We start from the raw sequence: 234,546 nt of genomic DNA on the forward strand, positions 1-234,546 counted from the left end.
CAAATCTCGTTCCCTTTGATGCTGATGGCAGAATATTAATAACTTCAGAAGGTCTTGGATGTGCCACAAGAAATTGTTTTCAGTGTATATTCAGCATGGGAATACTCTCTGAAGTAGAACATTAAAGCAGCTGTTTGTGATTTTGTTTGTTTTGTTTGTTTTGGCGTTTTTTTTAGTAGCTTCTATGGAAGTACTAATGCCATCTTTTAATTTCTAGCTGTTTAAAGGGTCACAATTTCTTCTAGTGTGTTTCATTAGACATAGAGGAGGAGCTTTCTCATCTAGAAATTTTAATTCTTCTCCAATTACTATTCCAGAAATGACAGACATGGTTTTTAACTGTTACTAATTGGGATTTAGCTTTTCTTAATTGGTCCAGCTGAATAAATGTAACCTGTAGAAAGTTGTACACTTAAACTGCTTTGATTGTTATTTTCTTCTTTCCAGTGTAAAAAAAGGGGATGCGTGTGCAAATCCATTGTCACTTGGTACATTTCTCAGAGGCAAAAAAAGGATTATATAAACATGAGACAAACTTCAGGGAACTATTTGACTATGTAAGGGAATGAAAACTAAAACATGAGTTAAAAATTTAAGTCATTAGTGCACAAAACGCCTTTGAGGAGCTGCATGCCTACAATGCAAGTTGATTTATGTTCCTTGCTGAGTTCAGAATGGCTGAAAAATCATACAAAGGTACCTTGGTAGTTAACGACTTTTACCCCTTTAGTCATGACATAATAACATAGAGTTTTGTTGTGGGAGAATCATTGAAGTTTCTGCTGAAATGGGAGCAGTTAATGCAAGATACCCTGCTCTTTATGTAATGGGACTTCCAAATGTGCGGAGAAAAACGGTACCATTTGAGATAGTTGTGAGTCAAACAAACATTGCGCTGTCAGGAATTTACTCTGAGAATAGCTGTTTGGGGGTAGGAGCTAATGCAACTTGCTTGTACTAGTTTTGGCTGGGATGGAGTTAATTTTCTTCATATGAAATGAAACCTGAGGGTTTGGTTCACTTTTGTCAGACTGAAAGACAGCCCTGCCCCTATCTCACTGGGAACTTACTGAGAGGCGGATATGTGAAAATAGAAGCAAGACAGATGCAGGGAATCGCAAACGGTTGCGAAGAGAGATGTTGGTGCCTGTGAAGTTTTTGGAGAGCTCTCAGTTCCCTTTCGGTGTTCAGGTAAAGATAGATGGAGGCTTTGATGACTGATCAGAGTCGCAGAGTTTTCTTGGCAAGCGCGTTCTGAACAACTGCCGCCGCAGCATCGGCAGATCTTCCGTTGAGCCTTGGGCTGTGTGGCAAGAAAAGTTTTCTTGCTGTGCAGTATTTGTGGTTTTGGCAGGGTAGGAGAAAGCTCACTTCTGACCACTCTACAAAGCAGAAACGAAGCCAAAAAGGATGAAGTGACTTGCCCTGTCTCCAGAAGAGTGCCAGCCCCCGGGAGCACCAGCAGGTCTTACAGTCCCCGCCCGGCCCAGGGCCCCGGTTCAGCCCGTGCCCAGCCACGGTGCGGCAGGGCCGGCTCCAGGTCGCCGCGGCCCGGCCGCGGGCCCTGCGGAGCTGGGGCTCGCCCCGGGGGGCCCCATCGCTCCTGGGGGCCTGGGCAGCAGCGGGGCGCAGCGGCCGGAACGGGGCGTCGAGATGCAGGCTGACGCGGTAGCTTAAGCGTTGAAACACTCGTTTTTAAACTCGCGTCGCTTACGTTAGTCGTGACGAGGCTGACAGGCTCGTCACTGGGGGTTTCCAGTGGCAGGGAAGGACTTCGTCTTTCTGCAGCTCTTCCTTCCACGTGCAGCCTAACTTTCTGCCCAGGTTTTCAAGAAGACGGCTGCAGAAACCCTGCCTGGAATGAAAGCACCCAGGCTGCCGCTCCTCCTCGGTACAAATGACCCCTTCAGGCAACGCTTTTCATTGGCGTACCTCGAGTGTTTCACAAAACCGGTCGGTATCGTTTCTCGGCTTTACGGTTGAAGTAACTGGGAGGTGTGAAGCAGCGTGCCAAGGTCACGCTGGGGGCCGGCGGGAGAAGCAGGGCTCGCTCCAGCCATCAAAACGCCGTGCTGGGGAGTATGGGGCGACAAATGACAACGGGCCGAAGACCGATTTGTGAGGTGCTGGGTCTGTTGTCATTGTACCTACATGATGAACGCCTTGCCTGAAAAACGGACCTTAGTCTGCACCAGTATAGCTGGAGTTAATGATCTTAAATAAAAATTTACTGCGTATATCAGTCAATGGGCAAATTGCTGAGTAGAAGCTGGAGTCTGAAATTGGTGATTTCATTTTTGGAAACGGGACTCAAGTTTCAATTGATTTGCAGGTTTTTAGCGTAAACACGCACATACACATTAAATGATGCACATTTATTTTTGTTGCAAAAGCATTTCCATTAATGCGTATAGAAATATCTCCTTAAATTGCAGGGAAGAGAGGAGCTAGGGTGATTACAATTTTGGTTTTATTTTCCTTAAAATCAGATGTCTGTAACATTTCAATCAAGGAGAATCTTTGCGTGGAAACCTTGTGAGATTTTGGAAACATCAGAGTAATTACAACCTTGTGAGCGGAATATTCACTCCTGAAGAGCTTTTAAATTTTGAGGGAGTGCAGCCGAGCTTGGTAAGCTTTGAAGAGATGCCGTTATCTCCTGGTGTGCACTCTAAAAGCCAGAAGAGTAAGTGAAAGCACTTGCAGACGGCAACCCTTCGTCTTCCTGCCTCCCTTCTCTGCCCAGGCTACCTGTGCCCTCTCCGTAGCCGTGTGGCACCTTCCCTTCCCTTCCTGGGATCCTGCCCTGGGCTGCGCTTCCTTCTTCCTTCTCTCTGCCCCATCTCTGGAGGGTTTGATTAACCACAGGTTAGCAACAGCGCAGGCACTCCTCTGCACGGAGGAGAGGAGACCGCCGTGTTTAAGTTTGGAAATTGCGGATTCTGTTCACACTTCTCACAGGATAGCGGAGCTATCCGCATTGCAAAGCTGCAATTCAATTTTCAAGCTTTTACTGAAATTGGTGATCTGTTTATACTTTGGTCTCAGTCCAAGGGTTGGTGCCGTTTGCATGAGTGGAAATGGCTGAGAGAAGGTGAAATGGAAAAGTTGCTTGTTATTAAATTGTCATAATCTCCCACCTCGGTCTTCCCCAGTGTTCAGATCTTGCCCTTGCGCTGCGTGCTATGTGCTTCGTTACCAATTTACTCTGTCAATTGAAGTTCTGTGTGCAGGGTGATCGGAGTACGCTGGTCTCGAGGGATCTCTCGTTCATGCCAGAAACCTGCAAACAGGCTTTTAAATTGTCACTTTAATTTTACATATATCAACTGTTAAACTTACCCAGAGGCCACGTGAAGAGAATGAAACTTAGCAATAATGCGTTCACACCGCCGTTTCTGTTGGCAGTGTCAGAGCACTGTTTGTTGAAGGTGAAATGCTCTTGTGTTTCGAATACCATTGCTGGTTTTGACTGTCTCCACAACTAGCAGCAGAGCACATCTGTGGGCCAGCTAACAGCCCAGGAAGAATTTGGCGTCTCCAGACTATTTCCCTATCGCCACTGCAGAAGAAGAGGGGCTGAGAGAAAGAAGGGAAAGGCAAGACATGGGGTAGATAAAAGAAGGTAATGTGGGCAGGAGAAACAAGGAAAGAGCACAAAACGAAGTTGAGTGTCTACCAACAAAAAATGACAGGAAGGAAAATAGCTGATTGGAGAGACAGATGGATAATGATTCCCCAACAAAAATAAACAGGAAATACTGAAAATAAAGTATGATAATGTGTTGTTTCAGTAACTGCTGCAGTAATGTCTTGCTCTTATGTGAAACTTTTCATCATTAGGGCTTGAATCACTCTGCAAAGATCTAGATCGTTGTCCAGATTTACAGCGAGGGGCAACAAGACTGACTCACAGGGCTCAACCTCTTGAATCCTGCTTTGAGAGCTGCTATGTTTTACCACAGCAGAAGCCTCGGCTGATGGTCTGAGGTGTCCCCACTGCACTTCTGCACGTGGGAATCATGGTCTTGCTGAGTTAAATCTCACAGAGCAGTGTCTAGTTCTTTGTCTTTTTGTCTTGGAGGGGGTCATTGTCAAATATAACTGCACTTCTACTCCTCTTACTTGAAGGAGAATGGCCATATTTTTGTACCTGGCTGGACAGCTATGTCCAAAGAAAAATCCCTTATCTGATATAAATCTAGGCATTGTCTGTAGGCTTTGTTTCTGGAAGTCAATGAACAAACCTTTTAGTGTGCGTTTGACATGCATATATTCTCTGTGTGTACATATACACGTTTCCACCTTCAAGGCAGAAGGTTGTCTATGCCATTTTTCACACCTCCGGACACACTGCTTTTTGGCTCTACCTGCCATGACAGTTCCAGCCTCTGCCTACGAAAGGTGCAGTGTGATTAGGCAACCGTTCTTCACGTACACATGTACGTAAGGTCCAGGTAAGAAAGCTCCCGTTTTCCTCTTACACCTGCAGGACACAAGAAGTATTCTTGACAGGGTGTGACCACAGTGTCATTTCCAGCAAGAAATCTCTATTAGAGGCATGATACAACTAGATTTAGGTAGCGCGCATACCTATGGAAAATAATCCAGAAATTACAGACAGAACGCAAATCAGCAATGTTATGCTGTTGACGAGAATGAAGATGCCACAGGGGAAGGTAGAAGGAGAAGACGTCTGAAATACTGCTGCTGCTTTGCTCGCAAATCAGCAGGGGTGCTGTGCCTGTTCTTGACGGCAGCTCTTCAGGAAAGATGTGGGCCCAACAGAGAGGAGAGCTCAGAAGTTTGGTAAACATGATCTGCAAGAAAAGGCTGACTCAACTGGATTGAGTGAAATAGCGAAGTGGCTAACCATCTTCAAGGGCTGTTTCCTACACCTGCAGCAGATAGCAGAGGAAGTAATGGGCTTGAAGCGGAACAGGAGAGGTTCAGGCTACGCGCACAGGCAGAGGTTTGCAGTTGTGAGGAGCAGGAGGCACTGACGCATTGCCTGGGAGGTTAGTGTTATCCTCCACCAAACGCCTAGGAGAGCTGGTTAGATGAGCATCTTTCAGGACTCGCATGTGTGCCTCTGAGCAGGGTATGAATTGAATGACCTCCTGAGATCCTTCTTACTCCTAGGACTTCACGCTCCGTGCATGGATTCACGTACGTGGATTCAGTTTTCAACTGCGAAAAAGACTTTTCTTCCCAAGTACTCAGATCAGGCCTGAGCTGCCCCTCCTAACCTGTGTTCCAGTGACTTTCTGGCAGGAAGTAATAAACTTAATTATATATGGGGAGAAACAGACATTGCTTTTTACGGTCGCCTTGCCTACAAATAAACCGACATTATTTTAGTAACGTAATTAGAGTGGTATGAAATCCAATGTAGTTGTTGTTCCTTTCCTAGAAAGAAAGGTTTATTATGATTTGTCTGAACTCGTTATAGAGTTTAGACTTAAAAAAACCAACTAGGCCCCTCTGAAATAAAAGGGGGTTGTACTACAGCAATTAAATCAGTGTCCAAATCACTTACGTTAAATTGGAATGTGGAAATAGCCTGGATGGAAGTTTGCTCAGATCTTGGCGATAACGTTATTTCAAATACACGTGCATAAATTTAACCTGATGTTCTGCAGTAAAACAATTATATTGTCTCATTTAATTTATTGAACCACGAAGTTGTTACTTCTTGGAATGAAAAAGGTTTATGGGACAAGCAGCTGATCTCTCAAGCACCCTGGCCGTACTTAAGAGAGAAATTTCTTTGACAGGAAACAATGTGAGACTTTAGCAGTTGCCCAAGCCATTAGGAAGTTTGATGTTAGAGGTTTCAAGTGATTAATGACTTAGGTGGGTTAACCATAGATTTGTTTGATGTCAAACAGCAAGTCTGTGAAAAATACTAATAGTGTGTCATTAATTTCTCTGCAGCTCATTCTATTAAAAATTTGCATGGCCAACCATTCTCAAACACCTGCTGTAAAGTGAGTCTAGTGCGGAATTTGTATTTCTTTTTAAGTGGTAACTATCAGTTGCTACTGTGATCGGTTTACTTCCTTTGAAGCCCTCGTGTGAGGTTTTTTTGACAGTATTTTTAACTTTGCTGTTAGCAAAGTTCAAGCCCAGTCAATGAAACATCAGTGTAAAAGCTGTAGCACATCGTAGACCTTTTAAGGAAATATGGGAGACCTTCATTTGGTGGTGGAACACGAGAACATTAAGGTTTGGGCAAAATGGATATCACAACCGGGCAAATACAAAAGAAGTTGTATATACTCTTTCTAGGGTACCATGCGCAAGGAAGTACCAGGTTCCTACTCTCCTTGGTTCCAGTACAGGACCGCGTGTTTCACTGCAGCATTGCCTTAGCCCCGTGCTAGGTGGTGGGGCTTTGCTGCAGGTGCCTCAGCAGTTAAGAGTGGGGTCCGGGGGTTTTCTAGCTTGTCTTGTTTAGAAGTTTGTTCAAAATGAACAGTCACATTTTTCTGTAGGAGCTTCAAGGAAATCAGACTAAATATTTCACGAGAAATAACGTAACAGGAAAGTTAAAAGATGGTATTTAAAAAGGAGAACAGTTTGAGTGTTGGTTTTCCTTTGTGGATAATTGTCCATGGGACACAACCACACGGGAGCAATTTTGCTACTGTCTTGTGATGCTACTTGAGGAGGAAAAAAACCCGTACACTCCAATGACAACCAAAGATATATTTGGCTGGCTAGACACAGATTTAATTTGTGTGATTTGCTTGAATGGTATAATTATGATATTAATTTTCATCATGTTGCCTAAATACAAATGCAAGTGCCAGAAACAGAAGACTGAATTGGCAGCCAATGAAATACAGTTAACACACAGGAAATATCTCAGACTAAAGTAATTTACAGATTATGAGAACGAGTGGGAGTGAAGCAACGAGAGAAAAGGAAAATATAATCTATGAAGATGACAGGAAATCAAATTAAATACAAATTTCACTTCTATTGCATTTTACCAGCTAAGCTTGCTTTTCCCTCAAGAAAATCTCATATTATATTAGCCCTGGCTCCCTTAATGACAGGGAATTCAAATATTTCTGACCATTCTCTGGCATAGTGTCCCCAAAAAATTCTTCAGTTGCTAAAAAATCCTGCTGTCGTAGGGAAGTGGGAGCTGAAGACACCTGAAGGCTCAGAACGGTCTTAAGACCAATGAATTAGTGAAAAGAATGTAGAGTCACGCAGAGGACGGCTAGAAGTGTGGATGGCTGCAATAAAGGGGGGAAATGCCCGTGCGCTGACACAGCTTCTAAGAGCAGCAAGATCTTAGCTGCAAATTTTCAAACATCCAAGGACAAAAAAGATTGGAGAATTAGCATTTGTGGGATTGAGGAAACTTCTGAAAATGTCATTCTTAGTCTTAGATGGATGAGGCAGTGAAATATTCATAAAATGTACTTTCTTCCTTAGCTTTCCAGTTTATCAGTGGCTGTCATAGCTATATGTTATTTCTGGATGCATATAGTTGTAACATGTGCAAACATAACTGAGCATACGCAAACATATTGTTGCTGTGGGAATTCTTACCTAAAGATGCAAACACATCCATCTGACTTCACATTTTTTTTTAACTGTTAAAAAAATTTAGCTAATATTTGAAGATTATGCAGCAATCGTTGAGAGGCACAACTGGATAGCTTGCAGAGCAGCTGGGACAAAACATGCTGCTCATGAGAACCAGATTACAAAATTTAAAGAAGACATTGCATATTAAACACTAGTCTGATACAGAGGTAACATAGAAGCCAATAAAATAGTGAGTCACTGATATCACGGCAGTTAATTTATTTGTGAAATGTTTAAACTTATGCTTGGGTTAATTCTTATCCTATTAGAAAATTGAGTTGAGTGAATAGGTTAGTATACTCTTTTGCAGTGCTTGAGTGCTCCTAAGTTAGCAGTCAGGAGAAAGAAAATCTTAACAGATACATTGAAAATCAATTTAAACTCTATAAGCTCCTCAATTATTTTTTTTTCCACACTATAAGGTAAATTTCAGTTCCTTATGAAATTAGGTAATACGCTTGGTAGAATTTGGTCTACAAGATCCTTGTTTCATTAGAGGGGTTGGTGGTAGTCAGTTCAGAAACGTCTTGCTGAGTTTTTCTGGGTTTAATGTATTCTTCCTATGGTTTTATAATGGTATTTTAGAGCTGCTATGAATCATTTGAGTTGTGAGTAATTAACCCCTCTGGAAATCTGACTCCTAAGGATGTCTCATGTTGAATAATCATAAAATGAGTCACTGGAATTAGACATGTTGGGAATATTTTGAGTTGATCACCCAAAAATTTGGAGTCGCTGTTTGAGAAGATAATGACTCAAGAACCAAGTGTACCTGCTCCTGTCATCTGTGTCGTGCAGGAAAATAAACAATAGTTGAATTAATCTAGATGGCACCCAAGGCAGAACAGCAAAGGCTATAGTTAAATCCTAGGAATGAAATTTTGCCACACTGTAGCCCTTATCCGTGCTCCAAACTTAGCAATCATAAAGCCTCTAACCCCGATGAATAGAGCATCCTTTGTTACGTCAGTTCTGTGCTGATGTGAAGTGTTACTTGCAGATGTACTTAGCTGTTCTTATGCATTCATTTTCTCTTCAGCCTCCAATAAGTAACTTATCTTTGTAAAACTACAAACATATACAAACAAAACTCCCAACTTTTCATCTGAGGAATTATCTGCTTATTCAGCATTTACGGATTTTGAAAATCTGCAGAAGAAAAAAAATGCAGTCTTTGCAAGATGTTTGACATTTATAATTATTGTAAGTGCAAAACACAGCACGTTATTTGTTCCAATAATAGGTCTCAGCAGCAATAAAGTGTATGCCTCTCCTCCAGGTTTCAGCTGTGGGAAGTATTTTGACAGTTGGATCCACAGTATGTAACTACATGTGGGCAGAGTTGTGTTTTCTTTTTGCTGCTGAAGAAAGGCTTTCAAGTTTGCCACAAATCTCGGGCATACGAGCACATTTTCCCACCAAAAATCCTTCCTTACGCTCTCCTTCCCTTCAGAGGGAAGGAGGTTGTTGATATCCAGATTCGTACTTGGGAGTATCACCCTCTGGAAATGCTTCCTCTGCTATTAGCGGGACACTGCAATGTCAAATACAGCTTACTCACACAAAGCTGCGGCAGCTGGGACTGTAAGATAAAATTCCCTTCTAAGCCTCGAGCCAGCGCACAGCCTGCACACGCCTTCAAGTGCTCAGGCCCCTTTGGAGGCTGGCAGCTTAGGCACTGAGCTTGTCTCAGGCCTTTCCAAGGACAGGCTTCATCCATTTCTGGCGTCAGCTGGTATAAATCACAGCCACTGGAATGGGGAGAGCACCCTAGCAACTGATAATGTTGTAATAAAACCTCTGGCATGCCTTTCCTCTCTTGCTTGGGAGTAGAAAGTAGGTGGTGATTGCACCGACGTCCAGCACAGACGCCATCAAAACCACCAGCAAATAACCACGATAGGAGTTGCGAGCGCTCCTCTTTGTACTCGTGACCTAGAAACAGAAGTCAAATCTAAAGCCAGTTCAAGCCTAGAAGAAGTCCGAGGCAAGTATCTGGAGAATTCAGCATTAGCTTAGAGAAAACCACCAACGAAGGTTTTTTGGTTTGACTCTCTGTTTAATTGGAGTCACAGGCTCCTTCACTTTTATACTCTTCAGAGTACAGGCAGCTACTGTTTAAGGATTCATAGATAATGCTTTGATTTCTATTTCCTTCCCTGAAAAGGCACAATTCTAGAAAGAGAGATCTATCTTTTTTTTTTCTCAGTTTGTGGTTACGGTAACTATAAATAATGGCTCTCACTGCAATCTAGAGCTTCCTGGTGTCCTGACATCAAGAAGCTTGGTGGTTTCATGCAGTTTGGTTAAGTGGCCTACATTTCAAAGCTTTTCCAAACACTGCTGCTTTGGGAATCTCGTGAGCATAGACTTTCCCGTGGTGGCTGAGCAATTGTGTCTGCCCTGCTGCAACTGGGGAACGTGGAGAAGAGGGAAAATGGAACTTCGCTTAAATTTGTCAGTCAACTCTATCTTTCTCTTGTATTTTTCTATGCTACTTATGGTAGGTATTAATATGCAAACCTTACGGGTAGTCACTTCCCTTCCTTTTTGTACCTCAGGCTGAGTATAGCAGTCAGGGGTAAGAGCCACTCTGTATTCATTTATGGAACAGGTTTTATGTGGCACTTCACAATGCATTTTTTCAAACATTTTTCAGGGATATAAGGTCTGTTTGAATCTTCAATTCCGCAAAAGACATTGTACCATGCAGGCAAGGACTTTGTTTATTTTAATAACTGATTTTTTAAATGACACTCAGTAACGTGTTATCTGAATTGCTTGGCATTCAGACTGCATTTTTTTACATGCCAATCTATATTTTGGCCCTTCCAGTTCAGCAGAGATCATGTTAATGATGGTACAACTGCACTTGTCATCTTGGCGTAAGGGACGCATTAACAAATGACTGCTTAATTGCATGTCAAAGATTTTGTTCTTTGCTTCATTTCTGGTATATGGGCAATTTTCTGTTATCCTCTCTGAGCCCAAAAAATTATTCTTTGTGCAACAATGTTAAAATATAAGTTAAACTGTTTGATGTTGTATTTCACACACTGAATAGGTAGGTTGAAAAGTATGTTGTGTCTGCAAAAAAAAAAAAAAAAAAGGTTTATTGATATTTATGTTCCCAGCCAGCTTATGTTATCTATTAGACTCTACACCACCATCTGGTTGAATTAATGACTTGTGAAACTTGCCTTCTAGATGACAGACATCACAGTGTGACATTTTGTAAGACAAAGTAATCCATCTCCTGTGTTTCTTCTCAAGAGAGAAAACTGTTATTTCCTTGCCTTTCGAATGTTTTCCAGGACCAACCTCAAAACAGAGTGAAAGCGTGGCCCTTCAATTGTTTTTGAAGGGAATCACATTGGAGTAAGTAACTTGAGAAAAATAAGCACAACAAAGTTCCAGAAATAAAGGTGTCTGTGCATCCAGAGTCCATGTAACCTGGGTAGCACTGTCAGGATCACATTAATAATTGAGAACCGTGACAGAGCTGCTGGGGTCTGGGATGCAAAGTACAGCTGAAGTTCAGCAGAGGAACGTGCAGGTTGCACCAGCAACGGTTCCCAAGTCCTTGATCGCTTGAGCTTTTAGTGATGTTGATGTCCTCCTTGGGTGATACTGCAGACCTCTGTGTGAGGCTGCCTTTCCTCAGAAACCTTAGTAAGTCAGAGGATACTTCTGTCTTCCTTCACTAGTGCTCTGTGTTGTCACCCAGCACAAAAAATAACTCAACTTTTTTCAAGTTTCATCTCTGTCCTTCGGTGGACAATCTCTGTGCCGAGCCTTGCTCTTATCTGCGTTATATTTGTGAAGAAACAGAATAAATTTTCACTATTGTTTGCCCATTAACCAAACTTTACATTGTCTGCTGGGTCCTGATGAAGTGATGCTGCATAACTTTAGAGGCCTTAAAAAATATATCCATAATAATCTTGAAGCACGTAGCTAATATTAGCTGTTGGTGCATCCAAGAGTTTGAATTACAGCTGAATTTCTCTGTAAAGTGTGTTCTACAGCACTGCACTAGGCTTGAAGAAGCCTCTGTTACAAATCTAGCTCAGCCATCAGTCAAATCTTTTCAGGGCTCTGTCTGTTTCCCCTGTTAAATGGAGCTAAGGGTAGCAACTTTCTTCTGGAAGAAAACAAACTTCCGAGACCTACTTAAAAATGCTAGAGGGGTAGTGGTTCTGGTTCCTGTGTATAAATGTTACTGGATGCATATTGCTACTGTACACGAGTATGTTTCAATTAATATATTTGGAAAAATTCTTCTGAGGCCAGCATGTAAATTTTGCCCTAAATAAATGGGCTAATGGAAGACCTGGCTAATGGCGACCTGACACACAACCCGAAATCTGCACAGAACTCGGCAATTTCTGCACTGGTTCTGCGTGTGCAGTCTTATCTAGCCAAGCTGTTTTCATTTCCCGTCACCGAAGCCTTGCCTTTGGCTCCATTTTATGTCAGGTTTTGATTTCTACTGTGGATGCTGGATCTGTTTTTTTGCATGATCCTGCACCCTTCAGAGCAATAAGTCATGTTCAGGGTCCAAGCGCTTGGCAGAGGCGGCCACGGACAGCGAGAGTGTTTGTGAGGCTTCCTCTTAGATGCTCGTCTGCCTAGGCTTCGAGGGTTGCAGCCATCCTTGCTGAACCTTCTCTTTAAACACATTTCTGCATCACCTTTTGTGCTTCATCCATTTCTCCATCACCTTTTTCAGAGAGGGCAACTGAATACATCACATCATCTAGATCTACTGTTAATTCTCAGCTAGTCTCAGAAGCAGAGGGGGACTTCTGATGCCTCACACAAATTCATGTTTCTCCCTAATAAGAGCTAAGGATCATTTGTTATAGGGAGAAAAGATACAGCAACATCAACAAGCTTTTTCCTCTCTGCTTTTCTTCCATATACTTCATCCTAGTCTAGAGGGATTACTTCTTGCGAGACCAAATTTATTTTGTTCCCCTCTGTATCAGATATGACCTTCTCATGAACAGGCATTCTTAAACAATGCTAAATTATGAATGATGGCTTCCTGACAGCAACAGCTCAGATCGAAATTTCAGCAAATGTCAGACATGAGGTCAGAATCTGTTTGAGTCCCCAGGGAAAGGGAACTCCGCTAACAAGGGAAGCGCCTGCTTGCTTAAGAGATGTGCTTGGAGTCTGTGTGCATGTGTATGTGCATGTTCCCTTGTTACTTTTATATGCATTTTATTTCCCTTTTAAATGGTGCATAATAAAATAGGACCCCTCCAGCCACAATATTTTTGGCATGACAGTTCTAATACATAATTGATACTAATCCAGCAAGTCCCTTGCTCTTCTGAGTAGCCCTTCTCATTGTGAGTAAACCCCTTAACTTAAGCGCAGCTTGCTCCCATTAGTAAAGACAACTCACAGAGCCGTACAGGGATTCAGGTTCACTGCAGCATGTTCACAGGTGGTTTTCCCTATGGGAGAATTCAGAGAAGCTGCCGAACCCATCTCTCTCCAGTAACGTATGTTCATGTGTGCATTGTAAATTTTTTTCTCTACGGCTTTACAGCTGTTCTTCGTAATTGATTTCTCTATTTGGAGAAAGTATGCTTTATAATCAGCATTTCTCTGAGCTTTTTCTAGGCTCTGATGCTTTTCAATAATAACTGTTGCAGCGGTCTGGGCTGGAAACAGATTTCTTTCCCTTTGTTACAACAGGCCAGACCTACTGGGCCCAGCTGTGCTCAAGGTCAAACCCTTTAAGGACTGTAATAAACTTACTGTGATTTATGGGTGCGTCTACTTCTATTGGATAAAACTATGCTAATTGTCCGAGTCTGTATTTTGGGTATGAGAGGAAGATTTGGATGTATGCTGTGAAAAGATACGTGTTGATTTTGAAAGGGAGCTTCCTGTAGTGCACATGGCAGGAATTTCACCCAGAATTTCACTGCACTTCCTTATTTTCACCATAGTGGTGCTCCTGTCCATCCATGTCTTTCATGGGCACTTTTACATATATTAAGACACACTAAAGATATATTCTGAAGCCAGTGCTGTAGAACAGAAGTCTGATCTTCATGGCTTTCCTAAAGATACTGTAATGATATACAGCAGTGATGGCAAAGTTGTTGAAAATTGCCTGTGCTCCTCCGTTTTATGAGAAAAAATTTGTTTCCATGCAAAACCAAAAAAGCCAAGTGCCTGTGGCCAATGGCTTGATATGTTCCGTATTACTTACTCCTGCACATTTTCACTCATTCTTGTTCCACCTTGTTACCAGCTAACATCACTGGTTGCATAAAAAGATGTTTTGAAAGTCCTTTAAACACTGCTTCTAAAAGAGGTTCTCTGTTTTAGAGAATGAACTCTTTCATCAGTAAGATCCTTTTTTCCCATTTTATACTTCTTCCTTGTGCATTCTGACTCCTCTCTGCAGCTGGAAGGATGACTGTAGATGTCGTCACAGTAATGATATTATTACAGCATGACAGCTGAAGGGAAAAAAAAAATGTGGCAAAATCTGCAATATTTTTTTGAAGGCTAACTGATACAGCCAGGTAAAAACAGATTAGCTCTTTGGACACCATGACTTTACAGGAATATTAATTCAATATTGTAGTTATAATTCTCCCCCTCCAATAGGATTATATAAAACTGTCTGTCATATCAGGGGCTTAAAATGCTTTATCAGTGAGAATACACATTTGTTGGTGGTTTTAACAGAGCTGCAGAGTAAATCCTGATAGGGAGAAGCATTATGGGAATTTGGCAACAGGTCTTTGTGCGGGCAACTGTGCGTCCATTCATAAAGGCATTCACCCTGTTGATGTTGTTCTTACAGAGTGAGATTCAGATGCCAGTTTTTCAAACTGTATCAATAGGAGGAATGCAGAGAAATCAGCCTGTTCAAAGGTGACACCACACAAAAGCTGACCTACCATATCATCTGAGGCAGGCGACTATTTCTGAACATTTTGCTGTTGTACCTTTGGTCAAAACACATACCAAGGGAGCACTGAGTATTTATAGCAGTGGGGAATAAGGGCTGCCACTCGACACTCAATAACAACTGGGGTTTTTTTCAGCTCCCTTCTCCTTAGAAAACAAATCCACCCTTCACATAGACTCTACTAATGGAGCATGAAATACTTGCAGAACTGAGGGCACAGCGTAAAGCAAGGTATTTTAGTCAGGTGGTAACTGAGTGCATTCAGAAGATAACAGATTTACCTTGTAGGTATACGGCACGATAACATTTTCATCAACTGAAAGGATGCCGTAGCCTGAATGCTGATTCCGATGCAACTCCTCTGCTAAATTCTGCCGTGTGGAAAGCGAGTGGGATGCTGAAGTGGAGGGGAAAGCCCTGTTATTTTGGAAGTGAGAGGGCTTGAAAGGGAGCAAAGACAAGGTACCAAAGGATGTGGGTAGGAATACAGGATTCTCTACATGAAAGCAGGCAAAAACTGGATTTTTGGAAGGATGCAGCTCAGGTCTCCGTGTGCGTTTTGGGTTGGGGGTAAGGGAAAGAGGAGGCGCTACTTCTTAACGCTTGGAAAAGGTCTTTGCCCTGCTCTCCCGAGCGGCAGTGCCAAGCAGCTGAGCAGGGTGTCAGCTCCCCCTCAGGGGCAGAGGGGGAAATGCAGAGCTGGCAGAGCAGGAGGACGTGCCTGCCTACCCTCGGCGAAGGAAAAGGTCTTTTTGCGTGGCTGTGGCGAATGAACAAGCAATAGACAACGGGAGAAGAGTTCTGCCGGCGCATTTTAGAGTGAACCCGGGAAAACCACAACACTCTGGTTTCTTTCTGATCGGTGGAGAGTCACGCTATTTCTTCTGAGTGTTTGAAATGCATGTTATTCCATGTTCTCACTCGTTGCTTTTCTCTGTGCTGCTTTTTAAAGGCACCTCGTGATAGCAATTTCTTTTTTTTTTTTTTACCCCTGTAGTAGGGCTGCCTATGAGCCATGCCCAGAATAGGTAGCCTTTCTGGCTGGGGATCTTACTTGGGACCAAAGTAATGGAGGTGAGTTTAAATCTCACCACTCAATTCTCACTAAAATGGACTACAACAGAGAAGAATCATGCCTGAATTTCAATTTTCTGCTTTGATTTGAAGACATGGATTGTTGATCACTACATCTCTACATCTTCTCAATGATTGCAAATTGTCACCGAAGTACTTAAGACTATTTGCTTGTAAGCGAGATTCACGTTTGGCAGCTTATTCTTACCTTCTGTTTATTCTCCACCTGAAGCTGTTATCTGCACCAGAAAGCATCGGTGCGCTTCTCTTCAGGGCTCACTGATGGAGGGAAAGGACAGAGACTGATAACGCTGCCTAGAAACAGATTTGACTATAGAGTAAAAGACCTGGGTTTGACCTTGTCCTGGTGTATCTATAATTTCCACCCGTACGAGAGCAGAATGAGGCCAGGCGTTTTCAGTTCCTCATGACAAGTCAGTAGCAACATGACAAGCTCTGCTTCATCTCCGTCTTGATCCACCTGGCTCCTTGCGGGCGGCAGGCAGGACACGGTGGTGGAGTTACCGCCACGGCACTAGACAGACCATGGACTGTTATAAATGCGGTAAACAGCCTGGGGGCTTCCTGCTGAAATGTATTCAGAAAAAAGAAGAGGAAAGGCTTAGGAATATCTCACAGGTTCACAAATAAAAGACATCCCAAAATCTTGTGTCTCATTGTGCAAGAGTAAAAGCCCTTTATTAAAGAAATAATCCCTCCCTATGTTACTTTGGGAGGGATTATCTTACCGAAGAAATTAACAAACAATTGTATCGGTTTTATTTCGACTTACTTCATTGCAAGCAGTTTGGACAGTGACAGAATAATAGTCATTCCTACTTTCTCTTGTTCTTTTCCACTTTCTGGTTTCCCAAGCAACACCGAGCCTCTGGTTTGTCTCTCTTCTCAGCTAAAGGTGAGCAAAGAGGCAGAATTTAATTTGGGATACAGTTTTGCACATTTCAATCATTTTTTTAAAGCTTTTTATGAGTCTAGCCAACTATGTTTTGAATTAGTCTCCAGAGACTGAATGGTTCTGTTTGTTTTTAATAGAGGTGACTGAGTAGGTTTTGGTTTATTTTACTGTTGGTAAATAGCTGCCTCACCAAAATGAAAATGTTTATCCTGCTCAAAATATTTTCTTTTTTTTTTTTTTTTTTTTTTTGTCAGAGGTTGGCCAAAATGTTTTGCTCAATTTCTTTTCCCATTCTGTCCAGAGAAAACAGCTCTAATGCTCTAGACAGCTCTAGCATATCAGATATGAAAGAAAACAATATTTCCTATGCAATTACAAGTTTCTGGCATTTTTTGTTCATTAGACATCGTCATGTTAATATTCTTTTTGTCAGTGTATATTTCTACACAGCAACACACTATGGAAGTGAGAATGTTTTTCCTCCTCTCAAGCACCAAAAGCACATTGAGATTTCCAAGTTTAGTTTTTACTGAGAACTAAGTAGTATTGGTTTGTGATCTCTAGCTGAAAATGCCGTATAAACAGCCAGCTAGTATTTATGATTATTTTATTGCTACCTTATGGTCAGGACATACTAAACCAAATGTGTCAAACTTTCTTCTTGCTTTCCTTCCTTCACCCAAAATTTTTTCAAAGCTTCCTTCAATTATTCATCCAGGGGAAGTTCTGGACATTTGCAGAAAGCTGTGGAATTTGGGATTGTCTGTTTCCAAACCCAGGACTTGTTTGACTGAATCTCTAATTGCTATGGTGAGAATCTTCACCCATAGATTTTTCTTTTGCCACCCTTTGCGAGGTGACTCATGGTGGCCTTTCATCACTGTGCTTTGGACAATTTTAGCAGATGAGCTCGGTAGTACTTCCCTCCCCGTCACCCGCCATGATCGACACCTCTCTGCAAGATGTGCGGTGCTGACATGCCTTGAGCCAGTGTCGTGGTTTAACCCCAGCCAGCAACTGAGCACCACGCAGCTGCTCGCTCACTTCCCCCAGCCCAGTGGGATGGGGAGCAGAATCGAACAAAAGAAGTAAAATTCGTAGGTTGAGATAAGAATGGTTTAATAACTAAAGTAAAATAAAATAATAATAATAAAATATAATAATAATAATGAAAAGAAATGTAACAACACAACCCCCCCCCAAACCAACAAAGGAAATAACACCCAAGAAAAGACAAGTGATGCACGATGCAATTGCTCACTACCTGCTGACCGATGCTCAAGCAGCGATCCGCCCCATCTGGCCCGCTCGCCCAGTATATATACTGAGCATGACGTTCTATGGTATGGAATATCCCTGTGGCTAGTTCGGGTCAGCTGTCCTGGCCATGCTCCCTCCCAGCTTCTGGTACACCTGCTCGCTGGCAGAGCATGGGAAACTGAAAAATCCTTAACTTAGGATAAGCGCTACTTAGCAACAACTAAAACACCAGCGTGTTATCAACATTCTTCTCACACTAAATCCAAAACACACTGTAGCAGCTACTAGAAAGAAAATTAACTTTATCCCAGCCGAAACCAGGACAGTCAGGCAGAGGCAAATTGTTGTCTTGCAAGGCTGTCAGCGTCTCCTTGCTACCTTGAGTCTCCCAAGTCTGAAGTGCTCGAAGCCATCCTTTAGTTACCGCTCCACTCGGAAGGTGTCCGAAGGAGCCAAGTCTCTGTGTGCTCCTGAAAGTCTGGAAAGCAGCTGGCTACTAACTCACACAAAACTCTTCCTAGGGTTATGTGGGAGTCCGCAGCGTTTCTCGGTGGGTCTGACAGGTGCGTCTGGCCCAGGCTGAACTTGCCTTTTATGCAATAGCCAGGGACTAGAGATTGGGCTCTGTCTGAAACTGGGGACTGCCTCTGAGATCCTCACTGAGAAGTTGAAGGCGTCTCCCATGTTTCAGCCCACCTGATCACCGCAGAGAGGTGCTTTCTACTGCCGGAGTCGCTCTGTTGGCGTGACCCGATCGCACTCTCTCTGCTGATTTAGGAGGGCAGCGGGCCGTCCACGTGGCAGCCTCGTCCTGCGGGGCAGGCGCCGGGTTCCCGGTGGGAAGCCCGAGCTGGGCATTGCCGCCAGCGCGCGCGGCTCAGGCTGCCGCTTCTTGGCTCGTGGGTGGCCTCTCTGTCCCACGCGCTGGGCGCTTCAGCGACAACCCCAGCCGGGCTGGCGTGCCCCATCCACTGCCCGCGTCCCACCCGAGGGTATCGCCCCAGCGTGTTTTCTTCAAAGACCCAGCCACACCAGCGGGTACGCGCCGACAGGGAGCCGCCGCTTTGCTAACGGTGCTGCTGGCTGGCGCACGCTCTTCTTCCAGGTCTGCCGCACCCCCCCCCCGGTTTGCTAAATTACCCCCAGAATATCTTTGCAGGATGTACTTTGACCGGGCGGGCAGGGTGATCCCGGCTCCCGGGCTCCTGACTTGAACCCGGGGCGGACGTCGGGGGACCCGTGGGGCGCCAAGGGCTGCCGCACGCCCCGCAGAGAGCGGCGGAGGGCGGCCGGGGCCGGGGGCCGATGTCCGCCAGGGCGCGCTGGAGAGCGGCGCGGCCGCCGCCGCCGGGGCTGGCGGCCGCCGGGGCAGCGAGCGAGGCGGCGGGAGGGTCGGGGGGCGCCGGCGGCGCTGCCCGCAGCGGCCAGCCCGGAGCGGGACACCCGCCCCCGCGCTCCGCTCCGGCTCGGCCGGTGCCCGCGGGTCAAGCGGGAGAGGCGGGGGGGAGGCCGGGGCGCGGGGGGCCCCCGCAGCAGCCCGTTCTCCGGCCGCCGTTCCCCCTCCTTTCCTCCCGCGGCGGCTGGGGTGGGGGGGGAGGCGGGCGGCGGGGCCGGGGCACCCCGCGGCCGGGGCGGGGTGGAAATTTACCGGGGCCGTCCGCGGCGCGGCCGCGAGCGAGAGCGAGAGCGAGCGAGCGGGCTCGGTGGGAGGCGGAGGGAGGGAGGGAGGGCGGGGAGCGGCGGAGCATCGTCTGGCGGGGAAAGCGAGGGACCAAATGCCTGTGAGGAAGGGCGGCAGCCGCCACCGCCGAGAGAGGAGCCAGCCGCGGCGCAGCGGCAGCAGCCCCGGCAGGAGACCCGACGCCCGCGGGGCCCGGCTCCCCCCCCGCCCCGGCCGGCTGGGCGGCGATGGCGGCGGGCGGCGGGCGGCGGGCGGGCCGCCGGGCTTAGGGTGCGGGCGGCGGCGGCGGCGGCGGGGCTGAGGCGCCCCCCCCCAACCTCCCGCCCGCGGGCGCCGCATGGCGCGGGCCTGATGCCGGAGCGCGGCCCGGCGCCGCGGCGGCGCTGCGGGAGGAGGATGGCGGGGCTGGCGTGGAAGTGGCCGCGCACCCGCCTGCCCGTGGGGGCCAGCGCCCTGGGGGTCTTCGTCCTCTGCTGGCTCTACGTCTTCCCCGTCTACCGGCTGCCCGACGAGAAGGAGATCGTGCAGGGGGTGCTGCTGCAGCAGGGCAAGGCGTGGAGGAGGAACCAGACTGCGGTCGCCCTGTTCAGGTAGCGCCGTGCGCGGCCCAAGGGCGGCCGGGGACGGGCGGCCGGCGGCGGGCGGCCCCGCGGAGCGGCGGGCAGGCGGGCGGCGGGAGCCCGGCCGGGCGCCCTCCCCGCCCCGCCGAGCCCCAAACTTTTGGGTTTTTTCCTAGCCGGCCCTTTGTTTCTTGCCGGCGGGCGAGGGGCGGGCAGGGCCCCCGCTCGCCCGGCGAAACTTTTTGGGCGCCTCCGTTTGCTGCGGGGAGGAGAAGGGGCTCGGCGCGGGGGACGGGGGGGCTGCTTTCCCTGCGCGGGGAGACGAGCCCACCTCGGACGCCTGTCCGAGGAGGGCCGAGGGTTCCGGGGCTGGCGGTGTTGCCCGCACAATAGGATGCTTCTGGCTTCCCGGATCGCAGCTGCGCGGGCAGCCCCGCTCTCTGGCTCCTAACAAAGCCGGGGGCTCGGAGCCCCGCTTCGCCTAGGGACTGCGAGTGCCGGCCTGCTGCCGGAGCAGGCTCAGCCTGGGGCTCTCCCCCCGGGATGCGCGAGGGAAGGGCTGCGTGGATGTTCGTTCGCGTCAGCGTCCTCGCTCCCAGGAACACTTTGGAAGCTCCGCGCTGGTCCTTGACTCTCTGCAGTTTATGATGGAAACCACGTGAAAAGGCACCTTTTTCTCTTCTTCTGCTCCTCTCTTGGACGCGGCTGGGAAGAGGCACCTTTTCCTCCTCTGCTTCTCGTTTCGACGCGGCTGGGAAATGGCGATAATCCTTGGAGCCCTTCTCACCTTCCCCAGCTGCACAGGAGAGGAGGAGTGTTGCAGTCAGGGTGCCACATCCGAGAGCGGTGGAGAACTAGGTCCCTGCAGCGGGGAGGATTTTTTTGAATGACCCTGGCTTAGAAGCGTGTGCAGTGGAGATCTGCATCCCCTTGAAAATTTCTTACACGTCTGGGTAGAATACAGACAATTGGGAGAGAGGCCGATTTCCCTCCCTTTCCTGGAGGGAAGCTGGGTTTTCTCCCTGTCCTCTAAGCAGCAAATGAAAGATCAGAGTGAGGGGTAATCAAACTGCCTGCAAAAAGGCCCTCTTTCTTTAGCAGATGCCGGAATGCATCAGATCCAAATTCCAAGGGACAACTTTTCCTTTTTAAAGTGGTCTACAGCTTTATTGATGTTCTTCAATAATTTTTGAATGCAACTCGACTCACGTTTGTCACGAACGGGAGCTGGCATGTGATGGCTTAGTATCTTCTCTGTTGGGATAACAGAAACTTTACAGTTCTTCAAAAGCACATTCTTCCTTTAGCCCCTGAAGCTTGCAGGAAATAAAAGCAATGAGAGGTGCTAAGTGGGCGTGGGTTAATACCATCTCATTGGGTAGGCCTGGAAGAAGTCCCTTCCTTTAATACAGAGCCAACAGTAAGGTACAGGTGCAGGATCCTTTTCCTAAAACACTAACTAACACTAGAAACTAGGCTGATCTGCTCAGATACTAATTCATCTTAAGCCTGTTGTGCCACAGACTCCCATTTTTGGGGCTAGATGAATCCAGATTTTTTTTTTTTTTAAATTACCCTGATAGATGATGTAGGAAGGAGTTCGATGTATTGTCTTTCATGTTTGTAAACTAAAAGTTGTTTGAAGATTGATAATGGGGCTGCACCTTCAGTTTAAAAAACCAGTTTTTAGACCATTTCCACCACACGATTTAGTAACAAAAACTCTGCGTGGGTCGTCAACTTGCCCATATGTTTTTCCACTCCCTAAGCATAGTGATTATCTCGGAGATGCTATTGAAGAGAGTCTCTTGCAATAAAAGGAGCTATTGTTTCTTGTCTGTGTCTCTTGATGAGTTGGCGCAGTGCTAAATACAATGAGCTTTAAATCAATCTGCTTCAAAAAATAAAATTTTTAAGAGGAAACATACACTGGAGATATGTAGTGAGTATACCATAATATTCAAATAATTATGACATAGAACTCTTAACTTTGCTGCACAAATTTGCTTCTCTTAGTATTGGTAGAAGATGATGAAATTGAAGTCTGTGTCAGGTAAGCTGCTGTATATTATAAGGTGATTAACAGAAACAATATCCCACTCTTTGCTACAGTTCTGCTCTCTCTATGCAAGAGCACTGTAAAAGCTCCAAGTTTCGGTTTCTCCTCGAAACTGCGTATGAATGCGAGTCTCCGTTTTAATTGGGGAGTAGATATAGAGCTTCACAGAAATCCTGCCTGCGGACTTTGGAGTAATGCAGCTTTCCATACTAGCCTAATATTAAGTGGGTTTTAATGTATTATTAATATTTTATTATTTAAGAATGGCATTAATTTCCATTCTCTCTAGCCCTCCTGCCACACAGTCTGGTTACCAAACAGTTTTGAAGAATAAATTTGAATTTATCTGTGCTAAAAATCTATATGAGAAAGTGCAAATTTTCATGTTATTATTTTGTATAATACAGTATTTGTGGTACTGTACAGGTGTTTGAATAGCCAGGTTCTTGCTACGCAGAGAAAACATCTGATGGTTTTGTATCTTTCTCCTCCTATAAACTCACTGGAGTCCTGTTGCTGAAGTAGATTATCATCCTCAAGTAATTATTAAATTGATCAAAACATAGTTTTCAAAGGTTGCAAGTGCTATTCCCCCTTTGCCTTCTGTACCTGGATCAAGACAACCTCAGTAAGTAACTTAGCAGGGTCAACGAAAACATCTGTGGTAACTTGGGTTGAACCCTGGGCAGCTGAGTGCCAGTAACTCCTCAATCTCCACTGCTCCTTCCTGCTCCTCTCTGTTCAGCCAGAAACCTCGTGTAAAGATCTGACCCGTGTAAACTCTTGCTTACGCAAGAACCCAGACTGTCCTGGTGCTTGTGGGATGGCTTACGTGAGGGTTTTGTGTTTGAATATAGATTTGCAGAATCGGTTTTCAAATATAAATACCTGTGCAAATAGCCACAAATTGCTGCTTTTGAGGTGTGTGTTGCCTTACTGCAGCTGTGAGTAAGGACAGTTTGTGGGGAAACAAAATGAGCAGGATTAAGCCTTTGACTCCGGCCTGAGTCTGTGTTTAGAGCGTGCTCGCAGCCTTGACTCTGCACACACGACTTCTGTGAGTAATCCTGGCATGATGAGTGTGTGGAGTCCCGCTGCCAGCAGCGGAGTGGGTGTCTGTGCAAGAGCTGCCTGGGTTCTTAGATGGAAGGACAGATCCCCAAAAGCCTGAAGATACAATTGCGGTTATTAAAAGAGCTCTTGGTCCAAATCCTTTCCTCAGTTGAACATAACTCCCTTTAAAGTCTTCAAATTCTGGCCGTTCGAAACTCAGCACAGCCCAGTGGCAAGCTATCGCTATTAGCATCCTTTAAATTTCAAGACACTAGTGACTGAGGGTAGTCAACCTCTCTGCTGTGGAAACATCACATCTCTTTACAAATACTGAATAATAGTCTGTCAGTCAGATGGTAAACTGCTTGATCTTGAACTACAAAGTGGTCAGAAAAGGAATGAGACCATCATTAGAGTCACTAATGGCTAACGCGTCTAATTTACCTACAATATAATGGCTTGTCATCCTCTGAGGTGGTTCATGTTATTGCGCCCTAATTGTTTTTACAGATTGCTTAGGGTTTTTTTAAGGGCCTAGTGCTGCTTAAATTATTTGGGCAAAAATGTTGTTAATTGCTGTTTGTTATTAGCAAAGTAAATGACGTACAATAATACCTTTAGGATTCTTTTATTTAAAAAGATTGCAGTTGAATAAAGGCAGAGCTGGATCTTTTCATCTGCCTTACGAGCTCCGTACAACCACAAATCCCAAGCGCCGTACGTTTATCTGACGCTTCTGCTTTGTTTGTTGCCCAGCGTGGACCTCCTCTGGGGAGTGAGTACACTTGTGGGGGGCAGTGGGCTTTTGACTGTCAGGGCTCCCACCTAAAAGGCTGGATGGCAGTTAGAGGTTAGAGGTTCTTTGGGAAGAGATGGGACAATCTTGTCTGCAAGGCAACAGAAAGGCTACCCTTGAGATTCATATTGCTTTCTTGCTTCTGCTGCAGCAGCTTTGTGTGATGCTGAAAGGTCACCCTGGGTTTATTCTGGGGGTGGCTCGGTTGAGTTGGTGGCAGATGTCTCCTGTGACCTCGCTGTTCGTGACCTGCCTCCAGTCCAGAGCATCTGCTACAACTTGGCTCTGCTCCCCAGTGCTGTTCTCTCTGTCCCTAGAGCCAAACTGGCCATGCTTTTCTTGGCAGGTGGCTTCTCCACTGCTTTTTCATTGGGTTTGGCCTCTTGTCCATTTTCCGGAGACAGAGAGGAGAAGCTACGGGCCTGAAATCACACAGCAGGGTCAGTGGCTGAACCGGACAGGCTATCCAGATGTAGTGCACTCCGGTCCTTGCAGTGTGGATATGGACAGACTGTGTGGAGCCTCTTCTACTATTAGCTTTCGTGTGCCTTGCAAAAATAATGCTCTGGTGCCGCTACGTGCCGTGCCGGAGGGGGTCTTCCCACTGTAACCTTCTCTGCCAGCTGCTCTCTGCCAGCTGTTAATGTCTGTGCCTAGAGTGCAGTCACAATAGGTGTTGAAGAACATCCCCTTGTGCAAATCGTTTTTCATTTTAGATTGTATTAACGTAGAACTGGAATTCCAGGTCACTTCTCTGTCTGGGTAAGACAAATGCTATTGCCAAGTCAGCAAGAGGTTGTTTAGTTTCAGTCGCTTTTTTTTCCTTCTCTTTTGATGTGAGCATTGCAAATTATGTGAGTGGTGCGATCTACTGGGATATTTCAAGGCAAATCTGAGATGAAACTTCATGTTGCTCAGGTTGACTAGGCAAGAGTTTTGCCCTGCTTAAACAGCTTTATCAGATACTGAATTATGCCTGCTTCTTTCACTGAGACAAATGAAGAATAGATTTGGGATTAGAGCTGGGAGATGCTGTATTAGATGAGTCTAATTCTGTGGCTCGTGAAGCCCTACCCTAAAACCATCAGATATGCTCAAATGTTGTGCGTTGGCAGTGGCCAAATGCAGCTTATTTTGCTCTCCTGAGTAGGTGTCACTACTGCCTGGCTGTGTTTTTAACTCAGTTGTTAACATTTTGAATTACTTTTTCGCGGTTGTATTCGCTGCATTGGTGGTAATTGGGTATTTGTAATTTGTAGTTTCTTGGTGTCTCCAGCTGAGATGAGAAGTTGTTTTGGTGGAGAGGTACAATTTGAAGAGCAGATTAAAGGTGAGAGAAAAAAAGTGTTCTTATCCCATTTTGTTATTTGGAGGCTGTGGTGAAGAAAGCAAGCTGCAGAGAGATCTGGCATCTCTATCTTCAAGGGCTTTAGGTGTCTTTGCTAAATTACATGAAAACAATGAGAGTTAGTTATCTGAGTTAGTTCATGGCATCTTTGCAGACGAGGGGTGTGGTGGCAAGATAGGAATTGACTTAAATTCCTGAGTTCCAGATCACGGTATCCTCCCTCCTTACCCCAAAGCAGCATTTTCTTACAGACTTCCATTCCGCCTTCCCTACAAAACAGACAGTCAAGATCCCTGTTTCTAGTATCTGCTCTTGCAGAGTTTTGGATTGCTGCTTTACTTTGAATTTGTAAAAACTCCAGTGCTGCCAGCATTTACGGGAGGGTGTAGCCAACTCCCTGAGGCTCTTTTCCTGTTAGCTGGGAGCATCCGAAGGCCCAGAGCCAGGCACCGGGGAACAGGAGGAACAGAGACTTTACCGGAATTTAGGTTACCCGTCTAGGGCCCCGAAAGTCTGGTATGTACATACACAGACACTGCTGGATGTATGTATTTTCACATCTGTGCTTTCCTTTTTTCTACCTTATAGTGGATGGAATGGGCACTAAATCATCCATACAATATAGTAACCGGTGATTTATTCCTCTACTTGTAATTTTCATCTTCAGAGCAGCCAAGAGTGTTGCTCCCATTTGCTGTGTGTTCAATGACATGTATAAAAAGACCTATTTTTGAGGCTAGTTCCTACTAGGTAAATGCATGGAAAATGAATTGTCTTTCCCGCTTCAGTATTTATCCTCCCACAGTGAGGATGAACCTCACTGAACTGAGGAGGCTGTTTGGACTGCAGTCTTCTGTTGTTCCAGTTTTCTAAGCACCAAAAAATACTTAATTTCAAATCTTTGTATATATATTAATCTTTTTTTGTATGCTGCATGCGGTTCCCAAAATGTAAGAAAATTGCTCCTAATGTTAAATCATTTTAAATAACTGCATGCAGTTAAATTCATACTGAAGCACGTTAACCTATATTATGTAGTATTTGCAAACCTCAGTGGAGATTCAGGTTTTGTCCTGTCACAACTTTTACATACAGAAGACCAGAGACAATTCTTCTCCCAGGTCTTGGAATCTAAACTGATTAGATAAACAGAGGGTGGGGTGGGATGTGGCACGTGGCACTGATAAGTCACTTAATCCTAGGAAAGTCTTTGTCTCTAAAGTAATTATTATGGAAGCTCTGAGCTTCATGAAGGCGCTGCGCCTGTTGCCTTGACCTTAGTGGTATTTGAAATTTTTAACAAGGTGAATGACACAGTGGAGAACAACATCCTGGCTCTACCCAGGATTCTGGAGGTCGCTTTCCCACTGCTCCATTCAGGAAAAAGGTGAAGGCTGTGAAATTAGATTGTTGTAAAATATTTTCTGGCCAGCAGAGTGGTGTTATTTTTGTTGTTGTATTAAATCAACAGACTGAATTATTTTGACTTTTCCTATTCTATCTGCCTGGAAAATGCCCTCCTGAATTTCTTGGTTTAGAGGTTCTCTTTTCAAGTGGAGATGTGGCTACCATCAGGCTTTTAAAGCTGCTGGGAACATTCCATGCTCTGAATGGTTTTCAGTCCAAGAATGTGTGCAGTGAGATTTATCCCAGCTATGCAGATTAGGAATTTTGATTAATGGAGTGGGTTTTCCCTCTGTTAATACCATTTTTAATATGAAGAAATACCTGGGCTATTTACTAGTGATAGGCCGCCTGAATGTTCGCTGGAAGAATGATCCAAATACTTGTGCTGAGGGTTTTAATGGGTACTGGTCCTTCTTGCTACTGGTATCTGGAGGTACCAGCTTACTACCTGTCAAGTGCTTAATGCTTTTGTGTAAATTTTTGTCTTCTTTCTGTGGCTTCCGCTGAAGCATTAGTCTATTTGAAAGGGAATAGAATAGGTCTTTATTCCATATATAGTATTCACTTGAGAAATGAATCCCTGTTCCTGGGTAGTAACGCACAGTTTTACTTCATTTTCCCTAATGAGTTGCAATGTTAGCAATGCTTGCAGGGTCTTCTTTTTCTAAATGTCGATAAACTTTTAATTACTGATGGGTAAATATTTTCATTACATTTCACACTCTTACATTTGTCACAAGTCCTTACCAGTATTTCAATGATGGTATGTTACCATTTGTAGTAGGTTGTATGCTCTGTCTGGCTCGGTATTTAAAAGTATGTATGTGGAATCAGACACGTGCCTTTGTGGGGAAAAACACAGGAAAGGATTAACCAGAGGCTAAGGTTAATAAAGAAGCCAAAGAATGAATCTTCAGCTGCTGCTGAAACTCAGATTCTCTACTTTTGACTCTACTTTTTTATTCTTTGGGCTAAGTGACTTCTTGTTTTAACCATTGTCCTTCTCTTTTAGCTGTTCTTCTTTGTTCTCTGTTCTTTCCATTTATCTTTTCTTCTATCAAAGTCCCATCCGGGGAGAAAAAACACGTAGAGCTTGGGTGCTGTTTGCTGCCATCGGCCTGCTCAGCTGCCTTGTACGTGCATTTTTCTCCCCCCCCCCAGATCTGTCTGGAGTGTTCGGTCTCTGTCATCTCTCACTTACTGAGTGACGCTGCCGGCCAGCAGCGCACCCCTCAGCTTCTTGCTGTCACGTCGCGTTTGCTGGCAGCCCCCGAGCAGCGGTGTTCCCTAATGCCTCGTGTGGTGCCTTACGCGGCATTGTGCGTTGTGCCCTACAGCGCTGCCCGGTGTCTCAGACCCACTCGCCCCACAGCACAGGGGTCGTTCGGTCCCCTACACGCTGGCCCCGTGGGAACACCTCCGTGTCATCCTCAGGTGCTCCTCAAGACTTCTGCTGCAGTCGTGGGAGTCGGAGGGTGAAATGGTATTTGGCGAGTAGCAACTTGGAGCACAGTGAGAGCTGCTTGTGTGGAACGGGAGGAAATTAGGACCTGAAGAAAGGCCAGGAGGCAAAGAAGGGAAGGAGGTATAAGGCTAGTTGGGGAGTTGAGCATGAGTATTTGTTACTCTTTCTTCTTGAAGCAACCTTTCAGTTGGTCTTCATGTTCTCTCATGGTGAACCTGACCCATGGGAGTCATGGACTTAGTGTGTTCCGTCTCCAGGTCATGTGAAAGCTTGGTGGGAGCCCTAAGAAAGGTGGGAGCTGCAAGATCTGTGGGCTCTGTCACTGGACTGCAGCAGTGAGTGCTGCAGTAGACATCCCTAAGTAGCTGGAAGCGTACTGTTTAGGTTGTAATCTTTAGATTACCTTCACTTGTTTATGGGTGATTTTACTGTCCATCCACTCAGGCAACATTAGGTTCTTATTTGTCTGAGCAAGGTTCAGACTGTTTGCCGTCTCCTGCATTGTGCCATTTACTACTTAATGGCAATGTAAAAGGCATGGGAATAAATCCATATAGGGTATGGCCATAATATGGGATAGAAAGGAAATGCAATATTCATGAGGCAATAGCGGAGGAGTGCTGTTGGATCAGACGAGAATGGGAATGATGGGGAGAAATCTCTTGCTACAGCTTGCTTGAGGATAGATTGTAGCAGTGCTTGCACAACCATGTGCTTTTTGCCTTTCCTGGCCTCCCTCGGATTGCTGCTCTAGGAGGGCAAATAGTGACAGAGCAACTTGTGCAGTTGTTAACCCTGAAAACAAGTGAACAAGGAGCAGACACAAAGGGCTGTGAAGCGGGAAAGTGTTGGGTTGTTTCTTCTCACAGCCTTTAAGCATGGGAATGGGTAGGAGCAGTGCAGTGAGATGAGTGAGGTGGTGCAGTTCTGAAGCACAGAGGATGCTTCTGCGTTATATTATGTAGGATTCTTTGTGATGCACACTACTGCCTGACATGGGTTAAGACTTTCCAAATTTTTTTTCCAATGTTTGCTGCAAGTGCGGAGTCTAGGTTAGTATGTGTATGTGTGTTTGATGGGTACGATGAGGATAGCCATTTCTGGAGTATGTGAGTGAACTATCAAGATGCCTGGAGTTCATGCTAATGCTTGAATAAGCCTGTGTGGGGAAATACAGAGCTAAAGAGCTTGCATCAGTGGAAGGCTGTATGTTTCTGTGTGATCCGGATGTTACTGCAAAGCAACAAGATTTCCAGAAAAGTCAGAACAAAGAAAGTTTTAAAAGGGAGGTGAACAAATAGGGAGAATCTTCAATAAAAGTAAGTCATGTCTTGGGGAGGAAAAAGAGGGGGAAAATACTTTTCTGGGAAGGAGGGAAAAAAAACTGCAGAAGGATCCTGAGGTGCACAGAAAGATCATGGGCCATGCTGGAGCAGTTGATTGCAACCCAGGTTGAGTGAAAAGTACCTTTGAAAGAAATACATGCTGGATTTAATTTTTATTTGCTTTTTACTAGACCTCTATAATTTTTATGATATTAATTAAGAAATACTGATGGGATGAGAAACTTAAGTCTGTCTACGTCTGTCTGTCCTACACTTCTGAAGAGCTATTTGTAAACCAGATGGCTCACCTGTAAGTTCTCAGAAAGTTTATGCTTCATCCACAACTATTCTTTGGTTACGTGGAGAGGAGTTTAAAATTTATCACTGTGAGGGTCTTAATTCAGGAGTATTAGGAAACCTTTTGCCAAGGGCCATGACCCCGACTGTTTCCAGGCTCTGGAGTTCTGAGGCTCAGCAGTCCAGAGGATGTCCACCTGCAAAATTTCGCCTGGCTTGGTGGTGGTTACTCCTCTTGCAGAGCAAAGCAGGAAGAGATGCTGAACTATGTATGCTTGCAGTTAGGGGCAGTTAATAGGACCTGGGGAATGCTACAATGTCTGCTGTTGCCCACCCTTGTAATAGTTGTGCCAGCTCCTGCAATCAAGTGAATGTGTGATGGTCTTGATTTCATGGAATAAAAATGAAGAAGGAATTTTTTAGTCCTCTTGGCTAAAGTGAAGGGCTTGAAAACATGAATGGCAGCTTGTGCCCCAAAAGGCAAATAAAAATCCATTGTGGGCTGTTGTTTTTCAGATGCCTAATTTTTGTGCCTTAATCATAATTTTGGGGGCCTGACTCATGACTTTTAAATGCTAGGAATTGCTGTAGTGAGAATTACGTATCAGCCTATAATTAGATGCATTTTTTTAACTAAGGAAACTGCAACAGTGAGGGGAATAGGAGAAACAAAGCCAATCTGGGCATTCCTTTATAGGTCATATTATTAATTGAACATTTTGTCTTGGCACCCAGCAAGCATCTAGCACAAACACACTTGCTGAGCCTTATGGACAAACGCTGAAAATCCCCAGGGTTTAGTATGCCCGCTTGAATGAAGCAGTAAAAACGTACGAGATATTTATTCTTTCTAACCCACTCCAGTCATTGCCTTTAAATGTTTAAGCATATCCAGAAGGGAACAGCAGAGTGTGGAACTTGAGCTAGCTGATCCAAAAATGGTAACAACAACAAAAAGTAAACCTATCATTAGAGAAATCATGTGTTTTGATAGTTCTGTTTAGACAACAGAACAAGTGAAAACACTTATCTCGTGTAGTTCAGTAAATGCTAATGGGTCCAGCATGTGATAACATGTTTATTTTTGCCTTGGGTCTTTGATGAGTGAACATAGTGCTTTTTCTCATTTTGTTTTAAAAAATCTGTTTTGTGCTTCACTTGTCAAACAGGCCATTGCTAGTGAAAGTCTTGTGCTAAGAGGGTTCAAGTTGTTGTTCTTCCCCACCTAATCTGTGGAAAAATGTATTCGCTGGCCTGAGTAGTTATACTGTCAGTTGGTTTTATAAGTTTAGTACAAATTCTGCTTTCTCTTCTGCTGTGGAGCAGCAGCTCTACATCATGGAGAAAAGCAAAGTTACCTCTGCTGGCATGAGGCAAATGGGCCGGTGGGGTTTCCAGTGGGGTGCAGGCTCTCTTCTTCGTACCATAACCAGGAGCATGTGTGTAGTGTGCTTTCACTTGAAATCACAGGTCAGCCTAGATGAATATGAGCTTGCTCAGGACTGTAGAGCTTAAGTTCTTTCCCAAATTTGACTTAATCATTTGGTTTCAGGTGGTGTCCTGTGTGGCTGTTCAGTCTGTCCTGTTGTCATGGTTTAAGCCCAGCTGGCAACAAAGCACCATGAGGCCACTCGCTCACGCCACCCCTGGTGGGATGAGGAGGAGAAAATATGGGTTGAGACCAGGACAGGGAGGGGTCACTCACCAGTTGTGGTCACGGGCAAAAGACAGACTCAACTTGGGGAAAAACAAAATCAATTTAATTAACTACCAATCAAATCAAAACAAGGATAACGAGAAGTAAAACCAAATCTTAAAACACCTTCCCCTTGCCCCTCTCTCCTTCCCAGGCTTAACTTTACTCCCAATTTCTCTGCCTCCTCCCACCGCAGCGGCGCAGGGAATGGGGGTTGGGGTCAGCTCATCACACGTTGTCTCTGCCGCTCCTTCCTCCTCACTCCTCCCCTGCTCCAGCGTGGGGTCCCTCCCACAGGAGACAGTTCTCCACAAACCGCTCTGGCACGGGTCCTTTCCACGGGCCACAGTCCTTCAGTCACAGCCTGCTCCAGTGCGGGCTTTCCCACAGAGTCCCGGCCATCTTGGGGGGCATCCCCCTGCTCTGGCGTGGGCTCCTCCCCGGGCTGCAGGGGCATCCCCTCCTCCTCTTCCTCCTCCTCTTCCTCCTCCTCCTCTTTTTCCTCCTCCTCCTCCTCCTCCTCCTCCTCCACTGCCCTCGGGATCTGCACAGGGGTTCCTCTCACATTCCAATCCCCCTACTCACGGCAGGTTCCCCTTCTGAAATCTGTTCTCCCAGAGGCGCTACCGCCATTGCTGATGGGCTCGGCCTGGGCCAGAGGCGGGTCCCACTTGGAGCCGGGGAAGCTTCTAGAAGCTTCTCACAGGAGCCGGCCCTGCAGCCCCTCCCCTGCTACCAAAACCCCGCCACAGAAACCCAAAACACCTCTGAGACTCTTACTCGTTTCCATTTAAGATCAACAACTGATTTTGCCTTAGAGAAATTTAAAAGAAATCCTAAAAGTCCTGAGAAGTAAGTTGTTTCTACTCATGAAGTGCCCCCGGTCTACAGGTATTTCTTAAACAGTTTGGTAACTGCTAAGAACAGGTTAGCTTTCAACAAGTTTAATGAATAAATAGCTAGGCTTTGTAATTTCATTATTACCTTTTTGGGTCTAAACTAAATGGGCTGAATGTATCAGGGAGGAGAGTCTCCCAAAACACGCTGGCTCTGGACCAGGCATCAAGCCCATGAACATAATTTAAAAGTATTTTTAAACCAACTTTCAGGCAGTATTCCTATCTTAAGATGCCTAGTTGAAGGACTAAGTAGGCTGAATGATTCATTAAATGAATTTTTGCTTTTATCCTCATACTTAGCAGATTTCTTGCATTAATTGCTTGAAGGTTTGTTTAGGATTTTTGCTTGTTCTTTTTAGCAGTGTCTTTTAAATATTGATACTGTAAAGCACCATAAAACTTAAGAAAGTTGATTCACAGTGAAAAGTACTTTGGGTACTCTGGGCTTGTCCTTCCCCTGAGGAAGCTGGTACGCCTCCTCTCAAAAGAATACTAACATTTCTTACTTTGTTTATCAATGTTTGTATGACATTGAGTGTCTTGATAGCAGACCCGCACTGGCCCACTCATCCATTTATTTTAAACTGAAGCAGTTCATGAAGGCTCTACTCAAAGTTCATCTCTACAGCCAGCACTGCTGTAATGTCCTCTCTGCTTACCAGAGCATCCTCTGAACACCGGTGTCTGTTGCTGTTTTAGCAGCAATTTGCTGGAGGGATCCATTGCTGTTTTAACCCGTAATATCTGGACGCTCCCAGTATTAGAAAGGGAAAGAAATGTTACAAGTGTGCTGGTGGGGAGGTACCCTTAGGGTTTCTTCCTTTCCCTGATCGGGCCCTGGCATCCCTCCCTGCCCGGAGGCCGGCTGGCAGCTGTGGATGCTGTCCCTTGAGAGCTTACTCACAGGTGACATTGCAGGCGCAGGCTCAAGAATGACTCGTGCCCCCGTGTTTTTGAAGCGGATTACCTTAATGCTTTGGATCAACTCTAAAACTACCTCAGTTGTCACCGGCATCTCTTCCCGCTTTAAAGAGGAAGTTGTTCTATAAATAGCAGTGCTAATTAGGCTCCGTTTGTGTCCCGGTTCCCTCAACTCCTTTTGTCCCGTGAGATGACCGTGCGGAGTGAGAGGCGGCGGGTGCTGACCGAGCAGCCGGCTGCGCTCAGGCAGGGTGCGCAGCTCTGCTGGCGTGGGGCTCATAAATTTGGGTCTCCCTTCTACCCAGGTTTTCACAAAACTTGTAGGATCTTCATCATATTCGATACTTCCCCTCTTCCCTGTTCAAATGTTGCTGAAGTTAACCAACAAATTCAGAAGTCTGCGAGGTGGACAGGACAGGTATATCAGCCAGTGCCCTCACGTAAGCTTTGTTTGCCATGCCTATTTAAAATACATCCTTTTCTCCCAGGTGCCCTCAGAATTGCTTGCCGGCTGCCGGAGCCCTGCCTCTCTGGCTGCTTCAGCCTTTCTGGGCCGGGCCGGGCCAGCCCCTGCTCAGCGGGGAACAGCCTCCTCTTCGTGACGAAGGGCAGGCAGCTTCCTGCAGCGGCCAGACCTCTGTCCTCCTCCCAGCATGCCTCCCCTGCTGGGAGCACAGCTCGCACCAAGCCATAAACCATAGCGAGCCGTCAAGTCGGGAGCAGACGAATTCACGTATTCTCAAGGACAAGAGTGTGCTCTTTCCTGCCTGCAACGAACCACGTACGACATTCCTTCTCCCCTCCCCGTGGTAGTCTCGTCCTGGTTGCTGGCCGTTCTCAGGGACAGGATGTCTTCCTTCATATATTCTTATTCTTACTTAAAAACTGAGTTTTCTACTGGGAAACTTGTCAGAACCCTCTTGTTGGGTGAGAGGAAGGGATTGGGGAGTGGGGTACTCCAGAAGGAAAGAAAATATACGTGCTTGGCAGGCAGGGTGGGAGGGGGTGACGGTAAGGTGGTGAGATGGAGGTGCCTTGGGAGGTTGGAAGGGAGGTGGAAGGTTGGTAGGGTTTAACACAATAGAGGCAAGTATTTTGTAATAGGGGCGCTGAAGAAGAAGAAACATTAAAAGCAGAGAATAAAGTAAAGAAACATCTATGTGAAGCAATATATCAGAGAAAGACTGTAGTTAGGAAATTTGAGAACAAATATGTGGATAAATCAGAAGGGCAATCAATTAAGAATGAAACATTCAGTGAAGTGGACAATTTACAAACAGCTCAGTTAGTTAGGCAAGATAACCCAAGGAGGTAACAATTAATTAAAACAACACGGGTTAAATTATAATCTCAGTTAAGAAGGTCAAATATCAGATGGAAGCAGATCACCTGAGTAAATTGAGGGTCCAGTTTCAGTGGCCTATGTGAGGTACGACAGACTATGAAACTGTAATAGGAGAGGGCATTTTCCTGCCACAAGATAGGAGGAATGGGAATCATTTTGCTCTAGAGATGACTGTTAAAGTGGTGAGATTTGGAAGTAGAGTGATGAAATATGTGGAGTACAGCCCACTCACTGCAGCTATCTCTGGTACCTGTCCTACTTAAGAGCTGTGGCAGGAAAAATGTCCATATGGTTAGCAATAAGACAGGAAAACAACATTTGTTGCTCTGTTTTTTTCATTCTGTGATTGCATGTTGCCAACTAGACAATCCACAGACTTGGCATCTAGTGAACTTTATGTTTGCTGAGGTTTAGACTGTCCTCTGGGACACTGGCAGCTCATGCTTGGGGATGAGGAATTGCAATGGGCAATTCTTTGACTTCTCATATCTAAAACTGGGGTTGGTTACTATGGTTTTGGGGTGAGACTTTAAAACAAAGGCTCTCTTTGTTCTCTCTGGGTGCTCCCCATAGCATTTCTTCTGAGATGACTTCTCACTTGGTGTTCTAGTAGAGTCGTACACATGGTTGGCATTAAATTGATGCATAGGTAATGTGTATTTTGAAACAGGGACTCAAAACTGCGCTGTGCTGGGGATATTCAGCTACTCCAGAATTCCTTGGCCACCCGCACTTGGCTAGTTTTGGTTCCAAACTGTGGAACAGCTCTGAGAAGATGACGGTTTTGTGGGGGCAGACATGGAGCTTCTATGCTTCTGGTTGTCAAATGCCAGCACCTTCTCCAGACTGATCTCACTGGGCAGGAGGCAGAGTGGAAAGCGGTGAAATTCTGTCTCAGGTGTTCTCTCTCTCCCCTTCCTTCTTGTTTTGCAACATTTTCATCATCTAGCTTCTGCCCCAAATATACCTGCTTTCCTGTGGCTGTGAAAATACACCCTTTGGGGATCTGCAGGGCAGATTTGTGAGAAGTGTGCAGCATAAATCAATTGGTAACGGACTTCTATTACAGTGCATAAGAACACAGAAATGTCTTTAGTAGGACAGATTACTAGATCAGGTCCATTTAGTTTGGTTTCCTATCTCTGTCAAGGGCTGGCACCAAATGTTGCAAAGTCATGCAATAGATAGGGATATGTAGTATAATCTCCCAAATAAATCAATGTCTCAGATTCTTATAGTTAGGAGTCTTACCCTTCAGTAACTTGGTTTAATACTTCATTCAAAATTACTGTTGTTAATTATAACCACCTTTCATATTCTTGATGCATACATAAACAATCAATCCCTTCTTAACCTTAATTATGCTTAATTTAGGAAATGCAGGTGTTCTCAGAATGGTTAGTTCTTAAATATATATGTCTCGGTCTCATTCTTAGATTGCTGCTTAATCACTTTAAAAAATATATTTCCTCTCTGGCTAGTATACTTTTTTTGTACTAATTTGCTTATTTATCTGGTTTATTTTTAGACTGTAACATTGTACCAGAAAACAAAATGTCATCATGCTGTTGAAAACTAAATAGCTCATCTTCAGTCCTGTAGTAAACAATTTAATTACTGTGGAAACTGAATTATTGCTCTTTAGAATTGTTCAGTTATTACTTCTGAAATATGATTCTTCTTTCTAAATTATTAACTGCTTGAATTTCTTGAGATGAGTAGCATAGACCAACTGAAGGACATTCCCTTGATTAAATATAGCTCTATAACTTGTCATGCATTCTTGAGCTGCAAGGTGATTTTTCAAGATGAGTTTGAGACCTAAAAAGCTGGGAATTGGACTGCCCAGTTGCTGGATGCTCTCAAACGCTGTGTGAATTTTCACTAGTTAGTTTCAGGCCTGGGAGCTCGGAATGTAATGAAAGGCTCACTCAAAAGCGTTTCTAGAAAGCAAATGTTGGGTTAACTTTGGTGCAGTGCACATCCTGTGGGTGTGAACATGAAGGTCTTCTCATGCTGGTCACGGAGACTAACATTTATCTGCCTGACAGGACACATTTCTCATGTTCACTCAGTAGCAGGAAGAAAAACCACAAACCCAGCAACCATATTGGAGTCTATTGTCGGTTCATCATGAAATCAGTCCAGTGCTGCCCCAGCAAGCTGGGGAGGAAGGGGTCAGAAAGAGAGAGCGTCCTGGGTGACTGTCTCCTTGGGCCAGGGACTGCCTCCGCTCCATGGCTCTTCTATGGGACCCTTGTTTTCGACATGTAGTTTCCACAATACTCATAAATGATTATGAGCTACTTCCAGTCCAGACTGATGAGTTCATGATCAATCAATATTAATTACAGAATCTGCTACTCTTCTTCCTCACTCCCCTCAGGGTCTTGAATGCCACTGTTTCATGGGCCAGGGTTCCTATTGATTATCACGTCCCCAACCAGTGCTTCGTTGTTAGTGAATAGTGGATCCAGCTGTAAGTTGACCCATCAATACCTGTATCAAAAATTATCCCCGACGCAGTCCGGAAATCTCCCAGGTTGCTTGCATTACTCTGTGTTGCCCTTCCTATAGATGTCAGGGAGATGGAAGTCTGCTAGTGGACCCAGAGTTTGTGATCCAGAGACTTCCTCGAATTGTTTAAAGGAGTCTTCTGTTACCAGCACTATGCCTCACTCTTCTGGAACTGACAGCATGGATGCCTGGGTAAAAGTAAACTCAGGTTACTGATCTTTGTAGGAGAGATGGGGTGTTGCCCAAGAGCACCTACAGCTGGAGGTGAAGCAATAGAGTATGAGATGCAGGTGATGAGAAACAAGAAGATGGTTCCTCCCTTGGGCAGAAGAGTGCTAGCTGACAGTGGTTAAAGGATGTCTCTGCTGTCTTGAAATAGTTTGTTCCCCATGATGATTACCTAGTGTGAGGTGAAGGCAAAAGGTCCGAGCCGATGCACTACACTTCAGCTTGCTGCCTGTTTGCTATGGAGAAGGGCCCTGGTTGTTGGAGCTCCAGCTGTGCAGAGTTTGCATAATTCTTTAGGAGTGGTACAGCTTCTCTTCCCTCTCCCGTTCAGTGGGATTACTTGGACATGCTAGCCTGAGAGACTTTGCATGGCTGTGAGTTTTATGTCTTGCTCCTAACTGCTGGTTTATAAATTTCCCTTTCAGCTCTTTTCAGAACCTAGTTCCAGTATTTTTTATTATTTAGATTTCTTTGGATTATGGGTAGTCTTTGAAAACTAGAGCGTGGCAGCTAATTAAATGTAGGATTTCAACAGTCCTTCAAGCAAAAATAGTTTCCTGTGATATGTGTGGCTGTATATGTCAAACGCTTCAGGTTTCACTTTTATTTAGAATTTCATAATGTTGCACTATATATAATTCTTGCAGGCATTACAAGGTAGCATGTTTTGCATTGCTGTAGCATGCCACACAGCTATCTAAACAGCAACAGTTCACCTATTTACTACCTTAACTCTAATGAATCCTGTAACTGGGTTTTGGGGAATAAAGAAGTCTAAGAAAGATGGATTCTGCTCAACCAGTGGAGCAGAAAGAGGAGGGAAAGTAAAACCCCAGACTTGAATTCTGACAGGAACATTTCCTGTAGCTGTAGGGAAGCTGTTTTGCAGCACTGGAACCCTAGGGTTTCCCAAAACCGCCTGCTCGGCATGCGTGCCAGTGCAGAGGAGGTGTGATTGTATAGCTGGGGGCAGGTCCGGCAGATGGCAGAGGCAGGAGAGGTAGATGGAAAATAAACATCTTGGCAAAGTTAGGTAGGAGTCATAGCATGTAGTAATCACTGCAGTTTTGTGTTTGACAGGCTTTTAGGAATTCTTCTCTCGCATTTAATGTTAACTTGTTAAAGGCCACCAGATTAGACAGAGGGGTGAAGTTGAATACATTGCTTTTTTTGCCAGGACTTCAGGCCTAAAAGAGCTTAGTACATAAATCTTGTTTATCCCTAGGGAAGCTGTTTGATTGCTCCAGGTAATGGGGTTTGTGCATTCCTGAGTTATTCCTAGCAGCACAGAGCATAGTACAGCAAACTAGTTAGATTAGGATTGACTCGAATGTGGTTGCTGTCTCCTCCTCACCTCTTCTTTTTCACCGCCCAGCAGCTGCCTGGTTTCTACTTCTGCTGCTTCTTCTATGCCTGTTTAGGCAACCTCCCCAACCCTAAGCCCCCCAAACCAAACCCAAACCACTAAACATTGTGTTGTGTTGTGAAACTCTGTGTTTGCAGTGAGTGCTGCCAAATATCGGTTGTTTAATGGTAATGGCAAAATAGTGTGCAATGAGTTGGAAGCTGGAGTGGTAAATATGTGACGACCTTGATGGCCAAAGCTGTTTGGATTATGCTAAGGACTATTTCAGAGCCCTGACAAGATGTTGTGACGTGCCTGTGAAATTCTGGGAGCTTTGGAAATGTGAGTTTCAGAAACTGTGCCATGTGAATATTTGTCCAGAAAGGCCAGGTTTATGTTCCCTCATTACACTGGCAAATTCTTTCTGGCTGGCTGGGGGAAGTGTTCAGGGGAATCCTGCCAGCTCCTCTTACGGTCTGGAATAGCTCAGATGATAAGCCTCTGCATGTCCTTTGAAAGCAGCAGTTGACTAATAGAAATGCAGAGTACATGTTTAGAAGAAACACGGAGTGCTTAGGTCCTGGCTACTTAAGTCTGACCCAGGAAATTCCTGGTGTTTTATACACCCTAGAATCAAAGTGTATAGTTGTGGTGGTGAACACTGAATTGGTGCTGGGACTCTAGCCAAAGGGACTTGGCTCAGGTTAGGTTGCCAGTGAAGGAGTGGCGTGACCCAGAAATGAGGTGTTGTGGGTGGAAGGTGAGAAAATGTCTATTGAACTCTTCCATACCTCCTGTTAGATATTAGTTAGGTTACTTTACAGTAGTGAGCATTGGTGAGAGTGGCAGTCTGAGCACATTTTAAGTAATCGCAAGACGTTTTACATAGAGTTGTCAGTAAGTTGGCAGCACTGTTGAAAGCAAAAGGCTAAAGTTTACTTCTGCATCAGTATTTTATCCTTTCTAATGAGGTGCTAGAGGGAGTAAGGTATAAGGCAGTTTTTGTTACAGAGATATGTTCAGAAAGAAAACAAATATCACTTCCCTGTGATTGTGTTCCTATTATCTGGGCCAGGGGATAAGCAACAGATCTTAATGATGTATAGTCACCTATGGATATAGCAGATTGAGGTTCATCACACTTACTTTAACTATCTAAAAGTTAAATTTCTCTGTTGGTAGTCCTACTATAGTTTCCTCCTGCTGTAAGTAATGAACAGGCAGAGGTACTTGCAGATACTGGCAGCTCTCTTCTGCCTTAGATACCTGTGTCAGGGTAGGGTGAGTGCCCTTCTGTGGACTGTGGGAAGTCTAGATAACCAACATAAAATAGATGCCTAACTGTGCGGTGGCTGGACTTTGGTGGCGTGAGTGTCTTAGGAAGAACACTGAGACTTGAAGCACGCTGGTAGACGGTTACATGAGGGCAAAATGGGTCTTCAACCACGAAGTGCTCCTGCATCGCGAATCAATTAACACATAGCTGTCACAGCCACCGAGAATGGAATTAGGAGAGTTGCAAAAAGAAATCCTGTGGCCCAGCAACAAGCTTAGCATTTGCGTCTGCTTTTGCTTTACCGTGCCAGAGTCCTAGTTCTGCAGTATATGTTGATGATCATCAATAAACTTGATTTATTGTGCTGGACCTACAGTAGAGCAAGCTGTGAGGACATAGAGGGTACATTGCCTCTTGTTCCTGGGACAGGTGTTTGGAGATGACTAGTGAAAGCACCTCAGCTGACCTTCCCTGTAAGAACAGACTCATTTCATCTCAGAGCTGGTGAGATCCTTTCTGATTTCAGTAAGTCTGTAAAACAGGCAAAAGCCAGAATTCAAATATGATGGAGTTAAAGATGAGTGCAAGATGATTGCCATTTAGCTTTTTTCTGTGGCTTCACCAGAGGAAAACAGACTTAAAAAGACTTGGAATTGGAGCTTCTAGTGAAAAGACGTTCCAAATTGGATGTGCCTTTCCTTTATTGTAATCCACTTACTGCATTTAGCAAAGTATTTGCATCAATGAAACTGATTTTATAGCACTTAGTACTCAGGCAAGATTTAAAACACATTAGCAGAACTGCTTCAGAAATGAAGCTTGTAACTGCAAACACCGGAAATGCAAGTTCAAGGTATGTTTCAGGTAAATGGCTCTGTTTTAATCTGTGATAATTTAACCATTCATTTTCATCTATTAGAAGCCATCTGTCAGCACACAGAAGGATCACTGAACTCAGTTCAGAAATATCTCTGGATACTTGGCCAACTGATCATCAGCTGTTTTCAAAAGTGATGTTGATGGTTGCAGCAACTCAGGCTGTAAGTGAAGTCCAGTGTCCGTGCTTGACGGTGCATTAAATCATGGCTTTCATCCAAAATTGGACTATTACAGCTTAACTAGTGTATAATTCTGGGTATACAGGGGCAACAAAGAACACACAGTTTTGTCAATGTCCTTTTCAAAGAAAGCTAAAGCAAGGCATTATTTGGCATTTATTGGATTTTTTTCTCCCCCCTGCCAGCCAGTAGGACATGTGATAGATGTGACTGGAATCTTAATCGTAATTCACCCCCTTTAAGAAATTTGTCTCACTGGTTAATTTCATCCAAATTAGACAGAGTAACAGAAGTCTTAAAGGTAGTCGGTTCCTACAAGTTTCATGAAAAACAGCATCTGGACAGAAGAGAGAGATCAAAACCGAGGTTTCCTATTTTGTTTGGCCTCCTGTTTGGCCGATCAACTCATCCTGCTAGCTGGCAGGGCATCAGATGGATGCTTCCCAACCAGGCAAAACTCGCTCTGTCTCCTAAACAAGTGATAGTTATAAGATGTGGGAAGCAGTTTCTGAAAAGTGAGACGAAGAAGTTTCTCCTGAAAACAGGGCTTCCTTCAGTTGTAGATCTATTCATGTGTCTTTGATGGGTTAAAGCTTCCCCCCAAGTGTGCAGCTTCATATGCCTTTGAAATATATTGCTCTTTCATGCCTGTTCATGTGATCCTTGTACATATTCTTATCTCTTGTGTAGGCAATGGCTGCCTGGTTACCTACAGTTTTTGCATCAAAAAGCGCTCACAAGTGACCAGTGGAGGATTATTTCTCTCCATTTCAGTGGTCTCAGTTTTTAGGCATTTCAAGATGTTTAAATCTGTGTAATGGAGGAATTTTTTTTTTTTTCCTGGCCAGTTCACCTTCTGTGGAGGGGCATGATTTTAACCCATCAAATTAGTAAAAAGCTCCCTATGGACTTTCTTGGATTGGCGCGTGGGGACACTTTTGTGAGGAGTGTTATATAATACTTACAGGGCTTTTATCTGGGTTACAGAAGCAGGTGGAGAAGTCACTGTAGTGTGATAATTGACTGCTTAGATCTAGGTGGTATGTATCATCACTCTAGATATTACAAGCTCAAATGTAAGATTAGAGCTGCTCGATTTATTTTTAGTGAACCTCCTTCTTCTGGAAGAATACAGCCATCTTGTGCCCCTGCTGAAGCCGAACATTTCTTTGTGCTTGTAGTGGCACAAAGCAAGAAGCAATTTTGTTGAAAGGAACAAGGGAAGTGGTAAGGACAAGTCATTTTTTCCCCCCTGCGGCAGCACCATCGTGTATTGTAACTTCCTGTCTCAGTTGATGGTTCTGCTATTTTGCAAGACAGCGATTCATTAATTTCACCTCATCTGTGAAAGCTGCTCTCCTCCTGCCAGGTTTATAAGATTAAAAGAAGAAGAATAGCGCATGAAGCAATTAATCTATTCCCCCTGCCCCACTCCCCTTTGCCTCTGAACTCTCTCTGACAAAACTACCAGTTCGTGCAGTTGTGCCATCTCATCTTTCTGACAGCCCGCTGTGAGGGCTCTGAGAACAGAGCTGGAAGACCGTCAGATGAGGCTGCTGGCAAATAGCATCCTTCTGTGAGATGCTGTAGACAGGCAGAAGACCTACCGTCCCTGCCTCGCAGCTCATGTTAACTGCAGAAGTCTTGATAGGCTTTTAGGGTCTGGAGCAGCCGGTCTGGCTTCGTGGACTGGAATTAAACTGCCAAACGTAGATGTCTCCATCTAAGGTAGTTGGTCTCTATGGTCATTGGAGAGGAACTAGGTGCCTCTAGTTTGAGATGAATCACATCCTCAAAGAAACTATCTGCGCTATGAAGAAGCCTCAGACTGACTTGGATAGAGGTGTTTACATTTCATATACTGTAAATGAAGTGAGGTGAACCCTGTATCTTCCCTGGGATGGGCCCTCAAACACAGTTGTCATATTTAGGGAGGGTGGTGGTGGCATTTGCAAAGCAAAGGAGCAGTCTGGTGCAGTGCCAGTGAATTCCAGCATCGTGTGAGGTCGCTTCTCTTGAGCTGCTGGCCACTGCCCAGAAACTTTTCAGCTCATGCTCAAATTCATCACTTCTCAAGGGAATGTGGCTGTTCATCGCAGTTCCTAGGTGAGATGACGAGTCACTACTGCTGTCTCTCCTGGATGTGGTTGGGGTTTCATTGGGAACAACACAGACAACTCGGAGGCATCCTGCATGCCACTAGATTTTACTGCATGAGTAATAAAGCAGCGCTACGGTGCTGTTTTTGGTATTGCAAGTCACAACTTGTGGGGGTTTCCTTATATATAGCTCTTTATACATCTGGTATGAGAGTCTTAGAAAAACTTCATCTGACTGAATACTAGAATTCATACTCTATAATTCATACGTTATAATTCATACATTATAATTTGTGTTTCAAAGCTTATAAGCAGGCTTTGTGCATAGCAGTTTGAAGCAAGTTTGCATGAATCAAAATATATTTTTTCTGAAAAGAGGCTAACAATTCTGTGTTTCAGTAGCTTTCCAGATGAAATCTGCTCAGTTTGTAAGTAAAAGAATTGGCAGGAGGAAAGGTAAACTTAAGGGTTGTCAGATGTTCAGGTAGACTTCTATTCACTGAGAAATATCCTGGTTTCTTCTAGTTCGTGAACGTTGTTCAAGAGCAAAGATAGACCCTGGCAAATTTTGGCCTCATCTGTACTTCTACAATATAAATGTTGCACAGTTCAGTCCTCCTTCACACTTGCAATATTAATGAAGGTATGGAATACATTGATGTGATGCTATTAAAAGAATCATGTCTGTTTACAGTGGTAGAAAAGTATATCGTTTCAATTACTTTTCTTAAAAGGTAGGGTTTTGATCAAAGAGAGAATGCATAATCAAATAAAGTAACTGTGTATCTTTATCACACTATCTGAAATTTGAATTAAAATTCAAAGGAGAATCTGATAGAGATTAAATAATCAAAAATCATCTGAAGATTCAGAGATTGATCTGAGCCACAGTTCAATTTTGAGAGAACAGAATTTAGGCAAGTTTGGGGAATTACAACGTGTGCCATGTCATACTGTTGCTACTGCTGTCTTCTGAAAATGGATAGAAGACTTAAGATCCTTGAAATTTTAAGCACTAAGTCTATCTTTGTTCGGAAGGAGGGCAGAAGAAAAAAAAAAAAAACATTTTCTGTGATACTCTGAACATTTCAGGAAAAAGATATCACTTGTACATTTCAAAAAAAAAAAAAGTCTGACAAAATCAGTCAGATTAGGATGATACGCTGCAATGGCTGAAAGCTCAGATTTTGCCTGCTTCAAGGCAGCAGGGTTTGTTTGTATCAGGCCAAGGTAGCAAGGATAGGGTAGCCCAACACACAGAAGAAAAAAGAGAGTTTTATATTTCTTTTGCAGTCTGGAAAAAAGAACTGCTAACTATACTATGTGGGTGGCACCAAATGTTTTGTTCAGTGATTTTAAAGTAAATAGTGAAACCCAAAGATACAATATTTTCAGGTTAAATAAAATACTTTGGGCACCCTAAAAAGACCTGGAAGAAAGTTCTAAAGGAAAAGATACTGATGATGCAGGAAAGATGGAAGTGCTTGATTTCATAATTTCTCCCCCAGACTATTGATTTGGCAATTTGTAGCAATTATCCAACAGCTTATAGTTAAAATTTCTTACTCACTTTAAAAAGTCACATACAGGTCTACTGTGAAGCTAATGAAGGTGGTTTTCATGAACTGTCCTTATTCTGAGAAGTATCTGTGGTCTCTGCAACCTCTTTCCTTACATGCAGGTTGCAGTGCCAGGCAGTTCAGTACATGATTTGCTTCTGCTGGTGACCTTTTTATTGTCCAGATATCTTTCCTCTCCTGAGGAAGATGGGGGAAATATTACATGATCCTTGTAAAGTCCAGACACCAGGAATTGCCGCAGGGGCCATTGAAATAGGCTGAAAGTTTCATAACACGAAACAACAACATAATAAATGTGAGGAGAAAAACTATCATGACTTTAGTCTACATAAAATCTTATCATATTGTAAAAAGTTTGACTGGGAAGTAGATCAGTTTCTCTTTCTGTTCTGCTGTGCGAGGTCCACTCTTTTTCATATTTCTCTCTCAGTGCAGTTAGACCTATTCTTCAAGCTTGGGTAACCGGGGGATTTTCAGAACTGAACCTGTGCAGAGCAATGTATTCTTGATGTAGATGTTGTTTTTGGCAAAGGTCTTAATTTTAGTTAGAGGTTAAACTAGTACTGCTTTCCCAAAAAAAACAATTTGGTATGCTTTTGTGAATATTAAGAGCATTTGCATTGGCTGTTCTCTTATTCCTTTGGTACTTGTCCATGATGTTCTTAGGAGAGCAATTTTAAGATCATATTCCTGAATAGTTGTGCTGAGGGTAGTTTTAAATTTCATCTCAGGTGGGGTGGAGTCTGCTATAGAGAGGAGTGGTGCTAAAATACTCGACAAGGCTGAAGCCAGTTTTGGTTTTGAAGTGAAAGAGAAAGACAACGTGGCTCTGTGTTTTGTGACTTGGAGTTCATTCAGTGTGTCCCTTAGCATCTGAAGGTAGCAGAAAGGCGACAGCCTCTTCCCTCCATCTTCCTAGTAAATTCATAGCGGTTGCTCACGTTCTACACACAGCTTTGGTACAGGGGCCGTTAGGTGTTTGAAGCAAGAGTTTGATGTGTGTGATACCTGCCCTGATAAAAGAAGAGCATTACATTCCACTTTCAGTTTCCTTATACTTGCTGTCTTCTGCCCTGCCTAAGGTGCAGGCTAGCATGCCTTGAACCCCTGGAATAGTAAGGTATGTTAAACACCATGAAAACCTCAAAGCCTCAGTGATGTCTTCAAGCTAACCCCCAGTTACAAGTATTATATTGAGCTCTTTGGAAAAGAGAAATTCAATGTATGTGACCAAACCCAACTAACGATGTTTTCACAGAATATTCAGAAGCCAAATGCCAACTGCAGCTACAAGCTCATGCAACCACACTGACTGTAATTGAATCAGTGATTTTGTTGTTATTGAATGACTTCTGTAGCCTTCTGTAGAGCCATAAAATTCTCAGGCTGCCAGCTTGGAGCAAAAAACGGCCACAAGTATAGCCATTATGTGGCTATATGAGAGGACTCTCTTATAGCTGTAAGCATTAGCTACTGCCTATTGTTGGAGATGGGATATGGGGCTATATTTTTTTTATGTTCTTGGATGGTGATGGTCATTGGATGGATGAACTGAGGATGTGTCCAGGTGTGAACTTGCTCAGATTAATTCTTGATCCTCTGCCTTTCTTTTAATCACTGATCTGCAAGACAACATTAAAATATTGTTGATAAATTTGTTGGATGAGAAAAGGAGCAGGGCAGCAACTGATCCAGGGGACAGGCCCAGGACACAGAGCAGCCTGGGTTTCCTGCTAAGCTTCCTAATTTTCAATAAAGCCATATGTGAAATCTCACATTTAGCAAACCAGAGTGCAGGTTGCAGTTACAGATGGATGTCCCCACCCTGGGAAGCACTGGCAGCGAGAAGAGTGCTAAATAGTTAATAGGCCTTGGACGTGGGATGCATGGGTAATAACAGAGATGTCATTTTGTCCCTGCAGTTGGCAGGGGGTGACTACCCTAGAAATAATATTTCCAGGCTTGGAATATTTAGAGGTGGATTTTGAAAAGGAGAGAATAGCCACAGGAATGATGGAAGGAGTAAAAAACTTCCAAAGCAAGAAATTCAGGAAACTCCAGCTTTTCCACTCATCAGAGGGGAGGTTGAGATTTGAGAAGCCAGGGATCTCTTAAGGGAGGGGGGGAAAAATAATTTAAAAAATCAGCCAAATCCTGAACTGCCAAAAATTCAAACTCTAAACTGGGTGCAAATTTGTTAAAGGCAAGATTTTAACCATTAAGCAACAATTGTGGTTTTTCCCCTACCACCAAAACTTCTTGCGAGAACATGTGGATGTATTATTCTTACACAAACATTACGCTGAAGACCTGATTTAGAGAATTTCAGGTTTAGATTTTGAGACTCATAGTGCTGGAGGTGGTCAGACCAGCTGTGTTTCAGAGCCACTGTTGATATTAATCTCTAAAGTATTTCTGATAGGGACATTAGCCCGGGATCCCCTAAGTGTGCATGTGCTGGGAAATAGGTGTAGATGTAGTTGAGGAGTCTACGAAGCTATCCGTAGTCCTCCTGCGGGATACGTAGATTAAATCAATTAAGCAACTGCACTGAAATGGAGCTGTGCAAATCTTCACTAATGGACCCAAGCGACCATTCATACTCTGGATTTCAGCAGTGCCACAAATCCCTGCTTGTGAGTGAAGGCCTGATGGTTTTGGCTTGACACCAGCTGAAACTCCAAAGGCAGATTCATTTTTTTCTCGGGGTGTTCAGATTCATTTGATCCCAAAGCAAAACATGGGAAGTTGAGGTGAGCGTGAACTGCAATGTAAAGAAAAGGAGGTTTATGTCAGACCAAATGCTGCAGTCTTGTGCTGTCAGCTCCTGGCTCCATTTTGTAGTCACTGGACATAGGCTAGCATGGTACCAGCTAAATCTAAGCAGCTGAGCAGAGTCTGACTAGAGCAAGTGGTTTGACCAATTATTTTTATCTCAAACTTGAACCTGAACTTCAGTCATTATTTTAATGCTGCCATTAAAGCCAAACTCTAATGATAAACAATAACAAGTTTCGTGTTACCATTTTTGAGCAATGGTTGAATCAATGCCTTTGTTCAGCATGGGGACTGCTGGCACTTACTGGGATCTGCAGAGCAGCATCAAGCTGTAGCCTCTCCTGTCCTCTCCTCCTCCCGTGTGTGCAGCATCATCCTTCATGGGTCCCTGCTCTGCAGACCTGGATGGGGTCCTGTTCAATGCAAGGTTCAGCAAGTGTGTGGGGGGGGGATTTGCTATAAAACTGCTATCCCCTTGGGGCAGAAAAAGGGGTGTTGGTGGTGTTACCAGTGTCAGGGCACCAGTAGGCCCTAATAGCCCTGAACAGCCTCACCTGGGACCCTTACCCCGCACCCCATATGCTGTGCCATGCCACGCACCCTCTGCCCATCGCTCCATTTAAGATCGGGCATAAGCCTTCAGTCCTTCATGAAGCTGCCCTCCTGTTGCTGCTGCCTGACAGGTGGCTTCCCATCAACCTGATCTTTTCCTCGTTGATGTACTACATCCCCCTTGCATGGGTTTAAAAGGAAAAATTTGAGAGGAAGAATTTTGCTCCCCCTCCCTTTCACAGTGCTGGCAGGGCTTACGTGCTTCGTGTAGTGCAGCATCACAAGGCAGGCATGGCAAAGAGAGCTGGAGAAGTGGTGGTGTGCTGGGGAGGCAGGACCTGCTCCACCTGTGGAGAAGAGATACCTAAAGGTAACCTCCTGGCTGACAACCCACGCTGTGGAATTGCCCATTTCTGATTTTAGATGTTATATTTGCCAGTTTTAAGCCATTTGGGATGTTTGAACTAGTTACTGAGTCATTATTGCTTGGGACTCGAGTCAAACCAGGGTGAGATTAAGCATTAACTGGCTGCAAACTGAAGTCAAACTGAAAAGTTCATTAACTCAAGATGAAGAATAAGTAGATTGGGATTTTTATGCAAGCTCTTTCACTGACTTTATGTATGAATTTAGGTTTAGACTTCGCAAGGATGTCTGGCTTCCTCTCTGCTTTTGGGTGGAGGAGGGTGCACCAGTATTAGCCCTTTGGTCATAAGTTGGCTTTTGAGGCAAATATCCAGATCATCCCCGGTTTCTGCACTTCAGTAATGCACTCAATATGCTACAGCCGCTCACAGGCTTTTTGTGGAATCAGACCAGAGTTGGTCTGCAGTAAATCCCATCAAAATAAGGTAATGTGGATGTAGGATCCTTGGCACCAACTATTTCACTCTGCTTCTTTCAGTGTGCAATGTTTGCTGGTATAACCTCAGCAAAGCGTACCGCGGGGATATGGCTAATGTCTCAAAACTGCTGCTCAGCTCCCACCTTGTGCACAGGTTGCTGCTTGAGTTGATGCGCAGAACCACTTCAGTGCTAATGCTGCCTTGTAGTTAATGACCTGCTTGGTGCCCAGTTCTGGCTGAAATCTGAGAGGCCTGTAGTGAGATTCTCAAAGTAACTTTTCTCCTGCCTCTCCCACAATTAGGGATTTGTCCATTAAGTGCTCTCAGGTCTGAGGGCCCCCGGTACCTTTTCAATACCAATATTCAAGTTGTTTAATTCCTCTCATACACAGGTCTCCTCTGAATTGGAGATAACTTTGAATCAAAGGTGTATTATTTACGTCCTGCGAGGGAAGGAATGCTTGCAGTGAATTGAAATCCTTGGCTAAAAGCTGCTGCAGTTTTGTAAATTCTATGATAACGTTTTAGCTGTACATTTTAATCAAGCTCAGCAAATCGGTTTGAACTCCCCGATCCTGCAAAGTACCCTGCTTTAGGTTCGCCTTGGAATCCATTCTGCTTTTAATGCACATTTTCCTATGGAGCTTTTCTCACTTTGTAATTTTGGGATTTGGATCAGAAAGAGAGACTGAATAATGTGAGACTTTTAATCGTTATTCTTTTCTGACAGAAAGCACATGTGAGTGCACAAGATTTTTGTGCTAATACATACAGATGCATACTTGAACTAGTGACCTGCCTATCTGTGGACCTTTGAGGAGGCACCTACTGCTTTTTGTAATATGTTTATTAATGAAGGATTCCATGGGAACCAGAAGAATGCTTTTTTGGGGAGGGGAAAGAATAGGTATATATATCTAGTCTAATAGGTGGAGGGGGTGAGGGGGAATCATACAAAGAGCTGTTCCTTAGCTCATCAGTTTACCCTGGCTAAGGAAAGATTCATTAATATAAAACATTCCCTAGATACTTTTCCACTGAGTTATCTGTTATTTTTGTGCTTCTTGCTCAGACCAGACTTCCAGAGAAGGTATAAGTTGCAGGGTTTCACTTGGAAATTTTAGTTTTGTTATACAGTTGTATAACAAACAACTATATGTAGAGTTGAGGCTCTAGCTGATCTTGGATTACCTTATGCTTTCTTGAAAATGTTGCTGTGGGGATAGAAAATACAAAGAAAAGGAGGGGAAAAGCAGGCAAAAATTTTCTTTCCACTTGACGGAGAGAGAAATAATTTTTCAAAGGCTGCAAACTGGAGTTTGTGGACAGCCAGAAAAATCTCCACTCTCAAATCTTTTATTTGGAACAATATTCCATATCTGTCTTAAACTGTTTTGCAAGGGTTATTTGGCGAGGGATTTCAAATTTCCTCTAGTTTGATTTTCACAGTTCTGTGATGAAGGCTTTATTTGGGCATCAGCAGGAGGATGATGTGAAGCCTTTCTGTGGTGGGTATAAGTAGACCCATTGGTGTTCCTAGGAACGGGAAATGCTGCTCTGGCTAACACATTGCTCTGTTCTGCTCAGAGGGAGAGCAAGCCAGCTCTGCAACGGGCAGTCTAAGGGAAAACAGTTCCAGAATCACAGAACTTCCAAGGTGGGAAGGGACCTCGAATGATCACCTAGTCCAACCTTTCGTGGCAAATGGAGCCTAGATGAGATTATCTAGCACCTTGTCCAATTGTGTCTTGAAAGCCTCCAGAGATGGGGATTCTACCACATCCCTGGGGAAGTTGTTCCAGGGAACAATTGTTCTCACTGTAAAAGATTTCTTTCTTATATCAAGACAAAACCTCTCCCAGTGCAACTTGTACCCATTGCCCCTTGTCTTCTCCATGTGGCTCCTTGTGAAGAGAGAGCCTCCATCTGCTTTGTAACTGCCCTTCAAATACTGGAAAACTGTGATGAGGTCCCCCCTGAGTCTTGTCTTCTCCAGGGAGGAAAGATCTAACTTCTGAAGTACTTCCTCATAAGGCAGGTTTTCCAGCCCTTTGATCATCGTCGTGGCCCTCCTTTGGACCATCTCCAGTCTGTCTGCGTCTTTCCTGAATTGTGGGGTCTAGAACTGGACACGGTTTTGTCCTAGACTTCATTAATTTGGGATTGACTTACGCACCCGAGCACAGTGATTTATATCTTTTCTGAAATACTTGTTTGTACAGATGGAGGAGTTCAGGTGTGTATGAAGAAAGCACATGGAAACAAGTTAGTGCTCATAGCACTTCAGTCTGAGCAGCAGCGTGCTCTGCGGTCATGAGCCCCGTACCCTCACAATGTAAGGTCTGGATATTTGGTGGAGCCTCATGCTCTGCAGTGCAGCACCGTAGGGTCAGATGGACAACATACTGAAATTTTGAGCCATGAAGGACCCTGTCATAAGCTTCTGATTGAGTCCTTGTAAAAATCACTCCCCTCTTTGCCTGTGGGGACAGAGGAGCTGCTCAGCCTATTACTGGGGAGAGCTTACCTTGCGGCTCTTCGTAGAAGCTGACTCTTGACTTACAACAAAATGTGATATCCAGTTACCTTGTGTAATCTTCTTCCTTTTAACAACTTAGTCTGCCTGCATGTCATGTGCAAAGGCTACTCTTGGGTACCTGTTTGAGGAGTGGAGTGGACCTCCTGCCCTCAATCCAGCTTCCTGGCGCTTGCATCCTTGCTGTCCCTTGGGAGCCTTCCTCCGCGTGAGGAAGTGTCCCAGGGGCCCAGGGTGTCGGTGGGGGCAGCGCTGCCCTGGAGTGGGACGGAGCAAATCACTGAACTTCCCCCGCAGGGAAAGCTAACGAATAGCACTGACACCCATAGGTTTTCTGTTTGCCATGCAACATTTTCAAGCTGTTTCCTTTTCTACTAAGATTACAGCAAATCCACTCTACGGTTTTCATCAAATTTTCAGCTGACGTATGTATGGAAAGTAGTATTCCCACGGTTGCAGAAAACTATTAACTTACAGGAAAATCAATTTTTGATATGGAAAAACAGTGATTTTTTTTAAAAAAATCAATTTTTAGAGAAGAAAAGTAGCTGTAAAACTTTAAAAAATGCTAAAAATTTTTAAACATTTCTCTGAATGACTTCATAGAGGAGAACAGCTATATCAAGCATCTTAGTAGTCACTAATAACTGATGTTTTTCTGCCTGCCACTTGCAACTCTTGCAGAGCCACTGGAAATGGCATCAGTCTCTTTAGGATTCCCTTTAAAATAAATGAGAAATGTATATAATAATATATTAATATACTGTAATGGCATAACTCTGCAATGTATATTTTACATACATCTACTACATATAAAACCTAATATGAACATCACCCTTCCTATAGAGAGCTACTCCTGTGCGGGCTTCGGGAAGATAGGATATTCCTGCCCTGCAGATGTCTAGAGCTTTTCATCATTCTGTATTTTAGGATATTAATTGCTGAGTTTGCTGTGATACAGAATTGTTGCTGAATACAACCTTCAACCGCCTCACCAGCTCTCAAATTCCTGCTCAAGCTGAGTAATAAGGATTTGGGGGAAATGAACGTGTATGAGGATACGTAGTTTCGGAGAGGAAACAAGAAGTATAATATCCTCTCTCTCTCTATATATATACACACACAATCATACTGGGTTGACTCAACTTGGACTTCAGTTAGAATGCAGGCTCTAATACTGCTGTGAATGTAGCACAAGGATGTTTAGTAACTAGAGAGATATGCCAAATTTTCCATGCTTAAGTTTTGTAACTGTAGGGTTTTAGGAGGCCTGCTCTTCATGAATAAGGCTTGATACTGAATTTTCATATACCTCCGATTTAATTTTCAGAGGAGCTTCTCTGATTTCTGTATGTGTTGGAGACCAGTTTTTTATTCATTAGAATGGGTTTTAAAGGGTGGAGTTTCTTTTGCTGAATCTTTCTATTTCTATGCTACTCAAACGTGAATGGAGGTTTAAAATTTTTACTGTCCATTTCTAAGATTTTCTGAAATAAAATCAGGTTTTCTGGCCATTCTGTAAGTAAAGAAGAGTTCACCCATGGTTCATCTGCTGGCTGGGAAGATGAATGCCTTGATTTGGAGCACCTGAGAGCAGCAGGATCTCAGGTGTGAGGGGTGGTTGTTCGAGAAGGCATGCCAAGGCTCTAATTAATACGGCTCTTTCTCTTTTGGTTGGCTTCACTAGGAAACTGCTGGAAGAATGCTGTGATCCTGGGCAGCTCTTTGCTATGACAAAGCTGAACTCCCCAATGGGAAAGAACCTCTGGTTTGATGGGGAATTTTTGTATTCTGTCACTATTGACAATGCAACTTACTCTCTCTTCCCACAGGTTAGTAACTTTTATTTGTCTTTTCACTTTAAGTATTAATATACTAAATGGTAACATGGTACAAGTGAGTATAAATAGGCTTGTCAAGAAATTTTATCTTCATTTCTCAATACAAAATGGTCTCCTCTGCTTTTTTACTTCTATGTTTTGAAAATTGTAAAATGTTTGTGTGCATGTTAATATTTCCCTGGCCACTTTTCAGGTGTGCAGATGTACACAAAGGATGAGATTGGGCCACCGGTCTTGATTTTCAAAATGCTAGGTTCTGGCTGTTTTAAGAAGGTGATTTCTGCATTTCAGTCAGTGATCACACTCACTGGGAGCATGATCCCTCATCTAGGATTGCTTCAGTTCAGATCTGTTAGCTAAGGTGTGACAGTGCTTTGTGTGAAGGTGTCCAAGTTACTTCCAAGTTAATGAAGTTTATTGGTGGCAAGCAACGTGAGTCCGCTAACAGAAGCTGACAACTTGACTTTGTCGATTCTTGCTGTGTTTTGAATATTAGAAGTGGTTTGTTGTTCAGCAAAGGTGTTCTGGGTTAAGTGCAGGGTTTTTGAGTGCTGGGAATTTGTAATACTGATCTAGGCTTCTTCTGTTTTTAATTAGTATATGAACTGATGTTAAATAATGAGTTTATTATACTGAATTTTGTATGTGGAAGGAGAGATGTTTTATGTGGCTACACATTTAAACATCTGGATGTCTTAATTGATTTTCATGTTACTTTAATGTCTCAAATTAAAGGTGTAGGTATTTATTAAGCCTCCCAGTCAGTGTCGAGTCATTCACACCGGGCTTTTCATTTGTTGCTGTTTCAGTTAAACATGTAGCAGAGTCTTTGTTAAACTCATCCTGCAAATAAAACATCAAAAAGGTGGTGGTTTTTTTTTTTTTTTAAATAGTTTCCAGATCTCAACAACACAGTTATGACTTTGAATGAGTTCCTTTTAGTGGAGAAAGAATGAAGGGAAGCGGCAGTGTAGAGAAGAGAGGGGAACAGCCACTTTCTGTGTTAAGACATTATCCCGAGGAGTGGTGTTACAGCTGTGTCTTGTTTAGGTTGCAAGTCTGCTCTCATGTCACTGGGCTGTGCCCGTTGCAATGAACCGGTTAATGGACCTCTGCCTCCCTCAAGCTGCTCTGCAGCTGCTGTGGCCCTGCAAGCTCAACAAACGAGTAGATGCTGAAACGTGCATGGCGAGTGTTTTTTCCTGCAGTACAGCTGGAAAGGGGCTGCCTGGCTGTGGGGAATTTCTCTCCTTGCCTTTGAGACTGGTAGAAAGTTTATGGTGTGTCGCAAAGTAGCAGCTGTAAATCTTTTTTATGATGATTAGTATGATTTGTTGCAACAATATTCCACTGTTTATTGGTGAAAACTGAAATCCTTGGCAGAGCTGTGAACTTTGTACCACACAAAGATACTGGCTGCAACTGCTCGAAATGTGCACATCCTTTCCAACATTTCAGAAAAGCCCCACCTGGGCTGGTACAGGGAGGTTGCTATTTTGTGATTGATGTGGGATTTTGGATTTGATTTTCTTTGGATTAAAACCTAGCACTCTGCCTGGCCATAGTGGTGTCCTACCTCCTCCCACAGAAAAGAGCAGAGTACTGGATGGGCTCCTTCAGAGAGGTAGATGCTGGTTAGAGAGGTATCACGGTCTCAGGAACTCTGGTGGTTCCCAGGCTCCCAAGCCCTATTCTCAAAGTTTTATCAGTTGGCTGGATTGAGAGCGAGGATCTGGGAAGCCTTGGAGAGACAAACTGCTGAGGGACAACATGAGCTAAGGAGTTGGGTGTCTCTTAGGCTTGCCAAGCAGGCTGTGAAGAGGATGGCTAGATGCCGTTGTAAGGGCAGTGCTGGAAAAGGTGAATTTTTATCATGCTCCAACCCTAGAACAATGCTAGAAAGCAGCTCTAGGGCCAGTGCCAAAAATGCTATTTCTTTAATGAATTGATGGGCAGTTCATTTCTGACAAGTGCTACTCACTACTACTCCCTCTTTTCTTGCAAGTACTAATGCCTCTACCTTGATGTGTTACTCCTATGTATTTTGCCCTGAGGAATTTTGTAAACCTTTATCAGATTAAATCCTTCTAGGCTTAAAAGCTTAGTAAGGTTTATTTGCAGTAAATTCTTACATGAAGTATTTTTCTACCTCTCTCTTTGTTTCAAGAAAAATACTTGCCTAAATTTTTCAGGCTTCTTTGAAGAATGGTGTCTATTAGCTTGCTAGCAACTGGCAAGTGATTTTTGTGAAGATGAATATTCCTTTCAAAAGTATCCAGAAGCTTAAAACCACTCATAAAATATGGGTAATACTCTGAAATTCTCAGGGGATGTAACAGGAATGTAAAGGACCACAGCTATGTTGATATAATCGAAAAAATATTTCCTCCGGAATAAATAAAAAAGGCTCCATCCGCATCAATCTGCTGGGCTTAAGCCATTTTGTGCTTGCAGAAGATTTCTCAGTCCTGAACCAGTTATTAACTTACAGGATAAAGTAACTCAAAACTAAATAGGAAACTTGCTATATTTTATGGCATAGAATAAGCTGGCTATGCATCAATGGAGACTTACACAGAAATAATGTAAGTATGTCAGAACTTAATATGTACAATGTCACTTTTTTTTGAATGTGAACAGTACAAAATGGAATATTTTTTCTTCCGAGTAATCTGTAGATAGAGTTTTTACAGCTGGTTCAACATTTTCCAATAATAAGTGCTTTTCCAATAAAAATGCTATTTCAACAAAATATAAATTTAGTATCAGTTCATTGGTCTTTCAATTTTTCTTTGAAGTGAAAAGGTTAAAAGGTTTTGGTGGTGTTATGACATTTCATTTTACCATTTTTTGAATGTAATAGTTCAACTTTTATCAGCTCTGTTGCTAGCTTTTTTTTTCTCAGACTTTGCTTGATTATATTCCTCCTCCTTTTTTTTTTTTTTTTTTTTAAGTTTTTGATAGGCCAAGGGAGAAATTTGCAAAAGAAAAAAGCTTTTATGTAGAAATAGTCATTCAGTGTTTCATTTCAGTTCGAGAACAAAATTTGAAGTTGCAGAGTTTTGCACGACCCAGCAATTCCAGCTTCCGGAAGTGGCTCCTCTTACTCTCCCCTTCTCTCAGTGTCATTTTCCCCCTGATTTCTAGAGTTAAATTTTTTTGAAAGAGAAATGAAATATTACACAGACTGCAGCATCTTTTCCATCCTAGAGAGAAACTGCTAGGGGCTCGTTGTCAGTACCTACCGGTCAGGAGAAGACGTGGGGCAGGATGTGGCCCATCACAGAAGGTGGCCTGGCGTGCAGTGAGGGCGGGCATCCCACCTACAGCTCATCTCCCAACTCCTACTCCGGTGGCATTGCCCGGAGCTGTTGGAGGATGGGGTGTCATTTCAATTAAATTCAGATATTTCTTGACAGCAGCTTTGTTGTAGTACTTGCTGTGATCTACAGCATTATTTCCCACTCTTAGGAGACAAAAAGTGTAGATTCTGCATATAAATGTAGGCGTAGTTTAGTATTAACAACGAGAGGTTATTCCTACACATACCTACCACTTTTCTAAGGCTTTTCATGTAGACTTGAAGTTTCAATATTAGCCAGTCATTTTGATACATATCTGGGGGCTCTGAGAGTTCAGAGATGCAGGTGACCCTACTACAGTCGAGTTCAGCGGTGTGGTTGGATAAACCTCTGAATAGCCAGGCTGCCGTCTCTCGGGTTGGCCACTAAAGGCCGTGGGTGACTTGTAAATGTATTTCCTCTCCACTGTGGTCCAACTGTTATACAGAAAATGGAACTGTGTGTTGGTGAGTGTTCAGGAGTCCTGTCCCTGGCAGGACAGGGACATACACCCTCCTTGCTCTTCAGCCTGGAAGTTTAGCCATGCAACTCTGGTCCTGTTGCATTTTATTGAGGCACAATGGAACGCATGACTAGCGTTTTCCACCCTTTACTGTCTGACTAGAATGGAAGAAAAAGCCAGGCTTCCGTACATTCCTGCAGTAATTTTTAGGTGCTATGAGTACACGTGATGTAACCACAGGAGTAGCCGGGATATGTAACTCAAAACCATGTGAGAGAAACATGAACAAACACTCATCTGCTTTTGAGTTAGAGAATAAAACAAGCCCCAGTTTCAAACATTTTCTGAAATAATTTTGCACTCCTTCCTCTCTCTTTCTTCCTCAGAGTTTCAAAAGCAGATTTCAGACTATCTTTACCATTAGAGGAAAAAAAACCATCACCCCAGTATTTAGCTGTTTATGCAAATAATTGATTTTTGTTGCATGTTGGCAAAAGCTTATAGCAAGGAAGAACTGAGATGAATTTCTGAGATCTCCTTTCCCCTTCCCCCAAAAGGTTAAAGAAATAGGTAAATCAAATGGAACTTTTCACTCTGCCACATAAAGTATTATTTTGGAGGGTAGGGGACTGAATACATTTCAAGAGATTTTAAATGTTAAGCTTCAACTTTTTAATTTGACAAAATAACCAACTCATTGAAAAATTTTCTGGTTTTATTATATTTCACCTGAAGCAGTTAGACACATTTGGTACCAGCAAATTATTTCAAATTACTAAAATATGATTCCCCAGCTGCCCAAATCCCTTCTAAAGTTTCACCTGCAAAATGCTGTCAGCTAGAAGAATGGCTACTTGCAATGAGCTTCTCATGAATAGTCATCGCAAATGGTGTTTGAGAAATCCAAAGGAAATAGCTTCAAGCCACAAATAAATTTGGGAAAGCTGGCAGCTGTTTCTGGATACCTTGTGATTAGGAGAAAGGCAATATTAATTAGAGGTTAAATTCTTGTCCTTAATGTAAAGGCAGGGGAAAAGTTAATCGCTCTACTTGCAAGTGTAAGATGGAGACATTCTCTGACATTTTCTGGGTTGTTGGGGTGAATGTTGTATTGGGTAACAGCGAGTGATTTTATGACTGTGCTATGTGATCTGTGGTTTTTATTCAGAGTACCTGTTAGATTCTGGGAGCTTGTTTAATTTTTCTTTGTTGCTCACAACATTCCTCATTTGGCCAGAGATTTTATCGTGTCCTTCTCTGATGTTGGTACTTGTGCTGTGTCAAAGCAAATTCCCTGGTCTTACAGTTATAGCCTGCAGATAGTAGAATAATTTGTAATTATTTCAGGGAAATAACTCAGATTTGGAAAGGGGGTTCGGTGTAGAGTCTGCAGGCATTTTGCATGATTACAGGGAAAACATACTTATCCTGTGGATGAAAGTGGCAGTTTGTTTCAAGTAAAAGGTGAGGTCTAAGAGCAGCAAGTACTGGAGAGGGTTAGGTGGGAGCGCAGCTGCTGTGCAGATGCGGGGTGGAATGTGAAGCTACAGCTGTATAAGGAATGTGAACCCCGTTAAGAGGACAATGTTAACTTGCTTAGGGCAAATGCTGTGTGTTGTTTGGACCAATTTTAGACCCAGGTGATCCAGAAATTGTGTATAAAAGGGGAAACCACCTGAAGTGAAGGGGGTTAGGGTTTGATGGACTGCAGTGTTGCCAGGAGGCATGAATTACTGCCTTTGGTATTGACTTTGGAAGCGATCTGTTAATTTTTGCTACCAATCTAACTTACCGAAGTACTCTGTTCTCAGTAAAGCTCTGTAATTAATAGCTGCTTGGAGAAATATATTGAAATATTTGCTGTCATACCTGTCCTGATTTTTTTTTTTTTTTTTCCCTTGATGTCTTGGGTAGGGCCATGAAGTGCCTGCAGAACTAACATCTATTGAGCAACTCTTATATTTACTTCTATTAATTCTACTGTCTAAATAGTACCTCCCTGACTTCTTTTAAGTTGTATTTAATTAGGATTTGGAGGAATTTCTTGGTGCTGTCCCTCTTCTTTTCTTCCTTTTTTTTAATATCTTTTTTTCCTTTTCTTTTTTTTTCCTCCTCCCCAAGCATACTGTAATGCAAACTGTGTTCTTAATTTGGGCTACATATAGTTCTTCAAAATGAAAATGCAATAAACATTAATTATTGCAAATGTGGAAAACGTTGTATACTAAAAGGTAAAGAGGTAGTTATACCTTGTGAAGTGACATCTGCATGTTAGAAATGCAATTAAAAAGAGGTCTTCTGAATTTTTCAAGCAATTTTATCAAATAGTGCCTTTCATAAACTGGGGTATGAAATACTGTCTGCAGAGACTTGACAAATTGTGCTCTTTTGGAGCATGAGTCTTCCCTTCAGTCCTGGGTAATCTCTAGCCATTGGCATCAGGGTGACTGAGATAAAAAATCTGGCTTAGTATTTAGTTAAGTGAAACTCCTACCCTCGCTTTGATTCCATACTGACTAATTAAGAACTGTGTAATTGGACCATTTTGTGCAGCCTGTTAGCAAAGCTGGTAGGGCATCATCTGCTCTATCTGGTCAGTTAAGCAAAAGCCATAGTCCATCTGAAACTACTCCACATAGACAAGATGCAAACATGCCTGGTGGTGAAAATCAAATTTATGCTAAAAAGACTGAGATGCAATGTGTATAGTTTGAAGTAATTAACTACAGGATGGGCAACATGCTTTTGAAGTGAGTTAAAACAGACCAAGGAATGGCATTCTGTCCCTGTTGATCATCAGATGGGATGTCTGGTTTGGTCTCTCTGGGCATGCTAAAGTATCTTCAGCCAAGCTGCTTAGCCAGGCTATCTTTGGTGAGCCTGATTTTCTGGAGTTTATCTGCAATAATGCACATGCCAAATTGGCTTTATCTCAGTCAGTGCAAATACATAAATAGATGCTGACCTTTCCAAATGTAACAGAGAGGAAGGGAAGGACTAGATCCGGCTGCAAAGTGTCAGTTTGGCCCGCAGGCAGAGAAAGAGGAATGGCTGCCCTAACTCAACCTTTCTATTTCAAATCTAAAGTGACTGAGCGTCAGTCACTCTCTTTCCTACATAATACAAGAGCTGATCCAAGCACAGACCAGACAGACCCTCATGCCCTTGGGCATTCAGAAAAACCCGCAGATCAATCCCACCACTGTTCGGGATTTTGGGGATAGGAGGGTATGGAAGAGCAAATGTGGTCCAGCTTCTGTATTGATACCGAGCAGTACTAAAAGAAGTATAAAGCCCTGTGGGATTGTTGTGGAGTCACCTAAGACAGAAGGAACATGGGGTATTTTCAAGAAGACAATTCAGCCATGAGGGTGTTGCAACTTGGCGTGATTTTATATTTGGAAAACGCTTCAAAGAGCATGTTTATTCATTTCTATTGGTAGCCGGGGCTGTACAGTTACTGACCAGTAAAATGCAAGCCTGTGCATGGAGCAGCCGCTGAGCGTGAAGAGGCCACAGCAGGGCTGGAAACACAGGCCAGGCTGAGCGATGCGGGGGTGGTATGCTGTACCAGGGAGGGAGGGGACACTGTGGAAGGGCATCTGCTGGCAGAGGCAGGGAGGATCTCGTGGCACTGCACGATTGTGCACGTTTCTACTCATTAGCTGCACAACCGAAATTTTCTACCTCAAGTAACATTTCTGACAGTACCTTGAAGTCACAACTACAGATGTTATGCTGTGGGATTGTAAAGTACAGAACATAAAGGCGGAACCAGAAGAGGAAGCAGGCAGTGCGGGCAAAGACGGCCAGAGAGGCTGCAGGACTGCCCTGGGAACTTTATGGGCTTTTTAGTCAATGTTCATCTGCTTTATGCGGACATAAACTTGCTGCTTTAGAAGCAAGAAATGTTGTAAGCAGAAGAATAATTTAAGGAAGTGGTCACAGATGAGAAGCAATAGGAATAGCAAACTTCTGATGGCTATGAGTAACTACAGGGCATGTGAGCTGCCTGGCTGAGAGTATAAAAATAGAAATAAGAGTGGGTTCTAGCCTGCCCAAAGGCAACACAGTTAGATTTGTTTTGGTTGTTTTATTGTAGCTTTATATAACTGATAAGATGCTAAAAGGAGGTTCTTTCCCCATGCAGGAGTTTTTCTGGCAGTGAACTCGTTCATATACCAAGACTTCCACCTACAGGTGCAATGAAACCTTTGCTTCTTTGGAAGTCAGTGTTTAAATCTTGAGTAAGCTTTATCCTTTATATTCTGGCCACCTGTTAGCCTTTCTTATTATTTATGAATTTTATTGTTAAAAGTCATCTTGTTCGGTTTATAGACTTTTTACTGTATATATGACTGTATATTTGAATTATTCAGTGATCAGATTGCATTACATTAATTTGCTGTATTCAGTAGTTAGCTTTTTTGGTGACATACTTCTAAATTAGGCTTAATACCAGTACTGGCTTCTTTGAGGCTTAGGTTTGGTTCCACTTCATGCCTGGCACTTACCACATGGCAGAAGAATGACTAGGAATTGATGAAATATTATATACTTCTATTTTTCATACAGTTGTTTGGTTTCTTGGTATGGCTCATGTAAATTTTACTGGAGTGTGGCAGGATATCAGATTATGTTCAGAAAATATTTCACCTGCAGCAAAGACATAGCCCCCCTCTTCTCCCAGGTATTCCTAAATACAGGGGGAAGCGTAGCTTAGCGGAGTCTGCAGGCTTGGCGAAAGTCAGGGAAGGTTACACCACTGCAGAAGCTATTAAAAAGGGGTAGCATGGTTACAAATCTTGTAGGAGGATTATATAGTGACTTTCAAGAGATCCTTTATGTCTTCTTGCTTAGGGGGGAGTGGAAGCCCAGCTTTACATTTAATGAGAAATCTACTGCATTACAGTTCAGGAATTGACTTATGTAGCCAGGCATGGTTGAGTTCGAGTCCTTATGAACTGATGTGGCGTGGAGAGAAAGGGCTGTGGTTCTCTTCTGGAACAACTTTTATCATCTGAATGGCTCCCATGACGCAGGCATTGGCTTCCAAATGACGTTTTGGACGTTGGGAAAATAACACAGTAGTGGTTTTCTTACATCAGGATGCACCACGTAAATCCTGTGATGCTGGATGTGCAGGTGAAGTACCATTTAACTTGCTGTCGCTCAGATCAAGAATCCAGGCTGTTTTTTCCTTCTTGATCAACAGAGCTTATGCTTTTTTAGATTCTTTAAGGAGAAATTTGACAACTAAATCTGTGCTGCAGATTGTCTACTGGCCAATAACTACCAGTCTGAGGTGACTGTTTTGTGTGTGGTGGCTAAAGGGGTAGTCTGTAGTGGCAGGCGAAGGCAAGATAACCGAAAGCACTGGTGTCTTTCCAGCTGAAATGAGTCAGGATATGACATTTAACAGCCTTGTGAATTTGGACTTGTGTAATGTAACTGTGAATCCCAAATGCAGAAAGAAATAGTTCTTTCTAGTGCGGAGATGGTGTGGGTTTTTTTTTTTCCTTCTCCTTCTTTTTTAATTTATTTTTTAAAGACTGTCTTAGACACTTCTGCGAACCATGGGCATTTGGGGCTGGTGACAGTTGGCAGTGCTCGGCTAGGTATGTTGTGGAGAACAGCTACTAGCATATATGCATACCTGGCTTTGCCGGTGGTTTGAAGGAGGAACACTTAAGTCCAAGACCATGGCTTAGGCTTGGTGGCTTTAGTCCAGTCCATCAATCCCAGGAAGACTGCTACAGGCACTGGCAGGATGTTTTTATGTTGGGTACATTATTGCCAGCATGATTCTGCACACTTTCCTAGGTGAGCTGAAAGTCAGTTATGTGAGCGGGTTTAGGTTTGAGGTTCCTGTATGCTGCAGTAGAGCTACCTCATAGAAGTTCAGTCTCCAATGGCTGTATTTTTCTCAGTGTAAAATGTACTGGACTAATGGTCTCCAATTTCAGAAAGTTCAGATGAAAGACACTGGGTTCCAGATAATAATTTGATCAGGAGGAAATTACGTTAATTATATCCCAAATATTAGCTCTGTGAGACCTGAAATGTTTTCGAAGAACTCCCAAGTCATGCATTCTCTGGCATGGGAATTGCATGATAGGTGAAGAACAAAAATTATACATGATGGGTGGGGCTGGCTTTTCCTTTTGCCTAGAGAATATGCCTTTATTAGGAAGGGGAGAGAGAAGTTTTCTTTGAGTAAATTATCCATCTTAGTGTGAAGGAGTAAAGGTTGTGATCTGAATAGCCTGATGTGAAACAGCTCTTGGAAGTCAACTGTCTTAATAATAGTGTAGCACACACGTCCACCTACTGCTGCCCTAACTAGTCTTCCTAGCACAAGAACTGTGTGGCTAAGTGTGAATGAATGAAGAGCGTAATTCCTCACATCTTGTGCTTGAAAAGTGTGGGCTTAGGGGTTTGTTTTAAGACAAGGTCTAGATTCATAGAACAATTTAAGCACAGCTGTATTACACTGAAATGCGAGTGTGTTGCTGTCTCATGCTGACTGAATGGCTATCTAGTGAGCTATTCAGTCAGATGGGGATAAATGTGCTATGTAATGCTGACAGACCAATTTCTCATGTATGTAACATCTCCTTACTTACGGTTTTATGGGGTGTAACCAAAGTGTTTGCAACCTGTTAAGTCCCATGGTAACAAGGCATTCTTACAGTGACCGAAGGAAAGAAGTCAGTGTGGTGAAGGCGATAGTGGTGATACTAACATTACTGCAACCTTTGGTGGTATGCACAGGCAGGTGGCTCCCTCAAAGATCCCTCTTCACTCACCTTTATTGTATCATCTCACTGATTTTGTTGTATCTAGTTAAGTACGTGTCATAGTGAGCTGCAAATGGATGTTGGGGAATGCCTAGCAGCCACATGTGGTGATTGGGAATATGCTTGTTAGCTCCAACCTCTACCTGCTGTACTTGGGCAAGAAGCACCAGTTATAAGAGAACAAGGGCTTCAGTTGTAGCCCCTCAGTCGAATGACACCAAACGAAAACCAACACCTATTTTCACACTGGTTATTGCTGATTATTCCAGTAACCAGGGGATCACTGGATATCGCTACTAATGAGGCAAATCTAGTGTCCCAACATATATGCTCATCTTTTCTCCCTGATAATGTGCACCAAGGACTTAACAGGGAATGGAGCTCAGGTATCTTCTCCTTTTTGGGGTAAGATCTCTGTGTGCTGCAATCACAGCTCTGACAGTCAGCTAATCTTGCACATCTCTCTGCCTCAGTAAACTGAAAATACTTTATGTAGCTGGAGACAGACAGATGGACAGTTGCCAGCGGTGAACCCCCTCTCCAGGGGCCACAGTGAAGATTGCATGGAGCTACTATTGTATAGCTTTTTTTCCCAGTGTATAGAGCAAAGCTGAATTAGACCTGCCTGCAGGGCATGAAATAATGCCAAGCAACACTTTGTCTCTATTGATGATTTTTAACGAGGTTGTGAATGTGACAAGAATGTAGAATGGGAATGTGTAGTGTATCCTGGTTTTTAGGCTGGCTAACCTATTTGTAGGCTAATTCATTAATAGAGATTCCTCCATCCAGACCATCTCCAGCCTTTTTCTCAATCTGAAACCGACTGGCTTGTCTCACTTCCCTTCTCTTGCAGCAGGGCTTGGCATATGCACAGTGTAGCTTGTTATTCAGGAGCAATGCTGCAAATTTAAGTGATGGGACTAGGTTCAATAGGAGACAGTTTAGGTGAAAGGAGACAATAAATGCAAAGGCTACACAGATCTATTCTGTGATCCACTATCATGCCAGAAGAAGAACTGAGAAAGCCAAAGATAAATAATCCTTGGTATGAGTATGATGCTCTTTATAACAATTCCCTAAAGCACTTTACAGTCATTCAAATTCAATTTATGGTGTTACTGCACAGCTAAATCTATGCCTAGAAATCTCTGGAGACAATTAAAATGAGGGTTTCTGCATGGGGACTACGTGGGGAAGAAATACTGCAAAACCCCTTTTTCCTGTACAATAAACAGATATAGATGCTGAACCGCTATTCCTTTTGCTTCACAGACAAAAATTGGAAGAGACCTAGAGACCCCCTGTGATAATCTGGGCAGTGTATGAATACAGCAGACAGGAGCTCTTCACGCTATGGCAGTAAGCAAGGCCTTTGAAAAGTGGGACTCCCTCATTTAAGCTTGCCAACACTGCTTTCCTGGCTCCGGTCTTGGCAGAATTTTTGCAGTGCCAATTCCCCAGGTTAGGGTCTGTCCTCCAAGTGGTGCTTGGGGCTGGCACCCCCTCATCCTAGCATGGCTGTGGCTGTGGTTGGCATGGTAGTTGCATTTGTTTTTTCAAGGCAGTCACTAAGCGGGGAAATGTGGGTGCTGGATTATTAAGCACCAAAAGAACCACTGTGGGGAAATTGGTAACAAGCTATGTTGCAAAATAGGTCAAGTGAAGCCTGGTTACACCAAAGTCAATAGCAATGTTCCAGTTGACTTCAGCATGGCCAGGATTTAGCCAACAGTGCTCTCTTGCTGAGTACAGTTCTGCTAGGGACTCGTAAATTTGGTTCTGTGGCTTCTTCCTGGGTAACAAAGAATGACTTTTTTTTTTCTTCTCGGCCTTTATTAGCCTTTGTTTTCATGTAGTGAATGAGTTGGTTATCTTCTTCATCTAGTCTGACTGAAAAATACTTGTTTATACTCCTTAAGACAGACCCTGAGTGAAAAGGCAAGGCAAATTTGAAGTGGCCACTCAGACGAGATAAAATGGAGCTTTTTGTCATTGCTCTTCCTTGCCCCCATCCCAACTGACAACATCCTTTCTGTTGCTCATGCCAATAAGCAGGGAATCATCCCTGACTTGATGCTTTGCTGAGACCTTGCAAGCAGGCTATGTGTAAGTCTTGCAGAATCTTTGCACACTTTTCTACTTCTCCGTCTATCTCAATGAGCTGATCGTACTCTACAACTGCTACTTTGCAGGGCAAAGGCAGCCTTTTTTGTATGCTTGTCCAAGTCCGTATATGAGGATGGTGCATGCAATGGTATGCCACAATGGTTAACATCACCATATTAAAGTGGAGTCATCCATAATTTTGTTGGCTTTTATTTTTCATTTGGTTTTTAAGTGGTACAGAGATCCTTGGCATGTGATCCAATGAAAGAAGTGAAATCACTGGTGTCCTGGTTTCCTGATGCAGTAGTGGGAATGTTATTTTCTGCAGCTTTTTCTTGAGAGAGGATCAGATTATTATCCTCTTCAGGTATGAATTTACCCCAAATGGTCATCAGGATGCCTGGATAGTTCCTGTGTTTTGGGATTTTCAAATTGAATATCTGGTTACTCGACAACAGACCATCTGAGAGATGAGGAAGTTGTAGAGAAAACCTATGTAGTGATAATTAGCCATGGTGGTTTCTCTTTAAAGTTTGATATCTGGTCCCACTGGACGCTTCTAAGGCTGAATACTTTTCTGAAACCTGCTGTTGCGCAAAGCCTGCAAAATAAATAACTTTCCCAATGAAGATCAGAAACTTGCTTTTTTTGATTTCAAAGGCAAAGTTAGAAAGTGTTTGGGGTGGTTCTACTCCAAGGTAAATTAGATTCTTCCTGCTAGCTTCATTGCTAGCATTTGATCCTGCAAGGACCATAGCTGTAGAACTCCTCATTCACAGTAAGTAGGTATGCAAGAGATAATCTCTGGTTTTATTCTTTTAGATAGAAGCTTTCAGCCCTTCTTTCCATTTTTCCAAGCACTCCAAAGTTTGATATGCCAATTACCTCCATCCAATATTACTCTTGTTAACCATGTAAACTTGATTTTCACACTGATTTGGTTTGTAAAATGCACGTTAATAACTATGTCCCTGTTATCCTTCCTCTTTTCTTTCCCCTACTTGTGAGTACTTCTGGGTCTGCACTTTATAGAACTTTGAACTTTATTCTCTTTGCCAGCTTTTGTTGAGGGTAATATTTGTCTAGGGTAAGGTAACCTGAAAGGCCAACTTGACCTGGCAGGGGCCTTAACGTAATGGCTGTTACCAACTCAGGTGTGGTGGTTCCAGCAAAGTGCTGAGGGGAGCCGGCATGAAGGGGGTTTAGCGTAACAGGTTCTCCATGAGTGTAGGTCTATCAAGTCATTTAACTTGCACATATTTAGAGAAAGGTGAGTGTAGCTAGTAAAATGGCACCTTTTTACTCAACAGAGCCCCTTCTTTCATATGCCCAAGGTTTATCTTCCCACTGACGAAAGCAAGTTTTCATTCCTGTCATTCCTTCAGAGTGCATTCAACTACAGAAAAGCAAGTCGGACCGTGTGCTTCCTTGCTCCTAACTAGCGTTGCCAGCTTAATAGGGTTTTTATCATACGTTTGTCAGGTGCTAAAATTTTACATGACTCTGTTACCCTTGCTTCTGCGAGGAGCTGACAATGTACAAGGCAGATCAAAATCAAACCTGATTTACTAACAGACCTAACAGAGGTCTTGATTTCAGAAATTACATGTTCTCGTAATAGGCACTTTCTCTTTAAGTCTGTAAGAGCAAAACTCTGGCTTGTCAGTTGAGACAGGATCTTTCCATGCCTAAGCTGAAATTCGAGCTAATGTCTTACTGAGAGGGGTAAAACTGCAATAAATAAACCTTTTGTCTGGTAGCAGCAGAAATTTTGATAATATAAAAGTAAGGTGAAACAGTATGTGCACTATACTACTATAGATGTATTTGTGGTTAACCCTGTTACAGGTAAGAGGGTGAGACTAAATCAATGTTTTTCAAAACTCACTCATTCCAGTGTACTTTTGTGTTGGCTCTTGTCAAAGACATCTGCTATCTACAGCATTCTTTTGGATCAGTGTCCCCTTCTCTGATAGAGAAGACCTTTGTCTTCTTTCCTGCTACACAGCGCAAAGAAATTTACCCCCCGACACCAAAAGCTGAGCCTTAGGTTTGACTCTGTTGAGAGGGAGTCCAGTTCATGACTTCTTAATGTCCGAGTAACTCAGCCTGTCTTTCTACTGGGTTCCAGCCCAGGCACCCTGTACTGAGCCATTGCTGACAGCTCCCCAGTCTGCTGCTTTAGTTCTTTATCCTGCTTTCCTCAGCACGTTTTTGTCTGTGGCTCTGAGATCTCTCCTAGGTAGTCTCCAGCCCTCCCCACCTGCTGCTGCTATTCTTCAATCTTTATTAGTTTCTCTTTCTGGTTGGCCTTTTAATCACAGTTAGGGGGTCAATTGAGTCCCCCCTTAATGCTTTCTGGGCTGCTGTCATGTTGTGTGGAGTTCATGCAGCTTATCATAGACCTTGGAGACAGAGAGTCATTGCAGCAATAAAGACAAGGAGCATGAATCTCATTTTGCACCTGTTTCACAGCAGTGTAACTCTTCTGGCTTCTCTGCTTTATCCTGCTGTGGGGATTTGAATTCTGCATAAAGATGAGACAATCCCCTTCCACGTAAGTGCTACTCCATTAGTCCGATACTAGGGTAATCTGCACACCTGGAGTGAAATTCAAAGTGTTCTACAAATGAATTACAGGTTTTCATGGTCAATTTTTCAACTGTAAAATGATTTGCTCATGATTGGTGTCAGATAGGAATTGCAGTTGCTTTGCTGTTGCCTGTTCCTTTGTTGTCTAGATGTCTTTTTTCCCCGTAGTAATGCTCTGTAATAATGTTCTCCTGCTATTCTGATAGCCTTGCTGTGGCTTTGAAGGTATAAGAACACAGATAAAACAAACTTTGTAAGGAGAGGTAATATTTTTTTTATTAAAGCAAGATAAGCTTAGCTTTCGTAGGGCACTCTTTCTCTGCAGACCCCACAGTACAGATTCTACTATTGTTCTGTTTTATGGATGGGGAAATAAGCAGTTACCTAAGGTGACTAGGTGATTAGCAGAACCTGGAGTAGAACTCCAGTTTAATGAACATATAGGTTGTATTTTTGGTTTGCCATGTCCAAAGGAAACAGTGCACAATTCTTAGAGGTTTTTAACGCTCGTATGATGTTTTACTACGTTCTGTATTTGCCTGACCTAGGCCGATGAGCTTCCAGTCTTGCTCAGTATAACTCAGTGGTGAAAGAGGACTTCAGAATGTTTGCTGGCCTGAAAAGGTCTTTTTTTTTTTTCCTTTGAGATTGGTGGACTTCAAGCTCATGTCCTGTACTTGGTGCACTAACTTCTGAAATTTAACGGGCTAGTTGCTAAATTTCATCAAGCAACATAAAGTCAAAACAGGCAGGGTAATTTCTAATCACAGGCAATATAGGGCAAAATGATGATTCTGCAGGACTACACACGCAGTCAGCAGTTTTGATTAGTTGGGGTTTACCTAACTTCAGCTGAATTATGCTTTTCTTTCCCTTAATCCTCCATAATTAGAATCTTGTTGCTTATACTTATTTTCTGAATTTTTCTGCAGTGGGAAGTTCTCCATTATGGCATTGCACCATTTTTGTAATGATGTTTTTCTTGCATGTCTGAACATACAGTATCCCCTCCTGTTAGCCATTTCCCCAACCTGTTATTTAAGAGTATAGGCACATTATCAATTTCTTTCTTTTGCTCTCTCCGTTTTTTTTCTGTGTGTGTGTTTGATCTTTTTAGATCACAAAACTACCCTGATTCCATTCTCAGTTAACATGTTGTGATGGCATTTGTCTGTGGCATTTTAAAGTGAATTTGATATTATTTTAATGCTCTACAGATCAGATTTTTGGAAACCCTATAAAATTGTTTTGTTAAATATCTCATTAGCAAGTCAGGTATGGCTCTTTTTTGAAATCTCCTGAAAACTTGAGTAAATACAGAAATTCCAAGATGTGCAGCATTCCTAATATGACAGCAATCCAAATCATTCACTTAACAGCCCTTTTACTTGTAAATTTAAGCAGTTTCCTCCATCTTCTGGCAAATAGGTCAACATCCCATTTACTGTTGTACTTTCAAGGAAGCTAAATACAGTATAACTTGCAAAAACGTGACAGGTACGTGTGTGGCTTTGAGTAGCCTTTCCGCCAGAATTCATGGAAGTTCTCTTTCAGAAAGCATTTTCTCTGAAATTATGCTTTCAGGGTCTTTTTCATTTCACTAACATATGCCTAACTACCATTTACTGGCAGTGTACTCCAAATTTCTGTCAGAAGGAGTAAATTTAAAAAGCATGGTTTTGTACTTTAAAATTTGTCTTTTGATTGCCATATCTTTATGTTTTGCCTTCAACAGATGTCTAGCTACTTAGTCGAGGGAGAAAAAAGCTGTCTCCGTAAAAATGATGAGCTGAGTAAAAATGATTTTTTACTTTGGCGGTATGTTAAGAGCAATTTACACTGTGCATTGATATTCTTTCCACTCCTTTGGGACTTGTCAAGAATCATTTGTGATAGTTTCATTTGAATGGGGAATAGGAACTTTAATTTGAAGGAGGGAACAGACAATCAGTTACGACAGAGGCTGTATTGCAGCCTGTAGGTTCTCTGGGGTTTGGAATCCCCATTGCCTGTGCTTGGAGTGCCATGGAAAGGCTGCTTGCAGATCAGATCCGAAGCATATGTATGATGATGATTATTATTTGATCGGCCACACTTAACATCCTTCTTCAGGTATTTTGACACATGCAGGTGCCAAGTGCTCTGTGTCATTACCTCCAGTGCAGCAGGCTTAAAGGCAGCAGGAACCCTTACGACCTGACCTGACCTCCCGAGTAACTCAAGCTGTAGGGTTCATCTGGTGATTTCTCAGTCTGGTACAGTAGCGGTGCTTCAGCTACAGCATGTTAGTGCTACAAGGCTGCAGTTACTGTGTTACAGGACAGTTGCTGCTTCTGGATGCAAAACACTCCTTATGATGGAGCATTTACCATACCCCAGTAATGAGTTCCGGTGACTCATTGTTGCATCCAAAATATATCTTATTTCTACCATCCCCAGAAGTACAAATGTGGGAATAGAACTGCTGACTACGTCCATCAAACTGTGCAATACCAAAATACATCACTATAGCTTAAAACACTGGTTTTCAGAAAATGTGCTGCCTAGGTCTACATTGCAGACAAGACATGAAGTGTATTACCTTACCAAATCATTGAAATGTGTGAACAATCAAACCAGAAATTAAATATAACACACATCCTGATTGCAATCGTAATACTGAGAAGTGCTAGCCATTATCCTAAATTTAAAATTCACTGTAGAAAACATAGATTTTTATAGAGACAATATTTTAATTTCTATCCCCATGGCTGCTTGGGCTGTTAATTGAATGATTGAACTTGACTTTTGTGCTTCAGGTTCTGTAAAGCACCACTCTGGCTGTGCAAATGGATATAAATTACGTCAGTGTTTAGAGACAATGAAAGTCGGGATCCCTTGAGCGTCCTATCAGCTGTGTAGGATATTACCTCATCTGCTAGGTCAACAATGAGAACTTGCTCTTCTGTTACGTTTTTTTCATTCATTTATGGAGCTGCTTGTTTTAGCTTGATTCTTTGTAACTTTCCCTATTTAAGGCTTATTCCCAGCCATTCCAGTCTATGATTGCATTTTTGTTGTTATACTCTTGCATTATAGGTATATATGTGTGGTATATATGAATGTAAAATTACATCGTTTGGCACTTTGGAAGTAACTGACAATATTGTATCTACCAATGAAATCTCTGTTGAAAACTCTCCGTGTTACGGCTTGGTATTTCTCCATGTATACATGTGCTTCTGGTTAGAAATTACAGACTTTTTTAATCTGACTCTAAGGTGTGACCTTTAGCATTAGAGGTCTGTCCTTCATATCAACCAAATCTACAGGCCTCAGCTAAAACCTTTCTTTCTGTCTGTCTGCCTGTGTGTGTCTTCATTTTGGAATACCTTTTTGTGCATGACAGCAGAAAGAAAGGGAGGAGTGCTGAGTGCTGGCTGCCTGAAATCTTGCATCCTGCTATGCGATGCTCTTGGAAAGGGTACCTCTTCACCTTTTACTGACCCAATATATGAAACTCCGTGGAGTTATTCCCTGGGCTGCTCGGTGGGAAGAGGCAGAGGGGTGCTTGTGGAGAAGTTAACTGTACAACGAGGTAGTGGATGTGACTGTGTGTGATATTTGTGAGAGGTTTCTGGGAGGAGAGGTGGGAGTCACACTGTGACTGTGGCGGGAGTCACGCTGCAGTTTCTCTCTCTCTTTTAACAACCTTAAACAACCTTTTAACAACCTTTTAACAACCTGTGCTTATCAGGCAGGCACACTTGGGATAAAAAGTCCTAAAGCAGGAGAGAATGACTAACTTGTATATTGGTGGCACAGTAGTGGGGGAACGTGATGCTGGGGATGAGTCTCATTCATAATAGCTGAGGCTTGAGAGGTATGAGAGTGTTTTCATCTCAACACCTGGATGACCTGACAGAGTACGGCTCCTACTCTGAAGCACGTGGGTTTTGTTCTTGTTCTGTTGTGGGATGAGATCTCCAGGTATGCAGTGAGCTCGTAGCTCTGTGTAGAGTCCTGTACATTCAATACAAGTTACTGCAAGTTCAGTGGAGCTGTAGCATTTCTTTGATGTAGTGAATTTGGATGTCTGAATTTTAAGTACGAGTGGGAGAAGTGATTTAAACAAAATACTGTAGCCTGTGACCCACTGCTTTGCCAAACTCGATGTGAAAGACTTGCCCATTTTGAATTCTAATGTGGAATCATTGCTAATTTATCTTTAGCATGGTGTTGTAAAACAACCTCCTCTTCACTGCAATATTTGGAGTGCAGTATCTGCCAGTCAGTTGTATCTACAAGTATCCTCTTCAGGCTTAATGAAACCTTGGTGAAATTTTTCACTGCTTAAATGGAAGCTTTGCAACTAGATTTTGTTATGAACAAAAAATGCAGGCCACTAATTCATTAATATCCATAAACTTTTCAGCTGAGTCTTGATTTAATTTATGAAAGATTATGAATGTCACAGGCTTCCAAGATTTTCATACAAAACCTCAATGAAACTCAATAGTTCTGGTAAGGTTTCACTTTGGAATTTAAGTCTGAAATGAACCAATGTGATTTTGAAGGGAAAGAAAAGAAGATATTACATGTGTGAACTTCTATACAGGAAGACTGATCCCTATTATCAGACTCTTTAGGCAGTTTTATGTAGTGCTGTTACTCTGCTAGATGTCCAAGGGGCTGAGGGAGTACCAGTCTTGTGCTGGAGCCTTATCTTTATTTCCAGGTTGCCTTTTTTGTTGTCAAAGCCCGCAGATCTTTCACGCCAGCTCAAGAAGGACCATTACCTTTCCTAGGTTTTTACCATCCTCCCCACAAGAGGCTTCTGATTTAGCAAACTTACTAGGGGCATCCAGGCTATCTCTACACTAGCCTTTAACAAAGATGACAGCCCAACTGATCTTATTTCACACTGAACAAGTGGTGTTAATCCGGGCAACAAACACAGGTGATAACAGAGGTAAAGTTTGGTGGTATCAGCAATGTTTTTGATAGGACATAGCACAAGAGCCCTTCTCTTCACCTCCTCTTTTGCTTGCTCTTAGCCTCTGCCCTCAAAACAAGTGCAATTTGTCTTTGGTGAAGCTGCTTCTACAAAGAACTCTTCTCAGTGTGACAGCATGAGACAGGTCGGAAATGTGGCTTCCAGCTCTGGCTTCCAGGCTAGATTATGACCATTACAGCTATCGTTGTGGTTGCAGGATGCCAGTGCCACTGCATATGCCATGGCTTCTATGCCCAGGTGCTCTTCTGCCTTGGCATGTTATGTTTTGGCAAATAGCTTCCTTCTGTGGGGGGGCATGCAAAGGACTCCTGGTACAGTTAAACCAGCTATAGCTTTTGACTAAATACCTTGGAGATGTACCAGACAGGTAAGCTTTGTTATGGGTGTTTTACATATAGTAGGCCAACTTGTCTGTGTTGGTGGTAGAAAAAATGAAGGTAAATACCCAAATGTGCCATGCCTTGCTAAAGCAAAGGAGAAGCTGAGTAAAAAAGTTGAGAAAATGTAGGCTATGGCAATCCAAGACAGAGTCACGTTTGTTCCTGGTGAAAAGAGTACAGATCTATGTTGACGGGCATGAAAAGATGCTGTTAAAAAGAATCTATTTAATCTACTTGTTCTCTGCATATTCTGAAGTCATTATACTCTTATTTACTGGAAAAAGGCACAGTATTGTTGTTAACTCAGTTGTTAGGGTGGAATGGTCTAATAGTCTTGTTTCTAGGTATCATGAATGGCATAGTCAGGAGACCAGCACAAAAATGGAAGATCTAACTGGTGCACTTGTGCAAAATCTTTACTAGTGATGGTAAAAATACAAAAAGAGAAAAGAACCTAATCAGACTTTCCAATCACAGGTCATATTTTGAAAGATTATATCCCTAGGGGAGAAAGCGTCTTTTTTTCTCTTAAATGTGACATTTTTTAGCTGGATACAGTTGAGAAGGAATGGAATGTACAACATTCACAATGTCCTTTTGCAATCATTTTTTTCTAAGTCTGCCCTTTAAAGGCTATCCAGACACGAGTGGAGACCAACACCACTTGAATATCTCTCTTTAACTGACTGAGAGAGCTCTAAAAATAAACAGAGAGATACTGTGGGAAGATGAAACTAGAGGACACAGTTACATGTCTTACCAAAAGCCAACAACCAGCCTGTGCTGTCTTTTTCCATGGGATTCCTCATGTGAATAAAGCAAGCTAAAGGAAAAGTGAGAAGATTAAGTTTGGGGAGTATCAAAATCAGACAAGTCAGTTTTCAAAGGGTGGAAGATCATGGCAGTTCTTGTATGACTTCTGTCTTTGTAAAAGTATGCAAACTAAAGCAGTACAATGAGTATAAGAGGCAGAGTGGAGAGGTTTTCTTAGCCAGAGAAACAAGTCTGGCAAGGATATGTGTTTAAAAATGCTGTATGGAAGCTATGGTCATCTGACATGTTTGAATGTTAGTGTTATATGCTTGCAAGTACTGGGAGTGGGCTCAGCATGAGGCTAGTTAATGACCTATCATCCCTATTGGGGATCCAGAAGTTCTCCACTGATACAGTCCAAGTCCTTTGGCCTTTTACTGCTGTCCTCTTCCTAGTCACATGGTTCAAATGTTTACTGTTAGGAAACTTCTCTCCCCAGCCTAGTGTTTGAAAGGGGCTGAAGCAGGCCCCAAAAACTAAGTGGAGGGAAGGCCCTCCAGACCTTGAGTAGCTTGCTGATCTGTAGTGCTTAGCATTTGGGGTAATCAATCCAGTGCATTCTTGTTATGTTAATAGCTTCCTGCTGAGTTGAGTCATCTTGACGTTCATTAGTTTGCCCTGGATTTGCTTTTTGTTTGGAATAGCTTTTAGTGAAAAATAAAGTTAGTTTTAGTTTAAAAGAGAGCTGAAAAACTATCTGTCGGGCCTGACAATATCTTGGGGGGGGGGGGGGGGGGGGAGAAAAAAAAAATGGGAAAAAAAAAAAAGAGTAATATGCTGTCTTAGTGGCTGCTCTGGTTTCCATGGTGTTCAGCTGGTAGAAGAGAGTTGCAGTTTATTAAAACTTTAGAGATTGTCTTCTGCGAATTGCAACCTCTAATGGAGGGCAATGCATCATTCTTTTTACCTCGTCACTCAGTGAATGTAATTATACCTCCAAGAGACTTTTTTTGTCCTGACCAAGCGGAATGGAAAGTAGAACGGGAATGACATCGACAAGACGTGCCGAAAATGGGCCGTCAAGAATACAGGGGTTGTATTCGCTCAGAGCAACAGGATAATCCAGGTGCGAAAAAGCATTCCGTGCCGCCTCGGAGGCACGCAGTTCGCTACGACCGTAGTTCTTCAGGGGAACACCGGCGCCGAAGGCTGGCACGTCCCCTTCTCCCGCGGCCGCTCCCGCGGGGCTGGGGCGGCGCGGGGGGAGCTGGCCAGGGTGCTGAGCCGCGGGCGGGCCGGGGCCTGCCCCGCCGGGACCCCCGCTGCCGTCAGCGGAGCGCCCCGGCGGGCTGGGCCGGGGCACCGGCGCGCCTCAGCAGCGGCGTAGACTGACCCGGTTTCACGGGTGACCCTGCCTGGAGCAGGGAGGCGGGCTAGATCGCCTGAATTGTGCGGTGCTAAAACCGAGGGAAGCACCGGGTCGGTGAAAAAAGGCGTGCGTCTGCGTGAAATTAATTTTGTTCTGTGGTGCCTTTCGGTAGGCTTGCAGTCGCCTCAGTCTGCGCGGTTTGATGGGACTTCCAATTCTCAGATTCTGATGTGTGCGCTGCACTGCGGAGAGAGTCTTCGGTCTTAGGCTGGGTTTGGTCCCTGAAGCCTAGCCTCCCTGTTTTGCTGTGTTCTCAGTAGAGCAGCTAGCCCCAAACGAACTTCTGTGTAGGCCGGCAACAAACAACACTTTCTGTTTGCTTTTTGGGGAACCTACACCCTTATATAATGAAATGACACTTTCCCCCATTTTAATCGTATATTACTAACTGTTCTATTATTGATATAGAAACATTCGCTGTTTATTCAAATCAGTTTATGATAAGTTATTCAAACAAGATCATGAGTTACTGTCATGCCTCTATGTGAAAATACATTTTAAGGAGTTTTGTTTTCATTACTGGAAAAAATAAATAGCTTATGGAAACGTCATTGATTCTGTAACTGTAACAGCTTTTCCCCTCTGCCTCCCTGGATTTCTAAACTTCTGTTTTCATAACCTTTAGACATGACATTACGTGGTGCTGCACTTTCCTCTAATTGCTTCCTTGTTTGGTAAACATTCCTTTTTAAACAATTGGTAGTCACTCATTATATGTAAATCCTATTATGCTGCTAACCACCTTTTTTACTTTTCAGCAAGGTCTTTTAACCTTGGTTCTACATTTCTGCAGAAAGACTGCCCTAAAGAAACATAGTACTCTAAATGAAGACCTATACCCTTGTTTTACGTGCAGTCCTTAAAATCCCTTGTGTTGTTTTCTTTGCATGCTATTATTTGCTTTTCAACTCTTACGCGTCAACTTTTCTTGTGTTGTTAGTTACATGAGCCAACTCACATGCCATCTAGGTTTGTGGATGAAAGATAGGCTTAAGATGTAAGACACAGATTGATGCAGGCTCCTGACCTGGCCCACATATAATGGCTCTTTGGAGCTGGGTACATTTATTGATTCCTCAGACTGTTTCTTATTTCTTAGTGTATCTTATGTATTTGGTTTGACTGTGTGCTATGGGAAGGGAAAAAATGTGGTTTCTCGCTTCTCGGGATTCATGCCATTGTTTCATCCAATTCAGTAGTGCATTTAAATGAACCCGCTGTATCTGTAAGATGATATTACGTGTTGATTTTTTTTTTTTTTAATGTTTCTGGGTAGCCCAATATCATAAGGCTTTTTCATCCAATCACTACCGATAAACTATTCTAAACACCTAGAAACACTAGAGCCCCTAAAATGTTTCCTAGCTAACCTTTCTGTATTGTGGTTCCCTTTGCTGTTTATCTACATTTACCTAATTGGAATCAGAAGGAATTATTTGGTTTTTAGCATAAGAAAGATCAGTAAATAAAGCTGCATCTATATTGTAAAATTTGGAATTTTCAAAGTCTAAAATTTGTCTTAAAATAGTTAGATATTTCCTCCTTATCTGTAAGTGGAGCTTTCTTAAGAGGCTTAATTTTTCTCATTAATAAAGAAGGCAAAAAAAATCTTCAAGTATTAAAAAAAGTCAGCAGTCCTTCCATGCTGCCAGAAACCACTCTCAGTGTTTAAACTCCACTCAAACTCTAACTGCAAATTTCCTAGAGAGATCAATCCTTGCTAGTTGTCTTTGATGTCTTTTTAACTAGTGATTCTCAACAGACATCATTGATTCTTCTGAACTGTTTAGAGGTAAAGCAAAGGCAAGAAACATTTTTTTTATTAGTGGATCTTTTCTTTGTAGAAGCTTATTGTTTAATATACTAGCTAAATGGAAGTGTATTGCTTTTAAGACAGCCTAAAAAAATAAAAGTCAAAGCTTTAAACTTCAGTATCTATCACATGATAACTAAATCCATATTTTGATGCCTGTATAAGTTGATTGATTTCCTTTGCTGCAGCTCCTTATTCATATCAGTGGGATCAGAGGGCCCTCAGGAATTCAGAGAGCCATTCCTTTGTTTAAGTGTTATCGTCCTCTATACAAGTAGAATTGGAAGCCCTTTGTATTTTTTTTATGAGCTGAAACTAACCTTATTTATTGCACATACTGTGTGCTACTAATAAGATATTAGAGAACTTCGTGTTTCTGTAGCTGGATGAGCTTTTTAGTAAATCAGCCGCATACGTGCAGATGGGTCTCCTGACACCCTCTTCAGAGCCCTCCTGCGTGCTGTCTTTCCTACCCCCACCCACGTTCAATGCAGGCTATTGTTGCATTTCACAATTATTTGTATTCTGCTTATGCGACTGTAGAAACATTCATCCTGCATCAGTTCTGCAGGGTTAGGATTGATCTTAAAATGCTTAGGAACTGTGTGTTTGATTGTGGATTGGTCCTGGCAATAACCTTGCACATACATGAAACGCTGTTGAGAAATCCTTTGTAAAGCTGGGGAAATGAGTGAGTAGTACCCCTTACTGAACAATAATTCGTCTTGCAAAATTTCCAAGTATTTTCCTATCTTTGCTGACTGTGTATTGTCCCATGCTCTCACAAGAGAATAATTCAACATGAGAGTACATTGTCTACTTATTCCTACACCAGGCATAAGCAAGCAGATACCCTGCAATTTTCCCTATTCTGTTTTGGTTTCAGCTTGTTACTGTTATTCCATCCTGAAATTGCTGAGGGAGAAAGTACAGTCAGAGTTGGAGGACTTTGTCACTGGGCAATCATATTATTTGTTTTCTGTCTACATTTCTCTAACTGGAATATAACAGTTATTTACTTTAACAAAAACTTTTGTGCATAAAAGTTAAAATGTGCCTATATACAGTAACTTCCTCAGCTAGGAAATTGTACACTGCAATGCAGGAAATTAATTAAAAAGTTTATACTGCATTTTCCCAGGCCTGAAGAATAACTCATTAAACTCTCATAAAATAGTAACTACTCCTGCTGTTTAATAGACATGCATGACATTAAAAAAAGTAGTTTTTCCCCATGAAGTGATGATTTGTGCTTACCCTTGTTTCCATGAAATATCTAGTCAAAACTCAAAAATGTTTCAATGCACTTTTTTTGACATAAGCTTAGAGCATTGTATCAATGCAGCCCTGGCATATACAGTTTGATATACTTAGCTTTCTCTCTTCTGCTCAGACTTGGAGCAGATTAAGAAAGGAACAGGGAAAAAGTGGAGGATGGGCAAACAATTCAAAAGCAGCATCTGAAAGTTAGGTCTCTAAGCCCAAAAGATAAGGGGTTGCTGCTAAGCATTCAGCACAGTACAGTATTAAATAACCACTGGGATGCCTGCTGTGTCTGCATGTCTTTCTGCCATAGAGTGCCAGTTAACTGGGAGGTGAATTGCTGCCTGGTGTGTAAATGCTGTACAGTTCGAGCATGTAAGTCTGAGTCAGTTGAAATCTAAGTGGGAGGGTGCTGTGAGCCTACCTCCGGAGGTGCTGGCAAAGCAGAGCAGGGCTGAGAATCCCACACGATGGCTTGTGTTTTCCTCTAAGCTTGTCGTGGCATCTGGTGATGTCAGGTGGCCAGGTAAAAGGAAAGATCTGCTGAGTGTTTCTGTGGCTGTTGGCAGAGCTTAGTGATTTGACCTATGAATCAAAGCTTATCCTTCTTATCACACAGAACTAAAAAAAGAAAAAAATCAAGTGAGTTATTCAAGTGTATGAGAAGGTGGGTAGGGGAGCCAACAGTGGCAGTTACTTACAAATTCTGGTCAAGCTGTTCCTCAAGGAACATGTGCATTATTTTTCCATTCTGTACAGTTTACGTGGGACTGGGTTGCTCCGCGGAACATCTAAATGCAGCTATTTGGAAGGAAGCTCAAGTTCTTCCTGAGGCCTCCCTGTTGTGGAAATGTTGAGAGGTGTAACATCTTCCAGAATAAGAGACACCCTCCCTACCCCCAGTAGGCTGAGTTTCTTTTTTTCCTTTTTATAGTTTTTAATCCAGAGTTTTGGGGTCCTAGTGCATTGAAGGTCATAAAGTTTGGATCCAGAAATCTTCCAGAACTTTGGAATTTCCCACCCTTTAATGTCTCTTTGTCTTATAAAGAACTCCCTTCACATTCCCAGAGCATTCACTGTTTGAAATACTGTTTATGATACACCATCAATAGTCTGTTTTCTAAAATAGACCATTACAATCTCCAAATGTGGTTTTTTGTTTTGTTTTGTTTTTAAATAATCCCTACACTGTGCTATCCTGGCTATAAGAAGGCTGATTCCATTGAACTAAATGCCACAGTAGCAATTTGAAATGTTCTTTTAATTCACGGCAAGTACTCACTGGCAATGACTTCACGCTGGGTGGAAAGCTATTAGAGAGCACACCGTTTTGAAGTTCCTACTTAAAGTACAGCTTGAACTAAGAGTGACTGCCAGCTAGTTACTCTGCATTTTTTGTGAATATGCAGGTATGTTGCAAAGTGTTCTTTCTTTTGTGTGTGGTTGCTCTGCAGTTAATATCCCATGTATCCTTTTGGATAGAAGAGGGTTTCCTGCAGCCGCAGAGCAATGCGTTCAGTCTCCTAAGCGGTCTTTTGCCATCCTGTGTCCCCGTATAAATACTTCATGAGATAGTTTCCATGAGCTTGAATGTTTAATTCCACTTCAATCCTTGATAAAGACACTGCTGTCATGACTGAGACGTGCTTGCATGGTACTACAGAGAAGCTTGCCCCACCTGGACCACTTCTCTTTTGTGCATGCAGTGAGCTTCAGGTTTCAAAATTTGTTAGTTGGTAGTGCCTCTGTGGAGCAAGGAAACTATTAAAAAAAAAAAGAAACTGAAGAAGGTAGCTGGAGGTTCATTTTAAGATCTCTTTCTTATCTTAGAGGGATTTCATAGTCACTGTCACAGTTTCTTCCTGTCATAATTGCTTTGTAATCAAATATTGGGGTTTGATGGTATCTGAGTCCAGAATTTGAAAAACCATGCTCAGCTTATTTATTGATATTTGTAATTATCATACACAAAAAGTACAGTGTGCTACATACGTGGGATCAGTCTGGCAGGGGCTCTATTCTGATCTGTTCCACAAAATAACTGTAAGTATGCTTATACCTATCCCTCTGCTTTGTGAAAGCGTTACCACAGAGGCATTACCACAGAGGCAAAGTTTTCGGCTTGCTTCCTGCTTAACATTTCACACATTATTTCACATATTAGTGGAATATAGAGAATTTTGTATGAGTTATAGCTAACACACAGATTTAGCAAGTCTCAGTGGAACATACATTATGATTCTGACAGATTTTGCACATGCGAAATATAACTTTCAACAGTTTCACTAATTTGCTTTTGTAATACAGCTTTGCATGAATGCAAAATTATATGGCATTCAGTAAATCTGCCACTAAAGTATTGGTGTGGTTTCTTGATATGTTAAAATGCATGCATCTTCCAGCCCACAACATTCGCTCAAGATTTATGATATAGGTAAGATTTTCTCCCTTTCCAGCTCTCGGACACTTTCATTCTAATCCATGTTTCTTCTGTTTCTCTATACAGAAGTGGGTTCTAAATTACTGTTAAAATTTTACATGCGTTTCAGACTTTGTACAGTTATTTCAATCAGTAACTACAAACAGAAAGGCCAGGCTGAAAATAGGTTTATAATATAAAAAGCCTGAAGTCATGAATTACTACATGCAAGACCTTTTAGATAACAGTGCACCCAATTTTAAAGGTAATCTTCCTGAAAAAGAAGTCCATTTTTTATTTTTCAAAATTTTCATTTTTCACTTGAAAACCCCCAAACCCTAACCCTAAGCATTTTTTTGGTGGAAACAGTTATTTTCCCAAGAAAATAATAATTACTTCTAAAGGATAGAAAGCAGAAGGTCAGTTGTCTCCGTGTGGTGGCATAGTGTAGGAGGTGGACAGAAAAGTCCTCTCTCTTTCAGGAGGAGCAGCTCCTCCTGACCTCCGTGATGTTTCTTACCTTACCGTCAATACTCACTCCTTGCTCTGGGCTCCTGTACCCGGGTCAGGGCAGGTTTGGAGCAGTTTGGTGGAGAGGAGTGAGTGAAATGCAGGGAACCAGAGCCACCCTCCACATTCCCCTATAGAGAATACGCCATCCCTGACACTGATGTTTTTTGGAGCCAGTTGCCATCAAGCTGTCATGTCTTGACAGCTCTGTAGGAGGAACAAAAGGCCCATCAGACCGAAGATGATTTGTAAACAGTGAAGGAGGAGCATTTGCCACCCTGCCATGTCTGACAGTGTAAAAAACCAAGACCACGTTACCCGTGGCTGACACGCAGACAGCTATCCTTCAAAGTGTCAGCTGCATCCTTATGCAAAGGTGCAAGAAAATGTTTTATTAAGGGCCGAATTTGGCTTCTCGTTAACTCTCAGGGTTTTGCTGGCTCCTTAGGAAAATCAGTAGAACAACGCCCTTCTCATCAGGATGCTGCCTTCTCAAAAGGGACAGTAAAATCACAGCATCTCTTGCAAATTCAAAATGCTTATTTAAAAAGCCATTTTATTCAAATTTGCATTCTCAGTATTTTCAGTGTTTGTGACATCTTCGGCATTAAATCAGAGGCCGAATGCTGTAATTTTTCCTGTTTTCCCAGTAAGAACTTGGTTGCTGATTAAAGTCTTTGGCAGGGAGTGGGCAACAATTAATGCATTAACAACCTAACAATGAAATCAAAGTGAATTAGAGCAGCATTATCTCAAATAAATTATATTTTGTTAGTACTGTGTAATGTTCTTTTAACTGATGACAAGGATTTATTTCTACTTAGATGAATGATGAAACTAATCAGTGAATTGCTGGATAGACGCTTTGTTAAATTAGTCCCATATTCAATTGGGAGTCTTTAATCTATTGTTTTGTGTGCTTATTTGTCATTGAATTCTCAGGGGGATATGCAGGTTCTTCTTTCATTTACATGAATATGAACTAGAACATCTTCATTGATTATCAGTGGAGTTTCATTGTTTTAGCCAGGGAAAATGAGACAACAGGCCTACCATCTTTGGTTTTGTTTGGAGATGCCTTTTAAAAACCACCTTACAAAATCCTTTTTAAAGTTATTTGAAGCTTACTTTTAAAGGGAATTTATCCCTCTTATTTCCAATATGCAAGGTGGTTTTAGTTAATAGTATTTGCAAATTCTGTGGTAATAATTGCTTAAAAATGGGGATGAGTTGGTCATTTGTTTTTAAATTTTCTCTATTACACTAGATCAAATGATGCTGCACTATTTTTTCTACTCTACCCACAAGACTCTGGCTGTTCATTAAAATTTTATGAATGAAGAAAATAACAAATGTGTTGACAATGAAAATAACACTTTCAGGAACCTAATATTAATGGAAATGCTTTTGTTACAACTTTACAGTCCAAAGCTAGCATTTGTTAGGCCAGCTTACAACTGAGCTTTTTGTGAGCATTTAGCATAAGTGACAGCTGGGTTCCCACAACGTGAGAACGTTATATGCTGTTAACTATGAACTGACAATTTGCCTAGCAAAGAGTTATGCTGTGGGAGGTAAAGAAGGAAAGCATGAGAAGGTTTTTGTAAGTCCTGTGAAACGTATTTTGCCAGTAATAGAAACCTAGAAGCAAACTTGGGTTTACTATATCGTATTATCTCCAAATAGCACCATCACCTTAAAAATATAACACTCTTGATTCAAAATTGCCTTGTACTGAAACTACAAGTAATGCCCAAGTCTATTTTACAAAAAGGTAAAACCAGTTTAACCCTGGAGCAAATTGTAGCATTGTTCTAACCCCTTCAACCCCAACATAACATTAAAAAAAATCTGAAGGCAGATCACCCACACCATGAAGATAGCATAAGATCACTTGGCATGAGGAAACAAATCATTATTGAAGTCCATCTTCGATGTTTTTTACCCTTAGAGGAAAAAAATAACTCCAGGTTTTGATAGTTAATTATTAAATGCAACTCCACAGTGCATACCGTGACACGCCAGCAGTAGGAACAGCTAGAGGATGCAGGGAAACATCTTGAAAGCCCAGGGGTGATGTGGAAAGCTAGTAACAAGCTGAGTAATTCTACTGTGTTAGGGCTGGAACTACCTTTTGGTTAATTGTGTTGCCATTTTGCTTAAGCTGTTTCCGCCTCCTATTTTGGGCAGCCCATAGGCAGGCATGAGTTGAATGCTTATGGGAAGTCACAGAAGGAAGCCCACAGCATTTTAGCTTTGAAGAGCCTCTAAGTGCCTTTATCTGTGCTGTCTGTCCCATGAGCATCCTTCGGGTGTGGAGGGGAGGGAAGTGTGCCATCGCACTAACGTCCTGCAGCGCGTTGGGTATGCTGCTGCTAACTAGATTACAGGATGGTGATATCCTAACAATTTCAAAGTCAAAGAGCCTGTTCCTTTGAAAGAGGGAAAAGATAAATGCCTTTTGTAGAGAGGAAAAGGAGCGGTATGTTTCATAGTTGCTTATGGGTAACACTTGAGTTTAAGACTTGCGTGATTCACGTATGACCAGGCAGTTTGTTTGGACAGGGGCTCAGGGCAGAGTTCCTGAAAAGCCCCTGCAGTCTCAGCAACAATACAGATCTGTGATTGAAATGTTTGAAGAAAAGTCATGTGCAAGATAACAAATGCAGGTTTCTCCCAGGTCATCCTAAGCAGTTGCTCTTCATTAAGCTCAAAACAGCTGAAATCCCACCAAGCAGCAGGGACACTTAATCCTTAGGCCTTTACAACCCCCCTGCCCCACCCCATTATGGTACTGGAACTAGGTCTTTTGCATAAAGTCTGTAGAAAGTTTGTAAGTATGATCTTCTGGAAAATGCATCGGTTGAACATCTTAAGCTAAACGGTGGCATGTAGACTCTGTCCGATGTGTGTGCCATGTCCTGAATTTTCAGTACTTTGCTGGGGGAGGCAAAAGCTTCTGTGGGCTCTTGTGGACATGGTGGCTTTTCACAGAGAACTGTGTTCAGTCTGGTTTTCCTCCTATGTCCATAGAGTGAGTGGATTTCTTCGCAGGTTAGGCAGAGGGACAACCACCATGGTGAGTCTATCTGCCCCTTCTACTTTCCTTTGGCTCCCTCAAATCACCCTGGCAGCCCTGATCTTGTTCTTTTGTTTGTTGGACTCTCTGAAAGACAAGAGTTTCAAAGCTTCACGTGCTTTTGGAAACAAAAGTATGTATGCAAATGACAACTAATATTATCATCTTTGAGTATAACAGGATATAAGCCTCCCTTGAAGGACAGCAAGTCATCTCAAGCAATATCGAAGGCTGTTTGCAACTCACAGAATTTTGAAGCAATCAGTAACTCCTAAATGTTTATTTTGTGGATCTAAAGCCACTCAACGTGTGCTAAAGCCACAGAATTTATGTGACAGAGTGTCCACAACTGTTAAAAGCAAAAGTTAGTGGCTGCTGCCTTTGTCACAGCCTTGCCTTTGTATAACTAGCTGTCTTGGCAGAAGCTGTGATATATCTTGAATAAGAAAGGTACTGTTATTCGTAAAACATCTCTTCTACATTTCCTCTGATTCCCCTCCCTACCCCCCTGCCATGCCCCTCTTTACTGAGTATGTGAGCTCTCATTTGGTCAGGGTCACCTTAGAGATGAGATGTCCTTTGAATTTCAAGATACGCTTCTAGTTCGATAACTGTGTAAATTAAAAAATGTTCTTGAGAAGGCAGATGCAGGACGAGAATGCAGCTGCATACTTAGTATTGCTCTCCTGTGCTATCACTGGGTTCCTAACAGTGGCCAGGCCTCAGGAAAGTAAAATTTATTTTTCTGCTTTAGCATATCTTAATCCAAAGTTAGGATAAGAAAAATGCTTTAATGTTTTTTATTAGAAAGCAGGTTGTGGCTTTATCCTAGCTGAATGGCATCTAGTTTGCTGAGAAAAGAAGATAAAGCAAATAAATCTAAGGAAGGAAAGAAATAAGACATTAGATACAAATCCTAACAAATATAGAGTTTGTGCTGTAACGCTGGGTCTGTTTCCTGGACCATGTACAGCGTCGCAATGCCTGGTGAATACATGCTGCAGTGTTAGACATTGCTCTGTACATGTAAGTGAGGACAAGTGCTGCCACCGTTCTACCTTGTCCTCCTGGAGAGGAGAATTGTTTTGCGATGCATCCTGTCACCGTGGCATTTGCATTCTTGGAGGCACGTGCAGCAACTTCTGTTTCTGCTGCCAAGTCAGGTTTTGACAGGTTTGATAAATAAAAAAACCCTGCACAGTTTTTTGCATGAGGAGAATATTAACTCTTGTATTGCAGACAAATTCCATTCTATAACTAAATCACACTGCTTTAAATTCACATGTCTTTTCACCACCATATTTTTTTTTTTTTTTTTTTTTTTTTTTTTTTTTTTAATATGCTGGGCTGTACTGATGCACTGTGTGCTGTTTAAATGAGTGTCCTGACCTCACTAAAGGTGAATGACTTGGGGCTGACAGGGAGATGTCCCACCCGTAGTTTTGAGAGTCTCTGGAATGAAGAAGACTATACAGATCTAATTTATTACTGTGTTTGATGCCTAGGATAGCATGACAATTTGACCTTGCACTTTTATGCCCTGCTAAGTGGCTACAAGAGCTCCTCAGTTAAAATGATCCCTTTCTAATTTTAATTTATGCTGTGTCTGGGCAGCTGAGTGTTTAAGGAGCTGTTGTCAAGCTCTAAATATCTTTGCCTAAGGCTTTGGAGTGACCCATCGCAGCGACACAGCCATGGAGGGAGGCAGGGTGACTCCTGATTCCCAGCGCCGTTCTGTCATCACCTCGTTCCCTGTTCCTTCCTTCCTTTCTTCCCCAGAGCTCTCTTTTGTATATCAGCTCAGGAAGGTCACTTTCATGTTGTGTGTTTTTTTCTTTTTTTTTTTTTTTTCTCCCTGCTTGTCTTATTTCCCCTGTGTCCTTGCAGCTTGGCTAGAAGGCTCATTCTGACCTGACTGCCTGGCTTGGTCAGTATCTGCATAAGGACTTTAGGCAGTTTTGTTTTTTCAGAGATGTTGTTATCTTCTGTATCACATTTGCTGTGTCCTGGTTTGGGGAGTGGGGATAAGAACTGTCCTATGTCTACTTACCAGCTAATTTCCGTACTTCCCCCCCCCCCCCCCCCCCAGCTCTTAATTCACCCTTTTCTTTCGTCACTTTGAGCCCTGCCAGCTCCCCGGGTTCTCCAGGAGCGGCTGCTACAAAGATGTGTGTGTTCTCCTCTGTAAAACTGGTCCTTGTTTTGTGTTGCTAGGCTACTCCCTTCCAGCTGCCACTGAAGAAATGCTCCGTGGTGGGAAACGGTGGAATCCTGAAAAAGAGCGGCTGCGGCAAACAAATAGATCAAGCAGATTTTGTCATGCGGTAAGACAGAAACCTCAATGACACATTGTCTCCCCTTCCCCTGCTAAGTCTTGGACTTTTCAAAGCTATTCAGTTGAGATTAATCAATTATAATTTGCCTTGTTTCCCCAACCCCCACCACTTTGCAGGATGTTTTACACAAGTGATTTGGGTGAAAGTTGAGGAGAGGCAATAGAGTTTGGACTGGCTTCTGCAAATGGGTGTGTAGTGTGGGGGCAATCTGTAGATGGATAGATTGAGGTTGTGACATTATGCAGCATCACAGAGGGGGACTGAAGAGCTGCTTTTCTCTTTAATTATGCAATCTTAGGCAGGGTCTCATCCTGCAATGTGCTCTGTCCTTTGCAACTCTAAATGCCGTCATATGCAACCCACTGAACTCAAGATGAGTAGGTACTGATTTATGGGGCAAGGCTTAAGTAGTAAGTTGGAACAAGCTAAAATGTTCCCGTGTTTTTCTTCCCTCAAGATTGATTTCTGGCTGACTGTCTGAGGAAAGGCCAAACCTCTTTCCCTGATGCAAAGTTTTTGAGATTCCTCACATCTCCTTTCGCTCCAGCCTTCCTGAAGTTATAAGAACTTGTCAGGAGGGATGTTGAACCAGCTACTGCTTTTTTGATTGAATTTGGCACTTTCTAGGTCTGCATTCTTTAAGGAAGAAAGACAGAAATTAGTTCCTCCCTGTTAAACATGAACAAGAAAAACATTGTGGGGGAGAAACTGGAGGAATGCTCCTAAAGAGATGAGAAATGAAGTTTCTTTGGGTTTTGAGGTGGATGCATAATGAACACCCACTTTAGCAAGTCTCCTTATTAGATCCTGATGGCTTATTATAAAGCCATACAAATTTGCTGCAAACCAAACTGTAATTTCTGGTTTGCATCTCAAAGACCAAAAATGCCTTCAATGTTAAAGCAAAGAAATACAACAAACTAAAGGCAAAAGGAAATGTATACTTAGAGCATTCGCAGAAGATGTAAGGCACAGGGGGAGAGAGGCAGTGTGCTGATTGCCATTACTGCAAAACTCCTTAGGTGTTCCACCGACTAAATGTAAGAAACTGCAGGGTATATACTGTGGTAATATTATCTAGATGCAATGGGAAATTGAAATGCTGCAGGAGCAATCAGTTACAAAAACAATAGAAACTTTTTTGAAAAAAACAGAAGTTGTTATAGCTTGATCAGAAAAATCCTTTTCTCTCCAGGGAGGGTAAAGCAACCATTATCTGTACAGAAGTTATTTTGAATTGGAAATAAGTGATGGGGAGAATCCTGCAAAAATCCCAGTAGCTGCCTGCAGGCTGTGTTGTGTTAGTGATGTGCAGTCATATTTATGGAAAATGTTTCAGTTCTTTTGGGTTAGAAACTAATACACCACTGGGAGAAAATATTTTTATAGCAGGTGGAAGACAGGATTTAGTTGATCTTTTCTAAATCTGATTTCTATAATCTAAGAGCTGAGAGAGAAAGACCACAGTAGTGACTTGCATAACGTCTTTTTTTTTTTTTTTTTTTAAGAAATTTGTGTAATATCTTTAAAGTATTTCCGCAGTGTGAAATGTCATGCCAGGTTTTTCCCTTTTTCTTTTCTTCCATTCACATGGTTTTTGATTTCACTTACGTGTGTTTCCATAAGGTCTGTCATATGACTGCAGCCATCTTCTCTGATATATTGTAATCACTAAGGTTAATTAATGAGCTTAAACTCATCTCGTTGCTGAGCATCTTCTACACACACAGTTGTACCAACATAGAGATTAAAAGAGCAGCAGTTTTCAGCCCCTAAGGCATAGCACACTACATCTGCAATGAAAAAGGTGCATGGCATATGGTCTACTTGTTTAGGTAGTGTGGTTATAATAGGCTCTTCTTCTGATACCTGGCTGGTTTTCAAGTTTGTAATCCTTATTTCTAAGAAAAAATTTTGATTTGCCCCCTCCCTTCCTGCTAATGCTTATTTTAAGACAGAAGTGTTGGGTACTAAACCCTAAGCAATGTTTTTGTCTGTATTTTGACAGAAGACACACATTTTCTTGGCATTAGATTTTGAAGAAATATTTCTACATCTCACAATTCTCCCTTTCCCCCAACCGCTTTCCATGGCTTTGCTGTGGTTTGTACATCTCCCAGAGAGAGGGTGTCTCTTTGTAAAATATCAGGGGATTGTGAGGAGTTCTCTGAGCTGTTTGCTGGTGAAGTGATTCCAAAACTAGAAGCAACTTGTCACTATTTCAAGTTGACTAGTGGCTGTCCTGGTTTGGGGAGGCCAGGCTGTTATCTTTTAATCACGCTGTGCCATGCCATCTGGCCATACCGGCCCAGGTGGAGCTGGGGAGGTTAAATGTGGTGGCACTTTGGGGCTTGTAGACAAGTCCGGAGAAACATGGCTTTCAGCTGCCTTATGCAATTATTGTCTTGACGTTGGCCGAGGTGCCACAAAGGAATAAAAATGAATGTCTGCAATTACATGTTAAATTCATATTAGTCCCAAGTGTTTAGTATATGTGCACATATAACATTCTAAAATGGTAGATGTATGTGACTATCTAGCTAAACGCACACGCATCAGCCAAGTTGCCTGGATTTTCTGCGCCTGTGGGACATGGACTTCTGGCTGGGCCAAACCCAGAAGAGCCATTTCTGCCCACTGAGGGTTGAAGGATCCCTCTCATTTTACCCTTGCAGCTGTTTCTACCTATTGAGTTGGAAGGTCTCAGATGTGAAAAAGGCACACATGGACTGCTGTACCTGTTGATGATTTCCAACCCCCGCCCTGCCAAAGGCTGGGTCTAAGTCATATTGGTCTTCTACGTAGAAGGCCAATATGTTCCACTCTTCTAGTTAGGCTTGTGTCAAAAATGCTGGCCTGAAACGCTCTCCTGGTACTTCCTTCTTCCCTGCACATTCATGTACTTATTCCTCAGTACCAGGAGCAAGGGTAAGATAATTAAAAAGAAGTTTCTTAGGATGAGCCTTTTGTTTCTTGGTGCGTTCCTCACCTGCACAACACTCGGCACTCTGCTGACCTGTTCAAGAAAATAATCTGAAAGGCCAAGAAGTTTCTGTCAACCAGCTGATTTCTTCCAGTTTCTTCTGCATACTCAGGCCATTTCTTAATATTTTATGTAGAACAAGGTGGGAGTGAGACTTGCTGATGAAAGGAATTAGATGTGTTTAAATAATGCATCTGGGATTGGCTTGTGAAAGAAATTTCATTATTGAGATGTTAAGATGATAAAAACTAGGGAGATATCTTTGTCCTTCATAGTGCTTTTAAATGAACTTCAACCAAAAATGGCTTCTTAAAAGCTTGCCCTATGAGTTTGTGTTTATTCAAATCGGAGAGCATTAAACTCTAATCTGCCAGAGGTCATTTATGCTGCCTCTCTGCTCTGAGGCAAGCCACCTATTTATCTTGCTTCACAAATATTTGTTTGACCTGCCATTGAAAACTGCTACTGAGAGGGTTTCTACAACCTCTCCAAATAGTATTAATCTGATTTTTATCCTACCCAGTGCAGGTGCAGGAAGCAACCTATTGCTGCCTTTATGTATTTATTTATTTAATTTTATGTAAACCTTTTTCAATTTTTAAGGTTTTATCATTCTTTATGTCTGGGAATTAAGTTTCCCCTGTGCTTCTAGTCTTTCCTTTTTCTTTTTTTTCCTCAATGATTGCAATTTCTGAAACCTCTTATTTTGATTCCTCTTTTCTGGCTTCTTTTTAAGTTGTCTAGCTTATCTTAAATTGCAGTAGACCAAACTAGAAGCTATTTCCTACCTGAGATCTCAATACGTTGTGCACATCTTAACAAATATAGTAATGAAAAGGAGAAAATGTTCCTGGAGATTTTATTTTTCTTGGTGAACGTGGCTGAATTCTGGTATGTTCCATACAGGTGGGACTTTGCTGTCCTCCTCTTTGGCGTTTCCTGATGATGCGAATTTAAGAATATGGTTTTGAGAGCTGGTATTTGTATGCAAATACATGCAAATTAGCACCACTGTGTTTTTTTTCTTAGGGAATGTGGGATGTTTTGCATTAACCAACATCTCGGGGAGTGTATACAATGCGCACACTAGTGCCCTCTTCGGGCACTGGCATTGCACACAGCAGTAACACGTGGAGGTGCAGCCAGGAATTTGCGCAGCCTGGTTTGCTGTGCTTTGCTGTCGAAAGCACCTAGATCCTTTCTCCGAACGCTGCAGAAGTCAGCAAAAATGCCAAAGGAGGCAGCGACTACTGTGGAAGCGAGGGCTTTCCTTGTGACGGGACTGACTTTCCCAGCGCGGCGGAAGCATATGGGACTCAAGGGTTTCATACTGACCCTGGCTGCCTGGAAGACGCGTGCTGAAGTGGAGTGTGACAGAGAGTTTAATGGAGAAGACGGTGAGGAAGATGATGGAGCTCTTCACAGGTGTAAGACCAGCAGCAAAGGAACCCGTGTCTCCCTGGTACCGGGAGGAGAAGTCGTGAACATGAAAAAACTCCTCTCTGTGCCGCTGGCCGCCCTCTTCCAGTGCTGGGCCCTTGTCCTCCGTGGGGGTGGGTGTCTGCAGAGCTGGAAGCAACCAGGGGCTGCTTGACGCTCTTCTTCAGGGTCAGCGTTTGCTGAGCGTGCGCTGTCGCTGGGAGCAGGAAGAGGCAGGGGCTGGCGCCCGAGCGTGCCCCTCACCTTTCCTTACCTCGTGCGCTCTGCCTCTGTGCTGCGCTTTTTCAGCGTGCTGCAGAAAAACAATGATACCAGCACATGAAAATGGGGACGTCTTAAAAGTTGGAGGGCGAATTTGGCTATGGAAGAGCCCAAAACTTAAAAAAAAAACCTCAACAAAACCCCAAACAACAACACAAAAACCTGAAAGTCTTGTTCTGAAAAAATTCCAAATTCAACTTTTCTTTGAGAATCTTGGTTTCATTTTTGCCCTTTAAGCATTAAAAATATTCTTCATATCTTTGATTTAGAAAGTTGGATGAATTTGAAAGAAAAATATGGTTTTGACACCAATTTTTGGTGTAATTTCTGTGTATTGAGTAGCTTTCTCCTGACTGTAATTTCTTGAGCAGTGCATAGGCTTGGATGCTGTTGGAATATATTTCCATCTTTATCTACTGCACCTGCCTTCTCCTAGGTCTTTACTACAGAGCATTTAGTACTGTTCATTGTCTGGAAGTTTCTCTCTACTACTGTTTTTTGGAGTTTTGTCTCCGTGCTTTCCAAAGTAAATTTGCTCAGTCACTTTCTCTTTATTACATTATCACCCTACCCACCAGCACAAGACTGGGATCAGAACTGAGATGCACATATTTAAATAGCCACTTAAATTTTTTCTCTGTGTTTTCTTGGTAAATTTTGTACGCTGAAGATACCCCGCAGTGCAATATTAAAAATGCCAGTCGCCCGTTGTTTGCAAGATGTGTGTAATGCTTGTAATACCACAGAGTGGTAACAGTCTGGAGCCTGATACTGGTAAACAAGACAACAGTGAAAAACAGAACTTTAAAAGAGTTTGGAGAAAAAAAGTCTTTGCTATAGATAATAACAGCCTCTTCCACAGTCTTTCAGCCGGTTGGAAATGCCAAGTCTGTGTCTTTGTTTTTGCTTAGTAGTTACATAGGATCATCTCTGCAAAAAGTTTTATTTCTACATTTCCCCACAATCTGGTACAAAAATGTCCTATTGTGCTTATAGGTGTGGTACAGTAGGGAAAATGTGTAGCTTGGTCGAGTATTTATACAGCACTTTTCCATTTTCTGACAGCTTGCCTTTTTTTTTAAAAAAAAACCAAACCACCTGCGAACTTGCAGATTAAAAAAGACTGAGGTTGAAGCCTGTCAATCCTGAATGTCATTTAAAATCTTGACTGTCTTTCTGTGCACAGGTGCAACCTTCCTCCTCTATCCAGTGAATACAGCAAGGACGTTGGATCGAAAACCCAGCTGGTGACTGCAAATCCCAGTATAATTCAGAAAAGGTAGACAGCATGTTGTTCCTTCTCTGGATGGGGGAAACGAAAAGAAAAATGGTTCATCTGTGTTATAGACATCAGCACATCAGAGTTATGTTCTTAGTGATCTTCTGATCCTGGTAAAGGATCTGGAAGAGATGAAATGGCCAATGGTTTGGTGTTAGGTGAAATAATCCAAGACTAAAACCCTGATCTTTTCACTGTAAGCAGGGAAACTAAGGGAAGCTGGCTTTTACAGAGTTCTTTCTTCTACCGTAGTCCCCTCACTGCTTCCAGCTCCCTCCCTTTACCATGTGCTGGGCACGTGCCAGAGGTGCTTTGGCTGCTCCCAAGCCAGGCAAATACTAATGGGTGGCCCGAACTACTCTGCTGCAGCTGGGTGCTGCATGCCACAGTTAATGAAGATGCTAATTTGGGTTTCTCTTTGCTTCACCACTGATAACCTCTGGGTCCTTACTCTCTTCGTATTATTTGTTTGATACTGACTTACGGGTACAAAAGTGGTTAGGATGGAACTGATTGGCAGGTTGTGATCATACAAGCCTCAATTTCTTAGGAAACTGGGACAAATTTTTGTTGTTTATTAGAGTTGGTTGAAATTTTCCAAATGTCAGTAGCTGACGAGAGAGGGGAAGCGGGGGGGCTGGGGTGGGTGGGAAGTCAACGCCATCTCTCTGATTTTGCCTTCCTGAATTTTAATTGCTATGTTATTTGTTTATCACCCAGAATGAGTTAGGCTGTTCTCAGGCAGAACAAGGTCTGGCAGTAACCTGCCATGTTCACTGAAAAACACAAAGAAAAGGCATAAACCAAGGGGATGAACAGGAAACGATTAGGCATAAAGAAATGTGTAATGTGGCTACTGGGAGGTGAAGGATTGTGAAAGGAAGCAAAGCAGGGAAATAAAATGAATAATAGAAAGCCAGGTGTTTTAGAAAGAAGAAAGGCACAGGCTTGGAAATGGATGTTTGATGGTATTTAAATGTAATATTTCCCCTCTCTATCAGGAATTGAAGGGTTCTCCAGTTTTGTGCGTGGAAGAGATGACAGTCTTTGACAGAGTAGAAAAGAGAGGGTGAGCAAGAGGGAAATGGAGTAGTAATCAGCTTCAAGAGCTGATTCCAGGAAGAGAGTGTCTGAATAGGAGAAGGCACAGAAGTGCTTTTGGGATGAGATCAAAGCAAACCAAGCAGAATTGGCAGAGGTTGGCTCCAGGTGCCAGGCAAGAAGAGGGAGCTGCTCAGGGCAGTGGACCTGAAGATGGGGAATCTGAAAATCCTGTGGGACGTAGATCGCTAATGAGGTTGATTTAAGAAGTGGGATGAAATGGCCAGAACATCCCACCAAGGAAATAAGATCAGTTTGGCCATGGCATTTTGGATAAAATGCGGAGGAGCAGTATGAAACATGAAGTTTACAAAGGATTTTATGCTTGTCAAGCGGAGGATTATTAAACTCATGGATATTTATTTTGCACCCTCCCCTCCATCAAGGCCTAGTGTGGAAAGCTCACTGTACTTAATAATTTTGAACAGAAGAGCAAAAGGAAAAAGAGTTTTAGCGATGCTACAGGGGGACGATGGAGCTACACTAGAGAGACTGTGGAGTTATCCAGCAAGGAGGAAGGGAAGGAGTGAGCAGATGGTTGAAGAAGCAGATGGAGAGAGTAAGGTGCTACTTTGTGAGAGGGGGGATATCACAAGGAGGAGTGGAGGGGGAGGGAAATGGGAAAAGAGAAAGGGAGGAAGGAATAGACGGGCAACAGGAAATGGGATATTGTGTTCAGCTCTTGAAGTGAGTGGATGATAATGGCAATGCAAGACCTTTGATGAGAAAGTAATGTGGGCTGTGTATGCATGTGTATTGATTAAGAGGAGATATACAACCAGTAACTGCGAATGACACAGAGAACAAATTAATAGCACTGAAAATTGGCAGAAACCTCCTCTGAGGCTTAGAGCTCTTGAGAGATCTGACACTTTGCTTCCTCTGCCTGATCAGGAAGAGATTTTTTTTTTTAAATAATATTTTACTGATATTTCCTGTACGCTGCCCAAACTCATTATTTTACCTCCTGCGTGTTAAGTCAGAGTTGGAAAAAAAAGATTAAATCTTGGAAGTTGAAATAGAAAAAAAGACTACTACTCTGTCAACAAATAATCAATTTCTATGGAAAGAAGCTTTTTAAGGAATTAAGACTGCTTATAAGTCCAGACTTTCATGAAATTCAAGGACATTCAGACTGGTGATGGATACATATCTGTTCTAAGCTATATGTTAACTAGCTTCACATAATGGTATTATTCATTATCATTCTTCCCCTCTCCTTTTGTCCTTTAAATAGGTTGATATTGATGAGGCTTGACATCTCAATTATCTCTCAAGTATGTTGTGGCGGATTTAGTGAATTGGTCCTGCAACACCATTCATGGCTTCTAAAAGGTTTATCCTTACCAGATAAGTTATGATGAGGCACGTTGGATAGAATCCTAGAATGGTTTGGGTTGGAAGGGACCTTAAAGATCACCTAGTTCCAACCCCCTGCCGTGGGCAGGGACACCTTCCACTAGACCAGGTTGCTCAAAGCCCCAGCCAACCTGGCCTTGAACACATCCGGGGACGTGGCAAAGTTTTCATACCAGGGATGTAGAGGCAATTTTCTGTGTTGTTCTAAAACCAGAATTATTGCCTTTAGAAAACTAAATTGTTGGCAATAACTGTTGCAGAGCGGTATCTGAGCTGCCACTGTTTCCCTCTAGACTTAGAGCCTTAGGATGGGACAGTCCCGACTTTAATCTGGGAGTACATTGACTTTAAAGGTACCTTGTAAACATTGCCTTTTGCAAAAGTTAGAGATCAAGTTCCTACTCTGTTTTCAGCAGGAAATGTGACTGTGCAGGTAGTACAGTTTTCACTTGTGTAAAATATTGTGCTCAGTTCTCATTTGGGTTTGAAAAATGATGAGGAATTTCCTAGCCTAACTTTGCTTCATAGAATACAGGAGTACCGACAGTATACGTATTATGACAGAAATTTCCCTGGATGACTAAGAGGACTCTTGATGACTGCCCCAGTTTCGATTTTTTTCTAAAACATTTAATGGGTATCTCCCTTCAATCAGTAGTGGAACTCAGAGTCCTTCAAGCCTGTGTACAACTCCTTTTTCCACTGTGTATTCAGAACTTACCTCTCTGGCAAACCCTGGTTTGAGGTTGCAGTTGGGATTGAAATGTTGCATAAAGCTACTTCTTGGGCCACCGTGAGTTCTTCCACCCTCTACCCCCCCAGTACTGTTGAAGGACTGCAAAAAGGTTGATATCTTTGATGTTTCCAGTTCATGGCCCTACCACCCTAGTCAGCTTGGCCTTGTCTGTAGGGAACCACTTTGCAGGCAGAAGATTTTTCTATATTTGTCCTGGTTTTTACTTTCTTTCCATGAGTAGCTGCTATAAGTCCCTGCTAGGAAAGAGGCAGTGCAGTAGCGAGACCTGTGATGTGCCTACAGCTGTTCTCAGACTCTGGGAAAAATCAACCAGGTTATGTCATTTACAGTGATTGCTTCTGTATTCTGAACACTTGTCCACAGCTGTGGAGAGGGACTAGGCAGTGGATTGCACATGAACGTAAAAATGCTTAAATAGGTAGTGATGATTTTTGACTAATGGCATAAGATTTTTGACTAAGAATGGCAACGAGTTACTATTTGGGATGTGGATATTATGTGTTTCTGAAGTCACTGGCTCTGGACTGTTTAAGAGAAGCAAATTCTAGCAATTTCTTACCGTCTTCAACAACTCTTGCAACTGTCATACAGTAATACTCTTACCTTTTGTCTAAACTTTTAATTAAATCTGCAAACAAATGCTGTTTGCAGCAATCTTCCTTTCTAGTTGCCGGGTCTGCTTACTCTAACCCATGCACACATACATCATCATTAATGTGGATATAATAATCTAAATAGGTGGTTTCCCAGCATTCACTAAGTTACAGATTGACTGATGTTTGTTGGCGAGTATTTTATCCACGAGCTGTGTGAGTGTTTTTGACCCGTGTAGAAATACTCTCATTAGAAAATGGCACAGTGACTACGGTGGCATTCTTTATTTGCCATAATTCGGCATTGGTATAACTGACAGAAGCCCCTGAGGTGTGTAACGCACACCTCCCAACGCTGTCTTTGAGACGTAATCCAATAACTGGCTGAATTGTGTGAAGCTTTTCCCCCTTCTCCTTTCAAGGTGCCGTATTTTCTCAGCACTGGTGGTGCTGGAAGGAAGACACGTTGCACCTGGGGGAGAGCAGGCAGCCGTGCAGCTGCTCTGGGGGCTGCTGCTGCTCTCAGCTCGAGGAGCAGATGGCGAAGGGGGACTCGGGGTCGCTGCGCTCGCAACCCCCACTGTATGATGAGTAAATAGATCTGCTCCTTTCCCTGGAGAAAGCCCTCTGCAGGGAGAGCTCACGCTCTGCTGCTGCCCGAGTCCTCCATGCTGGAAAGCGCGCCAGTCCGTGGCGGGGCAGAGCGCGGGCTGATGCCGCTGGTCTAGCAGGAGAGGAGAGCCCTCCCGCTGCCGGAGCCCTTCCCCACCTCCGGCTCTCCTCTGCGGCCGCTTCCCGCTTCGGTGCCGCGCGCGACCCCGGGAGCGGGACCTTTGTGCGCGCAGAGGCTGCGGAGCCGGGCTCTGAGGCAGAGCTCTGCCGCCCCGGTTTGATACCCTCTCCCCTCACCCTCTGAATACGCTTGGATGAGGACCGGGTCGTTCCTGCATGTGTTGAGGGCTTTGGAGGTCACCGTAATTGGATTTAGTGTGAAAAGGTCTGCAAAATACCTGCCTTGTCAGAGACAGGGTGAGGGTGTAGGTGATCCGTGTTTCTGCTACTACAGCATTTCTACTAGAGCGTGCCTTGTTGCTTCGAATACAGAAACAAGCGAAGGATTAGTTGATGCGGTATCAATCTTCGTTCTTTGAAATGTGGGTATTTTTATTTAAGTCTTTACAGTGGAGTCTCTCAACAGTTGTATAACATTACCAATGGAAATAGTCTGACTGAAACTTGGATAACCAGATTCGGGATCAGCCATTACGCTTTGCAGCTCAGTATGAACTTCCATCGCCAAATGTGAACAGGCTTTTTTCAGTAAATTAATTCACTTTTTTGATCTCTGCGATGTTTGACAAGTTTTTGCTGCATCCAGTTTTCTGCACTAAATCAAGATGAAGGAATGAGACTAAAGGCTAACAAATGCAATGATTCTGCCTCTGAGCTTTGAAATGTCAGTTAAATATCGCTGTTGTTTATTAGGTTCCCACGAAATTTGAGTGGGATTAAATTTGCTTTCCAGTACTCCCTGAATCTTAGAGCCAACTAACAATCTTTCCTGGATTTGGTCCTGAAGACATATTTGAATCCAATTGACTTAAGCCGTTAAGAATAAAAAGATGGAACTGAGGCAATTATTTAATTTGATAAAAGCTTCCTTCATCTTTGATTAAACAAATGTACATTATTAAGCCTGTTGCTGACACTCATGAAAATGGTACATGAGAATTCCGCTTGGCTATGTCTCCATGTAAAAACTACATGTTCCGTTCCTAGGTAGTTACTTTTTAGTTTGGTAATTGCAAAAGATCAGAAAAAGAAAGAAAAACCTCCACCCATAAAATAAATTAGCGAAGAAAACCCCCTCTTGCTCATCTTGTCCTTTCTTTAGGAGTTAGGTGATGAGAAGATCTTTCCTTGTGAAGTCATTTAATCACCAGATTTTAAATATTTCACATAGAGGTTCTTCTTTCATTCCTGGTATCTGACTATATCTCAGGTTATTTAATTGAGAAGTGAGTGTCACTCCAAAGTGACAAGAATCATTGTTTTCATTCACATTGCAAAACGGCCCTTTTATGTTCTTCTGCAAGAATCTGTGCACATCTGTGCCAACAACAAGGGGATAAAATTTCTGGGAAGCACATCTTTAGAGGCAAGACTATAATAAACCCTTCTGTATATGGAGGTTGCTTGGAGCCCCATTTGTTGGTAATCAATCTTTCCTCTAAAACAAAGTTCCTTTAACAGCTTTAAATTTATTAACAACTGAAGCCTTAATTTCTCTCTGCGAGGAACACCTATTTTTATCCTCATTTGAACAGAAAAGAAAGTGCAGCGATGAAGAGGACTTGCCAGTGTTACCACCAGGCCAAAGGCAGAGCCAGAAAAAAAATCCAGAATTTCAGATCAGCTTTTGTGATTTATTAGCTGAACAGAAATACGTGGAGTTGTAACAAAGTCATGCTGCGATTAGGACAGTTTGATGCTATTATAGCCATGCTTTGACCCCATTTAAATCAATGTCTTTTACTCTCTTATCTGCCCCCTCTCTCCATAATTTCCAGTGTCGACAGGTTTATAATCTATTTTAAAGTAAGATTAGCATTTTTTAGAAGTATTCTATATACTTTTCTATTTTGTATTTTCCTCTGCTTTTTGCAGATGAGATTTAGATGATTTTTCCTTTGAAAAGTTGCAGTTTGGCTGCAAAGTCATACTTTTCAGTGATCTAGAAATTCTAACCTATGTAGGGAGACTTATGTGGAACAGTCTTTTGCAGTCAGATCAAATATTCCCAAATAATTTACTTCATTTGACTTAAACCCCATATGTACAGCTCCAATTTTAAAGTCAGCTTTTGAAATCATAGCAGTAGATCAGTCACACTGAAAAGCATCTATCTTCCCACTACGGATGTAGAGCCAATATCAACTAAAGTGGCACTGCAAGCGGTAGTGTTAGAATTCAAAGGTATAATGAAAATTTAAACTAAACAGAACGCTGCCCAGAAAGAGCAAATGTAGAGTCCTCCACATGGGGAGGAATATGCAAAAAATTGGGGGAGTTATTGGCTAGGTGGCATTTCTGCTGACAAGAAGCATGTGGTGTTAGGTCAGGGACTGAGCATGAATAGGCAATGTCCTACTATTTAAATAACAGCAGCTGCTGTGTTGGGTTATCTAAACAAGTGTAATGCATGAAGAGATATATTTAAGCTCAACTATGGCCTCAGCTGAGGTACTATACTCGGTTTTTGGCACCATGTGTGTTCAAAAAAGTCCCAGATCCCAAACATGGAGTGTCAACTGCAAAGTGTAGGAAGGAGCAGGAAGGAAGAGGTCTCCTAAGGCCCAGGGAAAGGACTGTTGGATCTACAGATGTCTCAAAATGTACTGGTGGCTTCAAAGAGAAATGTCAGTTGCTGTTGATGAGATGAGAAACAATGGGCTGAAATTTTGGGCTAGGAAAATGAGAACTGAGAGGAAAAGTTGTTTAATCTGGTAGGAGAGAAGAAGGGAGGAGGAAAGACTGAGGAGAGCTGTAACAGTTTCCTGGGGGTACGGTCAGCTAAGGTGGTGGAGGTGAGGACGATACCTCATCAGCAAAAGCAATTGCTAGGTATTAGGAAGAACTTCCCGGAGAACTTCTACAAAAGTTACAGTAATTTAGAGGGCTAATTGATAAGGGGATGAAATAGGAAATTATAAATGAAATGTCATGAAATCATAGTTTGATGCTTTGTCTTTAAACAAAAAAAAAAAGTTTTATTAGTAATTATTATCATAAAGCAGAGATAGAAGATACCAGGATTAAAATAATCCATTTGGATTTCTGACTGAAGTGTCCTCAAATTTCAATTCTAATGTGTGTTTATTGTAGAATTGGAGAGGAATAGGATGCATTATCTTACAAGCGCATTTGTGTATCTCCTACCTTAAACTGGGATTTTGATGATAATCATAGTTATCTCTATTGTGAATGGCATTTTAATTGCAAATCTTTGCCTTACCAAAATCACCAGTGCGTCCCCATATGTGCTGATATTCATTAACACATTGTCTCACACATTTTCAGTTTCTTGGCAAGCTATTGCAGGAAGACTGTTGCTTTTTGGGTTTCTTTTTTTTTTTCTTTTCTTTTTTTTATTCTCTCCCCTTTCCTCTCCCCCCACCCCGTTTCACTTCCTGGTGTCTTCTGAAGACCACTGTATTGGAGAATCTGCCAGCAGTACCAAACAGAAAGGCAACCAGCTGTCTGATTTTCCATTATTAGGTTTGTGAAATGGGAAAGCTATATATGTCCTTGAGCAAATAATGCTTTTAATTAAGGTGATTTTTTTCATCCTTACATTGCTGCAGTGGGACTTGATATGAGAGCTTCTAAATCCTACTGCCAGTATGTGAAATAGCATACCCAAGAACTTCATGTTTAAGTATGTGAGTATATCTTCAAAATCAGTGGAATAGCTTACATACGTTTTGCTGGATCAAGCAATTTAGTGTCTTGTAGGAGTGACCCAATTTTTTTCAGGGTAACATCCCCAAAGATTTTTAAGTGCCTAATCCATGTTTAGGTAACTAATCTTTCTTTGCAGTCTTTGGCTTTAACCCAGATTTTTCTACCACTATCCCATCTCTTGGATTTTTTCAGATATTGATTGGAAAGCAAATATATCTTTCTTTTTTTAAAATAAAGATACAAGGCATCCTGCAAATAATGAGAACACAGAAGACTATGGCTTCTCTGCAGTCTGTCAGATTGTGACGTTCCAACTTTTTCTTTTGTTCCTATCTCTAAAAAATAACTTTCACTGTTAGCAGCATCTGCAGCCATGTGATTCCATAAACTTCAAAGAAAGCCTCCAAATTCAGGAGAGGGTCACAGGAGTGTAAGAATTACATTATGGGCTTAGCCACAGGCCAAAAGCTTTAGGTTAAGCATAGGTGTCAAAGAGGCAGAGAGGTTAATTTGTATCTATTTTCTCCTTAAACTGTGGAGGGGATTGCTGGGAATGAGATAATCTAGCTGAGAAGACTGGTAGGTTTTATTCCTTTGCTGATCTCTGCTGATTTGTGCAGACTTGTGAGATCCCAGCCCTGCTGATCTTGGGCAGAGGCTGATGGGCTGTGTGGTGGGTTATTCAGCAGTCTTCAGTCTGGGCAGCAAGATAGGTTGGGAAACCGGTTGGTAGGTTGGTCAGCAAGAGCTTGTGCATTAGAAGTCTCCTCCCTGTTTTTATTTTTTCACTCTCAACTGGGGAGGACAAGATCTGGCCAATCATTTTCAGACAGAATTTGTTAAAATGAATGCAAAAGTATTTGAAATGTTCTTCTGCTAATGTTTTTGTTTTCATAGACAATATTTCCATTCATACGATGTCTGGAAAGATTTGCTTGCTTGTTACAAAAAGCAATGTTTTCCTCAATAAAAATTTTAGGATGTTATTTCAATGTGAATTTCAGTGAGAAAACTAAACCAACAGGACTTAGAATAGACACTGAAGGAAAGGACGAATGGAGAGAGAAATGCCAATGTGCAGTCCTTTCGGTGAACAGATTCTCTCCTGGTGTAAATCACTGTAACTCCCACTGCAGTACTTTACACCCACCAAAAACCTGACTTGGACTTTATTCTCATCAGGGAGGGTTGGCTCTTGCACTCATGTAGCCTTTGGCTGGACTTGCTTTCCAAGGCAAAAAACCTCAGAGTGTGTGGATGAGACAATCTCTTCTTCCCAGTCTGCTCTAGAGTCTGGGCAGCCTTCTCTGCCCACCCTCAGTGCTGGAAATATAGCCTGTCCTTTGAGAAGGACATGTAGGCAAGTCGATTTGTTGGAAAGCATCAATACTAAGATGCTGCTAGTAGAGGCAAGGCAGAATCTGATGCTTCATAGCTAAGCCATTTGGTGTAGTTTTTAACTGGAGAGTTTTCAGCTCTAGGTACCAGTGCTAGTTCTGTTCTAGCCAGCTGGCACCCTAGATGCTAGCCAGTGTGGAAATCGGAACACCTTTTTGACCCCAAATTGGTTATTTCTCTTAACTGGCTTAGTACCAGCATGTGTAGGTATCTCAGCACCATCATCTTACTGATGTTTGCTGGGTAGACTTAGCGAGTGGCCAAAGTGCGCTTCACTAGTCGTGAAGATAGTCTCACTAATTACTCCTAAACAGTCACACCTAAAGAAAATGCTGTTACATTGCTGGGAAATATAAAGATTTGTTGACATGTGTTGTTTTTCAAACTATTACACTCCCTCTAAAGCTGGATGTGCAGTTTAAAAATCTAGGAGTGTGAGGTTGTGACTCATGAGATGTTTTTTATAACCAAAAACTGAGCTGATTAAAAGGACAATTGGCTTGAGTCAGAACAACACCTGCAAGGCAGTACTCTGATATCATTGAGGAAACTAGCATTTGAGAGACTGTAATACGCTGAAAGAAAAAGGAGGACATAGGCTAGAGCAAGTTTGGTGCATGATGGGGAAGGAGTCAATACAGCAAAGATAAACGTTTAGCCTTACCAAAGGGTTCAGAACAGAAGTGAGAATGGAGAACAAACAAGTTAAGGGATTTTTAGGTAAACCAGAAGTTAGAGGGATCTGGAGAATTTTTTTTTCAGGAGTTTCTAAGTAAATAGCCAGAGCAGTATCAGAACCACTAAGGAAGGAGCTTTGGGACTATTTTTCACATGTTCTCAGTGAATGGTAAAAAAGGAAGAGTAGTATCTGTATTAAGAGTGGGAAAAAATGAAGGACAGAAGGAATTAGTTATTCTGACTTAGTTTAGTACATGGAAAGAGAGTAGAAATTGTTAAACACTGAAGGAAGTATCTAGATGTTCAGAAGGCCTTTCACAGGAAGTTAAATGACCTCATCATTGAGGAAAAAGTATAATCGAGGATTAAAACATATTTTCAAAGCCAAAGTGTGCAAGGTATGAAAATCAATTTTTCAAGTCTGTCTCAGAAAGTTGTGAGCTGCTTCTAATACTGATTGATTTATGTTCCATAAGGAGTCTTGAAAATTGTAAATAGTTTAATTCTGACAACTCTGGAATGTGTTTTTAAACTTAGAGGCAGGGAGGACAGGGAGAAGAAAATGTCAAGCAGCTCTACCCACAGACTCATTACTGTTCATTAAGAGGTCTTTGGAAAAAATGTTCTGATTTTATTGCAGAGATGCCTCTGTTTCACTTGTATGCAGGCTGACGGAATGAACAATTAGGTAACTGTATATATGCAAAATGGGTAGAATATTTATGAAAGCCAGTATTTCAAAATGACATAGCAGGGATAAAAAGACACATGAGTTCTTTTTACCCGAATGGCCCTGTCTTTTTATTTCTCTTATGAGTTAATTAAATTTGTGAAGAAACATGAACTCAAAACTGAAGGATTCAGTTAATATATGACCAAGTCACGGTCTATTCCTGGAAAACTCTTTGGATGCCTTCTAGAAGGAGTAATATGGACAACAAGGGGATACAGCAGGTAGTTTACTCTATTCATCATGCCTAGAAAGAGTTTTGCTTCCTTTGTTGGTCCAGGAGCATGTCTAGTATCTTCTGAAAAGCAACAGGTGTTTTCTTGTAGCTATATTAGTTTAGGGATACAAAAGATAAGGTCTGTAGGGAGAGAGAATATTCAATAAAAATACAGCCAAGCATTTAAGCACACAGAAGCCCTTCCACAAAACATAAACAAGAAAAAGTACCAGATTAAACACCAAGGGTTCTGAGAACTATTTCTCTTTTTTATGATGAATCAGCTGGTCGAAGACACTGACTTTCCCTATCGATCTTGCCTTGTTTATCTGCCAAGGAGGTAAAGGCATAGGTCTTTTTTCAGTTCTCTGCTCCATCCATACCCTGGCAGTGTAGCACCCGTAATCCTCTCAAGTGTTGACCTCAGACCCACAGAAGTCAATGAAGCCATGCCTACATTGCAGTGGAAGAGCTGCTTCCAAAGCAGATGGAAGCTAGGGTATCGCCTCTGTTCTTCTGGCAGCCGGGGCCTTTCCTTCCTGTGTTTTTAGTAGTGCAAGCCTGATTTAGTCTAGAGGACACGTTTTGGCGACACCTGAAGTTGGACTCGCAGATTCATAGCATAGAAGAAAGACAAGCCTGGTTTTGAAGGTGGTCCTGGAGTAGCCAACAAGAGACAGTGAGTCGTGGTTGCAGAGAGTTCCTTTAAGGGTTTCCCTGGGCCTTGTGGGAGGGATTCTGTGGTGCAGAGGGACTCAAAGAAAGTGTAATGTGTGGCTTACAGTGGCATCAGTTCATCTGCATCTTCCACCAGAGAGCTTAGCAGCAGGAAGTCCTCTGCAGGAGGGTAAGAGGACCTCAGACGGCGGATGGTAGTGACCGGGGAGGTAGTCCATTGATGAAAGAAGTCTTAGTATCTGTGGAGGTTCTGGTGTGGTTTTGATTGTCCAAATGTAAATGGAGAAAACACAGAGCAGAGGTGTCTGCATTTTGGGATGTGATGTGAGAGGCTGTCATGATTATTTGTAAACATGGAAGACTGTTTTATCAATTTATGTTTCGTTTTCTGACTAAGCTAGAAATACCTTACAAGGATAACATGTCTGTTGCTTCTCTGCTTCGGCTCAGAGTGAACGGGAGTCGCGTTTATTTTGGACTACTAGGACAGATAGGGCTAGAGCAGAGCAAGAAGGTGATTAGGACCAAAGGCTGCAGTCTAAGTTGGGAAATGCTCTGAATGTGTGGCATCAGCCATCTGACTGGGCGGGGATTCCCCTTGTGTGCTCCATCTGCCTTCTTGTCCTTCCCCCACGCAGTGGTGAGCTGAGCTGGGGAATGTACCCGTGTGCTTGAACCAAACCACAAAGACTTCGCCTGATTTCCATCAGCACATAGGACATACCAAGGGATAGTGTGGCAATCTGAGCTCTACCTTCTATTAGTTTTGTCACCCCTATAAGACTGAAAGTTTTCAGTGCATTTACTTGCATAAATTGGGGATCCCTGTCCCACAGTGCTAGATGTTGTCTGAACAAAAGACAAAAAGATGGAGCAGGACAGCTCGGAAGAAGTTGTGGTTGAAGTAAAGGACAAAGAATAATGATACAGAGACACAGATGAGTTCAGCAAAGCCATACAGTTTGGCATGACTAGCAGCAGCCTCTGCATTGCCTGAGTGCTCTTTTTTTTCATAAAGCCACTTGGCCAATGCATAGGCTGGATACAGTTTCTTACCTTTCACTGTGCTGCTCTTATGAACAAAACTGGCTTCTCTTTGGACATAAGGCAAGAAATGAGAGTCACCTCTTTGAAATTGATGCTATTTCTAAAGCAAAAAACTTACATTTACATTAACGGAAGCCTTATCTTGAGTGCTTCAGAGCAACTTCCACCAAAGTCCATAGTTACTGTGGTTTCTTGCAATCTGGCTGGTCTGTACGCAGCATTCACTTTTTCTTGTTTGAGATTGCACTTAAATAGCAAAGACCCAGTTACACTGAGAGCTCCAAAGAAAAGTCTGTGACATCATAGTAAAAAATTAGGGCTTGAATACCTGGGGAATAATCATAAAATAAGCTCAGGCTTGCATGAGTTTGAATTTGATCAATTAGAATAGAAAGCTAGATCAGAGTGTGTAGACAGCTTGTAATGTTGAACTGTATTATTAACAGCTAATAAAAGATGGAGCCGTAAAGTGCGAATATAAAAGAACTCCAGTAGAGTAATTTTAACACTCTCCCTTGAGTATGTGAATATACAATTGTAAGAATTGGCATTGCTGATTTTGGCATGCTGTTTATGCATTTGAATGACTTGTGTACTTCTCACTGAAGCAGGCAGGCTGCTAAAATCAGACCTTTAAGGTTCTGACTCTTTGAGTCAAACTGCACACTAAAATTAAGCATTCATTTCACATGAGTTTTGAAACAATACACAAGAGGTTTCTCAAGTGTCTTAGAATAAGAAATTTTAGCCACTTTATGAGCTTTTTGTTCATGAAATCTTATAATTCTTTCTGACTTCATCTGTGCCAGCCCGTCTAATTGGCTTATCTATAGGGGTATGGATTCTTTGTGCTTTAGAAGGAAAAGCAAACACATTTTTCAGACTAGAATGTTCCACTGTGACTTTCCTACCTTTTTTGCTTTATTTTGTCTAGATGGATAGCAAACAATATGCAAAATACATGTATTCTTGAATTTCTAATTATTTTATTGCATTACATGTTGAGAAGGTGTTGATTCTTGTATGATAATTATTACTTCTGCCGTTGTTGGCAGGGTTACTTACAAATAAGACAAATCTTTCTGCCTGGGTTTAAGCCCAGAAGAATGTTTCAAATCAATAGCAGTGGTGAATGGACTGTTCTCAGAAATACTCTCGGCTCAATTTTTCAGTGCCATGCTTGTTTCATACAGTAGGTTGGCATTAGTGAGTAATGCTGATATGAAGCACAGTGTAGAATAGAGAGCTGAGTCCATCACTGTTTCTATGGCAAAAGTTCATCCTGAGACTTAAAAGATTGTGGCTCATTTATAACTTAAATCATAATTGCCTTCCTGATTCTGGTTAAACTCTATCAGCTTCAGTCTTTGCTATCTTGCACTATCTAGTAATGAAGTACTGTAGTACAGTAATGTAGACTTATACCAGATGGTTGTATTTACTATCCAGCTAAGAGAGACACTAATCTAATATTACCTTTTCCAGCCCCACTTCAGGCAGAGACTTGGCTAAATCCTGTGGGTAGATTCTTACATATCCAAGTCTAAGCATGCAATTTGTAAAATTCTGCTTACTCTCGGAAGAGACTGAATGGATGCACATTTTCATAGCTAAGGTTACTTGTCCAAGTCTTTGCAATGCTGCAAATATACAGTCAAAACAGCCACCATCTTGGCAGGATTGAGTTGAAATCTTTTTTACAGCTAAGTTTGATCGGGATTCACAGAATCAGGGAATGGTTGAGGTTGCAAGGGACCCCTGGAGGTCATCTGCTCCAACTCTCTGCTCAAGCAGGGCCACCTAGAGGTGGTGGCCCAGAGCCGTGTTCAATTAGGTTTTGATTATCTCCAGGAATGGAGACACCACCACCTCTCCAGGCCACCTGTTCCAGTGTTTGACCACCCTGACAGGAAAAAAAAAAAGCTTTTCCCTGTGTTTAGACAGAATTTCCTTGTTTCACACACCAGGTGCCTGTGTCACTTGAGGTGTCTGGTTTGATAGGTCTGCTTAGATGTGTGTAGCTGAGAATGCTATCAGTAGTTGCTAGAGCTTGAGCTGAAGCTCTGTGATATAACCACATCTTCTATATAATGAGATTTTAATCCTTTTTTTTCCTCTCCCTCTATTCCTGTCTAGTAGCTCTTTCTTTGTACTTGCTCTTCCATTTTGCATGCCAATACATATTAAGGTGGCATTCTCCTTGTCACTGATGCCTTAGGTCATGTACTCTTTTAGAGATTTTTTTTAAAAAATTGAAATCTAGTCTAACGCATGTAGAAATAATCATATGATGTTAAAGACTGAGCTGAGCTAGCCAGCCCGCGGAGCAGTGAGTTGAGTGGCACTTCTCTGCTGTGTCCTAACTGGAGGTAAATTGAAACCAACTAGAAAGAAAAACTGCCAAAATGAGTGAAAGACAAAATATGATAAGCAGGATAAAAGGATGAAACATGACTTAGTTATTTTTTCTTTTAATAAAGGTCAGTTCAGTAACTGGAAGATCTACTTACACTATACAAGGTAAAAGGGGGTGTTTCTTAGATTCATTAGACTAATTAAACTGCTCTGTGGTTGCTCTTGATATGATGAAGAGGTCCTTTTCAGATATTTCTGACCAATCTACGTCCTACCTTCCTTTATGTTTATGCCAGAGTAATCTTTGGGGGAAACAACACTCTAAGAAGTAGCCAGATTTGTACCCTGACGGTAGACTGCTTGAGCAGCAGTTAGGGCAAGAAAACAGTAAGAGTTAAGCCTCATTTTTTAAGAATGCAAATGAGTTATAAAACAAAAGAAGAAAACCCATAACCAAACACACCATTCTTTAATAGCAGTTGCAGTGTTCAATTTTGTGAGACTTGGGCCTTAAAACAGAAGACACAAATTTAGTCAGATATACATCAGAGGTTGCCAACTAAAATACAGTGAAGACCTTGCATCAGTGCCAGGTTTGTTGTAGGCTCCCGTTATTTGTGGAAGATAGAAAGGAGGAATAGCCAGGGGGATAGCCTTGTAAATCTGAATCAGGTTGGGGGGTAAGGCAGAGTAATACTGGGCTTGTTTACTGATCAGAAAATGATCACGCTGCAGGTACAGATCCAGGCGTTTTCATGGATGTAAAGCACAGCTGTGTGAGCCAGGAAAGCTCGTTACTATCTAAATGATTCATTACAGGAGATGGGCAGCTCATCATCTGCTCACGCTCTTCCCATCAGCCCTAAAAGGGTCAGGCAAGTTCAGTTTACTCTGGGGTGACCCGGCTGGGGCTTTAGCAGGGATGTGCCAAATGGACGGATATCCCAGGAGTCCTGGCCGTGCTCTGTCCTCAGGTTACGCTCCACGCTCTGTCCAGCTGTACGTCACTTGGTAGTGCTGATTTTCACGGTGCTCTGGTCCAGGCCAGTAGAAGTTAATGTCAGTAGGCTTGGATCACCGAGTGCAAGCTGCTTGGAGTTAGAACAAAAATCAAAACGAGTGTTCGTATTGGCAGGAAGGTGTCTGGATACCGCTAGCAAGTAAAACGGGAGGCAGTTCAGAACTGCAGTTCCTTCACAGGTTGTCTGTTGGCTGGAGTTCACTCGTGCCTTGTCCCAGTCAGTCTCCCAGTGAATGACGACTTAAGCTGTTCTCATCCTTCTGCGTCAGGCAGGAAGGAGCCTTTGGAAAAGCTGCAGAGCGTGGGTGGTACTAAAGCATGTTTGACAGCCAGCTGCAAGGCTTACAGTTGGTCTTTAGGAAGGGTTTCTGACTGTTGGTTGTGAACTGCAATGGAGAGCAGGAACCAAAAGGCTTGTTTGTGGGGCGTTATATAAAAGATTTGATCTCCATCCCACTTCAGAAGGTGGTTTTTTTGTAAATGGAATAAGTTTAAGTCAAGCTGCTGTTTACAGACTGTTGCAGAGTTGAAGCATTTAGCAAGGCAGATGAAATATCATTGTCCCTCATGTTCAGATAGGTTAACAGAAACATGAGGTAGCTGTCACAGACCAACACTGAGTCAGAGTGAAGTCCGGAGCGGTGTATTCCTGTCTCTGCCCAGTCTTCAATCTTAGGACTTTGTTGAGGTACCTGGTGTAAAGAGCAGACTAATTCTTGGCTGCTCATGCAGTCTCTTTCATGAGTATAAAATCTGCATAAAGAGATTAATGGGACCTGCCAGAGAACCTGTTTCTGACTACAGAGTTGCTAATTGCTGTTCACACACTGTCAGAATATTGCAGGGTTTGGTTCTCATCTCTGATGCTTCTTCCTCAGATACAGAGGTGTTCATCAAATGGCAAACTTGCTGTCCAAGGAATTTTCCTCTGGCATGGACTGGCAGGACCCTGAGCATCCCAGTTTCCTACAGAGCAGATGATATCCATCAGTTTTTCAGAGATGTGTCCTTTCCTATTAGTTTTCCACAATCACTGAGCAGCCACAGCACAGAAAGACCTTCAACTTCCTCTTTTTTTTTTTTTTTGTTTTGTTTTGTTTTGTTTTGTTTTGTTAGTGTTCCTGGATGTTGCTGGGTCAGCTCAGTCCTGGAGTACTATCTACCCTTCCTCTCATTTTGCCCTTTGCAACCTTGCCTGAAAACGTGTCTCTGTGAAATGAAGCCTTAAATAACCACCATTAGCAATGGTCCTGGAAACCTCAGGGAAAAAAAAAAATCGGTAGTGGTACTGAATGTTATTCACTTACTTGAAATGAAGTGGGTGTGAGATATTAATGCTTTTTTTTTTTTCTTCTTTGTGTGCTTACTAGTTACAAAGGATAGTTCTGTCCTATAGAGTGAACTGTCTTTTAAGGGACGGGTTCCATCTTCACATGGAGAAAGGCATGCATGCATGACAGTCTTCAAATTGTGTTTTGTTGTCTTCAAGTGGCTCTACTAAGGATCTGCTGGCTATGTCAATACAACACAGGTATGGCAGCTGAAGCCCTGACCCAGAGTTTTCAGTATGAATTTTTCTTGTTTTGCACTATCCAGAAAGGCTTCTCATTCCCTGAAAGACACTTATTGTTCATAGCGGCAGGGACATTGTAGTGGTTAGGGCAGGAACTGGGAAGCAAGATTTCTGTTGTGTACTAGCTTTCTGATGTCAGGAAAGACCATTTTTGCTTCAGATCACTTGCTTGAAAAATTGGCTATAATGATACTTATTGGCAAAGAAAGGGTTGATTTTTAGAGTAGATGTTTGTGGAGTTCCTTGTGACCTTGTTTAGAACTCAAATAACATGCTCTGCTTAAAACTGGTGTGAGACTGCTTTTGCCTTTGGGCAGGGTGAAGTTCTTAAGTGAGTTGAGCTGGCATATTAGGTAATGTCATTCCCATTTTCTATTTTATGCTTTATTCTACTCTTTAATCTGGTTTTATATGTAAAGCAGCATTGTCTAACTGGGGGTGTGTGAGGGCTGAATCTAGCCTTTGGAAAGCTGCTGTCCAGTCTGTATCCCTTTCTGTGGAGGAGATGGGGAATCGCTGGTCAAGCACCAAACACGGACTGACTAGCCAAGTGACTCCTCCAGAGCCTCCTCACAGCCTGACAAAGTGAAAACTGCTGCAGCTGCTGAAACCAAGGAGGTCTGGGGGGGACTGGCAGCTACTACATGGTACAGACGAGGTGGAGGAAAAGTGGTGTGCGGGTGGTTGGCAGGTACAAAGACCTGAACCCTAGATACGCTTCTCATCCTTTTTGCGTTATGTTTTCCCCTTTCCTCACTAAACATGTAATGTCAGCTCTGTGTGGTTGGAAGCAAAACTGTGCCAGTGCCCTAGGAGAGTTGGCAATGATAATGTATTTGACTGGCGTAGGGGCCACATGTGCCCCTAACAAGTCACGTGTTCCCTCGGTACTGCATACTGACTAGTCATGAACGTCCTTCAGCGGCCGCCTGGCAAAGACTCCGCTGTGAATTGCTCAGGACTCCTCTGTGAATTGCTCAGAAGGTTCTTTGCAACTTCCTTTTACGCGGTTTGCCAGAAGTTTTGAGTCGTGCAAAGTGACTGAGCGGTTGCGTGTATAGACTGTAATCTTGAAGTGCAAGCTGTTCAGGCAGCTCTGACAGCAGCAGCCTGAAGAAAGAGGACATCCTAGTACGTGATGAACTGACTGCTTTCAGGATGGTGGCTCACTAATAGAGCCAGGCATATGTTGTCACTGTTTTTCTGTGCATATCCTTCAACTTGCTGAGAAAATTTGCTCAGACCTAGATTTTTTTCTTCCCTTTTTACATTTGTTCACAACAGATAAGCAAGTTTCTTCTTAAAATGTTTGCTGGATCTGTAAATTTGCCCTGAATTCTACGAGATTATTATAGGTAGGAAGAAAAGGGGGGTTAAATAAAAGATTTTAAGACCAAACTGCTTTATAAGGTAGGAACCCTTTGGCTATCTCCCATCTTGCAGCAGCTTTGGACTTTATGCCAAGTGAGAACAACTTCAATATGGATGTTGAATGCTCACAACAAACTGCTCACAATTGTACAACACAAGTCATTTCAACAAATAAATAATTTTCAATGACTTTTTTGTGTGCGCGTGGACCACTTGGTGGACTGTTTAGTAGCCCTCTCAAAAACCATGGTGTTGGTTTATTGGCTCTGACATATTCACTTAGCTCTGAGTCACTGTGAGTTGAAGCAGATATTATCTATGAGTCTCTTCTTTGTATTTAAATTATATTAAGCAGTCTGCTTCATGCCATATAAGTCTCAACTCAAAGATCTGGCTGGATTAGCAATGCAGGCACAGCTGGATTTGCAGATAATGGGTAACATCCTCAGCTGGTGTATTATATCCATATAATTCTAGTGAAGCCAACAGAGCTACACTAATTCTTACCATCTGAACAGCTATAGTTCCTGCAATTGCTCTTTCTCTCAGCTGCCAAAGCTTATGTTTGGGCCTTTGTGCTTCTCCAGCAGAACTTAATGATATCCCTTGTGTTTGAATAGGGCAGAGTGCCCTATAAACAATAGGTTTTCTTGTGAATGACTGAGTGTTAATGCTGGGAGGTGCTTTTGCCTTTCCTTGAAATTGAGGTGTATGCAGCACTTCTGGAGGACCAGATGTAGGTTACTTGTTGAGGTACTCGTGATTTTTACTATACTTTTCATTTGTAATGAAGGTAGCACTGAACTAAGGCTTGTTATTTAAATTAGCAATTCATAAGACCATTTCATACTGTATCCCTTAATTAATCAGAGACAGATTTCCCATTTCCTTTACCATTTTAATTATTTACACTTATGTATCTGCTCTCCAGATGTCCACAGTGAAACACAAATACAAATTATTACAGAAATCTGTAACAAACAAGCCTATAGTTCTTAAAGACACAGGCCAATAATTTCTGAATATTTTTCAAATGGTGTTTTTTCCTAGCCCTTGGGAAAGTTTTCAGTACAGAAAACAACCCACCAGCATTATTTGTGGGTTTGGCCAAATGTATTAAAAAGAGTAGGATTGGAGTAACGTGAACAAATGAAGCACTGGTTTGGGTGAAATTTAATGACCTTGCATTTCCATGTGACAAAATACAGAACTTGCTATTGTAAGTGCAGTTGTTCACTTGGGACAGCTGTAGAGCTTTGGATCCAACTGCACTGCAAATCGTCTCGCCTAACTGTGGGTATCGCAAAGTGCAGGGTTTCTTCTAGGCTTCTGCAGTTAATGGGAAGAGAGAGAGGAGCGCCTTGTGAGGATGAACTGCCCATAGAAGGTGCTTAGTGCTCTGAGCTGGCAATAGGGGTGGTTAAACTGACCTGCTTAGATTGCAGTGTGTCTTAGCCCTCCTCCAAAGCCAATCCTCTCCAGTCTTTCAAAGAGAGGAGAAGCTGCCTTACCTGGTGAACAATGTTTGCAGCTGCTGGGTTGCACTTTAAAAATCATCTCTGATAACTAGCAGTAATTTTCGGTTTAGAAAGTTGTTATGTATAACAATTTTTAAGTTGTTACTGTTGTGCAGTAGACTTGACATGGCTCTTGTTATCTGTTTGCTACCACTACACAAACCAAAAATTGTTTGCTAATGAGTGTTACTGCAAAGAGATCAAAACAGGCTGCACGTACCATTCGAGGAAACAGTAAAATACACCCAACTCTCCCTCTCTTATATATGTATATCTATAAAATATCAAGATTTACTTCTGACAGTCTAATCTTAGAGCTGTGCAAATAGCTAGTTATTTTGTTAGCTGGAAGGTCCAAAGAAAGTAAAAATAACTATTTGGAGTTGTAGGAAATGTTTTTGAGGTATCAGACTGGAGTATTTAATTTAGTTTTGAAGCACTAGAAGTATTTGTATTTGAGAAAAATGAAATCTGAAATAAAATTTAAAGCAACACCTGACTCTTTTGTTTAGAATATCTTGAAATGTCTTGATACTTTTCCCCTCCAGTTCTTACTGTGAGGTGATTTGCATCTAAGCGTTTCGGATAGAGGGCTCTATCAAAAACGTTGCCTAATTCCTGTCAGTTAAGGTCAGCAAGCAGAAAAACTCTGAATCAAACTCTTAGGAGCCTTTTATTCTCATAGTGGCATTTTATCTCCCAAATCAGTTACTCTGGATTTGCAGTTACATAATTTAAAAGCAGAATTTGGGTTTGTTTTGTAGGAAACCTGAAGTTATGAAGAACCAGAAGCTACTGATTATTAGCTGAAATGGTAATTTCACAGTTTTTATTCAATGATGAACAACAAAATGACTAAGGGAGCCCTTCTAGCCATGACTAATATTAATAGAAGTCTCAGTGTTTCCAAAAGGCTGTCACTCTCAGTTCCTATATAGTTTTTGGTGCCTATACCTTTAAATTCATGTGATTTCTTTAGAAAGTGTGATTGGATATATTTATTGTGTATAACAGGGAAGGCTGTCTAATATTTTGAAACATGACATTTTGATGACTACCCATATAACAGCAGTCTGCTTTTGGCCACCAGAATGCCAACATTCATTTTTCTAGGAATGAGCCAGCCCGTAATACACGTGGCAGCAGCAGTGTATTATTAGTAAAAAAGACTATGTCATCCCATTTTTCATTTACTCCAATGCATGTACAGACTCCCATAAAAGCTTTAAGTCACAGTGTACATTCTACTAATAGGTTAATGCTATGACTAAGGAGATAGACTCTAGTAAAGTAGTCTTCATTTTTAGGCATGACTTTGCAGTCTTCCAGAAAGAGGAGTGTCTCCTATTTTGGGCTGATATTTTTAAGTGTTGTACATGCAGCAGTTACAATATTGGACCAATAAAACTCAGAAGCAGCCCTGGGACTCTAGTGACACTATAATTGGTGTTGCCCATTATGGTTTATAAATGTCTCCTGCAATGGAAGTTAATTGCTAATATATTTTTCACCTTCAAAGCCAGTCTCTGGCATAGATACAGGTACCTTCTGCACCTTGCTGCAGCTCAGCTCCATGACTAGCGCCTCTGAGTTTTTGCACAACGCTGCTGCTTGATTCTGCTTTTGCCAGGGGAAGCTTTGAGCATCTTGAGCGTGAGGAAAAGCTCCTTTACCTTTCCTTGTATTTAAACGGCCAGAGTGGGTGCAGTTTCACAGCTTCACTGGTAGTGAGAACAGTTTAACTGATTATAAAGTGAGAGGAAAAGATACAAATCTTTTAGCCGAGCATGGAGAACTGAAAGTGGCACCTGGCAGTCGTAGGCTCAGACTGAGCCCACGTGTGAAGCTCTAAAGCCGGTGGCTGATCTGGACAGACAGCTCACGTGTTGCAGCAGTGCCTACTGCTTCACCCTGTTTTAGCAGAAGTGAAACATGAATTTATATCCTCCCTGTAGGAGATGTTAATCTCCACCAGCTGGTTATTGAGTTCTGCTGTGAACTAAGAAAATTAGTTTTTCCCTGTTTACTTACCATTCTCATGAATTAAAAATAAGCTAATGAGCATAAAGTGTTACATCTTTACCTTTTGATGTTTCAAAAAATGCCGATTAAAAGATAATCAACTAATTTATGGATGATGAATCATTCCCTCAAATAAAAGCACCTTTACACCAGTTGGTGAAATCCCTCAGAGTGGTTATTCTTCAGGTAAGCTTTACGGCCCCTTTCCATAGACTTACAGGCTTAGACACAAGGGCCTTATGCCTTAGGTATGTATTTACTTAGCCAACACTGGAGGTGGATTTAAATGCTACCTGTGCCCCATCCCTAGCTGCTTGCTACTGATTTGAGGCAGAATTTGTGGAACTTGGTGCGTGTTCTGTGGCTGTAGCTCAATGCACCCCTGAGCGTGGCGTTAGCAAAGTTGCAGAGCTTTGCATTGAAGCAGCCTTCACAAGTTTTGTTTTACTGACTTTCCTTGGAGGTAGTAACCCCTAGCAGGAGGCAGGAACAAACAGTTTGGAGAACAGGTCATTACATTTTCCGTCATCACAATGAATGCAAGTCAAAGCCTGAAGCAGTTCTGCAAATCCATCCAACTGTTTCTGTTTAGCTTTCGACTGTGTATTGTAACCCCTTTTAAATAGGCATCCTTTTTCTTGTCCTTGCTATAAGACATCAAACCTAGGAGTGTTGCTCTTGGGTGGCTGACAGTCATTTACACCTGCCAGCATCGGTGTGTCTTAATGTCGTAACTTAACCCACATAATTTAAAAAAAATCACCCCTGAAGTGCATTTAAAAGTGAGAAATAAGAAGTGATTTGTGACGGGTATATACACTGCTTAGGAAAAAAACCAGAGGTACGGGGAATTTATAGTTGTTCAGTGTATGATAGAAGGACAGCTGGAGTAAGCCGTGCTGTGATATCTGGAGGGAACATTATAGTCCACAATTTTGAATGCTCCACAGAGACTGTCTCTGTTTTTCAGTAAGTGGCATCAGCCTGTTTGCCTCAGCGCTGCAACAGTTTAGATGCTCTTGCTAAGAGTTCCCTGCTGTAGAATGAGGGTAAAGCTTTTTTAAATCAGCAGAAGTGTGAAGTTGATCGCTGAATTACACAACAGCCATGCTAGCTAAAAATGAGTAGGAAACAGCTGTTTTCAATGTCAGGGGGCTTCTTCACAAATATCCAAAAATATTCCCTTCACAAAAATGAACTTTTTGTTGTTGTTGTTGCACTGATAAGCTGAGACAAACGCATCTTTCAGAGCGCTTCGAGACTGAAAGAGGAGTAGGGTCCTTGATTATTTCCTTCTCTGTTACAAGCAGCCCTTTCTTCCCTCAGCCCTAGGCCAGCGTAATATCTGGCACGTTTAGCAGAGTCACAAAGAAAGGGACGGTGTGTCTGCTTTGCTTCTTGTGGTAGATCTACCCCGAAGAAAGATTTTGAGCACTAGTTCAATGATGAAGGTGAAAGCGGTAGAACTACTTGGCCTTTTCATGTTGCTCTGCATTCACTTTTCCTTTATCTCAGTACAAATTAAATGAAAGAAGTTCTATAAATGTGTGCTCAAGGGATCTGAGAGTGAAAGGTGTTGTTTGAAATCCCAAAGATGATTAAAGCTTGTTTCCTCACTGATCTCTGACTCAATTACAACATTAGACTTTGGTTCCTGTTGGACATCGCTTCCTGGGAAGCAAAGGCAAAAATACCCTTGGGTCCGCAGCTAATAAGGCAGTTCCTTGTTCTTGGAGGCCTTGTTTCAAGGCAGTCAACGCGATCAGTTGATGCAAACACTGTGTATGTTGCTGTGTGTTACTCTTGTGGTAAGTGCCCCACCTGTGTGTTACTGTTCTGTGGAGGATGTCCAAAGATAAATGAAGAACAGGGACAGGAAGAGGAAGCGCTGGGAAACGGGCTTGTGGTGACATCTGAGAATTCATGAGATGCTGTTGGGAGGCCAGGGGGAAAGGCAGATATAGGAGAGAAAGAGGGAGGGAGGCAGCGAGAAATATTGTGCAGCGTAGGTACTTGCTACAAAATAATTTATCAGGAAACATTATGAGATTTTACTTTGTGCTATAAGTCAATTGACAGGGGTCCTCCGGAGAGGTTTGTGGGGTAGGGAGCATGTTACTGAACTGTCTCAGTTTAATTATTACTTTGCTAGTGTTCCCATAAGCAAAATAAATGTTTTTGCTGTCACAATTGCAACTCCCATTTCCAACTGAATGAAATGTGAGAAATAAAATCAGGCCTGCAGAATGATGCATCGGAGGGAATGGTTAGGTTTGCTTTTTCTTCCCCAGAGCTCTCCTCTTCAGTGGTTGAAAATGGTTATTCCAGAATTTTAAACCTCCACGAGCCCATCACTTGTTTGAAAATGGGTGCAGGTGTGAGTTCCAGCACTACACGTGGTATGAGCCCGCTGGTTAACCTGAAACGCTGGAGACAGTTGTTCCTAGGTTTGAAATGGGAAATGGGAGCAGCCCTAGCAGATTCACTGCGTTTGCTCATCAAAACCTGAAGCCTCTAAGAAACCACCAAAAATCAGTCTGTCCTCATCAGCCTAGCTACAAAATAATTTGTGAATAATTTTGCCTTGTCCTTGTCTTTGGTGATGACCTGTCAATCACTCGTTACCTCCTTCTATTTTTAAGTAGCTTGCTGGAGGAATTTGCTTGGTTGCCCTTTTCCTTTTCCACATATTGTGCAGTGTTTAAAATACACAGCCCTTCCTTGAGAGGCTTTGTTCCCTGTGTGCATTTCTCTTGGCTTTGCTTCCTCGTGGCTGTATGGGCCCCTCCTCTGAGGAGCTAAGCACATCCTATAATGTGCCGTATACTTCCTTCCTCCTCGTCTGTCTTGTCTTTTCCCTGCCATCCCCCCAACAATTTCAGAGAGATGAATGGGAGTAGAGAATGTGTAACAACACGGACTGGGCCAGGTCCCTGTTTGTAATCATTAAGCCACATTATCACGGCACATACGCAAACGTGTGCACGCACAAACAGCAGATCCACAGCTGGAATAAAACTGTCATGCCGCACACTGGAGCTGTTGGGGAAACTGGTGTGAAGAGCTCTTTGCAAAGTCTCCTGAAAATCATTTTTTTCACGTCTCTCTAGTTGTAATGTTTTGGAGGGTTTAATTCCTTTGTGTAGCAACTGCTTTGGCTTTTGTTTTTGCTGTGACAGTAAAAGAGTATAAAAATACCTGACGTGCCTCATATTCTGTGAGGCTTTACTTATAGCTGTATGAGGTATGTTTCTTCTGTATTATTTGGTCTCGACAGTGTCTGTAAGTCTGCTTTGTTTTCCTTCCTAAACTGTAACCTTTTCATTGCAGAGCCTGTGTTGGAGACATACTGTACTAACCATTTCAGACACCACTTATTGAGCGTGATAACAGTGATAAAACTAGAAAAAAAGTTGAAAAAATGTCATAGTTCATCATGGACAATGTTTATAGAATTATAGGTACCAGCACATCCTTCTCATAATTAAGCTATCGGCCGACTGGCCCTACGATTCTGCTTAATGAAATAGGAGGCGGCTGGATGATGGAGCCAACTGTTCAGTGTTGGGTCAGCATGTAGTTTGTAGGGACAGAGGTGGCCTCCAGGGTCTAGATTAATGTTCATCGGTGCTAGGAATGAGAGAAAAGATTTTGCTAACAGATGTTAGCAAAGCATGAAAAGGTTAGAGAAACCCTGCCATGTTAGGAGCCCTTGGGCATGAACCATAGCCCAGAGAAGGCAGTGGAGAGATTTTTGAAAGGTGTTTATACTTACATATAAACCTGTGTCGTTTTAGGTCACCTTTGTCTTTCTCACTATCTCATAAACTGAACTCAACTTGCAACTCCCTTGTGGTTTGCACATTGCTAGTTTTAAAAATTTATTTCCACATCATTGCTTTTTGATGTTTTATTGGGAATTTGCTCACTCTGCTTTTATGCTGCGTCTCTCAAAGCATCTTTTCTCTGGCTCTGACCTCAGCCTGTTCATAGGTGGTCTATGTAACCTTTGTATCTTTTTCATCTCTGCCTTTTGCTTGTCTCATTATATTGCAAGCCCAGCTTTGCAACAAAGGCATGACTAGCCATTTAAATAGTCTGCATCCGCTAGCTGGTGTTAGTCTGTGGAGCTACCTCATTTCATAACATGTTCAAAGTGCTCCAAGGTAGAGATAATTTTGCACAGTGCAGTTTTTTTGCAGAGTGAGGACAGTGTGTTAAACAGATCAGGCAACGTGTTAACAATGAAAAAGCAAGAGGATGGGCCATCTGCTGGGCAAGACATTGCCTTGGGGAGTTGAAAACTGGAATGACGCTATTATACCTGATCTTTGGCCACCTGCGCTTGTGCTGTACCAGCAGGCTTTCAGGCTGTGCTGATAGGGCTTTGTTTTTATTCATGATTGCAGCTGCAGTGTTTTCACTGCGCTCCTGGTGAAATTGTTTGTTTTCATCGTTCCTGTCATTTTCTGTGTGATAGGCATCTCCGCACATGTTCTTTCAATATTTATTTATGTGTCTAAGTAGTTAAAGGCGAAGGACGTTTTTTAAGTGGCCATCCTTCAGGGGCTGCGGCTCATTTCTTGCACAGGGGCTACTGAGGCTGACGGACCATTGTTGACTCTAAAAGGCTTGAATAAAGTTGCAGAGATTCCTCTTCTCTTCCTTTACTCCTTCCCCTGACAAGCGTGCATGTTTCAAAATGCTGCTGCTGGACTAATTGTGCCCTGACTGAGAAAAATCCTGGAGCGACTCCACTGAAGTCAGACACGACATCAGCAGTGGTGCTCAGGCAGCGAGCATTTGGTCCATTGTGCCTGTCCCACAGCACACTTCCCCAGTCCCGAATCGAGGCGGTGTAACTACATCAAACGCATGACATCTTTCAATAGGACGTGCAGCCTCAGCGCTTTAGGCACAGCACAGGGATTTGGATGTGGTCAGTGTTTGCACTGGCAGGCTTTTTGTCATTTTCAATAATTCTGTTGTCTAACCAGTGCATTTGGTGTAAGATCCTGGCATCAGATAAGGCGTTATTCTTTGCTGGCAAGCAGATTACTTGTCATAACGTGCTCAGGGTGCACTGCTGGTGCATGATATGCCTATCCATCATCCCCTAAATTTACAAGGATAAATGCAATCTCTCAAGCTAGGCTGATATATATCATTTCAAAAGTGCATTCACCTGGGATATATATTGGGGTGATATTGAATTAATCTTTGTTAGGTTTAGATAACTTCATCCCAGTGAATTTCTTGGTGTGACAATGATGCAGCTGGATGATAAGTCCACTTTCGTCAAGTGATGACAGCTTCACTTCCAGACAATTCTTCGCACATTTGATTTATGCAGTGTGTTCCTGTATGCTGAAGGCAACAGAAATTTCTTTTTGGGCTTTTTGGGAGGGGGATCAGACCCTTTTGTTTGGAAGAAGTTGCCTCTTTTCTTTGATGGCATCTGTTTCTAGAGCGTGACAGGGAGGTTTCCGTGTTTTACCATCTCCGAGCTGTTTGTTTCTACATGCGTTTTAATGTCTGCTCCTGGCTCCTTCCCCTTGGTCTCGTTATAGCTTTCTCTGTCTCCCGTTGAGCTGATGAGGCATGGGTTTTATGCAGTGCTTTTTCGCTCAGTCACACTGAAGGTACAACACACTTAGGAGGACTGCTCCCTGCCATACAGCCAGCGTGGCTGAGCTTGCATCTGGGATCTGCAATTCGAGGGTTATGCAGACTGCTTGCTCACTAACATTCCCTGTTTATACCCTGCTCATCACAAACGTGCACATGATTTGCACCAGTGACAGTCTTAATCCAGCAAAATCCACTTTTAAAGGTGTTTTAAGTTTGCACAGTTTCTGCCTGTGGTTCAGCAGAGAATTGCAAGAGCCTGTGAGGAAGCCTGTTACCTCCCAAGTATCTCAGCATGTCTTGCTGGCCTTCCTCCTCATTACTCTTCTTCACCAACACCCACTGTGTGCATGCTGGGAGGCTTGTCCTTGGCTATGGCAGCACCTGTTATTTAGGGCAGCAGTGTTTTGTTTCGGAGCATGCTTTCCTCCTGGTGTGTCTGTGCGCGGAGCAGGACAGCTGTGTCCTAGTCACTGACCAGTCTTGGATCGTGCTTGCTCTGATTTTCTCAGACCAGGGCTCTTCTGGGGCTGTCCCTGCCCAGTGTTCTTGGAGTTTAAGCCACACTTTTTTTTTTCTTTGTGTTTTCTTTTAATATAATGTTTGTGATTTGGGGAGGGCGGGTGGGCAAAGACAAAAGACGAAGGTTTGATTTTTGATCTGAGCTCTGAAGCTGTGTTCATCGTTCATCAGGGAATCTATGTCCTTCTGATGCTTGTGGTCATAAAGCATTAATAGATCATGAGCGTAATTTTGAATGTAGCTGTCTTGAAAGGATTTCCAGAACCTGGGTTATTATTGCTCTTCACAGTATAGGAAGTAGGTTTGGGATCCATAACTCTTTTTTTTTTTTATTATAAACAGCTCCCATGCCTTGATGGTGGGGTTGCAACTTCTGGATAGCTCTGGGGTACATTTTCCAGAAGAATAATTTATTCATTGAGAAATACAGTTTACTGCATTTTTGCACCTTCCAAAGCTGTTTACAAGTCCTTCTCAAGATAGTAGTAGTTTATTCAATAAAAAAATCGGTTCATTTTGACATTTTCTAAATCATCTGCAATGAGGATAACTGAAAGGTCCAGAAGCAAACATAAAAAAAGAAAAGGTCCAAGCATAACTCAAAAAAAGAATGGTAGTCAGGAGATCTCATGTCAGGAAATGATTTTGTATTGCAGAACTTGATAAGGTCCCTCTCCGGGATGTATTGAAGATGCATCTGTAGATGAGCGTGACATGCAGGGTAGCAAATGCAAACAGAGCATTTTCTATTGGCTCCAGTAAAAATAAAAGGATAAAATGAAACATTTTTTTCTTTTCTTTCCAAGGCAAGAAAAATATTTTTCCTCTCAAGGTGTGTTAGGAGCGGCCGCCTCCTCCCACAGCCCTGACCAGGACCCTCCTGCCTTGGCTGCTGGAGCCCAGCCCGGTGCCCTGGGGCGCAGGGCTCCCAGGGTCTCTGCCCAGCCTGAAGGGACGCGGCTGCTGCTTTCCCAGTTGCAGGTTCTCACACTCCCCCATAACCTCATCAGTTAGTCTGACTGACCAGGTTTGGTTCTCCTCGCTGCCTCCCGTATCCGTTGTTGGTCAGGTTTGTGTCCCTGTATGCTCTTGTTTATGGATTTCTCCTTTTCTTACTATGCTTTTTTAAAAAATTATTTTCAAAAAAGTCTTATTTTTTATTTATTGAAGAGGTCCTCGACCAGATACCCTTAAAGAAGCAGTCTCCTTCCACATACCCTTACATTTCCTATTTTTCTCCTGATTTGCACAGGAACTAAAAAGCAGTTTTAAAAAGAAATAAAACCCTGTAGTATCTTTTCTTTATATAAACTTTAAAGAAGAAAAAGCTTTTATAAAATTGGTTGTTGAAGTATTTAGTGAAGGAGTATATAAGAACCAGATGGATGGATGTTAGGGCAGAGAGGAACACAGGCAGGGTAGAAAGATTTAAGCAGTTGTTCCAGCAACACCGGAAAAAAAGAGGTAGCAGCTGAAAATAGTAGATTAGAGTAGAAGAGGAAATAATATTTTTATGCTGACTAAGGTAACCAAAGGTCCTGGCAGAAACATCCTAAAGACTAACATGAGAGGAAAGAATGTTAGAGGAAGTATGTGCTGGAAACCAGTGCTTTCTACGAAGAATGAAAATCCCTTTTTGTACCTCTAAACACAAAGTTCATGATGAATTGTTTCTTTTGTATTTGCCACTCAAGCTAGCCTCCGGGATCCTCAGTTTTTTTCTCTGCCTTGATGAACCCATCCCAATTTAGTACCACGTGCAGGTGGCATTCATATGTGCTTAATCCTGTCTTTCAGATCATGTCTCCTGTCTTCGCCCATTAGATTCTTTTACTGCTTCATCACAGTAGGAAATTGAAAAATCCTTTGAGGAAAGCATCCTGCAATCTCCAGCACAGGGAGACTGATTTAAAAATGTTGGCGATCTTGTTTTTATCCTCTTCTGGTACTCTGCAAGAAGTATAATAAATTTCAGCTGAGCTCAGATCCATTGCCCAGAAACAGCCAAATAGGAGGTAGGTGCAATCCTTACTGAGAAAGTGAGCTGATGATGCGTAAGACGTAAGAAAAGCCAGCTTACTCCCTGTCTTTCTTGGCTTCTCAAAACTAACAGAAAGAAAAAGCAGTAAAAAGATACTTTTTTTTTCCTTAAAGAGAGTAGTTATACTTCCAAAATAATAAATGATGATTTCTGTACATGCTTTTTGGGTAAAACTTTTTAAGCCAATAGATCCTCTCTGGATTTTTGTCTTTACATTTTATACCAGCAAATGCACTTGTCTGTTAAAGGAAAGGAATAGTATTCCTTCCCATATGAACGTCCCCAGCTAAGTTAGACACATTCAAACTTAAATATTGAGTTTCCGTATCATATGTAGCTTTGGGGGAAAAGTTGAATGATTGAAATTAGTTCTGACTGTTTTATTTGGATAACGTAGCAAATTGCACAATGCTTTCGTACTGAGTTCGGTCACTGTCTTTTTGAGGAAGTTTGTTTTAATCAGTTTTTCATGGCTGTTTTCTGCCATCTGGTCTGTAATGTATTACAGGCAAGAACTTCCACAGAATTAGTTAAATGAGAGATGTGCCACCCTCATACTTAATTTCTACTCTCTGCCTCCTTTCTTTTTTTTCTCTAGCAGTGATGCTTTTTAAATTTCTGATCTGAAAGAGTAAATAGTGAAAGCACAGTGATTTTCAAGATTTACAGAGCACTTTGGTAGGTTAAAGCTGATCTGCTGGAATTTTTCATCTTGGTTTCATCGTTTTTCCACAATAGCTGGTTTGTTGGAAGAGGAAACGGAAACCTGCCAAAAGCTGTCATTGTGCTGAGAGAGAACCAAATGGTACTTCTGAAAGATAAAGCAGGATGGAGAAAATCAAGCTGTCAGTATGTATAGTGCAATTTAACAGGGCAGACACTAATGCCGTTCTCATGGAGGAAAAATTGCCCAAGAATGAATTAAAAGTAGAATTTGAATCTACGTGTTTTATTTTAGTAGCAATTAAAAAATAATAGCAGTTTCAAGTGACTCTGAGAATAGCAGAAGGTGGAAAAATAGATTGAATAGTTTTTATTTACCTCTGTAGCCAATTCTTGACATATGGGTTACAGAGAGAATTTTCTTAGTATACTAGTGGAAAAACCCTTAGCAAAATTCTCTCTTCGGCTTTAATTGATCTCTTGGCTAATGTGTGCTTTACTGACGACAGTCACTGATCTTCCATCAAACACACAAATAGCACTGCAGATGCTTAAAAGTTTTATACCACTGAAATATGAGGATTTGTGGAAGGAAAATGAGAAAGTAACTTCTTCCATTATGGTTGTAATAAGCTATTCTTATGTACTAGATTTCTTCGTAAGTTATGGTTTAGCTGTGAATGCTCAAGGCTAGTATTAGAGAAATGTAAATAGGGAGCTTTCCAATACAAATTAAATTTTTTTAAGTTATTTGGGAGCTTTATTTAAAATATTGCTGTATATTTAGAAGTGTAAAACTGGTAATATAACTTTTTAAATTGGGAGTTTGAGTATTGTGATCCTAGAATTTTGTTCTTTATCATCATTGGTTTTCAAACATGACAACGGTTATTTTTTTTTTGTAATGAAGTTTTTATGTGGAGGGCATGGGCTGCTAATCTATCACATTTGCATCAGAAAATACATCATGCTGTGAAGTTTCAGAACGTTGTCATGGAAGACAGTTGAAGGTTTTTATCATGATTCAGGACAGCAAATCAGAAGGTGGCTACTTGAATCTTGCAGGAACTTTCCCAAAGGAAATGAAATTTGGGAAGAGGACAAGCAGGATATTTTAAGTGGGGGATTATACGCATACGGAAGTTGAAAGCATGTGAGAGCATATAGCACCATACTCAGCATAAATGTAAAAATAAAGTAAAAAACTGTTGACGGTGCACAGATTCTGCTGTAAAGGGTATTATGCAATACTCCTCCCCTCCTGTGAGAGCGGGGAGTAGATTACCGTGATCCTTCAAAGGGAGCCACGTACTTACCGTCCTTCCTGCCTCAGGTGACAGCTTCGTACAGCCCGAGCGAGACCAGTGCTCTCTCTGCCCCTTCCCCTGCCTTTGGTGGCCTTTCCCTGCTTTTTTTCCTGCAGGCAATATCTGGAAGATGAAGTTTACTCCCAGTATCAGATGCAAACCTGGCTGGAAAGCAAAGCACTGTCCTTGGCGAGCTCAGCGCAGTAAGCCTGTGCGTGTGCTGTAGCCGTGCGTGGTCACGAACCTTTTACCAGCGCGGGGACTGGCAGCATCAAAGTGTTCAGGGCTTTGCTTTTAATTCCCTTGTAAGATCCCCGACTGGCTTGTATAAGCATCACTAAGACCCACATTGGTTGTTCCTGGCTGGTAAAGCTACGCAGCCGGGAGACAGGTCCGCTGGCTCTGCCTCCCTGAGCTGCCCTAGGCTGCCGGTGGTAGTCCCAGGGACGGCTTGTGACAGTGGCAACACGTGGCTTGTTCCTCACCTCTCTGGCACTGCACTGGTGCGCTTCCCTTATCTGGTGTGCAGTGGGGACGTAGCTACACCGGTAAATTGAGAGGGCTAGGGACCAATTCATGACACCAATGCCGAGCAGCAGATACTGGCTTACGAGGACATTGACTGAGTCCCTGTAGTGTATTTGTCTTGGAGAGAACTAGCTGGAGCACCGGGAACAGAGCCAAAAGGTGAGCTAACGTCAATAAGCTATGTGAACAGTCAGGAATCCGGCACTTCTGCTGGCTTTGAGGTCCTTTTTAATTTAACGGGGACAATAAATTTCTCAGCACTATTACAGCACTATGTCCCCAGCAGTTATAAGGTATGGATGTACAAAACTGTGTTCCTGAAAACAGATGATTGCACAAGTTCTTGCTGTTCTCTCAGGTGGGAGAATTTTTGGAACAAGGCTTAGATAGCGGAGAGGTATTGCTGCACTCAGTTGCCCGTACATTTGATTTTGTATGTCTCAATTTCTGCAGGTCAGAACCATCCAGTCTTACAAACTGAGACCACCGAGTTTGGAACTGTGTTGGGCGGGGTTTGAGAGCTGGAGCTTGGGCATCCTGAGCCGGAAAGAGAAATAGTTTAAAGAAAGTGTTGGGAGAAAACTGATCTCTGCATCTGGGCTGAGCAAGAAGTTTTTCCTCTGTGTCACTAGTATGAACTGTAGGTCTGCTCATAGATTTTGCAGTATAAGCCACAGATGGCTTAAGATCATCTGTGATCTTTTTTTATAGCAAATATCATCATAGTTTAGAGGCAAGAGGACACTGGTGATGTCCCTGATTTCTTCTGCCTTTTTTCTGTTGTGGGTTTGTTTTTTTTTTTTTTTTCCCCAGTGTCTGACAGGTGTAGCGTTTGATTCTTTATCACAGGTTTTATGTTAGTTACAGGATATTACGAAGCATTTCAGGGCTGCTGGAAGCTCCTAAAGAGCCTTCTGAAGTCAGCATCTCTTACAGTGCTGACACTGCAGGATTTCCAGCAAGCTCTTTGCTCTGCATCTTCTCCATTCCTCCTTGGGTTCCCTTCTGGCATCTCAGCTCTGCCAGAACATCTGCAGCCAGGCACAGCAGAAACCGTAAACACAGGTGATCCCCCCCAGTCCTTTGTTCCTGTACCTTTGTTCCCCTTTCGGTTGGGGAAATTTGTATATGTTGCTACATGTAAATGAGATGTTCATGAACAATTGAAGTGAGATTGTGCTGAAAAACATACTGCTGCTGGGCTATCCCGAGAGACCTGGTGGTTGGTGTACTGTAGCTGAACTAGGTCATGGATCTGCCCTGTGCGTACCCAGTACTGCAGCACTTGGGAATGGAGAGAATGGTGTTGAGAAAAATGAACTGGAGAACTAGCTGGCATGTATTGGTTGAACTATTTCTGCCGACTGGCTTTCTGAAAGGAAATTCATTAGGCGCACTAGTGTGGTCTCGTGCAAATTGTTTATGCTTTTGACTCCACGCTCCTAGGTCCGTTAAGCTGGAAATGCAACTGGGAACGGCTGCTGGAACAGAACACGCGGAACTTTTCTGCCAGAGCGTCGGTGCAGTGTGCTTAGTTTTTTTTCCTCACTTCATGCTCCAGCACAGTTGCTGCCATCCCTCATTTCTCTTGGTACATTAAACATCCAAGGTTCAAGAATGCAAATGATTATGCTGAATGAATCATCTCCATAGCCTTGTGCATCCAGATAATATCATTGTCTTTAGTTGCATGTTCACAGTGTGCTTCTTGAATAATGCAGTATATTGGTGGTTTCTGAAACTTTAAATATCTGGCATGTGATATCATAAAGACTGACCTATATACTCATTTGATGAAAGTTAGTGTAAATCCATTGATATCAGGGGAATTGTGTTAATGTAAAGCCTCAAGGCAGGACTTTAATGATCATATTTTTACTCCATTTCCAGGTATATTCAAACCAGAGGAATCTTTTAAAATGCGGCATTCTTTTTTTTTTTTCTTCTTTTAAAATGCGACAGTCTAATTTTTATAACATGCAGGACCAGTCTGAAGAGGACTTGGTATTACAAGCAAAGTGCTAGATTTGCTGGAGCACGTAAGGGTCCTGACTCCAGCTTGGTAAAGCAAAGCAGCACTGTGGCTTACTAGAGTAGCAGATTAGGGAAGGGAAATTTTGGCCTTGAGGCAAATTCAGATAAAAATACGGTGCTTGTTAAAAAGTGTATTTGTCTTCCAAATCATTATCTGGATAAAAACCTCAGCAATAGCTCCTGAGTGGTGCATATCACTGTACAAACTATTCTGGCCCCTGCCTGTAAAACAAGAGGCTGAATTTCACCACTTGTACTGTTTGATTAGCTGCTTTGGGAATATGTGTACTGAGCTGCTAGGGACGTAAAGGTCTATCAGCCAAAGCAACTGATCAGGGAGACAAGCCACTAATGGTAGCTTTTGCTCCTGTTTGATTATTCAGTAAATGCTTTAAAATAATGGCTTAATCTGTGTTCACATCTTTGGTGTTTATTGTAATCACATAAAGCATGTGCGAGTTATTTAGTATTAATGTGATTGTTAGAAGTCCTTTCATAGAATTTCTACTGTAATTCAGTATTAATTACTCTGAGCATTAAAGAAAAGGAGGGGTTTTTTTGTGCTGCCTGAATCTGAAAGAAATCTTGATTCTGTAGGAGATGGCAACCTGCTTTCCTTAATCATTTGAATGTGAACATCTGTAAGCTGATGTTCTTTCGGTTTTAGAGAGAAAAGGTATCTCAAAGGAGTACAAACCCAGGATTTTATAGTTTGACCATATTTTCACATACAGCACTTGTTGGTAAGGTGCTTACCATCTCCTTCACAACTCAGATGGTATCAGTGGGTCACCTCAGTCTAACTCCTGTTGCAGTAATGTTTTAGCAACTCTCATGAAGGGAATTGGTGCAAAGACCTGAGTCAAAGAAAAAGAAACGAAGCTAGGACTGGATGTATTTTTTTTGCTGAGTAAAACTTCCAAATACAGTTTAAGTTGTCCCCAAGCAATTTACAAAGCCAGGCTGAGTAGTTTCAGCTGAACAACATAGAGCTCGGTTCAGAAAACGGGCCAAGGCAGATGCCGTATTTTATGAGAGGTGAGTAGTCACCTCAGTCACTGAAGCTGTGCTAGGCCCAAGTTCAGTTCCCTTTTCTGTGTGAGGGGACTTAAACCTCTCTCTCATCTCGTAGGAGGCAGTCCGAACCATCAGCAAAGGGGCACGCTAGGCTGGTGCCGTCGGTGTCATCTGCTGACACTGTTCCAGTTTGTGTGACTGAACAGGGAGGGCCTGAAGGCTGGCTGACTTCACCACCAGTTTAGATGATCACCCTCTTGTCTTCCTCGCTGATTTAAAGATTATCGTACATCACGTAAAATTAGCTTTAACGAGAGGGTTTGGAAGACCCTTCTTCACTCATTGCTGATACCTGAGCTTGCATTGCCCAGGTGAGTATCCTGCCAATGTTGTCTTCTGGAGTCAAGCTCCATCCGGTTCTGACAACTAGTTGTTATTGACTGTTCCCTGAGATAGGGAGTGAAAGAGAGAAAGGTTTTCTTGTCTGGTATTTCAGAATGTGAGAAGGTGGGACCACATGTGAGTTATGGTGTGTTATATCAAACAAGGGGCATAGCACCTCTACATGTGTGACACGGAAAGAACACCAACTACAGTTACAAAGTGGCTACTATTTAATATGGTATCAATGCCGTTGACCCTTCTCTGGCGTTTGGAAACCAAGAGAAATAGGGAGGTGCATGTTTTGCTCCACTTTCCTCAGCCACAGTGCACAGAGGGCTGTAAAGTACTCAGTGACATGCACTGCCTTTCAAAAGTATTACTTTGTCCTAGCAAATAGCATTTATTTCCTGCTACCTTAAAAGAAAAAAAGGGTTTTTTACTTCTTTCACGCTGTATCTCCTTTGAATGAAGTTAATGAGGGGAAAAAAAGGTGAAGGAACTCTAGCACTTTCACAGGTATCAAAACAGTTGAAGAAGAGATTAGCAAAAGCTCCAGCATGTTTCAGATATCTGTGCTTTGATTTTTTTTTTTTTTTTTTTTTTTGTCAAGACTGTTCTAGCTATAGCAATTTAAATTGAGTACAGGCTGTACTAACAGTTGAGGAGAAACCTTGGCAGTTTAATCGTGTTGAAAAGAAGTTTAAGTGGCATTCTCAGCATTAAATGCCATACATCTTGGAAAAATATATCTGGATGATCCACTCAAAATAGTGGGCTCTCCTAAGGGTACCATACTGGAAGCACAGTGCTAGAAGCATCTATCAAGCCTTACGAAAAGGTAAAAGGAAGTTGATATTACTAAAGGGCAAAGAAAAGGGAGATTAGTGGAAAGAGAGAAACATCCTACCAAAAGCTGAAGTTATTTCCAAAGGAAACAGGATTTATTATAAGCTCTGGCTGATTAAATATTTTATCTATGTGGCAGGCAGAAAAAGTTTCCAAAAAGAACTAACTAGAGGAATGAAAACCTAATGCTATGTCCTCCTTCCAGCAACAGAACAAAGGAAAAAAGAGCAAAAACCCCCCAGCTCCCACCACGTGCGTACGGTCAGTTGATGACCAGGTATAAAAGAAGTGCTCAGGAAAGACACAGGGAGACTGTATGAACTATTTGCAGCTGTGTTCACTGTGGAGGAAACTGAGGACATTCCCTTTGCCCATGGGGAGACTCAGCAGGCTGAAACTGAGGTAATTATTAGAGAATTTATGGTATAGATACAGGATGGATGTGAACGTATTGGCAGGACTGGATGCACCCATGAGTGCTGAAGAACAGAAGAGTGTACTTCCTCACTTAAAACTGCCTCGGTACTTGAAGACTAGAAGGTGTTAAAAATGGGATCAGTGTTTAAAAGTAGTTCAAAATAAAAATAGTTCAAGTAGACCTGTAAGCCTGACATCTCTACCAGCTGAATTGGTAGACACTATTTTAGAAGGTAGTATTAGTGAACACCTGGATAAACATATGTGGTCTTGTGAAGTCAGCGCTGTTGAGTCCAAGGGAAATTTTATCTTGTAAAACTTTTGGAGTTCTTTGAATAGATGCATGTGGATAAGGGTAATCTATATCCAGTGGATAAAGTGTATCTGAATTTTTAAAAGGCTTTTGACAAAGGGATCAAGACAATCATGACATTAGAGGGAAGGTATTGGTAAAATAACTGGTTAGAAGGATGCAGAGAGTAAGAGATTAGGTAAATATTTGGAAGTAAGATTCACTGGGGTTACTGAATCGACAAACTACATCAGTATCAGGAAATCTTCTGAGCTGAAAATACTTGGATGTGCAGTTTAAAATACACTGGTCATGTTGTTACTCTTCCCTAGGTGTCTGCGTAGGAGTTCCAGAGTGAAGGGCGGGCTCTTTCAAAGCTCTAGCATGCAGTAAATCGACACATCTCAAACACTGTTGGAAACCTTAAGAAGCATCTACTAACACTTCTAGGCATAATTGAACAGCACCAGAATTGCTGAGAAATATTGCTGTAAATCAATATTAGATGAAAGTAAAACTCTTTTTCTTCAGAAGCGACATTTTGAAAGCTCACTGAAGGTAGTGACTTCAAGGTCTACAGTGGCAGTCCTTGGGCTAGCTTGAATTCTCCTGGCTCATTTCGAGGGATTTTCCTAATGGCATGAGCTCTTGTGCCAAGGACTGGAAGGGACTTCCTTGTCTGTCGAACTGCTGTTTGTTTATCTCTTTTTCTATCTTTTTAGCCCTGTTTGGCTTCTGCTAATCTAACTGCTCCAGAGCAATTTATCGCCTCTTCTGCTTATAGTCTGCTGGCCACCAGTTCATTGCTCGATTGCAATGCTCATTGCACTAGGGATGCAAAACAAGTGAGGTTGCCCAGGGGGAGTGGCTAATAGAGGAAATACAGAGATCTTCCGCATATTTTAGAGTTGTGTAAATTTTACCCCATTTAAAATATTGTAGATTCACCACATATTCCTGTGGGCTCTGAACAACTGGTTTTATTATATCAAGCTTTTAGTTGACAGTGTTGTGTAATCGGGAACTGCACTCCAGCTGCAGGCCATGTGGCATGATCTCAGAGATCACCAGTGATACATGTACTATAGTTTAAAAAAGGTGCTCATATACTTAAAAAGAGCTTATCCTAGTTAAACTTGTTGCCATGCTGCCTGTCAAAGCATCTACTGTTGTAAATAATTTCTCTTCAGTCTACACTTTTTGTAGCACAGAGCATCTTTAAAAGAAAACACATTCAATTCAAATATTGCTGTTTTCTCTCTATATCCAGTTCTCTTTGGAAAGAGCTCTAAGAGGTTGAAGAGAGGATATAGTTGAATCTCACCTTCACTGACATTTGCAAATTATTAATATGCAAAGGATGTCATGATGTTAAAGAGAAAACTGAAAAGACTGAGCAAAGGTGTTCTCAGCTATGAAAAGGTCTTTCATGGCTGTAATCATCTGGTATTTTTTAAATTTGGGTTACAAAGCATATAAGGCCAGCGTGAACAGACAGGAAAGCATAATGTTATTAGCTTTGTGTTTGCTGCAGTGCTATTGTGGGCAGTCATCTACAGAGACCTGTGTCTGGACGGTAGCTGGGTAAAAGATGTAGACATGCAGGAGACACTGCACTGTTCTGTTCCTGTGTGGTTGCTGGCCCAAAGACATAGCAGACTGTCTTAGGGAACCCGTGTTAATCAAAGGTAAGTCTCTTGAAGACTATATCTGGGCTTTGTTGCAGTTCTTTTTCCATTAAAACCTGAGAAAATGTGTGATCTGGTTATGTTTCTTCTCACAGGCTCGCTCTGGCATGCAGCCCAGTGAAATTAAATGCTAAAGATACCAGACTTAGTTCTGTGTTGGGTTTTTTTTCTAGCTGATTTCATTGATTCTCTATTTTCTTATCCTCCAGACTTTCAGCTGTAAGAGCTGTGAAGTGTTCAGAAGATTTAGAAATACTAGGCAGCAATTTCGTTTTGACGATACGAGTAGTTTATAGCCATGCTGTTCTGCCTATCTTTTATATTATTTCCACTTGTGTGTGACTTTAGCAGCCACAATCTTCAAAGAGTCAAACTAAGATGAACAGCTCATCTTTTGAAAGCTAAGATTCAAGCTGTCAGATAACAGAAAGGATTGATGTTTAGCTCTGCTGGTTTTGGAAAGAGTAGCTATTAAAAGCACATTCTAATTTGAGTTGGCAGAATAAGGATCACACACAGTCCCAAAATACCAGTGAACACTGATTTTAATGTTTCATTGCTTTGGTGTACAGGATAGCTCTGTGTTCCATTGAAAAACAGAGAGTCAGCTTTCCCTTGGCACTATATATAGTATTCCCAGGGCGACAGCATAAGAGCAGTAATGGGTGGAAGTTTAACTTCCCCCCCCCCAGTTAATACTGAATTTAGTCATAAAAGTAGCCTACCTCTTCACGGGGCTTAGAGCCTACCTCTGCAATGTCTAACTGGACTTTCTGAGTGCATCAAATTATTCTGAAGGTCATGTGCTAAGGACAGCGTGTCATTAAGGAAGAGGCTGGCAGAGAAGGATGTAGTCTGCAGTCACTGTGGAGAGAGTGTGCTTCCTTGCTTTTGGGTCTTTGGAGCTGATGGTGGGAGTAACCAGAATCCCTGACCTGGAAAAAGCCACTGAAAAGGTGTATAAAAAGGAGAATGAGGCTAATTTGTCTTTAATTTTGGGGACCAGGGATGAAAGGAAAGCACAGGCTCTTTGGGGTTGGAAGCCCCCCCTCCATAAGAAAGAGGCGGCAGTGGGGGGTCTCAGCAGGCTGCAGGCTCTGCGTAAGGGATGAGTTGAAGTGAGTTTGGGAGTCAGTCGTACCCTGAGAGGAGCGAGCGTCTCTGCTGAGAGTCTGAATGGAAGATGTGCGGTCTTTGGGTCCATAAAGGGTAGTCAGGTGGGAAGGGAGGAGGGCAAAGGGAAAGGAAAAGATGGGAATACCGTCACCCCACCCGTGACGCGAGCTCTCGACTGGGTGACCATGGTGTCTGTGGAGGGACCAGCAGTGAGAACAGGGGAGAATCCCTCGTGCTGAAGCTGTTCGAAATGAGATTAGATGGAGCACTGGGGATCTACCACAGGAATAAAAGCCTCCTGCATTGATGGAGAATGTTTGGCATCTGTAATTTTATTGGTTTAACGATCAGTCTTTATGATTGATCATGTTACTTCATACCTTTTCTAATCACTTTGAAGTTTATCGTCAGCCTGAATTTTTTTCCTGAGGCTCTGACCATACTTCCAGTGAGATCAGAGTTGGTTTTGCCATTGACTTTAATGGGATTATAATTGAATCTTAAGTCGGGTAGCTATCCTTAGGCTAAGTAAACAGTGGCTTGTGTAGTTGGGGAAGCTGGGATAAAACAAGAAAGGGGGTCAATTTATAGTACTTTAAGTGCTTGCTTCTGGCTCCCTGTGTGGACAAGTAGAATAGTCTACCTTGCACCTAATGCATGCTGAAAGTGCCTATGTGGAGAATGAGCACATGGAAAGTAGCGTGCTCTTAATTGAGACAGTCCGTGTCTTAGTAAGATGGGCTACACAAGCCCCAAAGGGGCAGATAATCAAGAAGTGCATGATATGAATGAGAGCACAGGGTATTCAGGAGCACATCATTATCTGAAAGCACAAAAGCACTCTGAGAAATGAGTGAAGTAAAACTCCTCTGTCACAGCAGTGGAGGTTCAGATGTGTGGGTGCAAGCTGAATTGTGACCCCAGCTGTAAGCATATTCCAGCAGCTGCAGCAAATTGCTAAATCATTCTTGGCAAATGCTGGCATCAGATTATCTAAATAATTTTTGTAAGGTTATCCTTTGCCATCAGGACAAATACATAAGTCTTTATATGCCTTCTGCCCTATTCCCTTGAGCTCTATTTGTCTTAATTTTAAAATAACGCACTAGTTCTTTGGCATCTGAGCTGTTCCCCTCATTACCCGAACTTTTTCTTTTTTTCCTCCCCGATAAGTCAACTTGCAATTAATTCAGAATGCTGAACTTGTGACTTTGCAGATGCCAACACAGTAAATAACTGGGATATCATCACGGGCATGAGATAGTGACTCTCTGGGGAGATCAAAAAGAAACAAAGGTGTGAGAAAATGCTGCCATTATTATCTGCAAGCAGGTTAGCTCAATGTCACTGCAGCAAATTCTTTGTGATTACTGGAAGTCATCTCTTAGTACCAGAGAGCAGTCCTGTCCCCAAATACCTGCTAAAGAACATCAGTAAGAACATTAAAAAGAGATTAAAAACAAAACCCAAAATACTTAATGCTCTTAAGTCTTTGATTCTACTATTGTGACAATGTATGGTGGCAGTTTTCTCTTGGATGCATCATTCTCTCTGGAAAAGTAGAGCAGAACATTTGAGGGAATTCTAGAGCTGGTATCAAGGAAATTATTTCTCTGATATCTATGCAGCTGTGCCTACACGTGCCTGTTGAAAATTGTGCTTTTAAAGTTGACCTGTCATGTGGACCTGACAGCAAAAATGCGTTGCTGATGATTTTATTTGCTCGCTGTCCATTAATGAGAGCAGCGGAAGTAAAGCGCCGGGGCTGAGCGTGCTCTGATCCGCTCTCACCGGCGTTCACAGTCATCAGCACCTCTCTGGGCTGCCGTCAAGCTGCCGGGATGCATTACTGCAAATTACTGAGCAACTCGCGTAGTCTTCAGGTGCTGCTCAGGGCTTGGGACATTCCAGATCCAGTTTTATCTAAATGCTGGCAGCCTGCCATGCATTTGTGTGAGCTTGACTGCAGAAGATCAGAGGACAACCCTGAAAGCAGTTCAGCTGTTTCTTGCTCAGAGCTGAGCTGGGGAGATAATGTTGCCCGAGATGCACTCTTGCACAAGGGGCCGGGTCATTCGATGTGTTTCTTTTGAGGGCCGGTGAGTGGGGAGGAGCGGCACAGCTTCTGGGCTGTGCCACCGAGAGCACCGAGTGTTCAAAGCATGTCAGGTAGAGGCGAGCACTAAGTAGGAACCAGCGACTCCTCATTCAAAGAAGGCTGGGCGAGGATCGGCGCAAGGGAAGGCGTTCGCATCCAGACGGGCACAAGGACTGCACCGGGCTGGCCGTGTCCGCGCCAGGACAAGCAGAAAAAACCACATCGTCATGCTCCTCACGCGTGCGCTACAGAGCTGGTCAGCTGCAGAGGAAAAGCCCTCCTGGTGTCTCTGTCAGGCATGGAGTAACCCCCTCGCTGTCTGCTGGGGCGGATGCTGTATGGTACCCTCAAAGCCACCGCTGGAATGGCGTTGCCTGCAGGAGTCCCTGTCTGGATTGGGACTTAAAGGAAAATACACTTGAGCTTCCAGTACTATTTGTAGAAACTTGCTGACGCACAGCGTTTGTCCCCAGATTTCTCAGCTTCTAACCAGCCTGTGAAATGTCAGAAAGCTGGACAGGGCTCCTATCTTTACAAATGGGGAACAGAAAATTCCATTTACTTCTAATATCTCCCCTCATGAGGAGTGCAAGATGGGCAGCAGGTTTTTGGCTGTGTTAGGTTGTCAGACCAGCCGTAATCAGCATGTTTTATGTTTCTACATGGCTCGTGGCCACCTGTATAATGTCCATCTGTTGAAGCGGGCGTGACGCCTACTGACACTGCGATCCGGATCATTTGAATGAGGCATGGGTTTCCAGGAGGTGATGATGTTCCTGAAGGACAGTTTGCAGTAGCATACAAATGCTGTCCCTTCTGCGTGAAGTCCTTCCCATGCACCGCTCTCATGGCAGTGCTGTTCACTTCTCGTTACTTTAACGCACTTGGGGAGATTCGTCTAGAAGAAATGTAAATGCATTGTGGCAATGATAGCAAATGAATATTCAGAGACAGTCCCTGGCCCTCTGTGCAATTTTAATTTATTCATCTTAGAGCTGTGCAGTGCTTTTCCGTGAATGGTAAATTTGCTGAAAAATGCAGTTTTAGAATAACCACATCTATTTGCTATCTGAAGTGAAATTAGTTAACTAGCTATAAGTGGGAAAGGACATGGTGAAACGGGCTTCCAGGAGTGACAGAGGACCTGTCTGCCTTGCCCTCAGCCAAGGTACAAGGACCTCATCACATCAAGCTGTGTGCTCAAGTTCCCTTTACTGTGAAAGGAAGTTTGAACCTGCATCGCCCACCTCCCAGTGCGTGTCCCACATTATGGGGAGGGCAATAACCCAAAAGCCTGCTGCTGGTCTTACTCTACCTTTTAAAAGCAATTGGGGTTATTAGAACAGGGTTTGGATACTGAGGCTCTGCATGCCTAGGTGAATATTGAAAATATTAAGCTAGGTTGTTTTTCGGGTTTGGTTGTTGGTTTTTTTTTTACCCTTGGTGACTGTGTTCTGATGGAAGTGGAACAAGGTTGATAGGATGGACCCAACTCCTGTACCGGCTAATCTGACAGGTTGTTCTGCTACTCGTTTGGAAGAGAGGATGGTAAAGCCTGTTTTGGGGAACACCTAGTTAAAGGTCTGATAGTAATGGAGTGAGAGGGCCCACATGAGAAGGTACAGCCAGGCAGTGAATTTCTGCCAGGGCACCTTCATCATGGCTGGCCTTCTATATTCAGCTGTGTCTTGGCTATTTCTACAGAAAAGAATGCCAAATGCAGTAAGTTATGAAATGATTGCAATAAGTTACGACATGATTTTTATTGTTTTGTTTTGTATGTTCAGGTTGAATTGATTTCTTGCTTGAAAAGCAGTGGCTGTGTCTACATTAGCAAATAGCACCATGCTGTAGGAGCAGATCTGCAGAGCAAAACAATAGCGAAGACCTGGGTAGATTTCAGGGTGTTTACTTCAAAACAACTTTATTCTAATCCTCTGTGAAGGAAATTTTGAAAGAAACTCGTAGCAAATCAGGAGACCAAATATTGCATGTTGAAAATGTCAACAAAACCTTGCAACTTACTAGGAGTATTTTGAGTTTTCTGCCAAAACAAAGACTTCAAAAAACCTGGCGCATATTCATGAGACATTTCAATGCTGTCGAAGCTGTATTTTTTTTTTTTTTTTGTTGGCGATTGTTTCAGTTGAAATTTTATCTGGTGCTTCTTGAGGTCATCTGGCATCGTACTTAAACCTGTGTATGTTGCTGTGTGTGTGATTCTTGCTATTGTTTCAAAGAGGTCTCTACATAAAATTGATCTCTTCATAACCATTTAAAAAAGGTATTCTTATACCTATCTCTCTGCCTGCACCAGAGAAAGGAAAAAGAAATCCAGTGCTGCTGTCTCAACTTTCTCGTTCCAACTCCTCTGCTGTGTGACTCTGAAATCAGGCATGACACATTTGCTTGAGCTGCAGGAAACTGAGAGAGAGGAGGCAGCAACAAGGGCAAGATGGGCATTTGGGAGCTGAGAAAAAAATTAGGGATCACGTGCGGGAGAGCAACCCAGCTGCAGTGAAAGGAGTGCGTGAGGCTTGTGCAGAAGTGGTTTTTAATAGAGTAAACTTTGCCTGCATGCTGAAGTCTATAGATACTGTCACGTGGTAAAGGCAGGGAGGACTTAGTGGTGCTCTGAAGATTACGTGGACTCTGAAACAAAGCAGATTATCAAGAGTAAATCATAATGACTTTCTCATGCAAAGGTACCCTCCAATGCAGTCAACACCCCAGGACAGCAAGTGTTCCTGTTACTTAGCAAAATTGTGGTTTAGGTATTGTATTTTACCATGACTCTGGCTGATCTCCGTATGAGTTACATCCAATGATACCTATTCGGCATACTTTAATATTTTACTGAAATGTGATTTGTTTAGTGTCAGACGTCAGGACAGGTCAAACATCAGTGCAGGTTGTAGTGTGTGTGAATGGCCTAGGATTTCCTGCCAGATGTCTCACTCATCTTGGCATATCCAGAAGCATATGGCAAGGAAAAGTTATAGTCTTGACAGGATACTGGTTTTGGAGTAGTATGTAAGTCTAACATCAGGGATAAAATAGACATCAGCAAATAGCTATTGGCAATTTAACAAATTGTAACCTGATGCTTTTATATCAAGAGATGAGAAGATTATCATATTAGAGAAATAATCTGTACATAGACATTGCTCTCCTCATAGTTGCCAACTAGTCTCTCCTTTAACTTGCATGCTACAAATACCAGCTGCTTTTAAACATGTTTGGTGCCTCATGCTAAATTTTTGTGGTGCCACTTACCCTAAACAATTCATTGATTTTTGGTTTATTGTTTGTAACAAAGTACGTTCTTTGAGATTTCTCTCAGTTCCAGAAAGACAGTTAGCTACTACAGTAGTGCAACCTAAATCGCTATACGGGCATAACAAAACCAATTCTTAGAAGTCTTGCAAGTTTTATAAGTCCAAAGTTTCTATTTAAATATTTCTTGGTATTGCTTGTTCAGCATGTAACTTGGATTCCTTTTTACTATGCCTTTAAGAAACAAGAACACAGACTTGAACATTTCTTTTAAAGATTCCTGTGCCTGAAAACATGAGTTGGTCTTCGGACAAATGAAAAACGTCACTAAAAAGGATTGATTTTCAGGAATATTGTCAGTGTTCATTCAGGGTTTTTTTAAAAGATTGAATCAGAATCATTTGGAGTTAGCAGGATGCCAGATAGTTTTCAACTGTCTATTCAGGTTTATGTTTTCAGAAGAGGGGCAGTGTCAGACAGTCAGAAGTTTGTCTGGACTTTCTCAGGGCTCAGGAAAGGTGTGCAGTTAATTGTAAATATGGGTACAAAGAGCAGCTTTTAGCTGGATTTTGAAAAGACTGGGAAAACCTAGGTGTGACCAACTTGTTTTTCTCTGTTGTTTTACAGGTTCCAGAATCTGCTGTGGTCTCGAAAAGCGTTTGTGGACAGCGTGAAGGTGTATAACCGCAGCTACATCTACATGCCAGCCTTCTCAATGAAGACAGGGACAGGACCCTCCCTGCGCGTCTATTACACCCTGGAGGACTTTGGTGCCAAGCAGGCGGTCCTTTTTGCCAACCCCAATTTTCTGCGTGACATTGGCAAGTTCTGGAAGAGCAAAGGTATCCATGCCAAACGGCTTTCCACAGGACTTTTCCTAGTCAGTGCTGCCCTCGGTCTGTGTGAAGAAGTAACAATTTACGGCTTCTGGCCGTTCTCGGTGGACCTGCACGGGAAGTTTATTAGCCATCACTACTATGACAATGTCTTGCCTGATTCTGGATTCCATGCCATGCCGGAGGAATTTCTACAGCTCTGGTTTCTTCATAAAAGTGGTGTACTGAGAATGCAGCTAGAACCATGTGAGGACCCTTTAATCCAGTCTTCTGCCTGAGGATCGTAGGAGTCAGTTTGGGAGATCCAATAGTTTTTAATTTCCATGCTCTCCAACAGAGAGTTCTGTTTTCTGTTGATTCTTTTTAAAGGGAAAATAATCGTGGGTCTGCATGGACCATAAAAATGCTACTTGAAGGCCAAATGGAATACGTCCTTAAAGTATAGTGCTTTATGGAACTGGGGTGGGGGAAGCAAATCTCTCCATCGAGTCCATTCAGCAGCATTGTGAAAATCATGTCAGAAGCAGCACAGCTGAACTTTCCGGGGGACGTTTTTAAATGACTGATGTAAAAAGGGCATTAAGGCTCGGAGAGTCACAGAGCCACCCACAAGCTTTTGCTGACAGTGCCAAATATGACTGTCTGTTCAAAAATCCATTTCATTCCAGATTGGCACCTCATACAACTTTCCTTTTTTTTTTTCCCCTCTGTTTGGGTGTGTGTGTGAGTAGGAGAGCATGTGTGTGTTGTTGACTTTCTTTGTTTCTTTCCTTTTTTTTTTTCCTTTTTTTTTCTTTTACTTTTTGTTTTTTTTCTTTTTTTCCCCCAGTGGAAGGAAAAGGAAAGGTTTAAAAGCCCCAGGAGCTGAGTACCATAAGCTCCTCTGAAGACTCTTGGGAAAGTGAAGGGTGCTAAGAATCTGGTTAGAAGAATGTCCTAGGAATGCCCTGCTACTGAGTATGGATGGACTTACCTGTTGTAGGTTTTATCAGGATGGTTTAGGTCATTGCACTTATAGCTATGCTAATGCTATACTGTGGGCAAGAGCTGGTTAAGGGAAACTGGTCTGAAAATACTGGGTTTGTAACAAACGTTTTGGTGAAGTGCAGCCTGGTTTCAGTTGACCTGCTGCAAGATTTCCACAGTGACTTTTGTAGTAGGGATGGTTCCTGACCTGTTTTGCTGTCCAGCCTTAGGGATTAATTCTGTATTCATTTGGACTCCAGATGTTCATTGACTGTCAAGGGGATTTGAGGTGTTCAGTGGAATGCAGAATGAGGTTCTTCATTTGCTTATGGCAGAAAAACTGCAGAAATGAATGTAAGTGTCATTTAAAATGAGTTGAAGCTTCGAAAATCCTTGCTCTTTGTGTGACTAGTTCTTCTGCTTGGATTGTAACATTAGCCTTAAAGACTTGTACTTTTCTCGCAAGATTCTCTCTGGTTAAAGATAGTCTGAAAAATAAAACAGCCTTTGGGAGCACTGAAAAGCTGCATAGCCAGCAAGAAAAAGAAAAAAAGAAAACGGCAGGCCCTTACGTAAGGCAGCCTCTCTCCTTGCAGTGGGTGAATTATGTCAGTGTGCGCATTGCGCGCGCGCTGCTCCGGCCAGCACAGCGCCTGAAGGACTGTTTTATTTTGGGTTATTACTTGGGCAGCAGATGGTCCTATCGCCATGTAAATGAGAAATCTTTTTTTTGTTTGCTTTGGTTTAGCACTGTAGGACAAGAAGAGAATACCAGCTCAGTCCATGGTGCAATTTCAGCTGCAAGATGTCATCATCGTTAACTTTAAAAATCCAGATCAGTGTTCTCTTTCTTATCTTTCCATCATTATTAGCTGAAATTCTAGTCAAAATGTTGAAACAACAAAACTGTCATCAGGTTTCCACAATTTCCTGTGCTACCTGTTTTAGCTCCAAAGTGCTAGTATTTTGGGGGATGTGTCCTATCATATGTTGACAACGTCTCTCTTTGTAGACTACCAGCTGCAAGTTATATAGATATAATTAAAAAAAAAAAAAAAAAAGCAAAATCCGTGGCTCTTCTTTAAATATGAATAATTCAACTATCTACGTAGGACACACTAGAAAAAAAATAATCATGTTTTGCTTTTTAAACCTATGTTTCGTAATAAAAATCTTTCTAAATATGGATATTCCAAGCATAAAGTGGGCGCTGTTCCATGGGATTACAGGGCAGTGCTAAACTGTAAAGTTGGAAATTTGGATTAAAAAGCATTCTAGAGATTGTTCTGATAAAATCCAAATGTGCTTCTATAACCCATTTTATCATTGTCCATATTTTTGTTAAAAGTTCAGTCAACACGCTGATGGGACGTCACTCAATAATTCATTCCCTTTCATTATGTTTGATCTATGATGTGGGTACTCGGTGAGGAAGGATTTGAAAGTAAAATATTTTCTTTACTGCTTGTTATGGCAGAATTGTACTGAGCTGCCTTTCTTGGAGAAGAAGAGGTGCCTGTATGGTTTTTATTGTGCGCATCAAGTTTTGCATTTTTTAGTGCTTTAAAGATTACATTATCTGTGAGAACAACAGTCGAAATATGGTGTGCTAAAATGGCACTGCAGCAGTATGCCAGCATTTCCTTGGGGGTGGGAGGGAACGAGGAGAGTAGGGGGGAGCTGCCTCTTTGCTGGTCATTTGTTTTGTATTTTTACCAATACTTGGGAATTTAGTTCTGAACCTCTCTGACAGCTCTCCAACCCTTTGGTAATCCTTTTTTCCATGTCTTGGGAAAATAATCGGATTAGAAGAACAAGAGAAAAACATGTATTTTTTTAGGAAAACTCTGTGCAGTGTTTCATAATGTCTGGCTTCTTCATGTTCAGCTGGTGCCCTGGGTATCTGGAGCTGATGTATTCCCCACCCCTGTAAGACTGAGGCAGCCTGAACCTGTAGCCTGTGGTCTTTGTGAGTCCCTTCTGATGTCTGCTGTCCTGACATTTGCAGGGGGGTAGCTTCCAAAAAATTATGGGGGTAGGGGAGACCTAGGCTGTGTTTGATGTGTGACTGATGTTGGAGAAATTGATAATTCTGGCTCTATTCACATTTATGTATAGTGAATATAACTATCTTACAAAGACAACCAAATTTGATGGGAAAGGCTTCAAGGATAAATAATTTTCTATAACTTCCAGAAAACTGACAGCTGAGAAAAGAAGAGAAATGAAAAGAAATGCCCCTTTTGAGAGAGCAAAACCTGTTTTAGCTGGCTGACTTGTCAGTCCATGCAAACACTGGCAAGTGATCAGCCTTTTGCCAGGCAAATAAAAAGGGATGCAGGAGAGTACTGGAAGTGTTTTGTGGCAAGAGCAGTCACCAAAAAAAAAGAAAAGCATCTGGGAACGTGCGAGTGGCAGCTGCATGACAGAATGTTGGAGCAAATATGCTCCGTCCACGCTGCTGCTCAGCGTGAGGCTTGCCTTGTCTAAATCTAGGAGTGGGGCGGGTTGCATGTGTAGGATCATCGATGTGAAATATGGCATTGCATGCAAGGGACTGAGGCTGTATCCTTCTTCAGGAGGGAGGTCACACCATGGGATAGGACCATACTTCTGCTTAAGGCACAAGGAAATCCAGGAGGCTAACTGTAAGTGTTAACCGTGAGAAATCAGCATCTCACAGTCATGGCAAACTTTGGTCAGCGTGATTATATCCATCCAGTATTTACCTCTTGATTGATTCCAGTCCATTGATGGCAGTGCCCTTAATCAAATCTCATTGCTTGTCTTGCTGTATTTTCCTTGAAGTGAATTGAAATCGTAATGTTTATTTGGCTGGTGAAATTCCCTACTCTAGCTTCTCTATTTCCACTGCCAGTCCCTAAATTTCTCTGATAGTGTAGCTAAAGCTGCACAAGTCTCTGCCAAGTTGAAAGCTACTGCAATTCGTCTTCAATAAAAACTAGTTCAGACTGGCCAAATGATTTGTTAATGATCCTAGTTACTAATTTTATCATAGAGGTGACAATGTACAGAGGCACTGGAATCATTGCTCTGCACAGGAAGCATTGCCCCACATTTGTAAGAAGAATAAATTAAATTCCTTTACAATAGCTGTGCATGGAAGATACTCAGTACTGAAATCACTCTAGATATAATCTTTTTTGGGGTGTATAAGCTTTTGAGTAAATCAAGAACAATTCTTGAACTTGCACCAAAACTATGTAAAACTTCTACTTCCTGTTGATTATGAAGCCTTTGGAGCTCCTTCTAAAACAGACAAGAAAAAAACGGAAGCCAGCAAACTAAAATCATAGAGAAGGGGTATGTGTGCGCTCATGAGAATAAAAACATTTATAATTTTGGCACAGAGCTTGCTATAATACTAAGAACTCTTATTCATGAATGTTGTATTTTTATATTTTTGCTGAAATGAAGATACCAAGTTTGGGGTCAACCAGCTGCAAAAGTCAAAGGTCCAAGCCTCTGTTACAGCTTAACTTTTGTAGAATATAGAAATATTGGCTGTTTTGTTGACTTGACTGCTTTCACCTTTTTGTTAGCTTCATCAAAATGGTGTCATAACATACACTGCTGAGTTTGCACCTCTGTGGGTGCTGAAACTAAGCAAAGCATCTGTTTTTTTTAAATTTAATGTCTGAACTGTGATAGTTATGTAAACCCCTTCCTCTGTACATCTTCATGGAAAGTGGTTTAATATCTGGATCACCCTTGCCTATAATTAATAAGGACAACATGATCAAGGAAACTTTTGATCTATAAGTGAGATTGATGGAGGTGAACGCTATCTCACCATTTACTGCCTGCTTTGGTTCTTTCCTTCAGCTGGATAGATTAGTAAGTAGGGGAAGAAGTCCAGGTTACACAAAGGACAGGCCGTTCCTGAAGAGTTGGATGATGCTGGAAAAAAGGAAGATCAAATCAGTGGTGTAACCAATTGGAGTGTAGCAATTCTTGATAAAGATCCCCAGTTCTAAGCAACTGTAGGATATTTTCATCTGGTAATGACTGTGAAAAATGGACAACCTATGACCTACCAATGGTTTTCTGCACGACAGCAGCAAAGCGAAATGTTATGAGGAGGGGAAACTGATTAAACAGAAAGGGAAATACAATGGAAGAAAGAATGATGATGGAAAATCTGCCTTTCCCTTCTCTTCTGCCACTCCCCCAAAACACACTTATAAAATGGACTAACCAGCTATTATCCTGAGTCACTCTCTCCTTCGTGAAACGACATGGTGGGATTTCCATTAGCTGATACTTGCTAGTAAACAAAATTCATCAGGCCTTGTCCAGAAATGCCTATTCCCTGGCTCCATGGCTGTTTGGGGGATGCTCTGGGGGCTGTGGCTGTCCTGGTGTGCTGTGACCTCCCTAATGGGACCTGTACCTAATGTCATGTGGTTCCATCAGATCTCCCGCTGGGATCATCTGGACTTGTATTTGTGCCCCAAGAAGTCATCCTAAAGGATCTCTCTGCTCTGTCCTTCCTGATGACCATCCTCCGTGGGGTTAGAAGTGTGATTTAAAAAATCAGCCATTATTTAGCTAATATACATTGTTGTTTTGAACCATCTTTTCTTCTAAAGTGTTCATAAATCCAACAAGAGTTACCTCCAAATTGAAAATACAACTTCAGTTAGGTGTGTTGATAATTCCGTCATTGGAGAACAGAAAGGGGATGGAAGAAGGCTGTGTTTTTCAAAGCGATTGTTGTAAAATAGCCTCTCTTTCCTTGAATTCCCAGATTTTGTCACTTGGAATCTATCAGATGTTTGACTTTTTGGTAGTTTTTTAACAGAACAATTAGTAAAAGACTTACTGGCCTTTTTGTTAAATATTAGCAAACTTATTTTCCTAAGTGTAACACAAATACCCAACAGGAGGCTTAACCTATTCTCCCTAGCTGATACTTCTTTGGCAGCAATGAGAACTTAAACAGCTACTTATTCCTCCCTGATTATTCATTTTCTTCAGTTTTTATTACGGCAGGTTGAGCCCTAGTGTATTCAGCCTCCTCAGCCTAATGCATATACTTAAAAATGAATCTCACTCTGTCTTTTCAGCTGTAAAAAAAAAATGAAAGTTGTTAATTGAAAATGGTTGCATTAGGTTCCCTCTACAATCAGGAGCGACAGGCACCTCCAGACGGCGATTCGTGCTTTTCTTGAGCATGGGCTGCCTTCAGAGGTCTCCGCAGGACCGTGCGAACACCCCAGCGGTGTCCGTAAGGCTAAGCCGCGCAGGGCAGAGCACAACCTTAAGCGTTTTCCCCAGCGGCGCGTAGTTGCTGGCGAGCGTACCGCTGTGGCTTTGCGAGGCGCCCGCCGCCGCCGCCCTAACCGGGGCTCGGGCGTTGCGCGGGGCGGGGGGGGCAGCTCGGTGACCCGCTCCCGGTGGTCCGTGCGGATGGTGCCAGCCCGGTCGGAGGGGATCGGCTGCGTGCCGAGTTCAGGCAACCCTGGCGTGCCGCTGGTGCTCAGGGACGGCACGTAGTCCTCGCCTGTGCGAAGGCAGCAGTTACGTTCGGGGCAGTAGCGCGTAAGGATAAGGCCGTTGACTGCTGCTGGGACTTGGCGGTCACCGGGGCGGCTCCGTTTAGATCTGCTGTGGGTACGGTTCAGCAAGGGCTGTTGCTGACCAGGCCCGAGATCATTACCCGTGGCAAGGTTAGCACTCTCCTGCTTCGCAGTCAGAAGTGCCGGGCTTACTGGAAATGATGGCAGCTCGTCCCTTTGGAGACCAGCCTGCTTCTTGCCCTGAAACACTTCTGATCCCTGGCAAATCTCAGAAGGGCCTATTAAAACTGCATCTTAAAATAATCTACACGTACTTCCTGCTGCTACTGAGTTGGTCAGCTTTCTGTTGAGCTGAATATTTATCCTGTTTGGGTCCCTCTAAGGCAAGCGAACCTTCAGCACTCAGACTGCCTGGAATTTACTGTGTTATTTGGTGTCTTCACCTTCCAAGTCAAACCCTTTTTTTCTTTTAGACTAGATTTAACTATTGTGAGTGAATCCAAAGTGAGTATAAGAAAGCAACACCACATGTAATTGTTCTCTGGTTTGCGAATAAGCTGGTGTTCAATAAAACACTAAAGTACCGTTTGAATAATTCCTGTTGATTTCTAATTGTATATTCAATGAATTGTTTTGCTGAGATGGGGCCCATAGCAAAGATGAGTTGCATCGTTTGCTGTTTATTGGAAGGGAGCAATTACAGATGCATCATATATTTTAAGCTAAATTCTTACCAAGAAGTTAGGGAATCTACATACTCTGTGAAAAGCTTTGTTACTGTGTGATTACCTTGGTAATAAAGGAAACGTTTTCACTGAAAATAGACGCACAAAGGAAAAGAGATTTTGATTAGAACAATATAATCTGGAGCACTGAGGGTCAGATTTGTGTCCCTGCTCGGATGTCTTCGACCAGGCTCTCGGTGTGCTGCGAGAGTTCCGTAATCACAACTTCTTTTTCTTCTCTGCATGTATTAATTTTTATAGAAAATGCTTGAATGCTTTTTTTATAACCTCTACGTGCACTGAAAGTAAACACTCCTTTTTTAAGAGCGCAAGTTTTCTTTTCGGATACCCATAGCTTTTAGTATGCAGAGCAAAACTGACAGAAGATGTCCGGTTTTCAGGAGAACGCTGTTCTGGAATAGCCTGGCAGGGCTCCTGCAAACACGCGAGTTGATTGCTGCCTCTTGAGCTGTAGAGTTTCAGCAGATGATACAGAGTGTGCTGCACTGACAATAAAAAAAGATATTTTAGCCACAGCTCTGCCTGCTTGCTTGATGTCTCCCATGTGCTGAGTGGTATTTCTTACTTCTGCGAGGGCTCTTCAAGCATGGGCTTTGATCCTGAATATCATACGTTGACTAGTTTTAAAGGACTGGACTTTGAATGTACTGGAAACCGAAATGAGCATTGAAATGACTGGAAATAAGTCCTTTAATGTATCATTTGGTCACGCTGCATGGTTTGGCCTGTTAAAAAACAGACCTGTCTGTATCCGAAAGCCATTTTATCCGAGTATGAGACTTGTATATACGAGGAGGTCGCTGGAAGGTGAATGAATGTCTGATGCTGCATAGGGCAAGGACTTCCAAAAAACACTGTGTTTCTATTTATATCAATAATGAAATCCCCATTGAGCCAATATTGGATTAGGTCAGCATTCAGTGCTCTTGAAACTCCTACCCCATAAGCATTTCCAAGAATTGTTCCATGCATAGGCAGAAACAGTAGATTTTTCTTTTGTTCATGCTCTTCACCTTGCATTGAAAGTGGAATGAAGTGTCAATCAGAACTCTTATTTACCCTTTTTAGAGGTCTCTCTAGACTACCTAAATAATATATAGGCACACAATTATATAAATATAAACAAAATAGCTGATAGCCTTAAGTTCATAGCTCAAACACGGATTAGTATCTTGAAGAATTACTTTTAAATCATTTAGTAAAAAAAAATTGCACAAATTTTACATGTGAAAAAAGATCCCATTTTTTTTCTCCTAAAATACACTAATAACTGAACAACTTTATTTTAGAGATATGTGAGTGTTTCCCCTGGTTTTCAAGTTATTCTGCATTTCTAGCTTTGTATTCAGGTCCATACTTCTGCAAAGCTTCCAATTTTAGACTACTCCGTGTGGTGTCCTTAGATAAAAAATTAAATGTTATACTCCAAATGTAGTCAAAAAAGAAAGAAAAACAAAGTCAGGACAGAGGTTCAGATCTTCTGAAGTCTGTTACTGTTTTTGTACTGCCATTTAGTCGTGGTGTCTAAAGAACTAGGCAAAGATCAGAAAGGAGATAAATATGCAAGATGACACAGTCTTTCTCATAAAGATAAAGGGATGCAAGCATGTATTTAAATGCTTGGCTGAATTGGGACCTAAAGTTATTAACAGATGTTAGGTCTTTATTCTTTCACTTCTCTTTCCCTTGATTCTTCTTGTACTGGGGTGAAACCTGCTGCGTTCACAAGTTGTTTAAAATCTCCTCTGCACTATGGTGAACTTTCCTTTGGGCTCTAAACCGAACAACATAACGGAGAGACATAAACCACTTCAGGTCTGTTAATACCGAGTGCAAGCAAGCTTGTATGCAGTATTGCACGTCTTCCTAGTATTAATTACTGTATTAACTCAGAATTAAAATGAAGGCTTTCTCATTTCTGATTCCACTTACCCCAGAATGTTTGAAATCTCTCTTCCTGCGGTGATTTCTCTGTCAGATGAATGGAGATTATATTTAGCTTAGATGTTTTGAGAGTTAGGTAACTCATGCTTGGGAAGTAAAGTGAAAAAAATGAGAAGTTTTATAAAATGTAAAGGTTTATCTGTTTTGAACAGTGAAATCCAGCAAATGAACAAACCTTTCTATCTGACTGAATTTATGCTTCTGTGTTAAAATCCACCATCATTGTTATTAAGTACAATAAGGACATTACCTTCAGATAACGCATAGATTGTAGGAAAGTGAAAAGCCATACATTTTAATGAGGAAAAAAGGTTTTCTTCTCTCTGCCCTACCCTTCAATTTATAAGCCAAATTTGCTGCTCTCTTTCTTTTACCGTTCTGAGTCCTGTGAAATCAATAGAATTGCCTAGATTTTAACCAGCTGTCTGCTCTCAAAGCTGAGGGAATTCATCCTGTGAAAATTTTAAATTAAGATATTTTAAAGCAGTGCCAGATTATGCTACCTAGTTAAAGGTTCCTATTCTGTAAGCTACTGATTTTTTTCCACAAGCGTAGATCACGTGTAGTTATGCTATTTGTTGGTTGTTTTTGTAAGGCAGGTATCTTACTGCATTTCAAATGTCTGCTGTGCTAAGGTGTCAGAGTCTGAAATCAAATCATGATCCAAGTCATGTCCTTGTTTCAGCAAGTTGTGTAGAAGTGATCCATGTGCTGCTCTATCTGTCAAGTATATTGTATGAGCCAAGTGAAAATGAAAAAAGGATTTTTCTACAGTGTGAAGCCTCACAATTGAGTGAGGAATTAGATATCCTCAAGTAATTTATTGTCCGTGATGGTCTGATGCCTGGCTAATGTTTCCATTCATTGTCAGATAATTTTGTTAGACTTTATTGATGTAATGATATGATCTTTTCCCCCTGCTATTCGACGGCAATTTTTCTTTTCTGATGGTTTTTGCAGGGAAGAAATCTTTCTTTATTCTCATTTTTTTTTAATGACGTTTTATATCTAAGGCTTAATTCTAGTCTCAGATGCTGTTTGTCTTAAAAATGTTGGTCTTACGCTTTTTTCCTGTGTTGTCCACAGTATCTTCTTTTCGTAACACTACGTATGATGGTCAACAATGAAGTCTCGACAAATCATGTTTCTCTTAACCATTAAAAGTCTTTGAGAACTGAAAATTCTTCTGGCTTTAATAAGTCTGGCTGTAAGTGTCCTTGGGTTTTAGGCCAAATTGCACCCAGTTAGATCTTGAATCTTTGCAATATCTTAGTGCGCTCATAGTCAATCAGGCATCAACAAAATAGAAATTCATTTCCAAAATTGCTTTCAACCTCAGTGAAAAACAAGGAGTCTTTAATAAACCTTCTTAATAATGGCCTGTAACTACCACGGTGATAAAAATATTTTTAATTTTCGTTTTATGTCTCATGGAAGTTACAAGCTCAGACGAGGATATAAACAACTCGAATCAGTATGAGTCGAGTTGTCCTCTTGTTTTTGGTACACGTATGCTTTCCATTGACTGTACTATTTTTCATTTTTTCTTTTGCTTGCATCTCGGCGAATATCTCTCAGATTCTCTTCCAATACTTAAATTATTACTACATGTAATGTAGAGGAATTGCTCTTAGTAAGGTTTCTGTTCCACTGGAGAGTTTACTAGTAGTCTGCGTTTTAAGCGAAAGGGGGTTTACCCTGCTCTTGGGGGAGAACTGTTTGGGTGAGAAAGCAAGGCATTAAAAGCCACCGCCCGGGTCTCGTCTCGCCTGTGCTGCGTAGCTGCGCGGGGGCGGAGGGCAGCCACTGGCTCCCGAACCTCCTGGGGCTGCGGGAGATGCTCGGAGGGGCTGCCGGGGCTCTGCCTTCGGGGTGGTCCTGGGGCCGCCGGGTGCTCCCGGTCCGGCCGGGCAAGAGAGGAGCCAGCGGGGCGGCGGAAGGCGATCCGAGCCGCGGGGTGAGACGTGCGGCGCGGTGCCAGCCCTCGCTTGGCCGGGGCTGAGCGGGAGCCGCTGCCGTCTGCCGCCCGGCACGTGGCGCGGGGAGCCCGGCGCTCGGGCACGGCCAGCCTCGCTGGCCCCGCCGGGAAGCGGAGTTCTGAGTCTGAGGAGCGGTCTCCCGGCTGGAAACGCCTGGAGCACCGTGATGTCGTCCCCTGGCCTGCCTTTCCCGGCCCTGAGCAGCTCATCGCCAGAGCCGGGTGCCGGGAGCTCCCCTTGGCCGAGTGGCTCCGCGCCGCAGCCTCCTGGTGCCTGGGCCCTCTTGAAAGCGGCAGGAACTTCAAGTGCAACAGCTGTAGCGACGTGGCTCTTTTTCCCTTGTCGTGGAAGGGAAGACGGTGCAAAACTTTTCCGTGCCGTGCTTTAGCCGCTTACAGGTCAAGAGCAAGACAGTTTGCTGTAAATCCTGATTTTTCGCCCTAAGCGTGGGATAGAAAGGGCTCCCGTTTTTATTCTGAAACCTAGATTTTTTTAAAAAGATGCATTTCGGAACAATTATGAATATCTAAGTTAGCAACTGAAATCTCATAGAGTCATTTTCATCTTCTCCAGCTCTGGCAGTTCAAGGTGACACAGCAATCCTGCCTTCGTGGTGGAAGTCCTTTAAGGACTTCTAAACCTTTCTGTTTCTTACACATACCAGACACCTTGCTTTAACCTGTGTCAGTGCTGGTTCTATCTGGCTATTTCCGAAAGCTCAAGTGAAAAACAAAGGAACAAAGACACAAAGGAAATTAAAGGTGCTTAGCTGTGATGTTTTTATAGGGTGGTACATTGCTTTGATAATGAACTGTGAAACGTAGCATGCGGATGATGATGATGAATGTAAAAGACTGCATGTGTTTTTATTTGAATGTCGTGTCCATGAGCTGGATTATTAGTATGAGCTCTGTAGTGTAAAAATACTGAAAAGAGAAGTGAAATGGAAAGAAGGTATTTCTAGCAGTTTTTGCAGTGAACCACGCCCTCTTTCGTCTGTCTCCCTTTTCACAACCAGACTCAGATTCCAGTAACGTAAACTTTACCGTTAGGATGGTAATAAACAAACTGCTCTCTTCCTAAAGTTAAATACATTTCCTTCCAGCGTTGTAGGAGAAAATCTATGTGCATTTCCAGCAGATCAGACTTCTTCCCAAGCGTGGGCTCATAGGGCCGCACTGGCTGGGAGATAAGTTGGGGTCACCGATGATGCCATACTGTGTGTTTCCTGCCCACAGAATTCAATAGTCTGTTCCTGTGCCAGGAAATAAGTGACTGTGGTTTGGTACGGATTGCTGCTTGCTTATGGCTGGAAACTGAAGTGCAAGCTAAAATGCCGTGAGCTCCCTTCCATTTCTTGTAGGCACAGACAGGCACGCGACTCGAGGAAGAAGTTTTGAACTTGGCTGGAACAGAAATGGGCCAGGCAAAGGTTTTTCAAAATTATTACTTTTACATTTACCTGACTGAGGTATTCATGAGAAGTCAGTGATTTCAGGAAGGACTGACGTTTGTTCCCTTATCTCTGAGTTGCAGTGATCCTGAAATACCTGCCCAGCCACAGGGACCTAGGGAACCCACAGCTGGCTCATCACTGGGGTTATACCAACTCCCTGGTGTTTTGCTTTGGGACAAAATAGGTTATTTGAAGGCAAGCAGCCCAGGAAGCATTGCTTGAAGGATCATGATTGGCTTCTGCTTGTCTCCACCTGTAGCTGCAAGGTCCCTGCTCTCACCTTCCCTGTCATAACACCTGCACATCTCAGACCTCCTGCTTTGTAGCTGACCCCATCTGCAAGGCTGGCTATGAGAGAGGGCAAGCCTTCCTCCAGGTGGAGTGTTCAAGCAAGTGATGCTTGAATCAATGGTGAAACACACTGTACCATAAACATATGTTTGGAAGGAGCTCAGTGTTTGGTTGAAACAAGACTGGGGATCGGTCTGTGGTTTATAGTAATGCTGGTATACAACAGCCCAGGCAGGACAGGTGCAAGGTGTCTCCTGTCTCTTTGCCATTTTTGCGCTCTCGTACAATATTTCCAAAGGAGCAACGTGATGTGGGACGTCAGTGTTAGCTGGTGAATTTTGCCCTTGCGTAATTCTAGTACTTTGATTTGCGTTCCTTCTTATCTTGCCCAGTTTATTGAAAAATGTGATGGTAATGTGGTAGTTCAATGTCTTGAGATGGTCTTAAAGTAGATAAGCAAACCATTATGCCTCTGAGGTTGCATAACTCCATGGATTTGTCTTACCTCCAGTGACTGGCATGTAATATTTATTGTATCATTTATGATGTATGTAAGCTTTACAGGCTGGATGTTGTGTCAAAATGACGTGAGCACTTGGGTAAACATCTCCTTGAATCACCATCGTTTTGGCACGCTCAGGGGCAAAGGTACTTGTGTGGAGTGTGTTAAACATCACAAAGCGTGTTGTTGTTTAGAGTCTTGTGATTAGGGCTTCGATCTAATTCTCTCCAATGTAGCAAATGTTTGCTGTCGGCTAACACTGTTACAAGGACTAAGGGTTTATCTTTCTTTGCCTGGCAATAATGTATTTTCTATTATGTCAGTAGAATTTGTTCATTTTCAAGTAGTGTGCAGTGCTCCTTTGAAGAATGTCTCTTTTTCAGGTGGTTTCATGGTGACTGTACCCCAAAATGTCTAGATGTCTCTCAATAGCAAAAATTGCTTTGTTATTGAATGTATTATTTATTAACAGTATCTTGTTGTCTTTTTCTAGTCACATTTTACAAAATATGCCGCAAGCATCTCATGTGATTTTTATAAGGAAAGTCTTATTTATAATATTCATGCAAGTGGACGGAAACAAATCTCAATTTTATAGTAGTCCATGCTTTTTTTCATAGCTGCAGAGTCTTCATAAGCATGATCAGAAGGGACAGCCTCATTGTTTTGTTTAATTTTGATGGAATTTTTCAAAGGTAAATATAATGTTATTTATAATTTGGATTTAATTATCTTAACAAATAAATATCTCCATTTTAAGAAATGAAAATAGTATTTGTGGGGCTTCTTTTTCTTCTCTTTTCCCCATTATCTAGCTCAGTATGTCCAAACAGTCAAGGTCATTTCCTCTTCCTCTTTATGTTGTCCTGTGGAGTCTATTGTCATGTCAAGATTTACATCTGTTGTCCTCATCTGATATTTCTGGTTATTCTGCTTACTCAATTCCTTTTCTTTGTAGCTTAGTCAGTGAGATGAATTTATCTACAGTGTTAGTCTAAGAATTAACCTGGGGCTGAACCTGAACATTTCTGCCTTCCCAGAACAACCCAGAAACACAACTTTGGGTGCACGTAGGAATCCCAAGGAGACACAGGCATTTTGTCAAAGAGGTTCCCATTCCACACTCGAATTAGTGTAACTGAATCCCACTTGCTTGGACTGGATGTTCCAGTGCTCAGTCTAATACCCACATAAGAGGCCTTGAGTACATTTTCTAAAGCAAATGATGATTCTAGTATTTGAACATCTGATTGACCTAGCTTAGATGTCTTTAGATTTTCAAGCCAGATTTTCCAAGTGCAGATTTTCTGTGCACAAGCCTCTTCAAGATAGCTGGAGTTTGACACTGAGTTCCTTTTGAGTTTGTGAAAATGTCCTCTCTCACTTTAATCCTCCCCACCCCCACCACTCCCCTAAAACCAATGGAATATATAGGATGAAATGGTCCTGGCCATTCCAGGGACAGTTGGAGTAGGGTTCCTGAGCCTGGTAGATACACAACCCCAAGCATTTCTGTCTATCTTGATTTTTATCACAAGAATTATCCATAGCAAAGATGGTCTTTGCTAAGGTAAGAGAGGAAGACAGAAGCTCCCTTTCCTTTAGCTGAGATTGTTCTAATTCAAAAAACTGTCTATTGAAGATGAGTGAGAGACCATTTAACTTCCAATTTACTCAGGTGTGGGCAGATAGAAATTGCTGAAGGCAACTGAGGATGAAGTCCCAGTGATTATGTTTATGCTAGAAATCCTCAGATGATGCTTTAACTTTCCTTGGCTCTCTAGCATGTTTATTTTCTTTCCCTAAATGCAGTTTCCTACCCAGTGAGGAAATGGGAGTTCCTTGTTCTTCTCATTTAGTATTTCTTAGTTTTCAGAATATACCATCTCCATCTAGGTCACTCACTAGATTTCTTCCTGTTGCAAAGAGGGACAAATGTCAATGGGGGCTCACAAAATGAGAACTCCTTGCCTCCGAGGTCTTCTGCCAGGTGAGTTGTCAACGGGTGGAAGCTTCCGCGCAGGGTCTCTCTGTTGTGTGCTTGCTTGTATAGTGCACGTTGGCAATACTGCCTTGCACAGTGGGAAACCTAGGTCAAATCTCCAAGTCCTTGAAGCTACATTTCACTTTCAGCTGGTGAAGTGCTACTTGAAAGCTATGTCTTGCAGCTACTGTTAGGTTTTTCCCTCCAGGAGGGAATCATACCTTAGCTATACCACTGACCCCACGTATTTTTTTTAGCCCTGTGCCTCTTCTTCCTAGACCTTTAACCTTGATAAGCTAATATTCATTCCTTGTACGAAAATGTTCTGTGGAGAGGCAAAATGTCAACAGTATCAGTGCCTCAGACTCCCTCCATCTGGCTGTGACAGGAGATCCTTGAATGTCATAGGGAAGGTCGTTGCTGGGACAAGAGAAACCTACCCAATGCAGGAAATTCTTTTGGTACCCCACTTTAAATCCTCTTCTACCCAGATTTCCAGCCCACTGTTACATACCCAGCTTGGTGAGGGTGTTACTTAAGCACTTTGGCTTCTGAGTATCTGTTTCCTTTACGTGCTTTCCCAGTTCACCTCTTCATGGCATTTTAGCAGAAGTGTTACACATCAACTATTGCTTGATCTGGATGTCTGGTAGAAAATACACTCCTAAATGAAAAGACCAACTGTCAGTGAGAACTGCAGTGTAAGTATTGTGGCATTAATGAGTCCGGTTTAACAGAGATGTTCCTGTCTGTTGCAATTGTGCCTAACTCTGTTCAGAAGATTTGTGAAGTTCTTGCATCAGGCTTTTCCACAGGGATCTGCCAGTTGGCTGTGGCAAGTTTGCTTAAGCCTGTTCAGTAACAAATTGATTTTAGCCTCCATCAGGTAGCAGATGTGCAGCATGTGCTGTCTTCCTGATGACCACAGAAGTGGTTTATGTGTAACACGAGTAACAACTTCAAGTAGAAGTTTTCAGGAGAAGACACATAGGACTTAGGAGAAAAGGGTTTACTTGTGGTTTTTGCTACAGATTGCCTGCTTACCCCCTCAAACTGATTAACCACTTCATATCAAATTGCTGCTCTCTGTCATCAAGGACTAATTTTTCCCAGTCTCACAGATGTTAAGGTAAAATATTTTTAATGTATTTTGAAAAATGCTAGTACAAAGAATTGGAGTCTTGAAAGAAATGAGCTGCTCTGCCTATAGAAGTTCATCCAGTTGAACGCTAGTCACAGGTCACCATGACGTTTTGCTTTGCCATAGCTGGTTAGAGAATATTTGAAGTGTACCACGACCATGAGATGTTGCATTATGTCCGTCTTGATTAAATTGATACTTCATAAAGCATCTTCCTGTATTGCCCATTCAGTGTGATAATTAACTTCCCATCATGTAGTGCAGCTTTTTCTCCATCTATCAAGCCAAAGGCCTTGAATCTTCTGTCCTCCAGACTAAGACTTCCTAGCCTATTTAGTTATTGTTTTTAATGAAAGCCATCCAGTAACTGTGATTATCCCTGTTGCTCTTCTCTGCAGTCTTTCTGGTCCTACTTCTTTCTTTTTGAGATAGAAGATTTAGAATCCTATGGATATTAAATTATGAGGTTTCTTTTCACTGTTTTCAGTGGTCATCTAATCAGACCTTGCTTATCTCCAGCTTTTAGCCTCTTCCCTGACAGCCTCAAGATCGGTAAGTCTGGTGGGGTTAGCAACTGAAACTAAAATTTAGAATGAAAACATTTTTGTCTTTGTGTTTTCTTTAATGTAAATGTTCTGTTTAATTTCCGTATACATCCTGGGTTTTGATCAGAAGGCTTAAATACCTAAAGTAGACTTCTGACTAAAGAGAGATTTAAATGGAAACCCTATCGATTTGGATATATTTTAGAAAGAATATTAGGACACAGTTACTTTCTGTGAAAAGATCTGCATGGGCTTTTTTTCTAAAGAAGAAAAAGAATTAATTTCATTACCTTGAAAGATACTGTGAGATGGAATAATTTGCTCTGGTCCACTCTGCTACAGACTCCTTTTATTTTGGAGGCATTTAAGAGGAATAAGACTGTAATGTGTTTTAGTCCTTGTCGACCCGATTTGATCCAGTTCTCAGAAAGATCACTGTAGTATTTTCAATATTTTGATCTGTCAGTTCATCCACTTTGTACTTTTTCTTTATTTTGTACCCATAAATGAGCGAAAAACTAGGGTTCTCTTAATCAGTACCAGCAACGTAGATGACTTGCAAAATGGTTAAAAAACAGTCAAGCACATGTATATACTGCCAAAGAAAAATTCAGTACTGCAAAAAAGATTCCAGACAATTTTCAGGCAGGATATATGCATAGATTTCTTGGAACTTTGTATTCACTATTTAGAATTAAAACTGGTGATACTTAGAGATGTACCTGTTGAAATTAATCTATACCCATGTTATTATACAAAACTATTTCATAAGACATAGAGTACTTTCCCAAGAAAGGGAACAATCTTTTACTGTGTTATGCAGGCTTACTACAAGAAAAACATTATAGATGATGAGGAATAGCTATTCAGAATCCCTGTTTTAGAAATTATCTGTGATGATACTAAAAATAAAATACAACTGTGTATGCCAAATCATCATCAGCCTGTGTGTGGTGTTTAAATTTAAAAAGAAGTATATTAAAATAAAACAAAGTATTTGAAAATCAAGTAAGTGTAACATTTTCCAGTAAGGAGTTGAGACTGAAAATATGCATGGGAGATACAACACAAAATTAAAAATTGTTCTATCACATTCTCTTTTACAGTTCTATGCCATAACTGAGCATTTTTATCTTGGGTTAATGTGTTTTTCAGGGTCCCTATTAGAATCTAGGTATTTCAAAAATTGTTTCATTCAGGTTATTAAAAAAAAGATTTAATTTGAAGTCTTCAACAGTTTGAACATGTATTGTTAGCAAAAGCAATTTAAAAAATCTGATAACCCATCTATGGTAGATCAGGCACTTTGCCATTCAGCGTTAACCACTTGCTTTCCTCACACTCCCCATCTCCAAATCTACCATTCATTGCCATTACGAACATTTGCTGGCTACTGGCAAATGCTTGATGAGCGAAACCACCTTTGGCGACATACTAGACACGTCTGGGAACAGGGAAAGAGTGACAAAAACATGACAATGAAGGGAAATCATGAGTGACAGTGGTATGGCCTTGGGTTCATTGAGTGACAAGGCACTTTTGGCTTAGATTGCATGTGACCTGTCAAATGTGGTTTAGCTCTTGGGATTATTAACTGTCTGGGTGAATAATTGTTAGAGATATCAGCCGTCAGCAAAGTTAATGGCTGATAGAAAAAGACAAGTGCAAAGTTTTTCATGTGGGACAGACTCCGGCAGACTAGGGTCCGGTCTTTGTAGCCAGGGGGCCTGGGCTCCGGTGGACAGCAAGTTGAGCGTTGAGTCAACAGCATGCGCTTGCAATGATAACCACCAACCACGTAGTGTAGCCAGGAGGCTGAGGTAGGGGATTTTTCCCATGTGAGGTAATTGCGAGTCTGCATCTGGAGTGCTATGGATGCCCCGATATGACAGAGACACTGAAAAATTGGAGTGACTCCAGAGAAAGGTGCTATGGCCATGGGGTGGGAGCACAGGACACCCAAAGAGAACAGGGGCAGCTGTCCCTTTGTTCAGCTTGAACAAAAGAAGTCTGCAGGGGCAGCTCATGGTGCTCTTCAGCTTCCTGCTGGGACGGAAAGAGAGCAGAGCCATGCTCCTCCCAAAGGCAAACAGTGAAAGGATGGGAGGCTACAGCCACAGGTTGCAGAAAGGGAACATCGTGTGAGATAGAGGGAAAAAAAATTGCCGTGAGGGTCATCAGACACTAGACCAGGCACCCAGGCAGGCTGTGAAGTCTCCAGCCAGAATAAGACTGACTGGACAAGGCCCGAGCAACCTGCCCGAACCTTGAAGTTAGCTCTGAGCTCCAGACATCTCTTCCAACCTGAATTATGCTGTGAGTAGTAGGGATGTCAATAATACTGCTGTGTGACAAAGTGGGTCCCAGAGGGTCAATCCTAAAAGTTGTCTGGAGGTAGGATGCTACTGCAAGAGGTGAAGCTCTGTTCCTTTACCCCTGTGACATGGGACTGCCGAAAGAAGGACTTACATTTCCTTTTCCATGAACTGCGGGAGACTAGAGCAATCACATCGTACCTGTATCATTACAAGAGAGGGCAGAATGTCTTCCTAAATCTCTTTTCCATTCCAGATGGACTCGTGTCAGAGCACTTCTTTTGATACCGTTGGCCCACCTCCTTGGAAACAAATGACCCGATGAGACTGCTGCTATTTCTTCAGTGGGGCTGTTCAACAGCCTAAGGGACCTCACTGTTTCCTTCTGCAAGTCCAAATTTTCTTTTGCTCAAGCCTGACACCCAGAAGGACAAGCAGGCGGTGTACAGGTGTGTATCTCCTCTGCGGGCAGCAGACGTACAGGCTGGTGGGACAGTGCCAGGGTGGCTGGGACCGGAGGGACAGAGCATCTCCCTTCAGGTTTCTGTGGGGTTGGGGCCCTGGTGGGTGAGGGCTGGTTTTCCCTTTGCTTTCCAGATCCCTTCCTGCTCCCATCTGCTCTGGCCAGCTCCTCTCAGACCTTTCATCTTTCCCAATTTTTTGAGTACGCCACATTTCGCCACCCTTTCCTCCATTTTGTCTCCCACCTCTTGCTCCCTCCTACTTCTTTCTGGTCTCCAACCTTCTACCTCCCTTCTGGGCCCTGCTGTTTGTGGTGCTCCCTGCCCGCTCCCCCCCGCTCTGGTCACAGGCTTTGCGTCCTCTCGGCTCCCCGCTTGTTTCCACTCGGATCCCTACAGGCATTGCTAAAACTGCCGCTCTGCATTGAAGACATCTGAGACTGAGGCAGATGCTGTAGGGAAAAATGCCACAAAAGTAGCCTGGAGGAAGCAAACACTTTTTCATCAGTGCATATTTTGATGGTATGAACTCTAGAAAGCTCAGGGCAACTGCACTGAACGAAAAAGTATAAATAACTATTTATTCAGTGTACAAAGAAGAGATTCCTGTTCGGAAAAAACTTTAAAAAGTGCAGGCACACAAGGGAAGTGGAAGGAGCTGGGAGCTGAATGTTGCACAGACAAACTTAGTTCTCGTATTTTCTAATTCTGAAGTGTTTGGCCTCATGATTTACTATGCTTCGAATGCAGTTCTTTCGGATGTAATTTTATGTATATTTCCTCAGACATTTATGTTAGTAATTTTGAATACTGGTTGGCGAGGGAGAAAGAATAACTAAAAAGCTGGAGTAAATGCATAACCTTAGCTTGATGTAATCCACCGACTGTATCTAGAAAAACTTTCACAGGTACTTCGACAGGTACCCACCTGTAAGCAGGTCCTGAATCTAATCTAAGTGTTAATATCAAAGCTTAGCAGCATTTTGTCAGGCTGCGCTCTGCTCTGACACAGTCTGTACTCAGGTCTTCAGACAGAAATAGAAGAGAGAGAGGGAGCAAACTGGAGCAGGCAGCCACAAGCATGTGAGGGTGCTAAGGAAGTGACGGCAAGTGAGACTAATCCTCGTGCTGCACTGTGAGTTTGCCCAGGTTTGGGCTGTGGCCCCTGAGATTGCCCAGCTGGATTCAGGAGAAATCGGCATCTCTTGGGTGCGGTGGGTGTCCTAAACGAGGTCAGATGGGCTACGCCCTTGAAGTGCTTATTCCTTTCTTTATTACCAGGGCACCTCTTTGGGCTTCAGAAGGTCCGTGTTGAATTCTTACCTCTGGTGCTGAAGAGGTCCGTTTGTGTCTCTGTTTCCTACCTGTAAAATTCTTCCCTTCCCTTAGATTTAGCCTGATAGTGTTACAACTTCATCCAGAATCTTCAGGTGAAACCACAATACAAATAATATTGCGTAATAACACAAACTTAATAATAATATAACACGTGATCTTGTCCCTTTAATTTTCTTCCTTTCACACTTCTACTGCTTCTTAAAGTGGTTTGTCCCTTTAAAGTACAGAAGTAATCTTCAGCATTGTACAGTATAGTGCATCAAAATCAACATTTAGAGTGCTCCCATTGCACACGCACTAATGCCTTATCTTCTAATACTTGATTCATATTCATATGATTGAAAATGAGTGCTTATCCAATGAAAAGCAGCACTGGAATTGCCAGAAATTGAATATGACATCTTAGAAGGCAATCTGCTCCCTTTTCCCTCCAAATAAAATAAAACCTAGCCACCAAAAGAAACCCAACCCATATGCTGTATATTTCAGAATATATTGCTCTCAAATATATCCTGTAACAATGGCTGGCATTATATATCCTGAGCTTAGAAACACAATTTAGTTCAACTTCTTCACGGGTGCTTGACAGTTTAGGTGCCTCTTAATAGCACGTAACTGGGACCAACAGCAATCCAGCTGATTTTTGCAACCCTGCTGTATCTCTCCCGATCAATTGCTATCAGTAGAAATGAAATATATTGAAGAATTAGTGGTCATGAAGTGTCACTGCTAGCTCTTGTGATGCCATCCCCAATGTGAAGTTAGCAGATAGCCAACCCTGGGTTGAACTGACTTTAATTTGACAGGTTGTGTTATTGATCACAGCCATTATAGTAGACTACTCTGAAGCTATCAAGCTGTGGGATGGAAAGTCACGTGAAGTTGCTGTCTCCATTTGTCTTGTCAGCATGCTGTACTTCTCAGAGGGTCTGGAGATTTCTGATGGAGCCCCGGAGAGTCATGGCTGTTGCTGAGACCACAGGAGAGCGTATGCGTGTGAGCTCCTCTGGCAGCTGCACCTCAGCATTTGTAGTAAGGTTCATTTGGTTGCGGGTCAGCTCATCAGCTGACCTCAGCTTCATCTTCTTGATTTGGGTTTTGGTGTCTTTCTAACACAGCATCTTTTCTAACGCCATTTTGCCACTATTCTAGGGACTCCCCCACTGTTGATAACAAACTCTATTGCTTTTCCCAAGACAAGAGTCATATATCACACTGTGAAACACTTTGGGATAGGGAAACTCCCCAATGGCATGTTAGGATCTTTGTAACTGAAGACAAATGGATGTCTAAAACCATTCTCTTTGTCTAGTCTCTCTATTAGTGATGCTCTTCTAAGCACCCAAGGCCTAGCATATTGAGAACTATTGTTTTGAGCTTTTGATGGGTGTGCTGGACAGACTTTGGTCCTTGTCTTTTTGAAACTGAGCCCTGTGACATTGCGTGTGCTTAGGGTGACATGAGGTCCTGTGCATGTCAACGGAGTTGGCAAGTCTGTACCGCAACGCCCCACAACAGCCAGTCCACACTTCATCTTTCCTGAGATAGGCCGCCTTCCTTAGGAAACTGACAGATGTCTCCCCGTTTTCCTTGAAGCAGTAAACACAAAGAGGAGAAAATCATGACAAAATGGACAGACTTTGTTTTCTTAGTGTCATCTTCCTTATTTTAAAAGGATGCACCTGAAGTCCTGCCTCTCTGAACCCAGTGGAAACAACCTCAGCCAACAGTTCCCTCCTCAGAAAACTCCGTGTGTGTTGCTCCAGGCAGCTTTGTGTTTAAGTTGCTCTTCAATCCTCTCGGCAGTGCGAGGATGGGGAGGGAAAGCAGCTGCTGCTGCTGGAGGCCGGGTGTTCTCAAACCCTGGCGTCTGATCTCCATCCCTTGCCTCCTGCACAAAGATTCAGGTGTCTTCTTTCTCACGCATGGGCAAACCAGATATTTAGACATAGGAGTGCTTGAGAGTAGCTCTCTCATAGATCCTTGATGGCTTTGCAGAGCTCTTCTGCATTTGTATGCCTCATTGCAAAGTCTCGAAAATAATTTCAAATTAATGCCTCCCTATAAGGCATGCAAAAAATAGTCATAAGAGAAAAGCAATACAGTTTCTGATTTACCACTGCCCTATATCTATGCTACACTGTGCATCGCTCCACTTTATCCTAGCTCTCTGTAACTTCAAATATCAGCAGCCCTGAATGATTTGGGGATGTAAGTCATGTACACACGTGCAGTGGGGAGAGAAAGAGGGGTACAGAAAACCAATACTGTTAAAAGGGTGCTTTTGTAGATGATGCCAATGTTGCGCTTCTGACAAATACTGGTATCCATCCATAATCCAGATGGGTATTATCTACTGCCTAAGCCTGTTCTGAAACTTAGTATTTATAAAAGCGTGCACAATTCTGAGTTCACAGATCCCCTGGGCTTAATTCTGCAAACCCTGCTGGCACCAGGCAGAGCTCAGAACAGATGTATTTAGAAAGTGGAAAAAAATATTATGCAACCTTTTCCACAAATGCCTGGCACAGTCTGGCCATCCCCAGTATTTACTGACAGCAATACATACCCATTGAACAGGGCAGGATATCTGATCTAAAATACTCTATGCAAAGTGGCAGAAGGAAGATTCATAAATAAAAAATATTATTTGGTATCACAAATGACGTCTGTGAACTGGTATGTGTCCTCTGCTAGGACATCCCTAAAGCAGTGTATCTGCTGGCACAGCTGCACCGTTCCCCGATGCCCAGCTGCTCTAGGAACCATGTAGAAATCCAGGGGATGGTTTACAGGTCCCACTGGCATGCCCCTCTGTGCTGCAGTACAAGGCACAGCAGTAACCTAATACAGATAGGGTATTAAAATTCCCTTTTATGAGTAGGGAGTTTTTCTTCTCTGGGCTTAACAGGGAAGAGGGAAGAGTGCCATAAATTGTAGAGAGGAAAGCGAGGGTATATCCCAGCCCTCAGCTTTGCTCACCACGTAGCTGTGCAAATGCGTTGCCACAGCCCCAGGGAGGCATGGAAGGTCAAGGGCATGGTGGGACCAGTGGGGTTATGCAGAGTGTGATCGGACCAGGCTGTGCAGAGCACAACACGGCAAAAGGTTTGCAGTATGAAGCCTGGAAGTATCAATGCAAATTGCTTTAATAGCAGGTGGTATGCACAGCAATTACAGCGGTGCCTTCACCAAGCTAGAGATCTTTCTTTGCTGTTCTCTCCTTTTCAAGGCCAGTGCTCTTAGTATTTCAAGTAGATGCTACATACACAAGGATAGTTTGGGTAGCAACCTTGGATAAGATCCAGCAATCTCAATGTGTGTTTTTGAGTCCAGCCTTGTTGAACCAGTAATATTTTTATAACACTATTAGCCTTCAAAAGATTGATCTCTCTTTTGTGTATGCTACTGGAGTTTGTTATTGACTCTCACTGGGTGCTACTGCTACTGCGCCAGCAAAGAGATTGCGTGTCCATAAGGGCTGGAAAGGGCCAAGAAAAAGGGGAATTCCATGGGAGACGGGATCTCCTGGCCACAGGAGTGTCCTGTGTGCGCACCTAGGAATCATATATGTCATAACACACGTGGAAAACTTCAGTGGACAGGGATACAGGCTGGGCACCTGAAAAGAAGTAGAGCAGATCTCTTCCTTTTCTCTTGTGTACCTCAAGAAAAGCCTCATAATTTTGAACACCATCCAGCTGAGTAAGCTGCAAAGCCCTCAGGTAAAAGGGCATCATCCGATCATACTGCAGACTCCAAGAAGCAGAAATAATTCATAATCTCTGGAGCCAGCAGGGCAATGTCTGGAGGCTAATGAAGTTTATGGAGGGTGTTAAATAAATAATCATCTCCAGCATAAAATTGGTAGTGGAATAGTTTTGATTAGTAGGCAAAGTTTGGGAAGGTATCTGAGCTGCAGAGAGTTGAGTCGGAGGGGACATAAATGAAAAGGAGTTCTGCAAGTCCAGGAACTAAAGCTGGTTGACTTTTGTATCCATTTTTTGTCTCAACTAGCTGATTTTCTGGCCTAAAATACTCTTCGCACTGTTCAAAGTCAAATAATGTCTCTTTCAACTGTTGAAATATTGAGTAACCGGCAACTGCTTGGGCAGTTTCCCATCACTGGCCCACTCCGCACAGCAAGAGCCTCGTGTTGACGCTGCATCAGCAGTATGGAAACAATTCAGGGAAGATCTTTAGATCGTTGTTTCTTTTCTTTTCTTTTTGTTTTTCTTTTTATGCATTACCAAATTGCCCTGCTATCCATGTGTGGATGTGCACAGGCATTTAGCCTTACTAATGGACTAATACAGGACGAACTACGTTCTGCCTCAGTCTCACTTCTGTGCTCAAAGGACTGGGTTTTCAAGGCTCTCACTTGACTCCTGTCCCCAGGATGCCTTTTGTGCATTCCCAGATGTGTGTCTGTCTTGAAAATGCTGAGTTTGAGTCCAGTTAAAGTTAAAAGTTTCAGCAAACAAAGCTTCTGGAGGAAAAGGTGGTAATGTTCTTCAGGTGGAGGAATAGGTGGACCTCTTTTTGCAGCTTGCTTAGAGAGCAGGGTGTTTACTATTTCATAACTTGGCAGAGCAATGTTTTCTTCTTCCCTTCTGCTTCTCATTAAGAAATACGATTGTTGAAGTCTGTCTCAAGATATAATGCAATTAGAAGGAATGTGTTCATATTTTAATCCATTTCCAACAGTTCATAAGCCTTTTGCCATGCAATTAATGAAACAGAATATGAATCAGACTTTTCTGATTTCAGATTGATTGTGGACCATATAAATCTGATGTGTAAAGGGAATAGTTCACTTCTGTGTTAAACAAACTTGTGGACAGATGGTTTGGATTTAAAGAGAAGAGTAGCGGGATATCTGGAAAAATTACACAGGATTAATAAAAATGTAAGCTGAGTTCAAGCTCAGTTCACCAAAAATCTGAAGGCAAAAGAATTAGAAACTCTACTTCAGTTTGATTTGAAAAGAGCAGAAATGAAACTGCCCAGAAATATATATTGAAAAATCTTGCTAGTAATTTACATTTCTGTTAAAATTGTTGGGAATTATCAACATCCCTGTAAGCCTTTAATATTGCTGTCAGGCTCAGATTATTGTTTGTAAAGGGTTAGTATACATTTGCCCATTCAAAGACAGACTTCCAAAGGAAGATTAAACTGTACTCAAGTACTACCTGAGCAGCGTTGGAGAAGCACATATGAAATAGAAATCATTAGCAGAGTTTAGAGTTGAAAGTTATTAATACTCTCTCAACGTGTCCTTTTTCACATGTGAGACTCTGAATGCTAAATACCTAATCTTAACTTTTTGTTATGACAACAGAAGATTAAGTTCTGAATTTTCAAAAGGATCCAGTGTTGTTTAGCTAAATTCTGGGCAGTTTCCGAATTCAGCCTGGGCATTGCTGGGACCTGGTTTTCAGCAGCTGTCTGCTTGACTCTTTCTAAGAACCGTGCAGCTCTTGGACAGGCTCTTCCACTTAAACTTGCAAAAATGGATCCTTCCAAAATCACTAAAACCACACCTGGCTGTGGGGATGATTTTTTGTTTTGTTTTCCTGAAAGAGGTGAATATCCCTTACAGAGCTCTCCTATCATTCTGCAAGAGCTAGGTGTATTAGGAAACACAGGGGTGCAGGAGGGCAAGTCCCCTGTAACTGATTAATGTAACCATTATCCGCGGCTATTGACACTGGCTGACATCTGAATACTGGGGGGGGGGAGTTTGTATAACACTTAGAGGGCCATGCAAAAAGCTTTTTGTCTAAACACATAAGAGGCTATTTGGGGACTGAATAATGACTTGATTGTAGCAGTAAATGCCAGAGTAAGAGCATTCATTTCAGTAGGAGGAGATGGGTCTAAATGTAGTGTAACAGAGCAGCTCCTGGTGTTTTGGGTTGTCCTCAGTGGATTCCCATGCTGGAGAAATGAGGATGAGTTACGAGCCACTATTTGTCATTGCTGGAGACTTTATGGCTGCATCTCTGCTAGTAAACTCCGTGGATGCCTGGGCTGGCTCCCAGGCACAGGAACACAATCATTTATAGTAGTAAGCTGTCAGCACGATCCAGTGCCGTTGCCAGCTGGGGGTCTCCCAAATGTTTGCCAGGCACAGTTTAGGAATTAGGACAACCCAGGGACCGTTCTCAAATGCACTTTGTATGCCAGTCTCTTGTTTTGGACAGGAGTCTATTAATTATAGACTGGCACAGGGCCCAAGGAAATCACTGGGCATAATTTATTGGTATCGGTGTAGTCTCTGGGGCCATCTGTTGAAAGAAGGTTTTGGAAATGGATAATGCCTTTAGTTTCTGCTTTGCAAATGTTAAGAAAATTGTTGCCAGTAGTTATGGTAAACAAAAGTGAACCAAAAGCATCTGCAAAGCTCTCCCATGCTTCTGGATCTGGATTTAGGAACTGGGTAATTTATAAAATGAGGTCAAGTAGTTTGGGGTCTGTGTGGGAGGAAAGAGAGGTAGATTGGTTGGGGTTTTCTTATTTTTAGATTCCAAGCCTGACTTTTGACATCCCCATGATACGATGTGGAGCGCCACAATATCAGCCACGAGGGCTGACTCAGTATTTGCACAGGCCTGAAGCCCAGGCTCTGAAGCACGGGATTTTCACGGCTCCTGGGTTTTCTGTTTATGGACCTAAGACACGGTAATGTAGTGTTGGAAGTTTGAGAGCAGATTAGGCTGTGCAGTCATACATGCTGTGTCTAACGAGATGATTATACCTTCTACCTCAAATTAAAAACCCGTTGCTACTATGGTCTATGGTATATATTGGCAGGTAACTTGATAGCGGTATTAGAGCTGACAAAATGCAGAAAGGTGCCTTCCTAACTCCTGGGTGCACTGCAGCAAGCGCAGCCCTCTTGCCTGCCCATGCACACCAGCCTGTTGGTAGCACTGGGGGTGTTAAGGACAAGGTGGTGAGACCCACCGGTGCAGGGTGGAAGCGCTTCCTGCACTTCTCCTTCAGACAGACGTGCGGACAGCAAGATGGGACATGAAGCACAGCACCCTGGTCACCTAGTTTGAACTGGGTCAGTGCAGAGCTTATCCGTGTCCCCCTGCCTTACCTGTGGCAGCGAACAAGAGATTTTAGCAGCTTTTAAAAGTCCGGCTCCACCCTGCCAAGGGGGTTCTAAGGCAGAGCATAGGACATAAAGCTATTTGCAAAATGCACATTAGTCACTGACTTCAGTGTGTAAACAAGTCATTAGAAAGGGAACTGTCACAAGAGAGAAGATCTTTCTGCAGCAATTAAGATGACCTCCACAGAGCAATTAGATATGCAAGGATTGCATAGGCATTCATGTAACGCCTCCTGATAGATGAAGGTAATCTTTTGCAGTGTAGTTGTTACTACAACTGGTAGTCTATTTTGATGTAGTGGGGATATTGTGGGTTTCCTAGAGCAGCCGTGCTGTTCACACTCACAGTAGCAGCCAGGAAGCAGCTCCTGTATTTGCAGATGTGGAAACTACAGTTAGAGATGCTCTGGGAAAGGACATAGGTAAAAATCTAGGAGGAAAAACACCACCAGTAAATCCTGTTCTTTCTGGGGCAGATGCATACTAGACTACGGGGAGGAAGAGCATTAGTGAAATTTATGAAGTAAGAGCAATAGATGAGCATGCTATCTTGATTTGGAGTAAGGCATGGGTTTTGGCTAGCTAGTGGCATTATTTTTTTCATGAAAAACAGATTGGAAATCTGTCGTGGTTTAACCCCGGCCAGCAACTAAGCACAACGCAGCCGCTCGCTCGCTTCCCCAGTGGGATGGGGGAGAAAATCAGGAAAAGAAATAAAACTCGTGGGTTCAGATTAGAACAGTTTAATAGAATATAAAAAGGAGAAACTAATAATGATAATGATAGCACTAATAAAGTGACAGCAGTAATGATAAAAGGACTGGAATATACAAATATTGCACAGTGCAATTGCTCACCACCCACTGATCGATGCCCAGTTAATCCCCAAGCGGTGATTCCCCCCCCCCGCCCAGTTCCTATACTAGATGGGACGTCCCATGGTATGGAATACCCCCTTGGCCAGTTTGGGTCAGCTGCCCTGGCTGTGTCCTGTGCCAACTTCTTGTGCCCCTCCAGCTTTCTCGCTGGCTGGGCATGAGAAGCTGAAAAATCCTTGACTTGAGACTAAACACTACTTAGCAACAACTGAAAACATCAGTGTTATCAACGTTCTTCTCATGCTGAACCCAAAACATAGCACCGTACCAGCTACTAGGAAGAGAATTAGCTCTATCCCAGTTGAAACCAGGACAAAATCTCAGGAGGGTAAGCCTTTGGGCAAAAGTTCAAAGGTGTCCTAGCTGGAGCAAAGCAATAATGCAGGGACCCACCCGTAGTGTTTTCCCACTTCCCTCTCTCTGGCTAGCTGGGATCTCAGGTCGGGCTCTGAGGTGCAGTCGCTGTCTGAAGCTTGGGGCTGGCTCAAAGGGAGAGATGCAGTTGTGACAGAAATTGTTTCCTAGTGACTGGCTTGGAAATGTTGAACTGTTGGAAACAACACATAAATTTCAGTGCCTCTGAAATATTTGTTGCAAAACAGGGTAAAATGTGTAGCAGAATGTTCTCTACTCATGAGGAGCTGAGGGGAAAATTAGTGGAAGTTAATTTTTTTTTGCTTGATTTTAACTAACTTCAAAGAAAGTGAAGGAGGAACTGAAAACTCCCTGCACTTGTTTTCTCTCTTAAAGTCATGCTCCTGTGGAGCCAAAATGATCTATCTTGGTCTGTCTTTGATTTAGTGTGACACTTTGCAGTTTATTTTTTATGTAGATACTGTCTCTTTCATTTTTGGTTTACTATTTTCTTCCTTCTTTTTTTTTTTTTTTTTTTTTTTTTTCTTTTATCCACTTCAGGTGTGGCTTATATTTTGAAACAATTTTTTCCCTCTCTTCTGTAAAAATGCGAGAACAGCAGCCCTGGAGTGCTGGTCCGAAGGCAGCAGAAAAGCCGAGGCTGTGCACTGCTCTGACAGCCTGACCGTCTTGGCAGGACCACAGCCAGTCCTTGGCTTTGCTGCCGAGAGTGCAAACTCGTGCTCTTGGCAGCCTCTCCCATGACATTTAACAGGGTGGACAGCTGCTTGCTGGGAACCGTGCTGAGGCCTCCCGTTCAGTTCATAGCAGCTCTCCAGGAACCCATCTGGTAGCGATAGCTTTTGGTTAGAAGAGCGTCGCAGGCTGCCGCTGCCGTCAGCCTCGGTGTCTGCGTGCAGCTGGCGCTGGGACGGTCCGCAGGTGCACAGACGCGCAGGAGGCCACCGATACACCAGCACAATCCGCGTTTGCGCTGGAAACAGTAGATCCTATGGTTTCTGACACTAATAGGTTGCCTTCTGCAACGCTTCCACCACGTCTGGTTTGCGGATTCACGGGTATTTCTGATACCATACCTGTCCCAACGCATCTGGCGCATTGCTGCTCGCACTTCACCTTTAGAATGCTTTCTTTCTATTATTGCTGATTTTTGTTTCATTTTCCCATATTTAAGGCTTTTCAACATGAATTACTTCTTCAGTTTTATTTTACTTGCCTATGGATTTTTTGAGGGTCATTCATACTTATGTTTTATGTATCCCAATCTACATTAAGCCTGTGCTGTTCGTAACATCCATTTGCAGCATGTCATGACTATTCAGCTGTGGGTAGTACTGGAATGATTTATTTTGTGACCAGAACTGCAATTTGCCTTCTTCCAGTTCCTAAATTAGCTGCCACCTTTAATAAAGTCAAATGTTTCTTAGCATAAAAATAAAATATTTCCACATCTCCTCACCTCTGGGTTATCCGCAGTTTGAGTGCCCCGCAGCCTCTCTCCTCGCTGCGATGCTCCCAAGGAAACACTGCCCTCCGACGTTGCAGATGGGATGAGTTTTGCTGGTCTGAATCCAAACTCGGCAGTTGTGCTCAGCCAGGTCATTTTTTTTTTTTTTTCAGCTGTTTGGAGCACAGACGTTGACTTGGTGAAAACCGCCCGGACATTGTCCAAAGCTGGCGAGCCCTGTTGTAGCTCTTGTCGTGTGCCAGGTGCCGGTACCCGCGCCAGAGCCCTGCTCCCATGCAGAGTGGCGGAGATCTTGGCCAGCGAGAACACAGCTTTCTGGGGAGCATTTGCCAACACCAGCATCTTCTGCCAGCGAGAAGCACCTTACACGGGCCCGTGGCAGGAGCAGAAAGAGGTGAATTGGAGCAATCTGCCTCTGCTCTTTTGAAAGAGTCCTTAAATGCGTGAGTGGTGGGGTTGCGTTCTTTAAAAGGGCAGTTAAACCTTTGTGTTTTCTTCCTTAGTTTTGTTGGGCTGGCAGAAGTGGAGAAAACAGTAGCAAAAGAGTTACTCTGGTGTAACCTCTGTACAGCCTAGTGAAATCAAAGCTACCCCCAGGTCCAAACTGCTTTTGGTTACTGGAGGCTGCTCAAGGTTATTCTGCTGAGACTGAAACCTTATCTCTCTCATAGGAGCAGTGCAACAGAATCCTCACAGCAGTGACTTTCTGCAGCATTTATTCTACTCTCCCCTCTAAAAGGTGGTTCTGAATATGTGAAAGTGGCTATAGAGCAGCCTCACGAAGAAGGTGGTAATTAGGGATCCCAGGGCTGTTTTGTTGGCTTTCTGTGAACATGAAGATGTTCAGTGCCATCCTCACGTTGCACACGTGTGGTATGCGTAACATCCAGGCGAAGAGGAATTGTCCTTACTGAGGGTGGAGGCATAGGAGCGGTCTGGATCCTACCCAAAACCCAGCACAGTCCCTCCACCCCCATCTCAATGCTGAGCCCTGGGGTATTTGGTTTGGTCAAGGCAAGGTGATGGTGCCAACCACCATGACGGCCATGACTTGCAGCAAGCTGGGCTGGATTATGAAAAACTGAGTGTCTACCCAGCTGTGGAGGGCAGCCTGAAACCACCCCAAAACTGCTGCTGCTTGCTGTGGCTGCCTGCGCACAAGCCCCTGCCAGTGGAGGAAGCTATCTGGCCCCAAAATAGAGTGCTCTCGGAGCTCTTCTCCTGCAGGCACCCGCTGCTCAGAAAAATCATGCCTTTACACATCCTAGCACCTCTGTGGGAGAAAGTGCTGCTTCCAGAAAGGCTGGTGGCCCAGTGGGACCCCATCTATGCTGTATTTTGGGGGCTGTAGAGTACTTTGAGGCTGCAGAAACAATTTAGAAAGGAAAACCATTATTGTTTTCAAGGCATTCTTGATAGGATGAGAGAAGTGCCTGATTCTTAGTTTCTAACAAACAGTGATATATATTGCAGGCTAGATGCCATACCTTCACATGCTCTGTTCTGTAGCCGAGCGACAACTTTCAACAGAATGAATTTTTACAGCTCCCTGGAGTCTTGCCTTTCATGTCTTTTCTTCCCTCCAGCCCCCATTCCTCACTCCTTTTTTTTATGTCTCAAGACCTACCTAAGATGGAGAGGAGTTTTTCTTGATTTCCTTTCCAGAATAGGCTAACACATACATTTAGTCTTTTATACCAAGGCAGTCTCCCACACAGGTGCTTGAATCTCCTCTGGTTCATTGTGTGTTGTTTGGAAAGAGGTCTGAAGTAAGATAGTCCCCTGACTCACCCTGAAATACGGGTGTTGGCATAGAGGATTTTCACCAGTAGACCTAGACCAGCTCTACTGGCAATGTTTTGCTGGGATATATGGAGTCTGGATTCCCTTTTTTCTCCTTACAGCAGTTCACAATGAAATGGTTACCGTAGCCATGTCAAGTGACATTTTCAAGCCTCAGAATTTGTTCTGCAGGGGGCGTGGGATGTCCCCCTCTCCCAGTGCCAGCGCTGAAAACCTCTGCTCTCAGCCTGCGCGCTCCTGTGTGGCTACACCGGCAGGTCCCTTTGGGGGAAAGGAGGGCCAGCCAGCCCCAGTCTTCCTGCCTGTTCCTGCACTCCCTGCACAGAGGTAATTTTTGATTTGGTAAAGTATTACATTTTTCTGACTCAGAAATCTGCAAAGAAATTGGACTGTCAGCAGGTAATTTCATAGCTCTTGGGTTTCTTTGCTGTAGGTGTAAATAGCAGAAGAGGTAGATTTCTGTCCTCTCTGAGGATTTCTGAATGCTCAAATGATGGAAGTTGAGGTTGTAAATCCTGCCTGTATGTATTATCAGGTCATACCAAAAAATAGATTAAACTAATATATTAAAATTAAATCCGAAATCTAATAAGCAGAGGCTTGTGTACAAAATATGGGGCTGTAGATTAACTAGGGAAGCTTGCAGAAATGTTTGCTTTTGATAACTGTAGTGACAGGATGACTTGGGAGTGATCTTTACTCAAAAAAAAAAAAAAAAAAATCTAGGTGCTCTATCTCCAGAGCGATGAATCAACCAGTGTTTCAAACTAACTCATTTTTGAGAATCAACTGACAAGTTAAGAACTTGGGCACCATACTCCCCCTATAATAGAGAAATAAATATTTTAACAGGTCTTTAAAAGGGTTGACTGATTTTAATGTATTGAGCCAATTGCTTTTAGGGGTCACCTCCTCCACACATGAAAGCAATGGGACTCTGCCTCTGTGTTCGACACATTTTCTGTATCGTTTTCCCTTTGTGCCTGCTAACAGAAAAGTACCAAAAGTGCTGACCTGAGAGCTGACGATATCTGACATGATCAAAGAGCAAGACCATGGCAGGTCCACACAGCCCTCTGAGGAAGGGGAGCCAGCTGGAGGAGAAAAACCGTATCAGGAGGATCACAAGAAGCCCTTGTGTACAAGGGGAATGTGGCAGCCACATCAGTCTCTAGCCTGACCCTCATTGACCACTCACCTACATCGGGAAGGATCAAGAGAGTCGTGATCCTTCCTTCTCCCACCCATGGACCCTAACCCCCGGTCCCGCCTGGGGGCAGGCAGACGGTGTGTGTAGGCAGCCTGCAAGGGAAGGGCTCTGCTCAACCCCTGCTGCTCGTGCCCCTCTTCATCCTCTGCACGCCATGCCCTGGGCAAGGATGAGCGACCCGGTGTCACACAGGTGGTGGAAGAGGAGCTTCATATGCGTGCTTGTATCTCCAGCTGTGGCCATTTCTGAACTAGGAAGCGTCCTCTTCTGGCCCGGGCAGCTCTAAACACAGCGTGGGGAACTACAGCGTTGCGTTAGCCATGCTACCTCGCTGAGAGTTTCCCAAGGAGAAGATTGAATTCTTCTGACTAAATCCCACAAATGTGTTACTAAAGAGACAATTACCCGGAGGAGGAAAGTTATGTGCTCGGTTTGTCTGAGCCATTGTAAGAACCAAGGTCAGCGGCGGAATAAAAATTTAGGGTCAGTCTACATGCCACCTTCACCAGCGTGAAACAGCCTGTGAAACTTCAGCAGCCGAAAGCAAGCTGATCACCTCGTTATGGAGTGTGCTCTTCTGCTTTCCTATGCAAAATTGCTACCCTGTAAAGTAGATACAGGGAAGCCTCAGTAAGCAATTTCACTAAGTAATGACTCCAGGGTCGTGGAAACGGTCTTCACACATCGTCTTTGGAAACTGTGATTATAAGAGGACAAATGTTTTTAGTGGTGTCATCTGAGGTGGAGGTTGTGTGCAAGTATTGTGAGCAGTGCTGCCGGCTGTGCCGGTGACACAGCAGATCTGCTAGAGGAAAAGGATCAATTAAAATTTTCTCACTGACAGGCCAGGCTCTTTGTAGCGGGCTTTACAGAACAGGTCAGTGCTCTCGCTCCCTCAGTGGCACAGTTTACACCCCACTTGAATTCTTGATTTGCTGCCTACCTAAGGGATAACGGAGTTTAAGGATTTTTTAATACCTGCATGTTAACCTCTTGAATGCTCTTAGCACCCTGTGCTGGGGTGGTTCCCGGCCTCTCCAGGACTCCCACCTAATGTACTAGGAATATCTGAGACCTCAGCCGGGGAAATTCTTGTAATGAAAACTGAACGGTCCTGCTTTTGATGCATTGCTTAAACGTGATCTGTAATGGCCTTCAGCATGTGGAGCTCTTCCCCTGCCTCCCCAGGAGCCATGCAGACCGAGATGGTCTCCCAGCAGAACCATAACGCCTCCCCTAGACGTCTAGCTGGTGGTGAGCCAAGGCCCAGTTTGGCTCAGCAGTGCTGTGTGGCCGTGATCACATTTACTGAGAGAACCGGGTTTGACTTGTGAGAAAGTACATGGGCTAAAGCCATGCAAGATGAGAAAGTGAAATGATGGAGTAAAGTTGATGCATTGGTGATATTAGCAACTACAGGATTCAAAAGAGAACTACTGACATGAAATGGTACAAAACCCTAAGGAAAAAAAAAACCAGAACCAGAAGCATCTCATCATCAGCCTTTCCCAAGAAACCACAGAGGTCTACTCTTGTCCAGCTGGTTGGTACCTGGCCAGCAGGTGAGTTAGTTACACTTACCCTGACAGCACGCAGTCCTCGCTATCTACTGGGAGTGTCAGCCAAGAAGTGGTTGCTCTGTACTCTCAGAAATTGTGTGTATCCAGCTTGCAAAGTCCCTTTGCACCTATCTGAACAGAAGTGACGCAGTGAGGGATGGTTACAGAGGGAAACTTTTATATGCTGGAAGGGAACCAAAGCGGGCAGCTTCTGATGGCACAGAAGTATTAAAAAGTTTATTTTTTAAGATGGTCTCTCAGTGAGAGGCACAGTAATTCTTGGAAATAGATGAGATAACTTCACTGATAACTGTGTACACCTCATTTCTACTCTGAAGTCATCTGACTTCATGGTAAGGTCACTGGATCTTCTTGTGCCTGCCTGCTAGATTGAAGAAAGCTATATCTGCACATATTTGCCTCCACAGAAATATCTGCAGACCTAAGATCATCATGCCCCTGCTGCCTCACTAAACTTAAATGTGAGCTCCTCAAGACTGGCTGCAGAATGCAGATTGCTTTCCTCAGTCTTCTAATTTTTCAAAAGCTTTCTTGAAATGTGGGCAGCAAAGCAGCTTGTAGTGTTCCAAAAGCATTTGTACCAGTCCTAAATGCAGATTTAATAGAGTGTGAACCATCATTGTCTGGATTTTATCCTAACAGAAGGTTATAATTTAATTACATCAATTCATGAAGACGTTTTTATTTCCTTCCTTCTTCATATGGCTTATTAAATTTTTTTTTATATGGTAATAGTCCAATATTCTTACGGATTTCATATGTCATATCAACTGTAATGGGTATGTTTAGATTGCAGCATTGTTCCACAGGCTAAGCCTAGACTTCAAAACCTGATCAAGACACTAAATGAAAATGTAGACAGTTACTCTGAGCAGGTTTCGTCTGCAATATAAAGTTAGCTTTGGTTTGTGCCGTGCAGCTGCAGCAGGTGCACTAGTATAGACAAATATCATAGGTTGGAAAGCAGCCTGTACTTCAGCACAAGCAATTTTGTACTCTTCTAGTATGTATGTGACATTCCATCCAAGAATTTGTATATTCACACATGCATTCATGGTATATTCATATAGAGTCAGTGACGAAGCAAAAAGACACATTTTGATTTGGCTCGTTTGATTGTCCCCATGGTGGGCATTTGGCTTTTACTTTTGGCTAATCAAGCTCTCTTGAATGCTCTCTCTTTTCCATGCAGTGTGAACCTTCATGTAAAACCATTTTTGGAGCAATTAGTCAGCTGTGCAAGACTGACTACTGGGATAATCAGAAATAGGAAACTTTTCCAACTGTCAAACAGTTGACAGCAATTGTCTAAATGGGTAAATTACGATTCTTTTGGTAATTCATATTAGTTTGGCCGAGAGCAATGCAGATGTTTTGCTGTCATGAAAAGTGGACAGTTGGAGATGGGAACAATGGGCACAAATTAATTGTCATTTCAAGTGAAAAACATACTTGGGAAACATATCAAACATTTAACTAATACCACACAACAAAGCATGAAATCCCTCATGCTGATGTTATTCCTACTGCATATGCCCTAGGTCTAATATAATATTGTTGCTATATTTTCTTCATCCTGTTAGTACCTTTCTACCTTCTCCCAGATAATAGCTTTTTCATTGTTTTATGTTCTGATTACCTGGTCCTTTAACAGACCTGCAAGAGAAGGCAAACTAATCAGATGGTGAAACCTCCAGCTTCCACCCTGAGCCATGATAACGTGCTTTGATCCCCCACAGATGACGGCAGGCAGTGGGATGATAAGGCTTCTAGTTTCCTTTTCTTGTTAATCGTGGTTGCAAGCATGGGATCTAATCTTTGCAGCAGTAATTTTAACTGAAGTAGGAAATTTTCCAAATTAGAAAGTTCCTTATGAAAGCTCTCCTTTAGTGAGAGTATAGCATCAACATTTCATGAATTTACATGTCAGGGGAACACGTACAGGACTGAAGGAAAACTGAATTGTTGGTTCAGATGATTATAGCTGTGTGGCAATTCTGCTGATTCAGGAGAGAACCTCCAGCCAATCTGTCTTTGTTTTCATGAACAAGCTTGCATAAGTTCATAAAGAATTAACACTAGTGATTTCACAATTAAAAACAAACCAAAAAGTCTGGTACTCAGCAGGAGATTACACTTGACTCTCAGAAGTCTTCTTCAAAGCTCTGGTAGCTGAATATTTTTGGAAGATAAAATGTATATATGCTGTAGTGCAGCAAGACAGAGGTATGCCGGAGCGGGCTGGCATGAATCATAAGGAATCCAGGATGCTTCCAGTGGCAAGTGAAGGGGGACCTGAGCCAGGGGATAGAGATATAGTCTGATGACATTGTTTTCAGATTAAAAACACCTAGGAAAAAAATCTACTTTTGACTAAATATATTAATTTTCCTGTAGTTTTAAGAGGGAATTACATAAGGTGTGCTGCTTTCCACCACCTTGACGTGTCCTGAAACTCAACTGAAAATCTTAACCTGAAATGATTTGTACTGAGCACTGCTTATTTACCTGACTCATTTTTATTCATGAGTTTTCTGGTATATTCCTTGGAGATGGCTGTGATGATAAAGAGAAAAAAAATATTCCCGGGTTAGTTCAAAAACAGGGCTTGAGAGGATGACATAGTGTCAAAGTATCATGATAGAGTGATTGTGCTGGGGTTTTTTCCTAAATATTTTGTGCTACCACTTCCCCATCTTTTTCTCTTTTCTCTGCACAGTGAGAACTTGCACCACCTCCTTAGTGCTTCCCTGCGGAAAAACCTTCAGAGAAGTTCCCTTCCATTCCCCCCTCCAAAGACACATTTGATGCTCTTTGGTATGACTGTTTCTCATTTTTTCATGCTCCCAAAAGACAATTATAGCACAATAGTGCTTCTCTCTATTAATGTTACTCAACAGATGCTGAGATAATTTCTTTCTGTTAGAAACTGGAGGGATTTACTATGATTGATAGAAATACAAGAGTGCTGGGTTTGGTCTCCCCTCATCTTCTATTCCTATCTGTATGGACCTCATTGAGAGTCTTCCTGGCAAGCCTTTCTTGTGGAACAGCTCCATATTGCCACCGTATCCCCACATTGCTTTCTTTTGGCAATATCATTATTTGTTTGGCCACAGCTGAAACTGAGGTGTGGTATGACCTATGTGACAAATTCATTTTTAACAAGAGTTTTTTGTGCATTTTCAGTATTGCTTGGGCATCTTGCTTGGTCCTGTTGCCCCAGGTGCAAAAGAGAAGTAACAGACAAGATGAAGCATGATGACATACAGGTGAAGTAACAGTAGGTGGGATCCATGTGTTGCTAATGCGTCCTTGGTGTAAAGCCAGAGCTGCACTGTTGAATTAGTGAGTAAAAATAAAACCCTAGATACTGTACCACCCTCATGATCAGTGCACTCCTTTGCAAGAACCAGCTTTTTCTAAAATAGAAGTAATGATTCAATTATTCTAACAAACACCAAAATATGACTTGTCTACTAAACCAAATTAAAGCAAGGGAAGAGAGAGATATCTAATTATTACACATATAAATCTTGCTTTCAGCAGCCCAGATTTGGAAGATCAATTGTAAGTGCAAATGGCTGTAAGCTGTAGGTCTAATTTAGTGATAGTACAAACTACTTAAAAGAAAAAAAATACAGAGCAGATGAATCATTCTCCTCAGTGTATGAAAGTACATTTAATGTTACAGTGAAATTATTGCTTTATGATAACTTTAAATTATTTTGCTTTAACTAAAGAGTAAGCCTTCCATGCAATTTTATGCAAGTTATTAAGCAACAGTGATTGGAAACCACAGAAGTGTGAGAGATTTCTTGTTAGTTTTTTAAACTTTCCTAAGACTTATAACAGATGTAATATTATGACTATGCCAGATTTTTTAAAAATCTGATAATGTTGTAAGTGATTTCATAGCTCAAAAGGTAATAGGATTGTTTCTGTAGGTCTCAAACATCTGAGCCACTAGACATGCATGTGGTACATATGGAACTTGTTACGGGCTGAGTTTTGTATGGATGTAACAGGGCACGAAGTCTTTTGTATCCCTGGAGGACCAAAATGTTGCCTTTATTTTGTAATCAATAGTACTTGATGCATGGTTCCAAAACATTGTGTTGTACAGGAGCAGAATATTTCAATTATGATACATACAGGAGGCTTTGATGTAGGAAGAGAAACTTCAGTCAGTGCAAAATAGCAGCCTTCACAATTTTAAAGATATGATAAAAGAATGATTGAACTGATGCATGGCAGACACTAACCCTTGAACTGTGTTTCTGGAAGGGGAGCAGAGAAGTCAACATATGTTTCACTGTGGGTTGCTGGTATTTAGTCAGATGGGTCTCTTTTGTGCCTACACAAGTCCAAGATATTAATTGGTTAAAGCACATCCCATTGCCACTTTGATTTATCAGTAGTTTATTATGCGTGGCTACTTATGTAACTCAATTTTAAAGTTAAGACAATGAGATTGAAAGCAAAATAAAGAAGTTCAGAATGGAATTCAGAAAATGCCATTTCAGTTTTCCCTTGCATTAGTCTTCACCCATTAATTTTTTCTGCCTCAAACTAAGTGATTTCGACAAAAACTGTCACTTTTTCCAAAGGAAAAAAAAAAACAAACCACATTTAAAACCAAGTTTCCCTGTTTGGAATTGTGTCCAGAAAAGGAAAGCATTCAGCATTACCTTGTCTCTTACAGCTTAATAGTTCAGAGGATTAGCCCTGTAGTATGAATTTTTGGTCCCATTTAAATGAATGGTGAAATCAATACTAAAGTTGTATCCATAAGAGCGATTAATAGAAAACTAGCAGAGTGTATCAACAAGGATGTTCCTCTTCATGTCGAAATGTAGAAGGCTGAGGATCTTAATGCCCAGAGATAAGTAGTAAATACAGTCCCTTCTAAATGCATGGGAGAAGAGAATCTTTTAGCTCTATAACAGTGTGATCTATAATTCTTATTGGTTCAATTACAGGAAGCTTTGTGCTAATCCTACTAGTTCTTGTTCATGAACTATTCATCCAAAATCTGTAAAGAATCATATTAAAAGTGCAGTTCCTATGAACACTGCCATTTCCTGGACAGCTTGAAGACCCTAGAAAAGAGATCGTAATTGAATATCCGAGGGGCACGTTTTTTGACACGCTGCTGCTGGAACTGTCTCAACGGATGACAATTGTAACAATAAACAGAAGATGCAGTTCATTTAGACATGACAGATATTGTCAGAACTAGAACAAAACAAAGCTGGAGAAAGAATAAAGTCACAGGAATAAGCAGGAGCAGCAAATGCATGTGTAAGTATTTAAGAAGCAAGTTTCTTTTCAAACGAAGGGACATATAATATAAACAGGAATTATATATGCCTGACTTATACACATACCCCACCACACACTCCAATGCAGCCCCAAGATCTAGCTTCTGGTTACTGAATTTTCCTTTTTCTTAAATGAAAAAAAGCTGTGATCTGCAAATGGTAATAATAATACATTCTGGCCTTAAAATATTTTCCACCTAATCTTATCTCCTGAGTAACATGGGACAAAATTTTGTCTAGTAGAGGTCCGAGTCGAGCTAAATAAGATATGTTTAGCTAACTTTCACCCTCCAGAGAGGCATTCAAGACTGTCTGGAAATTATTTGCTTTAATGCTTTTGCTGCTTTCTCCAGTGATTTCTTTCTAATTGGTAGTCACCTTTATTGAAAATGTTTGCGAAGCTTTGCCCTCTTTCTAATTTGAAGTTTTCTGGCTTTTATTTCTAGCTACCAGTTCTTATTCTGCCTTTTCTAAGAAGAATTAATCAGACTAAAAATATGGTAATGTCAAAGATGAAAGCAATATCTAGAAACCCTCCTCCTTTTCCAATATTCAGTTCTAAACAAATTCACTGATTGCTTCAAGGTTTAATTCCATTATATATGAATGTAATACCAAAAATAAAAATCCAGTTGGTTTCATATTACTAAACAGCCTCTCAGTTACCAGGAATATGATGTATAAAAGTCTGTAAACATGCCTGAAACTGGATCTCAAGTTCTTTAATTAAAAAAAATAAATTGATAGAAATGGTGGGGAATTATGAGTTCTATCAATTACATTACCTCTGAAAGAACAGTGATTTTGTAGAGGAGGGGAGAGCCAGAAAAATATGGTCCCCATTTCCCACTAGATAAGATGGGGTTTATCGATATAAAATTGATGGAGAATCACAAATCAAAAAAAAATGAATGGCACACTGGGGAAAAGAACCCCATTTGTTCCATCTGTATCATCCCTCTGATAAAAATTCTTTCAACAGCTGAATGGCAAATGAATGCTTTGAGATGGAGAAAATTGATTTGTCCTATACATATTTTGGGCTAGATCCAAAAAGAGATTTAATCACTGCACTGAACTTCTGCTTGCCCCATTTACCCTCAGATAATATACCTAGTGCTATTCACACATGCATATTAATCAGCTCTGAAGCACTTGAATACCTTAGTTCACATTACTACGCAGTAAAAGCATCTCTCCATTTTTACTGTCATTACACACACTCATCATACAGTGTTCTGACTCCTTCCAGGTCCCCAGGGAGCTCCAATGTGGTCCGAGCCAAGGCACCGCACTTTCCCAAGAGCAGGAGCAGCCCCAGGGAAAGCACTACCACACACACTTACAGCAGAGGTCTTGGCTCTGCTGAGCCCAGGGGAGAATAAATATCTCCAAGGGCCATACCAGCAATAAATCTCTGCTTGGTGTTGCTTTCAAGCCTTACCTGCCCCCATTTCCACCATTTTTCCAGGAAGCAGTAAGAACCACAGATGTAGCATCAGTTAAAGAAGCAAAACTCCAAAACACCTTCCTCAGATTGCCTGCAGTCAAATCTTACTGACTTCCTATGCTCTAGCTAATAAAGCTTACTCTTCAGTTATCACACTTAGTCCTAAGTCCTAATGATGGGCTTTTAACCTGCTGGATTTCAGTGTGCTTCCCTAATTCTGATTGACACGGATGCATCTGGAGCCTGCTGAGGGTCACAAGCAGTACAGCTGGATGAGGGAAGGTGGCAGTGCCAGCAGCAGCAGGGAGGCAGAAGGACACGAGACGAGGGGTATGATGACTAGGGACTGACAAAGCTAGGAATAGTGTTGCCTCTCCCTCCCCTTGAAAAGTTGCAATAATTCTATTATCACCTTGAAGAAGGTCTTCCAACCTTGCTGGAGCAGCAGTCTCCAGGGAAGATGGATGTAGCTAACAGGCTACTCATTTAGCTAGAACGGCACAGCTGTTTGGCATCTCTTTGTAGCATGCATCAAAGTAATACGTTTTAATGACCCACCATCAGGCAATTCTCTAATGAAGATGAGCAAGGAAAGAGTGCAAGGTAGGAAACAAATCATCACAGATACACTATTGTGGCTGAGGACGACAGTAGCATAAGTTCACTTATTATTGCTAGTTGCCTTGCCAGCACGAAAAGAACAGCTTCTACAGGTGCATCTTAATCCACAAGATAACTCAAGGAGCACTGGTCAGCGTAAGCAGTAGGTTTCCTCCAAACACACTGCTAGCCAAGCTGGACTGCCCTGTTTGCGTGTTTTGCTGGTACAGTGCCTTGTTTTGTTCATGGGTTGGTTGTTGGTTCACTGGTTTCTTTGTGGGTGTGATAATGGATACACAAGTGTTATAAATCATCTTTGTGCTTGATAGCAAGAATCGCAGTCCAAAAGCTTTTAAAAAAAAGCATGGCTAGCATTAGGAAAGGAACCTGAAGAGACTTTCTAGTCCTTTCTCCTATGCCAAAGTCTGATTAAGTCTGACCTGAACTATACAGAAAAAAACTTAGTTAATTTTTCTTTAGAAAGTCTGCTGAGGGAGGCAGTCTCCACAGTCACCTCTGCTAAATCTATTCTGGTGGTTTACTATTTTCATGATTAGGAAGTTGTTTTTTTATAATCACTACCCTAAATCTCCCTTGTAATGTAAGCTCATTGCTTCTTAACCCTTATGAACTCTGGACTTGGAGAACCAATTGTCCTCTTGTTTGCTGTGGTTGTTTTTTGAGTATTTGAGCACTGCCATTACAGCTCCCTTCAGCTGTTTCTTCTTTGACCAAAAAGCCCCAGCTGCTGCCTGAAACAATGGTGCATTTTAAGGTACATTTGTTGTCAGGGTTCAAACCCCAGGAGACTGTCATGACTGAGACGTACCTTCCCCTCTATTATCCTCAGTCAGTTTCAATTATCAACTGTCCAGCTAGAAAAGAGTTTGTCAGGGCAAAAGTAATGCAAATATTGGGCAGGTATTTTGTAACGTATAACAGGGATCAACAAAAATTAACCTAAAAGCCTACAGAGCTGGACAGAGAATTGTCTCCTCGATCCCTGTTATTTTCCACCACCTGCAGAATTCTCTAGGGGAGGTTAAAATCTTTCTGAGTGTGATAAGACAATTTCTGTATTGACTCTCGGTGGGACTAAAGCTCTTGCTTTTAGCTACGGTTTTGAAAATGTCATCCTTTGTCTTTATGTTTCTGATTCTTGCTTCTGAAAGGTGCTAATGGTATTACTCAGTTTCCTGGGGATGTAGAGCAGTCAGACCGGGCAGACTGTGGGGCGTTCTGGCAGGAAGGGATGCTAAAGGCCTGATCCTACATCACTAGCCTCAGCAAAAGCAGAATGCCAGCAACATCACGTTCAAATTGTTTTGGACCTTGGCAAGGCTGCATCTAGTGTTCTTGCTTTTTACCAAATGACCCACTGTCTGCAAAGTCAAAACTATAAAAAGGGAATAAAGAAGTCAAGAATGGAGGGAAGAGCTGTGAAAAGTGGAACCAGATGCAATGGCATTCCCGCAGCTATGAGTGGTTCCTTTTTACATTGTATTAATTTTGATGACAAGCAAATACCCAAAGGTCTGTGGGCTTCTATTGTTAACCCCATTGGTTTGAAAAAATTCGACATGAAATCCTGTATGTACTCTCAGATTTGGGATTTGCCTATTTCTAGATGCCTTGGAAGAGACTAGATGCTGTAGGAAAAGCCTCTTATGATCTTCAGGTTTAGCTGTAACTACCTCCAGCAACACTCAAAATTTAAAAATGATGACAATTGTGAAAGGCAGCAGGACCTCCTGCTCTCTGTGCTTTGGTAATAGGTTCCCTTACTCCTTGTTTCAAAGGTGCTTTCTCCTTTTTGTGCGTGCATTTGCACTCGCTAACTCTGCCGGATCAGCTCCTGGTCCATTCTGGTGCCGCTGCTGATGGTACCGGCACCGGGCTGCAGACGCCTGTCCGCTGTGGGAGGACGAGTGTGCTGGACGTGCCTGAAGGCAAACTAGATTTCTGGATTCTGAAATTGCCATTGATGTCCCTAGCAGGCTCCTCTTTCTGGGAGGTGCAATGTGAAGCCAATGCCAGTAAAACCCCTGTTATTTCCGTGAAGAGTCACAGGAATAACCACTACAACTAGAGTCCATGGATAGATAGATATATTTATTTTTATGTAAGAAGTCCTCAGTTCATTTACAAATGAAGTTCAATCCTATTTTGCCAGTGTATTGCAGGGCAGTAAAATCTGAGCAGAGTGGCAGTAAATTCTCTCTAATATATGCGTATTTATTTAGCTTTAAGTACCTTCATAGTTCCTGGTTTCATAACCTCCCTTAGCTGCTTATTCTAATGGTTATAAAATTTTTTCTCTTGTTTAACCTAAATTTTCACAACTGCAGTTTAAGCTCATTACTGCTTGCTCTATCTTCAGTGCTAATGAGAAAAATTTTTATCCTGGTCGTCTTTAAAGTATCTTTTTGTCCATTAGTAGAATGTTAATGTCTCCTCTCAGTCTTCCTCTCCTCAGCTGAAAATCACCAATCCTTGACATTGCTGGGCCTTTTCCAGGGACTTTGTTTCTCTCCTTGAAGTCTTTCATTTGTCTGTCTTTAAGCAAAGCACCCAGATTGTAAGTGCAGTACTCCTGACTGAAAGCCAGTCAGTACCACGGAGAAATATCTCCTCCCTTGGTTTATAAGCACTACTCCTCTGGGCAGCAAAGCAGAGCTCTTGCGTCTCCTGTGCCAGTGCTACCCTGCCTGTAGTTATCCACTAGGATAATGAGATCCTACCGTGGTACAGTTTGCCATCTGCTGACCAGAAAGTGCTTAATATATGACTGGTTTTGACCATGAGTATCGATTGTTTTCTTGTTTCACTGGTTTTAGATTCCTGAGGTTGAAAGTGTAGAGATTTTGTGCAGAGCTCGAGGACATCTCTCGGGCTATCTTTAATCCCTTGCATAAGGGTGAGCCGGGCTCCGGAGCGGTGAAATACCTGGGGGTGAGAGCCCGACCTCTGCATTCCTGCACGGTGCACAGAGGACCTTGTGGTGATCCACGGACTGGCCGCAGGAGTTTCCTGGGGACCTGGTGTGGAGCTCTTTGGGGAGCAGGCAGGAGGACACAGGGGGTGAGCATCTGGGGCAGAGCCAAGAGGCAACTGAAAGAGCAGGTTTGTGGTGGCTGGTACAGGGCATATCATCAAAACAGACAAATACAAACCACTACTGCATCTTTCAACATCATCAAAATGACACCAGAGACCATTACTAGAGCAGCCTGCAACTGGGAGAGCTTTGCTTTGTTATGAGGAGGAGTAAGGTGGGATGAGAACACGGTGGTTTTGCAAATCCGCACTGTGGGCCATGTTTCGATATGGCATCACTTGGCTTTTATCTTCAGATATTAACATGAGCTGAAGATTTTGGACAATGTATATGCCTGTTTGTGCATATACATATATTAGGTTCACATTAGATGTCGTAATCATGCTGCTTAAGAGCTCCCTTTTATAATATTTTAATTTCAACAGAATTTGTTATCTTGTCAGATTACTATCTTTACAGTAGTTAGTACTAAAAGTGGTATTATGCTAAACTGTTAAGAGCTTCCATGGTGCTGTACCCTCTTTACAACCTGGCCCAGCCCCAGACTCTTGGCGTATTATCTCTGCATATAATTTTCAGCTCATCATGCTTTGTCCTTTGGGAAAGGACTGCTATTAGAATCAGAAAAGTAGCAGTACAAGTTATTTATTTTCCATTCTTGGTAATGACTCGCTTTTAGTTAATGAATTGGAAAAAGTACATGAAATTAATGGAGCGAGGTGTTGTCTAACTGTAAAGCAGGGGATGCTGTTCCCAGCTCTGTGATTCCTCCCCAGGTAAAGGTCAGGGACTCACTGACTTTGGGCAAGTTCTGCTTTGTACTCTCTTTCCCAGCTGAGAAATAGCACCGTTAATCCCATCGCTTGTGGGATTGGAAGAGATTTGCAAAGGCAAAGAGAGCAATCGGGCATTTAGCATCTATTGCAAACTAACAGGTGCCTAATTCACATTTGTCCTTTAAAGAAACCCTCTCCTAATTACTATCACAGTGCTTGGTAATCCTGGGATAAAGCTTCTGTTTATTAAAGGATAAACTAGAATTACGTATCGTAGCTCTGTGAGCTGCTGGGCAGCCAAATGTGTACAGTTTTTGACTGGGACACTTCAGATCTGCTTGTATTCGCAGCTCTGCTAATAACCTACTACAGGGCACTAAGCAAGCCACGTTCCCTTCCTACTGCCATCTGGTAATGGGCTTCTGACGAAGTAACAGCTGATATCAATACTGTGATATTGACTTCTCTGAGTTCTACAGATAACAAGTGCTATTTAAAATTTAGCAGGTATTATGATTATTTGTTTTCCTCAGCACAGCGGAATTACACTGTATTTGTGGTTATTTTATCAACATTTGGCTTTACTAAAGCTTACTGTGTCCATTCAGGTCTTCTAAGAATGAGACTCCCGTGTATTACTTCTTTTGGCCACAGCTAAATAGAGGTGGAAAAATTGTACTTGAATAAGTATCAGCCCTTTTTATACAGTTGCACCTACTTGTTCTACTTAGAATATGTGATTAGTTTGGGAATATGGTTGCAGCTGTGACATGCAGAGGTGAGTTAAGGTTCATAGGGAAAGAGGCTGCCTCTTGGCACAGACTGTTCTGTGTGGATGTGGGAAGCAGCGCTGCCGGCAGTGACTGCCTCGGGAAGAAGCAGTGCGCTGGGAAGCCCGAGTTCCCTCACATGGCTGTTTGAATGTGCTGCTTCCCTAGCTGTATGGGTCTTCTCAAGAGCAGGTACTAGTGGGCAAGGATCAGTTTCATGAAAAAGTGAAAAGGAAAAGAAGAAACTGCTCTGGAAGGCTTAGCTGCGAAACAAGATTCTTAGCAGATATAGTGTCTTCTCCTAGAAACAGTCCTGTGAAGCTGGTTTGAAGTACATAAGCAAGGAATGTTGCCTGTGGAAACTAGTGGTTTACCTGAAATCAGATAATAAAATGTGGTGGGTTTTCAGGGTTTTTTCTTCCCCACATTATTTTCCTTATCACTGCTGGATGGGCAGAACAACAACAAAGGAGACCTTCTGAAGTGGTTGAGAAATATGACTATGTCCATAACTTGGATACAATTTGCAACAAAACCCTTTCCAGATTGGAAAAAGATGGGGTGGAGACCCAGCTACAAATCTGAAGTCAGGAAATGTCTTTACCAGAACCTGCTACAAGGTTTTGAAGTGTCCCTTTGACGGGGGATACTGGCTTCATTTGTGTGCTCTATGTGCTATATGTTACAGCCTCTCAAAAGGCCATGGGGTCGTGTCCTGGAAGTGGGACTGCTCTACCTTCCATGCTTGCTCTGAATTTTTCTGTCTTTTAAAAGTTAAGTCTCCAGTTTTTCTAGAATAAAGTTTGGCTTGAATTTCAAAGCCTTTTGACCTTTTTTGGAGAGTTCATTCCAGGTAAGTTCAATCTACGGGTGATTCAGAGTATGTCACAACCCCAATGAGCACCTTCCCCCCGTCTGTCCTGCTCGCCTTCTTAAATTGTCATTGTTCTCCTGGATTTTGGCTGGGACACATTTTATGCTGCTCCGACATGCCAGAAAACAGGGTTAGCAAAAACTGGAAACCCAGCTTCCCCAAGGAAGTTTCATTTAGACAGAATTGTGAGAAAGGAAAGAGAAAAGAAAAATCTGTATCACCAAGCCACACACACACAGTCATCTTGTGCATATTCTCCCTTGCGGTTCTGAGATCTTTCAAAACATCAGGCTAAAAGAACAGGGTGCATTTGATGTTGGATAATTTTGTGCTAATGATGACATTGCCTGATGAGAGAAAACACTGCTGAAACTCTATTCATTGACATTTAGCAATGTCTAATAAACAGGAGTTAAAAAGAAGATGGCATAAAACGCCACTTGTATTCAGTATGATAATTGCAAGTGGGAGTCTGATCTTTCTTTCCTTAAGTCAATGAGAAAGCTATGATTAACTTAACAGACCCAATACTATTTTTATTTACTTAATTGGCTTCTTCTAGATCGCTTTTCATGAAGCATGCCTGGGAAGTGCATTTAGAAAGCACTCCAGCTCTGCAGAAACTGCTTTTCTGTTCCCCAGTGGCTCTGATTTTGACAGAAGACAGAAATAGATGTGGGAGCTGGCACTCAGAAGTTGTGGGAAAAGCTGAATAACACCCACCCAAGGGTGACAGATTTTGGGAAATTTTGTTTAAGGACACGACTTATTTAGACCTAAAAGATATCAGAATTTGAGGTCTGGTCCACCTCCTGAGAATAACAATGCTCTACTCTCCGCACGGGGAAAAGCTTAGTCGGTGTTTATCAGCAAAATGTCTTTTGTATGTCAAGGTTATTGCAGTACATGGAAGAAAAGTGATCATGTCATAACTGTGCTTCCACCTGCCCTTTCCAAAATACATTATGGGAACATCTGGGTGGCAGACAACATCTCAACTCCATTGTATTTTCAGAGGTTATACGTCTTCTGGATGGACTAGCAAGATATTTTGTCACTGACTCTGCAATACTTTTCTTCAGACCTCACACCTGAAAAAGAAAGCATTGAAAGCATCCAGTGATATCTGGAAATAAGTAATCACTGCCTGAAAATAGGAAAACCAAGCAATGGAAAAGAATGTTAGTTGTCAGACTGATTAAATTATTAGGAAGGTTTTGGCCGTGTTAGCAGTAAATGTATAGAGATGTGTGTTTTAGAGGAACAGTGATATAAAATATTTTGAAGTCTAGGTGGAAAATGCATCCCTGTTGAATGTAGCAGAGCTGTGATTTTCAGTAACATGTTAGTGCTCACCTTCTAAGTTTATAGCTGTGGAGAACTGAGGGTCACTTCAGGCAATGTTAGAACGGTAGAGAAGCTTGCAACAAAAATGAGTATGAGGTGGACAGTGCCAGGTGTCTACGGTATATTAGGATCACTGTAAGTTAGTGTAGCAGTCAGCAAAATTTTCCAGTAGGATCTCATGTTTTGAAGCAGTACCCAATGCCCTTCCTTCCCACATATTTTAACATGCCTCCTTTCCACAGGTTGCTGGGGTTTTTTTACCTCCCAGAATTCTAAATATATGACACTTTCCATTATTCTCTGATTTAAGTGACATTGACAACTGTGTCAACAAAATATTTCAGGAAAGAATGGGCTCCTTGATTTAAAGAGATTCCTGTTGGTATAACCTGAGAGGGAAAAAATGGGATAAAAATTATAGATATTTATGTGCCAGCAAAAGTAGGTCTGGAAGAATGGTTCAGAAACCTAAGGGCGCTTCTTTAGGTGATTATGCAAGAAAAAAAGTTTAATAAAGGGGTAAGATATGTAAGCTATCAGAGCTGCCAGTAGCCGGCTGTGGGTCATCTTTTGTACCTAGAGCTTCACTTGGAGATTGAGGGTGGGAGTATTCAGGTGGGAGAACAAAGCATGGGGGACGTCCTCTGATGAACCGAAGCGCATTTCTCACTGGGAGAAGAGTTGTGAAGGTCTCTGTCGGGTTTCTGGTGGGGAAGAGTGAGGTGGTGACCCCCATTTTGGGGTCCATGGCAGTTGGCCCTGGGCTTTGCCCCCCCCCAGGACAGGCTCAGCCCAGCTCCTTCCCCCCCCCCGAGCTGTGTGGCAGCAGCATCTCCCACGCAGGGTGCCGAGGGGCTGGGGAGGAGGGCTGGCACGCAGCGTTGGGTCCCACCACGGCGTTGAGGTGGCACCTGTCAGGAGATCTGAGGCCTGGGGAGCCCAGGCACGGTCCCACACCCACACACAGAGCCGCATCTGGCCTCGAGGAGGTGGCTACAAAAAGCAGCTCTCGGGCAAGAGGGCAGCCACAAGCTGAAACTGTACCTTAGCCCTGGCTGAACAGCGAGTAGCAACTTGCTAGCCTTGGCTTTCCAGATTTGCTTTCAAAAAACCCCTAACTCGGTCTACTGAAATATGCGTAAAACTTCTGTTTTAGTAATACATAACTTTTGGGGGGACTGTGTGCTACTCCCAGATATTTTTTTTTTTTTTTTTTTTTTTGGTGAAAATACCAAGATATTTTCTGTTTTGCACTGGAAACAAAAAGCTGTTTGTTTGTCTGCCACTGAGCTTTCTTAATTATTTAAGACATGAAATACTCATTATCTAGCTTCCAGCTAACTGTTTTTTTCCATCACATTGCACCATTTAAATGGTTACATAATATTAATAGACGCTTTACATAACATTTCGGAAATACTAGAAAATGAGCATATTTTATAGTTGCCATCAGAGGTTTCAGTAGCTCTAATAAATAATGATAATGGTGACCTGGAAAAATATACTCTTCAGTAAAGTTTCTAATTCCTGGCTGGTTTAAGAAATTGTGGTAGCACAGATTGTGTGTTTGATACACGCTTTGAGTAAATTATCACGTGTGAAAAGCTGTCCATCATCTCTACTTCTGATGCTACCTATAGATTTTTATTGCTTTTTGAGATGAGCCATTTAAGTACTGATTTTGTATTTATAGAGAGCTACTTGGAGTGTGTCATGAAACCCAAGAATGTCTTTTTAGATGACAAATATACTGATATTTGTAACTGATGATGTGTGAACATAAGCTTAAGAGTTGACACCAAACTTACACTACTTGCAGTTAGTCTTTCCATTGTAGTAATTTACTCAAAGTGAAAAAGGTATTGCAAACATCACTGAAAGCAGACTAAATAGAAAAATATCGGGATGATGGATGTGTACAATTAGAAATGTCAGATTCTTAATTATTATTTTGTCATCAGCTGTCTATGAGAAGGATTCTCAAACCACCTGTTTCAGTACATTTTCCTTCAAGATCTGAGTCACCCGTCAGCTACCTCTGCTTAGGATAAATTTGTGTCATTGTTTGCTATTTATTTGTTTTCAGTAATTTGTGATTTGCAATTTTTTTCTGATTAGCTATTCACTCTGAGACAAATCAATATTTCTAAATAATTGTCTAGATTCTTGTTGCAGCTGTTGCTGTTCAGAATAGCTGATCTTCCTGCACGAGCAATGCAAAACATCTTGTTGATCACACCAGTATAGATCAATAGTTGCCGGAACTGTTTTCCTGGTGATGCGTATGTTTTGCCAAAAAAGGGTTTTCTTGAGACCTCAATGTTTACCATTTTTGCATTGTAATGAAGAATTTTTGAAGAATAAAGAAAGATGAATAAAAAAAAAAGAAAGGTGAAAGAAAAAGAATGTAGGATATCCTCACACTACAGGCTGGAGGCTAAGGGACTCCTCAGAAATGATTTAATCTGTGTTTCAGATTACTCAAACCAGGGGCTTGAATTTCAAACAACTCCCACATTGCAGCAGTGATGTGCGGGAAGGGATAAGCAGCTAGTACCAGGATCCCGCATGCATGCGAGAGCAAAATTGCTCTCTTGATAGTCTAGGCACTGGGTTTGTGCCCTGTGTGAGCTGTCCTGGCAGGGTAGCCTGGCTCTGCTCTTCGCTAACCCGTCCCACCTCAACTCGTCTTCTCCCTGACCCTTCTGTGGACCTGGGCCACTACTTTCTCCGCATTCTCTCTGCGAAGAGAGAGTGCGCAAGGGTTGGGGGCTCAGCCTTGCCGCCCCTCCTCTCCCTTTCTTCACGGATGCTCTGCCTCCTCCAAGCAGGAGGGGAGCGGGGCTGCCGCGTGGGGCCAGCGGCCTCGGGGGGCTCCGACAGCGCTGTGCTGGTGGAGGGGCACCAAGGCCCACCTGGCCGTGGAGCGGGCTCCGCGGTGACGAGTCCCTTCCAGAGAGGGCAGAGCTGGTAGGCAGGAGGAAAGGATAGTAGGGCGATGGGGATGGAAACGTGCCACTGTCCCCTGGAACAGCGATAGACTGTTATCTAGAGGTTTAGTAGCACTATACCTAGCGATGTGATGCTGCTTGGCATTAGTCTCCTGAAAAAATACACCTATCCTGATATTCCTGAAAATGGCCTAGTACTGATGCCACTGGTGCTACCGAAGTGGCTGAGGACCTGAATGTTTCTTTCACATTTTTAAGAGAAATGTTATTCTGTTCTTACTTTGCTGGCAAGCTTCTGACGAATTTTGTTTAGCACGTAACCAACATTCAGACTGTGGATCCACATGTAAGGGAGAAGCTTAGCATCTTGCTTTTTTCCATCCGTTCAGAAAATACTTGATTTTATATAAAGGTCTTGGGCTTTGATTTGCCCTGGTTTGGAAAACACCGAGCCCCTTGATCTTTGGGTCTGCTTGCTGTGGGCCTTTAGTGCCAGCAGCAGTTTACTGGAATAGGTTTTTGCTTGTCTGCCTGGAAGCCAGAGTCCACCGTGGGTGTATTGCAAGCTGCTCTTCCACATGTTAAATACTCCATCTTGGATAGCAGAGCTGATGCTTGCTAGATATCGTTATTAACTTAGTTTGGCAATTAGCTAGATTCTCCCAACATAGTTTGGGCAAGGAGCGTTGGTAGAAAGGAGCAGGGCACCTTTTCGCCGGTGCACAAAAAGCATCCCTTTCTCCCGTGGAAAGCCAGCTGGTTTAGGGACATTCCCTTCTCCTGGGAATCAGGCACCGTGCTGCTTTGACGTCTGATTTGACAAGAAGGTATTGTCTCAGGGCAAGGTAGTAGGGCACCACGTCCCAGTAAGTTTGATATAAAACAGACTGTGAGAGGGTGGTAGTTGCAAGCCAGACAACAAAGCATTTAAGAGTTGAACAATGAAGGTGGGAGCAGTCGTGTGATAACGGGATTTGCATGTTTTACATCCCTACCCTCTGCTGGCATGACAGCTTGTCCCACTGAATTCCCTTTTTGTAGCACAGTAGATTGTTTGTCTGTTTATTTTGCCCAAATTCTGTATTTTCTTAAACAAGCTGATGCCAAATTGTACATCTACTTGACAAATGCATGCTGTGATGCCTCTTATTTAACATTTGCTGTTCTTCTGTGTATTTGAGTGGGCTATATAATTGACTAGTAAGGTGTTTTTAATTTACTTTATAATCACTTCTTTGTCAGGTATTGTCTGAGCCAGCTGCTAAATTCTTATTTTATATCTATGTTAACTTAATCTTTTCTTCAGGGAAGAAATTACTGTACGTAGTGATAGACAATTACTGTGACATGCCCCTTTGCAGGAATCTCTCAACTGCTCTCTGTTTCTTTGTATCATGTATTTCGCCTAGGCTTTTTATTCTGAATTTCCTTGCCTTGTGTCTGTTAGCTGCTTTGTATTACTTGGCTCTCCAAGTGTTCTTGCTTGACTGCTTTGTCTTCCCTGCTTGCAGATGAACGTGTTCCCTTCATTCATGTGCTCTCTTGTGTCTTGCTTCTGAGGAGTTACCTGCTGCCTTTATTGCTATTACTCTCATTTTCTAATTTTTTTTTCCCTGACTCAACCATTAACTGACTTATCTGAGGGAATGTTTGAGTGAAGTAAAGTTGAAGCTAATATTCATCTGAATACCGTTACAGATTTGACATAAGTTAATTACTCTTATCTACTCTATTCACATTCTTGCATTTTCAAAAGGCTTTGGCTATTTATATGGTGACACATTGCTTATTCAGAAAAAGCATTTTTTCAGTTTTTAAGACTAATATCTAATTTTAAACCAGTGTATATTGAAAACTATGACTTTGCTGACATCTAATTTTCTCTGTGTGGAGACTTGCTGACCTGAATGACTCATCAGCCTGCTGGCTCTATTCATATCTTTGGGTAAAATGTTCAAGCTGAGTTAGGAGCCCAGTTCCCATTCATTTTCATCTGGGGTGGGAAGGGGGGAATGTTGGAGGCTTTTGAGAAGCAGCCATTTCTGGAGCCCTCAATTCCTAGCTGGCTAGTACAAAGTCATTTTTCAACAACTGTGAATGAAAGAGTTTGAAAAACAAAGCTGTTGCTGCCACGCAGGTTTGTGTACTATCACGCTTGGGAGAAGCTGGGGTTGAGGGCTTCTCTGGCTCCTTCTGGTCCTCCCTCCTTTTTTATTTCTTATTTCCCAGTGTAGCTACTTTATATTTGGACTATTGTTTGGCCAGTTTCCTGGACTATGAAAGCACAATCCTTTGAAATTGGTTTTCTGCATCACATGGATGAAGGCTTCTACATTACCCCTACTCTGCCTTCCAAACCTGATTTCCAATACTCTGCAGCCTTAATGACAATGCTCTAGGACAAATATTAGTCATTTATTTAATATAGCATTTCTTGGGAGCGTTCTTGCCAACACTAGTGCATCCTGGGTTTCATCGAGAGAGGCAGCATACAGACTACTAACACAAGGCAGTGAGCTGGCGCTGGGGACCTTTGCTCTCCTCTTTCACTGGCCTATGGTGCAACCTTGCCCTCTTCATCTTTTTTTCTTCTCTCTCCCTTTGTCTGGTTAGACTGTTTAGACAATAAACTTTTGTGTGTGTGTCTAAGGTTCTTTTATGCTTCAGTTTTACAGTGCCTACATCAATTATAATCACAGATGGAGCCCCCAGGTGTAGTTGTAATACAAATCCTTAAGAAGAATAATCTGGTTACAGCTGATTTGAATGTCTATTGCTTCTGAAGAAGATAATCCCCAGAAATAAGTAGGCAAGCAGTGAATATAATGCCTCCAATTCTGTGAGTTTTTTAATCTGTGTTTTTTCTTCTCTCCCCTTTCCCCCCGTAAGAGTAAGAGCACCTCTTTGGGACCCTTATGAGGCAAAATTTTCTGTTCATCCCTTCCATTTCACAGTGTATTCAACTCCAGACTCCAGCCAGGTGAGGTCTGAGGAGAATATTTTCAAAAGCTAACCTCCTAAATTTCTGTTACAGTCAACAGCGGATCAGAGCTGGGCTTTAACTGCTTTGAATTGCCTCCAGAGAGGATCTTGTTATGATGGGGGAAGCCAGGCGAGTTTGCCTCCCTAAGCTAGAGGTAGCTTTGGGAAATAACTTCGTAAAATTAAAAACTGTGTTTTCTTCGAAGTCTGTAAAGAATTTGTGTTGTCACTTTTATTAATGGGCAATCCCTAACCTGGAAACATGATTAAAGAAACAAGTTAAAGTTGAAATTAATGTTCACTCTCTTTCAGCTGCTGATCTAAGACTTACAAGTCAGTTCTTCCTTCTTACATTACCTTGCTGCGCACATTAAATCTGGGTGATAGCCTTTGCTTGCACTGACTTTACCACTATATAGGTGAGGTTTTTAACTGCCCTGTTCACCTGCGTTCATCTAAATCCTCTGGAGAGACTGATACAGCACTCTAAAGATAGTAGAAAACCTCCTGATTCCTTCACTGGGCTTTTGCTAAGGCTCTCTTTAAATGAGATCAAAACTGAAGGATTTCATAAACCTGCAATGCCTCTTGCTTCAGTGTCGGTCGACTGTAATACCCTGCCCAGTGTTGTGCAGTTCTCTGCAAGCCTTTTTGTTTCCCACTTACCCTTTCTTGTCTTCAGGAAACATTTGTCACGCGCAGCACAAATTGAATAAAGTCATCAATGCCGCACGCACAAAATCCCTTGCTAATGGCCTGGAATATGAGGCAGAGGAGTTTGGGACTGGTGGCAGCAGGTTTCCTTGGCAGAGCTTAGCCCGGACTCACAGTTCTGCTCTGATGAAAGGGGAATTTGTTACTCCGTCACATCTTTATGTCTCATATACGATACCCTTGGTCGGGTGGCGTGCCCCCCAGCGGAGGCTGCGAGGAGGCAGGCGGCAGCGGCAGCAGCAGCAACAGTGGTTTTCAACACGTGCCATCCCCAACTTATCATTAGGCTCAATTTATCTTTCCTTCTTATTATCTGGGTCTATCTAATGCTCGGTGAACCTTGGCCTCAAATGAATCATCAGTACAGCTGGAGCCCTAAGGGAGGACAGTTATGTAAGTAAATATTGTTAAAATCTGTCTTGGAAGATAAACATAAATTGGAGGCAGCGTCCTGGATGAGTTTTTCAAATAACATTGCTACAGGATCTTTCTAACTGTACTGGCTCTTTCTCTACCAGTGTTTCCCAACTGGTTTAATTTTTCTTGCCCTTCTACTCCATTTATGTGTTTCCATTTGAGATTCTAAGATGAGATGAAAGCCCTGCCTATGAATTTTAGGATTATGTCTGATGTTAAAATTCAGTTCTGTTTTAGAAGAGAGCAGATCTGAGGGCTCTGTTAATATGCTCTGCGTAGAAGGAGGGCAGGACATGAGAATTTTGTATCCCAAAAATGCCAACACGCTGAGAGTGAGAAAGCATGCAGAACTGAGTTCTTGCTTTGTCTATGGAGTCTTTATGGAGTCACTTGTTTGTCTGTGTGGTGTGGCACAGATGGCAATGGATTCACGTTTTCATATGCACCCTGTATCTTAAAACTGCAGAAGTTTATCAGACGCATGAGTCCTGTTTCCAGAGCTTTGCTTTCAGCTCAATCATCTTACTCCCTCTGCCCTTCTCCATGCTGGTTCACCTTTCCACAAAGCCTGCCTGCTCCTCCTAGGACAAATTTTTGGCAAGAGGCATCTGGGGTATAAACAGCAGCACATGCTCACTGAATGCCTTGGTTCGCCAGTCCTGCCTGTTCCCTGTGCGTGACCCCCTGTTCCTGTATGCCTGTTCACCTCTACAAAACCAAAAATGAACCTCCCTGCAGATTTTGTATTTTCCTGTTTTCTTCTTCCATGGGAGCTGCAGCTGCTACAGCTTCTGGAAACCTACTGTGGGGGTGGTTTCTGGCATGCCGACCATCACTAGGATGACGCCTGCTTTCAGGGGAGGCTCTCTGCATATCACTTTCTAGATTTCTTCATTCTCCCTTAGGCTGGAGGGGGAGACGGGCTGCCAGCATCACAAACAACATTTTAAATGATTTTAAACATGGTAGCATTTTGCTTTGCAAGAACTTTGCACTCCTTTGACTGCATTATTACCAGAAGACTGCATGAATGTCCTTTGAAGTTTGATTAATAACCCTTTTAATTTTGCAGCACTGTTGATGTGAACAATAAATATTAATCTGTAGCTCTTTAGTGGGAGTGTTTTCCCCTGAATGTTGTAAAGTTGACCATTTCAATTGGGTCTGAACATACCTTCCTTTCTCTTTTCTAATGTTCCCTGGCAGCTTTTTTGAGTTCTTGTCTGGTGGTTATTTTGTGGTGCAAGGGCTTGTAGTGCTCTGTCTTGTAGTCTGTTGCAGGCTTGTTTGAAACATCCTGGTGCATTTATTGTGAGGCCTTGGTATGTGTAATTTAGGAGGTGCTCAGCCTTTGTAATAAAGAAGAAATGCCTGTCTCCCAATACATTTAAAAGACTGTGCTACATGCTTTTGTTTCTGCAGAGTTTACTGGCACTAAGAATTCATGAAAGCTGGTGGCTTCCCAAGGGATTTGCGTAAATATGTTTTATTTAAACTCGCTGGATTTTTCTCAATTGAAGCCAAATATTTCGTGTTGTGCTTTCTCTTGGAAGAAAGCAGAAAGTAATGCTAGAAGATACCACTTAATCACACCAGCAAAACACCCCTGGCAAGTTCTCTCAAAATGCTTAAGAGCCATAAGAAAGAAGTAATCAGATAGTTGCTAACTGGATCCCAGCAGACATCTGTCATACCCATGGATCTTGTGTAGGTGATGAGGAGAAAGAGAGATCTCAAACACAGACAGTGTTTTTCTATATCTAGAATTTGGCTGTGGGACTGTATTCTTCCATATCAGGCCAAACTAGCACCTTTGGTGGATGTACAAAACAGGGGCTTTGAGAAGGATTGGAGGCTTGGATCAAATAAAGGTAAATTTTTTGGTCTGTCCTAAAAGCTTTTATTCTGCTCAGCGCTGTAGGCCATTTCATGTATTTCCTGGCAGGGCAGGGCCAGCGAGGCAAATTCAGGTCCTGATGTGGCTAGCCTGGTGGGGAACTGAAATGCTCCAAATTCACATCTTTGCTACTATCATGAGAGTCCTAGTCTCCATTTTGAATTGAAGAATTCAGAAAATTGCAGATAAGTTTGTTAGAAAGGACTCTTTCTGTGGTTTAGCTGTCATTAATAATAGTTAACTTCTTTTCCTGAGCAAAGATCCATGTAAAAAAGGTCTATGTTTAGTCAATCTCTACATTCATAGTCAAAGGCTAGAGCTGGACAGCTTGCAATCTTGTGGTCCATGGAGTAAATACGAGCTCATGAAATGCTTAAAGGCACACTTACAGAAGCTTAGACAGATCTGAATCCGGGAGAGTGTAGCCACTCTGGAGGGAATGTTATAGTCTCTTGTCAGGCTTCAGACAGCCCAGTGACATGTTACACACCTGCTCTGCTCCATGGCTTTCCACCAAGCATCTTCTCGGACGACAGCAAAATGCTGGTTTTGAAGTGGCACCCAGCAGGCAAGTGGAAAGACTGTGATGCACAGAAGCATTACTCTTTCATCTGCTTGTAGAGAAGCCCAAAACTTTTCATTTTGAAACCCAGAGGAGACTTGCCAGGTTTAGGACCTCTGTCAAACACAGTCTGGGTTAGCTGAGTGAATGATGGCTGCACAAACAATTCCGCTGGCTTTCTCCACTTTCTATGTGAAACCAGATACAACAAAATGGCCCGAAATAGACCTCAGGGTCTTGAGCGCACCTCCACGAGAACTTCAAAATGCATGTATCTACCCATCAGAGTCAAACAACAGACACTCCTTATGTCACATGGGTAACAATATTTGCACTTTTCCTTTTCATCTTGTGCTGAAACATCCTCGGAGGCTTTGGGATAAATTCTTGCACCCCCTAGCATGCTAATAAGGGGCAGTAATCAAGGAGGATGACCTTGGTTTCAAGTAGAACCGCTATTTAGAGATACATCACTGCGAGCTACTGTGGCATCATATTTACCCTCTTCGTTTATAGTGGACTTCAGTTAACTGGAAGGAAAACTATCCATGATTTATCAGCGGAACAAATCAAGATTGCTTTCTTGACTTCAGTAAATAACCTAATATTCACTGGCTGATTTTCTAGTTTAACTACTCTATGTTATTGTACATGTACTGATAGGGATTGATGTATTGACAGAGCTATCTCACACACTTATTTTCTCTAAAGAGCTTTAATTTTGTTTCAACAAACTTGCTTGGCATGTTAATCTGTGCTGTACAATACATGTCACAATCCTTTATCTCAAGAGATGATAAATAGGAAAATATGCCTTTTAAATGCAAAGTAAAATCAGAGGTCAGAGAGGGCAAAGAGGTGTTAAGCTATCATCTAGTCTGATTTTCTCTGACAGTGCAAGATCATTCCCTGAAAAAAACACTGTGTATGCGTGGGGGGTGTGTGTGTGTGTGTGTGTATGTATGTATTTACATTTGAATACGAAATATATGCATTTCCTCTTTCTATGGAGAATATTTTGTCCTACTCTTTTTAAAATGAACATTGACAAGAGATTAGTCCACAAAAGAGAATCTACTGTTATTTGTGTTGCTAATGGCTGTCAATGTTAGCAGTAAAATAGAATGAATACATTAAAAATTAATTATTCAGCAGCACCTGCTGGTGTCTTAGAAATACTGCAGCACATTTCTGGTAAATGTTTCGTCATTACCCTAAATTTTTTGCTACCTAACCCACCCGTTGGGAGATTACAATATAAGGAAAGGAAAAAACATATTTTCTTTTAATAGCCATCAATTCTTTTTTTTATTAGGCTCGCATCCCTCTCTAATGGAGCTCTGCCTCTCCAGGGAGCAGCAAACCAACCACGGAGGATCTTGGTCCCATCTGTGCAGTAACAATTAGAAGCATTTTAACTCCATGTGCAGAGGGATGAAATCACATTATTCATGAAGTGATCCCTTGCAGCTGTCTGGCGTTACCTCAGCTTGCCTCATGGATTTGTCACTCACTCATTTTCAATAAGTGGCAGCTATTAGCAGCTCCATGGCCTCCCCCAGTTGTCTTAGCTCATGCCCTAGAGTCAAGGAAGCACCACCAGTTTTAACGACAAATCAGGGTTTTAAAAATCACTTGTGATCCATAGGTTGATAAGTTACCTAGTTTCGTTCTCTCACAGTCGAGATTTCCATTGGCACCACCGAGGACAAGTAAGACTGCTATTCCACTAGGTGTTTTCTTGCATTATTAGAGAGCTTGTAACATGGCTAGCTTGCCACGCTGGTTTAAATTCTGGTTTGGATGTTGCATAGCTGTGAAATGAAACGTCTCAGCATCTCATCAAAAAGTTAGAAAGGGCTAAAGGACATGGTTTGGCTTACACGCCAATGCAAAGACATGAGTGAAAGTAGGTACTTCTTCTCTTACAGCTTTCTGTGGGTTGCCAAAATACGGGGTCAGGCTGATGATGTCATCAGCTGATGACAATAACGACATGGAGTTTTGGCTCCATGTACCTACTAAGTGGATAGAAGGGCCAAGCTGTCATGGCAACAGACCCCTTGTTTTGCTCATTTAGTATTACTCCTTCCTTCCTCTTCTGTGGAGAAAGCAGAGCGACATAGGGACTCCCTTTCCAGTTCATATTTGCGATACAAGTTGCCCCTTACCCCAACCGGAGTGCAGGGTACCAAGAATGGAAAGAGAGTTGCTGTTTGTCAGATAAATTATGACTTGTAAGCTGCTTTCTCAGCTCTCCCTTCATCTCTAGATTAGTTAATCTCTGAAAAGGGCTACCCTAGCAGCATAAAGTTCACATCGATTTGTATGGGAGCAAGCCAGGATTATCCTCAGCAGGAGGACATGTCTATGATGCTATATATTATGTTGTCTCCCTGTTCTACAGACATAAAAATGAGTGACTGCTTCTGTCAGTGTAACATATTTCTTTATTGCTGGTGGCTGGAAAAAAAGAGTAAGTCTGTATTGTGTTGTATCTTTAAGAAAAGTAATAGGATGGGTGTTAGCTCTAGCTTTCAACCACACTTGCACTAATCCCATGTTGACAAACAGTTTATCTATCTTTGACCTTGAAGAAGCTGGAGGTCATAAAACAGGAAGAGAAATCATTCAATTCGAGATAATAGGAAAAAATTATATGGTACAGAGTCCATTTTATGGCCTTGGTGACTTCTCAAAACAGAAAAATTCTACTTATCTGCATTGTTTTCTTAGAGAATTCCAGATATCAAGAATGAAACAACTAAGATACTAGTTAAGGTCCTCTGTGAAATCATTTAAGCCCTACCCTAAATTGTTTTTCCCATTGAAACTCAGCCAGACAATGAGACTAGACTCATTCCTTCCCATGCAGGCATCTAAGCTGTTACAGTGCAATGTTTCCTGAGAAATGACTGAATGCAGGGGCCATTAACTATTAGCATTTCAGCCTGCTACAGAGCTCAGCTGTCTCTCTCTACCCTCTCGTTTCAGGTTGTCATTAAGAATGAATTGTGCTGACAAGGGTATCCTCGTTATGATGAGGCAAAGTTTCTTCACAAGGAAATGCCATTCATTCCATGGAGACGGAAAGCAAATCTTGTCCAATGCCTAAATGACTCATCTGGAAAAGTTAAAAAGGAGGGAAGTGATTATATAGGTAATAGGGTTTCCAAAGAAATAAGGCAAGGAAAAACCTATATTAATGGGTTAATGTATAGCAAAATATATTAATCAGAAGAAGAAATACCGATAGAGACTCAAGTATAAATATTGCAGTAAAACACTTCCGATTGTTTTCCCATCCTATCTTTTTTGTAGGTGCCAGGCCTGTGCAGGATGAGATCTAAGCACTTGCTGAGTTTGAGCTAATTTGGGTAGGAGGTCTGGAGCACTCATTTCTCTCTCTTAGTTGCACAATAAGTTTGTAAAGGAAAGGTGTGTAGAGCTTAGGGGAGGGGGGGAAAGAATCTTGTTAGTCCAATTCTGCCAGTCCCTTATACTGGGACAGTATAATGATCTGTTTCAAACGTACTGCAGCTTTTCCCTTTTTCCCCTCAGCTCTCCAGTGCAGTTTGTGAGGCTCCAGGTCAGGCATCGGGACTGAAGCATTAGGGGGAGTTTGAGAAGACAGCAGTGATTTAAGTACTAACAGAATGGACCGACTTTCCCCCCCCAGCCACTGCACCGCCTCTGCTGTTTTGCCATACAGAGGGCAAACATTCCCCTGAGATTTATCATCCTGCTAATTAAGCAGCAGCTGCAACCCTCCATGTAATTTCATCCGGTAGTGGCATGTGCACTGTTTGGAGAGCTGCAAATTCCCTAGTCATCAAGTTTACCAGGGTGTGAATTTGCTCCCTCTGATATTAAGAGCAATATATATATAAACCACACCCATCGAAGCGAGACGCATCTACCTTAGCATTCTTGTGAACCTTAATTGTGTGTGTGATTTGTTTTGCTATAGGCAAATAAGTAATGATCATACAGGGCTGAAATACCAGCTGCTGCATAAACACAGATCATGTAGTTGTGAAAGATTTTATTGATATTGATAGGTTTCCAGGTTTAGTTATTTGGAAGTTTTGCAACATAAAATGTATTCTGGGTAATATTTGGACTACAGCTAGTCAGCTGTTTTACCTCGCTGGATATTTAAGGAACACTCCAATTTGAAATATATCCATTATAAGGTTTATTAAATGTCTGGTATTTTGTTTCCCTATTGTCATTTTGCTTTTTTTCATCATTTAGCATATAAAGCTAAATTCATTGCTGTCCTTCCCCTTGGTGATAGACATCAAAATCAGAGTGACATTTTTCTAAATCCAGCAGCACTCATGTCTAAGCTGTGCAATGCAAGGCAATGCTGAGGTACCAAAGTCACTTGTGGATGAATATGGTCACACCAGTGTGACAATTTTCCTGAACTAAGTGGCCGAGTCACCTGACTAATTAGCTTAGGTACAGCACCCCAGTACAGTGCCTATATGTCCCTCCAGGGCCATTGCTAGTGCCTCTGTACCCAAATACACAGCACAGCTGGGATCAGGCTTGCAAAATGCCATCACATTTAGATGTCCATCATCCCCCAAAATGCTGAAAAACTGGAGAGGCCTTCATAAAACAATGACAGAGTGACTTCAAGGCTTGCAAATCTGCATTATATTGGGAGATTTAGAAATTCTTTTGATTTAGCTCATCAGAGAGAGCATGAGGACACAAGCTGGTTGTGGTCTGAAACAAAAATATTTTTCTTTAGATAATATTATGGAAAAATTAGGGTCCAGGTAAAGGTAAGGGGGGGATTCACCTTTCTGGATATAGATTTCTACAGTGCAGAAATATACTTGAGGTTATCTATCTTGGAGTTCAGGTATAGAGGTAATACATCTCTGGTAAATATAACACCAGTACATATATCTGAACTAGACCTCCTTTTAGCTGACAGGAGAAAAGAAATGACTTGTCTAGGTCACTCATCAGCTGACCTAAAATAGGTCAGCTGAACTGTGCTTTGGCAATGCCTCTTTTTTTCCACAGTCTATAAAAAGAGTCTAGCTCAGGCGTAGGTGTCTAGAACTGAGGGAGAAGGATTCTGCTCACAATATGCATTTTAAAACAATATGGGTCACTGTGAAATGGAACAACTTGCAAAGGGAAGGGGACAGGGTTTTATACCATTTGCCATCTTTAAATTGAGATCGGGTATTTTTTTTAAAGATATGGTCTTGCTCAACCTAAGCTTGGAATAGGAATTATTAGGTAGGATGCCTTGGATGGTGACATATAGTTGTGACCATTACAGTCCTGTCTGGCCAAAAATAATCAGTGGCCATAAAGGATGATGCAAATGCAGAGTAATGAAGAATCCTGACAAGTGCTTGTACTGTAGCACTGGGTTTTTTCTATTTCAAAACTTCACCCTGAAAGGCTTTGATGCCCTTGACTTTGCTATTAAGAGGTGGTGTGAATAACCAGAATTTTTTGGCACATTGCAGATCATACCTGGGTATGATGCAAAATGAATTCATCTGAAAGCTGATTGAAAGATGGGGAGCCAAAAGCCCATCTTTAGTGCCTAGCAGAGATGAACTGAAGTCAGGAATGACGTGATGCACCAAGAGGAAGAGGCTGGCCAAACCTCTGCCACTTGAAGGTAAATTGTTACTTAGAGTATATCAGCTGATTTTCTTATTGACTGGTGAGTCCAGTTGCTTAAACCTGGGGTTTCTTTTGCTGCCCCACTCCTTGCTGGAGAATAGTACACAACAAAACGCTCCCAATGCCCCCAAAAGGAAGAGTAAAGCCTGGTCTTGGGCAAAATATTGCTCTTTATTCACCTAAAGACTGTGACAATCCATGTTTCTATAAATAGGTGAGCTGTTGGGGAAAAAGGCTATTAAAGTTATTTCAAATAATGTAATTGTCAATAACTTTAAATAATTTCACTGATGATTGCAAACTATGGAAGGTTTTATGGATGCCTGGATTTCCATGTGTAATATGCTAATTAGAAATTGTGCCAATTTGTCAGTATACCTAATTGAAACTAGTCAGCTTTACTTTGGTGTCGTCATACAGATGTGGAAGTCAGTGCAATCAAAAGTAAATTGTTTTTCAGGATTTTCTGCTTTTAAAACCTAAATGACATTAGCAAAACAAGAAAAAAAGTCCATAAGTTTTAAATATTGTTTTATCTTCACTAAGCACAAAGTATTCCCTGCATGCAGTTTAATCAAATAACATGAAAATAAATTCTAAATCAGTAGAGACATGCCAATAAAAATGTCTCAGCTGCTAAATCCTAACCAACTGATGAACTTAGGGTCTTGCTAGAAAAGAGATTAAAAAAATACAGCTTATATTTTCTGTTAAGCTTCTTTTTACAGTTTGCAGTCAATTTATATGTCTGCGTGTAATATACCCTGGAATACAGAGGTAAAAACGTACTGCCAGGGTGTTCATTTCACTTTGGGAAAGCTGATAACACGTCCAGATCAATAGCAATTCACTGTTTCAACTAAGTGTAAATGTCACACCTGAATTAAGCTGGTAAACCCTGTGAGGATTTGAAGTCCGTCAGTTGCTACCTTCCACGAATGCACTTTTCTTCAAAGTTGCGGGAAAAAAAATCATGGACGTGCCTGTACAACCGCAAGCTAAATGGTGTGGGAGATGAGTTAACTGGCAACAGATTTAAACTCTTACTGTGCTGTAAAATTATTTCTCAAGTGAAGACCATTTGTCAAATAAAAGGTCCTTCTCAGCCCTACCCTTACACACCTCAGCCCTGCCCCACACACCATGCTCAGCTTGTGCGGACAATTGCTGCGGAAGGAAGCAGGGAGAAATGATCAGGTCTGGCAGCTGAAACGTTTTGGTAAGGGTAGGGAAAGTCTCGGGTTCTTTTAGACTGACAGCGCATGTTATTGTAGTTTTAGTTATAATTACATCCATCATTAAAGGGGAGAAAGTAGTTGCTGCTTCATAACATACATGAGCTTCAGTAATTGCTGCAGCATCCTAGATGGCTCTTCAATCTCTCAGCCAGAGGTCACTGGAACTAACAATCCAGTCCCAAAATATTAATGAGTTTACTCTGGTGGCTGAATATGCACTTTGTCAGCACAGTTGTGTGTTAGCATTTAACGCTGGTGTTACTCTCCTACGTGGGCTGAGGGCTTGCGCTTCAGTCAGAACAACGATTGCTTGTTCTGACTAGGACACTGGTGCTCATCTGACACAACTGCCCAGGATGTGTGGGCAAGGACTTGGGATTCCCTCAACCACGCTCAGCGGAATTTCTTTGGAAAAGTGCACGTATGGTTAAAACCAGGCGCTGGTGCCAGTGAAGTGAAGGTGGGCGTAGAAGGAAAGAGGGCCTAGTAACAAAATGGAAAACTTGAGTTTCTTTGGACCCATGCAAAGGGTGTTAACCAACTGCATAATTAACAAGTCTTCAGAATTCATAAGGACCCACTAATCTTTTTTTTTTGTTTTTCCCACAAAGGTCTCATTTCTTGCAAAGATCAGGGCTTGTATATTTGGAAGAAGGAAGTTTGACAAAACTAAAACAATATGCCATGGGGGTAAAGCACAAGGAGTCAGACTTTTAACACTGCCTCCTCTTTCAGGCCTGCCAGTGGGGACTCCTACCTGCCACAAAACATAGGAAGATGTAGCCTTTGGTACGCTTTCAGAAATGTTGCCTTATGCTATTGCCACCAAGAGGCTGCAGCAGAGAAGAGCATTCATGAGGAGCTTAGAAGCAACGTGTAGATCAAAGCTGGGGTTTAAAAGGGAGCTCGTCTGAGGGGTTATCCGTACCCCAGGGTTTTCCATGTGATACATGGCATGGGAGAGAAACGCAAGATTGGTGCAAAGGGAATTCTAAGCGTCACAGTTATCTACTGAGGGCAGCTATTATTTTATTAAATGAGAAAACAAAACTGAGATGTCAACATGTATGGGTTCAGGTCTTACCCGGCACTAGTTTCCACTCTGGTCCTTTCATATGCACCAAGGGGAAGGCAGATTTAGTAAAAGCATCTAACAGATCCCTCTTGGTGTTGCTCTGTAATAGTAAGACACATGTTGTAGTATCACAAGATATTTATTGGAGGTTAGTGAGCCAGTGTGCCTCAGACTATGAACTCTTAGGTTTGAGTTATTAAAGGGTTATACCGGGCAACATTATTTTACCTTCTGGCCATCCATCCTCTAGCATTGCTCAGAATCTTGTTTAAATGCCATACAAAATAAATGCCCTCCGCTTAAACCCTTTGGTTAAAATGACAAGCAAAAGTATTAATCATAATGATAAAAAACTAGGTTTCTGTACAAAAACATCAGTGATAGCTGTCAGAGCAATAAACTTTTAACTAAACCTTTTTGTCAATTGCTTGTCTTCCACCATTGTGTAAACACATTTGATAGTCTCAATTTCACTCAATATGTCCAAGCACACGGGTTTTCTTTGTGGCATCGTAAATGCAGACAGTCTCTGGGGGACGTTTAAAAGCTAATAGGTTCCATATGTCCAAAACGCAGCCTGGCTTCTGCATGCCTGTTAACAGGCACATGCTTCCCTTCAGCTTCACGTCCAGGCTGCTCAGACACTGAGGTGACAACACGGAGAGGAGGCAAACTGGGACTGAGGATCGCAACGCAGCATGACAGGTCGCCCTTTCCTTTAGAGTCTGAGAAAATGCACAAACGCAACCTGGGATGCCAAACAGGCCCATGTGTTGCAAATACCGTGCCTTCATTTAAAACATTTTCGTCTGGCATCCTGACTCCATGTGGGCGGGGGGGTCATGAGAGCATTTGCTAGCAAGGGATGCTGGAGCAGCTCGGAGAAGTCTGGGGGTTTCTTTCCCATCATCTAGCTCACCTATGCAAAATTTCATAGGGCCTTTTTCAATGGGCACTTGTCACAGCTGTCCACTGGTTCGCATGATGTTTTAAAAACAGCATTTGAGCTCAGGCACAGCATTTAGACAATGTGAATTCTTCCTATGGGTCAATCTGAAAGTTAAAAGAGGATGTCTAATTTATTGGAGAGAAAGGAATTTTGTAATAGCTTTCCAAGCTATAAATCTAGTAGGGTGAAAGCTTTGTTTCAGTTATTTTTGAAGGAGTCTTAGACTTTATGGCCTCTGTGTCTTCCTATCGGAAATTGTTTTGAACCTGTGGCTGCTCTCTTGAATTTGTGAGGAGAACAGGAAGGTTGGGGTTGTGCCAAATCTCAGCTATACAGATCAATAGTATATATTTGGTGCTGTTAATTAGGATTATTTTTTCCAGCTTGTGTACTGCTTTATTAGTATGATGGATGCAGTGTGAGACTTGTGGATGAGGGAACGTAAGATAGCTGCCAACTCTCTCTTCTGAAACATTTGTGTAATTTGGAAGCTGCTGCAATGACTGATGTACACACCATGCGATGAAACAATATCTTCCTTGTTATTGACTGGCAAGACCACTGACATTTGTTGGTTTCTACAATGGTTGCCATTTAATGTCTATATTTTCTAAAGTTACCAAAAGTTACCGTCTGACTTATATCAAGCTTTATCCAAGGGACATTTTATGTGGGAAGATCATGCTAGCAAGCTTTAGTCCACTTTGTGAAAGCGTAGGGTCAACTGTTTGCTTAAGGTAGGGTTTTGAAAGGAGTGGGACATTGAAATTCAGTAGGACTTGGATGTCAAATTCTAGTAGGTTCATTTGAAATTCCAGCTCCAGTAACTTGGCAAGAGGTAATGGGCTTCCGCTTACTGTAATACTGAGTCTTAGCGCTAGTTGTATCGCTGAGAAGGCCCCAGTTCAGGACAGAAGCAAACATACACTTAGCTGCACACGAATAGCCATTTCACTTCATTAACTAACCATGTGTGCAAGAGCTTTCTCAATAGAAATGTTTTCTTTAATGGGGTTTTGTTTTAGGACTTCTTGGCAAGTCTGCAAATATGAATTTTTTTTAACTTATGGAGGTGTCATAAAGCTTATTTAATGAAGAACAAAGATCTGCTGTGTTAGAAAAAACTGCAGATGAATTCTAGCTGTAGAGTTTGTTTTCTATATGATCAAAGTATACTGTAGAAACTGCAGGTTTTCTGTAGATCCTATTATTTTTATTAACTTTGCTTTATTTGATCATATCTTTAGAAATAGTTCTACCCAAAATGCCACTGTTGGGTGAATTTTTTCCTATTTTTCCAAAATCATTAGGATCAGAGCAGTCTGAATGTTTTATCTGTAAAAAAAAACCCAAAATGCACTGGCAGAGAACAACTGTCCACTTTTTTCTTGTTATACAAGAAACAGAGTGCACCCAATGAACTCATGGTGCTGCCACTTTAAAACAAATAAAGTATATTTTTCACAGAGCTTTCAATTAAACTGCTGACCTCACTGTTGCAGGATATTGGGAGGCCAAAAGTCTAAAGAAGTTCAAAAAGGAGCCAGACAGACTCATAGAAGAAAGCTCTGCAAGCAGCCATTAAACACAGTCATAGCACAATCCTAAATGGCCCACCGCCAGAATCTGGGAATACATAGTAGTGACAGGACCCTTCTGTACATGCCGCCCTTGTTGAAGAGGGGATACTGGGCTATCCAGGCACTTCGCTGGACCTAGCACAGGAGATCAGGTATCCCTAGGAATTTCGCTTGCTGAAATAAAGCAGAAACAGAAGTAGAATGAGTAAATAATTGAGGTATGGGCATTTGAAACTCGGGACAACCGGGGCCAATCCTCTGTCCTCCCTTGCTCCCTCACCTTCCAGGTCTCCTGTATGACTTCTGCTTGGAATATAGGCATAGATGCTCCAAAGGTGATGCTGTGGGTGTCAAGTGTACTTGTATATACTATGTCTCTATCTGTAAAGTGAGCACTTTCTTACTTTACCAGTTTATGAGGGTAAATATGTTTTTAACACTCCAGAAGCACTGAGACATTACTAAGACATTACTGTAATAGCAGAAAGATAAATACTTTATAAGACTTAGCTGTGTAATAGACTGCTCTATTAAAAAAATCTGTGAAGTGAATCATCAGATGATGTTAGCCACCTACCTCCACTGAAGTTGAACTGATGATCTGGGTCCTTTATCTTCATGTTTTCAATTACCATCTAAGCATCAAGTTGTCGTGTCTCACTGGATCCTGCACGTTGCACCGCTGCCAAAGAGGTGTCCCCATTTGTGTTCTGTGCAAGAAGAAAAACGGCAAAAACGTGTATTTTCTATACAGTTCTTTGGCTAGATTCACGTGCTCCGAACATGTCACTGCATATTACTAGGAGGCAGGATAATTGGATGGGGCGAGTAAGAATTAAAGTCATCAAGTTAGAGAATAGGAAGGTCAATGTACAGCATTCATATGCCTCAGCACCAGCCAGGTCATTTGGGGGCAGCCAGAATTTGGCTCACCTCCTCCCATTTTACACAGAATGTGTGGGTTATACACTTGTCTGTGTTATATCCAGATATAACAATATCAAATCAGATCAGCATGGATTTAAGCCAAAAATCTGGTTCCTTATTCTTCTGGCATAAAAGTGAGTATTCAAACAGTTGCAAGATCTTAAATTCACACATTTACATACTTAATAGTCTTACTCATAAGAAAAGCAAGAAGCAGTACAAGCCTAATCTGCCTTTCTTTCAGAGCAGATGCTCCTTCTGATTTATGTACTGAGTCATTCATATCTGTCATGAATGAGTGGTTTGGACTGCTTAAAGAATCACCATCAAAGGTATTAGTAAAAGTGATTTAATAGGAATTTATAAAAGTGTGACTTCACAAATTTTGATGGCAAGGTTCACTTTCTTACTTAATACATGGATGAAGTGTACAAAGAAAAATCAAGTTAGAATCAAACTAGAATGACTTATATAGAGACCGAAAATGTAAACAAGTAAGGGAGAAACATGCAAAAGAAAACTGAGTTAAAATTGATTTTTCATTATTTGTACAAAGATTGGTGGTACAGAAAGGTAGGGGAGACCCTCCCGTTGAGTCACAAGGTTCAGAGAAGACCCCTTTGCTTTCGAAACTCCTGTAGGAGCTTAGGTGTGGCTGGATCTACTCCTAGTCCCAGACTTGGGCAACAGTTTATGTCTAAGGCATTATGCATGAAGCAGCGGTCTGAGGTTCATTCACAGTTTGAGGTAAATGACAAGATTTAGTAACACTTAATCACTGATTAATTTAACATCTACAAAGTGATTCAATAGAATACACCTAGGTGAATTCACACATGCACGCACACAGATTCAAAGAGAGAGAGATAAACAGAGGTATACCTGTTGTTAAAAATTCCCCTCAAGTTCAGTGAAATATTCACATCGAACGTCTCAGCATTTCTCAGCGGGTGAAGGGTTGACCCTCAAGGAGCGAAGGGTGTCAGCCCAGGTCCCGTTGTCGGCTTTCAGCGACGGTCCTCTGATTGTTGCAAACCAGAGAGTTTGGGAGCTCTGAGAGGTGTCCCGCTCGGAGGGAGATGCTGGTCGCGGCGGGTCCAGGAGCGCTCAGAGGGCCTCACTTGGGACCGCTGTTGGTAGGTTCGCAAGATGATTGACTTTGGTCACTGTGATTTTATTCTGGCCATAATTCTTGTCAGGTAACCCCAACGGTGAGTCACGATCCAAGCAGCAGTAGCCTCAGGTGCGGATCCAGGCGACCGGAGTTTCAGGTGCAGTTAGCGGGTGCCTAATTGTCCTGACTCACTGTCCCATAGCCGGGGGAAGAAAGCACCGGGCTGTCCCAACTCGCCGTGTGAGAACACGATGTTGGCTGGTCCTGACACCGCAGTGTGGCCCGAGGGGGGCTGCACCACACAATATCACAGTGAGTTGAGCCCTATCGTTCTTTGTGTTAGAAAATTTCCATAGTGGACAACATAACTGCACGTATAAAACTACATCACTTCATAACAGATGAACATCTGGTCTGAAGTGTCCTGGGATTTCTGCAACTTCTCCATCTTTATAGCAAGACTACAAATTAATTTTTTCTGGCTCAGTTTGAATTTCGCTATTACATTCATATTGGTTACAAGCCTTCTTTAGATGCTGAGGGATCTGTACATTTTTTTAAGGAGCTATTTGCTCTATATTTGAGATCCAATATTAAATTAATGGTGGTTCTAAACCTTTAGATGTGAGGTATTCTGGCTTAAAACTTAGGATTCCTCACTGATGCATTAAATAAGAATTTCTCAGAGACATCCAGGGCACTGTATAGGCAGGTAACGTGTAAAATAAAGATGCACTTCCATAAATCCAAACACTGAAAACTATAACCTCACACAAATCCATTTTTAGATTTTGTTTTGGATTGTGTCATCTATAGTTTGAGTATTCTGTGATGTACGGTTATTGTATGTTCTATTTATGTAGCTTATGAAAGCATTATTAACCATTTATATAGCACCATAAATTTACCGTCACAGAGATAAGCACATTCACTGTACAGATGTACTCCTGCATTTTGTAATGTAGCATTCTGGGTCAGTTGGATAATTCTGAATATGTCAACATCTAAATGTACCATCACCGAGGACCTGAAAGACATTCAAACTGCTGAAATGCTGCAGTGTCCTCTGAGTGATCAGGTGTCAAAATTCACCTCTGAATTCAGCGTCATAAGAACTTTGGCATTCTTAATGTGCCCTTTCTTAGATGGATGCTGAAGGAAGCCCAGATTTATCACTGCAGTGGTTTTAGATGAGGTAGTATTTACTGGTTTTACAAATTATTGTTTGTATTTTTATAACAATTAGTATTAATGTTAACACACAATGAATAAGTAGAGTTCAGGGTCTCTCAGCCACCCACGTTTTGTCGGCTTGAGGCTGCTCTACCCGCATTACTGAGTAAGCTGGATGCTGAGGTAAGGTGATCTCTGTGAATGTGGGCATGCATGCTAGAAATACTACATGCTTTATAGGAAAATTATTTTTAGTATGTTTGAAAATTATGGCAAGTGGCCTTGAAATAGGTATTTTCCTACCTGAATGCTCCACTAATTTGAAATTATACCTGCTAAAGGTCCTGCAGTGGCCAAATTTTTATATAATTTCCGTATATAAAATTGTCACACATTTAAAGTCAGCTGTAGCAGGGATGTCCTAGGATGAGATGAAAGTCCTTATATGCTTCATATAGATATTGTACTACTTGCTGCAATGGCAAGTTGATAAAAATCACCAATTACAGTTTTGTGGACAAGAATTCTCTGCTCCAGCAGCACTGGAAATCTTCCACTTCAATTTTGCTACCTTGCTTGAGATCACAGTGTTGCAAAATTGAGTTTGCTTGTCCTGAAAATGTTTCTCTCTGTCTTTTCTTCTGTCTGCCTGTCTTTCTGTTTTCTGTCTCTCTCAGCAGCATGGCTGAATAATTTCAAAGCATAAGCCCTATTTTGGAGATGCGAGAGGCTGATTTTTCAAACCCTAGTTCTCAGCAAGCCTGAGAGCCTCAAACATACCCTGCAAAGGATAAATGGCCAGAATAGGGGATGGGGAGGCAGGGCCAGCTGTGTGCTGTAGGGCAACACAGCATTTCTGTTGCTAGCACTGTCAAAACACCATCCTTCAGCTTAATTCACTCTGCTTTTAAATCATTGTGGTGGTTTTGCTTAATATAATTTTTTTCTTCGAGAACAAGATTATTTCCTATTCAACAGTCCCTCGTGAAGGCACCGGTGTCTTAATGGTCCTGTATTAGGCATGCAGCTTCTGCAACTTTCCAGTGGGAACAGCGCTTTATAATTTATGGATGTGCGTTCTGAAATAATAACTCAAAATTACATTCTATTTTATTTAATCTTTTTTAATTGGCATCTCAGAGGCTTTGCAGGAGTCTGGCTGCAGATTTTCCACTTCCTATTGGATTACACTTTTTTTTTTTACTATTAACTACTGCATGCAGAGAAAAGCACACCCTTTGACAACAGTCCCTGCATGAAGATTCTTAATTAAATTGTACTCAGCATGTTGTAAAAATTGCAAGGTTTCAGAGACATGAGGTGCATGGATAATGTGGCATTTTACATGACAGCTTTGCATTTCAGCAGGATTCCACAGCACTTTCTTTGCCTCCAACATAAAATATTGCTAAAGGAAATTACCTAAAAATTGCATATACTTTGTCTTCTGTTAAGTTTTAATTGCTTATCTTTCTCAAAGGTTGTTAAATAGGCCTCTTACCATTGATGTTAGGGCATATACAACATTTATTCATGCATGCGAAACAAGTTTAGGATACAGATAAATTCCAAGCTCATACATGCAAATATCCATTGATGCATGACTCCAGCTGCTTAATTAAAATAGTAAAACCCCCCAACTTTTCAAATGGAAAGGGAAAGAAAAAAATTGAAAATAAGTCCCACTTATCAGACACACTTTGGGTTTTTTACCAGTTCTATTAATGATGCTTTTTTACCCATAAGTACCTCTGTTCCTCCTATGTGCATGTGTATACACACACGTCAAAGAAAATCAAACTGCTGAAAATAGAAAAAGGAGATTTTAGGACTATTTCTCACCCCAGAATATAATGCCTCCAGGCTCCTTCCATTTCAGCTGACTTCACCACTTGCATTTTTGTGAGAAAATATGGAATCCCCACAACTCGACAAGCACCTTTTCCTTGTAGCTTCTTCCTGTCCTCACTGGTTTCGTGGCAGATGCAGCGGGTGACGGTGAGACCCTGTGCCTTTGTGGGGTTGCCGGGGGCCTGCTGATGCTGAACACACGTGGGTGCTATTTGGTACTTGCAGGAGGCTTGGTGCACCCAGGTACCGCTGGGCGTGCGCTGCTTTTGTGGTCGCTCTGCTGAGGTGCTGCAGGCATTTGGCCAGAGCCATCATTTGGATGACGCCGCTTTCTCCATTAATCGAGTGCTCACAGCTCCCTCCCTGTGGGGTGTTCTCTGACCCTGGACTACCCTGGGATGCAGAGCATGGGGAGAAACAAGGTTCCCCTTTGCCGATAAAGCTCAGTTTTGGTTATTATGAAGCTTTTGCAACACTTTTTCCTCCTTTGGCCAAGCTTGACTGTTCTCCATTTCAGATGACTCCAGTATATACGGGTACCTCTCTACCACACTCTTTTGAAACAAAAGAGAAACCACAGCTTGCTAAGTGCAGTGCAGCTTGCTTTAAGGACTGATGCTAATTAAAAAAAAAAAAAAAAAAAGAAATGAAGGAAATAAGGGGAAGGAGAGAGAAACGGGGAATACTGTGTGAGGGCAGACAACACCACTCTGATTAATGCTGATGGTTTTGAAACCAATATAATCAGTTTTATTCGAATGACTCCCAGTGTTATCTGGATGAAACTGCAGACTAGCCTGCAGGGTATCTCTCTTCTGTCCCCTTCTGCGAAGAAACGCCTCTGTCTTTCATGCATTAACAGCAGCTCTCTGGAGCACGCAGCAATGAAATAGGCCACTCGCACCAGGGTGACTGGTTTCCTTCCTGGCCAGAAGTCCATACCTGTCTGCTGGGCTGACTGTGGACACAGCCTGGACATGAAATGCACGTGAGTGGGAAAGAGTTTCCCAAAATATATGGTCCTCCTTTCTTTCTCCGTCAGAAAGGGCTGTGTGCTGAAATGCTGCACACCTTTTTTCTTGTAGCCAGCAGTTAGAGTCCAGGTTTCCAGTGGTGGCCAAGCTGCCAGAAGAGGTCCCTCCTCCATCGCTGCCTACCCACGCACTTCCCTCACCCAGGTGCTATCCTGATTCCAGCCTCTCGCTCCCCGTGCGGTCCCTTCACCTCTCCCAAGGCAGCTCTTCCTGGGCTGCATGGCAAGGGCAGCTCTGAAATGATCATGGTGAAAGCATCACTCCTCCCTCCCTGGGAAGCTCATTTTCTGAACTTGGATCCCTCACCTCTGCATTCACGGCACGAGCCTACAACCAGAGGCAGAAGTGGGCTGTGTGGGACAGGAGCGAGGTGCCGGCAACTCTTCAGGTGGCTTTACGCTGAATGAAATGTCATGTCCTCCCTGTTTTGGGGGAGTGTGAGAGGGATATTTACCGGACTGCAGAGGAGAGCAGTTTGCAAGGAATGGGTAAGTGTCTCTTCTCATGCACTTCCCTCCCTTGTCCCTAACCTTCCTGTGTGAGCCCCTGTGAGGGAAATCACAAGTCACAGTTTTGAAAGCTTTTTCCACACTCTCGTGCCCACACCAACCAGGAGGACCGTGGGAGGGAAACTTAACAGCGACTCCTTTAGAGGTTTCTGGGACACGCTGTGCTGCTGCGAGGGAGTGTTAGCTGTCTTTTCCCTTTCTCTCATCCGAGGGATGCTGCATTAAGCCTTGCAGGCAGGCATGTGGGTCTGGCACCTCCTTCAGGGACTCTGGTGGATGGGAAATGATCCCTGCCTAGACACGGCGGACCTGCAGCCCTGTATTCGGGTGAGCCTTCCCACCTGCTCTGTACTGAGAAGAAGGCTGACTCCTAGGCTGGCATGGGCTGCAAAGAGAGTAGCGACGTGATCCGACCTAATGATATGCAGTTCTCAGCAGAGCACAGCCTATAACCAAGTCTTGCTTTTCAGGAACTGCCTGTGAATTCAGCCCTTGCGAGGAACCCGTGGCTGCAATCCTTGCAAAGTAAGGGCTCTGCTTATTCCTAGCACATTTACTGTACGTGTAGTGTCGCTGTATGCAGATGTCTCCCCTGCAGCGTGACTCGTGGGGCAGTCTGCCAGAGATGTCCAAGTGAGGTCATGACTTGCAGCTGCAGTGAAAAAAAATCTATATTAGTAACAAACACCAAAGAAAGTCATGTTCATACTCAAGCTGTGGTGTCTTACTATGTGTCGTAACACGTGCAGCCTGGGTGGGTTTCCTAAACAGAACTGGAAAGCGGGGCACGAGAAGCTCACCCCAGCTTTGAGTTAAGATGTTTGCTCACGTCTGTCCTGCCAATTCACCTATCCCTCTACTTCTTGTGGTCGCTCATTAGGAGTGAAATCAGACAGTGACAGATGCATGTTTTTACAGATATGAGCCACCATGATATGACATATAGGTGCCTACAGGACTAAACAAATGTTATGTGAAGGTCAAAGCCTCTAAGAAATACAGATAATTGTAAACTGGAATAATCTCTTTTTGGTTTTGTTGCCTACTCTGGTGATTGACAGGCATTCATTCCCCTGTGTGTCCTGCATACTAGGTATAACAGAAATATCCATTATTTATCTCTAGAGAGAAGATTTCATGCCAGTATAGCACATCTGGATGCAACTTGAAGTGCTCACATAGCCTCAAGGGAACCTGAAACAAACCCCAGCCAGCTACTATTTGCAATAGGCTCAATATAAACCAGAAAAAAATTATCTGTTTTATTTTCCTTAGAAGGGCACGTGTTCCCCAGCCTTCCATATTCAGGTCTCTGATCAATCACTAAAACAGTCTGGCATAGATATTTGATAGAGCAAAATAAACCTGCAACACTTACAGAAGAATTCTCTAGGCTGTGCACCTCTCCTGTTTTTCTTTTGAGAAAGCCTTATCCCTATATGTAAAAAACACTCCTCCCAACCCATTGTAATTGCTTACTTTTGAAGGAAAGCTCTCCATTAACGAACAGAGAGATCCAGGTACAACCCGTTACTGCTTCCCTCTGGTAAGCTCTTCAAAAAAAGCCATTAGGACCTTCATAAATTCAGGTAAGCTATAAGAATAGCTTTCTCCATTATTTCTGCAACAAAGTTTTCTCTGCAGTGTGTAGGGGTGTGTGGGAGGCAGTTCCTGTAGAGAGGTAAAGAAAACCCCTGTAATCTCAGGAATTTGCTGGAAAAAAACAACCGATGCTTTTGGCATGAGATTTAATTGGTCATTTTCAATTATTGCAAACAATGGGACAGAAATACAACCTTTGTAACCAAAAAGAGGAACAAAATAGCAGATTTGCTAGCTTCCAAGCTTCTTGATATGAATGTCTTGTTCCTTAAACACTCTGTCTTTATTTGCAGTAGCTATGTATTGGTATAACTTTGTTCATCTTGGACAGTTTCCAAGCACAGCCCTTCTCAAAACCCAAGGAGCTGGCCTGGATCCTTTACTTGTGTAAATCTGTGTTACCCCATGTAACTGTCAACAGGGCAAAGCCTGGATCTGGTCCTGATCCAACTGTTTTTTGATTGGTTTTTTTTGTCTAAGGCAATCAGTGTGCGAGAGAAACTTGGGATTGCTTCAGTTTTCAAGCCAGCATTACCTTTATAAAGTGGGTATCCACATTCACAGCGTGCATTTGGTCCTGTTTGGGATATGGGACTGGAGGCTCTGGGTTGCCTTCTGACTCACTATATTCCTCCTGTATTAACAAGTTAATTTTGCTGATTTGAGTGGGGTCACTCTGGATGCTGGGCACAGAAAGGCTGATTCGCCTCATGTAAGGACCTGACCCAGGGAACTGGGTTTGTACAAAGGGAAGGAGACTTATCTTCCCATCAGTCGAAGAAAGGAAAGATTCCACTGGTCAAAACCATTAAAGAACCACGAATCTCACTTGAGGCTCAACCTGACAACTGATGTTCATTCAAGCACCCATCCATATACACTTCAATTTAGATTTCAGATTAATTTTAGAGCCACTTGTTCATTAATATAGTAGTTAATTAATTTTGCTGTTAGCTATTTTCATTTCTCAGCAGAATAATCAGATATCTCTTCCCTACTAAATCAAACCTGCCTGCAGTATATCAGAATGAATAAGACCATCTATTTAATTTCCCAGGCATTAAATAATTAAAGCTTCCTTGAAGGGGAGGACAGTGTGTTACTGCCACTGGTGAACAGATATGACAGAGATGTACTTTCTTTAGGGAAACATACAGAAGATGAAGTATCTCCTATCCATATATGCCACGGTTTATCTCTATGCTTTGCATTTATTACTAATGAACACTACTAATTAACTGTGCTAAAATACCTCTCAGGGGAGTGCTACATATCTGAAGTGCGATATTGTCAAGTGGATCATTTCAGCATACTCGGAGCTGCTGTCTGTCAGTAGCCCACAGCAAGCCCACGGGAAGGCCCTGTGCTGGAAAGCAGCATGAGGAGCACTGCGGGAGGAGATGCTCCAGCCAGGGACCGTGCCGTACCAACAGTACTGTTGTGATGTGCTGACACGGAGAGAAGCCACCCCTGAAATTACAGCCCCATCATCCTAGTCTTGCCATGAGGAGTGAAGAAGGATCCCAGGTCTCCTTTTTTCAGGACCAACTCTTCTATTCACCTCTTTGAACCCCCTTTACCGGGAGAAGTTTGTAGGGACCCGAAGTTCAACTGGGCGGGAGGGAGAATAGAGAAAGAGAAACTTTTAGAAAATGCTGCAAATAACATCAGAGCTCTGTTGTGCAGCAGTGCAGCGATGTTTGTGTAGCTACCTGGAAGAAACTCAAGTGTCCTGATGTTTGCCCTCAGGATGCAAGAGAGCTGCAGCGAGATTTGCTCAGGAAAGAGAAGTTACCATACGGGAAGTCATGACACCCCATCCATTGAGACGGAGATAAAAGGTTGAAGCCAGGACATACTTTGATGACTACAGTCATCATGATCAAGGGCACGTGAAGCTGACCTGCAGGCTTTTCCCTGATGAGACTGTTTCCATTCTTGGAGAGCAGTTATTAAGCTCACCTTCAGGAGCTTTCAACTTCTGTCTGTCAGGCCGTGGAGTAAAGAAAAGGGCTTCCCTAAGGCCTAGTCACGCTGGTGTCAGGTTTTGCTGGGCAGAGGGAGGGAGGACACCTGGGAAAGGGCCGTGTTCCACTGGAGCCGTAAGAAGCTGCTGGCAGAGCCGGGGACGGGAGCGTGCCCTTGCGCCTGCCGTTGGGCGAGCATCGCCCGACCTGCGCGCTGCCCAGACAGGTAAGTGAAGCCTGGGCAAGGTCGGGGAGGGGGGAAAGAGAAAAATGTCTCTGGGGCTTTTACTGAGTGCTGCAACGGCTCCTTACGACTTGCCTGGCCTCCCCTCCTGTGGAAGAGAGCTGAGCACCACACTATAGACCTCACAGTGTTTAATATACTTCTTCTCACAATGCTTTTTTAGGATGGAAGGTTAGGTTTTTCCCTCGGGAAACAGACTGTCCTCTGATGTGAAGGTAACCAAAGGCAGGAGAGGGAGTTGGTTAGGTGGTGGGGTGACCAGGTGAGTGGCTCCACACACAAACTTGCTTTATAAGTAAGTCCAGGCATTTAGCCCAAGATAAGTAAGGAAGACCCTTGCAAAGAGAGATTCATACCACAACCACATCTTCAGCCAGATTACACGGCTAAACCTCAAAGAGACCTGAGAGCTTCCCCTCTTTGTGCAGGAGCAGGTTTACCAAGGGGACATTAGGGGCCATATCAGAAGTGCCCAACACAGCGCAGCTGCCCAGCACTTCTGGCCGTCTGGAGGTCTCAAAAATTGGCGAAGGTGCAGGAGGACATCGACTTTGACTTTCTTTCCCTTTCTCCACTGCTTTAGCTTGAGCTTTTTGATAACATTGCCCCCCGGTCAATCTTACAGACAAATGGTGTATGAAATCATACCATGGAGTGAGACCAAAAAGGCTTTGGCAAATTCTGTTTTTAAATGTTCCTTTTAAAAGCAGCAGAGAACACAGGCTGTTGAAGAAACCAAGTGCTTCTCTTCAGTGTTTGATACTGAAGTAATGCCACATGTTATGCTAATTCCTTTGATTCAGTAACGTAACGTAAATGAAAGCGAGTACTATAGTCACCTGGCACAGTGCCAAAAAAAACAAGACAGCAGCTACTGCGGGGTAATGAAAACAAATGCAGTTTTATATGGTCTAGAGACTAACGAGCTGAGTTTTAACCACACCAGCCAATTTGAAATGATAGCATATGCAGGTGTCCAGCGATCCTGAAAAGTCAGAGCACAGACTCGTACATATTCATTGCTAGCTCATCTGTAAGGGTAGAAGTCCATGTAGATGCATGGGCATGTGCGTCTATATGTTTGTGGCACAGGTGAAATGTCTTTTGAATATTTCTGTATTTAAGAGAATGCTACGCAAGGACAATATGGGTCAGTCTCATATCTGAAGCTTATTCCCACTTGTCTTCACCTTCAAGATAATCAGACTTGGCCATTAAAATGAGCCAAACATTCAGAGCGGAATTCTTAGTTATCTATGAATATAGGATAATCTGTAATGAAACTGAGGGTAAATTCCAAATTGTAACCTCCAGGGTTATATATGAAAGTTCAGTGTAAAAGCTCATTTTTGCTAGTTGCCATTTGTTTGTTTGTTTTAGATGTTTCAGCCAGCCAGGAAAGGCAAAAACCCACCAAGTGAGAGGAGGCAATTTGCCACCCAAATACTGATCAGTGAATAGCTGAAGCAAAGTTTCCCACTAGTTAAAAAAAATTGTTAGCTTGATTAACTGACATCATAGAATTGCATGTAATGGATGGATTTCCAAACATCAGGTTGGCTGTTGAAAATATTCAACCATTAAAAATTAAGCCAGCCTAATAACGAGAAAGTATGAAAATCTCAGTGATGTTGTCCCTTGCTTTTCCTAACCTTGATCTCACTTTACTCATTTTCGACATTTGTGTCTGTTCAGTATAACATGTGAAGTGCTGCTGTGTACATTTAGACTGATAGCACATGTCTGAAGTAGAAAAGTCAGCAAATGGAAGGTCCTATTATTTACTGGTGATGAGATGCTGGATACTTGGATTTTTTCTCTCCACGTCTGTCAACGCTTTTCTGCTCAGTCATAATAAAATCTTATTTCTGCTTCCCCTCCTTTCCCCACATATTCAAAGTGAGGATGCTGATGCAGGCGGTGGGTTCAGAGAAGGGAGACGAAGGCTGTAAGCCTGCCCCAGGAGGCCAATGAAGTCTCTCTCCCCGGGCAGTGGTTGGAAGCAGCAGCCACTTCTTATGCAGAGAAAGGCACAGAACATCTTCTTTTTGGGACTACCTATTTTTGGAAGCATTTAAATCAACTGGTGGCACCTTTTGTCCCTACAGAGTTCCCTCGTTACCTAAATGCCAGCGCTCCGGGCCAGGTTTCTGCTGGTGGCTGGCTGCGTGCAGGAGGGACTGCTGGGGCCAGAGGGCGAATAAATGGGAGATTTGTAGCTCAAGGAACAGGAGATACTGATAAGAAAAGACAAGGGAGGAAAATTTGATTCCAAACAAGAAGATAATAGGAACCACTGTGTTAAAGTCAAGTGCCTATTTTTCATGCTGCTACACTTCTGGTCTGCATCTGGCCCTTAAGCGCAATTAATGTCTACGTTTTTCTCTGAAGAAAATTACTTTCAGAAATGTTCAGCTTCAGCCTAGCACAATTAATATTCAGGGTAGCAAAGCGGGCAGGATGTAAGGAGAGGGAGCCATAGTCTCTTTGTGTGTGTGTACATTTCTGTCAGATTCAGTAACTAGTGTGGGGATAAAAACTTGTTTCACCTTATGAAACATTGTGAACAAACCATCCTATCTCCTGTTACAGCTGTAAATGCAACTGCACGGCTCCTAGGAATCCTCTTTGTTAAGATTTTGTGGTAGCCTATCGGTTGCATGGTAGGGTATGCTTTCCACTTAAATTAAGTAGTTTACTTGTGATTTACAAAAAAGTTATAAATGATAATGCTGCATGTCTTAGGTAAAAATACCAAACAGAAAGGACAATACGGTCCTGTTGATACCTGCTATCTGGCAAGCCTGACATATCGGGGGCTGGACAGGAGAAGATGTTCTTAGAATTTGCTACGTAGAATATTATGTTCCAAAGGAGATAAAAACCTGGGGAAAATTGGCTTCCCTGGCTGTGATGATGTTCAGGAATTTTATTGGTCTCTTTTGTTGTAAAGAGACGTCTAGATACAGGAGTATTACAAAGATACATCAAAGCTTTTCCACTTGAATTATTGCAGCTTCAGAAATTCCCCAGGTTGGTAATTCACATCTGATTAACTGGATTCTAAATCTCTTTAATCAATACTTAGAGAACTTGTCCAGCACGGCCAACAACCTTTCATTCCCGTTAGCAGCAAGAAGCAGATACCGTTCCCAGCCCTTCCACACACACACACGTGCAGCCACGGCCGCAGGGCGGCTGTGCAACGTCTGTGTGGCAAGTTCCAGTCTCAGTATGTTACTGGGGATATCGGTCTCCACCGCTTTGAAAAGGCAGCCTCCAGAAGTGCCTCCTGGACTGCCTCCCTCTGCACACGGGGTGACAGGTTTTACTATGTCTAGTGGTAAGGTTGGGCACGGAGGGTCTTCAGTGCTCAAAGAGGCACTTTCCAGCAGTGCCCTGAGCCCGTACGCCACCGCTCGCTGTCTGGGAAGAAGTCAATCTGGTTTTAAAGGTATTTTGGAGCATGCCTCAAAATAAAATTTGGGCATGTCTGTTATGAATTCAGGTTGCCATGCTATTATAGCCTTGGTCATGTATGAGTGAAGGCTGATCTCTATAGTTGTACTAACACATTATCCTCCTTGTCATTGTGGTTATTAATCTTATGTGTAATTCCTTGATATCCTTACAGACATTTTGTTTTAATCTAGGTGAACAGTCTGTAACATCACCATTTTAATCCGTTGCATATATTTTAATCCATTAGCTGATGACTGTCTGATAGCAGGGCAGAAGACAATAGGATTGGATCACCACAATTAGTGGGGAAAATGTCTCAGTGACATTCATACGAATTACTCAGTTTATTTCATAATCCACAAAGCAACAATACTTTTATTATATGACAAAGCCAATGCATTAGAGACTCTGGAAAAGTTATATCTGAAACACGAAGCTTTATTAATATCATTGCTTTCCATCAACATTCTTTAAAATCCATCCTGACTTTTTAAGAGATTATAACACTTCATCTTTCCCCATCCTTCCCTCAGGAGAGTTACTTCAGTAGTAGATCTTTACACACTGTAAAATAGGTCTGCCAAATACAGGGTAAGCATTAGCTTTCCAGGTCAAGCTTCAGCTTCCCTTGCATGTATATTTTTCATTCTTGTCTGAGGATAGACAGGCTTATGTATCATTGCATTGCAGGGGAAGAGTTATTCATTCAATGGTTCATAGACTTGCCAGTATCAGAATGACCCAACACTGCATTTACATCTCTATCATGGTGATAACATTGTGCAATACAGTGGATGTGGAATACAATTTGTCAGTGTTTTTATGTGCTTATAGGGCATACTAATGGCAAAATATCTTGCTGAGTGATTTCCTTTGATATATAAAAGATTAATTTGGGGAGACTTGTTGTCCTGGTTTCTGCTGGGATAGAGTTAATTTTCTTTCTACTAGCTGGTACAGAGCTATGTTTTGGGTTCAGTATGAGAAGAATGTTGATCTCACCGATGTTTTCAGTTGTTGCTAAGTAGTGTTTAGACTCAGTCAAGGATTTTTCAGCTTCTCATGCCCAGACAGCAAGAAGGCTGGAGGGGCACAAGAAGTTGGGAGGGGACACAGCCAGGACAGATGACCCAAACTGGCCAAATGGATATTCCCTACCATGTGACATCATGTCTAGTACATAAACTGGGGGGAGTTGGCCTGGGGGGATCGCTGCTCAGGAACTAACTGGGCATTGGTCGGCAAGTGGTGAGCAATTGCACTGTGCATCACTTGCTTTGTCTATTCCAATCCTATTATTATTATTGTCATTTTACTATTGTTATTATTATCATTATTAGTTTCTTCCTTTCTGTTCTACTAAACTGTTCTTATCTCAACCCATGAGTTTTACCTTTTTCTTTCCGATTCTCTCCCCCATCCCACTGGGTGAGGGGGAGTGAGTGAGCGGCTGCGTGGTGCTTAGTTGCTGGCTGGGGTTAAACCATGACACTTGTATATAATGAGCACTAGGTTAAACTATAGCACTGTTGTATTCAATACTCAACTGCAGGCTCTGCATAAGGCTTTTATTCATTGTATTTCTTACTGTCAGGAAAAGAAATTGAAATTTGGTATGCAGTTGAACATTTACTTTTAAGCATCATGTGGCTTAGCAAGTCTCCATCAACCATCTGAGCTCCCATAACTAGTGATGTATGTACTTTCAGTCTAATTAAAAAATTAAATGCATTAGTTCAAGCTATGTCTTTATTCTTGTGTCCATATACTGATGGTGATTAACCATTTTGTTATTCTGTTTTTTATGAAGGCATATTTGTTTTGTCACCCATGATACCTTAAAAATGCTGCTTCTGTTCTCAGGTAAAGAGACTTGGTTTCAGTTTCTAACGCATCAATGTCTAACATAAGTCTTTACTTACTGCATTTAAAAGGAGAAAACCAAAGAAACTTCATCCTCTACCAATGTGGGAGAAGCTCCGTTGTTGGTAGGAGGTTTGCTATGTCCCTTCACTGTCAGGAGACGTTCAGTCACTGTGCACGTGTCATTGCAGCCACCCCACAGGAGCAGATTACTTTTCCAGTCTATATTGTTCTCACATTGAAACACGCAACAAAAAGATGATGGTAGATATATACTTAGGTGTTCATAAATGTATACATCTAAGCATTTAAAGCATTTACAGCATCACCATACTGCCAACTTAACTACATTTTAGCTTAATAAAAAAAAAATCCTTCTTGGTTTAAGATTTCATAACATCTTTAATTTTTTGTTGCTGTCTTCCATATTTTCCTGCCTTGTACTTTTCTCTGTTTTTACCATTCCTTCCCCTCAACTCTCCATACCACTTATAAGGAAAGAGACTACGCAAAGCCCAGGCTGAGGTGGGAGTAGGCAGTGAAGAGCATGACTCCTTCAGAAGCTCAAGTACCCTTAGCCGTACAGTTCCATTCACAGCCCTAAATCCATTCACTTCTGGGAATAAACATATCAGCCGTCTTGTAAATATAAACAACTAAACCCAGCACTCTGGGTGAGCAATGAAAATCACGCAAGCAGCTATGGTGGCAGAGAGACTTTGGGTGACAGAAGTCAAATATTCAAAGAATCTGCTGTTATAATTAAAAATTACTGAGAAAAGAAAACTGCTCAATGACTCACAGTCCCTAGACCCACCAGAGCACACCTGTAAAATTATTCTCTGTGCAACAAATCCTGTCCAGTGGAGACGCTGTGGTACGTTTTTGCTTAGTATATAGTGGTTGAACACTATTTCCTAAATCTCTGTACCCTGTGGTTTCCTCACAGAAAATGACTTTTTCTGCAGTCCATCAAGCAGCTAAAACGGTTTGTAACAGCCCACACCCATGGCAGCTATTAGGACGTTACTAATTTCTCTTCCCCTTCAGTACTTCATACAGTAAATGGCACAGCTATTGACTTCATGCAGACAGCAGTTTTAGGGAAACGGAGATGCTTCGAGACAGTTTCTTTGCAATGTTTTTTTTTTCCTGACCATAGGAGGTTAGTCTCAGATTGCTGAAGTACAGTATCCTAATATAAAATCTCCACGCTTCAGATGTCAAAATAAGCACCCTCAATGCAAGTAAATGACTAGATGACATACCACAAGTATGTATCTCAGTGAGTTTCAGTTTCAATTTGTGTAAATGCTTGACTCCTGAGCTTAAAGTGTATTCCTGTAGCTACACTCCCTGTAAATGGTTTTGTCAGCACCATTTTAGGCTTCATATCTGAGCTGGCCAGAAATTGAAAGAGCGCGGTAAAAAGCAGGTGGTAGGAAGACTGAGGCACTTGGCAGCTGATGCAGACAGAAGAAAAAGAGAGGCTCAGGGGATGTTGGGAATATCCTTAGATTTACAGGAGGTGAAGGAGATCAAATGGGTCACAGGAGAACAAACGGTCAGAGGTTCAGGTTCCCCATAGGCTAATTCAGCTTTAGGGGCAAAACTGTCTGGATCCAATATATAGTCTTGAAGAAAGCAAGGAAATATCTACCTTGATGCTGTTGCAATGCAAGCATGTCAATGTTTTCTTGGCAATAGACTCTTGGCTTATCCAGTTTATTTCCAGTTTTCATAGTACTTGCAGCTGCTGAGGATTATTGCAGATGCTGTAACAAATTGATAAACACTGTGGATGAAGCCCCTCAGTGGGAAAATTCAGGTCGCTTGGCTTATTTTTTGAAGATGTATCTGTTGCCTATAGCAGCTGCATCTTTACACACTGCATTCAGATTTTAATTGTACTGAGTCTCCTTAATTGTTAGTCAGATGGGGTAATCATAAATGCAAAAATATGGAGGTTCATATGGATTTGCAGAATATGTCTACAATTTCTTAGTGTCATGGACCTTATGCAGAAAAAAATGGGGCACAGTGATTTAAAGGCCATTTCAAAATGTGAGAGCTTTGCTTTTGAGCATTTACTGTCTCTGAAACAAGAAAAAGCCATGTCAGATTTTTCTTATTCAGTAGGCATTGTTTTTGAATAAGTCCTTTTGTTCTGATTTTGGCTTCTTGAACAAGAGTAGCCATGCACAGAAACTCAGTTTTGAAGCTGAAGATGGAACAATGCTCTTTTCTTGACATTTCTGCCTTGCAGAAAATTATAGCTTTCAAACAGTTAGGTCAAGCTGCACTTCAGAATATAAACAGGTCTTTATCTCAAAACAAGTCAGTGCCTCTCCTGCCAGCTTCTTAATTTCCTGTGGTAGCAAATGCCTTCCCATACGGGGTTCTTCCTGGCTGGTTTTCAATTAGTCTTCTCCGGCTACCCAACTGTTTGTGCAATGGAGAGAAAGTCCTTCAGTCATTAATGAGGAAAACCACTCAGTAAATATAACCGCCAAGGTTTAGTCTTCTGAAAAAAAGCGGAGAAGGCAGCCGTTAATCAAAGTCAGACCTGGAAAGTACTTTGTATGTTGAAAAAAGTCAAAGCACTGTAATTGTCTCACCCAACAAGAGGACAGAGCAAAATATCTGATTAACAGTGAACTGCAGCATGGCATGAAAATTTACTACAGGAAGGCAGGAAGAAGAAGGGGAATGGACTGAACTGAAACCACAAGGGGAAATGCTGATTTCCTGCGTGTTACTAGTGAAGTGGGAATTAAGCCTTCCTTGTAACCTTAAATCTTAGATTTTTTTCTGAAGAAAATGCGATGATTTTAGAATTCTAATTGATGTCTGTTATTTGTTGTTGGGTTTCTACACTACACTGAAACAAGAAATTTCTTCACAGGGGTAATTTTCTGTTCTTCAGATGAAATAAAAGCAATTATTTAATTTCCTGTCATCTGTCATACCATGACTATTTCTTGTCCTCCTTCCAGATACCCTCATATTCAGCCCCCTTTTCTGCAAAATGCAGGGGGAAACATCGCCATGGCTTGGCCAAGGGGAAAAATATACTATACGTACCCACGCTCACATGGCAGGCTTCAATGGTGTCACTCATGTTTTCTATTGCAATTCAGACTTATTCATACCTGAAGGAGGGCCACACACTTAGTGAAATGAAGAAATGAAGATACAGAGAAACAACTATGGGAGTCCCACAGGGGTGTATTAGATTAACTTTTGCCATTAGTCTAGGAAATTATGCTGATGTTGCTTTTCCTAGGAGCACAGAAAGAAACTCCAACTTGAAAATAGCAATTCAATGGGTATATCAGCTAGTTTTTTTATGATTGAGTTATATGTGTCAAATGGCAACAAGTAAAAACGCAGTTTATTTCACTGTTGATGCAAGATAATAGGGATTTGCAAGGACATTGTTTTCATATCTGTGCAGCACCCACAGCTCAGCACAGCTCCCCTTAATTTGTGATCACTTGTTCTGTCCCTCATTAAACTCGATGCCTCTGTAGTCCACCCTTATGTAGGGGACAGTCTTTTGGCTTCACTCTGTTTATACATTGTGTACAAGACAAAAAGTAAAGGGCCTTCTGAACGAGAGGGATTGATCGGAAATGTGTTATCTTTCCTGAGTTGTGATGTGGCTGGTTCATGCAGAATGGTCAAGGTCCCATTTGCTGATAGCAGTAAGCTGACCTTGCTTCTTCAGGGAAACTGCTCACAGAGATTTCTAAACACAGAGGAAAATAGCAGCTTTCTAGTCTAAGGTGACTATACTCTAGCTTGTCTGGAACTGTTGCAGCACCTAAAGCCAGATACCAGAGCTTCCCACAATTTCACATGGATGTAGATTTCTCCTCTGTCCCCTTCTCACAGCTCTGGGGACCTACCCCTCCCACCTCTGCAGGAGAAGAGCGGGAGGCAGAGGGCTGGCATCCTACGTGGGGTCATATAATTGGGCACCACATGTCTCTCTCATTACGTGACCTGATACAGGGAGTGTTTGGGGTTTTTTAAGCAAGTAAGAGGTTGCCTTAAGCTAGCCGGCCCTCTTGCACGGCATGAACTGCAGACTTTCCCTCTGTATTTCCACCTATAGATGGAAATAATCTTATCTTCTAGGCAAAAGAACCCTGTTGCACTTCAACAAATTTCAGTTAAATTGAAATGTATCTTTCAGAAAGCCAACACATCACGATTTAAGGATTGAGTGAGGATGAGTATATGCTTCCAGTTGGTGCCTGTACTAACCTGCCTTACTAACAAGTTGCTACTTCTGATTTGTACTTTAGCTTCTGGATATTTTTACAACCCGTGTTCATCTAAAGAGCTTTTAAAATTAGCTGTTCCCTGTACAGGTTCACAGAGACGTTGATTGAGGACACTTCTTCTGAAGGACGAGGCCTCCTCGGTCTGTTAGCTGGTGAGATGGTGGGTGAGCGTGTAGGAGGACAGAGAGGCAGAGCTCGGAAGGAGTCGGTCCTGGCACGCTCGAAGGCCCCACGCTCCTCCAGCCGGGCTCGGCTGCCTCCCGCTGACTGCCCTCAGGGAGCCACGTCACGGACACTGGCTTCCAGAAGCCAGCACTAACGTGCGTGCCTGTGGCTTTCCAATACTCTTTTTAGCCTTCAGTGCAATTCTTGTGTTATTTCTTGTGTTCTTGTATTTAGCAAAGAACAAGCTATCACAGGCCATTTAAGTTTTGTGAATTAAAGCAAGGGGAATGAAAAAAGAGTAGGGCAGGCCCACCATGTGCTCCAGACTTGAGCCTGTGGCTTTGTTCAGGGAAACTTCCATAGACATAGTATTGAAGATAGCCCTGAACCTTAGAAAACTTGGTTCCAGAAGTAAAGTACAATGTTCATTAAAATCAGCTTTGATTTGACTGGGGCTTCTCTGTTCTAATGCTGATCTATCTTACCTGTCTTCCAAGTGTGATAAATTGCAGCAAGATTTCTTTGCCACCAGCTTTGAACATAATAGTTAGAGCAGATGAACCACTGAATAATTTACTCGATGAATTTCATACTGGCTTTGAAAGACTTATCTCTGAAAGTTGTTTTTCAGTTTTCATATAGATCTGCGAGATAAGTGCTAGAGGAGTTCCTGACAAATTTCTTGGAAGTAAAAGCAATTACTGTTAGCAAACAGCCTTCAAAGAAATGTATGTTCATCCATTTTAGTCCTGCCTCTGCTGTAGATCTAAAATTACAATGTATTTTCACTGCAGAAGAACCTACACTGTTAAATCAGTCAGTGGACTGTAACAGGATGGTGCCAGCCAAGAAAATGTATTTTGTAAAAAGTGGACACCTCGGGCTCTTCTGAAAATAATTGGCTTGGCTGTTTGAGACAAGTCATGTGGGTATTCTGGGAAGAAACATGTATTAAATGAAACGCAAGTTTGAATAGTTTAAGAATGATTCCTCCTTCCATGGAATCATCAATTTTCATCTTACATTAATGGTTTTAAAACCTGCCTTAACAAAGCAGGTAGCTCAGAGAATTATTGCGTGTTTCCCTCCAACTGCATGAAACCTCATGCATCCATGGAAGGAAACTTAGTGTCTCCATCTCCACAGAATCAGGTCAGTGTTTTCATCCTCCTAGCAAGACAGATGGTTTCCACAACAGAGGATTGTTTTTGGGTGGTGGTGAAGAATAGAAGTGTAAACATCTAAAGTTTTCAACAACACTGAGAAGATTCTCCACCTGGGAATAACAGTGTGGGAAAGACAGAAAACAGTCTATTTTGTTCCCACCAGTATCTCCCACATGTCCTGAGACTTCATTTATTCCAGTTCCAGAATAAAAACAAGTAGTGGGATTTCCAAGGCAATCGTTACTGCTTTTTATCCTATATAACCACCTTGTAGAGTGTGGAAAGAATAGTTTCTCTGCTTCTTTTATGCCTCTACTGATTACTCCTGTCATAAATTGGTGTTGCTCTCCTTCTCCTCTGCCAACCCACAATTACTTATCTACTTACTCAGAGGCAGCATCACTGACTCAACTGCTAGTGCCATCACTCCTGGGAACATGTGCAGAAATTCTGACATCCCAAAAATTACATATCTGCATATATAAATGCATTGTCAGGTGGGGAATCAGAGGCTATAGAGTATAGGAGTCACCTATCTTTAGGATAAGATATATGCCCTCCTTTACTAAACATGTGCAGCAGATGGAGGGGGGAATGCAAAGCCTGCTGAGGGGATGGTCAGGCATGTCCAGAGGCAGACATATACATGCCTGGGAAACACTGATGACAGAAACTTCTGTGCCAACAACTGGAGACACATCAGTGCCTAAAATGGGACTTCTTCACCTAAATCTACATAGACATCTCACTCTAGAGTCTTACCCCAAATCCTGTAGCGATGTCATGATAAATAGCGGAACAGAATTCAGATTTTCTAGGATCCAGGCCAGGTAATTTGCCCGTATTGTTTACCTACATTGTTTCCTTCCTGACCACTTTAAGTTTGGTTTCATTTATGCAGCGACAGAGAGCCTTTGTTTCATGCTTTCATTTCAAGATTAAAGCCATTCATTTATGCCCATAAATTAATTTAATCCAGAACTGATGTTTAATCTGCAGATTTAATGCAGGATTTCCTCATATCCTAATGACCTCTTAACTTCTGGAACAAAATATTGTTTCTTTTAAGAATCTTTAGTAATTAATATGAGCAGACAGTGTTCTGAATTGCTTCAGAAGCCAACAACAACATGGTGATACAATGTTGTGTCAAGAAACAGTAGAGCAATTCTTGAGAAAACAATTTTTTCCAATTTATTTAAGTGCTTGCCTTTTTTCCCCCTGTGTCTCCTCTCATTTCTTTTAGCAAAACAGCAATACCAAGCTTGTTACAAGACTCTTCATCTTCTCAGAAGAAGTACTGAGAGGATATGGACACAGGCAGTGTTTGTTTTCACCTGGAGAAAGTGATGTTCTCAGCACTTTTCCCATAACAAGTGGATTGCTTTCCTAGTTGGGATCTTTCACTCTTCCCTCCTAATGATTCAGTTATAAATGTACCACCTTTCATGAGGCTACCCTGGATAGCCAAACATTGCCAGTTGTAGGATTTGGGAACTGAATGCTGTTCCCATGAAGGCCGTACACCTGGCTTCCATGGCAGCTGGTCCTGCTTTTGTGAAAGCATTGCCTTTGGGCTATCTTTAATCTCTTTGTGACATCAGATAACTTTTGAAGAATATGGCTCTATTTGTGAAAGGAATATGCCACTGATTTCCCACTCTTTCATTATGCTATGCTGTGGTAGAGTCAGATTTCTGTATCTCTTGCATCCAGATCCCCAGACAAGACAACACAAACTGTGAATTGGTGCTTAGTCAGTGCCCAAGACAGAGGTACTGGAAAATCTTAATTTGACCTGGAAAAGTGGAAGACTAGGACACAGTTCTGGATAACAAGTTTTCCCCAGACTTTTCAAGCCAATGTATTTGCAGGAAGCTAATTAAAAGTTTCAATGAGCAATCATATAAGAAATCTTCTGAAAGCTAAAGTTATGTTCCTTTAGCCCTGGAGCACAAATAATATAATATGACTGTGACTGATCACAACCCTGCAGTGCATCCTGAATGTCTCATTTTTAAATAAATTCATAATAGAAAGAAAATTTAATTTCGTACACATCCAGGCATATAATTCCAATATGAAATTGACTGTGCAGATATTGTACTAGAAGAACACAAAATTAACTGGTATAACTATCCTTTACTGTTCACTTTTTTCTTAC

General features: G+C 42.4%; 1 protein-coding gene across 1 annotated transcript; it reads left to right on the plus strand.

Moving 5' to 3' along the window:
* The first annotated feature begins 19,813 nt into the window (after nucleotides 1-19,813).
* ST8SIA1 (ST8 alpha-N-acetyl-neuraminide alpha-2,8-sialyltransferase 1) lies at nucleotides 19,814-159,167 on the plus strand. The gene is made up of 5 exons (XM_030040824.2): nucleotides 19,814-20,075; nucleotides 53,158-53,302; nucleotides 87,473-87,582; nucleotides 93,465-93,557; nucleotides 140,923-159,167. Exons 1-5 carry the CDS (start codon nucleotides 19,837-19,839, stop codon nucleotides 141,407-141,409), a joined length of 1,074 nt encoding a protein of 357 aa, XP_029896684.1. The 5' UTR covers nucleotides 19,814-19,836; the 3' UTR covers nucleotides 141,410-159,167.
* Nucleotides 159,168-234,546: the final 75,379 nt, after the last annotated feature.

This window comes from Aquila chrysaetos, chromosome 17, assembly GCF_900496995.4.
Source record: "Aquila chrysaetos chrysaetos chromosome 17, bAquChr1.4, whole genome shotgun sequence".
Classification (NCBI taxonomy): Eukaryota; Metazoa; Chordata; class Aves; order Accipitriformes; family Accipitridae; genus Aquila; species Aquila chrysaetos.

Bases quoted from the DNA above. Each gene is read 5' to 3' on its own strand.
- ST8SIA1 (XM_030040824.2), top strand. From the start codon at position 19,837: ATGCCGGAGCGCGGCCCGGCGCCGCGGCGGCGCTGCGGGAGGAGGATG. The intron at 20,076-53,157 runs GTAGCGCCGTGC...TGGCTTCACTAG, and splicing joins ACTGCGGTCGCCCTGTTCAG to GAAACTGCTGGAAGAATGCT. The intron at 87,583-93,464 runs GTAAGACAGAAA...TTCTGTGCACAG, and splicing joins CAAGCAGATTTTGTCATGCG to GTGCAACCTTCCTCCTCTAT.